This window comes from Vulpes vulpes, chromosome 10 (assembly GCF_048418805.1).
Source record: "Vulpes vulpes isolate BD-2025 chromosome 10, VulVul3, whole genome shotgun sequence".
In the NCBI taxonomy this organism is placed as follows: domain Eukaryota; kingdom Metazoa; phylum Chordata; class Mammalia; order Carnivora; family Canidae; genus Vulpes; species Vulpes vulpes.
Window position 1 is genome coordinate 68,138,007 of NC_132789.1, and position 288,358 is coordinate 68,426,364.

The following is a 288,358-nucleotide window of genomic DNA, read 5'->3' on the forward strand; positions in this document are numbered from 1 at the left end:
GAACTATATCCTCCAATAGATTTATCTTCCCAATTTTTTTAAAGATTTTGTTTATTCATGAGAGACGTGAAAAAAATGACTGTTTTCCAAAGAAGACAGGCCAGCTGTTATATGGAAAAAGGTGTTCCACATCACTAATCGAGGAAATCCACATCAGAAGTGCTGTGAACTATCACTTCTGTTCAACTGGCTACCTTCAAGAAGACAAGAGACAGCATGTGTTGGTGAAGTTGTGAAGAAAATGTGTGCTGTTGATGGCAATATAACTGGCACAGCCCCTCTGGAACACAGTACCAAGGTTCCTCAAGATGTTAAAAATAAAAAATAAAAACGTTAAAAATAGAAATACCATGTGCCCCAGTGATCCTACTTCTGGGTATATATCCAAAGGAAATGAAAACAGGAGACTGACAAGGTATCTGCAGTCTCAGGTTCATTGCAGCATTATTTACAATAGCCAAGGCATGGAAACAACGTAAGTGTCCATCAAAAGATGAGTGGATGAGCCTGTGCTACGTGATTATATACATAGTGGAGCAGCACTCAGCCCTGGACACAAGAAGACCTTGCCATTTGCAACAATGTGAATGGACTTCCAGGGCTTTCCTCTAGGTGAAATAAGTCAAAGAAAAATACTATGTGATCTCTCATATGCAGAATTTAAAAACATCAAACTCATAGAAACAGAGTAGAATGGTGGTTGCCAAGGGCTGAGCGGTGGGGAAACGTGGGGAGATGTTGGTCAAAGGGTACAAACTTTCAGTTACAGGACTAATAAGATCCAAGGATCCAATGCACAGCATGGTGACTATCCACAATACTGTACTGGATCCTTGAAAGTTGCTCTGAGAGTAGAGCTTTAATGCTCTTACCATAACCACAACGACGACGATGACGACGACAAAATGATGTGTTTGCAGAAGATATGTTAACTAACCTTACTGTGGTAAACATTTTGCAATATATCCGAATATCAAATCATCCCATCGTACACTGACCAGTGAGCTGGACCTGGGGGATCAGAGGCTCCACGCCCCCTCCCCTTGGAATGTTCCGCTTGCCTTTCCTGTCTAACAGCCTGGAGATGGTGATGTGATGTTGAAAACATCCGCACGGAATACGTACATACGTAACCCAACCCAGTGAGGGCCTCTTTCTAAGCTTTTAAGATTTGGAGGACGTATCCTGGGACCTATTGATCTTACTGCCACCTAAGACAGGCCTCTTCTGTAAGTTCCCTTTGCTGTTATTAAAATTGCCACCCACCACCTACCTGCCTCTTTGTTTAGTGTCTCGCTGCTCCCTGCACGTAGGGACCAGTTTCAGCTTACACTGCAAGACCCCCCTGGGGGTTGTAAACCTCCATCTACCTTACAAGAGCTCAGACAGTAGCCTGAAAACGTTCGTTCATTGCCTTTAAACGAGCGAGAGCCACCCACGTTAGAATTGAGCAACTCAGGGGTAAAGCAGGTGTTACTAGCTGCTGCCTGGCAGGTAGTGCTCGATGGGAGTTAGATTCTTATCCCTCTGTGCCCTGACACTTTTAAGGTTTGAGTGAATACCTTCCATCAGAGAAGGGAGGCAGGACAAACAGCAGCCCCGTGATAGCTTAGTTTCCCCAGCCCCACAGACTCAGTCTGGGTCTCTCGGAGCCCGGGGATACAGGAAGAGAAGTAGAAGAAACAGTGTCACGTCGTGGTCGAATCTGGTGAGACGTTTGGCACAAGCTATACTGCTTGGGTATCCAGGAGACTAAGGGGAAACCAGAGTGACAAAGGAGGAGGCTCCTACCCGGGTCTGCGTAGACCACAGCATGACCCTGGCACAGCGAAGACCACGGGAGCCTTACTTTGCTGGGTTGTTGTGAATAATTTAACTCAACTGGATAATTTCAATCAGTAGTTCTTCACAAGGACATCCTCCTCATCCCCCCATCCCAGGATGTTTGGCAATGTCTGGAGACACTTATAGTTGTCATAACGGGGGGTCTGGTGCTCTTGGCATCTGGTAGATAGAGCTCAGGGATGCTGCTAAACATCCTACCATGTATGGGACAGCCTCCACGACTACCCAGCCCCAAATGTCAATAGTGCTGAAGTGGAGAAACCTTGATTTAAATGAAAGCACTTCACACATACATGCTCCATAAATGTAGATTCACCCTTCTGGCTTGATGTCCTGCTGTTCATAAGGTTTCAGATAATTAGCCATCTCCCAAACTTCCCATATATACCCATATATAAGTGTCTTCATTATAAGGCATACCTTTTACCAAAAATATCACTGTTCTAGCCTGGTAGCTGCACTTCTGGTGAGCATAGCATCATGTATAGAGAAGTTGAATCACTGTGTTGTATACCTGAAAATAATGTAACATTGTGTGTCAACTAGACTCAATTTTTTTTTAAAGATTTCACTCATTTATTCATGAGAGACACACAGAGAGAGAGGGAGGCAGAGACACAGGCAGTGAGAGAAGCAGGCCCCATGCAGGGAGCCCGACGTGGGACTCGATCCCGGGTCTCAAGGATCACGCCCTGGACTGAAAGCGGTGCTAAACCGCTGAGCCACCCAGGCTGCCCTAGACTCAAATTTTTTAAAAATTCAATCACGGTTGTAGTGTTTTGAACTGGCATCAGATGTGATAATTTATACATATTTTCCCTCTAAGTAGCTGCCATCAAATCATGGTGCGCATTACTTAATGACCTCTTAAACTCCAAAAGAAGTAGTATACTATATACATTTCTAGGGTTCTAGGATTCTATTTCATATTAGATCAGTTCTTGAAATGGTGCCTGGGGACATGAAAAAGTAACCTATTCACGTGTCCACTGATTTATTATCCCCAAATACATAGTCCTTAGTTGGGGCTCCAAGGAGGCTCATTGACATGCTCAACTCTGTTCAGTTAGTGACCCAGTCAAACCTACAACTTGATGGTCCAGAATTTTAGTTCAGGGCTGGCTTCCCCTTGCCCCCCGAATAACTGCAAATGTATAATCTTTATCCAAAATGAGTTTAGCAAGAGGTTATCACTTTTTATTCATCTTGTGAGACTTAATGACATTCTCTATAGGACAGAATTTTGGTCCCCAGACTATATTCCATAAACACTGAGTGCGCTATTAGGTATTAAAGATATGAAGAGGGGTGTGTGGGTGACTCAGTGGTTGAGCATCTACCTTTGGCTCGGGTCATGATCCTGGGGTCCTGGGATCGAGTCCCACATCGGGCTCCCTGTGAGGAGCCTGCTTCTCCCTCTGCCTATGTCTCTGCCTCTCTCTGTTTCTCAAGAATAAATAAATAAAATATTTTTAAAAAATAATGATATGAAGACAAGTAAAAATGGGTCCCGGGGTAGGAAATGCTTAGATTCTAAACCCAAGCAGACACCAAGGAGTGAGGGAGGTTAGATTGTAGGATTGCCAGACACAGTAGGAGGTATCCTAAATGAATTGCATGAATTACAGGGGACATACACTAAAAACAAAACCAAATCAACGTTTATCTGAACTTCAACTTTAGACCTCTTGCATTTTTATTTACTAAACCCAGGAGCTCTTCTGGAAACTGGGGAGAACGGGAAAGTGCAGGCCTCACCGAAAGGGGGAGCGGCAGCGTAGTGTCTCAGGAATGGTTTCCATGAGGCATGCAGCCCCAGTGTTGCCAAACCATTGAAATTACCATAAGCTGGAAATCCAGAATTTCAGTTAAAATCTCCCTAATTTTAAAAGCTGAGGGCTGATTTGAGAAATTTTAAAGACTCAGGGGGCCCCCAAAATCTCTACGGCTTGTAAGGGTGTTTAAGTGAGCCCCAAATAAGACCTCTTTCCCACCAGGATGGAGAAAGCCCTGAGTCCTACAGATTTCCAACAGACGGAGGTCAGACCATCGCCAATGATACTGCTGATAGAGCAACCAAGGATCTGGCCTGTGTACAGCCAGGCGGGCCTGCTGGCAGGCTCCTGAGGTGACCTAACCCCCCTGTCCCAGCTTTGCAGCCCCACAGAGCAGCGTTGCCCTCTGGCCAAGAGAGCAAACCAGAATATTCCTGATCTGCAGACAGAAGGGTGTGAAGAGAGAGGAGGGTGGAAGGGGCTGAGCTGAGTTGGCCCCCCTTCTCCTCAACTGTCTACCCCCACCCCGCTGGGGCACCCCTCAAACCCACCCCCATCGCAGGACGGGAAAGGGAGGCGGGGAGGCCAGAAGAGTTCCTGGGGGCAGCACCTTCTTGCGGGGAGCAGGAGCCGGGGAGCAAAGGCCTGAGGGTCTCCGGGTCTGACAGTGGACTCGGCCACTGACTGTCGAAGTTTCCAGCGCAGTAGAAGGACCCATGGCCCTGGGTTCACTGAGGTGCTGCGAGCAGGCCAACCGTCACCCACCAGGCATCCATCCCCACAGCTGGGCCTGCAGGCTGGCGGGGGGACAGGAGGCCTCGGGACAGCAGGTGGGAGGCCACGCAGGACTTGCCAGCAGGGTGCGGGGAGGCAGGTATGGCCTTCCAGCAAACACCCGGCTCCCGGTTGGGAGGACTGTGGTGGAGGGAGGGAGTGTGTTTGGTTCCTCAGCAGCCATTCCTGCACCTGTGGGGACAGGGTGGGGGACAGCTGGCCGTGCCTGCAAACCTGGCCGTGGAACCCTTGGGGTCTACTGACACGGGATGCGAGGTGACACGGGCCTGTGTCTGAAATGGAAAGGCCAGAGACCCGGCGCCCTGAGCACACCCCCTGGGGCAAGGGTACAAGAGTGTCCTTCCAGGACCACATGTGACCTGGGGGGGGCGGGGGGGTAGGACTGCAGCCCGAGAAGGCCTGACGCCAGAAACCCAGTCCCAGCAAAGACTGCCAGAGTCCCGGCAGCTGGGGAGGACACAGAAGTGACCTGCAGAGGAAAATGCACTGCTCACACCCCGGGGAGTACAGCCAAATGCACGGGGGGGGGGGGGGGGGGGGGGGGGGGGGCAAGACCCCCTGAAGTGCCCACGGTAATAATCCTTTCTGGGCTCAAACCCGGGGAAAGCTAGTTTGAAACATTCAAAGAGCAGGGACCCAGGGACCGGGGCAGCGGGGGGGGGGGGGGGGGGGGGGGGGGGCTTAGCGGTTTAGCACCGCCTTCGGCCCAGGGCATGATCCTGGAGACGCGGGATCGAGTCCTGCCTCGGGCTCCCTGCATGGAGCCTGCTTCTCCCCCTGCCTGTGTCTCTGCCTCTCTCTCTCTCTCTATCTCTCTCTCATGAATAAATAAATAAAATAAATCTTAAAAAAAAAAAAAAAGGCAGGAATCATCACCATATGACTTTGGGGAGTCCATCCCAGCAAGATCTTGATGTACCTCTCGCCTCCCTCCTGTGCTTCTACCCAGGAGTCAGAAACCTCCTAGCAAGTGGGAAGGAAGGGGAAATGGAGAGAATAAAATCCACCATTCCCGACGTTAGCTGGGGGAAATAGAAACACTCCCCGGCCCCATCTAGCACCGACTGTAGCTTCCAGGGCTTGGAGATTGGGGAGCAGAGAAGCTTTGTGGTTTAACTTCACATAGAAATGGGTCTTTTGGTCAGCCCGGGTGGCTCAGCGGTTTAGCGTCGCCTTCAGCCCAGGGCCTGATCCTAGAGACCTGAGATCGAGTCCCACGTTGGGCTCCCTGCATGGAGCCTGCTTCTCCCTCTGCCACTCTCTCTCTCTCTCTCTCTGTCTCTCATTAATAAATACATAAAATCTTGAAAAAAAAAAGAAATGGGTCTTTTAATTACTGAAATGAAACTATTTTGTAATAATGAGGGAGCAGAAGGCAAAGCACCAGCGGACATCCCTCAAACCCCACTACCCACCCCCCGGCTACCCCCCAACAACCCCAACCAAGTGGGATGTGTGTGACATTCCTCAGGCACCCCGGCCTGCCCAGAAACTAGGGGAAGGGAAAACCAAGTAGTTAACTAATAGAGGCCACAGCACAGCAAGACCTGAGTCTCCCTCAGTTTACAAATGTCTGAGTGATTTACAGGAAAAAAGCATTCTTATCAATAACCTAACTTCCAGAGGGCAAAACTACTTTACTAGAGGGGAAAACAAAAACAATCTTAATTTGACAATGGCAAGGTCTCCAATACCTTGTAGGTCCTCTTTAGCATACAAAAACCCTTTTGAAAACCTCCCTCTTCCTTAGTCCCCCAACTCCCAAGTCACCCCTCCCCCCCCCCAGGGCAGCAGCTCTTTTCTGCCCCCAGGGGTCCTGTCCCAGTACTTTAATTAAACCGGCGTTTTTGCACCACAGGCATCTCAAGAATCTATAGAGGCCAGGGTGGAGAGGGAAATGCAAGGGAGGGGGGTGGGCATGGCATATGTGGGGGTGCTGCAGACGAAGGAATTAATGTGAGCCTCCTGGGGTACTGACCAATGTGATTGTATCACAGGAACCATGAGTAGTTGGCTTGTTGGAACGCAGCGTACAGGGGAAGCAAGGCAGAGATGAGACTGCCAAGCTGATGAATTGGGAGGGACACGGTGAGTAGAATCTGGCAGGAAGCAGATGGCGCAAGTCAACTGAGGAGACCTTAATAAAGGGACAATTTACAAAGGTGTGGGCAGGATTAAGGGAAACAGGTGAGATGGGGCCCTGCCCTAGGGCTGGCAACAGCAGGGAACCACTTCCATCCTTGATCTGAAGAGGTAAAGAGGCCAACACCAAGACCCAGAGACCCTAGAGTCTGCTTGTTAGGAGCTGTGGTCTTTGGTAGAAGGGTATTGTCAACTCTGAGCAAACTCAGCTGGGAGGGATCTGAGGAAACGCAGCACCCCAGTCTCTCTTCTTCTCGGTGCTGGTGATTTCCACTGGTTAAGATGACCTGGAAGTCAGTGGGCAAGGGAGCCAATGGGTGCAGTCCACAGAGGTCAACCTCTTGGGACCTAGAGCAGAGTGGAAAGGAGGGAAGAGTGGATCCAGAGGGACAAACAGAAAACACCCAGCACAGAGAGAAAATACCAGAAAACATCCCATTGGTCCTGGGATGTCATTCAAAGTGTCAAAGTTGGAGCCTCGCTGGCCTCTAGAGGGAGCCCAAGGATTTCTTTTCCTTCACCCAGGCTTTGGAGAAGGAACCTCCGCAGAGGCTGAGGGCTCAACAGACCCCAAGAGGATCCACTAGGAATGGAACTGGCAGGTGTCCTGAGACTGCTCCTAGAATGAGAAATGTCCCCTTTGCACTTAGATTTATGCATGTGGATTGATTTTTTTTCCCGCAGTAGGCTCCATGCCCAATGTGGAGCCCAACATGAGACTTGAACTCATGACCCTGAGATCAAGACCTGAGCTGAGATCAAGAGTTGGGTGCTTAGGTTGAGCCTCCGAGGCACCCCTGAATTGATTTCTAACAATAACAATCAAAATAACCAAAGCAAATACTAAGTATTCATCAGGCGTCAAGTTCTTGGCTCGCATTTAGTGCACAAACTTGTCGGGGGTAAATTCCATTATCACTGCCATTTTATTGATCAGGAGACTACTAAATAGAGCTTGAATTTTAACCCCATTGGATGAGTCTCTGCTCCTCTGTCCTCCTGTCCTGCTGGCTTAGTCAGCTGGATGGAAAGTTAGCCTGACTTAGAAGACCCAGGGCAGGGTCTGTGGACGAAAAGACAGGAAAATTCCTGTGTTAGGATTTGCCTGTATTTAACAACTTGAAGCGTGTATTTACTGATGAGCACTGGCTACCTGCCAAGCTCTGAGCCGGGTGCCAGGGATCCCCAGTGGCCACGATGACAGGCACTACACGCCTACAAAATCTCCAAGCCCGACTGAGCAGACGATGGGGGTCCCGAGTCTCCTCCACCACTACCTGTGTCACCCAGGGCAAGTCGCTTAGGTCACCTTGCTTTGTTTTCTCCTCCCTAAAATATAAGTAATAAATCAACACAAAGCACTTAGAGCAAATCCAGGTGTAAGATGGTGTCATCCGCTATCCTTACAACCCACGCCGCCAGCCTTTGAAGCTTCTATATTGGATTCAGAGACCCAGAGAGACACGAGGTCAAGGTCTTGGTCAAGTACAAAGGAGCCCAAAAGGCCGCCCTGTCTGCTCGTTTGGCAAGATCCAAGATTATAAGGGCAAAAGGGGTTCTGGAGGCCCTACTTGGTCCAGCTCAGCTTTTCATTCTGAGCTAAAGCTCTAAATTAGGCCTGACAAACAGGTTCCGACCCGGATCAATTGACACTGGCTGCCTGAACCACTGTGTTACAAGGGATTCTCAGACTGCACAATGAATGAGAAAGAATGCCACAAGAGATCAAAGCGTCTGCTGTTGGTAGAAGATGGGAAGGAGGCAGCACATGGTTCTAGAACAGTGTTCTTTGGCCTAGGATGTCTCTTCAGCAGGGGCATCTGAGCAGGCTCTAGGGGACCCAAGTCTAGTCACAGACTAAGGTAACCAGCTGTCCCAGTTTGTTCAGGACGGTCCCGATTGTAGCACTGAGGTCCCACATCCCAGGAAACCTCCTCAATATGGGGGCACAACCCAATTTGCTTCACAAGCTTTTCTCCTTTACAATAGCTTTTAAGAAAATTAACTATGAACACTGATCTAGGTAGAGATTATGGTCTGTTTTTTGTTTTGTTTTGTTTTGTTTTGTTTTGAATCTCAGCCAATTTCAGCCTGTGAAATGCATTGTACTCCATCCCATCGCCTGATACCCTCCGGGTCCCCCCACCTCACAACAACGGACAGCCCTCTCCTTTCTCAACACTGTTCCCTGCCATGTCCATCCAAGTCTTAGCAGGGAACAGCTGGCACCCTCAAAAGGCTTTAAGGGAAAAGCATTTCATGCAGGGATTATTTACAGAGGCCCAATCAGGGTTAATGGAAGCCAGGAGATCTAGGGAGACACCCAGGGATTAGCCCTCAGCCCTGCAGACCTGCAGGGAGAGGTGAGGGAATGCTGTCCCCAGCCTGCTAGGAGGCAGAGCTGAACCAGACAAGCCTGGTGCTGGGAGGCTGAGAGGCAGCCGGGATTTGGGGCCTGTGCTGAACTTCGGGGAGGCCAGGAAGAGCCAGGAGGAAGGAGGGGAAAAAATCCCTGACCTTGCCCCCCTCCTGCACTCTGGCCTCTTGCCAGGGCTTCCTTGCCAGAAGACAGGGAGAAGCAGATGAAATGGCAAGTTTAGTAGCCGTCAACCTCCCCAGCCACAGAACATGGCAAGAAAAGGCAGAGACGAGAGCTGAGAATAACCAGGCCAGGCCACCCTGTCGTCACTCGGCTTCCACTCTAGTCTTTTCTGTAGCTGAAGGAACTCAGCTCCCCAATATAGGAAAACCCCAACATCTCATTCACCACTGCCTCAAGAGGATGTTGAAGTTTAGTCATTCTTCCTGGAACCTACGCTGTCCACAGCACCCACTCCCCCAGGTAAAGCAGCAAGGAAAGGGAGTAAGAGAAACACTTCCAGTAAAATAGGTCTACACTGATCATCCTGACTTCCTCCTTCCACTTCTCACCCCATAATTCCCTCCCTCTCAGCTAACACCCCAGCAGTGGACATGCTCTTACCTGATGGGGTGATCTTGTGCGTTTATGTCTATCGAGTTGCTGCTGCTCCGCATTGCCCGTTGCTATTGGACATGAGAGTGCAATCAATCCCATGCATCACAGACAATGTTGTCCCCATTCTGCAGCAACAATCCAATTTCTCCTTGATAAGCAGATTCGATCGTGCTGCCCTAGATGCACACCCAATGCACTGTCCTCAGTTAGTGGCATGAACAGCCTGAAATGTCCAGGGGGCATTCCTGGTGTTGTATGGTGGCAATAAGCCTCTCTGGTTGGCAGAAGGACTGAGGTCCTTCTAGGGAGTTTGAGAACTCCCTAGATACAACATTTCAGGGACAGGAAGAAATTCTTCTTGAAGCAGATTATTAAGTCTGAGAGAAGCTGCTTCTACCTTCACTCCTGGGTTTCTGGAACAAGGTATTCCACACCCTATGTTAACCACTGACCTGGTCACTTAAAGGACAATACATGACCTCAGAAGATAGTGTCTCTCAACCGACACCATAACTGAGACTTCGGTAGGCCATTCCATTATTCCATCAAGCCAGCTGCTTCCAAGTGATGTAAAAACAATGAATTCTGTCACGTGAGCCTAAAGCCATAGCTATTTTACTGCGAATGAGTTCCTAGGTCAGAGCCAACAATGTGTGTGATACCATTAAAAAGCAAGAATGTCCCGTTCTCTTTAAGGTCCTTCTAGCTGGACTGAGAATTAAATTGGCACAAAACAAATAAGTGGAGAAAATCGAATTCAGTTTCATATGTACAGAAATCCACACAAACATGGAAATTCCCAAGACAGGCAAAATGAGATATATATGTGGTTCTGCACTAAGGAGGAGTGGGTGGCGATCTGAGACTTCAAAAACAAGAAATGCAATTCACGGGAATTGAGTAAATGTTTAGCTAACAAATGTTTGCTGGGCCACTCTCACTAGGTTCCTCCTTTTCCACCATAACTAGCTCGTAGTATAATGTAATTATTCATGGTAATAGCTCCTCTATCTCAATTCTTTTTAGGCAGTTGTGGGGGACATAAAGAGCTTTTCCTTAATCTGCTGGGCTTTAATGGCTCTTTAACTCAAAATATTCTTCAGGACAAAATAGTCCATGTTGGGGCAGTCTGCCCTTGGTCCCCACGATACCATGGATGTGATAAGGCAGTTTATCACCCATCACGTGGTGTTGGCAGAAGCATCACGGGCAGTAAAGGGAAATCACTCTCCAGAATATGCGGCGATATTCCCATGAAGACCAACTGTTGCCCCTTCTATAATGGAGCTGTCCCAAACAACCTGGATGGCTGGTGTCCCTGGGAAATGGTGCCAAGCAAGGGCTCAGTGTTGGCTGCTGTCTTACAAAGTTGGTCACTCAGCACCAGTAGAAGTCAGAATAACTGTGGTAAGAAGGAGTCTGTGTTTTTCTTCGCATTTATTACCTCTATCTCTGTTTCCATGGTTGCTTTGTACATGGGCCATTTGTGTGAGCATACAGGTGGCCAAGAAAGGAAGCTCACTAACAACCAATGCTTGGTCATGTTGACCACCTCCGTATTTTATCTCTTCTACACAGTGGATGTCCTCTGGGGGAATGTTTATGTGGGGCTCAAATAGCTTCAAGAACGGTTGGCCTTCTCAGAAGTCCATGATATAATTTCTCTTTAGGTGATCTTGGCAACAATCTTCCAATCGTGTTTTTTTTTTTTTTTAATTTTTATTTATTTATGATAGTCACAGAGAGAGAGGCAGAGACACAGGCGGAGGGAGAAGCAGGCTCCATGCACCAGGAGCCTGATGTGGGATTCGATCCCGGGTCTCCAGGATCGCGCCCTGGGCCAAAGGCAGGCGCCAAACCGCTGCGCCACCCAGGGATCCCCCCAATCGTGTTTAAAAGCTACCAAGTCCCTGGTAAGTTGACCAACACATTAGCTTATGGCCCATGAATCAGTTTATTTCAGGAAAACTCAGTTATCTCTTTTTTCACATCAAATGGCCAACCCGAGATAGTGCCTGAAGTTCTGTCCACTGGACATTTCCCTCCCACTGGTAGAGCCTACCACCTACAGATACATCCTTAAACCAAACAAGGTCTTCTCATTAATTGGTCATGGGGAATTCCCCAGGAGGCCAGAGGGCTGGTTTGAGGGAAAGGCGGGAAGCAGTAGGAAGTCTGAGTCATCTGCTTCTGCAGGGAAGAGAAGTGCTGAGAATAGAGCCAGGTTGTGAGGGAGAAAGAATAACAGCTCACCCACGCAAGTGCAAGTTCTTCACCCTGAAGTTTAAACGGAGTGATTCTTCAGCGAGCTCCTTACTTTCTGTGAGAAAATCCTTATAACAACAGTGGTATTACAAGCCAATAAGGCAAAAAAGAAATATCTTAGTGTTCAACATAGATTTCTGTCAAATAACATATTTCATAGTCCTTCCTAAATGTATGCAAGGTAAAGGCAGATGCATCTAACTATGTTTAATTGATTTTTCCCAGAAAGCTTATTTTGAAATGTGAGCCTCTGACACATTCCTATAGGTGTGCTTTTTTTTATGTTTTAAAGATTTATTTATTTGAGAGAGGGACAGAGTGTGGGGACGAAGAGCAGAGGGAAAGGGAGAAACAATCTCAAGCAGACTCCATGCTGAGTGTGCAGCCGACATGAGGCTCTATCCCAGGGACCCTAAGATTATGACCTGAATGAAACCAAGAGTTGGCTGCTGAACTGACTGCGCCACCCAGGCTTTGCCACCCCATGAGTGTACTTTTTAAAAACAAGTTCCATTTTCATGTTTTCTTTGTCGGTGAGGGGAAAAATCAGATTAATTCCATAAGATTAGTTTTAGCCTAGGGGAGCCTTGGGTGGCTCCGTTGGTTAAGCATCTGACTCTTGATTTTTGCTCAGGTCATGATCTTTATAAGATCATGAGATCAGGCTCTTATGCTGGGTGTGGAGCCTGCTTAAGATTCTCTATCTTCCCTTCCTTTACCCTCTCCCCACCCCCACCCCCCCACCCCCCCCCCACCCCCGTGTACATGCTCTTTCTCTCTCTAAACAAAACAAAACAAAAACAAAAAACCCAACACATTAGTTTTATCCAAGCATTACTGAAACCATTGAAATCCCAATATGGAGTCTTTAAAATAAAATGTGCCCAAACTAACCTATTATGTTAGAATTCAGAAAGGGAAGGAAAGGAAGCATGAGGGATTATCTACAGGCTGCTATTGTTGTGTCCTCCCCCAGGGGATTGGTCCAGTGGGAGACTTCATTTTATGAAATTACAATAAGCTGTGCCCTTATGGTAGATATACTTTTCTATCTGTGCACTATATTTCAATAAAGAAAAAAATGAAGCGTGCTTTATATAATGATGAGCTTGTTGCAAGTTTCCGTGAACTAGAAACCATATTAGAAAATTTCATGAATTGCTGCACAACTTAAGCTAAACAGTTATGAAAGGCCTGCAATGCAAGATTAAGACATATAAATTGCAGTCTTGTGGGGAGGGGGACATATCTATGTACAAACAATTCACAAAGCCAAGATTTGTTAGCGTGCCTGTGACATACTAGACACTAGTCTAGGGGCCTGAGATTGGATACAAGTGACCAAAACAGACAGAAGCCCTCTCGTGGTGGAACCGAAACCTGCCAGAGAAGCTGCCAGCAATAAATAAATTGCTGAAAACTGAGTAGACGTCCGCTTTTTGTAAGAGAGACATTTCCTGGCATAAGGGAAATCCCCATTTGTAAGGTTGTCTCCTCCTCTGTACCAGGAAGAGGGGGATGACTAAATCTTTAGAGGCTCTTATCAGTGGAGAAGGTGTGGACTTAAATCTGCATAACAACCATATGCTTGTTTACTGGGCTTTGCCTGAAAACCTGGCTCTCCCAACCCCACACTTTTGTCTATAGCTAGAGGTCCTACTTGACATGGTAGCTTGGGCCTTTTTAAGGAGTTACTTAGTTTTCTTGACCAGTCCTTGAACACACAGGAAGTATATACATTATTAAACTTCTGTTTGTTCTTCTCCTGTCAATCTCTCTCTTATTACAGGGGGTCTCAGCCAAGAACCTACAAGGGTAGAAGGAAAATTATCTGTCCTCCTCCACAAAAGCAAGAAGTCTGTGTGATTAGGACAAGGTGAGCAAAGGGGAAAGGAGGTCAGGGAATTAAGGAAGGTAAGATAATTGGATATTTGTAAGATTTTGATTTTTACTTTCAGCGAATTTGAGCAGGGAACGGGATGAGCTAACTTACATTTTCAAAGAATCCGGCTGCCATTTTGAGAACAGACCACCGAGGATGAAGGGTAGTAGCAGGGAGATCAGTCAGGAGGCTATTGCAATGATCCAGGTGAAAAATGATGGTGGGTTGGATCAGGCTGGTGGTGGTAGATGTGTAAATAATTGTCAGGATGTGGGTATATTTTGGATTGAGCCAACAGGATATGTTGAAGGACTTTGATATGAGAATGTAGAAGACGGAGTCAAGCACAATTCTGAGGCTCGGGGCCCCAACAAGGGGGAAGCTTTCATCAGCTCAGATGAGGCAGACTGTGGGTAGAGCAGGACTGGGGAGGACGATTAGCAGTTCAGTGTTGGGCACATTAGATGTGAGGTGCCTATTTTTAAAAATATTTTCTTTATTTCTTCATAGTGACATAGAGAGGCAGAGACATAGGCAGAGGAAGAAGCAGGCTCCCTGTGGGGAGCTGGATGTGGAACTTGATCCCAGGACCCTGGGATCATGCCCTGAGCCACCCAGGCTCCCGATTTGAGGTGTCTATTAAATATCCTAATGGAGAGGTCAAGTGGGCAGTAAAGTATATATGAATTTAAAGTCCAGGATAAATGCATCGATGCAAATATAAATTTCAGATTTATAGGCATAGAGATTGTATTTATAAGACTGGATGAAGTAACCAAAAAGAAAGCATTAATAAAGAAGAGAACCAACAATTAAAGCCTGGGACACTCTAAGAGAAAGACCCGGCAATAGAGAAAAAAGGAATAGACCATTCTGTCCTAGGATATTCTAAGCCTGGAACAGGACTAGTTGATTTAACACCACTTACCACTGTAATAATTACCTCCCAGGAAAATAAGTCCAAGGACATTTTTCCAGTTTCTATGCCAAGACAAGATCATGAGTAATTGCACAGTGCTTGGCACATAGTAAGGGCTTCCTAATTATTGCAAATTGTTGATTGAGTTATTTCAGGGCTCTGGAGATTAACCAAATCTCTTGAGACTTGACCTCTTATTAGAAAAACCTGGTATTATAAATACACTTATATTTCCTCCCCTTCCCTCCAGGCACTTTGGGGACTGGATGGATAAAGGTGGTTCTTACTGGGCACCTAGCTAGAAGCCTATAGGCTATTTTACACAAAGTGTCTGTTACTCATCCCTGATCTACTCTGTCTGGATCCCTTTTTTCCCCCCTTTGGTCCTTAAACATCTATCCTGCTGCAACCAAGCATCCTTCTGCCCCAGAGCCTCTGTCTCACTGGGTCTCTCAGTCTGGACCATTGCTGCTTTGAACAGCATACTTCACTGAAGCCTCTGCTTAAAGTCACCTCTTTAGGGACACCTGGGTGGCTCAGCAGTTGAGCATCTGCCTTTGGCTCAGGGCATGATCCCGGAGTCTGGGATCAAGTCCCACATCAGGCTCCTTGCGGGGAGCCAGCTTCTCCCTCTGCCTATGTCTCTGCCGCTGTCTCTCTGTATCGCTCATGAATAAATAAATAAAATCTTTTTTTTTTAAGTCACCTCTTTAGAGAAGCCTACTATCACCATTCCACCTCAAAGTCACTAGTCTCTTCCACTTGTGACTCTCTTTATACCACTCACTATTTACTGCCATTATCGTTATCTGCCTGCCTAAATTCATATATGCCTGTATGGCATATGTCTGCCATAATCATTACAATGATTTGGATTTGTTTGTTTGTTGCTGTGGATTGAATTGCGTATCACCCGCCCCCCCAAAATTTGTATGTTGAAGCCCTAACCCCTCAGTGAGCTATATATAAAGAAAGGAAGGTTAAAGAAGGTAATGGGGTAAAGCCCTCATCTAATAAGAGTAGTGTCCTTATAAGAAGAGACACTGGAAAGTCAGTTCACTCTCTGCCATATAAGGACACAGTGAGGAAGTGGCCATGTGCAAGCCAGAAAGGGAGCCCTTGCTAGAAACTGAATCAGATGGCACCTTGATCCTGGACTTCTTAGCCTCCAAAACTGTAAGAAACTATTGTTTCATCCACTTTGTCTGAGGTATTTTGTTATGGCAGCCCAAGCTGACTAAGATCATTGTTGCCTTCTAACTCTCCCACTGAAACAATCTCTTTAAAGCAAGTAAAGTCTTTTGTTCTTTCTTTTTCCCCAGTGTATAGATCTAGAATGAAGCCATGCCCATAGCAGGCAACTCATTAAATGTTGATGAATGAATCCAGTCTCTCAGATCCGGTCAAGATACAACTTAATTAAATAATTATATGGATTACCCACCTTGCAGAAAGATCTATGCTCAGCATTAGTAAAAGGAAAGAACATGTGATCCCCAGCGCTAGAAAAGTCTGCATTCTGGTTGCTCTGGGTTAGGCTGTTCTCTTGGTGAGTTGATAGCAACTCACTTCCTCAAACTCCTAATTTTGTTTCCAGCCAGTCTCCTGAGAAGGGGGAGAGCGCTTTGGGTAATAACAACCCTCGTGTTAGCAGAGATTCCAGGGTGTTTTCCATGAGAGTCATCTCCGGACAAACAGAGCAGGTTTTCAGAGTAAATTTAGCTTCTCATTTGAGATGAATCGTCCATTTTTGTCTTATAAATCATGCCCAACAATCCTTTCCTCAACCTGATTCCTTGAAGAGTGGAAGAAATGGTGTTTCTGACTGAACGAGTTACAGGACGGGAGACTATTATAAAGCCACTTGCAGGAAAGGGTTTGGAGGAAAACCTATGATTCCCTTGTCAGGAAACTTTCAATTCAGGATCTTATATCCTTGGTTAAACTCTGTTTGAAAAGTTCCCAAAGCTCGCGTGCGCGCGCGCGCACACACACACACACACACACACACGAATTACTGTGTTCAGACTGAAACCAGCTAACACAGTGGCACATTGTGTAGAGGTTGATCTTTATTGTGACCTAACTTCATGGACATGGACATGAAAGCCAAAACTAACTATTTGTGTGGGAAAAGGTAATGATATTATGGACCCACAAGCACAGAAAAGAACAGAAGAAGAAGAAGAAGAAGAAGAAGAAGAAGAAGAAGGAGAAGGAGAAGGAGAAGGAGAAGGAGAAGGAGAAGGAGAAGGAGAAGGAGAAGGAGAAGAAAAGCAGTAAGAAAAGCTTTCAGCAGTCTCACAGTTCAGTCCCCTGTTAGGAGGTGGAGGGTTTTATTTCTGTCTCAAGCGTAGGCTCAGGCAAACCCAAGTCTTGCTCTTTGTGGTGGGCTTCTGAGCAGGGTAAATGGAAACAGGGAAATTCCTGGCAAGCCCTGGCTTGGAGATGGTACAAAAAAACCTCAGTAAGTATAGTGTATTTCCTTCTTTCCTGAATCCATACGAACTTGCCCAGTAAAACTTTCTTTAGTCCTTTACTGATTCCAAAACTTATTTTAATTCTTGCCTTTCACTTCTTATTTCCTTCCCCACAGATGGTACTGGGTAAAATATATGCCTGTAAAAAGTAAAGCTTAAAAGACTTTCTTTTCTTTTTTTGGCTTTGAAATGTTTCACATGACTACATGATAGTCCCACCTCATCCACCCACACTTACATTTTTCCTCTTCTTAGCGTTGATAGGTCTAAACATTCAGTTAGGCAGGAAATTAGGAATAAGGAGCTTCGCCTTATTCTCTTGCCTCTTGAAGGAGCTTTTACAAATATTGAAGAGCAGGCAGCCCGGGTGGCTTAGCGGTTTAGTGCCTGCCTTCGGCCCAGGGTGTGATCCTGAGAACCCAGGATGGAGTCCCATGTTGGGCTCCCTGCACGGAGCCTGCTTCTCCCTCTGCCTGTGTCTCTGCCTCTCTCTCTCTGTGTATGTCTCTCATGAATAAATAAAATTAAAAAGTAAAAAAGAAATAAAAGAAATAATATTAAAGAGCTTCAGTTCTAGGTACAATGCAGTAAACACATTCATTCCACCCTGTCCCTCCTATAAAGTCTGGCCAGAATACACGGGTCATCTGAGGACTCTGAAGGTCCTCAGTAAGTAAGTAAGTAAGTCGGTTGGAAAAGACAACTGAGATGGTGAGTTTATCACTTTTACCCCTCTGATATCCTTTGGAATGAACTCAGGGCTGCTGAAAACCCAGAGTGGGTACCAAGGCAGAGGCAGAGAGAGCTCCAGGAGAGGCTTTCTCATTCTGCTTAAAGAGTCAGAAAGGGAATTCCTAGTGCTCAGAGATACTGGAGGAAACCATTATTATGATTTTTGTTGTTGTTGTTCACTGGTGCCTCCAAGAGATCCTGCAGTAGTGGCTGTAACAGGAGCCTGCAGGAACCAAAACTGAGAAGGGAGCACGTTCCTCTCCAGTTGGAGGAGCTGTGACCCCAAGGGGATAAGACAAACTACAGTGGCGTTGTCTGTCTCCGTGTTTTCTCATCATTTGGCCTTAGATGTGCATCAGTTGCAGGAAGTGAACAACAGAGCAGTTACCAAAATCCCAGCTTTCTGACCAAAGACCAAAGAGAGGAGCCCCAGGAATCCAGACGGTACCAAGGAAATGACAAAGAGAAAAAGTTCAGGATTGCAACTCCTTAAAGTTATTAACAAACTCCTGAACTTACACCTGATTGTGCACATATGATTCTGACTTTAGACCACAGGAACATTGAGAACCAAGCAACAGGAGTTACTAGTGTCCAGCTCCTGGACTGGATACTGGACAGCATGTACATGGGACAGATCTGAATACTATTGCAAAGGTTTTATAAACTGGACTCACATTGGAATCATAAAACACACATGGCTGGTTGGAACTTGCCACTTAAGCCCAATTGTGCCAGTTGTCTGCTAGAACAAAAATATCAATATTCTTTGTAAGATTTATCCAGAATCTCGTAACATAGTATTCGAAATATCTAGAATACAGTCCGAAAGTACTCAGCACACAAAGAATCAAGAAAATCATGACTCATTTGGGAAGAGATAGTTAAGAGATGCCAACTCCAAGATGACATAGATGTTGGAATTATCAAAGACTCACTAGTGGAGCTCTTGCAAAAATGCTCTACCAAGTAAGGAAGTAAATTCTTATATAAATGGAATGATAGAATGCCTCAGCCAAGAAATAGAATATATAAAGAAGAACCATTTGAAAATGTCAGCACTGAAAAATATAACAACTTAAAAATAAAAACTTACTGGATAGGCCCAACAGCAAAAGAAGTTAACAAAGAAAATGTGAACTTGAAGATAGATCAATAGAAAGTATCCAGTGTGAACAACAACAGTAAGATTTTAAAAAAACAAAACAAAACTTTTTTCCATTGAAAAAAATGAAGACATTCAGGGGCCTATAGAAGAAAACTCCAAAGCTTCACATGTGTTTCATCAATCTCAAAAGGAAACAGTGCTGTGTAGAAAAATATTAGAAGAAATAATAGCAGAAAACTTCCTAAATTTAGCAGGAGATGTAAGCTTACAGATGCAAGAGCTTCAGCATACCTGCAAAGAGGGAACCTCCAAGAAATCCACTTCCAGGCACAGTAGAATCAAAAATCTAAAGCTTTTTAAAAATCATAAAATCTTAAAGGCAAAATTAAAAATACTGAAAAAGATCATTGAAATTATGGTCATATATGATCATCATATACGTTACTTATAGGGAAATCATAATTTGAATGCCTATAGATTTCTCACCAGAAATCATGGGCGAAAAAGTGAAACATTTTTAAAGTGCTGAAAGAAAAGAACTATTAACCCAGAATTCCATAACTAGTGAAAATATTCTGCAGTAATTAAGTGAGAAAAAAGACATTTTCAGATGAAGAAAAAAAATAAGAGAATTCCCCGAGGGCAGGCTTGTTCTAAAATAACTACTATAAGAAGTTCTTCAGACAGAATGGAATGATACTTGAAGGAAACTTATAACATCAATCATGAAAGAAGAGCAACACAGATGGCAAATTTCTTAGAAAACATATACTCTTAATGAATATTTCAAAATATGTTTGATGGTTGAAAGCAAAAATTATAATACTGTCTGATGGAGTTTTAGTGTATATAAATGTAATATATAAGACAGCTACAACCTAAAGCATGAAGGAAAAAAAGATCTATATGGTGGAAAATGTTTTATATTCCACATCAAGTAATAAAATATTGATTCTAAGTACATTTTGAAAAGTTAAGCATATGAATTGAAATTTATGAGATTTGGCAAAAGGAGTGCTTACAGGGAAATTTATAGTAGTAAAAATTTATATTAGAAAAACAGAAAGATTTCAGATCAATCATCTAAACACCTCATTCATGAAACTAGAGAAAAGGAAAGCAAAATAAACCCAAAACAATCAGAAGGAAGAACATAAAGATAAGAGTACATATCAATAAAATTGAAAATAGAGAAACAATAAAAAAAGCCAATGAAAACAAAACTTTTTCTTTACAAAGACTATATATACGTAAATACATATAGATTTAGATCTAGATATATTTAGATTTTTATATATTTTATGCACACATACAAAGACACACGTACCCACCTCTAGCAAGACTGAAAAATGATACAAATTACCATTATCAAGTATGAAAAGGTATAACACCAGACTCAGCAGACATTAAAAGGATAATAAGGGAATAAATAATATGAGCAAGTCATCATATATAAATTCAGCATCTTATAAAAATGGATTAATTCATAGAACAACAACCACCAATCCCACCCCACCCCCCAATACTCAGACAAGAAGAACTAGGTATTCTGAATAGTCCTCTAACTATTTAAGAACTTAATTTCTAGCTAAAAACCTTCCAAAAAGGAAATTTCCAGGTGCAGATAGTTTCACTGGTGAATTCTACCAAATATTTAAAGAAGAAATAGCACCAATCACACAAAATCTCTTTCAGAAAACAGAAGAGGAAATAATACTGCCTAATTGATTGTATGAGGTCAACATTACTCTGATTAAAAAAGAAAGACAGTTCAAGAATAGAATACCGGAGACCAATATTCCTCATGAAAATAGATCCAAAAACCCTCAACAAAATCAAATTCAACAATAAGTAAAAACAATTAATATACCATGCCAAGTGGAATTTATCCTGCAAATACAAGACTGATTCAAGGTTGAATATCAGTCAGTGAAATCCACCGATCTACCATATTAACAGTCTGAAAAGTAAAATGCACACACACACACAAAGGACACCAAAAACATGATCTGTAGAGAAAGAATCTATAAATTGGACTTTATCAAGTTTAAAAGCTTTTGGTCTGCAAAGGACATTAAGAGCATGAGAAGACAAGCTACAAATTTGGAGAAAATATTTGCACATCATGTTTCTAACAAAGGACTTTCAACCAAAATATATAAAGAACCCTCATATATCAATACTAAGAAAACAATCCAACTTGAAAATGGACAAAAGACTTGAATAGATACTTTACCAGAGAGGATATATGCATGGCAAATAAGCTCATGAAAAGATGTTTAACATAACTAGCCATTAAAGAAATGCAAATTAAAACCACAATTACACATCTATTAGAGTGGCTAACATACAAATAAAATAGCAAGTGGTGGCAAGAGCGTAGAGCAACTGAAATTCTCACACTTTGCCGGTGGGAATACAAAGTGATACAAGCACTCCAGGAAAATGTTCGGAAGTTTCTAATAAACGTAAACATATTTACACCCACCATATCCAGCAATCCCTCTCCCAGGTGTTTACCATAGAGAAATATATACGTTTCCAAAAACAAAACCAAAAACAAACCCCTTTGTACATAATTGTGTAGTGGCTCTAGCCATCATCACCCCAAACTGGACACAACCCAAACGTGCCTCAACAGATAACCAGATAAAGTGTAGTACATCTAAATAATGTAAGACTCCTCAACAATATAATGCAACCTACTATTGAATCATGCAACAACTTGGATGAATCTCAAAGGCATTAAGCTGAGTGGAAGGAGCCGGTCTCAAAAGGTTACCTACTAAATAGTTCCATTTACGTGAAATTCTCTAAGGGACTCAATCATCCATGATGGGCAACAGATAAATGATTAGTGATCTTTTAGGGCTCAGGGTTTGGGGGAAACAGTAACGGCAAAGGGATAGCATGAGGGAGTTTTTTGGGGGTGATGGAACTGTTGCTCATCCTGCTCTTGGTGGCGGCTGCATGAACTCGTACACGTGTTAAAATCTATGGAATCGCACATATAGAAAAGGCAAATTTTGATTGTGTGCTAATTAAAAAAATAAACCTAGAAAAAAACACAGAAGGTTACACAGCTGCATTAAAAAAAAAAAAAAAAGGCCAAAAATCATCATTCTATTCCGTTTTCCTTTGCCATTTGTCTTGGATAGAAAACAGTTCAGGCCATGTACTTTCAGATTTAGTACTCTACATGTTTGTTCATTCCCAACTTCCATCGAAGTATCCATGCAACTTGAGTCACCAAGTACAGATCTGGAGCAGATAGCTGGGGGAAAGGACAGGCTATCAGAAAGTTAATGACTTGGCCTAATGCCATCTTTTAAAAGAACAAGGAGGACATTCAAACTTAATGGAAGTATTCAGTCCATGAGACAAGGAGACATGCTTTAGCTTTAATCAGCCTTTCCTGCAATGCGTTCCAAGAGATTGCTAGCCCTGCAAATGGCCAACTCCGAGTTCTTACGCTCACAAGGAAGAAACTATTACCTTTCTATGTTCCTCAAAGCAAAACTCTATATACAACAGAACTGTGCCACTGGACTCAAAATAAGATGACAAGTCTGGTGATTTTTTTTTTTTTTTGGATAGACTAATGCTGCCCGAGATCTTACCCGCCTTAGACATAGTTGGTCCCAATAGCCAGCACGTAATAGACGTTCACTTAGTGTTGATTGGATTCAATTGGATATTAGGTGATGGTTTTAACCTGCTAAGATTATTTCAGGATCCTTAGTCCCAGGCTGGGTTAGTGGTCCTAGTAAAAATGAGAAGATATCTGGGAGAAAAAATGAGGATTTGGGGGAAATGCTTTTCATGGGGAGAACCTCACCTTTCATCTTCTAGAATCGAACTGATGTAAGTCAGGGGAATTGGCCTTAGGGAGACTCCAGCCCGGGGTCTGGCTTGCCAGCATGCCTGGAGCAGACAGCCACAGGGCCGGCACAGGCAGGTGCAGATGGAGACTCACCTGCGCCATGTGGAGCAGAAGGCGGTATCCCTTGAACCCATCGAGAGTGACCTGGGAACTTGCTTTCTCTTGGCTTGATTGGCTTTAAGTTACTTCTGGAAAGACGAGGACACTTTTGTAAGACTACATTGCATCACCCTGGAGAGCAGTCAGCTCAGGCTTGGAGGCAACACCAGCCTGGACCAGCACCATCCTGGCATATCAGCTCTGCTCAGCTGTCTGCTCCCTTTCTCTCCCCAGCAGCATCCTCTGCTTATGCATTTGCTCTGGTTCACATTACCAGCACACAGAACTCTTAGAATATTCGAGTCCCTATACGTTAACAGAATTTTAGGGGGCTGCAGTAGCATATTGAGCCTAGCCAGCGCATGGGCGACTCTCGGGCCGTGAGTGCCTGGACCTGGGATCACAAGGTGACACGAAAGCTCAGGGACTGGGAGCCAAGCCGTTTCTTTCACAAAGTGTGTGGGGGCAGCAGGAGATGACATTTCAAGCACAGAGTTTCCTCTGGAGGCTGGGGCTGGGGCTGGGGCCGACTTGGTGCTTTGGTGCCATCCTTCTTCTTCCTTTATATGACACAGCAGGCAGAGGGCAGGGCAAGGGAAATGGCTCTCTTTAGGCTGGAAGGACACACCGACAAAGAGAGACTGTAGCATGTGGTTCTTGTTGACCCTCAGGTCCCACCAAGACAGAGAACATTCCTCTTCTGGCAGATGAGATGCTCGGTGCTGCATGCATCCTTTGGAGGAGATGGGTCTTGGGTGGACTAAGAACATGAACATGGGCTGTCTTGGGTTCCAATCCCAGCATGGGCCCTGGCTCTGTGATTTGGAATAAATAACCTTGCCCTCCACACTTCAGTTTTCTTAGTTACAAAATGGAGATAATTATCTCTCAGCTTGTTTCCAACAAAATAAATAAATAAATAAATAAATAAATAAATAAATAGAATCTTAAAAAAAAAAAAAAAGCAATCAATCAGTCAAAATCCTGACCATCTTACTCTACTACCTAAAACTCTGCATGGTTTTCCCTGGCTCAGAATCACATCCCAATCACATCCCTTCCTAGCTGCCGGTGCCCTGAACAGTGTCCCCGCTTCCTTTGCAGGCCCCCTCCCCGTCTTGCCCCATAGTAGCCACATGGGCCTCCTGGCTTCCTATTCCTTGGACGCTTTGGGTGTCCTTCTGTCTCAGGCCCCTTGCAATAGTTCTACCACCCATCTAAAGGCAGCTTCACCCACATAGTTCAGGGTGCACTCCGTGATCACCCTCCAGCCTGTGCTGACACAGGGCTGCATCAGTCAAGTCCCCCCCCCCCCTCCCCCGACAACTCGGTTTAAAATTGTAACCTGTGGCTCTTTCTCCTGCATTCTAGATTCCTGCCCTGCTCTACTTTTCCTTTCTAACACAATGCATAATTAATTATTGATCTTGCTTGCTCTCTTTCTCCCACAGCAGAAGAGAAACCCTGGAGAAGGCAAGTTCTGTCTGTTTTCTTCATTGCTCCATCTCCAGCACAGGGTAAGCACAGGGCAGGTGCTCAGGCAATAATTTTGAATGAATGAATGTGTGTATGTCACCTGCCTCCTGGCTTCATTTCTTCCCATCTCAAAGTCAACTTCTGATAACCACTCAAGTCACTCCCTTCGTTCATTCATTTATTCATTTGTTGGTTCGACGATTATTCATGTGGCCATTCCGTACCGGACATTGGAGATAGATCAATGAGCACAGCAAAGTAACTGCCTCCTTCCTTGCCAGGAATGCAGGCAATAAATACCTAAGCAAGGAGGGATCCCTGGGTGGCGCAGCGGTTTGGCGCCTGCCTTTGGCCCAGGGCGCGATCCTGGAGACCCGGGATTGAATCCCACATCGGGCTCCCGGTACATGGAACCTGCTTCTCCCTCTGCCTGTGTTTCTGCCTCTTTCTCTCTCTGTGTGTGACTATCATAAATAAAATTTTTAAAAAATTTAAATACCTAAGCAAGGAAAAATGTCCTATAACGTCGGGTGTTGTGGGATACCAGAGCGTGCCACCCCAAAATAGGACCTTTAGGTGACCAGAATATGCCCCCAAATATGCCCCTTTGACAAAAGGGTTCTTTTGAGCTGATCCATTTGAGACACAGCAGATACAGAAGAAGCTTTGAACACAGAGTAGAAGCTACCTTCCTGTAAGGGTAATTTGCATTTATAAAATACGTCTCCATTCGTGAAGGTGTCTCCCTCTCTGATCCAGGAAGAAAAGGATGAAATCACAAGATTCCGAAGTCACAAGAGACTCCCATCCAGGCCAAGGAAACCAACATAATCTGCATAACAAAACCTCCCTTGTTTACCATACCTTTCCTGATCACTTTCCCATAACTTGCCTCACGGCCCACCCCCCATCTTTCTTCCTTTGTTTTAGTCAAAGATGGGGGTTAAGCTCAAATTCCAAACCACCTCTTTGAGTTACTCTTCCCAGAGTTTCTCCTGGATGTGAGATAGACGTGTTAATGAACTTCTGTTTGCTTTTCTCTTACTAATCTGTCTTTTGTTACCCACCTAGAAGTGAGATTTTTTTTTTCTCTCCCCTCTGGGTGCAACCGTGTGCTGATGAAAATATCAAGCAGGGTAGGGTGGAGAGTGCTACTCTAGGTGGGGTGGCCAGGGAGGCATTCCTGTACAAAGAATTTGAGGAAGAGTCTGAGCAAAGCGAGAAGGTGAGCCATGCAGCTGGGGGGTGGGAGGTGTTCCTGGCAAGAGAAGAGTAAGAGCAAAGGTCCAGCAGCAGCAGCATGACTGCGTGTTGCTGCTCCCACCCAACTGAACATGAGGTGGTACAGCCTGCCGATACCTATACCTCGCCACGTCTATACCTGCTCAGCTGAATTCTGCTGGAGGAACGTCTGCCAACGGGCACTTGTGGCACTGTACATCTCTGGTCTCACCTCTCACATGGGTTCTCAGCACTGCCATGGCAGCTACTCCAAACATTCACAATCCACTGAGCCAAAGATAATACGAACAATAGCAATGACTGAGCTTTATTCACACATTCTATGGCCCAGGCCACATGCTAAGTTATTTTTCTTTTTTCCCCCTACATTCACTTCACTTAATCTTCACCTCAAACATAAGGGTTAGATGGAGGTTAGGTACTACTCTTTTATAGACAAGAAACCTGAAACTGAGGGAGAGAGAAAGCAACTTGACTCAGCACCCTGCTAGTCACTGGTGAGCCAAGAGTCAATCCATAGCCAGGAACCTATGACCGAACCCCAAGTTCCAGACCCGTTCCTAGTAGCAAACTAGCTCATCCCGTCCCCTATTCCATTTGCTCAGAAAACTGAGAGCATGGAGGGGCTCAAGCATGAAAACTGTCAGATTACTTGGCATAATGACTGGCCAAGTTTCCTCAGTTCAAAGAGATTATTAATTATAAGAAGCACCATCATTTCACATAACCCTAAGAGAAAAACTTGGAAATTAAATTGTGAAATAATATTAAGACAAATCCTAATACAAGAAATGTTTCAAAATGAAAATAAACCTTTTTCAAGGTTCAAAACTTGATAATTTTTAAGTATGGTACATCCACACCCATCAAAACCTCTTTCCTTCTTATGTCAAAAGATGAGATGTTGCTCTCCAAGACTAAAAGCCTCTTCCTATGTTCTTTATTCATGCTTAACTTTTTCCATTGATTTTTCCTTTCTCTCTGGTGTTTTTAATTCTATCTCCCCCAGACTAAACACATCTTCACATCTCTCATCCCGAAAATCATTTGCTTGACCCACACTATGTCATCCTCTAGCTTTTATTCCATTTTTCTTATTCTCTTCATATTTCTTCTTCCTTCCTATCTTGTATTTATGTTGAGAGCTATAAAAGCAATCACAGAGATATCAGATATTTGGGTTCTAATTATAGAGCCTGATATTTGTTTGCAATGTCTTTGCTGCAGGCACATGTTGTTGTGGTTCTCTGCCCAGCAAACCTTCCACTGGGGATCCAACTCTCCCCCATATCGACCAATAGAAACACTATTCAGTGTACATGGTTCAGGAGGACTGATCCCCCCAATTCCTTCCTCCACAAGTGGGCACATGATCCAGGCTTGGCCAGAATATTACATCAAGGCTGGCACTGGCCTCAGGTTGCAAGGATAATCTAGGTCAATCAGAATTCTACCCTGGGGGCACCAGGGTGACTCAGTGGTTGAGCCTCTGCCTTTGGCTCAGGTCTTGATCCTAGGGTCCTGGGATCGAGTCCTGCATCAGGCTCCTTGCTTGGAGCCTGCTTCTCCCTCTGCCTGTGTCTCTGCCTCTCTCTCATGAATAAATAAATAAAATCTTTAAAAATAATAATAATAATTCTACCCTGAAATTTCCTCTTGGAGTTCTACAAAAGATAAACTCTTCCTGCAAGATCATTCTTGCACTGCTAGAAGCCATTTTGTTTACCATGTGGAAGCAGCCTAGGAGGTGGAGAAAGATATGCATTCCTGATATCATAGCTTGATCTCCTAAATCTGCCTAAAACCAGGCTCCTCCTAGACTTTTCAGGTACATACGCTAACAAATTACCTTTTTCTTCCTGCCATTTGATTTGCGTTTCTGTCACATGAGATCCAAAGGGCTAATGTGGTCTTCTGTGGTCTTGATTGTCAGTCAGTTATAGGCACAAAAGGAAACACGGGAAAGGAACCAGAAAACAAAATTTATTGTACTCATAGGTCTAGAGTATAGTAAGGTCACCTCTTCCCTCACAGGGTCACAGAGAAAGTGCCAGGTTTTGGTCAGTGGCAGAAGACAGAGCAAAGAGGAAGCTGAGGCTAGAGCCCTTTTGGGTTTCCATGTGAAGGGAAAGGCAGGGCAAAGTGAATAGTCTAGGATCGGCTAAAATGTTTAAATAACTTCCACAGGCTCTAAACCATCTGGATGGTCTCTGGTTGCCTCACATCTGGCTGTGGGGTGATTAAGGCAAAACAGTGTTGTCTCCGAGGGCGTAGGACCAGCTAGAGGAGGTGTGGCCCTAGATTGGTTAGTTTGTGTACCAAAGGCATGCTCCTCTCTAAGAATTGGCTGACCTCAGAAGGGACAGGCTGTCACCAGCCAGAAAAGTGTTTTTTTTTTGTTTGTTTCTAAGATGTCAAAATATCACAATATATAGAAAGCTAAAAATATATACCATACCTGAAACTTTACAGTTTCCACAGAGCTTTGAGATGCATTATTTTACTTGATCCTACGGTTTTGGGGGGCAAAGTATCTGTCTAGCTTAGGAGGAAATTTCTGGGACTTAGCACATGCTGGGCATATAACAGGTATTCAAAACTATTTATTGAATGAAGTAAGCAGCATATGCGTTATCAATTCCCCCGTTTTATAAAACAGGATACTGCGATCAGAGAGCCATTTAGGTGTAGGTCTGGGTTAGCGTGGACTAAGTTAAGAAGCTATAGTGGAAGCCTAAATGGGGAGGGGGCAATGTAAACAAGATAAATTCGGATTACAATACTGGTGCCAACTGCACTTTAGTCTCTTTTTCTGAAGTCTTACAGCATCTCTTAACATTCTCTCCCATCAACGTTTGCTCCTCTACAATCCTCTATCCACTCCACAGCCAGAGTGATCCTGTTAAGCATATGAATTTTCTGCCTTAAGCCTTCCAGTGGTTTCCCTTTACTTTCAGGGATTAGAGTCCAAATCCTCACCATATCGTACCAGGTCCTCTGACTGCCCGCCCCGCAACCCAAGGGTTTGTTTCCTCCTATCCTTCTCGCCAGCCACAATAGCCTTCCTTCCATTCTAGAAAAATACTGTCCTCTCCGAACTCTAGGCCTTTGCCTAGAGCACTCTTCCTCCTCAATATTAAGTTGTTAGTTCCAATATCATTTCCTCCGCAGCCTTCCCTGAGTTCTCCTTCCACACTCATTCTAAAGCAGGCCCCTTGTTACGCACTCTTGTTCCTGTGTTTTAATTTCATGGCACTTCTCCGTTTTCAATGGTTATTGACTGTGGTGTCTCCAAAGACCACAGCATGAGCTGCTGATCAAGTAAACTTATAAATATATCTCAGAAATCAGGAGCTGATATTTATAGGGTTTTGAGGTCTAGACTCAACTTTGTTTTAAGGGGATCTGACTGAGATCACGCAAAGTTCTTTATACAATAATTTAGGATTGGTGAATTTAGGATGAGATGAGTCTTGAAGCAAATCTTGATAAGTAAACAGGTGTTTGATGAATGGGCAGTTTGCCAGTTAAGTGATCTCTTGTTATGAGAAATTGTTCAAGCAGCTAAAGTTCAGATACATTGGGTTTTAGAAAGTTCCTAAAGCAGACAACAGAAGTCTTCACTAGTAGAGAGCCTTGGCTCCCCAGACAAGAGGTGGAACAAATTCCTGGAGCAAATAGTGAAGCCACATTGACATAGGTGGTCTCAGTTCTTAGTACCCTCTTAAGGTGAATGGATGCAGGCAGCCTCAGATCTCAGGATCCACCAATGTTTACGTCATCCCTCCCCCAGTAGCACTTGTGCAATGCAACTATACGTCTCTGCCAGTAGCCCATGTGCTCTGTGAGGGAAGGTTCCATTCCATTTTGCTCACCATTTTATTCCGTGTATTGGTTACAGCACCTGGAACACAAACCTATACAACAAATTTGTGCTGAATGAGACCTTAGACAGTAACCTGGGTGGGAGGATGGAGAAGAAATCCTAGATTACAACAGACTCTTGAACAACGTGGGGGTCAGGGGCCCTGGCGCTCCTGCACAGTGGAAAACCCACATATAACTTTTGACTGCCCCAAATGTAATTACTAATAGCTGGCTGTTGATCAGAATCCTTACCAATATTGGGACATCTGGATGGCTCAAGTGACCATCTGCCTTTGGCTCAGGTCGTGATCCCAGGGTCCTGGTTGTGAGTCTCTCATCGGGCTCCCTGCGGGGAGCCTGCATCTCCCTCTGCCTGTCTCTGCCTCTCTTTGTGTGTCTCTCATGAATAAATAAAATAAAATAAAATAAAATAAAATAAAATAAAATAATAAAATCATGAATAAATAAAATGAATAAAAAAGAATCCTTACCAATATAAACATTCAATGAATACACATCTTGTAGGTTATATGTAATATATGCTGTATTTACAGTAAAGCAAGCTAGAGGCAAGATAATCATTAGGAAAATACATTTACAGTTCTGTACAGTATTTGTTTTTAAAAATCTGCATGTGGGTAGACAGTATAGTTCAAATCTGCACTGTTCAAGGGTCAATCGTATTTTGACTTCAGTCCTGTTAGATGGGAAAGATGAGTCGTGAAACTAAGTTTTTTCTTCCTCTTCTTTTTTCCAAGGAGGAAAACTAAGTTTCAAGAGGAAATACACATCTGGAATTCAGGGGAGATAAAAGCCTGGTCATGTACGTACATTTTGTGAATTTGTTCAGAATGACTTAAAAAAGCAAAGTAATGCAGAGCTGTTGCATGACTATCATTGCTGTAAATCTGACTTTATTAGATAAAAATCCTCAAAAATCCATTTAGATTGAAAGTCTTTCTCAGTCTGGCAAGAGCAAGACTAATTAAAATGTACTAGGTTGTAAAGATGATAATAATACATACACAGCACCTTCTGTGTGCCAGGCACCCTTCTATGTCCTTTACCTCGATTAATTCATTAAATCTCATAATAACTCAATGAGGTAAGTGCTATAATCATCTCTATTTACAGATAGGAGACATAAAGAACCGAGCAAGAGCTGCTTGCAACCGTATGAAACAGGACTGGCTACCTTAGCATAACTTTCTATTATGGGAAGTTCTTGCCCAAGAAGATGAAGTTGCAAAATATTTGGTTCAAGAACACCTGAGTGTTCATTTATCTGGAGAATAGACTGCTCAATTGTGAAAAGCAGATTGCTTATCAAAGTGTTGTTTACTTACCGAGAGTTGCTTCAAAACCCAAGCCCTGCTGAGTTCATCAATCTTAGACTATAACATCACAAACTTGGACCAGTCCCAAGCAGGCCCCCATGCTGAAAATCCCACCTTAAACCAGAGAGCCTGCACCTTATAAATATTCATCCTTGAAGTCCCCTCTTTGGGACACACTAAAATTTTCTCAGGATGGTACTCTCCCTCACTGCAGTAAGTAATGAACTTGACTTTGCTTGACCAACAGGTTATCTAGGTGGGCTTTTCAGGGAGTTAGTAGTTAACAAAACCAAGGGATCAATGCCTCATGTGTCCACTAATTTTGTGTGGAAGAGGAGATAAGGGCGGGATTTACTATCCAAATGGACATGCACTTCACTTGGGTAAAGAAAGTTAAGTTTTAAGTAAAACTAAGAGCAGAATCCTATTTTTTTAAAAGATTTTATTTATTTATTTATTTGAGACAGAGAGAGCACATGAGCAAGGGGAGGGAGGACAGAGGGAGAGGGAGAGACAGACTCCCTACTCAGCGGGGAGCCTAATGAGGGACTCGATCCCAGGACCTGGGATTGTGACCTGAGCCGAAGGCACATGGTTCACTGACTGAACCACTTGGGCGCCTCAAGATTCTTCATGCCTGTTATGTAGCTCAGTAGGGCAGGAAACTGAATTAAATATGAATGTAGACTAAAAGAGAGGCAAATACTTAAATGAGTATAGCCAAAGACATCCTCCAAACTGGCCAGGTGACAATGAAGGTGATGGTGGAGGAAGGTATCAGGAAGTGTCAGGCACAGAGATTAAAAGTACTAGCTTTGGACTCAGAGATGGTTTTGAGTTCAGGCCTCACCATTTGCCAGCGATTTGACAAACAATTAACTTCCCTGAACTTCAGTAGTAGCTCACTCGTAAAATAGGAATAATGTTAGTACCTACATCATCGACTTAATAGAAGGACTGAATGGGACAATGTGTGCCAAGAGTTTATCCCAGTGTAATTGGTGGTATTTATTATTATTATTATAATTCATTGCAGGGGGCTTTAGGGGTTGGGAGAGGGAAGATGAGGTCAGTGGTATACTTGAAGGGGACCAGAGAATTCAAAGAGAAGGAACAAAATATCTTACAGGCTGGGGATCCACGGTTAGGTTTTTCTGTAGTTGTCTGGTATTTTTCCAGGAAGCCTGGTTACCAAGGCCAGAAGGGTAGTTTCCCAGCTAAACTGTCTCTCCATTTATTAAAGCACCGTTTACCTCTCCAAAGGGCTGCCTCAGAGAGTTTAGGGCTGTAGCAGAAGCTTGACCCTAAAAGTTGAAGAATTTAGAACCCTGAGAGAGAGAGATGAAATCTGTCAGGGAGAAACATCTAAGTGTCTTTGTGGGGATATGTAGGAGGTGACTACTGTTGTTTTTTAGATGTTATCGCTGGCGATGCAAAAGAACATGAGCTCACTGAGTCCAAGGTTGTTCTTTTCCAAACTTGCTTATTCACCAACCAAGCCAGTCCTGCCCAGAAATATAGAGAGGAGGTGTTAAGTGATCCCAGTGCTTACTGCTTGCCATGCCAATTTAATGTCTGGTCTCCACTCATGAAGGCTCTTGGGGAGGGAGGCCGTATTTCTTTCGCATTATTTGTAGAACTACAGAGCTAATGTTTATTTTGTATTTACCACGTATCCCTAGAGGATGCTGCCTTACACGTGTCAGCTTTATTTAATTATTTAGGAAAAAAGAACCAAGCCTTTTATTTCTTCATTCCTTGCATTTGAAGTGTTCCTCGATGACACCCTTGGCCCGAGACTCTTTGCGGTAGGCCTTAAACACCACACAACTGCAGCCGGCCCCTTTATAGGGTTTTCCCTCTCTGTCAGTTTTACAGAGGCCTACCCATTCTTGTCATCAGCCTTAATTAGGTTGGTCTAGTGTTCAGCTCAAAGGGCCTCCACCAACTTGACATACAGAGGCTCATACAGTGCTCATGCAAGCACTCAGAGATGGGCTCGGCCCTTGCCAGAAGCTTTGGCAGCTTTGGGAATTCCATGTGCGCGGCTGTCACGGATGAAGGCGGTCTTCACCCCCTCTTGTAAAGCACTATTAACGTCCATTTCACCTCCAGCAGCAATGGTGGTGGGTTATGGATGGAGCCATATATGGATTGCACCCACCCTCTGCCTGTGCATGACCCAGCGGTAGCCAGGAAAGAGTGCGTCATCTTATGTAACCATTCTCACAAAACTTTCCAGGTATTATTACCCTCATCATTGAACTCCCACTTGACTTACTTATGGTTTCTGAGTAAGTACTCCCAACTTGGCGAAAGAGCCCTGGGGTCAAGAAAAATTCAATATTTGGCAAGCAGACAGGAAAAATGTGATGTGCTGTTTGATTGCATGTGGGAGCAGAGAAGAGTATAGGGAATCAACACTAATAAATTCAAAGCAGAAGTAACAGGATGGAAAGAAGGTAGGTTGCATAAGAAAGGTTAAGGACTTCTATTTTAATAGGTGGCCTTAAATCGTAACTACATATTCAGGGAAGGGTCTCTAAATGTAAAGACAGAAGTCTTGCGGGCAGGATGCCTGGGTGGCTCAGTGGTTGAGCCTCTGCCTTCAGCCCATGGCGTGATCCTGGAGTCCCAGGGTCGAGTCCCGCATCAGGCTCCCCGCATGGAGCCTGCTTCTCTCTCTGCCTGTGTCTCTGCCTCTGTGTGTGTGTGTGTGTGTGTGTGTGTGTGTGTGTGTGTGTGTGTCTCATGAATAAATAAATAAATCTTTAAAAAAAAAAAAAGGAAGAAGTATTGAGGGTGATCTTGAGACAGACTGGAAAGGGTGAGCTATTGTCTGATTCTAATGTCCCACTTGGAAAGGTGGGCAGTTTTCCAGACCCTAAATGAATTATTGGAATAAGGTTAAAAGATGTAAAATAGAGTATTTTTATATTCACCTTCGATTTTATCCTGTGTGACTTGACTTTTTAAAGTTAATATAATTTTAAGATGTAGTTCCCACAGGTTTTAATAATTTTAATTCCATCTCTTATCTCTTTATAAGAAATAGAGGAGTGATTCATTTCTGTGTTAGCTAATAGCCACCCTTTCTCAGTACTGGTTAAAATGTAAATAATAGTTCTTCAAGAGTAACCCAAGGGGAACAGCTGAACTGTGCCAGCATTGTGAGGTAAACAAATCCTTTCACAAATGTTCTAACTTGTCAAACTGTGCGTTTCCAAGTTTCAAACCTTAAGGATTCAATAAGCAATCTTGAAAGAAGGACACCACCTTAGAAAAGATGAGGTTTGCCAACCTCTTCATTCCTCCTTCAACAACTCACCTGATGTTCACGAGCGTCTTCAATGGGCAATGGTCCGTGCAAGTCTCCATGGTGATACAGAAATGAATGAACATGAACCTGAACAAAAATTATAGCACAAATTGGGGAATGAGTCAGTGTCAAGCTCTACAAAGTTTTACAAAAATCAGAGAAGAGAGAGATTGTTAGATGGAAGGCCTTAGGAAGTAGGCGGGATTTGAATTTGGTCTTAGATGGGTAATTAGGGTGAGGTGGGGGCGGCGAGGAGTAGGGGGTTTGGATGCTCGGTAGCCTATTTTGATGGAAGTGGAAATTACAGCTGTGTGGCCTCGATGACAGTGTGACCTATAAATGTACCTGTTTGTTTTCTAGAGAAAGCCATTAAAACGAGGTAGGGTAGTTCTCTTTGCTGTCACTGAATAATGTGAAAAGTATCAGTGGGAGATACATCCCTCTGCCCTCTGGACACACCCTCCACCCGTCTCCTCCTCTCCTCCCTGGCAGGAAGGCCTGTAGAGACCAGTGTCGAGGACCTTCTCCTTACCTGTTGGTTTGGCCAGTGGGGTGACCTCTAAAAAGGTGAGTGAAGGGGGAAAAGTGGTGAGTGAAAGGGGGTGGAATTTATTTGCCAGGCTCCCTTCTTGCAGGGTCATCCTGGGCTCTTGCAGCCCACACAAGAATTTCATGACGCCTCTCAGCCTTTGGTTTCTGAGCTCCTTCTCCTCTTCTGGTTGGGTCTAGGGAGGAGCCTGGCTGGGGTCCTACTTTGACCCTATTTGACCTGATTCTGTACACCCTGTCGTGCCTTTGTAAATAATCCTTTTATTATATTTCCCTCGAGTTGTCTGAAAATGAGCATACTCTTTTTTTCCCTGCCAAGACCTCCATCAGACCGGAGCTGGAGATGCACTGGGCATCTGTTCACCTCTATCTCAGAGGGGGCACCAAGGTCCTCTCTTTATGCTCTGGGGTCCCACACTTTAGACCAAAGTTTACTGGAGGATGTTTACACACCTGAGCAAAATTAGACCAATGAGATACTCTGGGGGAGTCTGCATTAAGAGATTCTTCATACAGACCAGGAGAGGTGAACCCAGGAGTTGTGGGGGCCATTTTTTTTTTAATGAATGAATTTTTATCGTACCTTCCATTGACTCCTTTGATGGGTGAGTTTTTCGGTTTCTGCAAACTTGAAATATTTTCACCCACTTTTCAGGCTAGTTGTATCCAGTTGATTTCATAAATAGTTTTTGTTTTGGGCTTTTTTTAAAAATAAATTTATTTTTTATTGGTGTTCAGTTTGCCAACATATAGAATAACACCCAGTGCTCATCCCATCAAGTGCCCCCCTCAGTGCCCGTCACCCAGTCACCTCCACCCCTGCCCCCTCCCCTTCCAACACCCCTAGTTCGTTTGTGGGGGCCATTTTTGCACAGGAAGTAGACTGAGAAGCAGAGAAAGTTGGTCTGTAGAGACTTTCACTTATTGAAGTTGTTTGAGCTTAATGGTTTCTCGCTCCTTGGTTCTAGTCCCTCCTGAGAACCGAGTAAATTCTTGTCCTCAGGTCCCGTGAGGTGACTCTTATTTTCTTAAATAAACACCACGTACACACACTCGTGCATGCAGGCACAAGCACACGGTTTTGTTGGTTTGCGCATATTCAAGTTATTTTGTTTTACTTACCTCCAGACACTTAACTAATAGGGGCCTCGATACCTATGATCCCAGCTACCACTTGCGGAGTTGTGGTGCATGTGCCTGACTCCGGGGACTTAGCTTGTTTAATGTTCACAATTACTCTGAGAAGTTGTTTTCTTGTGACCCAGATTTTTCTTGGCTTACAAGTTCTCTCCAATAACTCCAAGTGCCCCTCAATTTTTTTCTGGGTGTCCCCTAAGGGGTGCCTCATTGAAGAGCTTCTGATCCCCATCTTCCTACAGGGGAGGTTTCCTCATACTGCCAATAAGCACTTCTTGGACACAGGCTGGGTGTACTACAGTGGAACTCCATTCTGACACTACCCACCCCCAGAGATAGCGGCAGATGTCACAGGTAAAGGGCTCAGTACCACTCGATCACCCTCCACTTCAGACACCAGAGGCAAGCCAGGGTTGTTACCTGTACTTCTGACTGACCAGCTACGAATCAGAGGTTCCCACTGATTTGATTAAGTTCTTTGAGCAGCTCAGAGAACTCAGGAAATGCATTTACTCACTAGATGAGCAATTTATTGCTGAGGATTTTAAAAGAGGGAGATCAACAGGTGGATGAAGAGAGGCCCAAGGCGAAGTTTGGGCAGAGACCACAGAACTTCCACGTTCTTTCAAGTGCGCCATTTCCCTGCATCTCCTCATGCTCACCAATCCTGAAGCTCTCTGGACCTTGGCCTTTGGGTTTTTACGGAGGCTTCATTACAGGCATGAATGATGAAATCATTGGCCATTGGTGATAAGAGCCAATCTCCAGACCTTCTCCTCTTGCCTGGGTGCTTTCCAAAAGTCACCTTGTTAACATAAACCCTGTAGTGGTGGAAAGGGACCTCTTATGAGTAATAAGAAACCCATTTCACCTTGACTGTTCGAAGCATTTTTAGGATCTAAGTATGGAAGATCAAATATGACAAAAGATGCTCCTACTGCTCTTATCACTCAGGAAATTCCAAGGATTTTGGTTGCTGTGAGCCAGGAACCATGCATGAAGCACTCCCTCTCAGCACTCCCTTCAGGAGGGAGCTGTTGTCACAAGGAGTACAGTCAGGCCACAGCCTCCAGCTGCAGCCACTGTGGGGTTTGGCACCATGTTTGAGGCCAGGATACACTGTCTCTGGGTAGCTGCAGCTGGAGCTACCAGGCTCTGGCTACCTTTGTTCAAGCTGAGACCCCCCCTGTAGGAAATCTATGAGTGGGAGCCCCTCCTGGGCTGACCAGAGTGGGCTTAGACCTGCACTGTGGCTGAAAGGCCTACCGTGCCGGCTCCCTGTCCCCTTTATCGTTCATAGGCATGACCCCCAACACATCTCAGACTCCTGCCTCTGCCTTGGTGTCTGCTCCCTGACACGTGCTCCTTAAAGGGGAGAGAAGGACCACGCCACAGCTCCTAGTGCAATACTTTGTACAGAATGAGCTTCTTGGCCATCATAGTCATCGTCATCATCATCTTCTGTTTTGTGAATAAGCAGTTTGAGGGGATCCCTGGGTGGCGCAGCGGTTTGGCGCCTGCCTTTGGCCCAGGGCGCGATCCTGGAGACCCAGGATCGAATCCCACGTCAGGCTCCCGGTGCATGGAGCCTGCTTCTCCCTCTGCCTGTGTCTCTGCCTCTCTCTCTCTCTCTGTGACTATCATAAATAAAGAAAAAATAAAAAAAATAAAAAAAAATAAGCAGTTTGATATGGTGGTGATGAGCAACTTCAGTGCTTTCTTATACTAGCTCTGAGGAGACACAGGGCCCAAAGGCCTAGAATGCTATAGATCATTAAGGCCTCAGAGCATCAGGCCATCAGAGTTTATATGAGGATTTCTGGGGCCCCTGCTCAAGGATTTTGTCTCAGTGGTACGTAGGGCCAAGATACTGCATTTTCAATAACCACCCACCCCTCAGTTTGTTTAGAGTCATACTGTCCTCAGAACATACTTGAGAAGCATAATTTTTGAGAATTGCTACACAGCTCTCAAGTTCTCTCCTTTCCTTTCCCCACCACTCCCATGTTCAGGAGCATGGGTGTCCCCATGAATTTGGGAGACTCTTGGCATATTGTTGGATCACATTTTTTTTTTTAATTCCCTGGATATGTTCCAGCCTGAATTTAAACATAAATAGGTTTGCAAGGGCGGAGTGTAAAGAGTGCCTTGAACCTGGAAGAGGCACAAATTGGCAGTGCTACCAGCTGACATCTGGATGTGAGCTGGGATTGTGAAAGGTAAGCAAAGCAGTTAGCCTCAGGTTAGTTACGGTGTGGATTGCTGACGTGTGAGTCATCATGGATGTAGGAGCTCAATCTAGTCCGCCCCACTTCTTTTTATCTAAGCAGAATGTTTTCTATTCATCTCTATCCCTCCTTCAGACGTAACCTCAAATATACTTTTCTGACTCCTCCAAGAGCATACCTCCTTCCAAGAGCCCCTGCTTCTCATACTGCCTTCCACAGCAGTACATAATATTTAAATTGCTTACTATATGTGTCTTTTGTACCCATTAACCTGAAAATTCTTTGGGATTGAAGTATGTTTCTTTTCATCCCTTTATTCCAGTGCCTACCCCAGTACCTAGAAATGAGAGGAACTCAACTGACGGAATGGATGGGGGGGGGGGGGGGGGGGGCGGGCACGAAAAAGGGATGGTGGTGGAAAAAAACAAAGATGGGAAGATAAATGCAGGAATGGCCTAAGATGACCAGATGCCTTCATTTCTCCTCTGACTTTACTTCCCACGCCCATATCCAATATTGCATCCACTTCAAAGATAAATGACTATGAAATAAATATTCATTTTCTTGGTGGTTTCAAGTGATTTAAAGTTACTTGAAGTGAATTGAAAATATTTGTGAGGACATTTTTAAAAAGTAAAGTAAAAACATTTCTAGTCAGGGTGAAACTTTGGCTTATAGGAGGTAGTGTGATATAGCAGGCTTTGGAATTGGTTAGTATGAGTTTAAAATCCCAGCTTACCTATGTAGCTTCAGTATCCTCATGTGTAAAATGTGATCCAGAATGTTTATAGCACAACAGCTATGGAACCCTAGCAAAGTGCCTGACACGTAGTAAGGACTCAACAAATATTAATTACTTTCTTTTTTTTTTTTTTTTTTTTGGCAGAAATTAAGAGAGAAGCCTTGTATTTGGAGATCAAATGCATTTCCTCGTTTTCAGAAAAGTTCTAAATGCATGCACATGGATTAGATGCTCATAAGTACATGTTACATGAATGAGAAAATTGTTGCATTGCTTCGGTCTTATCTCAAATTCTAATTTTAGTTCACTTCAGTGTTAGGAAGCGAATTTAAAAGCATGGCAACATGACTCAAAAGATTAAGATTTTCTATCCAGAAATCTTGATTTAAATCTTCAGTGGTTGACTTTTGAGAAGAGTGCAAATGTTGGCATTATCTTCTTTATTAGCAATTTGTAAAGAACTGGGATCTCACACAGCTGTGTGCAGCTCAAAGATGTACCAAGCAAAGAATAAATTTCCTGCCCACGCAAACTCAAGGCAAAAAACCCACAAGCTGTCTTATATTATTCTGACAGCCTGAGCAAGGTTTCTTATTTTTCTCATAAAGCAACTCGACAAAATTACAAGAATTTTCCACTATGTCGAATTTTTACCTTGTGGGATTGTTAAAGCTGATGATATATTTGTTTTAGGAGAGAATATAAGGCTTGGAGTTACAGAAATGTACAGATTTCACTCCAGCAATTTAGCAAATAAAAATTCCTCTTTTAAGCTTCAAAGTGACCGGTGGTATGATCTGGACCAGGTCCACTCACACCCCTCTCCAAGATGCATTCCAAAGGACACAAGTGTTTCACACTCACAATTATAGTGTACTCAACATTTTTCCCCAGGACCAAGAGGGACAGGCATCCCTGAAATCCTGCCAGAGTCCACCTCTTATTTAAAAAGGGCACCAATGGGGATCCCTGGGTGGCGCAGTGGTTTAGCGCCGGCCTTTGGCCCAGGGCGCGATCCTGGAGACCCGGGATCGAGTCCCACGTCAGGCTCCCGGTGCATGGAGCCTGCTTCTCCCTCCGCCTGTGTCTCTGCCCCTCTCTCTCTCTCTGTGTGACTATCATAAATAAATAAAAATTTAAAAAATAAATAAATAAATAAAAAGGGCACCAATGGAAATAGGGTTTCAATAGCAGACATTCTGCTTACAGCACCTTTTACTGGAACCCATCAATGTAGAACACGGAGAAGACCAGAACATCTAATATTCTCAGCAAAACTAAGTATCAAGCAAAGACCAAGATAACTCATCTTTTGGGCACTGATTCTGTGAGAGGCACTTAACATTATTATGTATTTGTATATCTATTTTACTTATACTTCCTTACATTCTGGAATAGATGGTTCTAGGACCACTTGTATTTTCTCTACCATATACCCTAATATCAGTCATTTTCATAAGGATCCCTGGTTCCTTTTATTGGAGAACGCATCACCTCCTATGACCTAGCCTCAGGTTCTATAATTTCTCTTTGTTGGTTGAGTCACAAAGGTCCACCCAGGTAGAAAGGGAGAAGGGACCCAGACTCGGTATCTTAATGGAGTAGAAAGGTGGAACTGTAAGAATTTCCGGATGAGAGTATTGTTATGGCCATATTTGGAAAATACAAGCTGTCACAGGTGGCCAGGGTATCTCAACGAGAAGGTAAAATCTGAGCAGAAACTTAGAGGAGGTGAGGAAGTCAGCCTATCTGTGGGAGCAATGTTGCAGAGGGAAGGAAGAGTTAATGCAAGTGAAAAGACCTTAGAATGAGACTCTATCTTGTGTTTTAAAGGAACAGCAAAGGGGCCATCATAAGCTAATGGAGGAGTGGTTTGGAGAGTCATAGAAGAGGAGGATGGTGAAGTAAAGGGAGGATAGATGAGATTAATTATAAAGAACCTGGAGAAAGTGGTGAGGATTTAAATGAGCAGCCGTTGACGTGTATGGAGTGCTGGCGGGATCTGACTTATTTTTTAAAACGATCACTCTCAATAGGACTACCCTGTTGAGAACTGACTTCAGAGGACAAAGGTAGAAGGAAGTAATCCAGTCAGGAAGCTATTGAAGTAATCTGCTACACAGAGGTGATGGTGGTTTGAACCAGGATGGTAGCAGTGCAGGTGGTACGGAGTGGTTGGATTCTGAACATCTTTGGAAGCTAGAGCTAACGAAATTTCCTGCAGGAATGAAGATGATGCCAGAGAAAGAGGAAAAGCAATGAAGACTTCGAAGTTTGGCCTGAAATGCTGCAAGGATAAAGTTGTTGTCAATTGAGATGACTATGGATGGAGGAAAGATCAGAAGCTTATTTTTGGAAGTGCTGATTTCCAGATGTCTATTAGACATCGGGTAGAAATGTCAAGGAAGCCTTGGGTACACACATCTGGAGTTCAGTAAAAGGGTCTGGGCTGGAAATACACATTTGGATGTGATGCATGTAGACTGTATCTCAGGTCACAATGGCATCACCAAGAAAGTGAATAAAGGGGAGAATCAAGGACTGATCCCTGGGGTACTCCAACATTAAGAAGTAGGAACCATCAAAAGAGACAGAAGAGGGAGTAACCAATAAAAGGGAAGGGCATGTTGTGTCTGGGAAGGAAATGAAAAAAGTATGCCGTGGCGGAAAGAGTCATCAATTGTCAAATGATATTCATTCAGTTTAGTGGAATGAAGATCCAGAATCTGACCATTGGGTTACACAATATGGAGGTCATTGGTTTTTCTTGACAAGAGCAGCGTAAGTGGAATCATGGAGCTGAGTGTAGTGTTTTTTGTTTTTGTTTTTGTTTTAATTTTTATTTATTTATGATAGCCACACAGTGAGAGAGAGAGGGGGGCAGAGACACAGGCAGAGGGAGAAGCAGGCTCCATGCACCGGGAGCCCGACGTGGGATTCGATCCCGGATCTCCAGGATCGTGCCCTGGGCCAAAGGCAGGCGCCAAACCGCTGCGCCACCCAGGGATCCCTGTTTTTTGTTTTTTTTTTAAGATTCTATTTATTTATTCATGAGACACACAGAGAGAGAGAGAGAGGCAGAGACACAGGCAGAGGGAGAAGCAGGCTCCACGCAGGGAGCCCGACGTGGGACTCCATCCCAGGTCTTCAGGATCACACCCTGGGCTGAAGGCAGGTGCTAAACCACTGAGCCACCCGGGCTGCCCTAGTGGGGTGGTTTTAAGAGAGAACGTGAGTAGAGGATTTAGAGATGGTATAGACAGCTCTTTGAGCATTTTTAGTGCAAAAAGGAGTAAAAAAGAATTTTGTGGTAACTAGGCAGAGGAAATGAATTCCAGGGAAGATTTACATGCCCATGGGAATAAGGCAGTAAAAAATAAAAGACTGATGATTTAGGGGAGACATGGCAAATTGCTAAGTAACGTCCTTGTGTAGGTGAGGGGGCAGGAGTCTGGTGCACAGAGGCTTTCAGAGCAGCACATATAATTCCTCTGATTCCAGGCAGAAAGGCAGGGTGTGTGGGCGCAGATGCTGGCAAGTCAATGCAGGGTTGGGGGTCAGTTGAAATTCCCTTCCAATTGATTCCATTTCTCCAGTGAAGTGGGAAGCTAGGTCATCAGCTCAGAGTGAAAGTGTGTGTGTGTGGGGGTGTTAGAGGGGGGTGTTGAAGAGGAGGAAAAAGTGTAGAATGGGCACCTTACAGCCTGGGAGAGTGAATGGATTGGGGACACACAGTATGACTTCCTGGCAGCACCGTGAGGCCATTTGGGGACTATTGTCTTACATTCAGCAACCCGTGTGACAGTCAGCACCTGTTTTATGTTTCTCCAGCTGCCTTCAAGGGCGGGTGTGGGTAGGCAGAAAGGTGGATGTGACCAGAACATGATGAAGTGAGAGCTGGTAATGGAGATGAAGATGTGAGCAAGGGAGTGATTTTTTTTTTAAGATTTTATTTATTCATTTATGATAGACAGAGAGAGAGAGAGGCAGACACACAGGCAGAGGGAGAAGCAGGCTCCATGCACCGGGAGCCTGACGTGGGACTCGATCCCGGGACTCCAGGATCGCGCCCTGGGCCAAAGGCAGGCGCTAAACCACTGAGCCACCCAGGGATCCCCAAGGGAGTGATTATAATGACGGACCATGGACTCCAAGGTGAGTGGGGAGGACAGTGAGGACACATCAAGGGGGTGAAAGACAAGTTTGTAGTGTCATTGCCCTGAATGTTCTAGTGGACAAAAAGCAGAAGAGTGTTGTGCCTGAAGGCTGGCACCTACACTCCGTGGGCTGCCCACTAGTAAACTTCAGTTTACTCACCGTAGTAGTCGAGAACTCACTCCTACTTGGTCGAGCTGGAGAACTTCCTGGGGGAGAAACAGAAATTAGCCTGAAGTGGGAAGGAAGACAGAGACGCCTCCCTGGACAGTAATAGCCCCAACAATTAGACAAGGTAATAAATGACTTTCCCAGGGCATGCAGGGAATGCAACAATGAGTTCCATCATCTTTGTTTTCTTAGAATAGCCACTTACGATGCCTTCTGGTTCCGCACCCTAAGGCTCAGTGCTGACACTTCATATCGAACTGGGGCTGTCCCATGAAGGGTGGGATCAACACCACTTGGCCCAAAATGTGTTTGGAGGAGATAATGCCACACAAACACCCAACTGTAGGGAGAGTTATTACTCACATAGTGAGGCTTCCTCGGGGGAACAGGCCCGTCACCCGAGCTGGGCTGGACGTGACTAGAGAGAAGCGAGGAGGGAGTGGCTTGTGTGTGTGCGGTTAGGAGGTAGGGTCGGAGTGAGGTGAGCTTCCCCCTGGCACCCAGAGAGGAAGGGTGCAGACTCCACAGAGGCTTGCCCAGATCAGATGTGAGGCAAAAAGGAGCAGGAGGGGTGAGGGCCTGAAAGCTGTCAGCTGTCAAACATCAAAAATGGGGTCAAGTCTTTATTACGAGTATCCGTCACAAATCTATAGGCAACAAGTTTAGCCTGTGCTGAAGATCCTAAGTTTTGGAGTCAGGCTGGCAGGTAAAGCCTGGCCCTTTAGCTGTGTGATTTTTTTTTTTTTTTTTGAATGATTTATTTATTTATTTATTTGTTTAGCTGTGTGATTCTTTTCTTTTTTTTTTTTTTTAAGATTTTATTTATTTATTCATGAGACACAGAGAGAGGCAGAGACACAGGCAGAGGGAGAAGCAGGCTCCATGCAGGGAGCCCGACGTGGGATTCGATCCCGGGTCTCCAAGATCAGGCCCTGGGCTGAAGGCGGCGCTAAACTTCTGAGCCACCTGGGCTGCCCATAGCTGTGTGATTCTTAATTACCTCTTTGACTTTGGGCAAATGAGGCAAATTGCTCTGTTTCTCTGCCGTGTCTCAGTTTCCTCGCCTGGCAAAGGGCCACCGAAGTACGCAACTCCGGGTGTTGCGAAGCATAATGATGTTGGTAAACGGCTTAGCGTGGCTCTGCGATTGAGCAAACCGCATACTAATTTCTGCAAAGTCTGTGATTGACGTTTCTAGTTCAGATATGCGTGTGTGATCCGCAGAGTTGAGCCGTGTCTTCTTGCCAGTGGCTCTGAATATTTCTCGGTAATTTCTTTCCTTTAATTTCGAAAGCATCACATATTCACTATGCAAAACCTTTCTCTCCCTTTACGCTCTCTTCTGTTGAAGTTAGTGAGGAAGCACAACTTAACACTGGAGAAATAAGGGAAGGAATCTTGGATGAATCAGGCGGTGAAGTAAAGGGCTCTTTAATTTAGATACTGTTATTCATTTATCTCCAAGTTTCCATTCTTTGTAGACAGATTCTCTTTTATTTATTTTTTACTTTTTTAGACAGATTCTCTTACATCAGAATTAAAATTAGAATAAGTTTAACTTAAAAAAATTTTTAAAAATAGAGTAAATTTAAGTAAGTCTTGAGGAAGCGCAGCATGACGTTTTGAGAGCGTTTATTGGCATCTCCTATATGCTCAACATTCGTTCATTCATCAAATAACTTGAGCAGCGACATTGCTTGACACAACGGGACAGGCCCCAAGGATTGTGCCATGTGAACAAGCGGACACGGACTCTACTCTCATGAGACTCTGTAGTTCGGTGGGTTCTATGGATGATCGAACAATCCCATTGTCACGGTCAGGGTTTTTTATTTGCAGAAGACAGAAACTAAGTCTGGTTGCCATCAGGGGAGGAGACAATTTTGGAAGGATGCCGTGTGACCCGTGGGTCACCACCGGAGAGCCGGAGAGCAATTGCACTTAGAGAGTTCCCTGGGGGGCCTCAGCTTCTGAGCTGGGTCAAAGCCCGGTCAGGGCAGTCCTAATACTGCCAGGGAGGTCGTGGCCACCACAGGACATTGGCGCGGCCACTGCCCTGCTACCAATGCGAGCCCTGGGCTGCCCTGGCTCCTTCAGGGCCCTTGCTCTGTATTCATCCAGAAGCAGAAGCAGCCAACAGCTGCCCCACTGCCCACAGCCTTGCTGCCAAGTTGAGGAGCTCAAAAGAAGATATTTTGTTTTCTGTGCTGGGAAGTAGGACATGCCAGGCAACCAACTGAACAAACAAATACAATTAACATCTACTACACGTGTAACTAAAAAGGCCTAACAATCAAGAGCACATGACGTTCTTGGTGATTCCCAGTCTTCTTTAGGGCTGGAACTGCTGGTGCCACTGCGTCTTGGGTTGGCGGCTTCATCCAGAGTGGTCCCCATGCCTCTGTCATTCCTGCCCCCCTCCCCATGTGGCCATATCTGTGTGCCATCTGCATTTATAACCACGGTCTTTTACTTCATTTTTTTGTTTTGTTTTGGTTTGTTTTTTATTTTTTTGGTCTTTTACTTCAGTACATCAACTTTACAGATTACTCCTGTAAAGGGAAAGTCAGCATCATTTGCCATAAAGAGAAGATGAAGGTAAGAATAAATACAATGAAATGAAACCAAGCTATGAAGATCTAGCTGGAGGGTTTTGTTGGAGGTTCTGAGGCTGTGGCTCCCTCCCTTCCATCAGGTGTTGGGTGTTGAACACACAAGGGCCACAAGGGCACCAATCGAGATTTCATACTTGACATTATTAGAAAAATTAAGGGCAGCCTGGGTGGCTCAGCGGTTTAGCGCCGCCTTCAGTCCAGGGCATGATCCTGGAGACCTGGGATCGAGTCCCATGTCAGGCTCCCCGCATGGAGCCTGCTTGTCCCTCTGCCTGTGTCTCTGCCTCTCTCTGTGTCTCTCATGACTAAATAAATAAAACCTTTAAAAAAGAAAAATTAAAAGAGAGTAGTAAACAGACAAATCTTTAAACTTGGTATTTGAGTGTTTTTCTGGGCACCATTTAAAATTAACTTCCATTCAGCCATTAGAAACAACCAATACGCACCATTTGCTTCGATGTGGATGGAACTGGAGGGTATTATGCTGAGTGAAATAAGTCAATCGGAGAAGGACAAACATTATATGGTCTCATTCATTTGCGGAATATAAAAAATAGTGAAAGGGAATAAAGGGGAAAGGAGAAAAAATGAGTGGGAAATACCAGAAAGGGAGACAGAACATGAGAGACTCCTAACTCTGGGAACCGAACCAGGGGTGGTGGAAGGGGAGGTGGGCGGGGGGTGGGGGTGCCTGCGTGATGGGCACTGAGGGGGGCACTTGATGGGATGAGCACTGGGTGTTATGCTATATGTTGGCAAACTGAACTCCAATAAAAATAATTTAAAAAACAAAACAAAACTAGCAGATGCAGCTGCCAGGCCACTCAAAAAATATAAATAAATAAAAATAAAATTAACTTGCACACCACTACAAGTACATAATCTATGTTTTGGGTGATAAATAGTAGAAAGAGCGCAGGCTTAAAAATGGACAGGGTTTGAGTTTGAATTTCAGCTCCTGCGTTTATTCGTTTTGTGATTTGAGGCACGCTACATAACCTCTCAGAGCTTCAGTATATCCACCCGTGACACGGAGGCAACAATGCCAAGCTTCTTGGTCGCGATAAATAGATCAGTGCTTTCCAGACTATATTGTGTGTGCAAATTACCTGGGGATCTTGTTAAAATTGCAGATTCTGATTTGGTAGGTCTGGGGTGAGGCCTGAGATTCTGCATGGCTAATAAAATCTCAGGTGACGCTGATGCTGTCATCAAGGTTATAACTGGGGCGCTCTCAAGATGCTAGTCACCAGCAACATGTAGCTGTCGAGGCCTTGATGTGAGGCCTAGCACACCTGGGGAGTGGAAGGAAAATTTTTATTTAATGTCAATTAACTTTTGAACATTGATGCTTGGCTAGTTATTGGCAAACAATCTCTAGTATACTCGAAACAGCTTGTAAGTCTCTCTTCAGCTGTTAATTTTACGAAATGTAGTTAACTGAACATCTATTTCCAATAGAAAGTTAATGTCTGAATTGAGATAGGCTCCAGGTGTAAAATAAACAACACATTTTGAAGACTTAGTTTATAGGAGGGTGAATTTTTTAAAAAAAGATTTTATTTATTTATTCGTGAGAGACACAGAGAGAGAGACAGAGAGGCAGAGACACAGGCAGAGGGAGACGCATGCAGGACTTGAACCCAGGATCCTGGGACCACACCTGAGCCGAAGGCAGATGCTCAACCGTGAGCCAGCCAGGTGCCCCAAAGACTTAGTTTAAACTATGGTCAAATATCTTGTTAATAAATTTGCTATTGATTTCACGTTGAAATGATGATATTTTGGATATGTTGGGATAAAAGATTATTAAAATGAGTTTCATCTGTTTCTTCTTACTTCTTTTTGATGTAGCTACTAGAAAATCTGAATATACCAAAGTGGCTCACATGATATGCCTGTTGGGCAGTGTGGAAACCGACCAGGGAGCACAGGGCCCGGCTCGCCAGCTCCCTTCCTCCCAGCTCCCTTCCTCCCGTCTCCACGAGGTGGGTGACCTCTGGGTGGAAAGAGGAAGTGAGGTGGTGGAAAGAGACAAGGTTTCTTCCTTCCCAGCAGGAGGCTGTAGCAAGAAGCCAACATTCACAGCAAGGTTCTGGGCTTCTCTGCGGCCTTCTTCTGCGGTGGGTTATTTCCACTACGTTCCCAGGCAGGCTTCGCTTCTCGCAGAAGTGAGAAAAGACCGTGTCAGCAGCCCCCAGCTCAGAGCCGGCTCTCCTAAGAAGATGCTCACTTTTCAGGAGTTAGGGGTGGTGGCCAAGAGCTCCACTTGACCCAACCTCCTCTGTGCCATTAAGGGAAGTTAATTAAAACAGTGTGGGCTCCTGTTCATGCACCGCGTATTTCCTGGTTGATTCAGCAGTTCCAAAGGAGGCTAGAAGTTTAATGAAAAGCAGTAAGGAAAACCTCGGCAGATTTGATGACGACCGAGAAACTAGCAAAAAGAAGTGGGTAGAAATGAAAGTCAGTTTTCTCATGTCATGAATTACGCTATGGTAACCTCCCTTCCCCGACTTTTGTGCAAATTTTTTTTTTTTTTTTTTTTTTACCCAATGCAGGCAAATATTTACATGTGGAATCAGACCTGGCAGTAAATTCAAAGAAAACTATCAAGGCCAGAAAAAGCTGCTTCTGTATAAGAGGCTTGGAGACTCCAAGTGTCAATTAACCTTTCTAAATAGGAACTGACAGCCATAGATGGAAAATGTGGGGGTTGGGGTGGGGCGGAAACTAAAATGTTTTTTTAAAAGATTTATTTTTAAAGATTTTTTATTTATTCATAGAGACACAGAGAGAGAGAGAGAGAGAGAGAGAGAGAGAGAGAGACAGGCAGAGGGAGAAGCAGGCTCCATGCAGGGAGCCCGCTGTGAGACTCGATCTCAGGTCTCCAGGATCACACCATGGGGGGGGGGGCAGGTGGCGCTAAACCGCAGCGCCACCGAGGCTGCCCCTAAAACGTTTTTGAAGAATGTTGGACTACAAAGTAAATAGCCTGAATAGAAAATAGTAAATTAGACGCTGCCTCCACGTTCTGTAAAACTGAGCATGCCGTACAGCGCACTGTATAGTCCAAACGCTTGGGTAAAAGAAATCATGCAACAGGTTTAGTCTCCTGATAATTCGAACTTCATGGATCCAGTTATGTTGGCATAAGACAGAAAATTTATTTTTTGGATTGATGTTAGATCTCGGCATGAAGTTGTCGAGGTGGCAGTGGAGAAATGACTTTACAGATGTTTATCTTTAAGCTTTCTTGTGTTTCCTGTCACCAAGTCAGACCACGAGGCAATATTTACTAGGTAGATTATTCACTAAAGAGTAGAAGGGACATTCTAGATTTTGTAACCTCCACTCCCCCCCCCCCTTTTTTTAAAGATTTTATTCATTTATTCATGAGAGACACAGAGAGAGAGGCAGAGACACAGGCAGAGGGAGGAGCAGGCTCCCTGCAGGGAGCCCGATGCCGGACTCGATTCCGGGTCTCTGGGATCACGCCCTGGGCCCAAGGCAGGTGCTAAACCGCTGAGCCACCCAGGGATCCTCTCCCCAATTAATTTTTTTTCCATAAAATTGTACAGTATTTATTATTCCGACCCAAGGTTTATTTTGCTTTAGGTGGGAGCAAAAGGGAGGTGGGTTTAGCAAATTCATGGTATAATCAAGATTCTTAGGGGAGAGGTTTATTTATTTTTATTTTTTTTCAAGATTTTATTTATTTATTCACGAGAGGCAGAGACACAGGCAGAGGGAGAAGCAGGCTCCCTGCGGGGGGCCCCGTGGGGGACTCGATCCCGGGACCCGGGGTCACGCCCCCGCTGAAGGCTGCGCTCAGGCGCTGCGCCCCCGCGCCCCCGCGCCCCAGAGGAGAGGCTGTAGGAGAACAGGACCCACCGGAAGCCGCATTTCGAAGCCAGAGTTTCACTGTCCGTTTGGGACATAACGCAGCCTCCGGTTCGCGTCGTGTGAACGCCTTCCCCGTGTACCGGGCGCGCAGTCCCGCACCCGGAGGACCTCGTGCTTGGGGCGGCGCCCCCGGGGGCCGTCTCGGGAGGCCCTCGCTCATTCCGAGCCCCTCCAAGGGCGGCGACGGGAGCACGGCGCTGGGGGGTGAGCTTGCACCCCGCGGGGACACGGCGGTCGCCGGCTCGCTGGCCCCAGCAGGCTGGCCTGCGTGCGGGGCTGGCCCTCGGGGTGGCCTGAGGCTTCCTGGGGAGCCTGGCCCCGGGGGGGGGTAGCCTGGCCTTCGGGGCGGCCTGGACCTCGTGGCGCGGGGGGGGGGAGCCTGGCTCTCTCTGGGGCTCGTGTTCCCCCCCCCCCCCCCCCCCCCCCCCCCCCGGCTCCGCTGCTCCTCGCTCCTCGCTCCTTAACCCCGACTTCCCGGCCCTCCCGCCCGCAGGCCCGCCTGAGGCCACCGCCCTCCGCGCATTAGCACCCTGAGGCCTGTGTCCTCCAGAAAGCGGGTGTGTGCCTGCGTGCGTGTGTGTGCGTGTGCGTCTAGGTGTGCGCACGCGCGGGTGTGTGTGTGCACGGCTGTCCGAGTGCGCTTGCCTGTGTGTGCACGGGTGCGTGTGTGTGCGTGTTTGCGTGTGAGCGAGCGTGGGAGGGTGTGTATGCGTGCACGCGTCTGTGTGTGCACGTGCGTGCGCGCGTGTGCATTTGCACGCGTTTGTGCGCGCGCGTGTGCCTGTGCGCGTGCCTGTGCGTGCACGCGTGTGCGCATGCGTGTGTGCGCGTGTGTGTGCGCGTGCGCGCGTGTTCCCCTGCAGCCGCCCAGCAGAGCCCCGGCACGAGGCGGCGGCCCGTGCGGCCGTGGCGCAGCCCCGGGGTGACCCGAGGTGGACGCGTGCTGGCCGCCGCGTGCTGCAGGCCCTGCTCCCCCGCCGCCGCCGGCTCGGGGCTTCCGCACCGCCCCCTCGGGACCCCGAGCCGCCCCCCCAGGGCCCCCCAGTCCGACCGAGGACCCCCCCACTCCCGCTCCGTCCCCCCTCGGTGCCTCGGCCGCAGCGCGCACAGGAGAGAAGGCCTGGGCCCCCCTGCCGACTCCGCGCCCCCGGGGCGCCCTTTGGCCACGCCCCGGCCCCTTTCCCGGGTCCCCCCCCCCCCCCCCCCCCGCAGCTCGCCGGGCGCCTGGCATCGCGGGGCCGCGCCCCGGGCCTGCTTCCGCGGGGACGGCTCCTGCGTCAAGTGTGGCTGGCGGGATTAGGACAGTCTCCGCGTCCCGGCCGCCTCCCCTCCCTGCAGCGACGGCGGGGCGCGCTCCACCGCAAGTAAAGACGACAGAGGGGCCCCTGGGCGGCCTCGGCGCGGCGCGACCCAGGTCGGGGGCCCGGGGCCGCGTCGGGCTCTGCCTGGGCCTCGGCGCCCCTCCGCGTCTCTCACGGACAAATGAGGAAAAGTAAAATGAAAGGCGAAGCCAGGCTATTTCTTCGGGGAAGGTCTCACGGCAAATCTAATCCCGAACCTCCCCGACGCGGCTGTTTCCAACCCGGCGGTACCAGGTCCTGTTCCCGAGGGAAGAGCCTAAACGCGGTCCTCCTCCTGTCCCTGCTCGTTCGCCCCCAAACGCGGAGGCGCCCCCGCCCCCCCCGTCCGCCCGCCCGTCCGCCCCCGGGTCAGCAGAGCCCCCCCCCCCCCCGCCCCCCCCCCCCCCCCGGCGTTCCCGTGGCCTCCGCCCCCCGCCGCCTGCCCTGCACGGGCTCCCTTCCCAGACACCGGGGGGGAGGAGCAGAACAGCGCGGGAAAACAAAGGGATTCATTCCATCCCGCCGTTTGCTATTTGTGTGAGGTCACGTTTTGGAGAAGCTCGAAATTAACAGGTAAATAAGTCACACGTCCACGTGCGGGTCTCTTATCCCGGGGCCTTGCCCCACAGGGGACCACAGGCTGCCCGTCTTCGCGGCCTCGAGGCGCCCCGAGTCCAAGGCACGTGCTCCGGCCCCTGAAACAGGGAAACCGGGGCCCGACACACGGTACCTTTCAAGCGGTCTCCTTAGATCCGCCACTGAAGCTTCGAAGTTTCTCGAATTTCTCGGGAGAGGCTAAAAACCCGCATTTCGAAAGCCGTGAACACGTGGGAAGAGAGATGGATGGTTTGTTTGCTCTAAAGGTGACTAGTTCACGCTAATCTCCTGTATTTACATTATGAAAAAGACATGATGAAACGCCTGCAAGCCCAGTACTGCAGACAGAGAACACGTTACAGTTAGATTCAGCCTCAACTTTGTTTGTGGCCAGAGCCCTGGGCCAGTCTCAGTCTCCCGAGGTCTTCGCTCACTCATCTAGACCCGAAGGAAAGATCCGACCCGACCGTCTGGCCCAACATGCTGGTGCCTCAGGGCCCTAGGATTTTAGAGGGGCCACCGGTTCCACACAAATGCCTCTGGGGCAAGGCGGGGGGGAGGGGAGTGAAAAAGACCAGAGTGAGAAGAGTTTTTCTTGAGCCTGGAGCCTGGTATCATCAAGCTTTCAATCTTTCATACTCAATAAGCAATAAAAATATTCCACTTTCTTCTTAGTTTTGCCATAAGAGAAACAGTGGTAAAGGGGTCACCAATGCCGGTAAATGGCAGTGGTGGTTTTTTTTTTTCTTTTTTCACATTTTCTCCAGAAAACATTGAATAATTGATGAGAGGAAGTATTTCTACAACACTTGAAACTCTGCTCAAATGCTCCATGTCCACTCAGAAAACTTCTCTAGACTTTCCAGCTCTTACTCCACCCCACAGATCTCAAGACTTGTCTGGGTCTCTCATAACAAGCACTTTGTGGTCTTCAACCCTGCACCACCACCCCCAAGCTCCACAGGGCTCACCGTGGGGCCCCGAGATGAAGAATCCAGTCCAGGAAGTGGGCACGCAGAACAAAAAGAGTACACTCCCCTAGTTGAAAAACACTCAAGATGCTTTGCCCTGAATTTTAAGCAGCACATGTGACCTGGTCCATTCTGGTTTCAAGTGCAAGGGCATCAGGCCGGTCCTGTGGGTTACCAGCTAACATATCCTTCAAGAGCTGCTCAATCCCCTTGGAAGCGGAAGTCCTGCGTTTCTGGGGGATATGCAACTCCATCACCATAGGGATGGGCGGGACTGGCAAACTAGAGTGGGCGGGTAAAGCAGCAAACTGTTATATGGGACGCAGGGTCTACTGTTGCCCGATGCCAACAGTTTGGGTGCTTTTAGTGAAATTTAATGGTCAGGCAGGTAATCGATTAAAAACATTACACGCCCCCTCCCCCCCAGGGGGCCGTCACTGCTGGTGCAAGCACCTGGGTGACCTGGATGGGTGGACCAGGGCTGCCAGGCCACTGACCTACTTCGCCTTCCTCAGTGCCCTGGGATCAATCAGCCCATGCTACAGAATTTGCTAATAACACCACTTTAATCAAAGTTCTTACTATCATAACCCAGAGTATTTACCAAATTCTCTGTACACGCGGTGCTCTGTGTCCAGGACTTTGACTTTTCATCTCACTTGATTGTCACTAGAACCCTGAGGGACAGCTATTATTGTCACAGTTTTACAGAGTGAAGTAATGCTCGGAGAGACCAGATAGCATGTCCTACTCACACAACTTAGTTTTCCTACAGAACTGAGTCTAAAATGGTGACAGGGAAACGTTTACGAGAACACGCTGGATGAAAAAAAAAAAGGCAGCTACATGAAGTGTATAGGATTTTTAAACTGTTTTTTAAAACATTTTTAATGATTGACTATTGGAAGATATGCTATTTTATATACAAAGAAGCTTCTATTGTTAAATGCTTGAATTGCTATTAAAATCATGTAGGGAATTAAAAAAACAACAACAGGATTTAATTATTTGTTTAGGATCAATTGATGGCCTACAATGTCCATCACTTTATTAGATGCTGTCCTCCAAGGGGACTCTGATTCATCATGTGTCTGGTATACATGTATTTTTTTTTTTTTAATTTAAAGATTTATTTATTCATGAGAGACAGAGAGAGAGGCAGAGACACAGGGAGAAGCAGGCTTCATGCGGGGAGCCCCATGCAGGACTCAATCCCGGGACTCCAGGATCACGCCCTGGGCTGAACGCAGGCGCTAAACCACTGAGCCACCCAGGGATCCCCCAATATACATGTATTTTTAAAAATACACAGAGCTTCTTTGAATTTTAAGCAGGCACTCAGATCAGCTATGTGAATTTTTACAATATTTAAGCAACTACCCATGAATCAGCAGCTAGGTCCCAAGTGACACCCTCGGCCTCCTGGGTGGCAAGAAGGTAGGCTCCCCGGATAGTTTAGTCTCAAGAACTGCACAGTGTCTAACGGTGGCCTGCTCAGCTAGAGACTAGAGACTCGGAGATCTACAAACTGAACTTTGAGAGCCATCCTGTTGGCAGGATATACTTCGGAGTCCCTCCGTGATCTATTTAGAGACGACGAAGGGTGCGCTCTGCATCCTTTCTCAGTATCCCACTTGTCACAGCAGTAGAATCCCAAAGAAGACAATTTCTAAACAACAGCTGCCACGCTGCAGACACAGACACGTAAGCCCATTAGAGGGAAAGCACCAAGAGTGATGATGCAACTTGAAACTAGATAATGTTCTTATCATTCAAGCTGGACCACTTCTGAGTGAAAGGGGGAGCTCTTACTACTGACAGCGGGGTGGCAGGCTCACCGGCAGACCGGCCCTGGGAGCCTGGGGTGCACAGACGGTCACCCTACTGTGAAGAACACTGCTGCACGCTGGAGATGGCTAGGGGTGGAAAAGCCTGGCCAGGGAGCTTGGAGGCTTGGGGACATGCAAGCTCCCTTTAGGCATCTGGAAAGCTCCATAAAGAACTGGTTTGATAGGATCTCAGTTCCTGGACACTTCAAGTGACTGGACCATGCTCAAGAGGCTTACCAGTCTGATGCACTGGTCTGTGCCTGGTTGCTGAGCAAGTCTGGATTCAAAACCCACGTGATGCTAGGTAGCTGTGTGGCCATTGGCAAGTTCCTTAACCCCTTTTTTAATAAAAGCAGGGGATAGGGTTGTAATGATTTACTGAGGTAATAAAGTGAGTGACCCAGAAGAGGGGCTCAATAAATATTGGTGTATGCACTGTAACTAATGCTGGGAATATTCAAGCATAGGAACAGACCACCAGTTGGGTAATGTTACGGGATCTTTTAGGGATTAACTAAATGGATGGATGGATGGAGGCCACCTTTTTTGACTAATTTAACTTAGAAATTGTTCTTAGAAGCAGAAAAATTAGTATTTTTTGAGATATAAGGTGATTTTATGTAAAATCTTCAAAAATAATACTAAATGTTGTATTATAATTTAATATTCATCATAAATGACATTTGCCTATGATACATGCTGTTTATTTTCAACTATGTAAGAAAAAAGCATAATGCACTAGAAATACATCTTAAAATGACATATTGCTTGATTTTGAGACTGTATCTACCAATATAGACTAGAAATCTCAAAAACAGGTAAGCAGTGTGACCTAATATGTGAAATCCTTTTATTTTGCTTTCACAAAACCAACTAGCTTATTTTAGAATGTTCTAATTTGTTTTTCAAATAATGAGATAAAGAAATTTTAGCTTATTAGTAAGCACATTTCAAAAAAAAACTATTTCAGGTTTTTAAAGTAAATTTAAAAAACTAAATTGAATGAATATAGCCTATATACCCTCTTCTTAATGTTGAGTTTAAAGTATTAGAAACAACCTGATGTTTTAAGACCAAGTAAATAGACGCTGGTACTGAACATCATCTTAACGGGCCGATTTACACTATTATTATGTTTTTCATTAACTGCTTGCATTTTAGCATTGTAATTCTCAATGCTTCCCTCTGCTTAACCAGTAGTTCCCCAACTTTGGCTGCATATTAGAATCATCTGGGAAGATTAAAAAAAAAATTCCCTATAGCCAGGCCACATTCTTGTCCATACTGCCTGGAGGGTAGAGTCAGGTACCGGTGTTTTTTAAATCGCCTCCGGGGACGCCCCTGTGCAGCAGTTTGGGGAATAAGCATTTATCCCATGGTCCAGTACAGGGACATCGTTACGACCAGGAACAAAAGAAAGCGGTTAAAACTAGGTGATAGTCCTACACCCTCAGAGCACCTGGTGGTGTTCAGCTGAATTAGTTTAAAAAGCCTGAGTGACTGGGTCACTAGCACACTCCCCTGGTCTCCACCTCCTGGATATGCAAGAGGCAAGCAAGCTGCTTCTTTTTAAAGGGGAAAATGTTTCTGTAGACTAAAAACGCAGGGAAAAGAGGAAACAGAAGCAAACGCTTCTATGAGACGAATCTCCAGGGCAATCTTCATAAAGCCTTGGGTGTTTACAAACCAGCTGGGGCTTAAGGGTCCTTTCGACCAGGAAACTGTCTATTTAAACCAACTTATTGGGGAAGGCAGGAACAGGTCTTCACGGGACTGTTTCTGTTGCTATTGAGTGAAAAGTACCATCTAGCATCGCCCTTTGTAATGGTTAAAGTGCTTTTCCGTTTCCAAGTTCGCCTGAACATCCAAAGCTAGGCAGGAATTGTAATACAACTCTGTTGAGGAAAACGAAATTCCAAAGTAACAAGAACTGGTACGAGGCACAGTTGGGACCCGAGCCCAGGTCTGCTGACTCACAGGCAAATGCTTTTGGACCTAAGGCTGCCTCTACCTGAAGAGAGACCCACTGTTTGAGCCTCAGCTCTGGGGTCCTGGGGGTGATCTTCCCCTGAAAATAGCACTTTTATCATTTCCCCCTTCTGCTGTGGGTTGTGTTGAGGGAGGCTGCGCGGTGCAGGCGCTGTGCAGGGGTAGAAAGTGCAAGAGGCGCTAGGGATAAGAGGAGCTTCAAGGGGGGATTTACAGGACAGGGAAGAATAGAGAACACATGTAGGAGCAGAGGGGGGGGGGCAGGTGACAACTATCTAAGACTGAGGAGTCGTTCAGGAGCAATAAAGAGCCATTCCAAAGTTCATCAACTTTTCTTGAAGGAAGGGATGATGTAGGCAAGTGGTGATTTAGGAAGGTTTGGGTTACGTGTTGGATAGACTGGCGATGGGAGAGGTGGGAGGGATGCAGAGAGAACCACGGAGAAACCTAAGTGTATACAATGTGTCTGAGGAAAAGAGGGAATAGACTAGGATAGTAAGAGTGAAAATAAAGACCATCAAAAAGAGCACCTGGAACCAAGGAAGAATTATTTATAGCAGAATAGGAAAGGTGGTAGGCCACAATTCAACAAGACATCATCTACTTCTCGATCTGATGGTTATTTGTATGTAGAGTGAAGAACATTTAAAAAAAAATTGTTTTAAAGTAGACTCTACACCCAACGTGGGGCTTGAACTCACAACCGTGAGATCAAGAGTCACTCTACTGACAGCCTGTCAAGCACCCCAGGTGAAGACTTAATTAGGGATCCCTAATTGGCTGAAGGACTAAATTAAATGTACATGAAGCTATATATTAATATGTAGTATAAAGTGCAAAATAAGGCAAAAAGGTGGTTGGTAGACTGTCCTGCTTATGTCTTGTCTTTCAGTTTTGTTGTGAAATAGTGGCTTCCATAAAGGGGAAGGAAAGCGACTCATGGTCTTGGGCAACATTAAGCAGAGGAGGATTGAGAATAAACTAGATGATATAATTATTAGTCAAATAGGGGCTATGACAATAGTTAAAAATAGATAGACGTAAGTAAACTCACTTTGGGACCCAAAACTAGTAACAAAAGCACCAGGAGAGGCAAGTAGCTGCTATAAAATATGTGAGAAAAACACAGGACTGATTGACCGTGAGAGGCAGGATGGGAAAGGAGTGTTCTAGTCAGACAAACCATCCCCTGGTTCTGAGAAAGATGCAAAGGTCTAGAGCAAATGCAATTAAGAATGACCCTGAAGAGCAGGAGAGACCAACTAAAGGTTGGTTTGGGGTAGGCCTGGGGTAGGCCTGCTCTGGGGTAGGCCTACCATCCACACTGGCCAGAAAGCCTGGTGGGGAATGCAGAAGGGAGGAAAGTGCATCGTGTTCCTAATGGGAGTAAAATGGACACAGCGGGCGGGCCAGGAGCCTGAGGCCAGTGTCCGCAAGGCTCACAGTGCTGCCTCTGCAAGGGCAAGGCGGGCCAGCCTCATGATGACACCTGCCAGGTCAGCAGCCTTGAAAGCGAGGAAAGTCAGGAAATCATGTGAAGTTTGGTCACCAGTAGGTTGTGAGCACACTCTGAAACAGAGGACAGGTAGGAGGTCAAAGGTGATTCAGATTTAGGTCCCCAGGTAGTGAAACGTCAAGGAGGCAAAGCCATCAGCGACAGAGCAGGCGTGAGGGAGCCAGCTCGAGTGCTTTGGGGAGGATGGAATCAGTGAAGGGTAGGAGGCCAAAGACTGGAGGGGGATGGAGGAAATCGAGAGACTAGCAATCCTGCCTATTAATATGAAGAAGTTGGGAGGTGTAAAGAGCTTTTAAAAGAGCCAGCGATAATCCTGGAGACCGAACAGCTGAGAAATGGGCATCTTTTATCTGTGACCATGTTGCTGAGTGACAGAGCAAAAAGCAGAGGTGACTGATCCACGCGGGAAACTGCATAGAGCCTAAAGCAAATCAGAGTAGGCGGGTTCCTCAGGTTGACTGTGGAAATGACGCTAGTCTTGTGTCATCTCAGAGCAGGACATACAAGCATAAAGCTAAATGGATGAAGGGGTCCATAGGCTCCTTAGAAAAGGGCTACCAAAAAAAAAAAAAAAAAAAAGAAAAAACTAAATTGGAACAAAATGAGTCTGAAAAGGTTATCTTCCTAACTGGTTTCCTAACTTCCAATCTCTCTCCCCCCGGAGCAGCCAATGATCCCTTCAGAGGTCAGATTATGTTGTTGCCCTGCTCAGGTCCTCCAGTGGCTTCCCGTTTCACTCAGCATAAAAGCCAGAATTGGGCAAGGTCTCCCAGGAGGTCTCTAAGCTGGTCTCCTTCCACTCTCCCGCGGGTTCACGGTCCTGCAGCTCATGGCCTCCTCGTGTCCCTCAAACTTGCTAATAAGCAGGATTTACTGGAACCTCTCTCTGGAAGGCTCTTCCAGACAAGCAAGCAGCTGGCTCCTGCACTGCTTTCAGGTCTCTGCTGCCACGTCACCTTCTCTAACAGAACCTCCCTGACCACACTGACACAGCATCGTCCCCTACACCAGGTGGCCTTGGTCTTTATCCTACGAGAACATGAACTCCCTGAGACGAAGGACCTCGCTTCGTTCTCCCGCGTCCAGGACAGTAGGAATTCCCCAGGCCGGGTTCCCAGTATTTGTTGACTGAAGAAATGGAGAACAGGAGACGGGAGATAAAAAGCAGGAAAGCAGCTGGCAGTTAGGTAATTTTGGGGGCAGGTCAAAGGACCGGTAGTGGGGCAGCGTTCGAAGGAGCCCCCGAATCCAGAAACGTGGTGTGGCTGCACTTGTTCGCGTGCCGCCGGCCTCCTCCCCATCACACTTGAGATGTCGAGAACTACACCAGCCTGAGGCTACAGCAGCGAGAAAGCGAAAGATTAACAGACACACTCCCCCTCCTCAGAGGGTTTGAAGCTAAATGAAAAGAGCAGACTATGGTCAGAAGATTTCTAATACTAGATAAATTAGAAGCATCCTTATTTGAATTGTTAACCTCAGATACCGCGGGTCTCCCTAAGGTCTCATTCTTACTTTTTTACGCTCATTCTCAAGCGATTCGTGAAGGTATGACTTAGACTAAATATTTATGATCTCAAAAGTGGCCTTACAGAAAGACTGCTTTAGTATCTCTTACCTTAAGATAAATGTTACCTTAGAGATTATATAAATCAGCGGGCATCTCATTCTTAGACCATATAGGGGAGGCCAGCGGACTCTTCACAAACCTTAAACATCGATGTGAAGTGGAACTAAAACAGTACTGAAGTATCGGCTGCAGTTTTTACTTGAAACACTTGCACATTTCCAAAGGACCAATTTTTCAAAAAGTGCAAAACTAGGTAGGTCTTATTCTTTCACAAATTTCAAGCAACACGCAGGCCATAGCCTCAATGTGATAAATTTATTTTCATTCCAAATTATTTAGGCAATAAAAGCAGTGACCAGTTAAATTCGTAGGTTATCGATGGAACTTAGAATAAACATACCTATCTTGGAAGTAATGAACCACAAAATTCTCTAGTCAGAGTACGCTAGGAAAAACCCCCTTCTGCTGCGTTGAACTTGGCCACCTCAGTTACAGGAAGTCTGACTAAGGAAAGTGTGGGTTACCTAACTTAGTTGGGGACCCTGCATCTGCCTGAGCTCCTCCGGGAGATTCTTCAGATGATCTCTGAAGCATTTGATATGAGAAAAGTACATAGACTGAAATTTAAGCATAGATTTTTAGGTATAGGGGCCTGACTCAGGTTAGCAAGGTGCTAGGACTGCAGAAAAGACCAGGAGCTCCCAGCCGGGGCTCGAGAGGCCTGCCTTAAGAGCGAATCCCCAGCTCGCCGTGTGACCCGGAGCAAGCTACTTAAACTCCGCAAGCCTGTTTCCCCGCATGTAAAATGGCAGCAGTAGTACACGGGGCTCTTCACATCAATCCGACTTAAATCAAGAGATTCTCGGGGTCCTTCCTGCATCGAACCCATACCCGGACTTGGGGCGCTGGTTCTGGAACCAGTCTTCCTAGGATATAGTGTCAAGAAAGCTGTGCCAAAGACCGATACTGTATAAGCCCATATGCAACATTTCTTACTTTAATTTCCAGTTTGGAATGTCCTGTAGTTCAAATAAGGATACTCTGAATTCAGAGAATACAGATTACATATGCCTACATTTAGTATGACTTCTACAGGCTGAAGTGTTTTTCTAACAGAAAGTGAAAATGTTAAAGTAGTTAAGACAAAAAGCATAAACGTAAACTCCCAATTGAGTTTAAGGGACAAAATTATCAGTCTGCTGAAAAGGAAATTACATTAGGAAGATAAAGACAATTTCCTTTTTGACATGTACTGATGAGAGAAGTACAGAAATACAGTGACAACTTCCCTTCCTGCATGAAACACTCTTTATTATTATAATGTTTATTTAAACGATATTTTTTTCAAGAATGTTTCAAGGATTATTTTTAGTTTATAACTAATTATGGTAATAAAACTATCCCCCTTTTCGGTCTATGAATGAGCACAACATCATAATTTGAAAACATGAAGGTTGATAAAGGATTCGGGCAACAGAGTCTGAGCAGGGGCAGAGGTTGGAAGGAAGAAGGCAGCTGCAATAGGACAATTCTCCAACACACAGGGAAGGAAGAATCTCAATGAGCAAAGATGAACAGAAACTCTCCTTTCTTATTCAGCTGATTTTACAAAGGGAACGTAATTCAAAATTTAACCCTAATGATAATAATAATAATAGTAATAATAATAATACATATATAAAATCTAACTTGATTAAATGGAAAACATCTCTCCTGCCATAAATGTGGTACTTACACAGACTCAATAATTTACTAATAATTTCTACTAATGGGAAAATATGGTATTCATAATCACTTAAAAGTTCAGTCAGTATATCCACAAATTTGCTAATTTATGTTAATAATTTATTACAAAAGCCAACTCAGGGTAATTTGATTAATTTTGTCACCACAGAGTTCAGAAAATTGCTATTGACAAGTTTGGATCATTTAATGAAAAAAGAAGTTGTAACAGTTCTTGTGAAAAACTCATCTTTTCTAAGACCAAAACATTACATGCTCGTTAAGACTGTAGTAGAAATGACCTAATATTGCTGTACAGATCAAAGAGTATGGGTAGGAGAGTAAGGACAAGATACCCACTTTTGGTCTAGGGGCAAGATCATGCGTGTTAGAACACCGATTCACTGTAACACAACCATAACATTTCAAGTACATTATAGAATTTTCATCAACCAGATTTTTAAAATTTCAAGTAGAAAAAAGTAATTCCAAAATATGATGTTCTGATCAATTTCAATATTCAAAAAGTTCAGTCCCCATTCAGAAACAGATAAACAGTATATTTATTAAATGAGTTAAGACAAATAAACTTTACAAATAGACAAATAATAAAAGGCTCAGTGGCTAAAATAGATGGTAAGCATCATTGAAAGAAATCAACACCGTCACGGTATCTCAGTTGGCTTACACGTGTAAAAAGAAATTTTCAAAGAGCAATTTCACAGAAATGAAGCCAGTTTTTTTTCTTATAAACAAATCACCATTTCTTGGTTCAAAACTGACATCTGTTATGAAAATTACCATATCACATATTTGTAAGATGACAAGGAGTAACTCATCTTCAAAGTGCAAGTAAGTCTATTTACAACCACAAAAAAGGCAATGATGAGGAGAAAAGGATTTTTAAAAAATATACAAAGATTAAAAACATTTGGGATGCAAAATTAAACAATTTTTTGGTTAGAGGATAAAAGAGAAAAAGTGATTGAATTACAGATGCTGATTTCAGCTATACATACTATATAATGGGATCCAAGATCTTTAACAGCTTGCTTGCATTTTTTTCTACTTACATAATGCTCTGGAAATTTCTGGTAGAAATTACAGTGTCTCAAAGAGAGAAATACACACTAAGCATGTCTTGCTACTACTTCATGGATGTCGTAAGACCCGTTTATGGATTAGAGTTGGTGTAAAAAGCCATTGCCTTGAGTTGAAAAATGAATACTGTAAAAGCTCAATACAAATCCTCCAAAGCACATGCACGTCTAAATCTTTTGGAAATTACATTCATATTTAAGCATAACCAAAATAAAAAAGAAAACTGAAAACATTTCCCTTTTCTCTATTCCCTATGCCTTGTAGGCTCTCCAGTTGCTAGGGTCAATTTTTAGAGTTGAAAGGGTTCTTCAAGATAGTCTAGTCCACCACCCTCATTTAGGGTAAATGATTTTCCCAAGGTCATGCAGCACGTTAATGGCAAAACCAAGACTAGAAACCAGGTCGTGACTCCTAGCCTTGTATGCTTTCCAGCATATCATGCTACCTCTTTTTACAGTATGATTTCGCTATAAATACCTGATGAATAAATGTACAATTACAAATGCTGACAGAGCCAATGTGTTTCTAAGACTTGCAGAGGATTACTGCAAAGGACTGATGGAGAGAAAAAGATTTTCCCCCACCCACCAAAAATATCAAGCACCATCGACTAAACGTTTCTTTGCTAGGTCAGCATGCTCAGATGTGGTAGTCCTCGTAAACTTAGTATCAGCCTGAGGATCGTATACCGGTGAAATCTGGGCCCTAACACAATGCCAGTTCCTAAAAGGTAAAGACAGAGGCAAAAAGGGGGAGAAGTTCGACAAAAGAGAGAAACAAAGACTTCAATAACCCAATTGGCTTAGAGATGGGCATTCCAGCATATGGTTAATTATTTATATCTAAATATACACATTTTAGGACCTTTTCCACCTTTTCGTATAATCTCACTTTACCTAATTTGTTATTTGGCCACTTATAAATTAAAATAAATGTACCAAAGATAATGGTGATCATCATTATTTTTTTTTTGAGACTGTGAGACTATTTTAGAAAAACCAAATTCTATGAAGAATATGTCAAATGGTGAAATTGCAATGATTTTCTTAACATGATTCTATTAGACTTGCCACCGGGGGAATTAAAGCAGTATTTCATGGGGCTGTTACCATCTTGAAATTTATTCCAATTGTGGTTAAAGAGAACAGACTGATGCACGATATATGCAGAATTAAGTGAAGAAGCTGAAATTTCTTTTTTAAAAAAACTTTGCCGTGTATTTATTTAATAAAAGGGCATATTTATGTTTACAAACAAGTTTCAAAAACAAAAGGAAAACATGTACGCTTCTACCTGTTAACCTTTTTCAAAATGCCAACAGCCCTCATGCTGTATGAAGATTTCTAAGGATTTATTAGAAAAATCAATACAGTTCACTCACAGTTCACCAAGACATCACTGAGCTAACATGTTTAGACAAAAACAAAAAGGACTAAGGTTCTCTTATAGTTGGATAGTTTGATTTAATTTGATTTGCCTGAAATAACAAAAGCATTTCAAGCATCTTTCATTATGTAGTTATGTCCCACATTAAACAGTCTACTAAATTCTGAACAAAGGTTATTAGCAAGTTTTCAAAAATTTTAAAAATTAAACAGTTGTTTCAAAACCATTAAGTAGTAAATGTATTTAAGAAACTAATTAGGACAGATGCCATAACTTCATTAAACACCACTGCTCATGTTTTTTTTGTTTTGTTTTGTTTTGTTTTTTTTTTGGTTTTTTTTAAACAAAGCATTAGTGTTATCTATTTGGCTATTAGTATTAGCAATTTATCTACAATATTTAACAAGGTAAATTGTAGGCAAAAATTTAGTACAGTTTCAATAGAAACACCCCTTTTTGTTTTCCTGAAAATACAGCAGTATTTGAAGGACTAATTTTTCTCTGCATCAGTTATAAGGAAGCTTCCCATCTATGAACAGGAACAAAAAAAGTATCTACAAACCTTGTAAACAGATCTGTATCATTTATAAACATAAATAATCCAAATTATTAACAGCCAACAGCAGAAATTAAAGTATCAATTCAATGATCCAGGGCTCTTTGCTTGCTTGCCCAGCTGTACTCCTCCCCCTCTCCCATCAAGGATTGAGATAAACTAAATCTCTGCTAATACACTGTTCAGGACCATTCTTAGGTACTACTGATGATCCACAGGTCAGCATATGCTGAGTTACTGTTTATCTGTCAGTTCATTTCTCCCACCCCCCAAAAAGCACCCTCAGTCTGGCAGAAAGCTTTGCTTTTTTTTTTTTAAAAAAATAAATCTACATTCGTACAAGTGTGTCTTCTGTTTGAAGTCCAAAGACAAGAATACGATCTTGTCCATCACAATATGTGAAAAGACCCAGTTTCAATTTGTTTCTTTACAATGCAGCTAGTGTGTTAACATTCAGCTTACAATCAGAGTGATGTTTCCAAACTATGTAGTGGGCTTCCTGGGGATGAAGAGGTAGCAGACTTGTTCATTTCTATTGTAAGGTGAATCCCGCTGTCAACAGCATTGTTATTTTTGTTGGGAGAGGGTGGAGGACTGGAGTTACGTTTTGTAGGAGCATCATCTTCAGCATCAGTGTCATCAATTAGGGGGATATGAGGCTCTGAATCTTCTATCCTAAACTCAGGATGTGTCATAAAGTTGTGAATCGAACTTCTTGATTCCGGTTTTTCTAACCCTTCATATAAAGAACTACGAAATGCATTCACCACTCGAATCTGTAAATATCAGAAAACACAGAAAGATGTCAGTATACTATTAGCTTAATTTAAAAATGGTTCATTTATGAGTTTGAATCCACAAACAGCTAGGTATGAGTGAATCATATTTGCATGTAATGCAGTGGAACTTGCAATACACTGTAAAAAAAATGAATATTTTAGTAGGACACTACAGAACAACAAAACCACATACTCTAAGAATTGAGAGTTACAGAATTCTAAGTAATATTGAGAAAATCTCATTGTCACTGGCTAAAAATTTAATAGCCATTTTATAGGACTTTTTTTCCCTAAGAAAACAAAAACAAACAAAGCAAAAACTTAATCATACACAAGCTTTAGCTGATTTTTAAAATAAAAAAAATGTAATTTTTGAAAACAATTCAAGTAAGTTAAACAAAGTCAAGCACAGAGGGTTACTATTTATCATGCTAGGAATTAGGGTGTCACCAACTATGAAAAAAGCCAAGCAAATATAAGCTGAATGCCACAATGAACTCACATCTACCCCACTATTATTCCCGTAATTAAAAAGATTTAAAAAAAGACAAAACCCAAATAAATATCTATAAAATGCCATTAAACAGCTATAAATATTTGAGTATATGCCATTTGTCTATAAAGCATTAGTGTTTTTCTCTATAACCATTAAAACTTAAATCACCTAATATACTACAGTTCACTGGGAAGAACAGATTTAAAACAAAGCAAAACCAAAACCCTCTGGGCTTCTTCTGTCAATTTGGCAAAAACACAAGGTTTTTTGGTATTTTTGCCCCCATATAGCTCAACAACTAGCCCCCGTTCTTAGAAGTCTACTGTATACATACAAAGAGGTTAATTAATGGGTAATTAACTCAAAGACATGGCTGCACACATTGACTTTAGGTCTTATTAACCCAGTGTCATTACAGACTTTCAAAACAAAGAAGAAGGACAAAATCCAAATAGTTGAGCATCTACTCACTATCCCAACATAACGTTTGCTTTTGCATGGATTTTAATGAATCCTGTTTAGTAATGAAGACATCATTTACTCAGTGTTAAATCACTAATTATTTATGACATTCCAGGAAAAAAAAAAGTCACCAAAATCATCTCATAGAATAATGAAAACTTAATACATTTCTTCAAATGGACATTCAAATGTATTTTTTTTAAAAAGGTAACATTTATTTATGCCCACTTTTTAAAGATCGTATACATCGAAGATGTACGCGTTGATGACTGATATACCCCTATGCACTATGAGATAACCAGGACAGTCAAGCTAACTAACAGAATTCATCAGCACACACAGTCATCATTCGTGTGTGTGCGGAAAGAATGGTTAGGATTCCACCCTCTTAGCAAGTTTCAGGGACCAAAGTACTGTACTGTCACCTGAAGTCACCCTGCTTGCTACACATGGCACCTCCAGAACTTACCGGTCTTGCATGAGCTAAAACTTCATGCCCAGGACGAATGCTCCCCCAGTTCTCCCCACCCTAACCACCAATCCACGCTCCATTTCTAGGGGTCTGACTACTTCAGGCCCTCAGTTCTGGGAATTTACCCAGAGGATTAAAATCAGGATCTTGATGCAGTACTTGTACTCCTTTATTCCTTGCAGCATTATAAACAGCCAAGATACAGAAACAACCTAAGTGTCCACTGACAGATGAACAGATAAAGAAAATGTGGCGTATATACTGCAAGGAAATATCATTCAGCCTTAAGCAGGAGGCAGTTCTCCCATTTGCAACAACATATGCTCAGTTCTGATCAAAACATTGTCTCTCCTCAAAGCTGTCTTCCCGCATTTACCAAGCCCCGTCTGCTGTAGGCTGCTTTGCTTCTTGCTCACTTAGCTACAGCATGGTGACGTGGGGAAGAAAGGTTAGAGGTCTGGGTGTGAATCCCAGCTCTGCCACCTGCTAGCTGAGGAATCCTAAACAAACAATTTCCTCAACTATAAAATGGGAAATAACAATAGCACCTTACAGGGTTGTTACGGGATATTCATTAGTTAGTTAATCCATGGACAAACTTAAAACACTGTTAGTTTACAAGTATCAATGTCATATCAGGGCTTGTCACACTTCAATGAGCATGCAAAGCACCTGGGGATCTTGTTAAACTGCAGATTCTGATTCAGGAGGGGCCATCAGTAGGTCTGATATTTAATGTAAAGTCTGGAACACAATTATACAGAAATATAGTAAAGATAGCATATCTAAGGTCATGTGACATCCTCCAAATGAACTCAATCATTCAAAATTTTGCTAAAATAATAAGAATGAATATATACCACCTACGAGATAAATTTGTCTAGAAAATTTAACACAAAGCTAATAATCCTAAGGAAACAAATAGATCCAGAATGTAGGATGAGACAATTGGCCTGGTTTCTTCAAATGAATGAATGAATGAATGAATGAATGAATGAATGAATAAATAAACAGAAGATGGATCAAATATGCTATAATATAGGACATTTTGAGGGCAACTGGAGAAATCCAAATAGGGACTGTATAGGACAGAATGATATCAATGTTAAATTTCTTGGATGTGATAACACAGTACGATTATATAGTTCTTTTTAGGAGGTATGTGCTTAAGTATTAAGAGGTCAAATGTCAGGATATCTGTCACTTTCAAATGGTACAGAAAAAATGTATATACTAATGTATGTGTATATATGTGTACACACACACACACACACACACACAGACAGATAAAGCAGGCATCATAAACTACTATGAAGTGGTAAATCCAGGTGAAGGGTATTCATGCATTCATCTTTCCACCTGGCTCTACTTTGAAATTTTTTAAATATAAAATTTTGAGGGAGTCTTTCAGGATGAAGTCTTGTTTTACCTCCCTCTTATGGGATATAGAGACACCTACGTACCCCACCTTCCACTCCAGTCTCCTCAACACCTGATACTACTTTTAGTACCTGTCACTGAGGCCTGCTTTCCTCAACTGGTAAGTTTCTATCAAAGATCAGCTCAGGAGTTCCTTCCTTCAGGTTACTTTTCCTGACTTCCCAGAGTCTTGGACTCTGTTATAATAGTCCATGCTTCATTACCATGTAGAAATTTGCAACTACTTGTTTGCTTCCTATACTAGACCCCAAAGTTTGGAGCTTCTAGCACAGCTTTGGCATCAGGCAGGCCTTTTACCAGTGTTTACAGATCAAAACTAAAGAAACATTAATTAATAGCAGGGGATGAGAGGATGAGTGATAATAAGCCCTCAAGAGCTAGGAATGACGTGAAATCCATAGATACAGGGAGGGACGGACGGAGGGAACTGACATTAGCCGTCCCTAGGCAGAATGCCAGGCAATTTACATACACCATTTCATTTAGGCAGGTGCAGAACCAGGGTGATTTTTAAGAGAAAGATTCCTATCTGTTCATGTATGTAAATTTAACATCCTGTCTAACTTAACAGAATCGTTTTTGTCCTTAGAGGACTTGTCCACTCTTTTGCTCTACATCATGTTGCTTCTGCTTATTAGCCATGGGCAAGTCATTTCAACTTCAAGCCAGTTTTCGCACCTGCAAAATGGGATCATTCCTGTTCTGCCTGTTTTACAATACTGTCAAAAATGACAAATGGAAATTACTTAAGCAAACGGTGAACAAACAGGCACCGAGTGAGCTGTCCTCCTTAACATAGGATTATTTTCTTCTTCAGTCCATTCTCTCCCCAATTTTCTCATGTTTCCTCATCCTTAAATTGGCAGGGGACCAAATGGCAAAGACAGGTCTCTGCCTAAATACAAGATTAAGCATCGCTATTTCAGCTGATTTGAGGGATGGGCTCAAGGATGGGGTGGGTTTAGATCTTTAGTGCCTCCAACATTCTGAGAACCCAGTTGAAGTAAAGACTATACTGCATAGTAAGGATGACAAGAGTTGTTAAAAGGCTTTTGGGGAATGGCCATTTACCAAGAACCTGAAAGAAAATGTTATTATTCTAGTCAATTAACAGAAATGATGACATTTAATGGTTTAAGAATTAATCAATGGTACACTTTCCCTACTTCTTGGAAAACTTAATAGAACATTTCTTATGTAGGCTGCAATTTTAAATTAAATTGATTATATAAATGAAAAAAAAAAAAACCCATAAACACCACAGAACTCTGAAGCTTACACAGGGACCCATTCTCAAAAATAAATAAATAAATAAAATCTATAAATTCAAAGCAAGGCCACGAAGTCTAGGCTAAGAAGGCAAACAACTGGCTATACACTGAGATCTTTTCTTCACAGTACTAACTTAACTTTTGCAAACGGAACAAGTCAAAATGTTAGATTCATTTTTAGCTTTAAAAATGTAATTTCTTGGTTCTGTTAAGTTTTTAAATCACATGCTTTTGGAAATCATGCAGTATGAACATGTTTAAAGGCATATACTCAAAAATTTATAGTAGTTTTACAAATTCTAAGCTACAATTCTATTCCCCATATTAACTGTCAGAGTTAGCATAGAGACAAGCTCACAGATTTCATATCTAATCTTTGGTTGCAATTGTTCCACCTGTTATCTAGCCCTCTAAGAAATAAAACAACAACAACGACAACACTTTGAAGTCTCAATCCACTTTACGAAAAGAAAGCTTTATGAAAAGCCTGAACAATGAATTTAAACATTAAGGAGAAAATGAGAAACGTTAGGTGTGTGAAGTAGGAAATGTTAATTTCATGCACTTAGGAACACACACTCACACCCCACAGTAGTAGAAGCAGTAGAAGAGGAAAACACTACATGTGTAGGGGTAGAAATATTTGTTACATCATGATGCTGGCTGGCGATGGAGGGTTGCCGCCTTAGAGCCCCCTGAATGGAACTTCCACTCTGGAAAGCATTCACTACATCCATCTGCAAGGAATCAGAGATTGTGACAGCTTGCTCAGCAAGAGAGAGAGAGAACAAGAGAAAGGACCATTCCATCTATCAACATATAAAAGTAAAGAAAAAGGCACTTTTTACAGAGCAGATAAATAGGCAAGAGGAGCATTTTGAGATGAAGGAGGGGGGAAAAAGCTAGGAAAAAAGGAGCTGAGGGGCATATAGACACATTCCTTCACCATCAGTTAAAACTTTCACTCATTCCAGGCACCAGTATTATTTCTCAAAAGAGTAAGTTTTGTGGGTTGGGAAGGCTAGAAAGGAAGTTAAGGAGCGCATTCAAACCTCCTCCCCAGGTCCCAGAGCCTTTGCCCTACCCCCCCCCCCCCCCCCCCGCCTCCCCCACTCCCATCACCGCGCCTACCTCTCTACCAGGCCCATACCTGAGTTTGGATTCTGTTCAGACCTCTAAACCATAAGATCTGGCCGCGCCGCAGTTCCCTTTCAGCATGGTCAATCTCTTCCACATCCTCTGCGAGCTCCTCCTCTGGGATTTCTTCCTTTTGTGTTCCATGGCCAGCTTCTTTTAGGAATTTTAAACGGCTAGTTGGAATTGTTGAAATAAGCTACAACACAGGGGAAAGAACTTAGAAATAAATCAAAACCGAGCAAAATTAAACCAATCAACCGTAATACAAAAGGCATAAGAAGTTGCATGTGAGGCCAACTATCGTCACCGACAAAGCAATGAGATCCTGTCCGTCAGGCTTCCCTTCTTAGAACAAAAAATAGTATGTTCTTTTCTTAGCTACAGAAAAGATCTAAGCTGGAATGGTAAGAAGTTTTCCTGAGTGGAAATAACCTGATTACAGCTTTCATATTTTAAGTAAAAATTTAAGACAGTAAAATATACAAACATGCTCTGAGATATATATGAACTTAAACTCACATTAATTATACTGATTTCAAATAAAACAAAAATAGCAGGTGGTCTTACTGGATGCAAAACAAGTTCATTTTTCATTACTGCTGAAAGAGTTCAATGAGAAAAAAACATGCCAAAATCCAGAACATCTTCAAGGTTAAAATGAAAATAGTTTTTGCTTATTAAATGTATTTATTTTTATGAAATGAAACTCTTTAAAACTGGATTAAAAGTGACTGATAATGACACCAAACAGGAACAGGTGCCCCAGGAAACACAAAAGAGCACAAAAAGTAGTAATAATAAAATAGTAATAAGTATGTATTAACTTGTAAGTGTTAACAGCCACTCCTTCAGGAAGTCAGGCTTCTTGGAGGAAAACAGGCACAGTCAGAATCAGAATCAGATCTGCTTCAAGACCTTCTTGACCAACCAACCTCATTTCAGAGGGGGAACAGATTCAGACACAAAAAACCTAAGGTTGCCTGACAATGAAAACCAGTGCTCCTTCTACTGTGGCACACATAAAATCAATAGACAATGTCAACCAAAGTCAGGAACTGATCCCCATTTGATCCCCATTGGGTGTACTGGCTGTACTCAATTTCTTCTCCCTGAAATTAGCCAGAGGTTTTTGGAGGTTGTGGGGTTCTGTTTTGCCTATGAGGGAATATTATGAAATAAACACAATGGTCATCAATAAAGAAAGGTGGCCCAAGGATGGATCCTAATTCTTGCGAGAAGATCTCTACTAACGAGTAATGCAACAGAAGTTAAGAGAAACCTCAGAACTTAGAAACACAATTAAGAAAAAGGAGAGAAAGGCACGTAAAGATGAGGTTTCAGTAAAACCTGGATGTTTGCTTAGACTGACTTGCAAATGACAATACATCAGCCCACACCAGTTACACACTATAACATGTTAATTTTCATTTATGAAAATATTAGTACAGACTATCAGTTACTTTTACACTAATGGTAACAGACTTGAACGGTGCACATACCATCACCACTTATCTTTTTAAACTAATGACATGCCTTTCTAAGTCATTGGCCTTTACCAAACATGACATACATCTCATTTTTCAGGCATTGTATTTTATATATCTATTGTCAAAGCCAATCAATCCAAAGAATTGAAAATGTCACTTTGTGGCTCATTTATCCAGATACCACAATTTTTATGGAAACATTCCTTTAAGTGAACTGAAACTCAAGCTTTTTCTCCTAGTTATATTTTGGATTAAATTACATAACAAAATGATGCAAAGTCTTAAGTATATAATATTGTAATATTTTTGTAAAATTATTTACTTTGAAAGTACAGAAATAGGTCATAGAGCAAAAAATACAGATACCAGCATCTTAACCAGTTATAAATGCATCCTCTTAATAACTGCTATAAAACTCATTCAAAAAATCAAATTTAAAAACTATGTACGAAATTTAAAGTGTTTTATTACATAGGCATAACCATAACAAACAACATATGAAAACAAATACTACATTAAAAAAAACCTATATCTGTGAATGCCTTTTCTCGACCCAGAATGGCAACCACTTAAATTAAGTAACAGAATTAAGGAAAACACACACGGAAACTTAAAAATAATTAAAAAAAAAAAATCACTTTAGGTTTGAACAAAAAATGATGAACTTTTTACCTGGCCCCAGAGTAACGTCCCCATTCCTAGGAATATTGACCATAGCCACTGTTCTATTGAAAGTTCTGAACAACTGAAAGGTTTTCCACCAAACTGCACAATTATTATCTGGAGGAATAATCAAGAGTAAATTTATTTAAATCTTTTAAACTTTACAACTCATACACTTCAAAAATTACCCAAATTTGTATCCTTTAAAACTCAAGCTGAATAACGATTATCCCGATGGTGACGTGTATTAACATATTCACAGCTGAAAATAAGACAAATGAAAAGAAATTGAAATCTCTGCTCAAAATTTTAAATGTACATTTAATGTTTAAATTAGGTTTATAAAAACTTTAAAAAATCTCCTGATCAGGAAGTTAATTTTATACTGTTTCCGATATGATCCAAGTAACTACATTCCCTTGTATTTAGTAGAATTCTTTGAACAATTTATGCCTTTCCCACAAGAGATAGTATACTTTTGTGGAAAAGACCATGTATTATGAAAAGTGAACATAATATTCCATCTTCCTTGGTTTCCTCCTACACAGCTGTTCATTCTTAGTTCACACTTAGATGTTAGGACAAATAGGAATCATTACAGTGGACAAGCAATTTGCAAAGTTCTATGAAATATGGTGCTTACTAAGGTGGTACACACCCTCAGAAATTTGCTCTCTCTTATAAATAGAAGTCCAATGATCTGCATAAATAAAATCATTAATATAGTGCTTACGTTTCTCTTATCTTCAAGGACCTAAAACCATATATAGGAATATTAAGAACTAAATATCAATATTCATCTTCTTGTGAGTTTGACAAGCTTCTCTTTGATATGGCAGTCAGTAGCTGCCTAATATTGAAGTTAAAGACAATCAATTCGGTATTGACATCTAAAAATTTTTTAAGTTATGAACTCCATTCTGTGTAGCTGTACTAGATTTCAAATTCAAGTGGTATGTATTTGTCAATTCCACTGTTCTTTAAAGTCAAGATTGTATACTTGTTTAGGTAGATTGCCAACTGTTTTTTTCAGTAGCCCAACTGGTCAATTATAACTAATTTGGCAGTCTTGCCCAGATTTTAAGATATTAAACTAAAATAATTTTCTTTGGTAAACCAAGAATATAAGCCTGAAATATTTCACAACATCTATTTGCGTAAACGTTTTCCTTTTCTTATTTTAATTTAATTTAAACTTTATCTTTTGGTAGAATAAGGATGTGAAAAGCCTATCAAGATGCTGGGCAAATAAACAACTATTAATATGACTGGACTGTTTCAGTTTTGTAAGAAATAATAATCTTTTCATTTTACAGTTGTAAGGAATAAAACTGTCTAATTACTTGTGGCATTTACTTCTGAGAACAAGAGACTAAGTTTCCACTTAGTTGTTAATATATACCTTACTCTTTAATATATACCTTAGATCAACAAGATACTACAGAATTGGGTAACTGCACAGATGCATTTCTTAAATGTGTGCTGAGGGAGCCTTGAATTAGGTGCTATCTTCTAAACTTTAGAAGTAGCTGCATTAAACAATTCAACAAGTTTTCTAATTGCAGGATTGCCCAAAGCCTTTGAGTTGTTAATTCAAAAAAAAATAAATAAATAAATAAGAAGATGAAGAAGAAAGAGAGAGAGAAAGAAAGGGGGGGGGAAAAAGCAGCTGGCATTTGAGTATTTCCCTTCCACGGAGTAAGCTCAGAGCTTCATGTGCATGGTATGGTCTCTTTTAACACTTCAGTAATTCTTCAATGTGACCTCATATTAGTATCCCCCTTTCACAGATGAAAAAACTGCACCCTGTCAAGGTCACACAATTAATAAAAGACAATGATCTGACCCCAAGCTGACTGACTGGGACTCCTGAGCTTAAAGTTCTATTATGTTATATTGCTTTAAGAAACGCCAAGTAGTGAAATAGGCAATATTTCCTATACTTATCTGAGGATGTAAGAGCAACTGAAGGAATCAATGTTTCATGAAACGCTATTTTGAAAAAACTTATTCTGTGTTAACTGCTACAAAGTAGAAGAGAGATAAAATATTTACAAAGAATTAAGGATTATGCACTTCGTGATCTGTCAAAAAAAAAAAGCTAAGAACAAAAATGAACCAGTAAATAAAAAGAAGCTAAATTTAATACAACTTATAAGGCAAAGCCCTTCAGGTACCTTTGTTCTACAATCAAGATTTTGGCTAGACAGTTCTAGAAACAAACAAAATGAGACATGTGTAAATCAAGGGCCATGTTTTCCTACCCAGCTGAAACTGTCTACAAAAGTGCTATTCAGAGTGTTGATCCATGATAAGAAGATAAAGAACAGGCACTAGAGTACAAATCGATGCACCATTTGCACAGCAGTACCACTGCTACTACTACCATAGACAAAACCCCCCGGCAACAATACAGAAAAACCCTCTGCTGAAATACTGTGTGATTAATGAAACAGCTGATTTATATTCTGACACATGCTCCTTATCTCACTGTGAACTGGTAATAAATGGACCAGTAGGGTCCACAGACCACACTTTGAGTAGTACTGGCTTATTTATAAGGCATTGAAGGATGATACTTCACATTAAACTGTTTGGGGTATATCAATCTTTGTTGGAAATCAAGTTACCAGATTTGCTTGATAGAGATAGGCAGTTAAATTTTCTGCAATCCTCATATATTAAAAAGATAAGATAAATCCAATTTTATAGCAAGTAAAAGCTAAAATTTTAGCTTGTCACGAACAATGATTTTTTATGAACCTGAATAAAATGCTTCCAGAAAATTCTTGTTACAAGTAAGCAACATTTCTCCTAAAGTTTATGGAAACTGAAAGCTAAAACAGGAACAATTATTACAGAACAATTAAGTCTAGGGTTTTGGCACCTAGAGTACACAAGCTGTGGCTGAATAAACTGTTTAAAATTCTTCATCTTCATTTTGAAACAAGCTCCATCACTGTCTGATTCCTTCTTTGAAAAAGCTCACTGTTTAATTTTAAATCTTTTTGTTTTGCCGGTATAGGTGACCCATGAACAATAGGGTTTTAATCCCACAGGTCCACTTATACAAATCTTTTTCAGTAAACACAGTACAGTACTGTAAATGTATTTTCTTCTTATGATTTCTCAGTAACATTTTTTTCTCTAGCTTACATTATTCTAAGAATACAATGTATATAACACATAATACATGCAAAATATGTGTTCACTATGTTATTGTAAGGCTTCTGGTCAAGAGTAGGCTATTAGAGTTTTGGGGGAGTTCAAAAGTTATATTCAGATTTTCCATTATGTGGGTGGGCTGGGTAGGGAGAGGGTGTGTTTGGTGCCCCTATCCCATGTTGTTCAAGGGTCAACTGTATAATAAAATAAAAAACTGGCACATACCAAATCAGGAAGCAGCATTCAGAATCATGTGAAATTTAGAATATTCATTTCAAGTACTATTATTTAATAAACTCAACCACAGACATACAATTACTATCAATTGCTAGAAGCAATTAAGTGATCACTCTAGCTAGACCAGAAACCAGGAAACAGTAAGATTTACCTTAAATAACATTAAAATTATAATAGTTTTGATAATGACATAGAATGATCAGTAATAGATTATGTGTAAAGTACCACAACCACAGAATCAGTAGTGCAATTAACATAGTATTAGCTAATATGCTCTGCTCATATGTGGAATTTCAGGATAGAGCATATTTCCACTTGAGATAGGATATTTACAACTCTTTATTTAGGCGTCACTAAGACAATACAAAGAAGCCCCACACATATAGCAGTCAAGCAATTTCTGGAATAAGCTACCTGTTTATCTAATATTTCCTACATAATAATCAAATTTGAAACTATCTTTTCCAATTACCCACCTGTACCACAAAAGTGCCTAAAACAATTGTGCAGAAGATGGCATTATTAAAGATTCCTTCGAACACATTTCTTTCACCGTGAATTTTCCGGGCATTTATTTCGTTGAAAAGTTGCATCAGCACAAAGGTATTAAAAACAATAGTATAATGTTCTGAAGGAGGAGCATGCAAAGGAGCATTTCTTCCACTATCAATATCGAAAAACTTTTCTCCTGAAAGAATGAAAAATTACTATTCTGTAGTTATCATACAAAATAATTTAACATTTTAAGAAAAGTATGCAATAATATAACCTAGCCAAACCTTTATTTGATCTCAAATGACAGCATAGGGAAAGTTGGAAGAAACCTGGGGTTATCTTGTACAACTCTCTTATTTTATAGATGTGGACACCGAAACCCCAAAATTCTGATATTTAAGTTATGGTGGAGCCAGGACAAAAAAAATTAAATAAAATAAAATCAGGCTCTCTTTATTTTCTCCCACTATTTATCATAGTTCTTCCCTAAGCATCATCCACTGACAAAGAGGATAAAGTAAAGATAAACAGGCAAACAGAACAACTTATGTTCCTGAAGAATTTGTAACATTAAAACATCTGGGATTATATTAGCTTGGAACAAAAACCACCGAAGCTTTATCAGGCATTGAATTCTTACCAGCAAATAAGAGTGTAAAGACTACTACAAGTTGATAGAATGCATGACCCAAAATATTCTTCATCATCGTGCGTGAGATGAGAGGCTTATTTCTACCATAAGGCTTCCGAAGCAAGAGAGATTCAGTGGGGGGTTCAGTTGCCAGAGCCAGGGAAGCGAGCGTATCCATTATGAGGTTTACCCACAGCATCTGCACAGCCTTGAGCGGTGAATCCTAGAAAAGATAGGTTTCCTAATAGACATTCACAACTATTCAGGGACTCAGCAATTCTCAGGAAGCCTTTTGTATTTAAAAACTTAAAGAACAGAACAGGATTACATTTTCATATTAATTAACCTACAATATTAATAAGCTTCAGGTTATTCAAATATTTAAGTACTTTAAAACAGAAGATTATGCACACACTTTTGCTTTAAAAACAAGTATGTTTTAATAGAAAAACTGTGAACCTACTTGAGTAATACAGGCACCCGTGAAAGCAACTATCACGGCTACCACGTTAACAGTGAGCTGGAACTGAAGAAATTTTGAGATGCTGTCATACACATTTCGTCCCCACATAACTGCCTTAACAATGCTTGTAAAGTTGTCGTCTGTGAGAATAATATCAGATGCTTCTTTAGCTACATCAGTTCCAGCGATACCCTATTAAAAAAAATTCTGTGGATTAGAGTAAATATTTAAAACATAACTTTTAAACATCTGAAAGGGTGGTGTACAATAAACCAAAATTTACCCTTATACTTAATAACCAATGACTTAAAATTTACTGTAAAAGAAGATAATAGTTATTCCAAGAGATCTCTCAGAAAGATATTTCATCTAAGCAAAAATCAAAGAATAAGGTACTGAAAATAAAATTCAAACTGGGTTTAAAAAAGAAGGAATGAACATAGGCATCATCCCAAGTTCCTCCCAAATGTCACACAAGAAGTAAAAACTCAAAATCAGACTTAGTGGGAAAGGAGATACTGTAAGGAAATATTTTTTTAGTTTTTTTTAAAGATTATTTATTTATTTATTCATGAGAGACACAGAGAGAGGCAGAGACATAGGCGGAGGGAGAAGCAGGCTCCCCATGAGGAGCCCGATGTGGGGACTCAATCCCAGGACCCCGGGATCACGCCCTGAGCGAAAGGCAGACACTCAACCACTGAGCCACCCAGGCACACCCCTATGGGAAATCTTAAGAGGCTGGAAAGGAGATAACCAAATAGTAAGAAGGTTGGCAGACCCCAGAGAGCTGAATCCTAAGCCAACAGTGGGGAAAGCAGAGAATTAACTTTTTTTTTTTTTTTGTACAACAGAACTCTCCTGTATAAGGCTCAGTACTTGGCAGCAGCACTGGAAGGAGGGTTGAAGGTGTGAATAAAAACAGAAGCATTTCTTTAAAGTCTACCAAAGACACTGAAAAAGAACCCCGAAGGTTCAAACTAAGAACTATGTCCACCAAGAGTAGAATGGGATGCATTAATAAGTTGTGGATTGATAAAAAAAACAAGTGAACTATGGCTACAGACAACACAGATGAACCTCATACGCATAATGATGAATAAAGGATGCTGAACTCAAAACACATAATACAAGATTTTTATGTTCACAGTTTAAGAAGAGACAAAAGTCATCTTCAGAACCCTAGTTATGTGTGCAGACAGACAGGGCAATGATTAGAAGACAGTGTGATTGAAGCATCTGCGGGTACAGGTAATACTCTATTTCTTGCCTTGCACTGAACAGGTCTGCTCACTTGTGATAATCCATTTAGTTGTGCATTTGTGACTTAGTCACTTTTCTGTACATGTGTGATATGTTAATAACAAAATTAAAAGAAACGGCAAGTAGATCAAGGCCTCTTCCCAAGTCCATGCAACCAAGTGGCAATTTGCCATGCCTTCTGGCCTGTCAGAAGACTGCCTGCTAACCTATCTGAGAGGGTATGACAAAGAAGGTCCAGGCGGGAGGTACCAAGCCCCGCTGAGTATAGGGGGTTGAGAGCAACTGTTTAATTGAGTGTTGAGACCACCACTCTCTTTTCTCTACTTGTTCCTCAGAACATTGGTATTCAGGAGTGTCCTCCACGTAGCAGATTTGAAGATTCTTTTCTGGGAAATCTGATCATCTGAAGAGAAACAACCTAAAAATACTGCTACTCAAGGTACACTAAAGGAACTAAAACAGCCAAGCCAGATCACTTTACTGAGAAGCTTCTGGTTAACAAATCCTACCCACAGGCCCAAGGCTTTCTAGCTTCCTGCTGCTAAATAAGCATAGACAACCAAGAATCAATCACCTGACATCTGAGGAAAGGCTAACCTTAAAGACAGACTAAAACAAAAGGCAAATAGAAACATGGACTCTGCAGAGACAAAAGCTTATTTAAAAAAGTCAAAACCTTAAAGAGGTAAAAGATACATCAATGAAACATGAATAGGATGCTAAAACAAGAACAAAAAACAGATCCAAAAATAACTCTTGGAAATTAAAAACAATTTCACAATGTTGAATATGAGTTTATTTCACAGTAGAAAGTTGTTCTGCAAGAAACCATCATTACATTTCAGAAGACTGGGGACTAAGGAGAGACGTATATATCTCCAGAAACAGAGAGGTTCAAAATTCAGAATGGTATGTGACAATAAGGGAGGAATGAATTCAAAATTCTGAGCGAAAAAATGATTTTCAAACTAGACTTTTATATCAAGTCAGATTAAGAATCAAGAGTGAGAAAAGGGGAGAGAGTTCAGTCATAAAAGTTATGAAAAAGTTTAACTCTCATGACTTTTTTTTCTTAGGAAGCTACTGGAGAAGACAGTGTTACTCCATGAGGGAGTAAACCAAAACAGACGATGACATCGAGTCCAGGAAATACCAGGTCCGACATGAGAGAGAAAAAGGAAATCCTCAGGTACGGAGGAAAAAAACAAGACAGCTAGTAGCAGGCCTAGCAAAGAATCCACATTCAAACATGTTGGAAGATCTGGGAGAGGTATATCTAAGAAGGTAAAAATTTAAAAAGTGCCAGGTGATTCTAACATAAAGAATGGAGGATTTGGTGATGAGTCAGCATTAAGTACACAGGAGAACTAAGCACAAAAGTGAACAAATTTAAAAAAGCACAACGGATTTAAAACTAAAACAAAACAGATTTAAAACATGAATGAGAAAGAATTTATAGAGACTACTTCAAGGAAGTAAGAGTCATTATGGCAGACTACACGGTTCAGCTGAGAACAGCATCTACAGTCACAATAAGGACTGTATACTGGTCTATCCGAAATCATGATCGAATTCGGGTGGAGGAGGACAGGACAGGTGGTGTGCAAGTGCACATTATGGAGGTGACAGTGGTGTATGCCCGGTGTGCTAAATCCTTATCTTCTTTAGTGAGAAGTCAATAGCAAGTGCTTTGTATTAAACCAACCAACAAACAAAAAAAGCACCATCATGTCATGTCGATATATAGGGGCAAATAATTAAGGGAAACAAACAGATAAAACAGTTGGTTTCCTTTTGTCAAAAAAATGAACCGAGAGAAATAATATGTGGTAGGGGACTTAAGCAGTAAATCTTATAAAAATGATTTGACTCTTTAAATGCATTTACTGTTTTGATAAACACCAAAACAGAGTTCAAATCAAGCTTTTTTCAAAAATATTCAATGAGGGAACAATCTTAATTTAAAATTGTAGCCTCTAGCTTCTAATCGGAATATTTTACTTTTAATGTGCAACGTACTTGACACATCTAAGCCTCACAGGTTTTCCTGTCTCTAATCATTCCCTGTCTTTTTCAAATGCAAATCTCATTACTTCCTTGTTCAAAATCCTTCAAAATTTAAAAAGTAATTTTGAGATGTTAATTGGTGTCCAAATAAAAATGAGTTCCATTGTCAAGTAAGTTTGGGGAACTTCCATCAGAAAAAGTTAAATAGCTTTTTTTATTAGCTTCCCTGAGCTATGTGCTGCCATGTGAGTCTCTAAACTTCTTTTATTCCACCGGAAGCCTGCTTGGGAAGGGCTGCTCTATGGATGAAAGAACAAAGTCCTTATCTTAGTATTCGAGGCCCTTGCAGGTGCCACTTGTCAATCCTCCCTGCTTCGTAGTCCATTCCCCTCCAAGAGGACAAGTTCAACTTCTTATAGGTCCCAAGGGGCTCTGGGCTGTACTTCTGCATCTCCTCTTCCCCATCCCTCAACCCAAATGGCACTTCTCTCAGAAAACCTTTCCCAGTCCCTCCAGGCAGTCTTCATCCTTGCTGCACTGTCTTGTTTGGCAGCACTGGCCTGCCACTACACTCTGATTATTTATTTCTCTGCATGCTGAGCCTTCAGAAGACAACTACTCACTTCTATGTCTCTGGACCGGAATACTGACTGAAAACAGCTTCTTAGTGTTTGGAGAATAAACAAACCCTTTATTGATCCAAAATTTAAAAAGATAGTATTTTAATTACCTCAGGGAAGAGTTTACTACCAAAGATGTATTTGGTTATAAAAATCCATCATGGCATTTAGGCTTTGAAGACAGAAATATCTGCATGTTATGGTTTACTGAATTTTGATAAGAATAATGTAATACAATAATATAATCATATTTTAAATGTACCATAGAGGCTTGCAATTGAAAGGAATTTATGGAGAGTGGCTATATAGAGATAAAGCCAGAGCTCTTTGCAAGCTAGTAATGTACTTAATATTAGAGTCTTTTTGTAAATCTTAATTTTGTCATTCAGTTTTAGAATATGAAATTGAAAAACTGAATAAATACACAGAGTAAACTCAAGCTTGACTGAACAAAAGTACTTTGAAGTTCAATTATTCTTTCTCTGTCTTTTAAAACAGATTGAGATTTTTGATGTGCTTAAAAAAAAAAAAAAAAAGGTGGTAAAATGGACCTAAAACCTTAGGACTTAAAAATGAAACAAAGCAGGGCAGCCCCAGTGGCCCAGCAGTTTAGTGCTGCCTTTGGCCCAGCGTGTGATCCTGGAGACCCAGGATCGAGTCCCACGTCAGGCTCCCTGCATGGAGCCTGCTTCTCCCTCTGCCTGTGTCTCTGCCTCTCTCTCATGAATAAATAAAATCTTAAAAAAAAAAAAAAAAAAAAAGAAACAAAGCAGCCACTGTACTGTGTTCCTATTTGTAATACTGTATTAACCTGTATGTACTGAAAGCCCTTAGCATCTGCCTTAAACACTGAAATTTTGGGAAGAAAGCTTTTTATTTTTAAAAATGCACTGTATGTAAATGCCTTCCTGGTCAGCTGTCCTGATGAAAGGGAGAGTCCTGCTAAATGCTCAAGAGCAGCAGAGAGTGATTTTGTGTTCCTAAAGTGAACAATGATCCTATTTGCCCACAGCCAAAGGAACAGTATTTAAATATTCCTTTCTCCCTTCAGCTACTTTTCACAAGTCTTCAGAAGTTCAGACAAATGTGCTGCCAACCATAATGAGCCTGGAATAGGGTAGGGTGGGGATCTCTGGGTTCACAGCTATTGGCTGAGGGCAGTTCACCCACATAATTTCCTCTTTCCATCTCTCTCATGCCTGTTGAAAGCTGCCACCATGGTGATGGTTCTCCTAAACTCCTATTTTAGCAGTCACAATATCAGGGGGACAAATCATACAGATAAACACTGGTACACATAAATATTCTGGTCTCTGAAATCTGTGGGGCAGGACTACGTTTCAGAATTCAAGTTTCCTATATTTTACAAAGATAATGAGGCACTTATCTTCCATCAAAAGCTTTCCCAGAGGGGGTTAGTATCCCATAAAAACATATTATTATCTATATAATGGCTTTGAATGTTTAAGTGGGACAAATAACTTCCTCATATCTGTTCAGAATAAGTTTTGGAGTCAAATGAGTCTATCGCAAATTTAGAAAGAAATTTCAGTTTTCAGATTTTTAGATTTGAGAATTGTGATTACGGACTTGTAGTTTCAAAAACTTAAAGAGAATACTTAAATTTTCTATGGCACCGAAAGTACAAAGATTCATTCCAACACTGAAAAGCTTCAGGAAATCGATTCAGAGATATAAAACAACCTAATTTCAATCATTAAATATTTATGTAGCATATGTATTTCAGTTATAAATTTTAAATACTTCACCCATACTATGGCTAGAGTATAAAAATATAATAATGAAATGCTGAAATTTTCTAGCACTTTAAATAATCAAATATAAATTGAAGAATCTGGGGGGTGGGAAGCAGATTTTTTCCAATCCAAATAGGATTAGAGCTATTATATATGAAATAATGACACCCAGTTACTCTTAACAGATGTTTGCAGTTGAAGGGAAAATTCTCAATTATATTTTTAACTTACACACACATACACACACAAAGACAAATACTTTCTAATTGTTCAAAGCCTGTCTCCTGCTTAAGAAGACCACTGTGTAAGTTCAGATCAGATGACAGATACTTAAATATTTTGTGGAGTACAAGGCAAATGATGATGCTATAGTTCTTTCAGAGTCATCTTCTAGCCAGATTTCACTGCACAAAATGAACGTGGTTACAAGCTACTCAGACTTATACGCCAGTTTAGGCGCAGATATTTTCACTCAAATTTTGGGGGACAGTGTATACAAGGCGCCTGGGTGCCTCAGTCAGTTAAAGTGCCTCACTTTGGCCCTGGTCATGATCTCAGGGTCCTTGAATCAAGTCTCTGTGTCAGGCTCCACCCTCAGTGGGAGTCTGCTTTTCCCTCTCTCTCTCCCTTGCCCCTGTCCACACTCATGCTCTCTCCATCAAGCTCAAAAATAAGTAAATAAATAAAAATTAAAAAAAAAATCAATAGCAATCTAGCAACAAACAACTCAGCCAGAAAATTACAGCTGAATACTTAAAAATGTTAGTTAGGTTCCTACCATTGCAAATCCAACATCAGCTTTCTTTAGGGCTGGGCCATCATTTGTACCATCACCAGTTACAGCTACAACCTGGCGTTGTTCTGACACAGTGCTGTCAATTATACCTGAAACAAAAGTAAATATTTGTGCTGTAAAAATATCACCTGTAATTAATAAGGTGATTCTGCAGAGTACCTTGACCAGCCAGTTTTACAGACTTGAGGTTAAAAACAAACAAACAAATATAGAGAAATGAAAACTGCTGAGATGTTGGACAAGGACCCAGTCCAGAAACTAAGGTTACATTAGGAGCAATATCCTGTTTTAATGAAGATAATCACAGTTCACTGAAGGTATCAAAAGGAAATGTATTTCAGTTTTATTGGAAAAGATAATATCCAAGATTCAATCTATTATTCTCAATCTAATACTGCTTTAGGAAACAGAACACATTTCTGTATCAACAGATTGTGAGGTAACTGGAAAATCTACTCACCTTTAACCAGTGTATGTTTGTCAGTAGGAGATGATCTTGCAAGTACTCGAAGCTTTGGCCAAATCTTGTCTATCCGCTCTTGCTCAATCTATAAATGTTTGTGAAAGTTATAATGTACCCAAACCTAGTTTTATAATTCCCAAATTAGCTATCTGGCATATGTATCAGCAGTTCTCAACAGCGTGGTTAACAGACCAGCACCATCAGCAACTTGAGGGAACTTGTCAGAAATGCACATTTTTTATAGCAAGGCCCCAAGCCTATCATCTTCTCAAATCCTTTGGGTTGGGGACCTAGCAATCAATGTTTCTAAAAGGCTCTCTAGGTTACTTTAATGCATACTCAAGGTTGACTACCACTACTGTATATACATATCATTATAAGATCAAATTTTAAAAATCTTACCACTGCCTATGAAAATAAAAACTCCTTAACATAGTATAAAAAGTACAGCATTTGAGTGCCCTAAAATATGTTCTATCTAACAGCCTTTTCAAACTCTTCCTCTCATACTTATTTGTATTATACTTCTGAAATTGACCTAGACTGGGGGGAGGAAGGGGAGTGCTCAGTCCCTTTAGGATAAATTTATCACTAGTCTCTTTCACTTCCTAAAATGTTAGTGTTCTTGCTTCTTAGATGTAGGCCACATTTCTTCACGTGTGATGCCTAACATAGTGCCTATTTAATGCTATTTGTTGAGTGAGATTCCTAATACATGAAACATATAGCAACATAAATAAAACCTAAAGAAACCCTTACCTCTCCTTTTTCATTTCGTATTCTTCGGTTGAAATCTTTACCTTCTAGGCATAGAAAATCTTCCCCGGGATGTAAAATACCACATTTGGTAGCAATCGCCCGTGCAGTATTAATATTATCACCGGTGACCATCCGCACAGTAATTCCAGCCCTCTGACATTTCTTTATTGCATCTGGTACCTGGTTTATTAAAAAAAAAAAAAAAAAAAATCATATTATAAAGAAAATTAGTACTTCCAAAGGAAAAAAAAAAATCCCATTGAACAAGTAGTAATGCATGACTTGCATAGTCCCACACATAATAACTATTTTAATTTCATCTCAAGATACTCAGTATTTCTTGAATTACTCCCAATAATCTCTTCTCTTTTCTTTTACTGTCACAGTCCTAGTCCAGGCTTCATTTTCAGTTGTAGATCCCATTTAATTTGTTTGCATTATTTATTTGTAGAGGGCTTTTTAAAGTGCCCCCCTCCCCAAACATCATGCAATTCTTTTCTGGCTGGCTTTCTACCTTTCTGGTTTTACTGCCCAGACCACACCACAGTAAAATGTTGGTGCATTCTTTAGGGTTGTGAGTGGCTCATTTAACCCTCCTCTCTTCTCTTCCACTGACATCTTATCTTCTAAGGATGTCTTTTCTTATTCTTGTACCTTTAAATGTCATGTATGTGCTAATAGTTTTCAAAACTACATTTTGTCCCACCTCACTGCGAGGGCTGCATTCCTAATTCCATCAGAGTAGTGGATAGTGGAATCTGGATGTCCAAAAAGGATGATGTTTTTGAAAACCTAACAGAAAACCTAAGGGCCACCTGACCTCATTCATCTCTCTTACCCTATTCATCTTTAAAGGGCAAGGAGTCCCATGGATTCTACCTTAAACCTACCCTGTGCCTTGTCTCCTCTGCTGGTTGTTTCTACAGAAATGGTTTTGTAAGTGGTATCCCTGTCCTTATGTTCCTCCTGTAAAACATCTGATGTACTTAATGACAGAATTATTTTTCTAATAGGTCTTCTTAAAAATACATGATTCCTCTACTGTTACACTATAAACTGCAAAGTTCTTAGTATAATAGAGTATCACACTTGAACCTCAGAAGTTTTCTAGATTTATCTAAAAATTTTCTCTACTACACAACTTGATGGATGAATCATCTATATACTGTTTGTGTCTCCGCTTCTCATGATTCCCTTTGCCTAGAAAATACTCCCGATTCTTCCCTAACCAGGAACTCCATACTGATTCCTTTCGAGCCAAAGATGCAAATGCAAATTCCTATAACATAAATGAGAGAAACACTGACAGTTACAAACCCAAGACTAATGCCTACTGAGAGCTATTTGGCTTTAGCCTTTACTTTATGGTAGAACAGACATCCAATGTTGACAGAACCTACCACTTGAAGAGAAAGCAGAAACCTACATTTGTGTACACTCTCTCAAATATATAATGCTTTAAACACACATACACACACACACCCCCACATGGTCCAAGGAAAATCTGACTGAAGGCTAAATTTGGTCTTGCAGGTGGATGGTTTATGACTGCTACTGTAAATACAGTTTAACTGTAATGTCTCTGCAAGCAGCTTTCATGGCCTATCTAGACAAAACTGTGTCTTCACATAGCACACACTTCTATTACTTAAAAAGAAAAATCAGTATTCAATTTTGAAAACATCAGTTTGCTGTATAAATGGAATATATGCTCTGTTACCTCATGAGATAAAAAGTAACCCAAAATTGTTCACCCAAGCACTCACTGATTGGGCGGTATCCTGAGATCATGTGGAAAAGGGGGACAATGAATAATTGGGAGAAACTGGTCTCAGGTTAAAACCATGTGACAAGTAATATTTAAGAAGGGCAAATTAACATTTATTAATGGCTCACTAACCATACCAAATACCACCGCACAAAGTTCACAAACCACTTCCATTTTTACAGATAAGAAATTGAAGAGAAGTCAATTATCTTGTTCAAGTACCTATGCATATGCAATAAAGTTGGATTTATTCTAGATATCTAATTAATCAAAATCCTCTATATCAGAAATGCATAGTCCAGAATACCCACTCAGAGAAAGCTGCTTTATATTACACTGTCTCACTTTAGTTTCAAAATACCCACCTCATTTTGTGATACTAAAAAAAAAAAATTAAGTGCCACTTTCATGTTTTAAAAAAGATGAAACTCTCCATCAACCTCAATGATAACAGCAATCTATTTTCCAAAGGACAAAGTTGTAGACACCCTGATTTAATACCACATTTAGGTAGGAGTTAAGCCATAAATCAATGTATAAAACTTTGGTTTCCCTTTGACCAAAAGTTGGTAAACATTACCCACCTGGATATTTCATCATTTCTAAATAGGCTTCTGATTCTCTTATTCCATGGGTAATGACATCTACCACTCACCCAGTGATGCAAGGAGACTGACTGACATCTAATTGTGGAGCTATACTTTCCTCAGGAAATTTCCCAGAAACCCTCATGTGACTATTCCAGCCTAGGCCACTTTCAGGCTACTAGGTCCAAATGCCTACATGACACATATTTGGATGTTTCAGACACCTCAACAATGTCAAAATAGTAAATCCCAACCCAACAGATTCATTCCTATTGGTTCTACCTCCATTTACTTTGAAATCATCCCTTTCTTTTCATCTTCCCTGCCACACTAAGTGTAGTGATATGTCATGATCATCTCTTGCTTGGAATCACTGCAATAATCTCCTGGCTTCCCTGCTTTATTTCCTCTATTTCTTACACAGTATCCAAAACAGTATTTTAACACAAATTATGTCACTTCCCAGTCTGAATTTTTTAAATTACTTCCCAGTGAGTTTTAGAATAAAATTCAGAACTCTCCTTGTCTTTTAAGACCAAAGGTAATCTTATCTACCCCTTCTTGTCTAGGCTTATGGCCATACTGGCTTCCATTCTATCTTTGAAATAGCTAATATTTCCTCATCCTTGGCCCTTTCTCTGCATTTTCTGTTCCATTTGCCTGGAATATTCTTCTTGCAACTGTTAATATGGCGGGCTCCCTTTTAGCCATCAGATCTCAGTTCAAATGTCGTATCCTCAGAGATTTCCTGATGTGGTCTCTCTCAAGTTAACTAATTTCACCCCCTTTGAGCACATCCTTTATAGCCTTTTCACACTTGGAACTGTCATCTGATATTACCCTCCCAATCAGCCACAATATAAAGCCCCTGAGGGCAGGGACCAAGTCTTATTCCTTACAGAATATATTTTCACTTGGCATATTATCCAAGTACTTATCATTTTGTCTGTTTGGTTGTCTTACTTCTCCAGAAGACAAACTTCATGAGTATTTTGTTCACTGCAGTTCCAGTTCCTAAAAATATACCTGGTACTACACATTGCATGTTGAATCAACTAGCTGAGAGTCACTGAACAAAAAAGCTATTATTGCCTTTGTGCTTTTACTCATGTTACTTCTTTGCTCAGAATGAACTTACAACTGTCCCTTGTGGTCCAGTTAACACTGCATCCATTAAGACTCAGATCAGGTAATTAACCTCTCAGAAGTCTTACATGACCCCTTGAGTGGGTAACAGAGCCTAGCGGTCTTTTCAGTACACATGTTTTAGACAAAGACAGGATTTGAACATACTAGTTTAGTTCTGTGGTCCAGAGCTAACGTCTACATACCTCATTTTTTTCTTCATCTTGTTAATTGAGTAGTAAGTCACAGAGGTGAACATTAAATGAAATAACACACATAAAGCAGGTGGCATAGTATCTAGCACACAGTAAGAATTCAATAAAAAGATGCTATTGCTTTAAACAAAGTTGGGAACTCATGTTCTGTGCCTATATGACATGCTCTAAATAAATCTAACGATGTACTAACATCATGGGTTATATTTACATGTTTGTCCATTCTCACCCAAGTGTGACTTCTTTGAGGCCAGGGAATAGATTTCAAAAATCTTTATGTCTATGGTACCTTAGTATAATGCCTGGCACATAGCAGGCATAATTACTCAATACATTTTAAAATAAATGATTTAACAAAGAAAAGTCGAGATGCATACTGTCAAATATGACAACAGGATGTTTATATTTAAAATAATAAAATTCAAAAACTCCATTTTTCAGTTGTACTAGCCACAAAAACTCAGTATTTACATGTGGTGAGGAGCTACCATAGTAAACAACATACAGAAAACTTCTATCACCATAAGAAAATTCTACTGAACAGGGCTGGTTAGAGACTGAAAACAAGTAACTTATTGCATCTATTATTTAATATAAATATCAATTGAAAGGGTCGCCTGGGTGGCTCAGTGGTTGAGTATCTGCCTCTGGCTCAGGGCATGATCCTGGGGTCCTGGGATCGAGTCCCACATCGGGCTCCCCACAGGGAGCCTGCTTCTCCCTCTGCCTATGTTCCTGCCTCTGTGTGTCTCTTATGAATAAATAAATAAAATCTTTAAAAACAAAATAAAGATGTAAAGGACTTAAAAATAAGAAAATAAGTGAATAAATATCAACTGAAAAACCCACCCAGTTCAAGGCGTTGTGCTAGGTTATGGTACTATCAGTACATAAGATCCCAAAGAGAAGTGGTCTAATTAAAAACTGTCAATAAGTAGCATATACATCACTAGCGCTATTTTTTCACCTGTTTTGGATTCACCCAGGAAAAGAATAAGATCACAAACACCAAGAATGTACTAGAAAGCTGGTTCCAGTCAGTGCCTGGATCCCCTAGGGTTAAGAGATTCTGCACATGCAGAGCACAGAACGTTTCACCACCTCAGGTCTCACAGGGTCTTCAATCCCCACAACAGCAATGCACGTAAGGCCGGTGACAATATCATTTTCATTATCCCACTCTGGTTCAGGTTCTCCTGCTGGGAAATCTCTGAATGCAAGACATATGGTTCTCAAGCCTTCTGATGCCATCGGTTCAATCACTGTTTTTACAATATCATCACGGTCCCTTGGTCTGAATACTTTTGCCTCACCATTAGCACTCAAGATTTTGAAACACCTAAAAGGAAATGTTGAATCCAAACATCAATAATTAACAAAATTAATGGTTAATGCCATTTAAGTGAATTGGAAGGGCTAGAAATCATGGGATGTGACATCTGGAATTTAGAGAATTGTGTATGTTGCATTTCTACAGACTTAAATCACATTTGCTTTTTACCCTCCCCTTTACACAACAGTTCTAATCTTTATGGTTCTCATTTGACAGTTCTCCACTTTATCAGTTACTCTAGATATTCTCTAAACCTTTTCTTTTGGAAATGCAATGCTTTTAAATTTTCACAAATAATCTGGTTTCCTCTAGCGGCAGAGGAGAATAAACTACACACCTGCCCACCTTGGTACAGAATTAGGCATTAACTTTAACATAAAATACACAAGTATTTTTCTTTTAAAGTAAAAAGTCAAGTTCAATCAACCCCTTACCTGAGATGTTGTTTCATCACCTATATTGTTTTATATAACCATGAAAGAAAAAAATAACTTATTGTTAAAATAAGCATTCTACTGGAATCAGAGATAATGACAAAAGTTTTATTTTCAGTGACACTAACTACAAACTTTTAATTATGTAGTAAATTGAAGTCACACTATGTACACTTCCTATTTAAAGTTTATTTTTCATGACTCCTTTCTCTGCTGCTCTCCCTTGGTGATGCCACCTCCTCCTGCTTCTAGGTGGGGGACTGCCAAATCCATATCTTCTGTTTTTTTTTTCCAAAGGTCTCCATCACTTTGAGGACCTCCATTTGGATGCTGTATCAACACCTTAAACCTACTGCATGCAAGACTAAACACTGCCTCAACATTAACATTCACATTAGCCCCAATAATTTCAATGTAAATCTAAATCTAAAGTGTTTACTTGAACACTTCCTTTTGCCACATCCACTATATAGCATCAGCTCCTAAGTCCCACTGTATTTGTTTTCTTAATGGTCTCCTAAACGTTGCCTCTCCTTTCTGTTTCCACTGCTACTGCATCCTTCTGGCTCTTACTTCAAGCTAGAGCCACTGTAATAAGCTTCTTAATTAAGATCTGTCTCCTGTCCATCCTTCCTTTCACCCCAACCCACCTTACTTCCGGATATAAGAATTGTCTTCAATCACAGATTTGATCCTTCTACTACCTGATAAAAAAATACTCCAATTACATCCTCTGGCCCACTTAATTTTTCCTGCTTATTAGCCTAACGTGTAAGAGCCCCTACGACAAAATGTAAGTATTACTGTGGGACTATTTTCTATCAGACTCCAAGCTAGATGTTTCATATGCATTATTTTATTTCACTGTTGCAGTGTTGGTGGCCAAAAAGTTTGATTGGTTTTGATTCAGAATCTCTGTACGGTATACCTATCTGCTGTTCAGCAAGACACAGATGAGACAGATTTCGAATCTTTCACACTGACATCAGATAACCAAGTGTACAGTAAAGGGAAGAAGGCTCTCTGTGGCCTGTGTGTCACAAAAGCCCATTACTACCCAGCTGAACTGTGCGACTAGCCACCTCCCCAATATGGCCTGTGTACTCTCACCTCCTTTCCCTTATGTGGCTTCCTTTACCCTGATGTTCCTACTTCATACCAAAACCTATCTAAAGTGCCACAGCTTTCATATGACAATGATCTCATCTTAAAACTCTGCAACCATCTGTCATATGCTGCCTTTTCAGTAATTTATTTATAGACCTGTTTCGTAAACCTGTTAGAATATAATCTGACAAGTGTTCATCAAGATAACACTGGATTATAATCTACACAGAAGCAAATTAAAAATAAAGATATTTTAAATGTTATAATTTCAAATGAGCTCTAATTCGCCAAGGCTGCTCTCAAACTGTGTTTTTAAATTCTCTACTTCTCCAGTGGATTTAAATAAACCAAAATAATTTTAACGCCTATAATAACATGCAAACATTAGGGAAATTACACATCAATATGTAATGTCAAAATTGAAACTACTCGTCTATAAAAGGACAGTAAAAGAGAAAGATGGCCATTCAAAATGACAGAAGATATTTAAATATGACAATGCAGCAGCATAAACATAAAACCTCACTCTGATATAAAAGAATTCTTAAGATCTAGTGTTCACACTTTGCTATTCTAAACACTTATCTATAATTCATTCATCACATATTTCAAGCTCACTATCTACAATGTGGTGTTGAAGATCTAGACTTGAGTTTTCCTTCCCAGGCAGCCTTTATTTTTCATGATCCTCTATAACAACGGAATCCACATGTCTCAAAACAAAGATCAAGGCTTACTTCATTCTACCCAATTGAATGTAATGGGCATATTTTCCCTACAGCAAAATACTATGAGATAAAAGGAACCTAAGTACCAAAATGGCAGAGTAGCATGGGCAAGTATCTAGACAGCATTAAAAAATACTGAAAAGCTCTGAAGTCCTATCAAATGCCTGATGTGCACAAAAAAGGAAATAGCAACAGTAATAACATAGTAGGTATTCCATAAAGCAACTATGAGCAATTTATTCATCTAAGCATTTTACTCTTACTTTTTCAGAATTATCTCAGATGCACCCTTGCTGAATATTCGATAACTTCCATCTGAATTTTTCAGGACAGTACTCATGGACTTCCTAACAGAATTGAAGGTGTAGACTTTGTACAGTGCTTCTTCTGGTATTTCATTTCTAACATCCTGATAATCTCGTTTTAAATCCAAAAGAAGTCCCAACAAGGCACATTCAGTTTTATTACCAACATGACGAGGTAATCCACCCTCTTTCTCTGGTGGCTATAAGAGAAAAAGGTTTAGAAGCTAGTATCATCTTGTTTCTCTATGACAGTTTAATTTATAATGTAAAATAGAATGCGACATTCTAAAACAAAACTATATAGGAAATTTCTAGTAATATCAGCATTTCAAAGAGGGACACAAAAAGGTACAGTAGGAAGGATCTCTGGGGCGAGAATGACATGGATTCCAATCTCAGCCATGCCAGTTACTAGCTATGTGAATTTTACCCCACTGCTGTGGTCCTTGGCTTCAGCATCTGGAAAACAGGTGCACTTATGACCCAAGAATTATGTGAGATAAAGGCATGTAAAGTTTAAAGCTGGCTCCTAACACATAGAGAGATTTAATAAATTTTAATTCTTTTCCTTTTTCTCTTCCTGTTTTCATTGAACATTTATGTTGAGTAATTCAAAGTTAAGTCTACTATACAAGTTTTTAAACTTAAAAGAATATGCATTAAAATAAAGCACTGTTGCCTTAAATATATATAAAAGCTTTATTTCCTTCATAGAATCTTCACAAGTAATTGAATTATCACTACAGTTATAAGGCCAGATGTGATCATCTTTACTTAACAATTGAAGACAGTAAAGCTCAGGCTTTCAGCTAGTAAAAGGCAAAGCTAGATCTAGAACCAGGATCTGGTAACTTTTCAATCTAATAATCTAATTCATGCATATTTTTGCTAGACAACTTGTATTAATTCTGTTCATGGTCTTCATCCATAAATCACTAGAACACATACCAAACTCCAGCAATTCCATACTTTATGTTGCAAATAAGACTTTTAACTTGCAAAGTTAAAAATATTTTATTCTAAGGCAGCACAAAGTCTAAAATTACTTTATTGAGTTAGTTTCAAAAGGTCTAAAGATGAGCCCATTGGTAAGATCTACTAAGAAACCAAACAGAGAATATAGCAAGCATATATAAAAACATATTCATTTAAGTTAAAGTCTGGCTTCAAAATTTTCTTGAGAAAATTGAGTTTACTTTCTATATAGTAAGATAGTCTGGTCTTTCACAAAATAAACTAAGAATTTAAAATTAAGAACTTGTTCTAGTTATAAGGCTTGAGTGTTTCTGAACAGGGGAAATTCACAATAAAGGAGGAGGAAAACACAAGTAAACCAAGTTTAAGCTGATCAACAGGTTTTACTCGTAACATAAATGGTATAACTATATGACTTTTAAAACCTTAACACATTCAGCTCTCCAATTTATATATAATAAGGGTAGGTCTGAAGAGCTACATATAATCTATTATTACACATTTTAAGACTAATTTTCATATGTAAATTATTAAAGAAACCTTACCAATATTTTTGATGTATAAGCACAATTCACAGAAATTCCTGTTACAAGATAGGACAAAATATTTGGTGGAATAGCTTCTGGTTCAGGAATCTTTTTATAGTGTTTTTCATTTATGTAAGCTTGAACAACAGTCATTCTGTTCATTGTCAATGTCCCTGTTTTATCTGAACAAATAGCTGTAGCATTTCCCATGGTTTCACAAGCGTCCAGATGCCTTACTAAGTTATTATCTTTCATCATTTTCTATGGCGACAAAAAAAAAAAAAAAAAAAAATCACACACATACACACAACAAAAAAAAAAAAACCCACTAGTTAAGCAATATATAAAACCAATCACCTCATTACATAAAATTGTAAAGTGCTTTAAATTAAGAACTAAAACTCCCAGCTATATACAGGTATACAGTATAAAGCACCAATTTAATACTGGAAGAATTTTACTATATTTGACCTACTTAAATAAGCTAAAGAGCATACTGCCTTTCTGTAGTCTCAAATTTTTTTTTTTTAACCAGTGCCTAACATAATCTAGTAAGTGAATACAGACACCTGCACTCATATGCAAATCATGTTGACTCTAAGCCTCCCACAGCCTCTGTGAAGTGTCTTCACATTATATAAGAGCAATGACAATCTGTCCTCCAGGTACAGAGGTACTTGAAGCATTGTAAAAGCATATGACATTTAAGGATTAAGTCTCCTTATAAAGTGGAAAACAAATCACCATGGAAAAAGTAGCTTTTATCAGTTAAAATACAGATTTGTGGGCATACGGCTGCCTGATTTTTTTTTTTGCTCTAACAGACTGAGATAACATATCAAAACCAGAGTGGGTCATTTTTATCTTTTCCACATGCCAGTATACCTGGTATTCTCATCCTTATGATAATCTTTTCCTCTTATTTACAAGAACAAAATAGTTTCTAAAAAACCAAGAGTTTTCACAGTAGCCCCAAAAGGCATTTAAATGAAAATGCTTGATAATTCATTTTCAAAAATGTAGAATGGGTTAAAAACTACATAGAGCTATTTTACAAAGTATGTTCTGTGACTACTAATATGTAGGATACTGCAAAATTGGTTCCTTGAAGAAATAAATATAGGGAAGAAAGGTGTACCTCCCAAATTACTTGTGATTTGCATGAATGTTCAAGATTAAAAGAATGAAGTCCTACAGTGAAAAAAAGGTGCTCAATTTTGCACAGTACTAATAAAGGATGCAGAAAAAGAACAGTAATTAACAACATATGGGCTAAACATTTAATAAAAACTTAAAGAACAAAAAAAAAAAAACTTAAAGAACAGTAGTTAAAATGCTCTTTATTCATTTTCTATTAAAGAAATATAAATTAAATCTGCCTATATCTTTTTGATCCATTGAAAAATTAATGTTATTGATGACTACTCAAAATGAACTGACAGAACTGATAAAATGAACAGTATCTAAAACTTGTCTACCCCAATTATTTCTAATTATTTCAAAACATCAAAAAAAGACAAATAGGTGATTACACTATATTTCATCACACTAAAACATTTACCATTTGAAAGTGAAAGATATTATATGCCTAAAGAAAATAAACTCAAACAGTAAGCAAAAAATATTCATATCATGATAGGTTTATTGTAAAAATGTGTTGGAATACTGAGGATCAGAGCGCTAAAGCAGAAACTATGACTATTAATATTTCTCATCACCACAGCAATACTACTTAAGAATAGCAAATTTAACATCAGAAAATTAACAAGAGTAGCATTCTTCTTCCCCATTAAGTATAATTTTATCTGCTAAGCCATTTTGAGAGATCAAAATTGCCCTAGCTAAACCTTTTTAAAGATCCAATTCACCTTTTTCATATAAGATATAAAATTAATTAAAGTATTAGTCATCAACCAACTTCAGGTAAACAGTAGTGAGCAAAGGAGTCAAAGCTCATTTTTAGCATTCTACTTGGAAAACAAGAGCTGAGCTACCACGGGTAACACTGGAAGAGACTTGAATAAAGAGCAGGTAATTCACAGGAAGGAACAAGTAGGCCCCAGATTCTGTGACACATGACAGTGGGGCTGAAGAGGGTGACCAGAGGGAGACAGGTACAAGATGAAGCCTGAGAGGTCAGGAGGGCCACCCTGGGTAGGATTTTTTCTAAGTGTTTTATGCTTAGGAAATAATATAGCTGCATTATATTTTAGGAACAGGAGTCTGTCTACTGTGTGGAAGCTCAGCTGTGTTATGATGAGGACAGGAAAGCAGAAACAAGGAGGAACTTTGGACTGGAAAGAAGCCTCTTCACTGTTTTCCCACAGGTCAATGACAAGCATTCTTACTTTAATTATAGAGATGGGGGATAAGGAGGTGATGTGACTTGCAATGGAACTACCATACAGTGAAAATTAAACTAGAACTTTGCCTCACAGTGTTGTGCTTGGTTTTGTGTCAAGAATGCCCTGTGAGGAAGTGCACACTCTTGATGTATATAGACTTTCAACTTGGGGGCAGGGGCGGGGAGCAGCGAGGATGAGGAGACCCGTGATAGCATTTATAAAAGGAATTATAAATTTATGGAAAACTTCTACTTTCAGAACCAGAAAGAAAAGAGTAACCAGAGATGTGAATTTTCTCCACCAAGGAAAGTTTTAAACTTAGTAAATCCACTTAACCCTTTCCTGCTTACCTTGACTGAATACGCCAGCGAGATAGTGACCGCAAGGGGAAGACCTTCTGGTACCGCAACCACTAGGACTGTAACTCCAATAATGAAGAACTTCACAAAATATTGTATGTAAATTGGTGTGCACTCAGCAAGCCATGGTCTCTTCTGAACCCAGAATGTATCAATTACAAAATATAATACTAGAATGATAACTGTGATGGCAGACATCAACAAACCTTTCAGTATATTAAAAAAAAGAAGAAGAAGAAGAAAGATGCCATTATTTCAGTAGTCAGACACTATTCATTGTCAGGTACATATTAGCCACTGGAAGAAATTACCACTGGTTTGATGATACTTACTTAAATTTCTCTGAGAAACTGTTAACTTTTTTTTTTTGGCACCTAACTCATCATTTGGCATTGTCAGATTTAAATTTCTGCTTCCAAGTATAGCCCTTGTCCCCAGGAGCGCTGGTAGAAAGTGTGATTCCTAGACTTAACTGTATCTTCAGCCTTCTACTAAAGCTAAGACAAAATAATAGGCAACGACAAGGAAATACCAAAAGCTTAGAGTAAGTGGGTACTTTATATGCTGGCAACTGCTTAATGTTGAAAATAGAAGCTGGTAAAAATCTTATCAATGGGGAGACTTGGAATTAAATACTCAATCCTATGTTTTTTATTAATAAAATAAATTCTCAATTGTTATTTTTTCATCTATCCTTAGTGCTTCATGTTTTATAAGCCATTTACCTATTTTGTGGACTATTTAGCCTTTTACAAATGTTTACTAAAAAATAAGACAAATCTACATATCTGCACCTAATAATCCAACCATTTTCCCCCATTCCCCCAAACAATCCACCCTTTTCCCCAACACTGAGGCAGGATTACCATTTGGCTATATATTACAAAAAGAAAATATTTGCTATTGGATAAACTTAATTAAGAACAGAAACAAAAGCCTCACTTTTTCAATATACTCCTAAGAAACAGAAGTATCTAATTTAAGTGATTTTAATAAAAGATGCTGATTCCTCCACTTGTTCTTTCACATAGATGATACTAGAGGGCGTGCTCTGTTTTTAGCTAAGAGCTCTGCTTCTGCTCTTTGCCCCCCATAAAAAGTGGTTGTATTAACAGGTGTTTTGTAGTAAGGACAGCAATTTGGAAACTGGTCTCACCAGGATGGTGTTCTAACTAATCCATTCAATTTAAGTAATTTTAAGAAAAAAAATTTTTTCATCGTCAGTAAAAAGATGAGCAAAATGTGTGGTGAAATTTCTTATTAAAATATAGTCATGGGGTACCTGGGTAGCTTAGTTGATCAAGTGCTTGGCTCTGGACTTTGGCTCAAGTCATGATCTCAGGGTCCTGAGATTGAGCTCTTTATTAGGCTCTGTGCTCAGTAGGGAGTCTGCTTAAGGATTCTCTGCCCCTTCCTCTCCTTCTGTCCCTCCCCCTCACTCATACACATGTACTCTCTTTCTCTCCAATCAATCTTTCGAAAAAATAAAACACAGTTGAGTAATCTGTTCTGAGAAACTACACTATTAGCATTCTGTCTACTGCTCTCAGTTATCCTGAGAAATTCACAGATAAGAGTATGGGCTTGTGAACTGGGCAGTCTTCATCCTAACCTGACCACTTATTACGAGTTCCTGCCACATAAAATGGGGGATAAGAGTCCCTAAGCTACAGTGATATTATCAGGATTTGTAATAACTCAAAGACCTGGTATATAATGGATAAAACTGAAAATATTTTTAACTCCCTCTCCACCCAGAGAGCAACAATTTGCAGCCTTAAGTGGGTCAAAAGATCATTTTCAAGCAGATTAGCATATTTTATTTTATTTTATTTTTTATTTTTATTTTTTTGAGATTAGCATATTTTAAAAGCAAAACCCCTTATTTTCTTCTGTACATCATACCTGCTTTGCCAATCTGAACAGCCAGCTTTGTAAGTTTCCCTTGTAAGACAGATTTTTCCTTTTTTGGCAAATTTGCTTTCTTTTTGTCTTTTTCATCACCATCTCCACCTTCTTCACTCTTCAAAGGCTGCATTTCCATGGCTGCACCATCCTGGGCTTTTGCTAGATTTAAGAGCAAATAAAACCTCACTACATTTTTAAAGGCACACAAAACTATTAGCATTTTGAAATTATTTCTGAAACCAATCAGTTTCTTACAGAAGCTAGAAAAGATTTAAACATTCAACTTTGTGTGTGCATAGGTATATGTCTAGCCAGAGAAAATAAGACAAGAGTGACACTACTAGGCTGTGAATCTTCATACCAGATTTGAGAATGTTGTGTCAGGTAATAGGGATGAGGAAGAGGAAGAAACATGGGATCCTTAAACTAAGAACTAAATACCAAATCATTTCTCTTCCCCGCTGTTGTGTTTGATGAGATTTACCCCAAACACTATAAATCCCTTCCACATGTGACCATAATGTAGAACATTATGTGTAAACCATATAAATAGAAAAATGTACATGTTTACTGACCTAAACAAATGCAAAAAAAAAAAAAATCTAAGTTGTATATTTTGTTTCTTACACATTTTTCTTAGCAATACTACAGTAATCAATATTAAAAAACCTGAAGTGTTTAAATTGAAAGTTACCTACATCTGGATTTTTCTTAGCATAATACCACAAATCACAGTTAAAATCTTACTGCCATTGTAAAGGCAGCCCTGAGTAAGGCAGTGGCAGGAAGAGAGGTTAACTCAAGTTAACATCAACTGTTTACTTCCCCTGGTACCTGTATCCTACTTTTGGATGAATACAGTACATAGTAGATATACTTTTGGATACAATGAAAACAAGCTAACTGTACTTTTAGCCTTGTGAACTTACCTTTATTGCGATTCTCAATAGCTCCATCTTGTTTCTTATCTGTAGGAACAAAATGGGAATTAAAGCTTTCCAAAAGAAATGAAGACAGTCATGCTAAATTATGCAGAGGTAGTTCACATTTCTATAACAGAACTGTTACACAATGGTGTGCGCTCTTATAGATTAGAAAGCATTTGGCTTGTAATGACCTGCCTGCGTCAATCACTCCCTAGGTCTTAACCAGGGGAAATACTCCAAAATGATTTGGGGCATCTGTACTTGTTTGATTTCTCCATAAAACTTTACTCTTTTAGATGCTGCAATGAACCCAAATATGGTATAAGAGGGTCTCAAACTAAATACACATGCAATTCTAAGAAAAGAAGAAAAGGGCAGGAATAGGGAAGGAAGGAGAAATGTCATAAAGACAAGAGGCACATGAGAAGGCTGTGAGGAGAACGAGAGCCCAAACTATGTAGATAGGAGGCATAAGTAAGTAAAATTCGAGTTATGAGGGTAAAGAATAGGCCAATAAGACTACCAGGTAAGGTATTCCCCAAATTACTTTAAATTTGGAGAAAACAAAGATGGGAACATCTGAAGCAATAAAGTAATCAAGGAAGGAATAAGTCTATGGTTTGGAGAAGACAGTATATTACTGAAAATAACAAAGAGGAGGCCTTCAGCCAATTTTTCTTCCAATTTCTCTATCTAGAAGAACCATCTTCAAACTGGGAAATGTGGAACAGAGTCAAGAAGGAACAGATGCTCAAGATAGACGAGGAGATAGTAAGAGAGAATCTAGCTACTTTCAGCAAGCTCTGAGTTCAGAGAGGGACCAGACAGCTACATTCTAGACTAGGCAGGAAACAAGAAAGATTACCCTGAACTGCTTCTGAGTAACGGCCAAAGCAGTTAAGGGAATGAGAGAAGGACTGAAATCCACAGATGGAAACATGGCCCATTCTATGAAGAAAAACAACACACCAAACAGAAACACAGTCCCGACAATCAAAAATGAGAGGATGCGACTTAGATGTTCATTCCTGGGAACATTTTTTACTGGATTAATGAAAACAGAAGTTTAAGATCTCAGGAAAAAACAAACAAACCCCAAACCATGCTTGTTAGATAAGATATTGTGGGGGTCAACAAGAAAGCTGCAAACTTCCCTTCCTTTTTAAACAGGGTCCATTGACCTTCGACTCCTATAAGTCAGGATACAGCACAGTGTATGGTTAAGAGCACAGACTCTTGAGTCAGACAAGCAGGTCTGATCTGTCACTTACTAGATCTGTGACCTGGAGCAAGTACATAAGTTCTGTAACCTGCAGGTTACTCATCTTTACGTCGTTGTATGATTTTAAGGATTAAGGAGATAATGCACATAGCATTCAGTAAATGGTCATTATTACTGGTTTTCAAATTGCCTTCCACTCCACCTTAAGAAACCTAAGGAAGCACAGGGAGGGCTATTGTGAGGACTGGGGCAGGAGAACTTAGAATATGGGGGTCTTGCTACCTTCTCTTCCAGTCAGAACCTTTCAAGTATGTTTTTGTTTGAATGAAAAATCCTGCAACTGAAGACAAAACCCAAAGAACAAAGCATCCAAATATTAAAAGCATGGCTGTAGTTACAGCAAACCAAAATTTTAGCAAGGTTTTTGTTTTAGAAGATCTCAAAATACTTATGTTCAAGAAGGAAATAAGGGCTTACTATCCTAAGTAAAATTAAATAAATCCAAGTGGTTAAACCACAGTAAACTGCTGTCAGCCTAAAGAGAAAGAACTGTGGAGGAGCAATCCTGAGTGGGAGAAAGGGGTGTATGAAACTTAGAAACTTAGAAACAGCGTGGGGAGAGCTTTTTAAAAAAAGTAACTTAGAAACAGGGTGGGGAGAGCTTTTTAAAAAAAGTAACACGCTTGAAACACCTGGGTGGCTCAGTCAGTGAAGCATCTGCCTTTGGCTCAGGTCATGATCCTGAGATCCTGGAATCCTGTCCTGCATCTGGCTCCCTGCTCAGTAAGGAACTTCCTTTTCCCTCTCCCTCTGCTCTCTCTCTCTCTCTAATAAATAAATAAAATCTTAAAAAAAAAAAAAAAAAAAAAAAAGAAAGAAAAGAAAAGAAAGAAAGAAAAAAAAAAGTAACATGCTTCCAGCAAAGTAATTTTGAGCGGTCACCCAACTTTCTTGTATGATCCTTGTGGATAAACTATGGTTATAAATTTTTGCTGAGGATAGAACACTTGTAGGGATAGCAGATACAATGGGACAATATCAAATTTCTAAAACTTTGATATCAAATATTTTGGGCTAAATGCAATAAACATAATAGGAGTCAGAGTAACGTTTTCACCTATTTAAGTATCGAGTGGGAAATGTGAATAGTAGAAAACTTGAAATAGATGAAAAACTCAATGAGACCAAAATGTGATATATGGCTGACAAAGCTATGAATTAAGAAGCAAAAAAGATAAGCAAATAGGAAGTGAGAGTTTACATGTTGCTCGTAAAATAATAGAAAGATGCTAAAACTAAAGAATAAACAGAATAAATAAAGCCAATGAAAGTGTTCAAGATGCTGAACTTGTATGGCTATGGTAAAGGAGATTAATGTGTTCACTAAAGGCCCTTTATGGACTAGAGTCTACAGGGGAAACTAGGAAATGGAAGGGACTCCATTAATTCTACCACTTGAAAGTACTATATCGAGTAACTTTTTGTAGATCATTTCCTATCAGAACCTCATAAAAGAAGTACATTTTTCTGTGTCCTTTCTTATGACCAGCTGCCATATTTCCAAATACCAATTCTTACAGAAAACTGCCAATCTTACTTTTCTTTTCCTTTTTCTTTTCATCCTTCTTTTCTTCCTCTTCACCTCCAGCTCCAAGTAAGGTAAAGATAATTCCAGTTTGAGAATTAACACCTACAGCAGTAACGACCATTCTTCCAGAGCCTTCCATTACATGAGTACCTACAGCAACAGAAAAAATTTTTTTAATTGCTATGGCTTTTTTCCTCCTACCCTCAAATTTCAAACTTTACTTGAATTGTCTTTGATATCCAGTATTTAATAAGATAAACTCAGTAAAACATTAAGTAAAACCCAAATTCTTATGCTTAAAGTTTTAACTCTGTAATCCATCTCATCTGAATTCAAAGCTCCCTGCACCACTCATGTATCATGGGATGCTGGGCAAATTCTAACATCTCAACTGCTCACCCATAAAATGAGGATAATACTACCTGCCATTTATAAAAATAATGAGGTTCAAATAAACCTACAAATGTAAAGTGCCTTTGCACACTGTCTGAAATTTGTGGGAGTTCAACGAATACATATTAATTTTAATTATAAAATTACCTTCACCATTACTGACATTTCTGAGAAACACATTGCTTAAAAAAGAAATATGCTTATAAGCAAAAGGATTCTGTAGCAACAAATGCCCCATTTACCACACCAAAGCCCAAATCTGTACCTAAACCAGCTTTCATTATAGTCGGCCTAGATTACTGCAACAGCCTCCTAGCTAGTCTGTCTTTCCAGTTTGCCTGACATCAGTTTTAATCTTCCTAAAATATGAATTTTCTCAGAAGTGTCTCATGGCTCAAAACTGTCGGATTCTAAACTGCCTACTGGATTAAGTCCAAAGTCTTCTCCCTGAGATCAGCTAACCTCTCAAACTTTTTATCCACTACTCTAACATAACATTCCATTACAAAAAGCTTTGGAACAGAAATGGGAACACTGATTGTATTTTAACTGTTCCTTACAACAATCCTGCAAGTTGGTAAGCATTATTTTTCTTATTTTCTAGAAATTTGCCCAAGGTTATACAACAATTACAGGTCAAGACAAAGTTTCAATCCAGCTCAGTCAGGGGGTAAAGGGCATATTCTTATCATACAATACCAGGGAGTTTGCTTTGAGTTCTCTAACGTGTACATCCACATCTCTACACCTTTCCTCACTAATTAAAAGGCTTCCCAATCTCTCTATTGTAATATTTTTGTGAATTTTAAGTAGCTTTCAAAAGCAATTCTTTTTTCTAAACTCTCAATATAGTCTTCTTTACAGTTATCGTATTTGATCTCCGGGTTTACAACCATATGGGGGCACTATCTTATATACCAAGTCAATTAATGCACAAAGGTTATTTGCTAAATAAAATCATAAAGCATATGTACTTATTCCAGTAGTTAAAAACGTAAATATATTAATTATTGGGGAACTTATCCAATGTGAATTTTTTTAGGCCTCTGACTTTCTTGCTTTTATTCTTTGTTTTATTGTTAAGTAGGCCCAGCCCCAGCCCCAGCGTGGACCCCAATGTGAAGCTTGAGCTCAGACCTGAGTTGAGATCAAGAATCGGATGTTCAACCGACTGAACCACCCAGGTGCCCCTGATTTTCCTGCCTTTTAAAATCTATATTCTGAATATATCCTAATTACCAGCTTGTCAGTGAAAAGGCAAAGAAAACAAACGAAATTCAGGACAGTTTTTACTGAGCAACTTCTACATTTAAAAGGCAATTTCTTTCTTTTAACAATTCTGGCTTTTAGAAGATTTCTATTTTTTTATGTTCTATTTCTCCTTACCACAGGTAACCAGATGCTGGTGGTTAATGTGCTCAGGCAAAGTAAACAGTTTTTGTTCTGGTCATATCCCCACTGCTAACTGAATAACTGCTTTTAAAAATCTAAATTTAAAAAGCCAAGAACAGCAGTGAGAGATGGCATCATGAGAATAAATTTAAAAATAAATGCATTTTATGTTTTTTAGTACATTTTTGGAATAGGGAAATAAATGCAGAAAAACTTTCCCACCCACATTACGATAAGGGACTCTGCAAAGTTATTTCAGTCTTTTCTTAACCATGGAAAATTTACAGCGTTCTTGTGGTACACTTGGTGTGTTCGGGACCTGAGTCTACATAAAGCTTACTAGCAAGCTGTTAAAATAAAAAAGGACCAAAGTTCAGTTAAAGGACATCAATCTGAAGAGCTAAACACTTTGTAGTAAACTCGATGTACATAAAGGTCCATGCAGTGCATATGGCAAAAAGTCACAAGAGTACCACCTCAGTTTGCCAAATTCTGTGGCTCAGGCAGTCTATGGTGGTTAAGGTATGATCAAATTGCTTTCCCTTCCTTGGAAAGACTATATATGTAGACTTTACCAGTTAACAAATACAATTTCTCAGAAGTATGGCACAGAGCAAGCAAAATAAGTAGAAGTTGTACTTATATATGCAAGATATACGTATTTGGAATGAATTACAAGTACAGCTACGTAAAGAAAAAAACAAACAGGATGTTCTTGGTAGTGTAGGATTTTGAAGGTATGTATACAAATCCTAAGATGTTTCTGGATAGGCCTCTATTATAACTGAGACCTCTACCCTTTAATAACGGTGTTTATAAATGCATACATATGTAATTACTCTGATTTTTAGTAGTAGGATATTTTATAATAAGCTTTTTAGGCACATATTTGCAAATTTTAAAAAAGGGTAATAGTTTAAACCTAAGTATAAGCCCGAAGTTGTGACTCTCACTTAACTGACTTGTCACAGGTTGGACTTGGTTTCCGTAAAACCATGTTCAACCAGTTAAAATATAAAGTTCAAGGGATCCCTGGGTGGCTCAGCGGTTTTAACTCCTGCCTTTGGCCCAGGGCGTGATCTTGGAGTCCCGGGATCAAGTCCCACATCGGGCTCCCTGCATGGAGCCTGCTTCTCCCTCTGCCTGTGTGTGTCTCTGCCTCTCTTTGTGTATCTCTCATGAATAAATAAATAAAATCTTTAAAAAAATTAATAAAATATAAAGTTCACAGAGAAGAATGAAAAATTGCAGGTGCCAAGTTATTACATAGTTAAATCAGCAAACATCTCCCTACAATCTATAAAATGTTGGCATTCCGTTAACATCTGAAAATGGTAATAGAAGACAAATAGGCAACACTCTGGTTGCTCTGGTATAATTCAGTCTAACAAACATATATGTAAACAACTGTCTTACAGACAATTTTGTAAATTCTATAAGGAATACTAAAAAATTAAGAGTAAAAACCTGGATCAAATGTGAAAGAACTGACATGCTTTTGGAGTCAAGTTGTGATACTCTGGTTTCCTCTCATTCAGCATTTTTAAAGGCCAGTTTTCCCATCATTCCATCATTCCTTCCCTTTCATTTCCAAATAACCTCAGGTCAAGCTACCAGTTACTGCTAGAAGAGTCTCCCAGGTAGACACCCAACTGCCCATTTCAAACTGTACCCTCATCTGTACAAATCATACTCTTTATCCTCAGGACATCTCTTACCTATGTGCAAATTAAATCCTCCCTAGTAGACGTGGTGTTACTGCTACGTCTACTGTTGATTAGTCATGTAATCTTTGATAAATTTTAAGGATTTTATCAGTTCTTAAAAAAAAAAAAAGTCCTTTGTAGTTTACCATCAAGAATTCATTATTTGCTTTAAAAACAAATTAATCATTCTTTAATTTTATACATCAATAGGCCGTAAGAATAAATGTAAGATAGAAAAAGGGAAAAGTAGAAATCACCGGGCTTATGTTTTAGTTTTATCATTACACTAACATGAACAATGACTCTCAAAATCGCTTGCTTTTTTTTTTCTTTATTTGGACTCAAGCTCCTCATTTGTAAAATATGGCTCTGGATTCAAAAATCTCTAATATCTCTGCAAACTTACCAAAAAAAAAAAAAAATCCCTAAGGAATATAAGGGTGGAAGCTAATATAAAATACAGAATCGGGGTAGCCCAGGTGGCTCAGTGGTTTAGAGCCACCTTTGGCCCAGGGTGTGATCCTGGAGACCCGGGATCGAGTCCCACGTCAGGCTCCCTGCACAGAGCTTGCTTCTCCCTCTGCCTCTGCCTCTGCCTCTCTCTCTCTGTGTCTCATGAATAAATAAATAAAATCTTAAAAAAATAAAATAAAATAAAATATAGAATCTTTCACATCGTTGACTCTTAGGGAAACTGTGTTCAATGACAAATGGCATATAGTTGTGGAAGACAAAAAAGTTCAAAGAAATTCATACCTGATAGAAGTAAGGGATCTTTATCTAAAGACTTCTTAACATGATCAGATTCACCAGTCAATGAGCTTTCATCAATTTTAAGATCATTGCCCTGAATCAATATACCATCGGCTGGAAGAAGATCACCTAAAACAAAAAGCAATGGTATGCTAAATTATAAACAAGATTACAGTAACTTTACCTGTAGTGGAAGAAGTATTGGTCGTTTATTACTTACCATATTTCACCTGAGCAATATCTCCAACAGTAATGTCAGCTACAGGTATCTGAATGACCTGACCACCCCTGATGACTGTGAACTTCTGTTCTTGTTCAATTCGACTCTGCAAACCTCTAAACTGTTTTTCCTTACTCCAGTCATTGAAAGCTGTTACTAATACCACACACACTACTGACAAGAGGATTGCAGCTCCTTCAATCCAACCAGTTTCACCTTCACCTTCTTCCTCTCCAACAGAAACTTCTCCACAAACTATATGGAAAGAAAGAAAATGCTGATCAAAAAAACAAAACAAAACAAAACAAGATTCTGAATTGATGACAACAGACATGCAATAAGTTAATTATGATGTTTACATACCTTGTTAATTTTACTCTAAATACCCTACTGAACCCAAAGCCACAATGATAAGAATGCTTACTATGTCAAGTTCCCTGCCACTGAAGAATTCTCACCCTAAGGATAGGGAGGCAGTCTAGGGTACTAGTTAAGAGTGGGGACACTGGGGAAGATGAAATCTTCCACAAGGCAAGCTACTGATTTTTGAGACTCAAGTTTCTTCAAATTACGATAACATCACCTTCTCCAGAGATGTAAGAATTAAATGAGAGAACACTTTAAAGTAGGTAGAGCAATGGTTGAGGATTCCTTTGCACTTGACCAATGGTTAACGCTATTATTACATGTGTTAGACAAGATATACATGAAAACTTAAGAATTATGTGCTACTCATGAATCATGTTTTATTTACTGTATCAATTTTACAGGAGTACAAGAAAAACTTAGTTTCCATAACACGAAAAAGGTAAGCCAGATGCTACTCATTAATCCAACTATATGGGTACCTACTCTAGGTGCCAGACACTACTTTAGGAGCTGGGGATATAGCAGTAAATAACGCACACAAGCTCGCACACAAGCTCCCTCTCCACGTGAAACCCATATTCAGATTGGTATGTGCAGATGGTATACGAAGAATTCAGGTCATAAACACAAATAATTTCAGATATCGTAAATGCCATAAAGAAACTAAAGGATGGTAATGTGCTATCAAGTGAAGACCAAGGACTGCGGTTTGTGTGAACACAGAACACCCTCTGAGGTGTCCCTGACATTTGAGCTAGGAGTCAAATGATAAAAGGGAACTAGCCATATAGTTGCTTTAGAGCATTCCAGGAAGAACATTCCAGGGAAAGATTAAAGAAAGAGCATTCCAGGGAAAGATTAAAATCAGTACAAAGGCTCTATGGCGCAAAAAAGTTCACATAAAAACGGGCGGGAGGAAAGAACCCCCAAAAACTCAAATTTAAGTTTAACAATGTTGAAAAAAGAACAATTAAATAGTACTGTTTAGACTTTCAGCTTTAATCTATTTGTGAGTCTCAAATCAATTCAGTGGCTCATGATCCAGAATTTTAAAAAATGTAACACAACGAAATAAAAAGGATATACATGTAGTAATGGTAAGCACTGTTTCTTAGAAGTTTACTACTTTGGTTACTTATAAATTTACATGAAGGAAAATGTTCTTTTGCATTCTTAGGTAGAAGTTCTTTCTTACTGAGGGTTGGGCTGAAAAGTCTGAAAAATTAATAGTTCTCTTAGGACAGGTAAAGCAGGGAAAAAAGATCATTCAAAGAAAAGAATGAGTAAATGAATGATACCAGATATGATTAAAGCATATTTCAGAATAGAGAGCATGAACCAAAGAAAATGATCTGAAGTATAAAGATGCTGGATAAAGATTAATCCAGGAGGGGTAAATGGGAGATGAAGAGAGAGAATACAGAGACTGGAATAAAATCAACTGGTGGTGAATTTGAAGGGATAATATAAAATAATAATAATAATAATAATAATAATAATAAATCCTGAGGCCCATCAGCAGGATTCAACCATCAATGGGTACAAAAGCAAGTTCCCCAAAAGAGATGTCAAGACAACCCGTTGAGAGCAAATATTAAAACTTCTCTCTGAAAAAAAAAAAAAATAAAAATAAAACTTCTCTCTGAATTACATTTGAGCTAAAGAAATGACCACGTATTATTGTACACAATAACCAGTTAAAGGAATTTATGGTTTACAATGTTCTAAATGGCAGAAATAATAGGACAGTTTCTCTTCCACGTTCCCCTTGCCCAAAAGATAGATTTGCTCTCTGCATTAGGTAGAGCAACTCAGGACTCAGGGACAGATGGAAGTGGAAATACTATGTTGACCACTTTCACCAACTTCAAATGCAGCTGAAGTATTATCTTCCAAATGAAGCATTTCAATGGGTTTTGATCTTATTGGTTAAAAATTTAAAAATGCAGTACTTGTAACTGTGCAAGCACAACAGATTGAGAGCAGAAGATGGAATTTACCAGTCATATGTCAAACAAAAAGGTTTGTGTAACTGGTGGATGGGAGTGAAAATAAGAATCATTAGTGGGTACACTTCTTGCCATTTGGATTTATATAATGTTTTAAAAGTTTCTTTTCAGCTGTAAGAAACATTAAAACCAAGTTCTGAAATAAAGCAAACTCAGACCTAAATCAAGGTTAAATCAAAACTATAAAATATAATAATGTGTATTCAATCATGTTATCAATGACATTTTACAGTTATTAAACATCAAAATTTTAAACCTCACTGCATCTTGTAATTATTTCAATTTATATTTTTGCATATGTTTAAAACTATGCACATTATAAAAATACTTTATACACATTATGTAGATGGCTTTAAGTATATATAATTCATGAATGCATCATTTGGAGATACATGCTCAGATTTCTTCCTGATCAGGCATATATATAATCAAAAAAGCTTAAAAAATCAATGCAACAGAGATTAGAGGGGAAGGAATGATGAGACAGTTATATCATTCTCAGCTTTAAATCTCACATGCATATTTAGATGACTATTCCAAAAGAGAACATGAAATAAATGGTGTCGTATTTCCATTTTATATAGTTCTACTTTAGATTATACAGATAAAGTTAGAATGAGTTTGAAACAGATGGTAGTAATTAATACTTATAGAAATATTTCCTATTTTTCCTACTGATGATCATTACAAATTTTCAGAGTAGCTGCAACAAAAAATAATCGCAAAGTCCAAGTTACAAAAGGATTGTAGTTCCAGTTTTATATCTATTTGTATTTTAATAATGCTTTCAGTAAAGTCCAAGCACAAATATAATAAAAAAATCTATTTCACAACAGGGTTCTCTGTAAACATAGTCACCTAAGAGAAATGTACAATCTAAATTCAGTCTATGCTCTCTACTGTAAAGCAAATATTCCTTTCTTAAAAATCATCACTGGAGCTACTTCGTGGATGGTGCATTACGTGTGTACATTAACAGTATATAAGAAGTACTTCTGAAAAAGTGTTGTCCAGGAACCCCAGGAGGATCTCTCAAGGTCAAAACTGTCTGTAATAAGACTAAGATGTAATTTGCCTTATATTTTAGGAATGTGTAGAATTTTCCAAAGCCATGGATACACAACACACTAAATGCAGAAGCAGATGAGAATCTAGTTATCTTCAATTATGCCAGACATTAAAGAGATACAAGGAAATGAGGAACACCATTACTACTGTTTTCGTTATTTCATTTAAAATTTCATTAATAATAATTATAGTAATTATAACAGCACAGCACTTAGTTATAATTTTTAACGCAATGATAAAATGCTTTTAAATTCTTTGATTTTAATTAAAAATACAGTAAATATCTACAAATATAAAGTCATTTAATCAAAAGTTCTTTTGAATTTTTAACTTTGAATGTAAAGGCGTCCTGAGACTTAAAAAAATCTGAGAATCATTGGTAGTGACTAAAGACTAGTAACTAAAGACTCCTTTACGGAGGGTTATAGTGCTTATTTTCACACCAAACAGCACTAGAAGAAATTTTGAGAATTTAAATTTCTAGGACTACAGATTTATTATTAATGGGTTTCCTTTTCAAACAAGTTACTACTTAGTGTTAAGACATAATGTGATGAAAAGATACAAGTACACTAATAGATATTTAAAAAATGCAAACACTAACATTTCATCACCCTCTAGATTTCTCTTTTTAAAGTGTCCTATGACACTGACAACTCTAGTGTATCTTTCCAGTTGGATATCTAACGCCAGTATTTTCCTTAAGCAAATTTGGGAAAGGGCTTGTCACTATATTCTACAAGTGAAAGCAGTGCTAGTTCCAAAAAGATTTGTCCTTGTAACAAAATCCACTCCCACTGAAAATAGTTTTTGTTAATCTTCTTAGGATATTGGGGGGGTAAAAAGTTAAAAAAAATTGAAAATCTTCCAACTCACTAAATTCAAGAATATCAATTCCCAATATTCTATCATGAGAGTTGGGTAAGTTGAACACTACAGAACTTAGCTGTATGTTGCTGAATATGGTATGACCTTTCTGTCATATAACAAGATACACACCTTTCGGCCTACTCATGGGTGCACACATAAACCTACCTGAGTCAACTACAGACACACAAAACAAACTTTAAAAATCTGTGAGAATACAATAAAAAATGGTATATAGCAGTAATCCCTAAGAAGTGAGACACTGGGTGAATATTATTTCCTATGAATTGTCATTTTTCCCTTCCATCTTCCTATGGCAAAAGAAGTATTTAATAAAAATAAGTACAAGGTTCAAAAATAATTTGGTTTAATGTTGTAAGAATATTGCCTAAATCTCTTATTTAGATCAGAGATTCTCAGCCATAGGCAATTTTGCCCTCTATGAGAAACACAACAATAACTGAAGACATTTTGGTTGCCTCAACTGGTAGGTGGTACAATGCACGACAACAAAGAATGTTCTGGGGCAAAATGTAAACAGTGCTACTGCTGAAATACGCCAATATATACACTGATCTCATGTAAACTGACCTACTCTGTGGCCAACTTTCTCCAACAAAAAAAATACCCAAAACCCAACTCTCACATGAGCTCCAGGCATACCTTTAATGGAATTACTTTAAATCACTGCCTAAGCCAACTTTTAGAGTTAGCAAATATTTACCAAAGTCTTCATAACTTGAAAAGGCTAAATTTTCACAAACATATTGGTTGCATCACTCTTCTGATATATAAAATATTAGTGGTTTACTCTATAGTTATTTAAATATAGTCACCAAAATCCAAGCTAGATTTCTTAGCAGTTATAGAATATATTGTCAAAGAATATTCATTTTAAATAAATTAAAAAGAGTAAGAAATTTAAAAGAGAAAAGAAGAACAAAGAAAAGTGGGAAACAAAACCATTTGTAGCTACAAGTTAAAGTAAATATACCATCAAATAATGTATTTTTCCACTGGTCAAGATGCTTTGTAGTATAAACATTTTTAGAATGGCAAGGCAATAATGCCCCAATCATGCATATAGCAACACAATTTAAGAACTTAAAAAATAATGAATTAGGGAAGAGAATAGAATTTTGCTTTCATAATGATTTCCAAGATCAAATAAAAATCAAAACTAATTATTTCAATATAGTGTTCAAAGACCTTAAAAACTGTGATGGCACAAATCACATCATCTGTATGGCTTAGCTCCTTGCCAACACATGGTATGCACATTTTGGCAGGTCTTTTAACCTCCATATTTCACTTGGAGGTGACATTATCTCATAGGATTACCATAAAATGATCTGAGATAGTATATTTAAAGAACTATTAAAAGTACTACTAGAATGGTATTTAGCATGGTCAATGAATGCTGATCTGCTATTGTCATTACATTTAAGTAAGCAAATGAACGGAATTTATTAACATCACACATAAAAATCTTTTTCCCCTGTTCCCCAATTTACTTACGTGCATTATCCCCTTCTGGAGGTTGATAAAAAGAAAGGCCCAATGATACTATGGCTGCAATTTCTAGTATAATTAAAGTGACATCTTGTAATGCTTCCCATACTAATTGAAGAAAGGTTTTTGGCTTTTTAGGAGGTATAAAATTCTTTCCAAACACTGCTTCTCTTCTCTCTATATCTGCAGGGTTTCCACTTAAACCTAGTGAAAAGAAACAAATTTCAGTGAAAAGTTTCACTATTTACAAATGAAAATACCTATTTAAGACATACTCATTATACTTTAGATTCCAATTCATAAGACCCTATCAAAAAGATTTTAATGTATTACACCAAATGTACAGAATTTGAATCACTGAAAAAACGTGTACAATACTTTAAAAAGACATTTGAGGTAGACAGCTCAAGACTAGATAAGAATTCTCACTTTTCCAAACTGCTTACTTTTTTTTGTACTACCTTATACCATCTTTTAGACTGCCAGAGACCAGAACTGGGATGACAGTTGGATGGATTTTATATTGTATTAAACACTTCTTTGACCTTTACTTAGGATGTTTTCCATCCAAAAGTGGGTAATTATGTATTTATTTGATTTACTTAACAGCATCTTGGTTATTAACTCAATGAGTGAAAATTTTAATTTTTACTCTAATTTACTAAAGAACAATGAGAAGTTAATTTATCACAAACCCTAAAAATTTCTCTACTAAAAATGGCTGTCATACTTGGACTGATAAAAGATTTACACGTCACAAAGAACCAGGAAACTTGGGCTGACTTTTCTTTTGAATTTTATTTTTGGGATTTATTTCCAGCTTAAGAAATATGTAGTGCTACTGACTGCACCCACTGTCACTACAAGGGAAAAGGTGCATTGCAGGACATGTATTTATTACCTGAAGTGTGGAATTGAAAGCTACGAGGGAAGAGGTTAAGAGCTGGCTGGATGAACATCAATTTTGCCTTTCCTTCACCCTACCTAGCAGGTCCTCCTCTAATTTAACCCTGCTGATCCAATCAAACCTAGATATATTCCAATTCGTTAACACAAAGTATGTATACAGTTACCTTTTTGTTGGGGATAGGTATGAAAAGACCGGCAGCAGAGTCTTATGACTTGTTTCCTTAGTCTGTTTAAAAATATCAAAGAAGGAGGCCAAGGTACCAGAATGATACACCTTTCAATTTATCGTCATAAATTTAAATGCATTAATTTAGTTAACTGATCTCTCTCTCTCTCTCTCTCTCTCTCTCTCTCTCTCTGCAGGGAAGGGAGAGAACAGCAAAGGAGGAAGAAAGAAAACAGTAGATAATGGAAGGCTCTTGGTTTTAAGCATTTCAGCTAGTAATCCCAATGTAGAGGCAGGCAAAGAGTACAAGAGAGAACAAAGAAAGTATACTGTTAGAATAAAAAGAAATGAATATAAACATTTTAAGGTAATTATTTACGTTGTTAAAGGTATCAAGAAGATTCCAGAGATGTCTTTAGCAACTGTAACAAGGTCAATCCATTCTGGGCATTCGAAAGCATTTTAGATTTCTGATGACAAAAGACATCATCTAAAAGTTTCCCCGGAGCTCCAGGCTTTGAGACAGAGTTCAACAGAAGAAAGGAATCAAAGGATTGTACTAATTGTGACTAGGGGAAAGACAGTATGAAAGAAGAAACTGGCAAATTATAATTTAAGATCCACACAGTTTCTTCAGACTAGAGCAATGCTCCCCAATCACACCTGGCTGCAACCAGTTAGCACTGGTCCATGGTTTAATTGAGGGATAGGACAATGTAGTAACATTTTCCACAAAACAAAATTTGTTTTAAAGTTTAAATATTGTAATGTTCTGAGATTATGTGCTTGTTGCTTTTTGAATTAAGTGTCCTTTTTTTTTCATAAAAAGATATTAAATAGTAAGTTTGTTTTGCCTTATATTTTAATGATTTTTTTAAAAGATTGTTTGTTTATTTATTTATTTATTCATTCATTCATTTATTTATGACGCAGAAAGAGGCAGACAGGCAGAAGCAGGCTCCATGCAGGGAGCCCGAAATGGGACTTGATCTCGGGTCTCCAGGATCACGCCTTGGACTGAAGACCGCGCTAAACCGCTGAGCCACCCAGGCTGCCCATATTTTAATGATCTTACTAGCGAAAATGAAAGACTGCATTCCTCTCCCGTGTCTCCAATGTTTTTCCTAAGGAATCTGTCTGAAGATACTGGTTTTATCAGTTTAACTCACACTTAATAGAGCCTATCATTAATTATCTATATCTGACACCTAGTAGTTTTAAATGTCAGCATTGGGATCCCTGGGTGGCGCAGCGGTTTGGCGCCTGCCTTTGGCCCGGGGCGCGATCCTGGAGACCCGGGATCGAATCCCACATCGGGCGCCCGGTGCATGGAGCCTGCTTCTCCCTCCGCCTGTGTCTCTGCCTCTCTCTCTCTGTGACTATCATAAATAAATTTAAAAAAAAATTAAAAAAAAAAATTAAATGTCAGCATTATAACTATAAAAATAACTGACCAAAACTTACATTGGTTAAATAGAGGGCAATATTTTATGTTAATGCGGATAAAAACAGCCAAAGATTGTTTAAAAATGTAACTGGAGGGATCCCTGGGTGGTGCAGAGGTTTGGCGCCTGCCTTTGGCCCAGGGCGCGATCCTGGAGACCCGGGATCGAATCCCATGTTGGGCTCCCGGTGCATGGCGCCTGCTTCTCCCTCTGCCTGTGTCTCTGCCTCTCTCTCTCTCTTTCTCTCTCTCTCTCTCTCTCTCTCTGTGTGACTATCATAAATAAATAAAAATTAAAAAAAAAAAAAAAGTAACTGGAGGGAATCCGGAAAATGAAAAAGCAGCTGGTCCTAAAGGTTACTGTCATTCTTCTACACCACTGACACACATATGAACACACACCTAGGACATGACATCAATAAAGTCATTTGGTTTAGGGGATCCCTGGATGGCTCAGCAGTTTAGTGCCTGCCTGAGTCCCAGGATCGAGTCCCACGTCGGGCTCCCGGCATGGAGCCTTCTCCCTCCTCCTGTGTCTGTGTCTCTCTCTCTCTCTCTCTCTCATAAATAAATAAATAAATAAATAAATAAATAAATAAATAAATCTTAAAAAAAAAGTCATCTGGTTTAGGAACCATCAGACAGATTTCAGTTCACCTACTGAAATTTTGCCTATGTGACTTAACTTCTTTCATAGTTGGGGGACAGGCATTAATATTTGTTGGTGTAACTTACAAAGTTATTTATTTATTTATTTTTAACAAAGTTATTTAGAAGGGCCTAAGAAGGCATAAAGCATCAAGTTATAAACTATAGAGTAATAGCTATTAAGCTAAATTAAGGGGATGATAAGTTACAAATTGAACACTACAGGTTTTAATTGCATTGGGGGCAGGCAATATATTTCTATTAATATAAAATAATAAACTTATATAATCTAAATATAATGAAATTAAGACTTTTACAACAATAGTCTGTTATCCAGTAGATATTTACCTAACATCTACTACTTTCAAGGGTTATTCTATGTCCTGAGGAGTCACTGTGAACAAGACAAGTCATACATTCACCAAGCTTATATCATACTGGAGGGAAACAAATAGACAACTAAAGTAACACAGAAGACTAGTATTTATTCTAAGTGTAACAGAAACCTTTCTAAAACAGAAGGGTGTGTTTTTTTTTTTTTTTTTTTTAAGATTTTATTTGTTTACTTGATGGAGAGAGAGAGAGCACAAGCAGGTGGAGCAACAAGTAGAGGGGGAGGGAGAAGCAGGCTCCCCACTAAGCAGAGAGCAGAGGGTGCAGCTTGAACCTGGAACCCTGGGATCATGACCTGAGCCAAAGGCAGACACTTAACCGACTGAGCCACCCAGGTGCCCCAAAAGGGTTTTAAAGTACTACAGTAATAACTGATCTCATTTAAATTGTGTGAAGTATGAATTGAAGAGTTCGAGAGCACAGGGAAAAGACCAGTCAGGTAGCTATGGCAGGGCAGTGAGAGATGATGGTGGCTTGTATATGAGTTTTTAACTGGATCTGCCAATTATCCTATAAAAAGATTAGACAAAACTTGCTAAACAATTCGACACGGATGAAAGAGAGGAAAGAGTGTCTAGGTTGGGGGGTGGGGGGAGCTACACATTTACATAAATGGATACTAAAGACATTTACCAAGACAGAGCAGGCTTTGGGAACTGCAGAATTAAGTGGGAAAAGAGAAGCAAGTGCTAATGGTTTTTGTTTTATAGATTTACACATGAGATGCCCAATAAATAATCAGGTAGAAATGCCTGTAGACAACTTGCTAGCCATATTTGGAACTCAGCGAGAGGTCTGAATCAGGGAATCATTAATGCATAGTTGATTCTGGAGCCATGGGCCCAATGAGAACTGCCAGAAAGCAGACAAGGGAGGAGGGGTGAGGACAGAGCCTTGGAACTCTCTCAACATTTGAAGGTCAAATAGGGGAAGAAAAGCCAAAGGCAATCCAAAGAAATGGGTGGGGGTAAGGAGGGGCTCACAAACAGGTTCATACAATATTATGGAAGCCTAGAAAAGTAGGGTTGTTTTTTTTTTTTAAAGATGACGATGATGTGGATGGCTATACAAGGAGTAGCATGAAGACAGAGCATGGATAACTGCCTTTCACTAGATGGAGGCTGATAACCTTGAAAAAGCTTAGTGTTGTGAAGAAACTGATTAGAAAGAACTGAAGATAAAATTAAGAATTAGAAAGTGAGTGGAAACTATGATTATGGAACATCCAGGAGTATGATGCAGGAGAGAAAAAATAAAGCAGTAAAAGTGAATTAAAGTAGGTAAATAAAACCCATTAAAAAAACCCATTAGGTTTTTTTCCAAATGAGTGATAAGATATTAAGGCAAGTAATTTGCCAGTGGAAATAATTAAATAGAGAAGATAACACAAGACGCACAGACTAACACCAGAGCAAAGCCTTTGAAGAAGGGAAACAGAATCCAAGGTGTGTTAGCCTGCTCTAAGTTCTAGAAGAGGCTTCTGCCATTAGGAAACAGAAAACAACAGTCCTTGGGGAAGGGGGGGTGGCTAAGTGGGTGAAACTGGTAATGACACTACATGGTCCTAGTTTTAAAAATAAAGTGGATATAACATGAAATCATTAAGTATAGCTTATGAATAAAGGTAACGACAAATCTTCCATCCGGTCCCATTGGCTCAGCTGATTGTAGTGTAGTGGTAAGGAGGTGAAAGGGATGTGTGGCATTCATTTCCTTAGGCCCAGTTAGCTTCACAAACAGGAAGTATATTTTTAAAAACCATCAAGTAGCTGTAAGAATGAATAAAGAAAACCTGATTTAAAACAGAGTTGGGGGGCATCTGGGTGGCTCAATGGTTGAGTGTCTGCCTTTGGCTCAGGTCATGATCCCAGGGTCCTGGGATTGAACCCTGCATCAGGCTCCCTGCAGGGAGCCTGCTTTTCCCTCTGCCTATGTCTCTGCCTCTCCCTGTGTCTCTCATGAATAAATAAAATCTTAAAAAAAAAAAAAAATCAATGTTAATAAATAAAAAGGAGTTGGGGAGCCATAAAGGGAGAATTCTCATACATGTAGCACTCATGTCAACTTAAAGGACCAGAAGGAAGGAGGAAGATTTCTACATGCCTCAGTAAAAACAAACTGCCCACCATTCCTAGCCAATGAGAAAATGCCACAACCCCGAGCTCTTGCTCTTCTCCAATGAAGTTATGTTCAAAGTAACTCTACCCATCTCCTCTAGAACCTAATAAAAGCTGGCCTCCCCTCTGTCTCTTCAGACTTGCCTCTGGTTCACCATAGTCTGCTTCTCCTGAATTGCAATGCCACTATTACTCTTAAATAAACTCATCTTTGTTTAATTAAATTACCATTTGTTTCATTTAAGGTTGACATTACCTGGTGTCAGAAGTGGGATGAGAAGGCGCTGAACCTCTATTGAACTAATGACACTCAGAACTGTTTTGTTGGTCCCACTTGAGTCCCTTGAGCTCTTCATTTCTGTGAGTTGTCTCCATCCTTTCAGTTCAGTGAGTCTCCTATTTGGATTCAAGCTCCCTCCTTTTGGTTCAGCTCTCCAATTTTATCTGGGGTCTACTTTTGTGAAGGCATTACCCTTCTTGGTGAGTATTCTTTTGTTTTCTGTACTTCTATTTTGAATAATGGGATCGATCTTCAAGTTCAAAAAGTTAGGCAAGCCACCTTCTGACATACCTGCCTATTTTATGTCTAAAAAATATGGTTCCAGAAGTTGTGAATATCTGTAAAAGTGGTAAAATCTTACTAAAGACAACCTAGAACCACAATGGCTATTATGAGAAATGTTCCAATTCAGTAAGATCATTTAAGTAGTGAACTTGAAAGCAAGGACTATCAAATAAAAAATAACGGGATACTTTTATTTTTATTGGCGTGTAGAAGCCTCCAAACTTCAAAATTCCAAAATAGCTTCACTGAAAGACTTTTTGTAAAAGGCTAATGAAAAAGCGAAGATATAAGAGGTACATAAAACAAAAGGCTCTAAGATTGACATAATACTCATACTGCCTGCCTCCCTCTTTCTTTAATATTCCACCTGAATTGCCTCTCTACTACTCTGATGAGACTATTAAACAATTTACCCTTTTAAAATAAGACCACTTGATGCTACAGGCAAATTCTCTTCAGGTATCTTTCACTTCTTGGTCAAAGGCCATACTAAGGACTTAGTTAAATAATTTCTTAATTTCTTAAACAGAGAAAATCTAACACTTTAATAATTGGATTAACTCCAGAGATAAGTGGATACACAAAAAGGCAGAAAATAAAACTGGGGGCAACTGAGTGGTTCAGTCGGGTAAGTGTCTGCCTTTGGCTCAGGTCATGATCCCCAGGTGCTAGGATGGCACCCCACATCGGGCTCCCTGCTTGCTCGCTCTTGCTCTCTCTCTTTCTTGTGCGCTCTCTCTCTCTCTCGTTATTCCTGTCTCTCTCAAATAAATAGAATCTTAAAAAAGAAAAAAGGGAAAGAAGAGTGGAGGCACTGGTCAGTGCCTGATATGTTTGTTAAGGCACTCTCCCCTGTGCTCATTGAGGATAATGTAGTTGGATGGGTCATCAACCTATGACATCACTTCAGTTGCAACCCAATTCTTTGAGGAATTGAGAGCAACTATCCTATCTTACAAATCTCTGTAAAACTAGAAATGCAACTCTAGAGGCAATTCAAAGTTTGCCCATTTCTTTTTACCAATCCCCAAACCTCCCCTATTAATCTTTAAAGGCTTGTAACTTTGCATTCCTCCTTGTGTCTCTGAGGTGTAAATGCTAAAGTACAAATTTCAGGGAAGTAATTCTTATCAGAAGAAAAACAAAAGGGGGAAAGGTCGTTTAAAACTTAGCTTTAGCCATCTGAGTAGGTTGCCTTAACTTATTCCATCTACCAGAACACTTAGGTCCAACTTTTATAAATGAGTAAAGTGGAAACCACGAGGTCTCTGTTTATGTCTATATTTAAGCATGTCTGTATGTGTGATGTATACATGTATTTTCATGTTGTATATATGTAGCATTTTCTACCTCCGGTAGTATTACTACAATTAATTTGTAGTTCTACTTAATGGACTCAAATGTGAATTAAGTGTTCTTAGAAATTCTCAAAAATGTATAGAAAGTAACTCAAATGTTTTTCAGGTTCGAATGATTTGGGATAATCTGTGGCAAATAAAAGCTAGCTAAGCTTAAGCGTGGTTTCACTAAAACAGGCACATCTTCAGAGTTACCAGCATTAAGTGCAGAGATACAACTTTTACCAGTTTTACTAATCAAATTTATATCTGATATAAAAGTTGTCAACATGAGTAATAGCATGGAAAAAATGGTTGACTTTGTCTAATGTCTCATGAAGCTTTTGTGGGTGATCTAAACATAACTGTTAGAATGAATAAACTAAATAGATGCAAGCAGGATAAAAAGGTTTTTAAGTGAACTTTTCAAATAATTTCCCCCTATTTTTTGGTAACCTGAAACCTTAAAGTTTTGCTAAAGTAAGTGATGAGTTAAGCTAAATTCATTAAAGATACAGATCATTTCCAAATAAGATAAAACACTGAAACATGGGGATCCCTGGGTGGCGCAGCGGTTTGGCGCCTGCCTTTGGCCCAGGGCGCGATCCTGGAGACCCAGGATCGAATCCCACATCGGGCTCCCGGTGCATGGAGCCTGCTTCTCCCTCTGCCTATGTCTCTGCCTCTCTCTCTCTCTCTCTGTGACTATCGTAAAATAAAAAAAAAAAAATAATATAAAAAAAAAAACACTGAAACATATATTACTGAACATATTTTTTGCTTCATTTTACAGAATTAAAGATATGAGTCTAATAAACATGTTTAGCTATGCTTAAAAATACTCTGAAACAAATGTTTCCAACAATCATAAAAAAGCGTAAGCCTGCCAATTCACAGAATGGTAATGTAAAGGGCAGTTCACAACTGTTTACTTCTTATTTAGGTTGCTAAGGGTTAAGAATTCTAATTAACATGTGTGCTTAAAGATACTAGAAATAATAAGGGAAACAACTCCAGATGAAAACAAAATTTGGATGTGGGCTTTTGGTAAAGAAGGTATAAAGAAATAGACCTGCACTTTTGTCAAGGGAAAATTTGTTATAGGGGATCCCTGGGTGGCTCAGCGGTTTGGCGCCTGCCTTTGGCCCAGGGCGCGATCCTGGAGACCGAGGATCGAGTCCCACGTCGGGTTCCTGGCATGGAGCCTGCTTCTCCCTCCTCCTGTGTCTCTGCCTCTCTCTCTCTCTCTCTCTCTCTATATATATATATATCATAAATAAATCTTTAAAAAAAAAAAAAAGAAAATTTGTTATAAAGTGAGGCTGGTTATTTAAAAAGAGAAAAGAGGTGGTTATTTGAAAAGAGAAAAAGTATAAAATCTGAATGTAAAAAAGTTGTAGGTTTTTGGAAAAGGAATCTTTGAATGGAGATTTTGATGTGTAGTCAAGCTGGTTAAGATTAAAGTAAATTAATTTAAAATCAGTTTTAGGGTGGCTCAGTTGGTTAAGCATCTGCCTTCAGCTCAAGTCATCATCTAACAGTCCTAGGATAGAGCCCCACATGGGGTTCTCTGCTCAGCAGGTAGTCTATTTCTCCCCTCACTCCCTCTCTATGCTCCCTCATCTCTCTCAAATAAATAAAATCTTAAAAAAAAAAAAAAAAAAAAAAGGTTTAGTATGGGGCACCTAGGTAGCTCAGTGGGTTAATAAGCATCTGACTTTGACACAGGTCATGACCGCAGGGTCCTGGGATTGAGGCCTACATGTCAGCACCCCCCCCCCCCCATTTCATCACAGAATCTGCTTATCTCTCTCCATCTGCTCCTCCCCTCCGCTTGTGCTGGCTCTCTCTCAAATAAAATCTTTTTTTTTTTAAATGAGCTTCATTATCAAAAGTACAGTGGTATAAAATTAGAATTTGTTTTTTTTTTCCTGATAAAAGAACAATGTTTTCTTACATTATTGATCTGCTCTTAATAAGATATTGTAAAAAAAAAAAAAAAGTCTTTCTTTACTTTTAATGTAATCTGCCTAGAAAAAAAAAAAAAAGACTGTGTTTTGCCCTCATCGGGTCTTCGATTACTTGAAAAAAAGTTGGTTCTCTTCAAAATTAAAGCAGCTAAGGCTTTTTTTTTTTTTTTTTTTGATTTATTTATTCATGAGAGAGAGACACAAGAAGAGAGACAGAGACATAGGCAAAGGATGACATAGGCATAGGCTCCCCGCAAGGGGAGCCCAGTGTGGGACTCCATCCTGGGACTCTGGGATCATCCCCTGAGCTGAAGGCAAAAGCTCAATGCTAAGCCACCCAGGCATCCTGAAGCTAAGGCTTTTTACAACTATTTACCTTTCTGTATTTTCCTGCAAAGTCTTTGTCACTTTGGTTAAATCAATACCTAAGTATTGTTTCAGAGTGACCTATCAACCTAAGTGTTCAAACCTTTTGATATCTTTGACAAACTTCCCAAAAATCAATTCTAAAAGAAGTATGTTGGCCACTTTGAACTAACTTTTTTACAAAGGGCCCCTGGAATATATCAAAGGATTTGTTCTCCTTATAAAGAGGGAGATGTGAACCTAATTAGACTTATTTGGTATGTTAAATTATATGGGAAGTATTGTCAAATAGGTGATGTTAAACCTTCTTAGAATATGTTTGTGTGGAAATATGTTATTAATGTAAGAAAAAATAACATGAAATGTCTAAAGACCTCATATGTCCTTATATCACACGTCAACACTTAAAATTCTAGCTACTACCTTAAAGTGTATGTCACAAAAATAACCAAATTTCCTTGTCGATTGCCTTATAATGAACCCTCAACAGGTCGTTAGCCATGGCCATTTTTAAATCTTTTGGTCATTTACAGACATTTACTGTTCTACTCTGAGGCTTTTACAAGTGTTCCTGCAATAGTACTTCACCTTCAAAGAAATTCAGGAAGGGACAGTTCTCTGATAAGTTTATGATAATAAAACTGAACTGGGTAAGAATTTTCAGAACTTTTCAGAATTCTGAATTTTCAGAATTCAGTGGCAAACTGAATTCAAGCAGAACAAGAATTAAAAACATGAGACTGAATGAACTGACGATGATCATAATTTTTATGACTTCTTGTTTAAAACATTATTGGTTCTCTAATGTTTTCCTTCTTCGAATTTTAGGAAATCTTTATCTCTCTTAAGCTATCAACAATTTGGTAATATGCATCTTTGTCAATAAAGATAAAATACCTGCTTTTTTTCTCTCCAAATTATCCCTCCAGAATTCGGAAACTCTTAGTTGAGTATTTTTATCGTCATGTCAACTATCTGCATAAATTCAGTAAGAATCTGTTCTCCTTGTATCAGGACTGAAAAACATTGGTCATATTACCAAAGCTTTGACTGGAACATCATATTTGAGAAATATGCATAGATTCAGGTAAAGAGAGTTTTAGGAATGAAGTTTTGACTTTAGAGAGGCAATAAAGTTCTTTGAAAGAAAAATCAATATGGTACTTTGCTTACAAAATTCCAGCAAAGTCATCTTAAAAAGAGCTTAGATGGCTAATCACTATTCTTGCTGCACTAATGTAAATAATCAGGCAAAGTTTAATGCAAAGAAATAGTTTTATTATAAAAAGAAGGTACTTGCACAGAGAAGAAATTATGTTTACTTTGTCTATATTAAATTCTAATCCTGTTAATTGTCATTGAGTTTCTTTTACATACTTGTAAATTGGACTGGATTCCGAATTCTAGTTTCTTCAAAAACCTGGATACAACTTTCCAAAGTAACATTTCCAATTTTCTCTCACACTTTTGATTTGCAATCAGAGTATGAACAAAGACTGTCCATGAATATACTTGGAAGGGACTCTACCAGGTCCTCCTCACTACCCAGATAGCGGCCAAACTCCAGAGATTTAAACCTTGAATATGTATCTCACAAATGAAGAAGGTTCCATCTGATATCTGATCCCACACAGGCACTGGAGATCTCTAAATCAAACTGATTAGAAAAAGAAGTAGCTAGGGGATCCCTGGGTGGTTCAGTGGTTTAGTGCCTGCCTTCGGCCCAGAGCATGACCCTGGAGACCCAGGATAGAGTCCCACATCAGGCTCCCTGTGTGGAGCCTGCTTCTCCCTCTGCCTGAGTCTCTGCTTCTCTCTCTCTATCACAAATAAATAATCTTAAAAAAAAAAAAAAAAAGAAAGAAAAAGTAGCTGACATAAAAAGGCTGACCACTTACTCCCCTGATGCCGAAGAATCAAGACTTCAAACTTTCATCTATTTCTCCAAGGCCACTGCTAAGGAAGGGTTCACCTTTCCCACTGTTGGATTTATCGTGAAAAACTTCACTATTAATCATTATCAAATATGATGCCACCTTCATGAGAGTGGTCTGTGCTGGTTATCATTCTCTCTGGGCCTATAAATGCTTCAATAACTGGTGCATAGCAAGGTGAAGTCCTCTTAAGTTATCTGACCATGCTCCTAATTTTCCACAAACCAACCAAGGCATCTTCTTTGATCAAATTCCCAGTATTTACACCATCAAGTTAGAAAGGACCTAGCAGGAGGCTTTCAGGATTCAGGATTCAGAATTCAGAATTCATTTCCTTTAGTAAGGCCATAGTTGCCTGGTTAGGAGTAAATGTAAACAATATGATTAGAAATCTCTCTGTAACTCTTGGAGATATTGCAGAATCAGTAGCCAAGAAAATAGCTTCTCAAAAAAGAACCTTAGAGTCTCTGGATAAAGTTGATAATAAATAGGACAGTCTTTGATTATCTTTTAGCTGAGCAAGGAGGGGTCTGCTCTGTGGCCAATACCACCTGCTGCACCTGGATTATCACTTCTGGGGAAGTTAAAACTCAGTTACATAAGATCATTGAGCAACCCACTTGGCTTAAAAAGCAAGATGACCAGCCAACCTGGAATTTCCTAGTCAGCACTAGGAGATTTGGTGGCGACAGCAGGACCAAAGGAGATTTCCAAGCTCTGGCGACAATGAGAAATATATGAGACAATGACAAATGAGAACTTTCTGAGTTCAGCCTTTCCTGCTATTTCTGAAGGCCATGAAAATAATGTGGCAAAAAGAATGCTAGCACAAGGCTTTGAGATGATCCAATGTTTACAAACTTGACAAGATATGAATTTATGAATGGGAAATGCCTGAGAGCCTCTCCTTCTATCTTCCCTGTTACTCAAACGTGGCCTCCATGGTTTCCACTCGCTACTGAAGTCCCCATTCGCCCATCCCTATATGGGACACGACTCCTGGGAAAGATCCTTCCAAGCACCAAAAGACACAAATAGACAAAAATACTGCAATTAAGAAGAACAACTTGATACTTAATCAGTGATGCTTTCTGAGAAAGATCTTAATCAAATGCGGGAAACATGAAAATGAATCAAGGAAATCTAATTTAAAATGTCGTCCGGAAGCCATGAAGGGAGAGTTCTCCTGCACGTAGCACTCTTCTCAACTTACATGACCAGCAGGAAGGAGGAAGATTTCCACATGCCTCAGTAACAACAAACTGTCCACCACTTGCAGCCAGTGAGAAACCACCACAACCTCGAACTCCTGTTCTTCTCTGATGAAGTTATGTTTAAAACAATCCTCAATTTTCTCCCAGAACTTAATAACGCTACCCTCCCCTACTCTGCCTCCTCAGACTTGTCCGATGATTTCCTATAGTTTGCTTGTTCTGAGTTGCAATTCCCCTGCTACTCTCAAATAGACTTATCTTTGTTTAACTAAATTACCATTTATTTATAGGGCTGGCATTATGTGCTTTTGGGGTCTGGATTCACCATTGTGCTAAATAAGGGGGGAAAATAGTCAGGGAGCCTATTTTCATTCTATGAATAGATAATGGCTCAAGAGTATTGTCTATAATATTTGAAAAAGACATAAAATTCAAAATTTTATCAATAGCTTGACGTTTTCTAAGAAAATGCAGCACAACTGCTGTGACTAATAAAATAATGTCTCAATTTGGGAAATGAAGAGGGGAAAATACTGGAATGTTGGAAGCAGGAGAGCTCAACTGAAAATCATGGCTACTACACAGCAAATACTACAGCCTTATCCAGTTCCGTACATATGTCTGCGTGTGTGTGTGTGTGTGTGTGTGTGTGAGAGAGAGAGAGAGAGAGAGAGAGAGAGAGAGAGGTGGTGGTAGCAGCCACTCTGACTTCTCTCAATGAAGGCTTCAGGAAAACTTGTAGACCTAGAAAGCATGTGAAAATTTATATTTATATGCATTCTTCTTGGGAAAAAAACTATAGTCTCAATTTCAAAGGAAATTCCCCCCACACCCCAATTTATGAACCACTGGTCTAAAGTCAAACGTTCACATTCATTTCCATGGCTCAGGAGCTGTGATGGGCACTAAGTAAGCATACAAAGGGAAATGAGTCAGTGTGCCTTTCTCTGGCCCTTGCCCTCAAGAAACTCATAGTTTAGTGGGGCAAGCTGACAAGTAACCAGTTAATCATGGCTCGGTATTATGATGGGGGTGATGAGATATTATGAGAATATACAAATGGAACTGGAATCCAAAATTTGGGAGATGGGAGTAGATGAGGAAATTCTAAGGTATCTAACTTGAGATCTTAAGAATGATTATGAGATAGGGTGCCTGGTTGGCTCAGTTGGTAGAGCATGAGACTCGATTTCATGGTCATGAGTTCAAGCCCCACACTGGATGCAGAGCTACTTAAAAAAATTATAATAAATAAAAATAAATAAGTGGAGCACCAAGAACCCCACTCGGCTACTCTGCACCTTTGTTCCTAATTTTAAAAAAGTGATTAAGAGATACAGAGTCATAGGAAGGATGAAGTACAGTACCTTAGATGAAGAGATAATAAGAGACTCAAAACAAGAGTGACCTTGGCACAATCATATTTAAGAAAACTGAAAATCCTGCTATGCCTCAAACACTGAAGAGAAGAGTGGGAAAGAAGAAACAAGAGATGCAAGCAGGGATGAGATCCCCAGAAGATTTGTTAACCTAAGTGAGAGGTCAGAATTTCATTTTAAGGCTAATGAAAAACCACTGCCAGCTTTAAGTAGGAAAGTGACAGGCAACACACAGGGAGATAGGGAAAAACAGAACAGTTTAAAAGGGAACATACAGGTGGCTTGGCGGGCTCAGTCAGAAGAGTATGCAACTCTTGATCCTGGGGTCATGAGTTTGAACCCCACTTTGAGTACAGAGATTACTAAAATAAACTAAAAAAAAAAAAAAAAAAGGAAATGGGGGCACCTGGGTGGTTCAGTGGTTGAGCATCTGCCTTTGCCTCAGGTCATGATCCTGGGGGTCCTGGGATCGAGTCCCACATCAGGCTCCCCATGGGGAACCTGCTTCTCCCTCTGCCTCTCTCATGAATAAATAAGATCTTTAAAAATAAATAAGTAAATAAATAAATAAATAAATAAATAAAAACAATAAAATAAAAAGGAAATATATCTATTGTATTTAAAAAACAAACTAAAAACTCTAAGGTACAGTGCTCCTGGGTGGCTCAATGTTTGAGCGTCTGTCTCCAGCTCAGGGCATGATCCCAGGGTCCTGGGATCAAGTCCCACATCAGGTTCCCTGGGGGAGCCTGATTCTCCCTCTGCCTATGTCTCTGCCTCTCTCTGTGTGTCTCTCATGAGTAAATAAATAAAATTTGAAAAAAAAAAAAAAGGAAAAAACTCTAAATGCTATGCTACTTCAGACTCTATCATCAGGTACAAGTTTAAGAAATAATATGTAAACAACAAAGTTAGAAGAAGTAGTGTTGCAACTATCTTCAAAAATTTTATAAGCAATGAAAACTAGTAACCTGAACAGGTATTAAATTAAGTGTATAATTCTCTATTACAGCAGCAATAAATCTCTAGGACAAGGTCATGCAGGATTCTCAATAGAAGATTCTCGTTGGTAACTCTATACAAATATTAAAATATACATGGCTGCATATCATTGCGATGGGATTCCTTGCTGAGTGCCTGAAAGCGCTGTGCCAACCTGTATAACCAAGCATACCCATCCGGGCATCAGAGGATTCTTGTGGTAGGCTATATAAGTCAACAATGATTCATGCCAGGCAAAGGCCTGACTTTTTTTTTTTTTTTAACACAGTTAAAATTTATTTCCCTGTGAATGTTAGTTTTATTATATTACATCATGAAGACCTGGTTAAAGCACACCATTACTAACAGTCTTACTTCGAGGAGTGCAAATATAAACTGCCATCTGAAACATTATGGAGACATTAGTCAGCCAGGGACAATTACTGTTGACTTTACCCTGCTTCCTACTACATAACTCTTTTGTTTCTTTCTACCAGTTTCCTTTTCTTATTCCCTTTGCTTTTTTTCCTCTTACACCTAATTTTAGCAACTACCACTTAAAAGCCTAGAGTCTTACTTATTTTCCTGCCCCTTTACAAGACCATGAAGCCATCCACACTCTTACAGAATATCACTCGGTACCTGTCTTCAATTGGCATGCATTCGTTGTCATTCTTTATTTCGTGCATTACTACTGAATGATAAACAGGACAATATAGAGATGTGCATTCTAGAAATCTCATTATTAGACAGTCTTTTCTACCAACCAATATAAAATATAGATACTGACCAAAAGCTAGTTTAGAAATAAAAGAATCAAGAAATAGGATTTATGATAGGAATGAATAAGGAAGTCAATATAGGAAAACAATGAAGATAATGGGGGGGGAAAAAACCACAGGGATAATTGCATTCATTTAGGATGTTGCAAGTAAGTAATTCTGTTATAAAACTATCATATTCTGAGGATTCTAAGATAGGTGCTTGCTCTAATAGATAAAGATGAAACATGAAATGATGTCTTGATTTCAGTTAACCTCAAAATTTATACTTCCAATTCTTTTAAGAGTAAAGATGGATAAGTTTTTAATATGAAAATCGTATCTGGCTCAAAATACTTCTATTGATCAGGACATATAAAGTACCCTTCAAATCCAGTTAAAGGGCTACTCTGCTGGAAGACAGGCAGTGAATTAGCAGGTCAAATGGGGAAGCTCACAAATACCATTTCCCAAACAGGGCATGTTTTATTTTCTATTTTATTTTTTTAAAGATTTTATTTATTTATTCATGATAGACAGGGAGAGAGAGGCAGAGACACAGGCAGAGGGAGAAGCAGGCTCCATGCCTGGAGTGCTCCAGGGCCAAAGGTAGGAGCTAAACTGCTGAGCCACCCAGGGATCCCCAAGGGCATGTTTTAAAAAGACTAATAGATCAACATTTCTTTTCACCATGAAATTCCTGCCAACAAGCAATACTATCTGAGAAGACAGAACACAGGTACCTCTCTTTCCATATTCTCAGTTGCATGAACTGAACTTTTGTTAACAGGCAGTGCAACATGGGGGTTAAAAGCATGTTCTCTGTAGCTAGAATGTGAAGGTTTGAATCCCTACTCCGGCACTTAAGAGCTGTGAGACTTTGGGTAAGCCGATTAACCCTTTTTGTGTTGTGGATTCCTTGGCTGCAAAAAAGGGGAAGGTTGTTGTGAGGATAAAAGGAGTTAACATTTGTAAGTGCCAGCAACAACCAATCTGACACAAGAAGTGTTACCTATTATGTTAGCTTATTTTTGTTCCAGGTGCTCTTAAGAAAGGTCTTAGGTTGTTCTTCCTTTAGACTTCATGGCAATCTAATAGCCTCATTCCCAATATTTCAGATTTTCCTTTTCCACTCATTTTTCTCTTAAGTACACAACACTAATATACTACACATTTCATTTAGTTGTCCTGTAAATCTGTCTCCACCTTGTAAAAATAAGTCAGGGATTGTTTTACTCACGAACGTATATACTCAGCCGAGAAAATACCCACCACTAAACTGACCGGATATCCCAGCAATTCTAAGGTGCACATAGTCTTACATCGTATGAACGCTGTTGAAATTGGGATGTAATTTAATTATTCACTTAACAATTAAAATCACCAACACTAACTCCTTTTTTAGAAGGTATATACAACATATGGCAATTAACAACCTAGGTCTTTCGACTCTATGTCTCAATGAATGAATGAATGAAAGAATTAAAGAAACAAATAAACTTCAGTTTTACCTCATCAATATTTACGTTCTTTAGAGAATCATTTAATCTCATTTTCCTTGACTATAAACAGGTTATACTAACAAAAGAGTACTTATTGTCTGGATTATTTTCTTGGGCATACAAATTCCTAGCTGATTATCTCAGATAAGGATTTATTTATTATCATTTGCCTAGTTGATCAGCAACGAAATGTTCATTAGCTTTCTGAATAAATTATTTCTAAATTAAACTAAAGCTATTCTGGGATGCCTGGGCAGCTGAGCGGTTGAGCTACTGCCTCTAGCTCAGGTCGTGATCCTGGGTCCAGGGATCGAGTCCCCCATCAAGCTTTCTGCAAGGGGCCTGCTTCTCCCTCTGCCTATGTCTCTGCCTCTCTCTGTGCCTCTCATGAATAAATAAGTAAAATCTTAAAAAAAAACAAAACAAAATACTAAAGCTATTCCTTGGGTAACAATATTCCTATGAAGGCTGTGGCTGTTTTTATTTAATCTTACAACTGTAAACGCAAATATAATGCTTAAAATGACTTTTTCATATTCTTTATGGGAGCCTGCTTCTCCCTCTACCTATCTCTCTGCCTCTCTCTCTTAATAAAATTTTTAAAAATTTCAAAATGACAAACTACTGTATATAGCTAGTGAAGACAAAAATTAATACAAATGTTAACAAAAATTCACAATATGAGGAAAATATGAGCAAGAATTTTCTACGAATAAATGAGGGGGAAATATTTCATTTATTTGATAGCACAAAGCAGCAAAAATGCACATCAAATTTTGAGTGGTAAGTGAATATTTCTATTATCCACAGCTTCCATCATGTTATAAGAAAGGTACATAACCATCCCAAATTTTAAAACTACTGTAGTAAACCCAAAAATTTTTAGTTAACTTAATAAACTTCATTAATTAAACCAAAATCAATGTAAGGAGTATTGCCCAACATAACAACACAAAAGAAACTGCAGTGCAAACTAATGAAAATCAGGTCTATTAAAAATGAGAACAGACCATAGAGGGGTGTTTAATTATTAGAAGATAAGAATTTTGATTAACTAGTTAGTAGCAGAGGAATACAAAGACATGGTTGAGGGAGGTACAATTAAGTGATGTGAAGCTGAAGTTCAGTATCACTTTCTATGAACGACTATGTTGTTATATCAAGGGCTTTTTAATGGTAGCATTTGCTAACAATTTGGTGATCACAAAACATCCAACAATTAAGTTTTAGGTTAAATGTAGAAAATATATATAGTTGATTTAATGAGTCTACCAACTGAGAACAGTGCATCAATGTTTACAAATCTCTAAAAGGGATATAAAGTGAGCTAATATTTCAAAATGAGTTTGCATAATGAACAAGCTACAAATTTTGTCAAATTACTATCTATTAAAGTCCATGGGTCTGTACCTGATTCCTAGAATTTATACCAACAACAGGGATCCCCACCACCTTAAAATAGTACAGCATATTAAGGTATAACTAAGAAGTCCATGGTTCTAGTAGTTCTGACTTAAGGAAAAGATCCAGAAAATACAGAAGACTTAACAGGTCTTGCAGGGAAGAAAAAAACAAAACAAAACAAAACAAACAAACAAACTCCAAAAGTGATCAAGGAAGCCCTTTTTGGACATGTGTGAATATGGATACAAGCTTCCTCAAGATCATGCCATCTTAGAAAAATTAATTGCCTACCATTAAAACAAGTAAGAATTCAAATACAATTATATATATATATAAGCAAGTTAAAGAATTTTCAATGTGATTTTAAAAATTGTTAACAATTTTAGAAATAACTTTTTGTTATTATTTTAAATTTTACCAGAAGTAGTATGGCATGGCATGAGCTGTTCCAAAAAAAAAAGCTAAAACATTTTTGGGGGCACCAAGCTGGCTTAGTCAGAAGAGAATGTGACTCTTGATCGTGGGGTTGTAGGTTCAAGCCCCACATTGGGTGTAGAGATTACTTAAAAACAAACTTAAAACAAAAAAGGAAAGAAAGTCATTTCTGCATAATTTCTCTGGAACTCGCTTTGGAATATGTACTAATATACTTTAACTTTTAAAAGTAATGATTTCCCATCCTTACTAAAATCACCAAACATTCATCATCATGTATCCTCCTCCCTCCTTTGCAATTTGCAAAAGCCTTTCTGAAACCTCCTAACCGTAATTTTCTATTCAACATGATGAATGTATAAAAGGTCATCTATCTCAAACCATTTCAAAGACCATAATGCAATGAAGTTATAATGACTTTTTCTTTCCTCAAAAAGAAACTTACTGCAAATTGAGAATTATGAAACCAAAGACTTCTTTGAACACAGGGAAATTGAACATAATTCTGAGGCTGAAAATTAGTTTTAATCAAAGGAAATGTCTGCTAGGTATAAAAAAAAAACTGGCATCTAATTTACTCCATTTGCTTTAGGACCTTCTGAACTCATTATTAAAGTTTAGGTTAAAAACAACTTACTGAGCCACTGGCTGTGACAACTATTTCAAACCACTTTATAAAATGAAGGATAAGTGAGCAGGGTTTAATTTCCACTGAATCCCCGGGGGGCTATCTAGCCTGGTTCCATCTTCTATAGTTCCAGTGGAAAAGCAATCTTGTTATTGTAAACAAGCAGCAACAACATGTACAACAATACAAAATATTTCTTCCCACCAACCTAAAATATAAGTATTAGTTTGTAACATTATTTCCTGATCTAAAGTTACTTTAATTGAACCAATCTGATAGCTAATCCATTTTAATGTCACTAAAATTATGACATAATCATATACTAACCAAGACAATATACACAGGTTTATGGTTTATTCATGAGCCAAATTTATAGTACTCTCCGTAACAAAGAACTAAAAACAAACATAACACAACCTACCTTCATTGGGAGATGTTTTCAACCTGCTGCAAATTCCAGAGACGTCTCCATAGCTTTCTTGTATTTTTCGTAATGCATCTGTAGACCTGAGCTCCATGAGAGCCCGCAGCTCTGCGAGCGTGATTCCAAAGTCTCCGTCATGATTAGCTTCCTTCAAAGAGTTTTTTACTCCACTATATGCAAGTGAGTTGTTTGCCATGTCGCCCATTACAAGTATAATTTATTAAGAGGAAAATGTTTCCCAAAGACTCTAATTTTCACTTGATGTATTTCCAAGATGAAAATCTTTTAAATATGAAATTCTTTCTTAAACCAAACACTCATTGTATGACTTTGTAGAGCAGCATCAACAGCATTTCCCAGAGAAGTATCTTGACTTTTGGCCCATGACTAGTTTCTTCGGATCAATCATGAGATGTACACATCTGTAAGAAAATATTTAAAAGTTAGTAAAATCCCTCTCATAGTATTATGCATACAAGCATATTTTCTAAGTCTCATCTGGTAGCTAATCAAAGTACATCACTTAACTATAAAAATATTTTTAACTGTAGTCTCCTGCCTTTATAGTGTTTTGCATGACAAAAGATCAAAGTATAACTCCTAAATAAAATTGTATTTCAAGATGTTACATCTTACCATTATTAAATGAAACTGCATTTCACATTTTTATAAAATATAAAATATATAAAATAAAATTTCACAATTTTATGTTCCATTCAGTGTCACTGTTATTAATAGTTATCACTCAGCACTTACATTCCAAGCACTATTTCTTTAAATTCATTCTCTCATTTAATCACAATGTAATCCCATGAGATGTTATTACTCCTTACTCTACTGAGAATAAGCTTTAGAAAAAGTGAGGAGTTTCTGCAGAGCTTACAAGTGCCTTAAAAAAAAAAAAAAAAAAAAAGGATGAGCTGGGATGTCTCCAAACCCACGTTCCTTCTAATACGTGGATCCTTGTCTCCAAACCTTTCATACAATATAGACCCTCAAAGGTCAAAAAACCACAATGAACAATATGCCTGCCTGCAATTCTCCTTGACCACCTGTAACACTACCCTCTTGGCTTTCTAAAACTATCTTCCACCATGATTTCTGTCCTGTATCACCTCAGATCTTCCCTAGACCAGCTATCCCAAGAAATTCTCTACCCCTTATCCCTCTTTATCATTACTCTCTCTTTGCTGGCCTTTAGTATTACCTAAAATTACCCTGTTCCCTTATTTGTCAGGTTTGCCCATTCGTATATCCTGGGAATCTAGAACTATGCCAGGGACATGGCAGACATTCGGTATTTAACCAATAAATGGATGCATTAATTTAATTTTCCCTATAGTTCTTTCAAGTTCTCTTTGTACTCTAAGTCACCTAAAGATGAGTGTTCAACTCGTCTCCATCTATGTCCTTTAATCCCCTCAATGTTAACATGCCCAACACTGGATTCATCTTATTCTCTAAACAGGGAATTCCCTTCCTCAATCACCATTATTCTAATCACCTGGGCTTGAAACCATCAGTTATCTTTGATTCCATCCACTTTAGCTTCAGTCAGTTACTGAGTTAATTCTTCCTTTGAAAAGTTCCTTTTAGGCACCCATGTGGCTCAGTCAGTTGGGCGGTCGTCTTCAGCCCAGATCCTGATTCTGTAGTCTGGCATCCAGGTATCTGCTACTCCCACGGCCTTTCACCCCACTCGTGCTATCTCTCTCTCTCAAATAAAAAGTTAGATTTTAAAAAGTCCCTTTTATATAACCTGTCTTTCTGATCTTCCAATGCCTTCTCCACAAATTATAATCACTACCCCCCCAATGTTCTTTCTCATTCTAATTTCTGCTTTATCCAAAGGTGTGCATTTTGCTGCTACATATAGTTTTTGGAACAGGCATCATGCCACTATACCTAAACTTAGAGGATGAAAATACAGTCCTACTGCTCACACTTATTTATTAGCACTTAAGCCCAAACTCTAGTTTACCTATTCAATCTCTCTTCTTCCCCAAATACCTCTCCCCCATATTTAATAAAATATTCAATGATTGGGAACTAGAAAAGAATACTGGCAAGTGCAATTAATCTTCATGTATTAAATTGTTATGAGGATTTTGCAAATCATGGTATGTGGTTCTCATACTTCAATATGCATCAAAATCACCTCCAGGGTTTAGATTCAGGAGGATTAGGATGGGCTCCATCATTTACTTTTCTAACAAATTCTCAGGTGAGACAGGGGCTATCAGTCCAGAGAGCACACTGTGAGAACCAGTGGATAGGAAAATGGGCTAAAAACTCTGAATTCATACCAGGTGGCTGAGGAAAAATTCCTTGCCTTGGGGTTAAATATGCACGGACGGATATGATAGCTACAGATTCCAGGAGACATTTTTTTTTCATAGCCTGTTTCCTCCCACTTCACAAATCCTTCTTGCCTGCTCAATTATTACCAATTTTATTCATCTCCGAGGCAAAGTGGGTTCCCTCCTACTCACACATCAATTATTATAATAACCCAACTCCAAAGACTAGAGAGGGTGATTATTTGATTATCTCCTTGAGTTTCCACACTCAAAATTTGCTGGCATCTGAATATCACACCAACCTTAAAATAAGTTATTTGTTGAAGAGATAAAATAATAAGATTCCTAACTAAATCTGCGTGTTGAGGGCATTCATGTCATCAGTCTCTGGTTTCTTCCAAAAAGAGGACTCTTCCTCAGTGGTAGCTTCCTATCCCAAGAATTACCACTGAGGTAAAATAAGTTACCCGGCGGATTTTCCAAGAACAACTGACATATGTAATCTCTTCATCTTTCTGCCTTCTTTCGGGAGCCAGATTTCTGCAAAAACTCATACATTCTGGTCTGAGTTATTAGGGGAGGGGCAGATCCCCAGGTTAAAAAAAACCTGCTACTGTTCAAAGCACCTGGGTGGGGTAAATAACTGATGTGTTTTGGGTTTGAGTGCAGAGCTTCACTGTTGTCGCATAAAAACCAAATCCTCCATTTCAGCTTCTGTCAATATTAAAACTAATATTTTTATTCTTCTCTGCCAATCGGTGTTTTTTCTCCAGACAGAATGCAAGCAGGAGAAATGGGTGTTCCTGGGTTCTCTTTTTCTCGACAATAAGGATACAAAAATAGAGCTAGGATCTGAATTTCTATTTGTGACTCAAAAGCCATGCCTCTACTTTGTCTTCATGTTTTACTGGGTTCAAAGATAAACTGTCACAGGTCAAACAACAGTCGAATAATACCAAATGTACCAATTTATATAATAAAAGCAGACTTCAGACATTACAGTGGATATCTGTTATCTGCCAGTGCAGTAGCCTTTCCCGCACTTTTCAGGACTAGTCCCCAATTTTCCTTCAGGGATCTGCCCTTCCCTGATTCTCAATGTAGTCCCTATGAGGTTCCCTCCCACATCCAAACATCCGGGCCACGATGAACCCCCGTTGAAGAATGCGCGGCCACGATGAACCCGAGCCCCCCCCTCCACCCCGGGTTGAATAATGAAGAATGCACGTATGACCCAACAGGGGCAAAGGGCAGGAAGGAGGCTTCTGTGTGACTCTGGGGCAGAGACTTGTCTTTTCTTACTGAATTTAAATCTGAGATGTGGAAAGCCTCTGCGAATGGATCCAAAAGGGAAGGAGAGACAGAGGGAGGAAAGGAGAGAGGCAAGGAATGTGCCCGTCACTGCTGGATCACTTGAGCCTGCTGGTCAGTGTCAAGTCTGTCCTTTCTTTGATTTTCTTAGTAATTTATCAATAAATTCCCTTCTGGGGTTGAGGTTTCTACCACTTTGCAACAGCTTTTTAAGTACATGATTATCAATTATGTCCAGTTCTCCCACTGTTTAAAGAAAGAGAAATCAAAGCAAAAGCACCAAATGCAAACGAGACACTTTCCAAAAGCGGACTAGTTGAATTTACAATTACGTACAAGTTATACAGCAGGCTGGTTCTGTATATCTAGATTGTCTATAGCCTCTTTTACAAGTTTCCTTTCTACTTTCACCCCTCCATCCACCGAACTAGCAAATTCACAAAAATGCTTAGGACTTTTAAAAAGTTTTATTTTTTGTTTGTTTGTTACAAAATGACAAGATGGGGACACACTATTTGGAACTGAGATATAACAGAAAGTAGAAGATCTGTTTTTGCTTCTTTGTGTTGCCTAACAGATTCTGATCTTCCATTTGAAAAGTTTAAGAAGAAACTACTATGAGGATGCAGAGGCCCCCAAAGCAGGGGCGGGGAGAGGAGGATATTTTAAAGAAAACACATTGCTACTCTATGGAGGCCTCTTGATCTACATAACTTATCCCTGAATCCCTAGATGGCATCTCTGGCCAACCCACTACTAGTCTTTGGGGGATTACAAAAAAAAAAAAGAAAGAGGTAGTTTAAGACTGGAGTTAGGCAAAAAGTTACATTCTTCAAAAAGGAGGGTAAGATGGATTTCAACTGACACATAAGCTTTACTATGAATGGGCAGGGCCCTCTGAAGAAGACCAAAAAAAACCTGTGAGGTCCTACTAAGTAATGAGTAAAGTTCACAAGGAGACAGCTTTGTTAGTTACAATTTCAATTCCTTCTTTCAAAAGAAACACTTGTAGATCATGAAATGATTGTGTGGGGCATTCGTTATCTAGACTCAACAATGATAACCACAAAAAGCTGCATATCAGAAAAACTCAAAGAAATACAGGGCAATAGTTAAGTTATGGGATGAAATATGAAGCTGGATGAAACTGAGCACTATAAAAATATTATATAGTAACATGAGATTCTTGCAGACAAGTTACAAAATATATGCCTCCATAACTAAGTGTACTATAACAAAGAGGAACAACCTGCAAGACATTACTAGGTTCCTAATTCTTGACTTCTAAACCATTGTTGGTGATTTACAGAGAAGTGATGTTTCTCTACTCTGCAGACAGCTTGAAGGTAGGTAAGCCAGCAAATGTTAGATGACAGAATTGGGATCCAGATAGACAGGTAGGAATGAGAGGACACATGAATTGCTACAAAATGCACTAACTCGATGTTAGTTAACATGATCTAAGTGCTTTCCACTGGGCCCCTGAAGAAAGTATGTTCTTAGGTAGCAATGACAGGAGCCTAACACCTATAAAGATCAGTAACAGACTATTCCGCTTCACCTTGGACAAACACACCAATAATACTGCCGGGTCATTCATAAAATACAGAAACAAATACAGTACTCACCGCTTTAAATGTGTTTATATAAAACTATTTGAACTTAGCTTGGCACACAGTTAATCATAAACATGTCAGCGATTTCTATTGTTAAGAATATTTGCAGACAATAATCCTGTTCTCCTCAGATGAGGACTGCCCAGCCATTTCAGATAAGGAATGTTTAAAAAAACTAAGATTTCCGGACGCCTGAGTGGCTCAGCAGTTGGGCTCTTGCCTTCGGCTCAGGGCTTACAGCATGATTCTGGGGTCGGGGATCCAATCCCAAACTGGGCTCCCAGTAAGGAGCCTGATTCTCCCTCTGCCTATGTCTCTGCCTCTCTATGTGTGTCTCATGAATAAATAAATTTTTACAACTTTTAAAGATTTCTAAACCTAAAGGAAAAGAGGATTCTGATGATAGTCTAATATAAAAGCAGCTCTGCTATACAGATAAAACATGATGACTGAATCTATCAAAAAGATGGATAAATGAATGAAAGGTACCAACTTTTATTTGTATTACACATAACAGGCCTGCTAGGCTCTGCACTGGTCTGGTATGAACACCATGAACTGCATACTGTAAAAGAGTTAATAATAAAGAGAATGTTAGGAGTCAGGAAACCAGTACATTGAAGAAATAGAGAAAATTTAGTCCAGGGGAGGAATGTGATAGCAAACTTCAAACATTTGAAGTTTTATGGTGTAGAAAAGGGACCAGATGTATTCATGGCCTCTTGAAGACAGAAATAGAATGAAAGGAAGGAAGCTACAGAGAGGTAGTTTTTGGCTACCAACGTCAAACTCTATAACAAGTCATCAAAAATTGGAATAGGTCTGTAACAGTTAATTTTAAGGAAACATGACTGGTCACAGGGTACTCAGATACCTGGTTAAACATTATTTCTGTGTGTACCTGGGAGGGTGTTTCTGAAAGAGATTAGCATTTGAATAGGTAGACTAAGTAAAGCAGACTGCCTTCCTAGGGTGGGTGGGCTTTGCCCAATCCATATGGGATCTGAACAGAACAAAATAGGAATGGGAATTCATACCAAGGCTGGGCCCACAGAATGAAAATGAGACCACTGGCTTTCTAGGGTCTTTAGTTTGCAAAAGGCAGATAGTGGGACCACTCAGCCTCCATAAATGTCTGAGAAAATTCCTCATAATAAAGCAAGCACTGTTTGTATATACTTCTGATTGGTTCTGTTTCTCTGGAGAACCCTGACTACTAAAGGGCCCCTGGGTTAAGTGAGAACTCCCTAGCCTTGGAGTTGACCAAGCAAGATACTAAAAGAATTATATGGAAGGATGCTCAATACCTGGAAACAACCCGTGCCCTTTTTGTGACAACTCTAATCTCTAGGGATCCCTGGGTGGCGCAGCGGTTTGGCGCCTGCCTTTGGCCCAGGGCGCGATCCTGGAGACTCGGGATCGAATCCCACGTCGGGCTCCTGGTGCATGGAGCCTGCTTCTCCCTCTGCCTGTGTCTCTGCCTCTCTCTCTCTCTCTGTGTGACTATCATAAATAAATAAAAATTTATAAAAAAAAAAAAACTCTAATCTCTAAAAATCCATTCTTAATTTAGAAGGTAACTCCACAGGCTAATGCAGTAAGCATGCTTTATACATATACACAACTGACATCCTTTTCTGCACTCCATTCACCATGGATTCCATTTATCTTTTAAAAATAAAGACTCATTTTAGGCAGGATTGCTTCAAACACAACAAACCCCAGGGGGAAAAAATATTTCTTGTGTGTAAAGTATGAATGATACCATCTAATTTGAAGATCTGCTAATTGCAGTCATAAGTTTAAGGAAAGTCATGTGGATTAATTTCAAGCCTAAATTTAAACAAATTAGTTATAAATCAAAAGTAATGTGTTAGAAGCCAATCCTTTCGCTTAAACTTTCATTAATCTAAAATATTTTTAAAAGATTGTATTTATTATTTACTTGACAGAAAACGGGGGGGGGGGGGGGGGGAGTGAATGCGCACAAGTAGACAGAGTGGCAGGGAGAGGGAGAAGCAGGCCCCCAGGCTGAGCAGAGAACCCTAGAGGGAGCTCAATCCCAGGACCTGGGATCATGACCTGAGCCAAAGGCAGATGCTTAACCTACTGAGCCACCCAGGTGCCCCTTAAAATATCCTTTGAATCAACTAGCTACAGATCCACAAGTAAGCGTAATTGTTTTCAAATCCTTCCCAATGCAGAATGAAATTTCAAAACATGAAAAAGTTGTAGTACTAAATCTTACTCTTCAATTTTCTAAACTTACAGATTTTGTAATTACTTCAGAATATGAAGTTATTTTTTATTTCATATATTCTTTCAAAAATTTTTGAACGGTTTTCTTAAGGTATCCACACTGAAAGAGCTCAATGAAATGTCTGGGTTTTCATTTGATATACAATAACTTCAGCATTAAGTCAAATTTCTATTTACTAGCTCTAATATGTCTCAGTAAATTTTTAAAAATTAATATTAACAAAGGTTCTTAACTGATTTTATAGGAACATAAATTATGGATCTGAGGTTTAAAAAAAGCTAAAGCTAAAGACATTATTTTTTTTCACTTAATAAGAGAATTAAGTTTCTAAGTCAAATACTGATCAGAAACAAGTCTTAAAGCCAACATTCTGTTAAAAAATGGTTACAAAGGAAGAACCATAGAATTTAATGGCCAAAAGTGATGTTGATTCAAATCCAATTGCTCATTTTATAGCCACTGAAACCAAACACACATAATCATCTACTTCCAAAAAGAATATACTTATAATAAAAGAGAGCAAATAAATACTCCCCAAAATCACTAAAAATAGGAGTAAAAAAACAAAACTTAAGTCAAGGGGCAAATCATCACAATATACAGGCTGTAAAGAGGCCACTACCACCTAAATAGCTGGCATTGTACTTCAAAGTGGATCGCCACACCCTAGCTATTAGGCACAACATCTGACAAAAAGCTAAAAACTTGCTTTTGACTGCAACCTTTCAAAAAAGAACACTCAATCTCAATTTTCTTAGTTTCTTTTAGCATAAAGATTAATCCAATTTCCTTTGCAGACAAGTAGTTGTGAGGAGAGGGATAACTAAGCTTTTATAGCTGTTTCTCACAGTGGCTGCTATTAGCATTTTATTGTTAGCACTATCTCTTAAGTGAAGAAATGGAGCCCAGCATACCCTGCCCCACCCCACCCCATTAGATAATAGCAGTGACCTTCAGACCTCAGGCAGGACAACCTAAAACTCACCACCTTAAATGTCCCTGCAAGGTTCAGCAGTATTAACTACTATATAAGTAAGCCTAAATTTAGGCCCACTAAACTTAAATTTATTGAAATGCAAAAACCAATGCCTTATTCATCTTTGATCTCCATATCTTACCATGATCATTCAAAATATAGTCACTTTCTACAGAAAAAGAAAAATTATCCTGATTCACACCTGTAAAGTCTTCCAACAATTAAAACAATTTTTAATAGAAGTGATAAAAATGTACTGTAAACTACTAAATATAAAAGCACTGATGTGTAATATCAGATTAATGGCAGAAAGAAGAGATGGCCTACCATCAAGAGGCTGCATATCAAAGAGAAGACACCTCAAGATCATGGATGGTCATGTTTCTTTTACAAAATTTTGTTATGCTCAAGTTATGTCATTAAAACACTCCAAAGACCAAGGGATAACTCAATTTTAACATTCTTAACTCACATTTTTTATTTTTTAAGAGGCTTAAAAGAAAGCATACACACTGCACAAAGGAACATAAAGACTATATAAAGCCTGTTGAGAAAAGTAATTTATATCAGGTGAATAAAGAATGATACATAAACAAGATTAAATTCACCAAACATGATTTCGGTTTTATAGAACTGATAAAACACAGAAAATAAACATTGTCTACAATGTCTGATTTATTAGTCTCACAGGATTCGTAAATACCGTCGCTGTGTCTGAGATGACTAAAATTAGTCTCACTCCCCTCAGTAAATTACTTACCATCTACCCAGAATCTTCAAGAGGCAGAGACTAAGTACACCACTTGAAGGGCGAGCTACAGCTGCTGCCAGCGATAAATTCAGCACCATCACTTTGGCAAATCTCTCAGGGTGGGCAACAAGTGGATTAGAATAGTGGAGGCACTAATTTGTTCTTCTATTATAGCTTTTATTGCACAGCAGCAATGATTTGTTTACCTCTCGTCTTCCCCAATGAACTGTGAACTCAAGGCAGGATTTGTGGTATTTTAATTTTAACCCCTCACACTGTATGGAATACAGTAGGTGCTTAGTGACTATATTTGATCCTGAAGCTAAAAATCAATTTGAAAAACAGGTTTTATAACAGTAAGCAAGGACAATTTAAATAGAGCAAAACAAAACCTCATAACCCTATGTTTAAAATAATATGCTAAGTACGCAGGATTAGTCAAAAGAAAGTCACAGTATTTGAGGAATTTCCAAACCACCTTGATATGTAACACATACAAATGTAACTTTCTTTTCAATCCTTCCAGACAATATTAGTTCAATGTATTTAAGATTTTTCAAATGAGCTACAATATACAACGACTGCTACAGAGCAATGGCTTTTAACCAGGGTCTTAGATCCTTGAAGCTATGAAAAGTAATAATGCCGAGTTTCAATATTTTAGAAAGGCTGGAGTAAATGATACAGTTGCTTGAGAAATAGTTTGCTAGGATTACACTAAAGTTACACCAAATCAATACGGTAATAAGGTTAACAATTACATATAAATAATACATAAAAATTTTACCTCATTAGGGCCACTGAATAAGACTCGGAATCTACCATCTTTTCTGAAATTTACTATTTCTACTTCATCTTCAACTCAAAGATCAACCCACTTCACTCTAGCTTCTTCCGTGCTGCAACTGAAACTACTCTTCAAGGTGACCACTGACTCGTCTTGTTCTAAATCGAAGGGACAAATGTAGTCCTTCTTATCTAACCTACTGACCTTTGCCACTGTTAACCACTCCCTCACTCTTGAAATGTCCCGCTGCCTTAACTTCTCCGATGCTCCATTTTTGTTCCCACCACGCTGCGATCTCTGGCCGCTTGTTTTCATTTTCCACTGCTTGTACAATTGTCAAGGGAGTCAGTGGGGAGGGGCCGGGTGGCACTGTAAGCCTGACCATAATTGTTTTCATCTGTTTTTAGTGAGCGCATGAGATCAGTTTATAGATAATAGTTAAAATTTATTTGCATGTGCATTTAGAAGTTTTATTTTTTCTGTCTCATATTTTAGAATTTCACAATTCAATTAAAATGGTAAAACCACACTATAGCCGTCTGGCTCAGTACAAGTGTGAATAAAATCACCTCGTTTCCTTTTCCTAGCCTGAAACACAGCTCCTATTCCCCACAGCCTTGAGTTTATAAAGAAATATGTCAGCCCAAAGCAGAAGAAACTCAATAAATTGATGATTCATCCCCTTCCCTGGGGCTGTAAGACAATTACTCTTGCTTTTTGATAGTACAGATTATCTGTTTATGCCAACAAAGTACTTAATTAAACAGTATGTGATAAAATTTTAATGTGAATGATCCCAAATACAGATACCTTGAAGTTCACAATTGGTGTTTTTGCTTTATGGTCAAATCAGTTGGAATCATCTTATCCCAAACTCTGATGATAACCTGCATCTCTTAAAAGGCTGTTCTAGCTTTGCAAGTTGTATGGATACAGACCGAAACCACGATCTTTCTGAATGTACCCCCAGGATAAACTGAAAAGTGCTGGGTCACATACTGGATTATCAAAATCATTTATATACTAATTCCATATACCTCAGATCAGTGGTTCTCCAACTTCAGCAGGCATCAGATGATGTCAAAGACTCCACCAGCAGTGGTTCAATTCAATAGTAGATCAGGAGTAGGGTGCAAGAATTTACATTTCTAATAGCTTCTCAAGCGATAAGGATACTGAGGCCACTGCCACTGGTAGGGAGAACCACTGCTGTAGATCTATGTGCCTTGAACTTTGGCTAAAGAACAAACTGTTGGATTACCACCTTCATCCAGAATTCCCTGTCAATTATATAAGCCAATTACTCATGGCTCCTCATTATGTTATTCTCAATTTGCATGAGTAATTGAAAGCAGACGATACTCTAAAAATATTCTGTGAGCTGTTACTTCAAATTACTTTGGTTTTTAATACCAAGTATACTGATAGACAAACACTGAAAATAATTTCTTTCATTGAAAGAAATATGGAGCCTCCTTATTTCATTTTGAACATGTGAAATGATTTTAAATACCTAAAACAGTATTAAATTGTAAGAACTTTAACAGAGAACTGTAATTTATATACCTACCTTCTCCTGCTGTGTCCCCCCCCCCCCCCCCCCCCCCCAGCTATATCCTTTGTTTGTTCCTATTCTATTGAGACATTTCAGGAACTCTCATCCTTAACACTGAGTTTCCTAGTAAAGGGTAAGCCTTTGAAAAGCTCAAAATTAAGGAAAGTTAATTTTATATAATCCTGTAAAGCTTACCACCAAATGTAAGAACATATTATATCTCCAATTACATATGAGAACGAAATGTTCTATCATTTTCTAGTTTCACTGGTTTTGAGAATTTGAGCTATAGTCAAGGAAGAGATTTCTAAATTAAAACACTGTTGTTTTTTTTCCCCCTTCTGTTCAGGAGCAAGAAGGCAATATGAACACTTGAATGTCACACCAGCTGCTGTAGCAGCCTACTCAAGTCCTTAAGAGAGTCTATCCTGTCAGTTCACAAGAACCTACACTTAAATGCTTAAGGAAACAGGATGCTCATTATGTCACTGAACGAGCGCACAAAAATAAAGTTGGCAATATTCAGTGAGGCAGAACTCTTATCTGTAAATTTAACATGAGCTTTCTGTTTTCTTAATTAAAAACTGTAAATTTCAAGGTTTTTTTATCCCAATATTTAAACAACTGAATGCAGAAATAGGGAGAGACAACACTCCCATTTCTTTAACTTCTTTCTCTTTATTTACATGATTTGATAGCCGATGGTCTTTTGCAATTTCCAGCTGTAGTTACTAAAGAATAGCAGAGTAAATCAATACCCACTTTAGCAGCACAAAGACTCTGAAAAATAAGGTAAGCAATATTTTAAGAGGATGTTAGGCAAGAATCTTAGAGTGCAAAGCATAATGGAGATCAGGGAATGTGTTGAACCATAACCACTCCAACCCATCAAGCTGATGATCCTTCAAACTAGTTTCACAAAGTTTCTGACCTTCATTCCAAGACTTTGGAGCTTTTCTGTTTTTATTTTTATTTTTTAAGATTTTACTTATTTATTCATAAGAGACACAGAAAGACAGGCAGAAACACAGGCAGAGGGAGAAGCAGGCTCCCTGCAAGGAGCCAGAGGTGGGACTCAATCCCAGGACCCCAGATCACCACCTGAGCCAAAGGCAGATGCTCCACCACCGAGCCCCCAGGTGCCCCTCATTCCAAGACTTTGATTTGTACTCTGTGACTACTCCTCAAGGGTAGAGCCACATATTAAAAATCATCATTTGGAATTGTTCTATTTTCAAGATTCTTCTCTAATACAACTTATCTTTATTTCTTTTCATTTACACAGAACCTTCTGTACACATTCTGACCTCCAGACTCAAAGGCAGTTCAGACCCCTTCTGATCATACTTGCCTCCCTAAAAAAGCTAAGTTCCCAATGGTCAGTGACTCCAGTTTTGCTCTTATGTCTCACTAGTTCTTTTATCCTCCCACTTCGTCCATTCAGTTAATTAGGTGCCCCTGAAGAGCATACTGTCTAGCTGAGCAATGCTGGTTAAAATTTTTAAAACGGAGTTCCTTAGTTCCATCAGAAACTTATTTTTCTCAGACACCTGCTATTCAACGACACATCTCCGTCTTCCTAGTACGTTCCTCTTTCTATTCCAAGTCTCCTTGGAATTACTCCCGCTCTTGTGTCTACCCAGGCTACAAAAAGTCTCCTCCAACACTTTATTTCCTTGACTGTCATGGCAAGCCACTGCCACACTTCGCACTGGTTCCTTCACTTAGCCTAGCCAATATTCAGATACATTCTTACTACAAAAAAGGCTCCTCCCTCCTCATCTCCCCAAATAAGCCTCTCCTGGATTGTTAACCAAGCAAGTTATCCTCCTCCCCCACCCCCTTGCCACACTTCTTGATAAGGTACATCCTTACTGCTTCCTGGTTACCCTCTCACCTTAAACCCTGGCAAAACTGGATCCAACCTCACAGTCCGAAGCTGGCTGCCTATGGTGACTCAATCTCTGGCTTCTTCTCAGTCATCATCCTCCTATACACCTTTGTATCACTTGCTAGTACTCTTCACACTTGTCCCCTCCATTGCTAACAGTTCTCCAAGGCCTCCCAGAAATCATCCCCCGTCCACATTCCCTGGTGGTGGTGGTGGCTTTAATGACTGACTAGTCTTTTCTATGCAGAAAATTTAGGCCAGATCCCTTCATCTGCTGCTGGCTCAAATCTGGCCACAAGGCCAGTGCCATCAGATGGGGCCATGATGGCAGGCTGATGTTTTGGGATACAGGAGGCTCAAACCACGGCAATTTGGGAGAGAGAACTCCTCCCTGGGACCAGTCTTATCTGACAAGGATGAGAGTAGAGCACTCACTGAACCATGGAAGCTCATCCAGTCCACAACATGTGACAGTTACCAGGAGGTGACTCCTCCCAGCAGGAACTGGGTAGGCACTTTTTCCTTCTGGATGCTCAGCACCCCAAACAGAGCCTGGCACGATGACACACCCAATGAATGACTATAGACCAGAACTGCACAAAACCTGGGAGTCAAACTCTCAGAGACTGTGTGTGGTTAGGTGACCGGTTGAGAAGAAAAAGTCCATTCCTGCTGCCATGACAAATTACTACAGACTGGGTGGCTTTAGCAACAGAAATTGATTTCTCAAAGTTCTGGAGTCTGGGGAGTCAATTTGGTTCCTGATGGTGGACCCTCCTCCTGGCTTTGTGGACAGCTGTGTTCTTCCTGTGTGTCCTCAATGGTCTCTTCTGAGTCTCTGGTCAAGGGCTAGGCTTGCTTTTAGGGACTCCTTTTGCTGCAACTTGCTGTGATTGGGTGGGTGGGCAGGCGGGGTGGCAGACACATAACCTCTTTCTGTGCGCCTCAGTTTCCTTTCTTCTCTTTTCATTGCTTCTCATTGTTGTTCCTTGATCTCTTTCTCTGCACTTAAATGGTGGTGCTCTGGGCCTTCTGGACTGAAGGTCAGCTGGGAGCCAAACCTGCCTCAGGTGGTTAAAGGAGAGACCTGCACAGAGGTGAAGACCAGATTCTCTCACATTCTGGGGGAGTTTTCTGACTGTGGGTGCAGGATGAGGGGTCATGCTCCCCATTAAGCCAGCTGCCCTGTGTTCCCACCAGTCCCTTGTCCCAAAACAAAGGTCCGATTGGGGCTGCCCCCAGATGCCCCTCCTTAGCTTTTTAAAATCACTACTATGCACTACTACCTCTCCTCATTCTTGGCAGCTGATTCCACATCATGACCTAAATCTAAGGCCTTTATCAAGCTCTGGGCCTAGGTTTTCAACTGTTAACAGACATCTCTATCTGAATATCTTATAGCAGCACAAACTCAACCACCAATATTAAACTTATCACAGACCCTCTCAAACCCGTTGTTTTTCCCTGTGGAGTTCCCATCAGTCCCAAACATGTCTGAGTAAGCCCTATGTCCAAGGCTCTTCAAGGAGTTTATGGACTACATGAGGGAAAAAGTATAAAAGCAAATACAATTAACTATTATAGACAACATCATAGAAAATCTGGTGGATAAAGTGTTAAATGGGTATGTGGCTTCAAGAAAGGTTTCACTGTCTAGGACATCTCCAAATTGAGGCCGAATGGGGCCAGGGTGGGAAGAGGATGGAAACACAGAGATGTGATTGACAGCTAAGAGAACTGAGCACAGGACAACAAGGAGGCAGCACAGGTGTGTGCTGATCCTGTGATTTGAAAAAAACAGTATTTAGGGGCACCGGGGCGGCTCAATCAGTTAAGTGTCTGGCTTCGGCTCAGGTCATGGTCCTAGGGACCTGGGATGGGACTCAGGCCCTGTCCCTGCTCAGTGGGAGCCTGCTTTCTCCCTCTCCTTCTGCCCCACCCCTCTGCTCATGCTCTCCCATGCTTAATCTCTCAAGTGAATGAATAAAAAATCTTTTAAAAAACTGAAATAAAATCAACAGGCACAGATGTAAAAAAAAAAAAAAATAACCAAAATTTCAGGTTAATATAGTACTGAGAGGGAGAAAACACACAGTTTTCAAAAACTCCTGACTTCCTAATTCTTTCTGATAACTGCTGAATATACGATTTAAATCATCTTATAGGGCAGCCCGGGTGGCTCAGCAGTTTAGCACCACCTTTAGCCCAGGGCGTGATCCTGGAGACCTGGCATAGGGCTCCCTGCATGGAGCCTGCTTCTCCCTCTGCCTGTCTCTGTGTGTCTCTCATGAATAAATAAATAAAATCTTTTTAAAAATAAATAATAAATAATCTTACGAAATTAATAAGAGACTTGCATCATCTTTTAAGACCATCAGAACTTGTTTAATTTCCTTTTGTAGCAATTGCAGAAAGTAAAAGGAAGGAGTAAGGGAGGAGACTGGAAGGAGTACTCTGAGGGATCCCAGGCAGCAGCAACATCTAGCTGCAGAGGTCTTCAGCAGAGGCAGCAGCGTGCACAGGGACAGGTGCAGCCTGGCAGTCACATGCCAAATCTGCAAACTTCCTCTTACCCATTTGTTGCAGCCCTGCTCTCAGACTCCCCACGTCCTTTCTTCTTGGACAAGTTTCAAATAGCAGTCTCTTACTGTCAGTTTCCCTAATGAATTTTCCCTAATAAAAGCTGGCCTCTTTCCTTTACCTTTCTATGAACTTCTCCATCATGGAACAGTTAAAATGCTCTCTCTACTCTGATCCTATGACGTGAAATTAGTCTATTTCTCTCGGCATCTGTCGTCTTTTTCAGATACGATGACATTCCATATGTACTTGCACAATTACTTGGTGTGCATAGCTTTCCTTCTGACTAAACTGTAACCTCTGAAGGCAGGACGGTTTTGCTCATTTCTCTATCTCCTGATGACCACTATAGCAACAGCACCTTGCCATGGAAACTGCTCACACAGGATAATTGAACTGAACTAGAGCACATGCGGCAATTCACTGAAGCCACGGGTCCAACAGCGAGGCACATTTGGGTGCCAGCAAATGAGCATGTCCATTCTTGAGAAGCAGAGATCTGTCAGCACTCAAATGTATGCCTAGCCCACCACCAAACAGTAACTACTGGGCAGCCCAGGTGGCTCAGCGGTTTAGCGCCACCTTCAGCCCACGGTGTGATCTTGGAGTCCTGGGATTGAGTTCCACGTCAGGCTCCCTGCATGGAGCTTGCTTCTCCCTCTGCCTGTGTCTCTGCCTCTCTCTCTCTATCTCTCATGAATGAATAAATAAAATCTAAAAACAAAACAAAAAATACCCAGTAACTATTCAGCAGGTCCATAATGTCTTTAAATTTTTCATTCTATCACTTTCCTGTACTTGCTGAGTGACTGGGCAATTTACCCAGTGTTTCAGCTTCCTCATTTGTAAAATGGAGATAGCACCATCTAACCTCCTAATTTTATAGGAGGTTTAAATGAATTGATACATGAAATATCTTAGAATCATCCCTATGTCTTAGTGCCTGGCACTCAATAGTGAACACTCAATAAACGACAACTATTTGTTATAATTAGCAGCAAAAGATTTTAAATTAATTTCCAATAAACTGTCATATTCAGCACACATTCTACAGTACCTAAGTTAGCCTACCAATACAGAAGACACTTAACAGATATTTATTAAATGAACAAAGACATTTAATTCACTATTTCAATGTGATGGGGATGCCTGGGTGGCTCAGTTGAACATCTGCCTTTGGCTCAGGGAGTGATCCGAGGATCCGGGATTAGGACCCCCATTGGGCTCCCCGCAGGGAGCCTGTGTCTCTACCTCTCTTTCTCTGTCTTTCATGAATAGATAAATAAAATCTTAAAAAAAAAAATTTCAATGTGATGTCCTTATATATAATGACATCTAACAATATTTAGAAATTAAAAAGCAAGAGGGGCTGTATCACACATCCAGAATTTTATAACAGCTGATCTATAAACCAGATTGGTCTACTTTTAAAAAGAACAGGAGAGGGACACTCCAGAGAGAAAAAGGCTTTCTTCTTACAATTAAAATTAGATGATTAACTATTGAAGATTCTTAGAGACTTAAAGATAACAATTAAGAAAATTAAACAGCAACCTGGAAAACTCTTTGTGACACAATACTCATGGAGAAACACAGAAATACACACCTATCCAATTACTATAACCATGCAGAATTCACATAGTATAAATAGACACAAACCAGAAAATAAAGAAGAGAGTTAATTTGTCAGAGTAAGCTACAGATTAATTTCTTTCCTAAATGCTTTGGGTGTTATTTAAGAATATAAAACCAAAGGATTTCTCTTCAACTGTTAGGCACTGACTTTGATCTATCTGCATTTTATTAAAACTGCAGTGCAACAAAAGAATTTGCCAACTCTGATACTGACCTACAATATCCCTATCAAAACTAGGAACAGTTCTTAAAGTTTTTAATACCTATGATCTAGGTTATACCATGCATAGAATGTATACTGAGCAGCATTCACTGGCTTAATAATCTTTAGTTTAAAAATGCACTAGGAACTATCAAGTACAAATGATCATTCTCATATCTTCAGTGCTGGCCTGAGCAAAAAAAAAAGAGAACAAATGTAAAGAGAAGAAGAAAAATGGCACACTACACAAAAGACACAAGCACACATAACAATGATACAACTTTCTCAGAACTTGATCACCAGAAAAGGAGCAAAATGGTACAGCCCTTTGCATGGAAAGGAAAAGCTTCACGCACTGTCAACAGACTTACTCTCTCATAATAGGAACTGTTGGGACCATCTGGGAGGAATTAAATGTTAAAACTAGTATATTAGATTAAGCCATATGAGACTGCTATTTTTATAGATGAAAACCAGTACAGTATCAGCAGTTTCATATGGCTGAACCTAATACAATTAATTGAGCTGAGCATCCAGATTAAGTAAGAGCAAGATTAAGTAAGAACAAAATGGAACCCAGGACTCAAGATCCAACATTAGCTAGACAGAATGAGTCAATTTAACTTAATGGAGGAAAAAAAATAAAAATGCCTCACAATCAGAAATGGACTGGTCAACCAAGAAAGCCCAGGCAAAGGACAATCATTCGAACAGAAAAAGAAAATGTGGCCTTTCTCATTAAGCACTGTTTAGAAGAGAGTATTCTAAACCACAATGAAATTCCAATAGTATTTGTATCCTGTAAAGAATTATAACACTGATATTAGTTCTCAAATTTTCTTTTTCTTTTGAGTTATCAGAATTAAGAGCAGAACATTTACGGTTTAACTCTACCTAATGCTCCCAAACACTCTGAACAATGTGTTATTATTGCTCCCAAGTCCTAGGTGAAGTAACTAGGTCTGTGAGAGGTTAAGAACAGCCTGACTACATTAAACGTTCCAAACATACTCTACTACTTGTGCTGCCTATATACTCACTCAGCAACCTTCTAATTATAATGTGGCTTCCCATGTGGCAAATCTATAGGGAAGGGAATGTGCTAGCCAAGACCTGAGAGTCTGTTTGCAGAGGCAGTTTTGTTTTGTCTTACTGTAAATTAAATAACTTGACATTGTGATTTTTATATCCATCTCATGAGCTTTGATAATATGAGCCTGACCAAAAAAATCAATTATTAGAGTTTAGATGAACTGGGTTTCAAAGCCTGAAAATCTCAGACACTCTGCCATGGTAAATCTACTAAGGGATACAACTCCCATCCTGGGAGGGCCCTTTGGGGGGATAGTCAATCTTCATTCTCCCAGGAGAAGAGATGTCTCAACATCATCATTAGCAATCTCTTCCTTTCTAAAGTCTCTATAGAGTACAGAAGAGGCAATAAGGAAGGGACAAGATCCTAATCCTGACTCTACTGTACTAATCCTAATCCTAAGCAAATCATTTCTCTTATTCCTTGAGCTCACTTTTCTTATGTATAAATAGTTGTTATTATCTTAAACCTTTCTTATCTAACACCTATGGCTCCCTATCAATTTCTAGTCCCCCTCACCCTCCTCTCTGAGCATTCCTTCTTCTCTGCCATCTACTTTCTGCTTCTGCACCCATCCCAGCAAAGTCTGGGGTCCCCTACTCTTATCAGTACTCAAAGTTAGGACTGTAGATCTGTAATTATAAACACTGCCTATGTCCTCATTATCTGACTACTATGGATTATACAGAATCTAGTATAATGGGACGCCAGGGTGGCTCGGTGGCTAAGCGTCTGCCTTCCAGCTCAGGGCGTGGGGACCGAGTCCCACATCGGGGTCCCTGCATGGAGCCTGCTTCTCTCTCAGCCTAGTATGATATTTTTATATACGTGATATATTGAAAAGCTGTGCCTTTATCTGAAAGACCTACATGGAATGCAACAGTCTTAGGGTCAGGGTTTTAACAGGTTACTAGTGTTTTCTTTTCCAAGTTTTGTCTCCTGCTTCCATTCAGTGTGCCTATGAAACTATACTTTCAAGTCTCATTTCTCTCTCATCTCCAAAACCTTGATGGTAATTTAATTTTTAGTTCTAACCTCAAGTTCAAACCTCAAAACTCCCCATTCCTATTACCAAAAGCCAAATTCCTCTAGACCAGCCTTTTCCAAACTGGTGTCTTAGGGAAGGCTAATTTATAGTATGGTAATAGCTATGATGTGAAAAGGTCAGCACAGTACATAGGTTTCTTTAGTCAAACTTTTCATAGCCTTGCACATTTGTGAATTTACAAGAGGGAAATATTATATGTAGCATTTCCTGAACTTATTTTTAACCACTCTTTTTTTCCATGGAGCACCTATTAATATCTCCTGGAACCAGTGTTTCACAGAATACTTTAGGAAACACTGTTCTATTCTTTCCTGTTTCTAAGTGTCAACCACTTAAGCTCAAAAACACCTCTGATTCTCACTCTCTCCAATATCCAGCGAGTAGCTCAATTCCTTTTCCTTCCAAATCTTGTATTTATCCGTTCTATTCTCTCTATAACATGGATTTTCAGACTCTGTCATACGTAAGAGTTATAGACCAAGTCTAGAAATAAATATTAGAATTGTTGCTATCAACTCCTTAAAGGCTGCCATAGGATGAAAAAAGAATGAATGTAATATCCTGCATAACATGCCTCTCATAAGCATCCAACATTTCTCCTTTAGTACTCCTTTATTAAAATTTGAATTTTAATTCAAAGCTTAAGGAGAGCCATCCTCATGATAAGGGCAAGTGGCCTTATATGTACCATCCATGATTGGAAACTTTTTCTTTCAGTTTTTATTTAAATTCCAATTAACATACAGTGTAATTTTAGTTTCAGATATACAATATAGTTATTATTTAACACTTCCACACAACACCTGGTGTTCATCACAACAAGTGCACTCCTTAATCCCCATCACCTATATCACCCATACCCCCCCCAACACACACCCTCCCATCTGGTAACCAACAGTTTGTTCTCTATAGTTAAGAGTCTGTTTCTTAGTTTGCCTCTTCTTTCCATTTGCTCATTTGTTTCTTAAATTTCACATATGTATTAAATCATATGGTATTTATCTTTCTGACTTATTTCACTTAGCATAACTGATTAGGAACTTTTAAATGACACACATTAAGAAATGCAAATAATATGAGTATGGCATGAGTAAAAACAGTGGCACAGTGGGTGTTATACCTAGCATCGGGTCACCATGCCCTTCAGATTATACTCAGGCAGTACAGAATCAGTAACAGCCTATACCTCATTTCTCATTTATTCAAGGTCGTAAAGTTGCATTTTTCTAACTCAATCTATAAACTGCATACCTCCTCAATGAGCCTAGTTACAGAAGTAAAGACCAACATTCAAGTACATTCATTTATGATCCCTTACTAAGACTAGCATGAAAAGACAGAGACATTCAAACACTTTCTTCATTCAAGGTGTATCTGAGGGATAGGTTGAGGACACAGTGGAGAACAAGATAATCATCCCTTTCTGTACAGAATACATTCTTTTGGAAGGGATATATGTGAAACTACAATTGTATTATTATTTAATTGTAATTGTAGTAAATATAAGTCATTGATTCTTTTAATAATTTGGAGGGAGGGAGGGAAAAAAAAGTGGGCATTAAGTTCATATAGGATTCAAGACTGTGTCTCACTAGAAATTTTCAGAACTAGCCAGAAAATGCAAAATAAAGTATTTGGGCCAATACAAGAATGGACAGTTAAGGGTGGGAAGGAACCTTTGGCCACAAGGTAGCATTAAAAGCAAATTCTCTGAAAGTGTATCTGAGAGCAAAAACACTTCAAAGTACCTCTTTGGTTTGTTGCCAAATGTAAAAGAAAAACCACCCAATTTTGGATATTTACTATATAGAAAACACTGTGCTATCAATTTTACTGGAAGCTGAATGATTATCATGAAGACAGCAACAATACCAACTAACACTTCCATAGTATTTTAATTTACCATGTGGTCCTATGAGATTGGTACCATTACTTTCCATTTTAGTAAGTAATTTGTACAACAAAGCTGGAATTCACCCCCAGCCAGTGTGGTTTGCTTCTCACCACTCTACCCAATTTTTGCACGTACATTCACAGAGGCATGGTACCTGACTTCTCTGAGATGTTCACCCACTCAAAACTTCAGCACAATTATCTGTCACAAAAATTTTCTGGGAATTTTAATTCTAAAGGATCCTATGTTGAACAGATCAGGAAATTTCATTACAATCAATATTTGCTGAAGCTCATTATATGAAAAGCGTTATATGTTATAAACATATAAACATATAAAAACAGGCTTAAAAAAGGAAAAGGTAATGTCGAGCTTACATACCAAGAAGAGAATTCTTCAAAAAAGACTAGAAAACCTCAATTTGTTCCAGCAATGAGGCTTATGCTCTCGCTTTTCACAATTAAAAGTGTGCAGTCTGGCACAAGGCAGGCACTTAAATTTTCACTACATGAACTGAGTACTATTTAACTTTATTTTCTAATGCTAGAAAAAGTATGCAAATATTCAATTTATACCCTTCCCAACCACTGTTAGATAATTCACAACTGAAGCAATGAAGCATTTTTTACTACATTCCAGAAAAGTGGCCACAACTCAAGTTCATGATCATCAAAATATTTCACGTGATCCAACCACTGGTTACCAATATTAGAAACATGAAGGAAAAGAGTCCTTTCTAGGTTGCCCATGCTCCATTATGATTCTAGTGGTTAGGTATGCTATTTATCTTCTGGGAGAGGATACTACTTTTACCTCAGAGCCCTAACTAGTCAGGACTCACTTTTATGTATAATTATTTCAAAAACAAATGATAAAAGGTTCTGAGAAAATAATGTTACTTAAAGAATACTTAAATCTATATAGGCCAAAAGATTTATTTTTACAACCTCAGAGATTTACTGTCATCAAAATGTTTTTCACTGCGGGAAAGGGGTTAATTCATAGGAAGGTGTTGACTTTTCCGGCAGCTAATCCATTGCTTGTGAGTGCCTAGGATGTAAAACACAGAATCCAAGCTGTAGATGGGTAGTGGGTAGAGAACCTCCTGATCTCCCCTCTCTCACTGCAGGAGCTCTTGGGACATCCCAGAAAGTACAGAATAAAAGGCTAAAACCAAAAGTTTTCCATTTACTCTCAACAATAAATATTTCCTGAATTCACCTGGGATACCCAGAACCACAGCAAGCACTGCAGGAAAAAAAAAAAAAAAATACAGACAGTTTACAAAGCTTATGGTTGCAGAATTACCGGTGATATTTTTTGTTAGACTGTGTGTGTCAGTATCTGATATAACCGCATGACCTGGGATGCTCATTTAAAAATTATAATGTTCTACAAAAGATCTGAAAAATAAACATTTACTACAATTTTTAATGAGAGGAGTGTTTCTACTTTGCTGTTTTTGTAGATATCATTTACATTAAAAGAGTAACAAAGTGGTACATATGCAAAGTCTGGGGAACACAAAGTCTTCTCTAAGGCACCACTTTTATTTTGCCAAAGGTACAGAAGTTGCAAATAGGTGGAGCTTATTAGTTGTAGACCTGCTGCCACATTCACATAAAACAAAATTTTCTCTCTCCCACATTCTTAAGGTAATTACCCTTCTAAATTCACATAAAACAATTATAATTCCCAGATTTACAAAGCAGTCATTTTTAGTTATTATTATTACAGAACAAAAATAAAGTGTTTTTTGGTTTTCTAGGGGTTTAACAACTTTGAGTCACAAGTTCTCCTTAGAAGAAAACTCCATAGGAACCATTATGAATCAAAAAAATATTCAGAACCCTCCCAAAACCAAAAACCACCACCACCACCATCACCACAAAACCAAATCAAAATAACAAAAAACCCAATCACAGCGTCAGTCTAAAAAGTATTTCACCATTTTGAATAGTAACAAGTACTTCATATACCCAATAGTGCCAGGAAAGCAATAAAGAACCAACAGATAGCTTTCTTTATCACTGCCAAATGATACTGAATACAGACCCTGCAGGACATTAAACACCTTGTATTTTTCATGGATTCAGGGCCCAGTTTTTGAGGTACTCCTATGCAGAGCCCAGCTGTTTTGAGTGATTTATCCACAGGAGTTTAATTTCGATTGTGTGCTGGGAAGTGGGAGGCAGTGATTATACCCTCCCCAAATCTTTCTAGCACACTAATGAACATTTTAAGAAAGAGTTTCCAACTGAGATTAATTTATCTTTCAAATATTCTCCTCCTAACTCACTAATGGCAATATCTGATTCACCATACCTTAAATGGAAGAACACAGGACCAAGCTTATAATGACACTTAGACTTTACTCATTTTAGGGCTGAAAATGCCACAGAACAAATCTACTTCCTCTACTATCTTCACAGGAAAACTGTACTTGCGGAAATACTACTTACACTTCCTTGAAAATACATGAAGTGGTTCCTTCCATTCTTTTTGTCCTCGCTTATTTCTCCTGGTACTAAATGGCACCAGTGTTCATTTCTTCTCTACAGTATCAGAAAATCAGATGTGGCTATTCATAATTTCACCAGGAGTAGACTATCAATTAAATTATATGTTCATCCACTGTTTTTCCATCAAAAACCTAAATGAAAACATGGAAGACACACCATTTTCAGATGCCACAACTAGGGGAGATCTCCTAGACTGGTGGCAGACTGCATGTTTGATGCGCAAAACAAAAAGGGAAGTAAGGTAAAATCGTATAAATGTTAAATTCTGCACTTAGATTTCTTTAGAGGGGGGAAAAGGCCACATGTAAGTACAGAATAGAGAAATCTGGGGAAAAACAAAACACAAACCTAAAAGGTTTCAGTTCACTGTAAATTCAACCTAACCCTGTCTGGTTACCATTACAATAAATAGGTAAGGAAGGCAGCAGTGGATCTTCAAGTTTCCTGGAGAAACTAATTGAGGAAAAGAATGATTTGCCTGAATAGGTCCTTTGATACTGAGGAAACAGCCAGTTTTAGAACACGTGATTATATATTCAGGGGACTCTAGGGGTTCCATGCAAGACTGAAACACCAGAAGAGCTCCCTCTGTGTGGGGGGGCAACAGTCAAGGAAACTTCATGGTGAAGTCTAAAGAAATCTCAACTCAGTCGTTCTTATGAGAAAGCACACAAAGCATGCTCCTGTTAAAAACGAGAAGCAAAAGCCATCTTCACGTTTTCTGGTAATCAAACAAAAGTCTCGGTAAATGCAACTCCTCATTACCTAATTCATAGGACTAAATATTAAACATTTTAAAAAGGTAACTGAATAGAAAACAATGTTCTTGAGAGAGAGAGAGAGAAAGAGAGAGAGAGAGACTATTAGGTTTATCCTTAACGCTGAAATGTTCCTCCTTTAACGTTTAAAAAAACGTTACTTGTACAACTCACGGATCAGAGATCAGATAGGTAAGAGGTGCCACCAGGTACATTCATTCCCAAGCTCAGCTGAATAAACTAGCCCTTGATTAACACTGAGGGAAGTGGAGTTAGAGGAGTTACACTACTGTTCTTATCAATAATGAAAGAGATTATCATTGAAATAAAAATTATACAGACTGGCAAAAACTATCCTTCATTCCTCCACATGAGTGTTTACTGAGTGCCAGGCAGTATTTTAGGAACCCGGAACTCAGTGGTGTAGATGACCGTGTTCTGGCCCTAATGAACCTTGAATTCTAGCAATTATCTGTCTCTTCTGTCTTCTAACAGTGACAAATACCTGAAAGAAAGTGTGCAAGGAACAGGCACTATTTTAGCATGGGGTAACAAACAGCAATTGAGAGTGTCCTCAATAAAGACAAGGAAGCAGCTAGAATTCACTGTGGGGGAAGAACATCTCTGGGGGAGGTCCTGAGGTGGGAACGAGACTGAAATGTCCCAAAGAGACAGAGGGAAGGCCAACGGGGCTGGTGCACAGAGTCCGGAGCAAAGACCCACAGCGGGTAAGCTGGGAGAGTTGGAAAGGGCCAGATTCGGAGTGAGGGCCCTGCGGGATGTGGCAAAGCGTTTGATATTTTTTTTTTTTGCGTTTGATAATTAATTACAACATGCTATGGTATGATCTGTGTTCTGAGATCACTCTTGCATCTATGAAAAATGGACCCTGTTGCAGGAAGAGGGAATGAAACTGTTAACTAGTTGTGTCCCCTTTTCTTGTTAGGTAAGGAAATGAAAACCATAACATCTTTAAAATAGTGGAGGAGTCAAGGACGTTGCATCAGGCAAAATTACAAACCTACTAACTACCCCGCCTCCCCACACAAACTAAGAGTTTATGTGAAAGACTTTTAAATGCTGACTTCATCAGTGAATAATGTAGATAAATAAGGTGACTTGTGACCAAAAATAAAGGTGACTAAGAGAGTACTTTTTTTTTTGACCCCATGTTTCAAACCAAAGTGATTCTACAATTGGGCAGCCCGGGTGGCTCAGCGGTTTAGCACCGCCTTCAGTCCAGGGGGTGATCCTAGAGACCTGGGATCGAGTCCCAGGTTGGGCTCCCTGTGAGGAGCCTGCTTCTCCCTCTGCCCCTCTCTGTGTCTTTCATAATAAATAATTTTTTTAAGTGACTCTACAATGGAAACCAATCCTTTCACGGAATACAGAAGGATTAAATGTGACTCTAGAGGTTTAATAAAGGCATTTTTTAAAAAGTGGCCATTTGACCTCTATTTCATGTTTTCTTTTGGAGGGTGGAAAGAGAATCTGTCAGTGACTGACATTCAGAAATGGCTCAATGAGTAATGAGCCTGCTAATTAAGCCTTACTCCTCCTCACCTCCATGCTGTTATTCATACTTACCCTTCCAGAATGATCTCTTAGCTCCTTAAGTGAGTCTTAAAAGTAAGACTGTTTAAAAGTAACTGCTGGAGAATCAGAAGTGGTAGAGATAGTCAGCCATACAGTTAAGATTTCATGCACCTTCTCCAATACATTTAGACAATATGGTAACAGCTTTAAGACTAAAAACATGCCCTCTGGTCATGGGAATAGGAAGCTATTTTGCGTCTGTCTTACACAAATCAAGAATTGCCTTAAGAAGCAACTGAACCTGTATACTGCCAGAGAAGCTCAATATCAGCAGTGCAAAAAGTCAAAAGAATTTGGTATAAATTCTTAAAATTTAAATAACTCTGGAAAGATATCTGCAATTTACATATCCTCCAAAAGCTCCTCATTCATGTACTGACACACAGTGTGGTGGTCAATATACTCGGCACCTATCAAAATGCAGTATTTTGTCAAATCAGGTGTTTTACAGGGATTATATAAAGTTCTTTTGTTGTTGAAGCAGCTACTCAGTAACATCTACATTTACACTTGCCATTGCATATTGCTACTTCCACATGAAGGCCTGCACTGGAACCCCTATCTTGGTTTACACTAGTGAGTAGATCCAAAGTTGCTTACAGCATTAAAAAAAACAAACAAACAAACAAAAAAAAAACTTTCAGGTGCTCAGAAAAAAGTAAACATTACATGAACTCTCAAGCCAAGTTCAGAGACATTTGAAGATGTTCTTAAACTGGAGTTCACCAAAATTGCCCGCAGCCTGTTTTTGCAAGGCCTAAGGCTAAGAATGATATTTTTTAAAAAATAGTTTTAAGGGTTTTTTTAAAAAAGAAAGGATATGCAATAAAGACTGGTCATGCTCTCAAAAGCCTAAAACATTTAACAGCTGACTCTTTATAGAATAGGTTTGTTGATCCCTGGTCCAAGGCAAGCAATTCCCAAACTAGCTGTGTAACCAAATCATCTAAAGAGCTTCAAAATAAATACAGAGTTCTAGGCCTCACTTCATACCAAGAGAAGCAGTCCTTAGGACTAAGAATCTGAATTTTAAAACGCTCCTCTAGAATTTCTCACTCAGGAGGGTAATGGTAGCAGCCTGAATACCCCTCTCTCTCTCTCTCTCTCTCTCTCTCTCTCTCTCTCTCTCAAAAATACGAAAATCAGAGTGCAAATAAGCTACACATGACCCCACCCCCCATCCTCAGCATTACCGGGAGACTGAATACCACAAATTTCAAATTACCTGCAAAGTAAACAAATAAATATCTAATCCAACAGAGCTCCCACTGCCTCTCGCAAACCTATAGCTACACTGCACAGGAGAGGAGAAACTTAAGAGACTCCATGGAAAAGAAAAGGGACGAGAGGACACAGAAAAAAAAAAAAATCACCCCCAGTCCAAATCAAGTGACAAAATACTGAACACTGGAATTTGGTAGTTCCCATCAGCAGCAACACAGAAGGGGACTGAAGGGGACCAGCGATGGAAATGCAGGCTCAAGCAAGCACTGCTTCTGAGGATGAAGTAGATGAAGAGAAGAGAGGTGCATTGTGGAGATGTGGCAGGAGAGGGAAAGATATGGCAGGAGATATGGCAAGTGAAGGTTAAGAAGGGAAAATTAAGGATCCTGAAGAAACCAGAGAGAAAGACATACGTATTCCCACCTAATTCCTTCACTACTACCATCATCCATTATAAATAAATAAATAAATAAATAAATAAATAAATAATAAACACAAACAAATAAATATTTGTGCTGAAGGCATTTATGAACAAAGAACCTGTCCACAAAATGCCTAGGAATAGGGAGGAGGAAAGAAAAACAAAAAAACAATTCTACACAAAGCTATAGGAGAAGGACAACAAAATGCAAATCACAACATTTCAGCTGAGGAACATTCTCCCCACAAAACTGACAACACACACCAAAAACCATGAAACATTAGAAAACTGTAAAGTAATATCTCAAATTGAGTTAAATATCCTCAAGTATTTGGAAATACTAAAAACAAATATTAACTAGAACCAAAAATACAAAAATGGCACAAAAATCCAGTAGGAAAGGCAATGAGAATTGATCAATCCAGAAAAGAGGTAAGAGAAAAAAAGACAAATTTCTGAAATTAAGCACAAATTACAAAATGTTCATGGAAGAATGGATCTGAATGAAAATCTAATAACAGACACTGAAGAAAAGCAGGAAAATAAGAGAATGAAAATGAGATGAAGTAGCAAAAAGGGTCAAAACAAGAGTGTCTGAAACATAACTCATGCAAGAGATCCAACATTGTATAACTGGAGCCATTTATGAAAACAATGGAGCAAAATTAATATTTAAAATAATTCAAAAAATCTTTCTAGAAATTTTTTTTAAAGAATCTAAATCTGCATACAGAAAGCATTCAATGTATACCTGGGAAATCTGACCCAGAAAAATCTACTTTCAAGACATGACTTGGTAAAAATACTCAAGTTTAAAGGCAAAGGAAAAAAAATCCTCAGAGGGGGGAAAATCAAATTACTTTAAAAAGTAATAAAATTAGACTTCAAAAATAATGTACAAAAATTATTAAAACGGAGAAATATTTTCAAGAAATTTAACAATGTATGAGCCAAGCTTTCCTTCAAAATTAAGTCTGATAGAAAAAAATAAATTTAAATGTAGAAAAACTCAGGAATACTCTATACACCTTACTAAAGAATTTAATAGGAGATGGAACTTCATCCAAGAGATAACTAGAGGAACTTTAGCAAAAGAACAAATGAGCATTCAACACATTTAACTGCAGAACAAAGGTAAGAACATAGTTAAAATAATAGAATATATGTGTTATACATGCTGACAAAGTAAAAAGAATGCACATATATATTGAATAAAATGACAAAAAAGGAAACTGTGCAGACAAAATTTCAAAAAAATAGTCTGAGGATCTCTATGTAAATAAATCTTAAAACCTAGATGAAATGGATACTTTAAGATAACACTGCTTACCAAAACTGACCACAGCAGACATAAAGAAATAGAAAGTTACCAAAAAAAGACTTGCCCAAACAGCACCAGGTCCAGAGGGTTTCAGAGTAACCCTGCTAATTAAACTTTTGGAGATCAGTGTCCCAATACTACATAAATTGTTTCAGAAAATAGAAAATAAAAATTTCAGGTTTCTTATTAAGTATAACACTGATTATCTAAACCTAAAAAAGACAGAATGAAACCACACAGTAATATCACTTACAGAAATCGATTCTAGTTTTTTAAATAAGATTTTATTTATTTATTTGAGAGAGAAAGCAGAAGCAGGGGGAGCAGCAGAGGAAGAAGCAGGCTCTCTGCCAAGCTGAGAGCCCAATGCGGGGCTCTATCCCAGGACCCTGGAATCATGACCTGAGCTGAAAGCAGATGCTTAACCAACTGAGCCACCAGGCACCCCTCTAATTTTATTTTATTTTATTTTTTTGAGAAAGAGAGGGTGTGCATGTGCAGGGAGGATGGGTGGAGGCAAAGAGAAAGAATCTTAAGCAGGTTTCCTGCACTGTGAGGAGCCCAATTCAGGGCTCTATGTCACAATCATGAGAAGAAATCAAGAGTCAGATGCTTAACCGACTGAGGCCCCAGGCGCCCATGATTCTAGTATTTTATTTAGGACTTCTTCAAACAGACTCCAACACCACGTTAAGTGAAAAATACACCACGGTAAAATGATATTTATACCAAGAATGCAAGAAGAGCCTAACATTAGAAAAGCTAATAGTAAATAGAAACAAATGTATACTTAACATGGTATTGGTCAGTTAATTGATGGGGAGAAACCAGAGTCATTCAATATAGAGTCAGAAACAAACTCCCACCACATCCATTACTATTTAACATTATTTTGAAAGTATGAGCCAATGAATTAGACAAAATAACCAAAGAACTGGAAAAGAAAAATAAATCTCTACAGATAATGTTATAAATATATCTGAAGGCCCTAAACTCCAGAACTAAGGATCAATGAAAACTAACTTAACAATGAAATAAAGGGTTAAAATCAATGCCCTCCACATACATAACTAATAACCAAGTAGAAGACCTAATGCAAACCGCATTACAATAGAAACCAAAAAAGACTGAAATACCTACAAATAAACTTAAATGTTCAAAATCTACATAAAAAAAAAAAAAAAATCCCGTAGAAACACTCCTGAAAGACAACAGTGTAAACTGAACTGGAAAGATATTCCTTATTCACGATTAGGATGATTAGGACATCTCAATGTCATCAAGATGTCAGCTTTCCTAAATCAATTTGTAAATGTAATGTGATCCAAATAACAACAGCAAGCTTTTTTTCTGGAACTAGATAAATTGATGCTAAAGTTTATACAGAAAAATAAACACAAAAATAGTCAGGAAACCACAGCAAAGGAAGAACTGTGATGGAGACATTAGCTCTACCAGACATTAAAATGTACTGCAAAGCCTCTATGAATGAAATAGTGTGGTACTGATACATGAAAAGCCCAAAGGACTAGAATAGAAAGTCCAGAAACCGGTCTAACTACACACTGAAATTAGTATATAATAATGATAGTAACTCAGATTACTTGACGGGGTGGGGAAGCCAAAATGAGCTGTTTCATAGACTGTGTGGGGACGATTGGACAGTTATTTAGACAAAGGTAAAATCAGATCTAGCCAGCCCCTATACCATATAAAAATAAACTCCAAATGGATCAAAGACATAGCAACATACAAAGTAATTATAATATACAAAAACTAGAAGAAAATGTAAGTCAATCCCTTACTGGAATATAAGGAAAAATTTTCTATGACTTAAAAATATGAACACAAAATTAATCTGCTACATGGCAAAACACACTGTAAGCAAAGTCAAGACATAAACAATACGATGAAAGTACGTGCAACATCACAAAAAAAGGGCAACTTCCCCTAATATATTAAAAGAAATGTTTTTAGTATTAGAAAAAAAATTCCTATAGAAAAATGAGCAAAAAGTCACAATTCCCGAAAATATAAAAACATCCCATTAAAAACAGGGAAATGTCACTTACAAGAAAAATGCAAATGAAACCCTAGAGTGAAATAACATCTCTTATGAAACATGTTAACAAAAATTCAAATCCCTGGGTGGCTCAGTGGTTGAGCGTCTGCCTTCCACTCAGGGCATGATCCCGGGATCTGGAATCCGAGTCCCACATCAGGCTCCCTGAGAGGAGCCCGCTTCTCCCTCTAACTGTGTCTCTGCCTCTGTGTGTGTCTCATGAATAAATAAATCTTTAAAAAAAATTCAAAATCTGGAGGCTTTGGGGAAACAATGAATTCACCAGCAATGTATGCAAAATGTCATGAGGCAGTTCCAAAATACAGTTGCAAATTTTTGACAGTAGTCTCACCAACAAGTGGGTCTAGGCTCCCACCCTTGAAGACAGTAGACTTTGGGGCTGCTTCCACCAGCAGAGTACCACCAAAGCAACAACACCGTACTCAAAGTTAGGTTATAAAAGTCTGTGTAGCTCCTGTGGCTGTCTGGGAACGCTCACTCTCCTGACACGCCCTCTGAGAACCCAGACTGCCAATTCTGTGAAGAACGGAGACCATGTGTACACATTCTGGATGACCGTCTGAACTGAGCCCAACCTCAGTCATCGCACTCCTGGCTAAGTGAAGGTGCTGCCATATAACTGTAGACCCAGTGATGTGAGACACTCCCTCCCCCCCCCCCCCCAAGCTCTAGACACCATGGGGCAGACCTGGCCAAGAAACTCTGCTCTCCCCTGCCCAAACTCCTCATCTAGATTTTAGGAGTATAATAAAAGGACTGTTCTATACGATTAAGTTTGGTGTGGGCTTGTTAAAAAGGAACAAATAACCAGAACACAGCACATCTCTATGGAAGGGAATCTGATAATAGCTAATAAAACTACTATTATTTACCCTCCATCTCTGCAATCTCGCCTCCAGGAATTTACTTTGAAGGTATAATAATGGGAAAGTACATATACACAAAACTATTCACCGTAGCATTATCTATAACGTCAAAATGCTGGAAACTACCTAAATGTTCAAACAGAGGAGAGCGGTTGCATAGAGAAGAGCACAAACAAACAGAATACAATGCAGCTATAAAAAAAGAATGGGGAAGATTTCTGCAAGCCAGTATTGGAAGGCTCTGCAAGATATTATCAAGCAGGGGGAAAAAGCAGAGGGTAAATAAAACATACATCACATTTTGCATTAAGAAAGAAGTAAAACATAGAAAATTCTGCTTTTTTGGGGGAAAAGACACAAAGAAAGAATATACCAGAAAATAAGAAAATTAGTTACTTGCAAAAAAAGCAAGGGTAGGAGGGTTGAAAGGAAAAAAAGAATGGACAATTTTGAGTATATATTTTTTAAGATCTTATTTTTTTAACTGAGAGAGAGAGAGAGTGAGAAAGAGAACTCCAGCAAGGGGAGGAGCAGAGGGAGGGAGAAGCGGACTCCTTGCTGAATGGGGAGCCTGCCATGGGCTCCATCCCAAGACCCCAGGTCATGGCCTGAGCCAAAGGCAGCCGCCTGACTGAGCAACCCAGCCGCACCTTGAGTACACATTTTTTATGTGTAGTTTTGACTTTTGGAAGCATACTCATGTTCTGCATCTTCAAAAACAAAATTGAAACAAAATGGTTGGGGGAGGAGCTAAATCTAGAAACCTAGGTAAAAGAGCACCCAATTGTATCCCAAATGAATAAAGAGGCCACTCTGAAGGGGATGGGGGGAACCCGATGCAAATAACTTTTAGACAGTTTTATTTTTACGGTCCAGCCTTAGAGTCTGAGGACAAAAGGGAGTATGAACAAATCTCAAACTTCTCTTCTACCTGTTTCTCATAGTGGCACGAATATAGAAGCTCTCAAACTGTATTATGCGTACAACAGGACTGAGCAACGTGTTAATGTTGAAAGCTACAGTTCTCACTGTGCAAAGAGAGACCAAAAAAATGGAATGAGGGAGGGCAGAGAAGAACAGTGTGGGCTAGACTGCAGGGGAGCAATCAGTACGAATTCACAATTTCACACACACAGGTTCATACAGATGAAACACACACACCGACGCCATGTGCATGTTTATACATTTCCTAAAATACAAGAATCTTTAAGCATGAGAGAAATACTGGTCATTCACATAAGACTAAAATGAATTAGGACTGTTTTTAACATCCAGCAAAAACTGGCCACACGGGCAGCCCGGGTGGCTCAGCAGTTTAGCGCTGCCTTTCAGCTCAGCCCAGGGCCTGATCCTGGAGTCCCGGGATAGAGTCCCACGTCAGGCTCCCTGCATGGAGCCTGCTTCTCCCCTCTGCCTGTGTCTCTGCCTCCCTCTCTCTCTCTCTCTCTTTCTCTCTCCCTCCCCCTGTGTCTCTCATGAATAAACAAAATCTTTAAAAAAAAAAAAAAAAAAAAGGCCATACCACAGGAAAAGCACTTTTGAAAAGAAATGTTGGTTACTCTGTAGCACCTAATGACAGAACTTGTGTTCATTCTCTAATAGCTTAATTAATCTTCTCTTGGTCCATTTGAGACTGGATGGGATAAGGAAACTTGGCACGGCTCCCCCTCTTTCCCTCTTGCCTGCTACCCCTATATTAATGTAATGGGGACTCCCAGACCTCAGGCTAGTAGAACTAGCAATTGAGCTTCATTTCAGAATTTTGTTGATCATCTGTTTGTAATCCCATTTCTATGGGAAAATTTTTTTTTTTTAAGATTTTATTTATTGATGAAAGACACAGAGAGAGGCAGAGACACAGGCAGAGGGAGAAGCAGGCTCCTCTCAGGGAGCCCAATGTGGGACTCTATCCCCGGACCTGGGATCAGGCCCTGAGCCAAAGGCAGACGCTTAACTGCTGAGCCACCCAGGCGTCCCTTAAGTTCTAAATAAACAAAAAATGAACTTTTGAAGCAATACCCAATTTTACTCATCGCGTACACTTTAACACAAAAGTTTGTTTAAACTAAGTAAACATTAAATTCTGAGCTTCAGGTACCACTCTACCTAATTTAAGATTTTTCATTATAGCATCTGCCCTCTTCTCTTGGGATAGTCTTCAAATTTGTAGATACAATTTAATAGGATGGTAGGAAATACCTCATCAGGAGGAGAGGGAGACATTTCAGCAAAGATCTGAAGGAGATGATAAATATTCTGGGAATTTAATCTCTTACTAACAAAGCGTGAAAGTCAGTTTTCCTCCCATAACAGACAACAGAAATACTTGCTTTCAATCTCCAATCAAATACCATCGCTTTAACTCACTGAATTGAGAGTAACTAGAACAAGGAATAAGCAAAACCAACAATATTTCCTCAACATTCTATTTCCCACTGCAGCCCCATCTCATTACTCTCATTTCCAAAGAGACTGCTCCTTCTATCTTGGAGGCATTCTTCAGCAATTTCTCTCAATCCAAACAGGATATTGAGCATCAGAGATTCTCAAAGTTTGGTCCCCAGACCAGCAGCATCAGCATCCCTAAGAACTTGTTACAAATACAAATTCTCAGACCCACTCCAGACCTATTAAATGAGAAATCCTGGGGGTAGGGCTCAGCAGTGTGTTTTAGCAAGCTTTCTAGGTGATTCTGATGCATGCTAAAGTCTGACAACCATCTTTTCTCTTTGACTACAGTAACACTTAACTGTCAATTTGTGTTTCCCGTTATGGACGAATCATGCCTCCTCAAAATTCATTATGTTGAATCACTAACCCCCAGTGTGACACAGCCTTTGGAGACAGGGCTTTTAAAGAGGTAATTAAGATTAAATAAGGTCATAAAGGTGGGAATCTATTCCAATAGGACTGATGTCCTTATAAGGGGAATAGACATCAGGGATGTGAGCACAGAGAAAAAGCCACATGAGGACACAACAAGTCAACTAGCTACAAACTAAGAAAGGCCTCAGGAGAAAACCGAACCTGCCAACACCTTGATCTCGGACTTCCAGCATCCAGAACTTTGAGGGAAAGAAAATAAATTGTTTTGTAAGTTATCTTGGCCTGTGGCATTGTTACAGCAGCCCTAGCAAACTAACATATTCCCTTTTAACTTCAAACAATATTTAATTTTAATGCTTTTTCTCTCTAGGTATGAAATGAAAACACTGGCTACTGTTAAAAGGAAATTCTCTGAAATTCCCTTAAGCATCTATAAAACTTATTTTTCAACTCAATCATTCACCCTTTTTAGATGATAAGGATTTTATACCCAAACTCCCTTGAGAAAATAAACCAGAAGCATACACCAGCTTAAGTTGTTAGAAGTCTATTTCCGGGCAGCCTGGGTGGCTTAGCGGTTAAGCGCTGCCTTCAGCCCTGGGCCTGATCCTGGTGACCCCGGATCTAGTCCCACGTCAGGCTCCCTGCATGGATCCTACTTCTCCCTCTGCCTGTGTCTCTGCCTCTCTCTGTCTCTCTCTGTGTCTCTCATGAATAAATAAAATCTTAAAAAAATTAAAAATAAATTTAAAAAACAGAAGTCTAGGGGATCCCTGGGTTGCTCAGTGGCTTAGCGCCTGCCTTTGACCCAGGGCGCGATCCTGGAGTCCCGGGATCAAGTCCTACATTGGGCTGCCGGCATGGAGCCTGCCTCTCCCTCTGCCTGTGTCTCTGCCTCTCTATGTCTATTATGAATAAATAAATAAAATCTTTAAAAAAAAAAAAAATAGAAGTCTATTTCCAAGTACAAAATGGTGTGGCTTCCATCCATGCCAGTTGAACTTTGGTCTACTCTTTTACTAGACCCCGTTCTCTTGTTCTTTCTTCTACCCCTGAATGCCAGGTAACTAATACACTTTTGAGCACATTCACTTTTAGTTTGTAGTTAAGGGTATAAAAAAAAAACCACAACTGTATTTCCTCTTTTATCCAATGTAATGGAACACATAATTAAACCTTCCATATAATCGCCTAAAAGGAAATGTTAGCAAAAATGGTGCTACACTGAATACATTCTTTATTAAGAACTACTGACATGTAATAAAAGGAACATTAGCTAACCGATCACATTCATAAACAACCTAACCAGCCTAAGAACAAACACTCTACAGGAACAGGCCATTTCCATGTGTTTTACTACACCTACATGGGTGCACAGCATATTTGTGTTCAATTCGAACACGGAACTACATGATTGGGAAGGGTTTGGTGTTCCAAGTGTGTGACGTGTGAGTGCATAGATGCACATAGCGAATTTACATCAGCTAAACTGACAGTAAGTGCCACTATTGTGGCTGCATATGTACTAAGAGAAAACAACTGGACATCCAAATAAAAACATACACCTGTCTCTACCATACAACCATGATTACTTTAACATTATATCCATTGGGGTTACTTATGTTTTCTAGAAATACAAATTAGACTATTTGAACATATTGAGTAGTGGCCAAGTGGCCAATCTAATCACCCAGTCTCTTCTCCTCATCTGAATACTAACATCATTTTCCTGAAAAGATACTACCACACAAAATACCTTTCTAAAATGAGATAAAACTCTCATTAATTAGAACTTAACCTGAATATTTAATGAGACAATTTCTGCTCCAATTTAAAGAGGCAGTCAAGTTTATAAATGAGATCCCTTTTAAAAATATATTCCAAGTATTCTTGGGAAAGCATAAATCTAGCTCAGTACATGATCTGATGAAGAATTGATGGTAAAAACTATAAAACTGGGGCACCTGAATAAAAGAAATGTTAAGTTTTATCCCACATATCCTATTTGCTAAGAGGAAAATATTAGTATTGGGGGGATAAATTTAAATAAAGGATTGAAAGAAAAGTTACCCAGCAATTTAATTTGCTAGATCTTATAAATTATAATACTTGCTTTTACAATGTTTAAACAAAAACATGCTTCACATATCTGGAATCCACTCAAAAGATGTCAAAATAAGGAGGCAAAACTCATATAGTGCATGCAAGATCATTCCATCAATTAAGTCACATGCAGAATACGAAGTCAGATGTGTTTAAAAAAAAAAAAAAAAGAAGAAGAGCCCAAAACATATAAGAATACTCTTCTTCTTCCAAATAAGTAAAGGAAAACAAGGACCATACTGCTGACCAATTGCAAAGCACCTATATAAGTACCCACCTCATTATACATTAGACATCATTAGATCAAAATCTTTGGCAACAATCTAACCCAAGGAGAAGATGAAGCCCTCATACAAGGTCTTTTTTTGTCTGTTCCTTGTACCAGAGGAACTTCTAGCATTTTCTTTCCTTCAACCACTGAGGTCTCATTTTACGTTAGTCTTCATTACTGAGGATAACTGAGTGAACTATAAGGGAACCGTTAAAGCCTATTAGTTGCACAAATTTTTAAGGTTATAAAATATTCGGAGATTGACATGAGTTTCTGCACAACTGTTACAAACTGCAGAATAGGGAAGTGACCTACAAGGATCAGAAGTCAGAGGTCAAGCTCTGGACTACTCCAGTTCATGAAAGCATTTCATCCTAAGTCTTGTTCATTTAGCATCACTATTTTCAATAAATACGTGGAGGGACAAGAAGTTTGCATATATACAGGGCAGAGACTACCTGCTTTAACCAATATTGACCCCAGGACCCAGTGTAGTACTTGAAACTATGCTTAGCACAACATAATTTTAATCCTCACCTATTATTCTACTATATTAGTACTTCAATTCATCTACCTTACTCAGCTTTTCATAAATCAGTTCAGGAGATACTTCTTTTGAGTTGCATCTTCATCTCCTACCCTTTCTTATGTACAGTGTACACAGTGTTATGCATACATTTTGCTAGGCAAATGTATTCTAAATATTAAATGCCATTATAGAATAGTATAAATACAGATGTTGTGATAGTCTGCACTGAATTTGAACTGATCCTATGACAAACAAGCCTGGAATTCACTTTTTGAATTAAATTCTTATTGACTACTTGACTTTCTATAGTGTAAGCATAAAATGGATAGAAATTCTAGTTATGAACTTTCTAAATACTTGGATTCTTTCTAGCAAGCATTTACTGGACATCTAATAAATCCAGACCCTGCCCTAGATGCTGCTTACTATTCAGTATGCCTATAAATTAATAACTGATATTATCAAACTACATATAACACATATACTACTTATTTTTGTACCAATACTTAATAGCCTTATCTCATCCTAATAAGGCTGCCAATGCTAAAAACATCTCGTACAGTCTTATTCTGAAATTTCCTTTAGAGCCTACGTCACTTTTCAAAGAAAATATCCTCAAAAGCAGCAAATCTTTATTTTTCTAAGATCTTTCATCAAGAATAATTTTGTAAACAAGTTTCATTAATAAGGTGGATGGCTCAAGGAAACTGTTGTATACTGAGGCAAGTGTCTGTGACAGATATTTTGTTAACATGGAATTTCCAGGATCAGTTCAGAATGTCAACATCCTAAGCCCAAATGGGTTGTTCAAACTTGTGAGATAAATTCAATAGAATTATGCTTTTTAAAAAAATTAGTAAACATGTTTTTAAACAATTTATCACTTACAAGTTTTGACATCAGCAATTTCTTGGATCTTGAGCGTTAATGTTTTTTCTACTACACACCTGAACTTTTTCCCCTCAGAGAGCATCCGAAATACATTTCATCAACAATTATTCTTTCCTCCTACTACTACTGCTGGTAGCATAAATTCTCCTATTAAGGTCAAGATGATATCATGACTTCATTGTTTGTCACTTTAAATGTGTGACACAACCTTTCCACAACCTAAGCAAACTAGACTTAACTTTGGCTTTTGCAGTCAATATTTAGAGTAAGAATATACCAAATCCCTAGGCTCTTGTACATTTTTCATCAAACCTTAGGTAAATATATAAGCACTTCAAGATTCATCCAAGAACATTTTAATTCCAAGAAAAAAAAAATGTACCTCTTGACATCACTTTAAACTTCTAGTAACAACTCAGAGGCCCAAGAGTATATTACAGCAGAAAGGGGGAGGCCTAGGGAGATATGCAGGGCCCACATATCTTCCTGGCCATCAGCATTTGGCCAGGTAAATGGACTCATGTCTCTACCTACCATTACCTGACTTGGAGGGCTGCTACACAGACCGACTGCTACATGCTTCTGACATAATCTATCCTAACTATAAAAGAAAATCAGATGCTTTATGTTCATGGCCTCAAATATTAAGCCAGTAAGCCAGTAAGTCCACTTTCTTTAACTAAGGCAGTGGGGTCTGAAGTCTGTGACTGTTACTGGGTACTCACACCCTTCACGTTAAAAACCCCTTATCTGTGCAGCAATATCAGCTTATAAGATACCTGCCCTAAGCTGAAACTTAAGCCTTAGAAATACAAAAAAAAAACTTTAAATATTTTACATAAAAGCTTCCAACAACATACTACAAAATTATCTTGGACAACTCTACAGTCAAACATAATTAAACTAGCAAGTAATCACTGAGGAGTACTGCTCATTTTTTTAAGACCTATAATGTGCTAGGTACTAGGTGTTGGGAATGAATCAATCTAGACCTCATTCTCTTGAAGAACTCTATGAACTTGCACACAGATAAAGATAATAAATAATATTTTAGAAATGCCATATTTTCCTGGTTCAAATATATTTCAGGAATCATTCTTTCCACTTCCCAGCATTTTTAGCCTATAAAAAAGATAATTCTACCCTTTTTTCCAAGTTGAATTGATGGGAATTTGAATCCCTAATTTTTGTTTTGAAAAAATATTTCAAATATCTATAATTAAAAAGTAACACTGAAACCAAAAGCTAGTGTATACAGATTGCTTTTCACACACCAGGCAGGGCAATTAAAAGGATCAGAATTTGCCACCTCTCAGAAAAATCACACAGTTATCAAAGAAAGGGTAATGTTTCTTTTTTTATGCATTAGCACTCCAAGTTACTACTACATGAAGAACCAAAAAATTTTTAAAAAACATAAAGACCGTTACGAAATTGAGTTTAAACAATAGGAAATGCGAACAAAACCTGTATACTTCACTAAGTTTCAAAGTTACAGGTCAACTGCAAGATGTCAAGGAGGCTAAGATCTCAGAACAGAGGTTATAAAAAGCAACATGTTACCATGTTATTTCATTATTTGTTTATTTATTAATTTTTAGAGAGAGAATATCATAAATAGGCTCCATGCCCATCAAGGGACCCAACAGGCTCCATCTCACCACCCTGAGATCATGACTTAAGGGGAAACCAAGAGTCAGATGCTTAACTGACTGAGCCATCCAGGCGCCCCACCATGTTGTTATTCTTAAGCAATGGCTAAAACGATTCACATGACTTATAACTCAGAAAAGGCTTGGACTCAAATTTTTCTTTATTGAAGAAAGTGGAATATTCCTATAATATGCTCACGTCAGTTAGTAAAAGAGTTTCTGTGTATTTTTCATTTTACTCCCCACAACTATTATTAAATTAATTTATTTCCTAACCCATGTTTCAGAATCAAGAAAATATTTACTTAAAACAAAGTAATGGCAACCAACATGGAAAGGACCTTGCCTAGGGAGGCTGGGCAATGCTTCATCAAAGAATGAACTAACGTGCCCTGAAGGAAGAGTAGTTATTTTGTAATGTGAGGAACTGAGGCAAGGTGAGCCCGGTGTACAAAGTATGTCACAGAATAATGAGCAGACTGGGCGAGTGGATAATATAGTAACAAGTGCTGTATGAGTATGACTGCTGGTGATCGCGGTGACAGCAGCGATGGGGCAGCAGAGGGCTCACAGTCTCACTTGGACACCAGGGAATTCAGTAAGTGCCAGGAAAGCAGTAGCTAATTTTTTGGACAGGTTGGGAAGAATTCACAAAGGAGTTTCGCGAGGAGTCCTAAAAGACAACTAGTCCGGGGGCACCTGGGTGGCTCAGTCGGTTAAGTGTCTGCCTTCAGCTCAGGTCATGATCTCAGGGTCCTGGGATCGAGCCCTGCATTGGGCTCAATGCTCAGCGCGTCTGCTTCTCCCTCCTTCCTGTGTGATCTCTCTCACGCTCACATAAAATAAAATCTTAAAAAAATAAAGAATAGTCCCGATGAAACGAGTAGCACAGAGCTATTGTTTTTGAACCAAATTCTCTATGACTGTTTTTTTTCCTAAGTTTGGTGAATTGTTATCTTTGATTTTAAAAATCTCCTTATTTATTGTCACAAGTCAATTTTCAATTCTTTCCTGTAATACTGGCAGCAGCCTGCCTCTGAACAATCTTTCCAGTTTCTCCAATTTTGTTCTCTCATCTTCAGTGTGCCGGGAAACCAGTTATCAAAATGTTACAGGAATAATTTAAAATGCTAGAGAACACACCTAGTAAACACCTAGAAGTGAAGTGAGGCACTGAGTGTTTTGATGCATGGACTTCTGGCTTCTAAGAGGACTTTCCTGCCAATTTCCTGGTTCTCCACTTGTTTTACATGGTTCAGGAAGCCAGATAAATAATAGCCTTCAGGCTAGGAGGGAAATTACTCCACACCTCTCCCCATTCTTCTAGTCTCCTTCCTCTTTCATTCCTTCCCCTCTCAGAGGCATTCCAGATAGCAATTAGTCCAGTGATTTGCATTCCACAACAAGACTGCCATTATTCACCGACCTCGACATTATAGAATGCCAGGATATAGGTACTTTGGTACATTTTATCATTTTACACCTACCACTTTTTTAAGTAATTAAGAGGTAGTCCTAAAGAGAAAAAATAACACCTGCTTTTAATATTCAAATACATATAAAGATGTATAGCTACTAAATGTTAAAAAGCTACAATCAACTAATCTGTCCTATTTTTCCTCCTCTATCACATCCCACTTCTGTAGCTATCATCTTAAAGTTCTCAAGGCCACCATAATCTAGCATCTTTTGAGGACTCCCAAATCCTTCCTGTACACATACAGCTTTCAGCTAAACTATAATCCCTAAACTATAATCTCTCTAGACCTCCCAAAACCACTCCAAATTTCTTCCCTTTTGACTCAAAAAAGTTTTCCCTCTTCTCAGGACAAAGACCTTCACCAACACAGCCTCCCTTAGTAAAACATTTAATTTGAATTCACAGATATCCATCAGGAACAGAGTCTGTAAGGGCAAGTCCAGGATTATGACACAACCCAAAACTGACAGCCTGGCTCTCTACCTTGGCCGTATGTGGAATTACAAGCAGAGCTCCGCACAACTCAAAAAAACCTCCAAAAATAATAGTGACAGAAGGACAGAGATCACTATCCAGAGTTCTAAAAATAGCTCACGGTGGTAGCAAAACTATGGAGTTCCAAAAACGTGACAGCTGACTCTAAAATGTCTTTCTTCTTTAAATAAGAATAACTGGAAACAATCTATCCCCATTCATTATAGGAAGAGATTAAAGACCACGAAGGGGACATGTGCACACACTTACATGGGTTCCTTGGAAGCACACAGCACCTGATGAATCACCACATAAAAAAAGAAACCAAGAAAGAACATTGGACATGGACTGAGGCCGATCTAAAGCACTGCATAACGGTGTCTCTTCTTGGCAGGTCACAGTTGGTACTGTCTAGCACAGGGTTCACAAAAATATGTTCTGAAAGAGTATATTCATCCAAAATCTTAAATTTTCCACTCAGAGTCTGAGAATTAAAAAAAAAAAAAAAAAAGTTTAGCTACAATGTCATAACCAGAGCCTGTTAGGACACCTTCCCAAAACTCCAAGGTTTTATTTTATAAACACTACTACCAGAACTTCCACTGCTGGGTATTAACATACATCCCCACTTAAAACTTTTAACATTATAAACTTAAATAGTTTTCTCCCCTGCTTAAAAAAAAAAAAAGATACATTAATCTGTAAACAAGCATTTTAGAAAAATAGAAGTGACCTCCATTTCTATGGGCTTCTAAGTATTCTATTCCACTTAGTAAAATCTATCTACCCTACTCTTAACAGTAAGGATAGCAGAACTGTTGCAGAAAGAATTAAATTTATATATAGTATGATTATAATACAGTATTTCTCATCATCAACAGTGTCATTCAGCTGACATATTTAGCCAAACTTAAAAGAAATAGTGTCTTGTGATAAATTCTTACTTACCACAAGCACATTACAGTTTCTAAAGACAGACAAAAGAAGCATTTTACTGGAGCCCAACGTCAATGGATTCAAGCTTAAGACTAGACACAAGATGTTCATTCAAGAGTCATTATGAACCTCACAGGTATAAGGCACTGTGCCAGGGGCGAGCGATAGGAAGATTAACAGTTCCCGCTCTCAAACTGAACATCACACAGAGGTGTTAAACAAGTAAACAACAAAATGTGAATTTTTAAAAGCACTATGAGAATTTCAAAACGTAAAGCAAAAACCTGGGAGTGAATGGCATAGACTGTATGCGTAGCAAGAAAAGACAGAGAATCCCAAATACCTAACAACCAGCCTCACAGAAAGAAGGCTGGAAGAAAAATTTTAATGAAGAGATAACAAACTACCAAACTCCTTTAAACCCAGTAATTACAAAGGATATAATCATGGATGAAGATAAAGATGTTTACTGGAGAATTATTTAACATAAGAGAAAAATTTAAAACCCAGATATCTAATAACAAGGAAATTAGCCATACAATGGAGTATCACAGTCATTAAAATGATATGAATGGAAAAAATGACCTGAGAAAATGATAGTTTTTTAAAAGCATACAACTAACTATACCTACATTATCTCAAGCATGTTAATAGGTGTACAAATTTTTTAAAGGATCAAAAATAAACAGAGGTAGGATCATGAGTGATTTGGTTTCATTTTTACATTGGTCTATATTCCCCAGACTTTATACCTCAGTGTTATTACATCTTTTTTTCCTTAAAGATTTATTTCTTTATTTATTTATGAGAGAGAGAGAGAGAGGCAGAGACACAGATGGAGGGAGAAGCAGGCTCCATGCCGGGAGCCTGACGTGGGACTCGATCCCGGGACTCCAGGATCGCGCCCTGGGCCAAAGGCAGGCACTAAACTGCTGAGCCACCCAGGGATCCCCTGTTATTATTATATCTTAAGTTGGTTAAAGTTATGTAAGTCACTGTATTTTATGATTTCCCTTTAAAACCATTAATAACCCTTTTCATTTTCAGGAGTGAATTATCTCATCCCAAAGTTCCACAGAACCCATGCATTTAAACAGATTAATGCTTATAAATTGGGTAGAATACTTGGTGGGTAGAAAGCAATTAATTACACAGGTATTCACTTTATTCAATAATTGTAAATTCCCTTTATCTAAGTCAAAGTCACTACTGTGTTTTGGAGCTGGTCCTTGGGACCTTGGCAAAAGAATGTTAGTTTTTCCTCTGAATTCTAATATCTCTTAAATGATTCCTATCTCTCCCCCAGATTCTACTTCCTTCACAGAAAGAGCAAAAGGGAAAAATACAGTCAAATATCAAGGAAGAAATTCAAATATCAAGTTCCTCAATGGGAAGACAGGAAATTAATTAAGGGAGTAAATTTTGAAATATGGTTCATTCTTAAGACACACCTACAAGAGTGTACTCCTTAACAGACTTATTAAAGTGTCTCTCACAAGTCAACATTTCAGGGGATTGTACTCTCAACACCAAGCAGAACATATATTTATCCAGATGAAAAAATGGAGAAATCACATACCAGACTCTTATCAGGAAGAGCACTAACTAAAATTATTTGGGGAAAAAATGTCTTTATAGGTTTTTAGGAGTTGCTTGGGGTGTTTGTAGAAGAGTGGAGGTGTGGTGGTGGTGGTGGTGTGGAGGATCTAAGGAAAACTCAAGAAACCAAAGATGGCAACCACCTGTTCTACATAATAAAGGAATGAGGAATTTGAACTTGCAGAGGAAGACTTGCAGAAGAAATAAAGGCCCTTGTGTCGTTGTGGACTGTTTTATTTTCAGTCAAGTCCACAATGTTCACTTACGTTTTTTGTGAAAATTGATTCTTTTACCCAAAGTAATATTGAATTCTGCAACTAAGTTGCACAAGACCATAAACAGACACAAGAACTGAATTACAGGTGGCATACCTGGGCTATCCACACATACAAACTTAGTCCATAGATGTATTCACTTTCAGTCTTAACAAACGACTATGTGGATAACATTCATTTAGAAAAACAGTTCTATAAGGCTTTTTTTTTTTTTTTAATATTAGCAACTCTTTTAGTTCCCCTACTCCATTCACCACTCAAGAGGGAATGGGGAATAGGTAGGTGTTGTTTGTTTTAGTCCCTAAATCCATCTCCACGAATAATCCTGCCAGTGCTCCAGCTCACTTTCAGGTGGTATCAGTGGCTATCTACACCATTCTTCCTCCCACTCCCAATACAAACAAAAGTGTTTCCTAAAGAACTTTATCTAGAACATAAAGAAACAGTAGTTTCTAGAACAAAGAATCTACAACTCAAGAAAGGCAAACAACCTAATCACAAAAAGTGAACAAAAGATCTGAATGGACACTATATGTGACTGGAACCCAAAATGTCCATCAACAGGTAAATGGGTAAACATATTGTGGTATATCCATACAAGCAAATCCTTATCACCAATAACAAAAATTGAACTCTTAATATATGCAGCATCGGTGAATTTCAAATAAACTATGCCAAATTAAAACACCCCAAAATAGCACATACTGCATGATTTCCGTGTACAAGAAAATTCTAGAAAATTCAAATTAATCTATAATGACAGAAGGCAGATGAGTGGTTGCCTGGTGAAACAAGGAAGGACATAGAAAATGGAAAGGGAGGGAAGATTACAAAAGGGCACAAGAAATATTTTAGGGGAATAGGTGTGCTCATTAACCTAACCACAGTGATTATTTTTCACTGCAAAATGCATATATCAATTTTTAACTTTAAATATGAATATTTTACCATATGTCTATCACTAAATACAGCTGTAATTTTTTTTTAACTATGAAAGAAACAAATAGGACTTTAAATAAACTAAATAGGAGTTCTGAACTTACATGTGGAACTGACTATGGAGTTCACTATAGGGTGATCAGACTGGAACTTAAGATTTTTATTTATTTGTTAATGAGAGACACACACACACACACAGAGGCAGAGACACAGGCAGAGGGAGAAGCAAGCTCCACACAGGGAGCCCAACGCGGACCTCGATCCCAGGACTCCAGGATCAGGCCCTGGGCCGAAGGCGGCGCTAAACCGCTGAGCGACCTGGGCCGCCCGGACTTTTTTTTGGACAAACCACTCACACAGAGAGAGCCAATTCCAGAATCTTCAGGTCCTTTCCCCTGAGTTGGTCAGAGTCCTCAGAGAAGAGACTTCAACTCTGGCCAACAGCCTGAAAGCTAAGAGAGGGAAGAAGGCTGAGAATCTTAACATTAATATGTAAACTCACACATTCTCACATTTTAGTATATTTTTGGTAGGGAGCAGAATTAAATGCAGTTATATTACATGCAGTTATATTACACTTCTTTAAGTAGAAGTCTTAGAAGTATATATATATTGAAAAGCTAAACTATTTTCATGAATGAAACACAGTATACACAGATGAAACATCAAATGATGATAAGCTAGTTAAAAAATCATTAGAAGGCAAAGCTTAAAGAATAAAGAATTAAATGGTTGAAAATTCAGGGCAGAGTGGGGAAACACCTACAACTGTCGAAAAAAATGTTTTAAGTTGGGGCATCTCCGTGGCCCAGTGGTTGAGTGTCTGTCTGCCTTCAGCTCACAGCATGATCCCAGGGTCCTGAGATCAAGTCCCACAACAGGCTCCCCACAGGAAGAGTCGGCCTGTGTCTCTGCCTCTCTCTCTCTCTCTGTGTCTCCCATGAATAAATAAATAAAATCTTTAAAAAAAATTTTTAAGTCAAAACTTCCAAGAAAAACAGTTAATAAAACTCCTTGATCTTATATTTTGTACTTTTGGGGGAGGTAATAAGAACATCCAGTGATATATCCAAGGTCACTTGGCTTTTTACTGGTGAAGATAAAACTCAAATTTAAATCTGGAGAAATCTTAACATCACAAAGCAAAAACCCAAATCAGAAATTTTCACGTTCAGTCACACGTACCACAACGACATAGGAGTATCATAACATAAAGACACACAGGCTCCGAGAAAGACGGGTAACCCAAGCAAAAGGAGTGAGGAAGCAAGAGGTCCAGAGGCAAAAGCAGATCAAGTATGTTCCAGCATTCAATTACATATAGTGGAGTTTAAGCCAAAGGCAGGTGTATTGAAACTTTACCCTAAATCCACTCCGCACCCAGAGAAGGCTTGCCTGATTCATGTTTGTTTTTGATACCAGACATTCAGAGAGGTTGATGCTAGGGATCTCCTTTTCCTAGACCGTGCCATCCTCTCCTCTTTCCCATGTCACTGTCTGACCTTCCCTGTTTTTTGTACTTTACTTGCACCGTCGCCCTTTCACTCTATAGTTCTCCACTATGGTGTTAGTTGTCAGGACTGTCAAAAGACCCTGGTTTGTGATTCACTTTTTAAACAAAGAGTACTTCAAACATCACTCACTTGATTTTAGGTGTAAGTGAGGAAGAAAGAATTATGGCAAAGAAACTGAAAATTATGCACAACTCTAGGTAGTAGCAGGGCAGCATGGAGTATGTGCCAATGTCATCCACGTGTCCCAGGAGAAAAAAATGATGCCCTTACCCATTTCAACATTTACCATTTTTTTTTAAGATTTTTTTTTTTTTTTTTCATGAGAGACAGACACAGAAAGAGGCAGAGACATAGCCAGAGGGAGAAGCAGGCCCCTCACAGGGAGCCCCATGCAGGACTCGATCCCAGATCCCGGGATCACGCCCTGAGCTGAAGGCGGATGCTCAACCACTCAGCCATTCAGATGTCCCTCAACATTTACTAGTTTCATTGATTTCTGCCTTCACAGATTTTTTTTTCACTGTCAAAACCATTCCATGCTCCTCTTTTGATCAGCAATTTTAGTATTACTATCGCCATGTTAAAGTAGAAGCAAGTCTTATAATTCCTCCTAAAATAGTAACTTTACCAAAAATTAAGTCTATATGGTTTAGAAGGGCTAGAAGAACAATCATTGGAAAATGAATGAGCTCTGGAGAGCAACTTTTCTCAAGTGTTAATATAACAGCTTACAAACTACATCTATATAAATCATCAATTGCTTGAATGTTTGAAATTATGACTCAAGTATTACATGACCATTTAACATAAATGATAAAGTCAAGCACAGGCTTTCCTTTCTTGACCGAAAGACAGACAAAAAAATAACCACATTATACTATGCTTTGAACTTTAACAGAGACCATATACCTATGCTTCTTCCGATGCCTACAATGATCCTGCACCAGGTCATAAGCAAAGAGTTCATTCTCAGTTCGTGGAAAAGAACTTTCTCTTGGAAAAATTAGAACCTGCAGCAACACATTTAAGAACTTCGCTCCAACGGTATTTCTTTTAAAAAAAAAAAATTTATTTTTTTATTCATGAGAGACACACACAGAGAGAGGCAGAGGGAGAAGCAGGCTCCCTGTGGGGACCCTGATGCGGGACTCCGTCCCCAGACTGGGGGATCATGACCTGAGCTGAAGGTGGATACTCAACCACTAAGTCACCCAGGCGCCCGTCCAACAGTATTTCTAATAAAGAGCAAAAATAAGAAAATCATAATTTAAATTTTAAACCATAATACATGCTTCAAATTATGGCATCTTACCTCATGCAATATGCTAATGAACTACAGATCAACAAACACATCTTAAGAACTTCCATCCTGATGAAAGATGTCACAGAACAGAAAAATGAAATTGGTCATTTTAAGATACAAATTTAGGTAGTATAATGACTCATTACAGTAAGAATAAAAACTAAAAGAGAAATTAAATACTGAACTGAAATTAAGAAATGGAAGGCTGGGACGCCTGGGTGACTCAGTGGTTGAGCGTCTGCCTTCAGCTCAGGTCATGATCCGAGAGTCCCAGGATCGAGTCCCACATTGGGCTCCCCGTGGGGAGCCTGCTTCTCCCTCTGTCTACGTCCCTGCCTCTCTGTGTCTCCCATGAATAAGTAAATAAAATCTTAAGGAAAGAAATGGAAGGAAGACTTCCTATATAGAAGCTAAATTCTACTGTTCTAGCAACATTCTGTGAAGTACAGCTGTCTTCCAAAAGTAAAACAGGTTATCCTATGAGTCCATCCAGGTTAAAACTGCAAAGGTAAATAAAAAAGACTTCAGAAATTCACACACACAAAAAAATTCCTCATCCTTATCTGTTTCACCTTAACAAGGCAAGCCACACAATATCTAAGTCCTAAATCAAAAATGCCAAAAACCACTGACTGGACATTTGCTAGAAAAAGTTCTATATATCCTCAGGAACCCACGGTCTTATCTCAACTCCTCTATATTATCTCCCAATGAAATTAATGACAAAAAGCAATTTATAAATAATGGAAGTGTATGACCCAGACTACAAATACAGAAAAATTCAGACGGGAAGTTAATGAGTGATGACTGAGGAAGGTAGACTACTGCTGAGTTTTGAAGGATGGAAACACTTAGACAAGAGCAAGGGTCTTATCAGGTGAGAGGAAAACCATAATGAAGTCACAGCAAAGTGAACGAGAAGAGCATATACAGAAGACTATATATAAGACTTTATGATTGTCACGCAGTGGGCAGTCGCCAGCACTAAGTTACTGCAGCACTGCACTCACCTCCAGGAAACAGGATTCAGAGTTTGACCTATGTGAACAGCACCCCCTCCAGGGTGTGGTGAAACCATTAAGTAATATAGAAAAGTAACAAGTGGGATGATCCACTAAAACGGATTGTGTGAAGGGAGCAAAGCATTAAACACATTTACATAGATTCTGTCCATATTAGCATATTAACGGATGGGAGAAGAACCGACCAGGAAAACTGCATAAACCAGCAATCTTGGGATTTTGGTTTGTCCCTCTTCCCCTAAAAGACCCCTTATTACTATTTCTTAAAAGTCAGTGTTCTAAGCACTTCGGAAAATAAGAACTACTTTATAAACGGCCTTCAGAGTCAAGCTGCATGTTGAAAAAGAGAAAAATGAGGAACCATTCAAAGTTTTACTGAAGAAATGACAGCAGGAAAGCTATTTAAAAACAAAAAAAAAGTTCTGGCACAAATATGAAAGACAGATTAAAGCAGCAGATCTGAGGATTTTCAGAGTAAAAGATTGTTTAATACCCTCCTGGGACAAATTCACAGAGTTAGTACAATGAACAATAAATCCACCCTGTTAATAATAACCAAGTTATTTAAAAAGCATCTTCTAAATAATAAAATCCTTTTGAAGATCTATTTTGCAGAAAATATAACTATTCCTTCTAAAGTTACCAGGTCTTTACAGTAGTCATACCAGTTTACAGTTAGGCAGTATAATCTCAGATTTCACAATGTAAGCAAGCACTGGTCCATTCAAAACTATCTTTATTCTTTCCCCCAGAGGCCCAGGTGACAGTATTATTACAAAGCAGCTATCCTAGAAGTTGAGATCCCATATTGTTGTAAGTTATTGCGCTTAGAAATACCAAATAATATTTTTTCCAAAGAATTAGCTAAAAACACTGCATATTGTTTAAAATAGTTAACAGTATCCCAGGAAAAAATTGATAAAAAATGTTCCGAAAGAATATGGTGAAAAGTTTACCCATAGTTTGTCTGGATCTCTCTCTGCCAAAAATCTTCATTAGTTTCGATTTCCATAGTCATTTGTAAATTATAACCCATGATTCCTAAATATATCCTAAAGCACAGCCAACAAGCCAAAGCTTTTGGAACAAACAAAAAAAAAATGTTCAACACAATCTTGAAATGGATTTACTTTGAAATTAATTTCATTATTAAAATGCATTTTAAATGCAGAAACAGGCTACTTACTGTTATAATGAAGCAAAAACTATTTTAAGACTGGTCTTAAATAGAAAATAATTCATATGTGGTATATAGTATTAGATAAAAAGTTTAAAAAGTCAAACCAGTTTACGTCAACTGGACCTTATAGTTAATTGTCATACAAACTGTTATTTAGCTTGTTAGTAAAGTAGTAACTTCTGTTTTAATGCATAGAATAGTAAACTATCAATTAGCCTTACATCATTAATATTATTGAAAAATCATTAGGCACTAATCTGCTGCTTCTGAAGGAACAGCTAGCTGCTTGTTAACTGAAATTGGTAAGGACTACTACTTATCCACAAATGTATGTCCTTTTAGTTTGAAGAAACATCCAAAGCTTTTCCTCCTAACAAAAAATAAGAGCTAGACTAAAGCATAGATATTCAGTGCTGTACTAACATAATATGCATTATTTTTACCAAAATAAGTCAACATGTTCAAATCACTTGGAAATGGCAGACAGGAGGGCATGAAAACAAAAAGAGAACATTCTTTGTCTAGGAGTTTACAATGCCTAATAAGTAACTTAATAAATAACCACAGATGGATCTTCTGAGAGAAAACAGTGAACACAGATAACAAAAATATTTTCAATTTATCAGGTTTACAACTGTCACAAAAACCACCAGGTCCACAAGTCAAACTTGGCTACAAGAGTCAAAACTACATGAAAGCACTAACTCTGCAATATTCAAAGTCAAATAAATCAACAATGTTATTAAGGCATCTCTACTATATAACTTGAATCTAGTTAGAAATTTAACATGTTTCTCAAAATGCAGACTGCTGGGCCCCGCCCCAAATCTGCTGAATCAGAACTGCAGGGGCAATGCCAGGGAATCTACACTTTCAGTAACTCCCCCAGGTGATCCTCAGGCACACTAATGGTGAAGTGAGATTTATAAAAGGCTTTTGAATTTCAAGAACTAAAATCTCCTCCTTTGGGACCTTTGTAAATTAAGTGTCATTACAAATTAACATTTCAAAAAGATTTATGTAATACATATGTTTGGCAGAAAAACAAGTGCATTAAAAAAAATTATAGCAGGAATTAAAAGAAGAAACCTTTAGTATAGGCCATCTTATTTTTGACACAAGATTCAAGACACCCCCAACCATTTCAAAGACCAACAGGTCTTTGAAAACAAAATTCCTTACTTAAAAACAATCCAACCTACAATATTAAAAAAAAAAGAATACAGTACTTCAAATATGTTCAAATTCATTTTACTCGGCTCTTAATAAGTAAATCAGGGTATGAATTGTTTACATTATGCCAAATATGAGCAATAGATTATATTTACAAAGCTAAACCCAAATAAATCTGTTTATAGTCCAGTATTAAATTTACTCTGGTCAGAAACTGATTTTTCATAAACTTACATAACTTTCACAGACGTACATAAAAACATGTATAATGGAAAGAGCAATGGAGCAAAAACAAGAAGCCACCTAGAGTCCAGTTCTGGCTAATCCAGCTGCTAGCTCTGTGACCTTAGGGCCTAAACAAATCATTTTACCTATCTGGGATGAGTGGGGGAAGGCACAAGGCACAACTCTATTTTACTCATCACACAGGACTATTTATTGTGAGACTCAAATGAGGTAGTATGTGACATATTCTGAAGTATTGTACAGCACTTTATAAACCAAAAGTATTATTACTAAGAGAGCAAAAGTTGAGAGACACGTATCTTCAGGAGCCTGCTGGAAAACAGACTATTACAGAAACAATGAAAAACATAAAAATTACCTTTCAGGTTCCATTAGATATTGGACATTGTTGTGTATTCTTGTAAAATTACAAATAAAATACACATGAATTTCACTTTGGTTACCTGTGAAATGTCCCCATTTCTAACAGATCTCATGCATAAAAATAGAAATGAAATCAGATGGGCCACCAATTGATAATTGTCAAAACTAGTCAAGAAGTATTCTTTCTCATATTTGACAATTGCCATAATAGTCTTTTAACAAAACAATGCATTTATGTAAAACATTTGTAAAAGCTAAAAAATAAATCTTTTAAAAGTCTTTTCATCTTTAAAAAAGTTTTCCTGTAACTACTGAATCATCTGCCTTCAGCGTTACCACAGATTCTATACATTCCAAAATAAGCTACTCACAAGTACCCTTTTATATATTAGGACACCTACTAGAAAATAATATTCCCCTCCAACTGGACAAGTAAGGTCTTAACTAAGGTACAAAAATTTAATTAACTTTCTGCTTCCGATCTTTACTTCTTTATTGTTTTGCTCATTCATTACAAAATTCAAGAATTAAAAAGTGAAAACAACCAATTTCAACTGCATGTAGATGCAAAAAAAAAAAAAAAAAGGTAAATACTTCTTTGGTTGTACATAAAAGACTGATAGTTGTAATTGGCCTTTCCTCTTAAAACCTGTTGACCTATACAACTCAGTGCACATGGAAAGAGAATGTTTCATTCACAACGGATGTCTTTCAGAAAAGGCATTCAGTAAATTTAACCCCCAAATCAAAGATTCTATCAAATGATGCATAACAATGTATAATTACTCTGCATACATCACCCTAATTGCTCAAATAATGTCCTCACATGGTGCCATATTACAGACTAAAAAAAGCCTAAGCTACTCTTCATCTCAAGTAAATATTTTATTCAATTTTAATTTAATAAAGCGCCTACAGCTTAATAGCTTATGCTTTACATCCGAAGAAATTTTATATATGAAGAAATTGCAACTGTTCAATTAAAACCTAAATGCATATAAAAGGGCAATAATACCTTGTGATCGGTAAACTATTTAGTAACTTGGACACATCATTCATTCATTCATTCATTCACTCCTTGAGAGCTAAATCTTTGTTTCTTCATGTTACATCCACAGTCACAATTATCAAACAGTATCCTGTGCCTAAAGAGAGAGTGTACCTTGAATTTTTGGTTTGGAAGAGAGAGGGACAGGAGTGAGCAAGTGGGCAAGGAAGGAAATCTCACCAATTCAGCTGTCACTACAGCATTTATCTTCTAAGCATTAAAAACTCCATTTATTTTTGTATGAGATGCATTTGAGAGGAGCCATATATAGAAACCACTTCTCCCAACATGGTCTTTACTAAGTTCGAATAGAAGTACTCCTGCTGGAAGTCCTCATTTGTGTCATTTAAAAACAAGTAATTGTAAAACTCGCAGTAAAACCATAAAAGACAAGCTGTTGGAAGATGGGGGGGGGGGGGGGGGAGAAAAGAAACCCTACTATTTAACCTTACTCAAGGTTAATAATTTCACAGATTTTTTGCAGGCTTCCTGTACAATCTGTTAATAGCACATAAGGTAAAAACAAACAAAGGGTAAAACCACTATCATGCTGGTAGGTACCTTGATTTAGTGGCAATAGCTGGATCTATCTATTTATAATGCAGCTATTTCCTTATTTCTCTTCCTAAGTAGGTCCAGACTATTACTCCTATTATCGTAAGCACAAATCAAAACTAGTTTCTCACCTCCTCTCAAAATCCTACATTAAATCTCAAGCTTCAATCAAAAAACCAAGATTTCCCATATAATTGGAGGAATCCCCCATTAATACAGAAAAAAACCATTTCACTTTAAACGTCCAAATGGGGATGTCATAACGATAGCCGCTGTCATGAAAATCAGGAAGGCGTACACTGAATTTTTACATTTTAATAAAAAAAAAAAATCACGAAATTTTTTAAATTAAAGGTGGCGCTCTGTCCTCAACTCACCCGATTGTGACTCACTTTTGCAGACTATATGGTAGGAAATAACAGTTACTTTTCAAAGATCTTTGCAGTTACACCCAAACCAAAATCAGGACAGAGATCCACCCTTAATTACAGCAATTTAACTGTCTCATCCGACGCAAGGTAGAAACTAAAACGTCCCCCTGAAATCATGGCTAAATAAGCCCATTTCACACACTAGGTTTTTTTTTTATTATTATTATTATTTTTAAGACTCCTTGTAAGAAAAACGTTTCTTAATCTACTTCAAATTTGAACTCACCGGGATGAAAAAGATAAAAAGGGAGGGGGAGTACCCAAATGAAACGCCCAAGTACAAAAAGCAGATTCTCCTCCAATCCCTCTAATTCCCCCAATCCGCCTCTGCCACACACAAGGACAGGGAGCGCCTGGGGAAGGCAGGCTCAGCAGGGCAGGCGGTGAAGGCCCTCTCCTGACTCACGTGGGCCACCTTCCAAAGGGTTACACACCCTCTGCTCGAGGACAGCCTCTTACAAAGCAGATCCTTAAAAGTACTTCTTATTATAAAATACACCCACGCTGAGCAAGAGCTTTATTTTAAAATAAGGCTGTCCTCAGGTGGGGGAGGTTAAAACACAACAAAGGCTTCCATGTTGAAAGACAGACAATCCGGACACATGCATATACCTACACACGTATGAAAAAAAAAAAAAAAAAGAAGAAGAAAAAATAACATCCGTATAACTAATTCATCGTGAACAGCAATCGATACCGACAGGAGCCATTAGATTATTAATAAACCCAGAAAAGTAGCATGCACAACAGCCAGGGCTGATTGCTCGCTGCGCTCGGAGCCCAGGCAAAGGTAAAGCTCAGGCGTGTGGGGGTCGGGTCCAGCGCTCCCAGACTCAGAGCCCCCGCCCGCCCCCGCGCCCCGCGCCCTGCCCCCCGCGCCGCCCGGCCCCGCCGCCCGCCGCCCCGCCGGGATGCGAGCGCCCCAGCGCCCGAGTCCCGCAGAAACTGGTGAATGAAACGCGCACGGAGCCCGGCCCGGCCCGGCGGCCGCGGCGCGGAGGCAGGGGCGCTCACCAGCTCGGCCGCCAGGGCCGCCCGCAGGACCGCACCGACGGAGCGCGCCCCCCGCCCCCGCAGCCGGAATGCGGCTCTGCGCTCGACCCCCGCGCGGGCGGGCGGAGGACGCTCGGCGTTCTGTGGCGGCCGGGGCTGTTTTTCCTTTTAAACTAAGTCCAGAAATCCGAATCGGAAGCAACCGTGCACATCCTGGGGGGCCAGGCAGGACACGCCGGGGGCGGGGGGGGGGCAGGCGGCTCCCTAACTCCCGCGGAAGCACCGTCCGGGGTGACAACGCATCCATCCAGCAGCCGCGGCCAGGGGCCGCCCGGGGCCCCCGCCCGCAGCCCGCCGGGCGCCCGCGGGGCCGGAGCTGGGGATTAGAGGGTGACCCTCCCGGGGCGCGGGGACACAGCGCCGGGCACCGCTGCCCTCAAGGTCACCACGCGCCGGGGCGGGGGCGGCCGGCGGCACGATGGGCTCCGGCGCGGCCGAGGCGGCCGGGGCACGCGGAGCAGCGGCGGGTGTAGACACGGAGCCCCGCGGCCGGACCCGGCGCCGAGGAAGCCGCTCACCTTTCCGAGCTCCCGGGGCGGGCGCGGCGGGAGCCAACCTGCGGGAGGCGCCCCGAACGCCCCCGCCAACTTCTCCCGACCGCGCCGCAGTCCGCGGGGCACCCGGCGGTCAGGACCCCGGCCGCCGCCCCGGCCTCCCCCGCAGGTGACCCGACCCGCCGCCGCCGCCGCCGCCGCCGCCGCCGCGGGCGGCCGGCAGCCGCCACTCACCTCGCCCGGCAGCAGGAACCATTTTCCGAGGGGGGGAGGCAGGGGAGGCTGCAGGGGGGTCGGGGGGCCGGGCGGGAGCGCCGAGGGGCAGCGGGGAGCTCGGAGAACCGGGGCTCGGTCGTCCGCCCGCCCGCAGCCGCCTCGCGGGGCTCGGGGCGCCACGCGGAGGTGCGGCTGCACCTCGGGGACGGGGCGGCCGCGGAGCCCAGAGGCTCGGCGTCCACCAGCCGGGGCTCCCTACTCACGCTGCACCGCGAGGAGGCGGCGGCGGCGGCGGAGGAGGCGGCGCCCAGCCCGGCCCCCGCCCAGAGCCCGGCAGCCGCCGAGTGGCCGCCCGCGTCCCCGCAGGACCCGCCTCCTCGGCTCCGCAGAGCCGCACACAGGGCGCGCCGCGCTCAGCACGGGCAGCTCCGCCAGCCTCACGCCGCCGTCCGCAGCGGCAGCGGCAGCAGCGGCGGCGGCGGCGGCGGCGGCGGGTGCGGCGCCCTCCGAGAGGCCCGCGGCCACCCGCGAGCGCACGGCCGAGCACGAGGGGGGATGCGCAGAGCCCCGGGGCAGGGGCCCCCGTGTGCACCGGGCGGCCCGCAGGGAGGCCGGGGCAGGCAGGGGGAGGTGAACGCTCACCCGTTCCGGTCTGGCGCTCCCTTCCTTCCACACCCACACGCCTCCCGCTCCACGCTGGCGGCGCAGCTGCTCCCGCTGCCACTGCCGCCGCCGCCGCCGCCGCCGAAGCTCGCGCCGCCGCCGCTGCCGCCTTGGCTGGGCGCGGTCACGTGACGCAGCCCGCGGGGAGCCTGGGGGCGGGCAAGCGCGCGCGCGCCGAGGAAGCGCGGCTCGGCCGGGCGCTGGGAGCCGAGCGCCGCGGAGAGGGCGTTTAAGGGGAGGATCCGGCGAGCGCGGCCCCGGCTGGCGAGCGCGCGCCCGGCGAGGAGAACTTGCCGCGCGGTCGGGAAAGGGTGTCCGGAGTGAGGGGCGGGGGCCTCGCGCCTCCACGCGCCCCTCCCTCCCTCCCTCCCTTCCTTCCCGGGAGCCGCGCCGCGCCGCTGCCCCCGCCCCCTCCCGCGCGCTCCTTTCCTCCTGCCGTGGCCCGCGATTGGCCGAGGGGCTCTGACGTCCGTGTTTCCATGACGTATCGCGGCGGGGGAGGGGCGGCGGGGGAGGCGGGGGAGGCGGGGGCGGCCCGGCGCGGGGCGGCGACTGCGGCCGTCCCAGCTGCCGCCCGGGCGCGGGGCCGGTGGGCTGCGGGCGGGCGCTGCTGCGGGCGGACGCGGGCGCTCGTCGGCCGGCGCCCCTCGGGAGCCCGGGAGCCCGGGAGCCGGGCCGCCGCGCGAGGGCGAGGGCGAGGGCGAGCGCTCCCGGCCCGCGCGGGTCCCGGGCCGCCCGCTCGCCGCGTCCGCGCTCCGCCGTGCACCGGACTCGCCGGCCGGCGGCAGCGCCCCAGCTGCCTCCGTGCCCGGGTCCCGCCCGCGCCCCCGGGGAGCCCCGCTGCAGCGCCCGGAGGCTGAACGCGGGCGCGCCTCGGGATGGCGCTTAGACATGCCCCCGGGCTCGTGTAGGGCTTGCGCCGTCTCCCCCTACCCCAGCCGTTGGGTCCTTGGGTTCACCGGGCAGCATCCCGACCCCGCACCCTTCTTTTCGCGTGGGTGAAAAAAAGAAAAGGTAACACACGGAGGAGCGTGCGGGGTTGAGACGGTTCAAAGGTAACCTGGTTTGCTCCAAACTTCGAGAGGTCTTGCAAGTTCACAGACACTACCCGTAGAGGCATCTCCTTAAAAAAATAAAATGCAAAGGAAAAAAATTCCTTCCTCCGCAAACGTGCACACACGTACGTAAAGATTCGGGTTCTGCCTAAGACACCGTGTTGCATCTTCTTCCTCCAGCCGCCTCTATTTGAACTAATCGTCGCCGCTCGTGCAGAGACCTTATCAGTGTTATTTTCAGCGTCACTTAATCAGAGCAAGAAGATAAATTCTGGAGCCTCCTCCCTTCTCTTAACTCCAGGACTGGAAAGTTGAATATTTGCAACGTCTTCCTTAAAAGCCTACAGGCGATGCAGAACACTTTATTACGCGGGCTCACTCTCTGATAGCATTTGTTTTTGAAATATTTTTAAAAGCTTAGGAACGCAATAGTAAAAAGTTTCAAAACCAAAAACTTCCAAGTGAACCCTGTTAGAAAAAAAATTTTTTTTATTCATCTACAGATCTTACCAGGTTAGACATTACCTTTTGAGCTGTGCCTTTGAGGTGGAAAATTAGCACTTGGGCAAAATGACATAGTTTCCCTCTTTAATCACTGTTAAGGAATTGGTTGGTGTGCTACAATAGCCATTCCTCACACTATTTCAGGACTTCTTAACAGAAGAACAGATTAACTTTTCAAAACGGCTTAGAGAAATTTAAGAATCATTGGCTTTTATCCAACTTTTCCTCCAAGGAAGTCGCAATGGAATATTGAATTATGTATCCTACTTTAATCAAGAATTTGACATTAAAGTAATATATGAATCATTGCTACAGTACACTGGCAAAATGGATAATAGATTAGAATCTGTTCACTTTGTGGATTTGTTGCAATTCCAAATAATAAAATATATGCTCTTAGAGCATTGTGGTCATGAAAAATTACTCAGCATCTTCATTTTAAGACATGATTTCAGTAGGGTTTTCATTTATGGAGATTATATACATATATATCCTAGAACATATTTATATGCATTTTAATGAAATGTGAGTCACATACACTGATATACTTTCACTGTCATAGTCAAGACGATTGTACTGTGTAGTTTGGTTTTTATATTTTCATTCTTCAAATAGCAAATAAAGCCTGAAAACAATATAGAAATAACGGCACACATTACATAAGGAAATTCATTTTTTTTCTCCAAAAGGTTTATTACTGAAACTACCTTAATGACATAATTCTCAATGTAAAGATCAAGAAAATATTGTAATTAGCATTTCCTAAAAATGGAACTACTTGAATTCAAAGATGCTACTGTATAAAATATACCCGTTATTCTTTCATCTCAGACCTCACTTATCCCAGAGGTCTAATTGGCCTGGACATGTATTAATGCATGATAATAATAAAATAATGCAATTTTTGTTGAAATACTTTGAAACTGTTCTTTTAATATACTTTGAATACCTGAATATCTTTTTTTTTTTTAATTAGCAAAATTTATAAAGGTCTTTAAATCCTATGACGTTACTATTTGGTATATTAACATTATTTAAAGATAGGCCGTGTATTCAAACTAGTGTATTTTGCAAACTACTAAAGTATGTTCCATTTAGTGGAGCAAATCCAAATTATTGACCATCTTCTGATAAGTCGATCGATTCAACATGAACTAATCGTGTATAATCCATGGAGACGGTTTTCTAAAATCCTCAATGTAATTAAGTGTAAGAGGCAGCGTTAAGATCTTTACCCCAAGAATTGTCACATGCATCTAGCAGTAGGACAAAATAAAGGCATACCAACAGCAACATATATTGAAACCATATCATTTCCCCAATTTACACGTGTTTGAATATATCAGTTCCAATCGTTGGAGAACGCTGAAGAGAATTGACATATGTAAAGAGGCAGGAGAGGACAAATATTCAATTCTTCATAAAAAGTAGTTGTATATATTCTCAAATTTCCATTAACCTGGATCACCAGAGAGAGATATTGAGAGAAACATTACTTAGCTGAAAACCACAGAGAACTGTTATCTATTAGTAACAAATTAATTACATTTGCTGAATTAAATGAAGTATGATTTCCGGTAAGTCCAAAACGAAAATTAAGACACATGATGGAAAACTTTCATAGGTGAAAAATGCAAAATGGTTAGTTGTCATCGTTTGACAGGAATTTATTTAACACACTGTACTCTTTTCTACCCCAAATGTTATATAAGCTAGGTCATAGAGTATGGTCCTAAATTTAAATTCCAGAGAATCAAAAGAGGGAAAGCTCATACTTAAATGTCTAGGAAGTTTTCCTAAAAGAGGATTTAGACTTGATGTGTGCCACAAAAGACATACAGGATTTAAATTAATGCAAAAGAAGATGGGCAGGAAAAATGTCCAGGAGAGTACCTGGCAATTAACAAGTTCACCGCATCCATTTTCCTATCTTTTCATTAGCCATGAAACATTTATTTACTACCTTTGATATTCTTCACCTCGATATGAGGAATTCATTTATTTTTCAATTAATAGTGGTGAGTTATGGTGTATCATAGCGCTGTTGTGAGGTTTTGGTGAGATTTTTATACAAAGGTCTTAACGCTTAGTTAGGCATAGTCACTGCCCAATAAATGTTGTCATTATCACTCATAAGCATTCATTCTTTATATCTTCCTACCAAATAAATGTACTGTAAATTAAAATGTACATTTTCACTTTACTTACTTTATTTTGGTGAATAGGGGTTTATTATTCTCTCATTAGAAGTCCAGAGGTAGGTGATGGTATGATTGATTCAACTGCCGAGCACAGCCATCAAGGATCCAGGCTCACAGCTTTCTGCTCTACCATCCCTGGTGTATGCTTACATGACTACCTTTTCATGCTAACAAGAGGAAAATCAGCTGGATTTTTTTCACAGTCAAGGAGAATCTTATATTTTTCAGATTTTTTTTAGTGCTTATAATTCTATAATTTTTCCCACCTTTTCTTGGACACTCTTATTTTTCATGACACTAGAATGTACAGAAGAGTCACCTGTATGAGCTTAACCAGGCAGATTCCCAGGGCCATACTCACAGGGCTTCTGACTGAATATGTTCAGAGTGGATCCAGTGAAAACACAATTTGGACAGTCCCTCCATGTGGTTTTGAAGCACCTTATCATCTCTTTCTCTCTATTGTTAAAATGCTGTTTTGTTTTGTCCTTCATTAGTTTTTCCTTCTCTTGCCCTGGCTAGGTCCAATACTAAATTCTATGCTTGAGCATTTTTCTATATCCTAATTTCTATAGAGTTTACCTATTTTTGTGACATCAGCCCCTTGAAGACAAGACTAATGTCACTCATACATGTATTCATTAGCTAATTGTTAATCCTGGCAAATGCCCTCTCAGCTTACTAAGGTAGGAAAACAAAGAAGATGTCTATTTAGAGGATATTAGCAACAAGGCGATGGTTCATCTATCCATTTGTACAAACAAACTAACAGAACCTGGCCCATAACAGGTGCTCAAAATAAAAATAGATTGACATGAACAAATGAACAAGTGAACTATCACCGTTCCAACGATGAATTCTAAGTTTATATCCACTGCCTTGCTCTTTTATTCCAGTGACCCGAGGGAACTTCTTTCAATGTCATTTTTTTTCTTACTGATAGAACAGTTAGAAAGAAGCCAATTTACCAGTCATTGAAAACCAAGTCACTTGAAAGTCAATCTTTTGACTTCTGTAATTTTGATGGCAGAGATGTGGGGGCAAGGGAGGTAAGATGAAAATGCTGAGGGGAGTGGGTGTAAAGGTCAGATGAAGGTAGGATCTAAATCAGATAGAGGGTGTTCACCTTGAAAATAAAAATAATATCCCTTTCTCTGATGTAGAAGAACCAAAAAGAAAAAAAATAATAAAAAGAAAAGAAAAAAAGTGTTAAGGAAAGGTAAAAACTGAAGTTTTTGTTTGTTTTTGCCTTTTTTTTTTTTTTTTTGTATATTTTTTGTATTGGAGTTTGATTTGCAAAACTGATGTGTAGAGGAAGGATGACATAGGTGCATAAATGGCATCTTAATATTTCTTATATAATAGGTGTTTCTGGTGATTAGCCAGAAATGAGTAAGGCTAAGGACTGGTTTGGGAGCTTAAAGAAACTAAAGGATGAGCAAAGGATAGAGAAAATGTTATCCAAGGCCCAAATAAATGTAGAGCATGATTTTACAGCAGTTGAGGTTTGCATGATATTCTCTGGTGACTCAGAGTTGGGGTTTCCCATTGCGGTTACAGTTGTTAAGAATTTAAGAGAGTCTGGCACCGAGCTTCTCAGTAGGGATGGACATGGCACTGATACCCACACTGTATTAGTCCTCAGGGGCTACCGTAACAAATACCACAGCCTGGCTGGTTTAAACAACACAAATTTATCCTCTCACTGTTCGGAGGGTCAGAAATCCAAGATCAAAGTGCTTTAAGGGTTGGTTTCTGGTGAGGCCTCCCTTCCTGACTTGTACACAGCCACCTTCTTGCTATGTTTTTACGTAGCCCCATTCTTCTGTGTGTATACATGGAGAAAAAGATCTTTGATAGTTTCATCCTTTTCTAATAGTGACTCTAGTCCTATGGGATTAGGACCCTACCCTTAATATCTCATTTAATCTTAATTACCTCCCTAAATGCCCTCTCCAAATCCAATCAGATTAGGGGTTAGGGCTGCAACAGAGGAATTAGGAGGGGACACAGGTCAGTTCATAATACAAACTCATCTGGTGAGCATTTTTCAGAATTCACATTGCAGGGTCCTTCCTCAAATCTACTGGATCAGATATTTTGTGTTACACAACCCCACTCCTCAAATGTGTATGTGTGTGTATGCATGGCAGGAGGTGGCTATAGCCAACAAATGCTGGAGGAAATACAGCCAAACGGTGTTACTATACAGTACAAAATAAGTACAAAAAATAAAAGAATACCAAAAAGCACAAAAAAGAAGAAATCTGCAGTGCTGGAAATAGAGAACTCAAAGGTAGAACAGCCATTATGCAATAAGCAGACGACAGCCCATGGGGACTACCCAACCTGTAAATAAGTCATCAGCGTTAGTGTACAGTTTTAATGATAGGAGATGTGGCTAGACCTGAATGAGGCAGAGAACTGGAATTGAACTCTGTGTAAAGCCAAAATCCTGCCTTCTAGACAGTGATGTGCTAGTACCAGTTCCTACCATTGGCCTTGCTGGGCTTTTCCAAAAACTCCCACATGTCCCTATAAGACAGTCAGTATTTGGATACCTGCCATGCTGAAGGCATCAGCTGCCAAAGAGGCTTGCAGTGGAGTCTAGCCAAGAAAAAAGATTTTGTCCTTTCCTTCTCCTCCTTCCTCCTTGTTCTCAACACTGAAAGAGCCATAACTTGGAGAAGGGAGGGCAGAGGGGAGTAAAAGAGTGCAGAGATGGAGGAGAAGGAAAATACCTTTGACTCAGATGGAGATTTGACTTTGTAAAAGTAGTAGGCTAAGTTTTTATAGTTGAAAGAGTCCCCAAAAGTTTTTAAAATCTGCTTCAGATACTATTAAGAAATAGGTATGGGGGATTCATTAGATCACGGTTGAATTTAGTTCAAGAAAAATACCTCACTGAGTTGAGTTGAGGCCATAACTTAGTGGGTAGGCAAATGTCATCAGAATAAGAATATACCAAGTGAGGGAGTTGAAAGAGAAAAAGCAATTTCAAATCATAGTTAAGTGAAATGAAAAAATAGCTTCAGTGGTTTTCAAGATAGAGGCCTGAGGTGACAGGTAAAGAGTTCTTTTGGGGTAAGAGACAGGGAGGGGGCACCCACTCTAAAATTTTGTAGATAAAACTGCTGAATTATTATCACCATGAAAGCTTGGCAATAAGCCACATCTAGTCAGATGCATCTTGCTATTCCTGTCTTCAGACCTAAAAATACTTAAGTCTTTATGAAATTTCTTTATGGTAATGATGGAGAAACTTCTGGAGACAACTTGTCATGGAATCAAATTGTTCTTTCTACTCTGTTTGCACGGTTATTGTGAGTTTCCTGGTTCCAGACTGCCAACCACGTGCAGAATGCCAACCATGTGCCTTGCCTTTCTCTTTTGGAACTCATGTTATCCAGGTTCTCACCCTTTGCTCCTGAACTCTAGTAACTGTGTCCTCTGAATCTGCTGCTTGCCTACCAATTTCTGACCCAATGATTAGACTTACTTCTCACATCTATATATACTCACTTCTGCTTGCTTATTACTTAGTTTCTGACCTCACCGACTCATCTAGAACTTTAATTATGCCTGTTTCGGGTGGGGGGTGGAGTCCCAATGGCTGATTCCCTTGTCTTGTCAAGATTCTCAATTCCTCTGCAATTTTGGCCTTCCTCAGTTCCAAATCCTAACCCCATTATTGCTCTGCTTCTGTCATACACCATCCCAACATTTAAAGTTCAGTGGCTTTGACCACTATCATTTTAGTGCTTATTTTATTCACTTAATTTTGTGTTTACATTTCTCAAATGCCTTGTTTCAATGTAAACTATGTGAGTTCACGTCACTACTGAACAAAAAGTTTATCGGAGCAAAATTGTTTTTCCCACGTAATACCACCTTGTTTATAGGACTACACGAATATGTCTACACTAAATCTGCTAAAAAAGGATAAAGATTTAGTCATTCTGATTTGGTCATGTTAAAGTCTCTCTGAGCTACCCTATTCTACTGATAAAATAGCATGCATATGTAACATATTCATGATGATATTTTTGGTGGTAGTTCTCATGTTACTACAGATTGTATTGTTTTTGGCTCTCCTAATTTCTTAAATATGCTGTGTCTTCATTTCCCATCATTACATTAATGCCCGTTTTCCATACATTTTGCTATCCTTTTCGGTGATACATACTCTCACTATCCTTTATAATTCTTCATCATGCCTCTAACAATAAAAGGCTAGATATTTAATAGCTTCATATAGTCTTCTTGTCTTGAGGCTTAGTCATCTTTTTCCAGGTATTTGGGACCTTATCCATTACTATTATAAACAGAGAAATAATTAACCTGCTTCTCCCATTTAACTCTTTCTAATCTGCAAGAATTCAAACAGAAAACCAGATGTTGTGCCATATAAATGTGTATATTCTTTGTATTTTTTGCCTAATATCTTTGGCATTGGATATTTACTATTAGATTTTTCTAATGCTAGGCATAGATAATTATCTACATATTTCTTTTTTCCTTTCCTTCTCTTTCTCTTTTTCAATTTTATTTATTTATTTATTTATTCATTCATTCATTCATGAGAGACACAGAGAGAGAGGGGAGACATAGGCAGAGGGAGAAGCAGGCTCCCTGCAGGGAGCCTGAAGTGGGACTTGATCCCAGGACCCTGGAATCACAAGTTGACCTGAAGGCAGATGCTCAACCACTGAGCCACCCAGGTGCCCTCTTTCTCTCTTTGTTGTAAAGTAGGCTCCATGGGGGCACCTGGGTGGTTCAGTAGGTTAGGCTGAATCAAATAAATAAGTAAAATCTTAAAAAATAACAATAATAAAGTAGGCTCCATGCCCAGCACGGAGCCCAATGTGGGGCTTGAACTCATGATCTTGAGATTAAGACTTGAGCTAAGATCGAGTTGGACACTGTTAAACTGACTGAGCCACCCAAGCACCCCTGTATATTTCTTTCTAATTCAAACAAAAGGATAAGTATAGCATAAAAAGTGAAAGAGGGGCACCTGGATGGCTCAGTCAGTTAAGCGTCTGCCTCCATCTCAGGTCATGATCCCAGAGCCCCACGATGGAGCCCTACATTCGGGAGCCCTACTTAGAGGGGAGCCTGCTTCTCCCTCTCCCTTTGGCCCTCCCCCACACCTGTGCACACTCTCTCTCTTTCAAACAAATAAATAAAAACTTAAAAAAAAAAAGCTAGAGATTATGTAATCATACCCCAACATAACGAGTGTAAAAAGTTGTATAATTTGTCCAGAGTGGTTCTTGCTATGAGGGCAAAAAAGGAAGTAGAGGATATAGTGCCTGGACTTAGGAAATACAGACATGTAGTAGCCTTAACAAGTTATGAAATACCAAGAAAAATAATTCCAAAGACATATATAAATATGTGATGGTTTAGTACACACTGCATAAATTCGTGCCGAGGGAATTAAAATTCACTGGAAAGGTTATTATAGGAAAGATGAATCTTACACTTGGCTTTGAGGAGGAGGTAATGTAACATTTAGAAAAAGCCCAAGCTTTGATGTAAGGCAGGCCTGGATTCAAACCCCAGTTCTGAATTTTATCAGCTATGTGATCTTGGGAAGTTCCTTAACTGCCCTGATTCTTTAGTTTTCCCCTTACGTAAAGTGGAGACAGTCTTTCAGTGTTGGTATGAAGATGAAATTAGATAGTATTTACTCAAAGAAAAGGTGTTTAATATTATCCATTGTCCCACATAATCTGCTACACCTTCTATTAAGTCTTCATACTCTCTAGTGTATACAAAAATACCATTTCCTAGAAAATGTAGAAAATACAGTTAAAATGTATACAGCTTCAAAAGAAATTTTTAAATGTTATAACCCATATTATCATTAAAAAGGAGATTTTTAAAATGTAAAAGATTTTGAAATGGTAAAGCAGTTGAGATTTAGGTCTTATTTGTATGACTTATATACTAGTGAAACAAATAACTCAGATGATTTTGGGAATCATATACAATCCCTCCATGCCTAGAAGATTGCCACCATTTGTTATGTTAAGGCCAAATCGATGGCTGTATAGTCATGGCAAGAACACTGGTATATGTTTCTGGGTAATGATTAAGCAAAGACATATGGTCTCTCCCTGAAAACAAAGACAAGCAATTCTTTAAGAAAGCTTAAAATGACCACTGAACTCTGAACCAGAGCCCAAATAATGAATACCAAGCTACCTCCTCAACAAGAAATGTTATCCCAGCAGTGCAGCTGCGAGCTAATTAAAAAGCCCAGACCGCTGTGCTGAACTTTAGTACTGCATTTACAGAATTAATTCAGAGGACATGTTATTAAAGTCTGGGGTTTATCAGAAGAAGGCAGCCTCTTTTTTGGAGCAGCATTTAAAAAATTAACATACTGGATAAGCCGCTTATTATAGATGGAGCCTATGAGATCCTTCATATAGATGCAAAATCTAAGCCACAAATTTCTAAGCAAAATAATGAGGCTATTGCACTCTGACATTAAATCCAAAAATAGCACTGGAGATATCCTGAGAGCACTTTCAAAAACAAATTTATATTCTATATGATGATTTCTAAGATTCTAAAAGACAGATTGATGACCACTAATACAAGAGGAGCCAGCAGCTGGATATGTATCCAAAGGATGTAGCAATTCTGTACTTCATTAACTCAGAAATAAATCAGGAATAATTGGAATTTGTAAGGGAAGAATAGTTTATTTAAATATTTTACTGTAAAGTATACTACTTTCCTTCTAATTAATCTTAATAACTGGGCTTTAGAAATCTATATCTAGAAACCTAAATAATAAATAAAAGTACTGCTTTATCAGTCAATTTAGAAAGCTGTCATTATTTAAGTTATTACATGTGGGCAGGGAGGGTGGTAGTAAGGTATGGAGACGTTGAGTGACCGGAAACTTTTTGGAGGCTGTAAAATCTGCTCCGTCATTTCAGACCCCCTCCTTGTCAAGAAGACAAGGAGCAAGTCAGTGAATTCATTACAACCCTATCCACTCCTGTCTAAAATGGAGAGAGTGGCGCTTCTCTTACATTCCTTACAGTGCTCTAACAAAATAATAGCTTTTGAGAAGCTGAACAGTTTGCACATCTGTGATGTAACAGGTAAAACTCATTCTGGAAAAACTGACATGAACCTAGGTAGACACTTCATGCTGACAAGAAAATAAACCTCCCTACGATATATACTCCTACCTCTAAATGTAATGGATACCCAATGAATTAAGTAAAGCTATGGGTCAATGTGAGGGAAATTTTCTGCATCTCTTTTCAAAGTTATTTTTAATTTTCATTTTGAATTGTGAAAATTTTAAGCATACAGATATGTATAGAAAATAATACCATGTATACCTAGGCACCATCTCTACTTTTCAACTGGGGAGGCAAAAGAAATCTGATGGTGACCTTGTTCATGGGGTCGACTTATTGGACTTCCTTAAAAAACAGGTATACATATCTGATCTTACTGTTCCATACAGGTTCTAACAGAAAATTACTTTCTAGATGGAAGAACAAATCCATCTCTCATATAGGAGTGCATACTTTGGTCAAATAGTTGATTTCCTCTCTAGATCCTCCAAATGCCTTCCTAAAAAATCCTAAGTAGGAACGAAAGACCTTTGCAAGAATTAGTAATTTGCAAGAAAAACTAATTAAAGGAAAACAAAGATAAAGTTTACTAGCTTTTGCCAGATTTTCTGGCAATCTTAACTTTCTGAGCTAAGACACAGAATTTAGAATTTTACAAATATCCTCTTAAAGCTTATCCAAGCCAGACACTCCCTTGATAAGACACCATGGTAAGCTCTTCCCCTTGTCCCTCTACCATTCCTGGAGTCAGTTGACCTAAATGTTTTGTTACACTTAGGATGTAGCTTGGAAGAAGGCTCTGAGGCAAAGATTTCATGACTTGGTAAAATGCAACATCAGCATTTTTTCTTGGAGGGAATAGCTTTAGGAGTAAGAGATGACTGAGGAAGTGTTCAGAAGATGTCTAGTACTACTCTTCAGAAATGAGCTGGATAGATTTTTTAGATGCTATGTTAAGAATTTTTGCAAGTGGAAGGTCAGAAAGCAAGATGGGATTAGATAGGAAATCTGTTCGAAAAAGGAGTTTTACCAAGGCAAAGATGTTCAGGATGATGATCAGGATGTGGATTAGTGGAGAGGTTGAGAATAAGAAGATACATTCAGAAGAAGACACATAACAACTATCTTCAAATATTAGGGTTATTATCCGGAAAAGGTAGGAGCCCCATGCATAGGTGTTTTGTTTTTTTGCTTTTTTGGGTAATAGAAGCATCCCTCATGTACATTCAACATTGAGTACCTAGTTATATTGCAAGCACTCTACCAGAACCATGGATAGTGGGGATGTAAGGCTCACAGTCTAGTGGGAAAACAAAAAAAAAGAAGATGATTTGAAATCAGTGTGGTATGTACAGGGATGAATGTGTGCTGTGGGAGCTTTGCAGAAGAAACCAAGCCCAAGTTGAATTTTTAAAAATTAGCTTGGCCAGGGGAAGTGTCAGGTTTAATCTGGTTGATAGTGAAATAAAATAGAGAGGCCAGGCAAAAGTTGGTCAAGGCAGGCTTTTAATGGATGCGCTCTCAGGCGAGGTTCTGTGGCCCCACAAGGGAGTGAAGCTGGGGAAGTTGTGGGGCAGGGGGGAAGTCGTGCCCAGGGGACTACAAGTGGGCTTTTTTAAGGGGAAGAGGATAAGGGATTGTGTCTGTATGGGGTGATAGGTATTAGGGCATATTACTGGAGGAATCGGTATGGGGTGATAACTGCTTATGCCTTTATGTGGGGGTTGGGTGAGGTGCAGTTCAGGTTTCCTGCATAGGTCCTGTCTCCCCCTGATGATGTGTCCTTGGGCGGTCTGCTGGTGGTGGGAAAGTTCCAAGGCAAGGGTGACAAGATGGAGGCCATTTTGGCCTCCACCATTTTGTTGGTGCCTCCCCATCCCCCGTGATCCTGCCTGCCCAACAGGAAGCAAGGGGAGAGGCTTTCCAGGTAGTAGGAATAACATACAAAAATGGGGGAAGTGTGAGGAAATGCTAACTCTTTACAAATGACAGGTTATTCATAATGGCTAGGGCACAGGATATAGCGGAAAGTTGGATATGGGATTGAGGGTGAGGGAGAATGAGGTTGGCTGGGATCAGAGCTTTCCATATGATGCCAAGAAGTCTGGTCTTAAGCAGTGGGTGACAGGATCAGATTTTAAGAAGTTATTCTGACAGCATTATGATTAATGATTGCCAGAAGTGGGGGCAACTCTCCCAGAAGGCTCGGCCATTTCAGGAACACAAGTGGAAGTGAGGAGAACACAAACAGCGAAGTGGTGATGGGAATGGAGATGAGGGGAAAGATCAAGGAGTTGGACCCTATAGGACTCTACAATCAATTGAATTGGAGGGGGGAGAAAAATAACAAAGAGGAAGGATTCAAACTCGCATTTCCAGGGACACCTGGGGGCTCAGCGGTTGAGTGTCTGCCTTTGGCTCAGGGTGTGATCCGGGGTCCTGGGATCGAGTCTCACATCGGGCTCCCTGCATGGAGCCTGCTTCTCCCTCTGCCTGTGTCTCTGCCTCTGTGTGTGTGTGTCTCTTATGAATAAATAAATAAAATCTTTAAAAAAACAAACAAACTCATTCCCAGTTAGGCTTGGAATGCATATACTTACAAAACAGTGAGTTCCTTATCTCTGGAAATGAGAATTCCTTCAAGCAAAATCTGCATGATTATGTCTTTGGCACTCAGTGGATATTTGGAATTCCATGATCTCTCAGGACCCTTATAACTCTAAGAAAAGTCCTACTTACATTTGAATTGCTAGAAAAAAGTTAAACTATCAGAGAATCATGTTAAACGGATAATTTCTCTAAAAATAAAATCTATGTGTTTTCCCATGTTTCTTTAGTAACTTATACAGGCCCAAAGGGATGTTTCAATAATCCTGTAGATGTAAGTGCTCATCTAGACAAGAGTAGCCATCTAGGCTGATTATCCTAAGATGTTAAATTAAATTTTGAAATGTGCCTATGCATGTCTTTGTCTCTGTCTCTCTGTCTCACACACATATACATAGATACATAAAACAAATTTGAAAGTTCTACATATATAAAAGTTTCTACAGTATATACATATGGTTCTAATAATCACTCTATGTGAACCAAGCTCCAAAGATTTAGATAAAAATATATTGTGGATTTGATATAAATCTCTGTAGATTAAAGCATTTACTCCATCTAAAGCTGAAAGTTGTCACAGTCAATAGCCATTAATGGTGATTAGAAAGAATTGATCTGGAAAGGAGCCAAACTGCAAAATTACTTTCAAAAAAGAAACAAAGCTTTCACAATAAATACATGAAACACAACTCTCTGGCAGTACAAATAATTGAGGCCAAAATGGCCCAATTCAGGAATTAAGATAAAAAGACCAAAAATATCAAGCTCCTGGGATGGATAAAAATAAATAAATAAATAAATAAATAAATAAATAAATAAATAAGATAAATTTGCCTCAAAAAGGAGCAGAAGCAGGAGGAGGAGGAAGAGAAGAGGAAGAAGAAAAAATAATTTTGCCTCAAAGAGAAGAAGATAAAATAAATTTGCCTCAAAAAGGAGGAGGAGGAGGAGGAGGAGAAGGAGGAGGAGGAGGAGGAGGAGGAGGAGGAGGAGAAGGAGGAGGAGGAGGAGGAGGAGGAGGAGAAGAAGAAGAAGAAGAAGAAGAAGAAGAAGAAGAAGAAGAAGAAGAAGAAGAAGAAGAAATCAAACTCTTATTCCCTCTGGACCAAATTCTTGGACAATATTAGAACTATTTTGGGTGCCTTCCCGCTCCTGCCTGCTGACCTTTCTGTATCATCTTTTGCAGACAAAGCACTTTTGTGCTGCCCAGACTCCTCCCGGGTGCTCCACCCTGGCTTCATTTACCAACAGCCCTAGGCTCTTCCTTTCCATCTGTAGACCTAAAGGGATAAGTGATGGTGTGAACCGTACATACCTCAGTGAGTAGGCGACGATTTTGGTCAGAAAAGCGCACACCCCTTTGGTTGGGTGTCAAATCATAGAACACATTCATGACGCTTTCCTTTCCAAATTGCCTTATAGAATATTCCACCTGAGTTGCCATTCATTATTTGCCCTGATGCGAACATGTGTCACTCTCCTTGCCGCGTAAAAAGAAGAGAAACAACAACAGCATAACCCCACCAGGATGTGTAGCAATCAGCTGGTTTACACTCTTGCCGCAATGATGACTCAGGGTATGGATCCCCATGTGACTTTCAGACTTTCCCCTGTCACTTTTCCACTGTATCTCATTTAGTGGGTATGCTAATCACAAGAATTCATAGTACAATAGTTTGTAAAATTTTCCATAACTGTAAAGAGTCACAGGGTTCTAGCGCATGTGAATACCATCCCTGAGAAAAGTCCACTTTCCTTTGATTTTTATTTTCTCCTTTGGCTGCCAAACTTAGTGATAGTGACTTAATGGGCAAAGAGTAAAAACCATTATCCCTTTAATTGGTCTCCACTGGTTAATTCATAGGAGGCTTCTAGAAATGCACTGATTGTATAATTAACAGAGAATTGTGCCACCTTTGTAAGTCATTGGCCATTGCAGGCTTAGTTTCCTAATTGCCCATCACCCATCCTATTGCTGTTTCAGCAGCAGTTTCACCTTCAGAGATTGCATTCTCAGAGTCTAAGCAGTGTCCTTGATCGTCCATGTATTCTCTCCAGGTTTTGTCTGAGATCTGTTCTCTTCAAGAGTCCAGTGCTTCTGCTGGTCTCCTCATTGGTTAAAAAAAAGAAAAAAAAAAGTTTGGAATTTTCAAAAAGATTAGAATAATCAGATTTCGTTTCCCACCCATTTCTCTTCTACAATTATTGTATCTTCCTGCTTTAGAGTGGTCCTCCAACGCCAAGATTCAAAACTCTAATTTTGTAATTTAGGCCATTATAAAATATAGGCTAGAGAGTAGTTCGATCTTCAAATGAGGGTCTTGTAAATATAGCTTTATTAGAGTTCAAGAATGTTTTCCTCGTATGTGTTTGTACTTGTGAAGGATCTATGCTAAACTATTCTGCACTTGACCTCCAACTACTTTCCCCTCCTCCTTCTAGTAGTTACAAGCTTTATCCACAGGTTACTGTAAGTTGTCCTGCTTCTTCCTTATTCTACAGGTACACTTATGTTCTGTATACTTGGACTGTGTGCTTGCACTCAAGCTTATTTCTCAACATTTTTCAGAGAATACAGAATTTGAGCATGGTAAATGCAATAGATTTTCTTTGTTTTTTTTTATTAAATTTTTTAAAAATTTTTATTTATTTATGATAGTTACAGAGAGAGAGGCAGAGACATAGGCAGAGGGAGAAGCAGGCTCCATGCACTGGGAGCCCGATGTGGGATTCGATCCTGGGGCTCCAGGATCACGCCCTGGGCCAAAGGCAGGCGCCAAACCGCTGCGCCACCCAGGGATCCCTAGATTTTCTTTGTTATTTGACAGGCAAATAGCTAATGTAAGCCTTAAAACAGTAGTATAAATTATTATATATAACAGTTATAAGTGGCTGAGGTCCAATCTTGTGCTTTTAGCTGGAGAGAAGAAGATTTTCTTATAAAACTGTGACTATATACTGTTGGTATTAAAAGACATTCATGCTAACGCTTGTGGTAAGATTGCAAAAGTTAGAAATGGTGATGCCCTTAATGTCACCATTTCTCCCCCTGTGATACTTAGTATAACATGGAACTGAATACTAAATCTAGAGCATTTTTCTTTCCAATATTATTTTGTAGGCCATTCTAATTCTAATTTTAACTAAAAAAAAATAAGCCTTTTCTAAAACTGTTTCTATTACCAATGAAAAATTGTGTTGACAGCTCCCTACTACTTTGTCAGTGGCAACCTTGCTTTTGTTAGAATCGGATCTATTGTCCACAACAGATAGGTGAGACTGCATTGGCTAAGGGAGATAGATAAATCTAAATTTCTGGAATATCTCCCTTTTTTTCCCCCTCTCCGTATAAATATTTAATTATGCCAGGAGAAATTCTGAAAAATTGCGACACATGATGGGATTGATTCCCCTATAAGTAGGGCACTCAGTATGTAGCTGAGAAAGGAACTAACACTTTTGAAGTCTAAGTGATGGCTCTATTCTAGGTACTTTAAAATATTCACTTTCATCTTCACTGTATCCAACAAACTAGATATCATCAGTCCTATTTTACAGATGAGTAATTGGGGTTAAATAACTTGCCCAGAGTTGTACAGTTATCACTAGGAAGAGATAGGGTTATAACATGGCTGATTCTAAAGCTAACATCCCTTTTACCTTCTTAAAATAGTTTCCTTCTGCTCATTCTTTGGGAGAAATGTCAGCCTTGCAATATATTATGATGTCTACTGCAAGAGCCCTATAGGTTCAAGGCTAAGAACATGGGCTCTGGAGTTGAACTACCTGGGTTCCTGTCACTCACTAATTGTGTAATTTTGACCAATTACTTTATGTCTCTGTGTCTCAGTTTCTTTATCCATAAAAATGGGATGATTATGATAATATCCACTCAGTAGTGTGTTTGTGTGGACTAAGTAAGAATATATATAAAATACTCAGCAGAGCGGTCAATACATTGTAGGGTTTAGTAGATATTGTTTTCTAGGAGTTTGATCTTTCTGTGGGTAGAGAAAAGAAGTCTGGGTTGTAATTTCTTCTCTTCTTGGCTACTTATGTCTGGTTCATTTAGCAATCAGTGTTTTGTTTTAGATCTCTACCCAATTTTACGTGTTAATTTTTTTCCTTCATGCAATGTAGAAGATTAAAATATGGCCATTAATTCCTTGCTAAGCCTGTTTTTGAGAGATGGGGTCTAATTCTCCTTCTCTTGAACATAGGTGAGACTTAGCAACACACTTGATGAATAGAATATGACAGGGTGGGACTTTTGAAACTAAGTAATAGGAAGTCTTGCATCTTTTGCCTGTACTTCTTTGAGTGCTCACTTTGGAACCTCTCACCTACCATGTAAGAAGCCTGACTGCCTTGGCATCTCCATCTTGGAGAGGTCATGTGTAAGCATTCTAGTCATCATGCCCAATATAAGTCCAATCTCCCAGTCATCCCTGCCAAGGAGTCAGAAGTGTAAGAAAAGCTGTCTTAGATACTCCAGACCAGCCCCAACCACCAGCTGAATATCACTGAAGCTCCTCAGTTGCCAGAAGAATCTCCCAGCTGAGGTCTGCCCTAATTTCTGAGCCACGAAATCACAAAATCATAATAAAATGATTGTTGTTTTAGGCACTTCAGTTTTGGGCTAATTTATTACATAGCAAGGTATAGCTGAAGCATGTGTTTATTTATTTCAAAAGAAGCTATTATACCAGCACCTGTTCTAGGCACGGTGGGATGTATCTGTGAACAACCTAGGTAGGCAAGGCTGCTCCTCTCACAAAGGTTACATTCTACTGAAGGAGACATACAATAAAACATGAACAGGTAAGTACATATATAATTTCATATATATATATATCTCTGAAATACACACACACACACACACACACACACACACACACACACATACACACACTATGGAGAAAAAATAAAATGGAATAAAAAAACCAGAGACTGACAGGTGTAGGTATGTGTGGATATTTCAGTAGGCTGATTAGGAGGGGCCTCTCTGAGAACAGTTCATTTGAGCAAAAATTTGAAGTCTTAAAATTATGCGTTCACTCACTCACTCATTCATCCATCCACCTATTCAACGAACAGGCAATGATTAACCAGTAATTCCTGTCAGGCACTGTGCTAGGTGCTGAATAGGATAATCCTAGTTTCTTGTGAGGCAAATAGGCATGCAGACCTACTAACAGCATCACATGAATACACTACCGAAGAGATATGCAAGTGGAGCTTTGGAGACACAGGAAGATAGAACACCTCCTTAAGTAATATGTTTCTCAACTGTGGAAACTGAATACTTATTCAAATGATGCTTATTCAAATGTGCTGTTGCCTAAAACACATCCAGAGCTTCCTTTTTGCTACTGTGCAAGTCAAAGCACAGCGCCTGACCCATAGACACTGCAGGAAATATTTGTTGAATCAAAATTGCTTTAGGGTACAGGTATAAGTCATATTAGAATCTTTCTTGCTACTTGCTACTCTTCTCTTTTGAGCCAAAGTGATTTTATATAATATGATCATTCATTCCCCTTATTCATCAGACTTGGCCCCGGATTTTGTTTTGCTCCCCCCAACAAATTTATCCTGAAACACTGAAGACTTGCCAATACTGAGGATATTCAAAAGAATATCTTGTTCACTTTTTAAAGGATGGCCCAAAAAAGGAATGTTGAAAATATTTTTAGCAATAGTAGAAGCGGAGCCAGCATGAGTGCAGGGCCTCCTGAGGTGACTCATTTGAAAGAAGCATCATTCATTTGGATGTTTAAGTGATGCTGGGTTTTTTGAAGAAGCAATTGTATTACTTTATAGTCATGCCCTGTTCTTGCAGATGTTCATTAAGTTGAGCCTGATTTCATTTGTGCCCATGTTTTCAACCATCTTCTATGTTCCATATATTCTCTCAAAAATGTCTTCTACCCCAAACTTCTGGTTTCTTAACCCCAATACCCCTATACCCAAAAGTTTCCCCAATCCTAAAACTGTTTCTACTAAGCTTAGCTAACCATCTAGTCTTCTGAAATGTTTACTTCTCTTTTAATCCCTACTTAATAAATGGTATTATCACCAACCTAGTTGTAGAAATCATCTTGAACCCCTTCTGCTTCCTCTACATTCATAACCTATTTCTCAACAAATCTTGATTCTACTTTCAAAGTATATCTTGAATTTCCAATCACCCTCTTCTACTCCAATTGTCTTGATTCAATATTTTATTAGTTTTTTGGGGTTTGTTTTTGTTTTTGTTTTTTCCTTCTGCCTGAAATGCTTTTACCCACCTTGACTACCTGGTAAACACATTTTTAAAAACTCAGGCTAAACTCACCATTTTTGTATTCCTTAGTGTCTTATTCATGCTTCTGTAGTATCTTTAGCCACACTTGTAGTATTACTCATTTGTGTTAGGCCTGTCTTCAGTTTCCTTTTCTCACAGCATACACAGTATTCCATTTATCCATTTGGAAAAAAAAAAAAAAAATATATATATATATATATAAAACATGGGGCATGCAGTGTGCTAGATTCTGCTGTGCAAAAGCAGACATGATCTTAGACATTGCGGGACATATAATATAGTGAGGGAGATGGACAATAAAAGAAATAATTATAGTAATGTACAATGAGCATAATGATAGGTGGATGACAGGCAGCCATGAAAATATATAATATAATTACATGGGGTTAGAAAAAGGTTTTCCTGAAGCAATAACATTTAATCTGAAACCTGAAAGATGAGTTAGAGTCAGCCAGATTTAGAGATGGGAAAGTGGGACTAGAGGGGAGAATATTCCATTCAGAGTGGATAGCATGTGCAAAGACCCAGGGGTCACAGAGAAAGGGCATTGGAGGAATTGCAAAAATACCATAAGGCTATCATTAAACATTTGCTAACTGAATATAGTCTGGGGACATGAGTCCAACTTTTATGCTGAATTTTCTGAAAAACACAAAATGCTTTTTAGTTTAATTGTACAGAAAACTTTTACAATAGCTTGTGGACTTCCCTGCATTCTTAAAAAGAAACCACATAATTTCACTTTTATTTGACAATTCAAGATGATCAATAATAATTTCAGTAATTGCACTGATTTAATAGTCATTGCTAGTTGCTTCTATTCATATTCATTCCAACCTCTCTTCTCACTTCTTAGCAAGACTTGATTTGATTGGGGTGGCAGTGTGCTCTGCCCCAGGCAATGGATTGTGATTTGCTCTAGAGTTGCTCTATTCAATATGGGAAGCAGCTACGGAACACTAGGGCTACTACTGAGGCTGGTCCAAACCAATGTGCTGTAAGTGTAAAATATATACTGAGTTTCATTTATTGTGAAATCTTGCTTTGTGAAATATCTCTGTTAATCATCTCTGAAACCACCCTTTCCTTAGCATACAATATGGTAAACAATGATCTGGTCTAATTTCCTCATTTTACAGATTACTATGTTAAATCTTACAGAAGTTCTCTGAGTTGCTCAAAGTCTAAAACCTACTAAGCCACATAATTGTAGAGCGTAGGCTGCCGTCCTCAAAGATAAGAGAGAAACTCTAGAGACAAGTGTCTTCCAGAGATATCGGTAAGCAATTAGAAGATATGCTAGCACATTCTAGGCAAGAAGAGATATCAATCTTTCAGAAGGTTTGAAGCAGTTGAAAGTAGGGGATACTAGCTGAATTCTCTGAGATCCAAGGTGTTCAGGTTCTGAATCTTTGCACGCTGCTTGTGATTTTGGGCTGTGGCCAGTTGAAAGAGCCTATGAGAGCAGAAACATTTTTCTCATCACATCATCTCCTAGTCTTTTACCCTCCAAAATCCTACAGCTTTTCATCTAGGTGTCACAAGAGAAGCTTTTAAAAATAGAAACACTGGATGAGGAATAAGGGTCTGGGACATGAAGGAAACGGTATCACTTTGTTCAAAAGCTGTCGGAAATGTTTGAACTTTTCAGATCTAATCGTATGGTGAGACTTAGCCCACATGAGATGAAAGATTCAACCGGTGTGAGATTTTGGAAGACAGAATTTCTATGAGTTAGGAAACGTAGACCTTCTTGGACCCATTTTGTGGCTGGCACTTAAATTCAAAATAGAGAGGATTCATTGGGTTGATCTAATTGTGCTTCCTCTTTCCATGGAATAATGGCTCTGGAGAGCAAGAGGGATAAATAAAGGATCCCAGGGTCTAACTTAAAAGTTCACCTATGTAAGCTCCTGGACCTCTCAACCTTCCCACTTCTCCTGGCTCATCCCTCTTCCTCAGTAGCTGTAGCTGTTTGACATTTGCTTCTGTTGCAGCTTCTCTTGCCAACTGGCATGGTCCTTCTACCTCTCCCCTCCTCCAGCTGCTAGGCTTCTGTTCTCGGAGGTGTGGAGGGGCCCCTCCTCACTACTGCTCATAGCTCTATGCTGAACCCCAGTGTAGCCTGACTTCTGCCTTAGGAGCAGTTCTGCCAAAGAATCTGGAGCGTTTCCTAGAGATTGGAAGAAAGTAAATTTGAATGACATAATCCTATGTCTTTCTAAACAGTTTTCTTCCTCACTACTATGAACAGGTATCACAGGATGGATTTTAAACTTTTTGACCCTTTCCTACTTTAGTTTAGCTATTGTGTAACAATTCGAAGGTACTTACTAGGACTGAACTCTGCATTTAAAAATGGTTAAGAGGGGGATCCCTGGGTGGCTCAGTGGTTTAGCGCCTGCCTTTGGCGCAGAGTGTGATCCTGGAGTCCCAGGATCAAGTCCCACATCGGGCTCCCTGCATGGAGCCTGCTTCTCCCTTTGACTGTATCTTTGCCCCTCTCTCTCTCTCTGTGTCTCTCATGAATAAATAAATAAAATCTTAAAAAAAAAAAAAGGAAACTGCATTTCTAACATGAAAAACTTTATAAAAAAATGGTTAAGAGGGTGAGCTGTGTGTTATGTGGATTTATCACAGTGAAATTTTTAAAAACCCAACAAAAATTAGAAAATGAAAACATAACTTTAAAAAATACAGGAGTAAACAACAACAACAACAACAATCTCTGCCTCTCTGGAGCTTATAATCCAGCTGGGAGAGCTGGACAACATATTACTAAATTATTCATATGTTAGAAGGTGATAAGCACTATAGATACAAAGAGTAGAACAGGGTAAGGGGGGTTAGGCAACATGAGGTGGGTTGCTATTTTAAGTAGGTTCATCAGAGTAGGCTTTACTAAAAAAGTGACTTGAGCAGAGACATAGAGATGATGGAATTAGCCGCATGAATACCCGGGGAAAAAGTATTCCAGGGCAGTGGGAACAGCCAATGCAAAAGTCCCAAAGTGGGAGCACGCCTGGTATGTTGAAGGGACATGAGGAAGCCAGGGTAGCTAGGACAGCGTGAGTGGGCAGGGGTGGTGGGAGAGAGTGGCAGGAGTTGAGGTTATGGAAGTGAGGGAACATCTGATCATGTATGTTCTTGAGACCATTTGAAAGACTGGTTTTTGCTTTGAGGGAAATAGGAACCACTGCAAGATTTTAAGGAGAGGAATCACATGAGGTAACATATTTAAAGGATAACTCTACAGAGAACAGATGCAAGGGGGCAGAGGCGATGCAAGGAGACCTGCTAGGGAGCTGTTGCATTAGTGTCTGGGTGGGAGGTGATGGTGGCTGCAACCAGAGTAGTAGCAGTAGAAGAGGAATGGGGGGAAGTGGCTAGATTTTTCGATGTATCTTAAAGCGAGAGCCAACAGAATTTCCTGCAGGAGCAGAGGTGGAGTGGAGAAAACAGGAGTCAAGGATGGCTCCAAGGTGTTTAACCTGAGCACCTGGACAGATAGAACACGATTATGGGACAGGCTTTGAGTAAGCATATTTTTTTTTTTTTTTTTTTTTTTTTTAGTCCTGGTAAGGAGACCAGCAGTTCCGTTTTGGATACACTGAGTTAGCTCTGTTATCATTACAACTTATTTTTTTAAGTTGCACAAATGAGAGCCATGGAAAGCATGAGTCAGTGAGATAGCATCTGTCCCATAGTATTGGCTCAGAGTAGGTGTGTCTTTTTGGATGTGGAAGGAAAAAGTGGATGCAGGATTGTAAGAGCTCTGTGAATGACTCATACTTCTCATGACCCTCATTTGTGCAACTTCAGAAAAATTAACCATCATGATAGCAGAGCTAATGTTCGTTGAGTTCTTACCATGCATTAGGTATGTGACATGTTCACTCGTGCTTCTGTGTATAATCGGAGGAAACATTACATTTCAGTTGGAGCCTACTGAAAGCACACGTGTAGTTTTGTTCTCCATTCCAAATTCATGGAACCTTGTCTTCTATCCTTGGACTCCAGGGTAAGACCCCTGAAATGCTTTCGAGTTTACAAACACCCTTTCGTGTACCTTATTCATCTTTATAAGTATCTCCTAAGGCACATCAGTGAGTCTATCCTTCTCATAGCCAGGATGGCTTGCCCAAGGTCAAAGCACCAGCCTGAGATTCTAGGCTCTCTGACTTCAAGGCCTACAACTTCCCAATACCCCTGCTGTCCAACTGTTTACATAGAACATTCCTAAACCTCCAAGAATTTTAGAATAAATGCAATGAACACTTGTACATCCTTTACGTAGTCTACTCGTTGTTACTTTGCCACATTTGATTTATGTCTTAAACACACTCACTCGTACATACACACAGAGTTTTTGGTGACCTATTTTGAAAGTAAATCGCAGACATCCTGTCACCTCCAAATGTATCAAACCTACATTTTTTAACGGTAAGGACATTCTCCTACGTAACAAATCTTTCACATCTAAGAAATAACATCATCTAACATAGCATCTATATTTACATTTCTGTAACTGCTCCCCAAAATTTTTATGGCTCTTTTTTTTTTTTTCCTATCGAGAAACAGATCTAGGGATCATGCCTAACATTTGAGTTTTGCATCCTTCATCTCTTTGCACAGGACAGTTTTCCCACTTTTTGTTTTTCATGTCATTATCATCTTTGAAAAGTCAGGTCACTTGTCACACAGGGTGTCCCAAATTCTCTATTTGTTTAATTGTTTCCTCACAACCGGATTTAGGTTAAAATATTTTGGGCAGGAATGGTACAGAGGTGAAAATCATGTTGCTCCACTGTTGGAGACGCTTCATTTGATTATTCAACTTACACAGCTACTGCCGGATTTCTCCTTAGTAAAGATGTACTTTCTCCTTTTTAAAAGATTTTATTTGTTTGACAGAACAAACACAAGCACAAGCAGGGGGTGTGGCAGGCAGAGGGACAGAGAGAAGCAGGCTCCCTGCTGAGCCTGGAGCCCCACACAGGACTCAATCCCAGGACCCTGGGATTATGACCTGAGCCAAAGGCAGACACTTAATTGACTAAGCCACCCAGGGACCTGAACTTTCTCCTTTTTAATTGTAATTTGTCTGTGGAGTGTTACTTTGAGACCGGGGCTTTAGCATCCACCACTGATTAGTTATTGCACTGATGGCTACCGAACTCCCATTTTCTATCTATGCTACCTCTAGACCTGGAATCTTCTACTCCCGAGGCTTTATTTCCAGTACTGGGAGACCATCATGTCTAGTACATTCCCCTGTGGACATGGGTCATGACATGATGGAAGAAGCAGGAAGTAAGCCATGGGATCACATAGCAGATCAGATAGCAGATAGAGTGATCACCATGTTCCAGAAACGCTGCACAGGGCATATTACTGTGAAGCAGAAGGGTTACTTTGGTGACAGAAAAGTTTCAGTTCTATAATTCTTGAGGGGTTACAGTTTGGTTTTACATAATGTAGCCAACTTTTTCTTCAAAATAGTTTCTTTTGCTTTTTTTTTTGGAAGTAAAAAGAGTTAAGGCAACATATGTTTGATAAAAATCTATTTTTAATCTCTTTACTTTTATTCCCTGATCTTTCTTTTTCTTCCTCGTTTTCTATTCCCTTCTTTCTAGAAGCCTTTCTTCTTTTAAAAAATCTGCTTAAAATTTCTCTCTGAAATTCCTATTTTTTCAGTTTGCCTCTTCCAATTGATCAGTCTCTACTCTTTCCTTCTAGTTGATCTGTCCCTCCTACTCTTCTAGATAGAGAGAGGGCTACAGAAATTAGAAGGCAATTTTAAATTATGACATACAATACCAAAGGTTCAACACTTCATGTAATAAAATATCTGATTTTAGAAGATCTTTATTTAAAAATATAATATAGTCTCCAACAACCACTGATGAACAACAACTGAACTTAGTTGTCTCAACTGGTCATTTTAAGACACATTATTTTATTAATTAATCACACTTTCTTTCTATACAACTGAAAAATAGGAAGGTTTTTTTTTTTCATGTCTTTTTGATAATTTCTAACCACATTTTTACATAGTGGTTTCATGTAAGCGGTTCTTGATAATCAACTGACAAGTGTTGTTATGTACAGAAGTCACCCTTATGAAGTATGAAAATGAGTAAGACGTTTGAGAAAATATATATTTAACTTTCCAAACATCAAGTTCCTATGGCAAGAAACACAAATAGGTTTTTCTCTAATGTGTTTACCTGCCCCACAAATAGCCCTTTGGTTGTTCAAAGATCATTGTAATGATCCACTTTGTAATTTAAATAAAGATATCTTTTCTTTTCTTTTTTCTATTCTTTCTTTTCTTTTGCCCCAGTGTATTTTAACTATTATTTTAAAAAATCCCACAGGTTCCAGGAATTCTTTCCTGAATAATTTATAACCCAAAATAATAACAGTACTATAGTCTATGGCATAGTTTCAAGTTGATAAACATAATTTTATTGATTGCTATGATTTTAAATTCAATCTCTGAAACAAAGTTAGGAATGAGCCTGAGGCTTATGTGCAGGGATGGGAATAGGTCTTCTGTATTGGCAGTACCTGCTGCACCTGCTTACCGATCTCTTAGTAGTTCAGAAAGAAAGAGCTGCGGGAGATGTTTACTCTGCTTTATAGGGACATCCTTGGCCCTACATCTGGTATGTGGTTTTTCCAGACAAGGAATGTTACTTTCTTCCAAATGTTAACCCATTCCCTACGTAAACCTTCTGCAGCTAGAAATTCGGGCAAATAGAATAAATTATATTTCAGAAGAATAGATTATCTGAAGATCAGCTTTGAAGTCTGTTTAGGATTAAACAAGACTTTTCCAAATTTAGTTGACCCTGGAAATTATTCCTCTTATTGAATAAATCAAAACAACACAAAACACGTGTTTTTTAAAAAAAATAATGGCACTTGTATTTTGCAAATACACTTGGGAAATTAAAACTTAATGACTCTATATTGGAGGTTAAGTCCTAAACCAGATAGCTTTTGAAGGTTCCTTCAATTCTTATAACAATAAAACTCCAGTATAATGTGTTAACAAGATCTCATATTCAACCTGAAATGTTAATAAAATATTATAGATTTTATACATGTATAAAAAATAAACGTGTAAAATAAAAAAAAACTATGTTGTTTACTAATGTAAGTGCAATTTTAAGGGGAATTAAAATGATGAGTTTTAGTTATATGACATTTTATTGTATGGTTTAAAGTGACATTTTTAATTGAAAGAATATTTTATTAAAACCTAAATATTTATTGAGTTTATGACTCATGTTTTGATTATAATTTTTAAAAGCATTCTTTTGTAGTCTTTTGTAATGAAAACCATCAAAAGGTCAAAACTTGCTATTACAGATTTTCTGATGTCTAGATCTTACCTTTTAAATCTATGGTACCATTCGAAGAAATATTAACACATATTGTTGTGACTTTTTTTTACACTTGATCTTAGCCAAAAGGCTGAGAAGCGATGTGACTTTTTTTATAATTAGATACCAAAATGATTTTACTATATAATCAAAAAATATAAGGAACTTGTAAGGGCATAAATGCTCTAGATTAGTTGAAAATATTAAAAAAATATTTCTTATAAAAATATGCATTTTTTTTCCCCATCAACTCTTGTCGCCTGGGTTAAACCAACCCAGGGGACAAGAGTGATATGAAAATAACAATCAGAAAGCAAGAATGCTCTGGGATTTTTTTCCTTTATTCTTTGGAGAATTCTAGTCCTCCTATATTTCTTTAAATAGTCCTTGGGATCCCTAGGAAATGTTTTCACATGTAACTGGGAACTAGTCCTCCTGACTACCATGTGGGGTACTCCATTCCCTCTCCTCAGGGCTCACTGTGATAACGACACCAAAAGTGGCAATTATGTCACCCCTACTCATATCATGGTATCCTGTTTTGGTTGTTCAATGTTGATGTCCAATGAGGATAGCTGATGGCTGTGTTGTCCTGTTATTGCCAAAGCCACCAACAACAATAATGAGGTTGATAGTATCTCAATGACCTGTAGAGATTTCAGTTAATGAAATGTCTCTTCTTTTTAGTTTTTACCCTTCACCGTATTCAGGACTCTCTGGGGCTGTCCTGAAGGAAAAGTGTTAGTGAACACTACTATCTGATTGGTCTTTGATTTTCTTTGCCCTTGGGATGAATTCTTTTCCTGAAGACTTCTCACTTCTCAAATAAATAATCCTCTAGAATTTCTGCCCTACAAGTTCTCCAGGTATGTCCAGATACACATAAATCCTAGGATGAAAATCCTTAATATTGAAGCCTGGAGCTCTATTAAAATATATTGTCACATGAAATATAAAAGTTCCAAATTGAGAACAAGAATCTGCATCCCCAGAACCTATATAGATATCCAGGTAGAAGGATTTGAGGTTGAACCATAGACACAGCTGGCCCTAGGGATTTAAAGAGTATGACAACTTCATGTTTTCCATTTCCTGTGCAGGTTAGGTTTTTTTTTTTTTGGTTGGTTGGTTGTGTTTTGTTTTGTTTTTAGAAAGAGAGAGCATACATGTGAGGGGGGGGTTGGGGAGGGGCAGAGGGAGAGGGAGAGAAAGAATCTTAAGCAGGCCCTGCATCCAGCTCAGAGCAGGACATGGGGCTCCCTCTCACAACCCTGAGGCCATGACCTGAGACTAAATCAAGAATTGCCTGCTTAACCAACTGAGCCACGCAGGCACCCCTTGTGCATGTTAGTTTTATTATCTCTTGCTGCAGCTGATATTTTTCTGTGCGGTAGAAAACATATTTGCCAATTGCTCTTGGGTTTTACAAATGACCCCTTCAGCTGCCTGGACTGTCTGAATTCTATTTCTGAAAATCCCCAGAAAGGACTCTTGTTGGTCCAGCTTGGGAGATGTTTGGACCTGTTATGGGTTGAATTGTGCCCACTCAAAAGATGTTGAAGTCCTTATCCCCAGTACTTGTGAATGTGGAAATAAGGACTTTGCAGATAATCAAGGTAAGATGAGGCCATCAGGATGGATCTTAATCCAATAGGACTTGTGTCCTTATAAAAAGGGGAGATGTGGATACAGAAGAAAATGGGCACATGGGGAGAGTACTAGATGAACATGAAAACAGAGATGGAGTGAGGTGTCTGTAAGCCAAGGAATGCCAAAGATTGCCAGCAAACCACTGAGAGAGAGAGGCATGCAAAAGATTCTCCCTCACAGCCTCAGGAGGAACCAACCCTGCTGATAACATTTATCTTAAATTTTTAGGCCCCAGAATTATAAGACAATAAATTTCTGTCATTTAAGCCATCCATTTTGTGCTGCTTTGTCACAGCAGCCCTAGCAAAGTGAAGCAAAACCATTTAATGGTGACTTGGGTGGGATTATATAGCACCATGGGAATCAGGTAGGCGGGTGGAGGTCAGTTCTCAGAAATTGCTACTGGGAGGGCACTGGGGTGTCTTAGGGGTTGAGCATCTGCCTTTGGTTCAGGCTGTGATCCTGGGGTCCTGGGATCAAGTCCCACATTGGGCTCCCCACATTGAGCCTGTTTCTCCCTCCGCCTATGTCTCTGTATCTCATGAATAAATAAATAAGATCTTAAAAGAAAGAAATTGGTACTGGGAAAATCTCACAGATTTGCACTGTAGATCTCCCAAAGCCATTTATTATGATTTGAAACTCAATTCGGATCAATGAGTTTGAGATTTTTGACTGTGAAAATTTCCCATTGAAAGGATATTTTGGTTAGGAATTGGGTAAATAATCAGAAATAACCTACAAAGTAATTAGCAGGTGGTTTTATCTAATGGTATCTATGCCTCAGCTTACTAGTCACCATAATTGTCGAGGAAGTAACAGATCTGCTTTGTTTAGGGCAGGTAGATATCTGTAGCAAAATGGAATTTATGTGAGGGAAACAATAATGTTTAAGAGTCTGCTGATGAAGGATGGTGATAAGCAAAATGGTGAATTCCTGTCTTAAAGTGGTAACTGCTCCGATTCTGTAATGACATATGTTCTTTTGCAGTAGTTTATTTATGACAGATTTCAGTCAGGACCCAGTCTTATAATTAGGGCTACCATCGACCTTTCTCTACCTATCCTTTACAAGTACTGGTATTCACCAGGTGAGACTTGATCAAAAAGTAATTTGCATCAGAGCAACTAGATTATCTTTCTCTGCTTATGTTCTCTAATCTGGGAATATGATACCTAAGATTCTGGATCAGAGGTTGGGCAACCACAACCCTCAGGCCAAATCCAGCCCACCAGCTGTTTATGGAAACAGTTTTATTGGATCCCAGCACATCCATTCATTTACTTACCATCTATGGCTATTTTCATGCCACAGGAGCAGAGCTGAACAGTTGTGACAGAGATTATATAACCTAAAAGCCTAAAATATTTACTACGTGGCTTTTTATAGGAAAAGTTAGCCAAATTGTTGATGTAAAGGGGAAAATATATATATATATATATATTAAATTAAGTCTACCAGGGACAGATTTTTTTAGTTTTTGGTGTAAAACACAATTCCCACATTACTAATGACCTGGACTCCACATTCTGAACTGGAACACATGGTTTAAAATGCTTCATTGAACTCTGTTTTTCTTATTTACAGTTGCTTGTAATTAGTAGTTACTTTGCTTTTATAATTACTTTTTTCAATTGCTAATAACTTGTTACAGAACCAAAGAATGGAATGGTTATCCAAAGGCATCATGTGTTTGGAATGTTTTTGACCTAATGTTTCTTGAAGCCAGGAAGATGCCTGTGTTCACCATCAGGGGCTTCATTTTCTTAGAGGAAATCACCTAGGGCACATGGTAGCAAGCTCAGTATATTCTTGTTGCTTAATTGATTGATTTGAATGAACAGAAATAATGAAAAAGATATTTCTATTTGGGAAATGAATTAAAACAAAGCATTTATAATGTGACTTTAGAAAGTTACCTAATTTCTCTGAGCTTCAGTGACTTTCTCTGTAGAATGACAATAATAAAAGTACTCACCCCACAGGGTTAGGAGGATTAAATGAGACGGTCCATTTAAAGTGTTTGACAGAGAATTCTGCATATAATTAAGGTAGAGGGTATTTAACTCTTATTATTGATCTCTCTTCAGCTTCATATTCTAATTCCCCTGCCCTATTTTAGCTGTACATAGCATTTTTCACTCATCCGTTTTGTTTATTGATTGCTTACTATATTACTACTCTGGGTCTGGTACAGAAATACAATCAATAGGACAGGCACACACATGCGTATATGTATATATACATTTATTATAAGAAACTGGCTTACACAGTTCTGGAGGCTAAGTCCAAGATCAGCAGAGCAAGCTGGAGACCCAGGAGAACTGATGTGTTGTCCCAGTTCACATCTCAAGACCTAAGAACCTGTGAGAGCTGAAGGGGGAAGTTCAATCAGAGCCCAAGGGAAGACCTGAGGTTCTAGTGGGAAGACAGGCAGGCAGAGAGCAAATTCTCTCTCACTCTGCCCTTTTGTATGGTGATTGGCAGTGAACTGACTAGAGGCCAGGTAAGAGGACAGATAGCTACAAGTCTGGTGAGGTATCAAGAGTGGTGTCAAGGGTGGTGACGGAGAGCAAGTCTGTGAGTCTTGTGCTAAATATTTCATGAAGTTTTCATTCTTTCTTGAATGTGCCATGGTATTGTTTCTGAGACTTGCACATGCTCTTTTTGTTTGGAATCCTCTTCTTCCCCTTCTCTGCTTGGAAAATTCCATACATTCTTCCAGTTTAGATGTGACTTTCTCTGAAAGACCTGTACTAATTTTCCCCATATAGGTTGCATTTCCTTTGGGATCACACACCACTTTGTAACTACTTCTATCATGACATGAAATGCATCATAGGGAAAGTTTTTGCCTATGTCCGCCTCTTCAGGTAGACCATGGTGTCCCAGAAGGCAGAGATTTCATCCTATTCAACTTTGCTCCCATTCAATAAGCATTTGTCAAATGAATGCTTTCCTGTTAGAAGATGAGCAGATTGGGCAGCCCTGGGTGGCTCAGCGATTTAGCGCCGTTTTCAGCCCAGGGCCCAATCCTGGAGACCTGGGATCGAGTCCCATGTTGGGCTCCCTGCATGGAGCCTGCTTCTCCCTCTGCCTGTGTCTGTGCTTCTCTCTCTCTCTGTGTGTCTCTCATGAATAAATGAATAAAATCTTTAAAAATAAAAAAAGAATATGAACAAATGAAGGGTGTTATTGTATCACCAGTGCATATCACAGTGTCCAGCAACAGTAGAGTCCCAAAAAATATTGACTATGTGCCCTGGTCATTTTTCAAAGGAAAAGAAGCCAAGATCTACCGACAGCAATTACTTTCAACTGTCCACAGTGGTCAAATACTTGATAGCATGAGCAACCCAGTTAACGTCTGACTGCAATAAAATATGGATCCTATCTGAACTTTTCTATCTACAAATGTTTAAACCATACCAGCTGACTAATATAAGGCAAATGGAAAGTTAAACCAAAGTGAGCTTTTACAGTTAAACTTTAGGAGAGACTTGGAGGGATTTAGATTCAAAGGTTGGGTTGGTTTGCAGTGGAAATATGCTTGGAATTTACTGCAGCTGCTGAAAGGGGAATAGCCCGGAGGTGTGCACAATGTGGAGCTACAGCTGTTTCGTGGAGCAAGGAAACCGAGGTAACCCTTCTTAGTGGTCAGTTCTCCTTATCAGGGGGCACTTTTTTTTTTTTTTTTAAGTTTGTAGGGCAATATCCTAACTAATTCTTTTCGGAGAAAGCTCAACCACGAACCATTTACGTATCGCTTATATCAGAATTCTCAATCTTGCTTGTGTATTAGAATCACTTGGGGTGCTCTTCCCTACCACCCAAGCAAAGAAGGCCGGACTGGACATTCAGAGTTTCTGATTCAGCAAGGTTTTTTTTTTTTTTTTTTTTTTTTAATAAGGTTTAACAGGTGATTCGGATGCATGGCCAAGGTGGAGGGCTGCTGAAATCAAGTGAAGTTCCAGTGAGGGAATTTATCGGAAAGGATTTCTTCTCCTAATTCCCACATTCACTGAAATCTTTTGTGCTTCTGAGATTACTTTAGAATTGCAAGTTGGAGAAGAGTCAGGCTCTTTGGTGGTAAGCTTCCTACCACCATGTTGTGGTGATGTTGTGATTCATCCATTGCAAAGAACCATTTTGTCTTCCATGGCGCTGATACAGGAGAGCTTGGTTCTTGTCTCACGGAGTCAAAGAATGAATCTTGGGGACACAGGAAAGTCAGTAAAGCGATAGAAGTTCATTAAGCAAAGGTACGGAGAAAGCTCTCAGGAGTGAGAGGGGTTCTGACAGGTTTGCCACTGAGGGCTTTTTTGACTGGCCTTTTATTGGAACCTAACCAGGGACCCCAAGGCCTTGAGATTGCTCTGTGTTGCCTCAAGTGATTGAAAAATGGCTGGTTGGGGGGTCTGGTGAATCTCATCTCTAGGATTGTCTGGTAACCACCAAGGGGAGATACTCCCTAACACCTCAGAGCTAGGAGCCTAGTTTACTTTCTTCTCTGTTTTTATTGTCTTATCTCTGTTTCCTTGGGTTGGAGACAGCCTTGGGTTGTTGGAAACCCTTGGGTTGGGTTGGATAGGAGCCTGATTCTGGACCATTTGGTGTCCTTGGGGTTTATGGGAGCCCACAGATTTATGGGAGTCCAACTCTGGGCCTTTCCCTTATCTTTCCTTGCCTAGCCCCAACTATCCCTAACTCCTTCCCACATCAGCATTGTGCGGGTCAAGCGTGCTCATTTGTGTGGACAGATCCCTGAGTTTCTGTCTTTGAATTTCCTGACAAAGCTTAGAGTTGATGATGGCCCTGCCCTCATGTAAGTGCTGGCAAAGACCACGTCTGCTGAGGTAGAGAGGCAGACTATGGCATCTGACACTCAGACACAGAAAAAATCGTCCCCAATTTCCAAATAATATGGAAAATACTAAAATTTCAGATTAAGACATTTTATCACTTATTTTCATCTTTTTTTTAACCTCAGGAAGTACTCTAAATGTTATCACAGGATATGAGATCAGTTTTAGATTCTGTGTCAACACATAAGAGATTAAAAACAATGTTACACAACTGAACGCATCTTTCTCTTATATCCTTTCAGTGTAAATGCATCCAGCTTATATTTTATTATTTTACCTTAAAATTACTCCCATTTTCTACATATGATTTTGCTCTTCAGAGACAGTGGTCTATCTTATACCTTTTCTTCCTCTTCTCTTTTACAAGGACTCTCTATAGCAGGTCCTTTTCCTTTTTTCATCATGTATTTAAGGAAGAACCATACTCTTTTCCAAATACAAAAAAAAAATTAAAAATAAATAAATAAAGCAGAGGACTGAGGTTTGAATCCACACTCTGCCATCCACACTGACTTTACTCAGCCTCTTTGAGGTTCCATTTCCACACCATTAACATCCTTTTGATGGTGATGATAAGGGCTCCCTAGGGCTGTGGAAAGGAAGACAAATTCAGATGGCCTGCATATATCATGCTTGTGCATATTAGTCCCTGTATCCGTGGTGACTTTATTTCCTTCTTTCTTCTGCAAGAAGAAATCCTTAAATATATAGTTCCATCCAGAGCCTCTGGGTACTTGGTCAGGTCCCTATGTTCTTGAAACCATTGTCATTTGCAAATTTTAAAACTTTCAAAATATGCCTCAGGGTTGTCTCTTAAGGATATAGTAGGGAGTACAATGTCTTGTAAAAATTCAAATTAATCATGGCTCAATCATTCCTCCATCTTCAATTCAAAGAAACTGTTGGAAACAAGAGATAGCCTGTTTTCAGTAAAAGGAAAGCCATTTTACAAACATTATCAGTGCACTTCCCTTTGCTCCCAAATACACTCAAAAGTAGCTCTACAAAAAAAAAAAAAAAAAAAAAAAAAGCTCTACAAACTAACTTTCTTATTTAGTCAATTGTACCATCATTGATACAAATAACTACAATCATTGGGATCACGTTTGTCTTTGTTTTTTGCACTCAGCACATACGGATCACCATGTACCAAACAGTCTTTGGGTTCTTTATCAATGACTCAGTGTTATCCCTAATGTGAAGCTTCACTGTGCCTACCTTATGTTGTTGGCTCTTCTAATACATCTGACACCATGTTGCTGGGTTATCTTTTCCTTTATTCCAATTCAGTGTGATTTGCTGGATCTGGGCCAAACTTCTTGCCTGACATAAAGCTCCTGAAACCTTTTCATCTCTTCTGCTTTGTCTACCACTACTACCTTACTCTCCAATATGTGCCTTCTACCCCCCTGGCATGGCAGCTGGTCAGTGTCTCCTATCCAGAAGGCGATGCCTAAATGCTATGATTTCATCTGTGCTGGCCACACGTGGAATCCAGGCTTTTCCTCATCTGCCTCTACACATGTTAGGGACACATGAAGCCCTTGAACGCATGAAAAGTCCAACTCTTAGGAAAGTGTTCCTTTCCCACCAAAAGAAGCCACGAGGATTCTTCTTACTAATTTGATGAAAGTCTGTTGTCTTATCTTTTCATTCAGGCAACTATGTTCTATTTACTGTCTGTCTTGTTTCAAGAGGTTTTAAAGAACATTTCTGTGAACCTCTTACCACAGTGATGAGCCTATAGGTCAATTTAGAGCAGAAAATATGTTATGTTTTGAGACAGAAGACCAAACTTTGGGTCTCAGCTCTACAACTTATTAAGATTCTAGGCAAATTATTGCAACATTTCCCCCCTTGGTTAGTCGGTTTTGATTTTTAATCTCCAAAATGAGGAAAATAACATTGATCCTACTCAAACTAGCACACAGGATTATTATGTATGACAAATGAAACTTTTTCACTGTCAATACTTTGTAAATGGTGATAGCCATACACACTTGGAATATCTTAATTTTTATTTCTTTGTTATCTACCAAAGTGCTAGCACAATGATAACCACTGAGTGGGGCTTACTATAAACTCAAAAAATTGGATTAAATTAATATTATATCTTTAATAAATTAACAAACACACGTGTAATTATAGCATAGTCAGTATTAGGGTTTATTTTACCTAATATGAAGGATGCAAAGGGGTGAATATTAGACGCCATTTAGAATTCACCAAGCATTTATGATAACATGGTATACTCCCGTCGGCCTTGTGCTGTGAAGTAGGCATGCAGGTTCCTAGTGTTCTGATATAGTAGTTGGTTGTTTGGACTGGTAGTGGGAAATCTGAATTTCTCTGGGTAATAATCAGAGGAGTGAAGGTATAAATGAATTCATCTTTACTCGGATAAATAAATAAATAGTAACTTTCATGACCCTTTCCTCTGCATAATACAATTCCTGGCATAGAGGTGAATGGCAAACTGATAAAATTTGTTATATGTTTGTGACTAGTATGTACAGAGAGTTGGAGTCAGATTCAATCCTGGGTAGAGTTCTCAGTGGTATCCCAGCCTTTGATCATGCTACCAACACTTTAATTTTAAAAATGTGACAAGATGATTCGAGTGTTCTAAGATCTTAGTAGCAGGCATAGTACAGAGTTGAAAGCTGCCATGAAGTCTGCTACTTAGGCGGAATACTGTCCTCTGAGGCACTCACTGACAAAGAAGTAGAATGTTAAATAAAGAAGTCGAAAGGCAAATCAAGAAGAATAAAGGATATCTGGAATGCTGTCAAACATAGTACAGACTTTATTAGACACCAGATCTTGACCCAAATTACGAACTAGTGAGTATTTAAGGCCTAGATTTAATAGAGGTCTCATTTATAGCTCCAAGTAGTCTTATAATTATTTCCCCCACATATTTAATGTTAAATACAAATAAATGGTGATGTTCAAAATTCTGTTAGCATGCTGGAGTTAAAGAGGATTTTTTTTTTTTTTAACTAAATAGGCATTCTGGGAGACTAGTGAGTCAACATAAGACAATTGTTATATCTAAAACAGAGTGGACCAAAATGATGCTACAAATCTGCCAACAACAGCACACTATAAAATACAAGCAGAACTGACTTCCAGCAAAAATTTAAAGCAGAACCTGTGTGCTTTCTTCTTGTCGATTCAACCTTCCCTAGGCTTCTGGTGTGCTTTGCGCTGCAGTAATTGTCCACGGTAGCACTTTTCCATCTCCCTTGTCCAATAGTCAAACACATTTGCTCAGTGTTTCCATTTCTTTGTGATCTCCTGAGTGACTAGTTACCAATTTTGAGACTGTACATTGGAATATTGAATTAATGTATTACTATCCCTCTTCCTCCCTGTATTTCATTTGCTTTTCATTTTTTTTTCATTTGCTTTTCAGTAGCATCTTTTTGTTGCATGACAAAAAGAAAATAATAATAATAATAATAATAATAATAATAGCTAATTTAATGGCATTTACTACATGGCAAGCATTATGCTAAACACTTTACATTTATTAGTGCATATAGTCCTATCAACTCTCTGAGTAATATACTATCATTAGATCCATTTTATAAATGAACTGAAGCTTAGAAATGCTAAGTAGGGCATGAACTGAGAAGTGGTTTTGAACCAAGACAGTTTAACTCTGCAGTCCTTAATCTGAACCACCAAACTATCCTCCCTAAACATGGTGGTGGGGAGATATTCAGAGAATTATGGGAGACACTTGTACACTGGAGTCAGAAATACCTATTTAAATTCTGTGTCTGCCCCTTACCAGTTGTGTGGCTCTCTGAAATTAATTTTCTAAGATGTAGAAGAGTGACAATAGTACTTACATCGAAAGTTTTTCATATAATTAAATCAGTTAATGCATATAAACACCTACCGCCATAGTATAAAGCATTCTTCACATATCAGGAGTGTACAACTGGTTGGAAATGGGGATGATATTTTTGTGCAAAGGGATTTTGCATAACCGTTTAGCTGCCCTTTTCAGCCAGTATATGGAGTAGGGCATATGTGGAATACTTCTAACAGCAGCATCAGATGTGTCAGCCCAGTGCTCATCAGTCAGAATTGGGAGAAGGTCAGGCCATATGAATTCTAGAGACAGAGGTGCTAGTTACCATACCTGTTGACCAGAGGTTACCTGAATTACACTGTCATGAGACCCTCAGGTTGACATGCATTTGTTGGTAGCCAGCTTTTAGAAAGAGGTGATAAAGTTACCAAGCAGATATGTATAAAAGGGGGCTGTAGGGGATCCCTGAGTGGCTCAGTGGTTCAGCGTCTGCCTTTGGCCCAGGGCGTGGTCCTGGGGTCCCGGGATCGAGTCCCGTGTGGGGCTCCCTGCATGGAGCCTGCTTCTCCCTCTGCCTGTGTCTCTGCCTCTCTCTCTCTCTCTTTCTCTCTCTCTCTCTCTCTCTCCCTCTCCCTCTTTGTCTGTCATGAATAAATAAAATCTTTAAAAAAAAAGGAGGCTGTATCTAAAACCCAAGTATATATGATATACTTACTTTCTATGTGACTGTACAATTTATACTTCATATAAAATCTGAAAACCACTGCAAATGTTTCTCCAGTCTCTACATTTGATATATCAGGTAGAAAGTAAATTATAATTTGTTTATACTTTCTTCATATGTTCTTTGAAATATAAATATTTTAAAGAACTATAAGCTTTGGGGACACCTGGGTGGCTCAGCAGTTAAGTGTCTGCCATCGGCTCAGGGCATGATCCTGGAGTCCCAGGATCGAGTCTCACATCGGGCTCCCTGAATGGAGCCTGCTTCTCCCTCTGCCTGTGTCTCTGCCTCTCTCTCTCTCTGTGTCTCTCATGAATAAATAAAATCTTAAAAAAAAAAAACAATATATAGGGATCCCTGGGTGGCGCAGTGGTTTGGCGCCTGCCTTTGGCCCAGGGCGCGATCCTGGAGACCCGGGATCGAATCCCACGTCGGGCTCCCAGTGCATGGAGCCTGCTTCTCCCTCTGCCTATGTCTCTGCCTCTCTCTCTCCCTCTCTCTGTGACTATCATAAATAAATAAAAATAAAAAAATTAAAAAAAATATATATGTATTGTTTTATATATATATATATATATATATATATATATATATATAAACTTTGAGATTTATTTGGCCTTTGTGTGAGTAATTCTTTTTTAACTTCATATGGTAAAAGAAAAATCTGTTAAGCAGTTCTGTACATTGTTCTTTCTGATTCTGTAGACATCAGGAAAGATGTTACATGTACCGGACTGCGGCATGCAAGGAACAATGTTAAGAGATCCACAGTAGCCAACGATATCATGAAGACTGCATTCAGAGAAAACAGTTACTTCCTCAGTATTGATTGTTGAACTAAAAATGTTACTTAGAAATGTTTATCTTTCAGAACCAAATTCTAATAGACAAAACAAGTCTTGTTATTTTAAACATGATTTGGAAAGAGCACTGAGAACATTTTGCACCTGATACATGTCATTAATAGTTTACGTTAGCTTCCCATATAAGGGAAGATACTATCCTACTTTATAAATAGGTCTTGTGGGAAAATTGCTTCTTCCTTGAGGTTAAACAATCTGATATACATTTTTAATGTAGGGATAGTGTAAGGCAATGTGAAAGCTAACCCAGGTTAGATTGTAACAATGCCAAACCCCCCAAATAACAAAGACTTCATCATTCATGGTGTTTTAAAGACTCATTAAATTTAGTTTCCATAGTTTATGGAATATATAAAGCAGCTAGAAAATACACTAAAAAAGACTAAATGATTTTTCTTAAGAGTTAAAAAAGCAGACATTAGCTAAGTGGGATAAAATGTCATATGGGGAGAATGTTTGGGTATAAATAAATTCTAATGAAGTTAAACATATGAAAATTATAAGAAGCAGGTGACAATGATTACCAGCTCTTTTCCTAACTCAGTAAGGATGGAAAAGGAAATGGTTTGAAATTGCAGTAGAAGAGATTTGGGTTAGATATCAAAAAGAACTTCCTTGCTGTGAGGACTGTTGATCACTAAATAAAGGATAGAGCACAATCTTAAAGAGCTCCTTGGAGGCATGGATGGGATGGGATGGGATGGTTTAAAAGCAGTCCTACCCAATCGCAGTGGCATTGATAAGATTGTATCCATAAGTCCTTTTTAGATTTGTCGGTGAAAGTTGGTCTTTGTGTGTACATGTGTGCATGTGCATGCACTGTTTAAAGATGAATTGGTGGATTCCACAGTACAGTGACAAAGCTAGGTAGCCGAGTGAAACTCAGATACCTTGTGAAGACGCAGAGTGATGAAAGAAAGTCAGAAATCCTCAGTTTATGGAAACTAAGTACTGACTTTGAGGTTATTTTAAATGAAGCAGTATATTGATAGAACCATCTGTTTCTATGAAAATCAGAAAAATTTCCATATAAATCTCCCCTCTCTGCCCTGCCTTGAAAATATCATTTTAAAAACTGCAAATTTGTAAATAAAATAGAAAATCAGAATAAATCTTAAAATAAAAAGCCAGAGTGCCAAATATATCAGTTAGAGCTCGGCTCTGCGTCTTCCTTTGCATTCAGATAAGGAAATGAGAGCTTAAGAAAGCTCAGTGGATTATTCATGTTCCCTTGCTGATGGCAAAACCAGGGATAGACCCTCAGCAACTACCGTGGTGCACTTCCTGGGTGGACCCCCACCCCAGCCCACCCTATGGTCTCATTCTGTCTCTTGGGGGGTGGGAGCGTTGGTTACCGAGACAAACAGCCAATTTCTTCTCCAGGAATTCCCTCTTTCTCTGGGCATGTCCTCTGCCCAAGGCAGCTGCCTTGTCCGAGTCCATCACTCCTTCCTAGGGACAGCCTGTGTTCAGTGACTTACTTGATGTTAGGGCCAGAGGGAATTCAGAGGACCAGCCTCTCTGCCTCAATTCAGGACAACTCTGCAGGGCCAATTCTGGCTTCAGGGCTCATCCCCAAACATCAGCTGAAGCCTTTGTGTCAACTGCCAACCATAGTTCAATTTCTCTATCTGTCCAGTTCTGCTTCTTCTGCTTACGAAAGACAAAAGAAGTTTCCCAGAATGCCTATGTTTCTCTCTGTGTTATCACCACTGTGGAAGGTGATAGGAGAGGGAAGCAATGAGTCAAAGTGTTAAATTTGGAGGTGAAGTAGAAGAATAGATAGGGAAGGGAAAAAGAAGAAGTGGAATCAAACTACTTCCCCTTTCCTTCACCATTAGCGCTATTTGTACACAGAGACTGAGACGAGCGGATGGACCCAAATGTCTTCTGATTGGAAGGTGGTCTTTTGTCTTCACAGTCTCCCATATAGTTTCTTATCACCTACCTCAGTTCCTTTCCTCTACCTATCCTTCAAATGTAGGTAAACTATTGGGTAATGTGGGCATATTCAGTAGTTACCTTTGAATTGTAAAATGAGGAGTTGAAATTTCTAGTCCCGAGATGATCATACTCCTTTTCTGATCTACTTTTGTTCTGATCTACTCCTACTTTTGAAAGGCTCTGATCTACTCCTACTTTTGAAAAGCTCCTTCGAACCTATCTTCTGTACTCATAGCCACTAGCCAATGATACCCAGTGTCCCTGCATTCAGGATTCCTTAAATCCTGAATACTAACCATGTGCGATGTGATAGTAGGTATGTTAGTGCCTAGGGAGGTAGCCACTAGCCACATGTGGCCATTTAAATAGAATTACAATTAGATTTGTTAATCAAATCAGATGAAATTAAAATTAAAAAATAAGTTTCTCAGTTGCACTAGCCACACTTCCAGGGCTCGATAGCCACATGTGGCTAGTGTGGCTAGTGTCTACCATATTGGACAGTTTAGATAAAGACTATTTCTAAAAAAAAGAAAAAAGAAAAAAAAAGAAAAAAAAGTATTCCTTTCACTGTAGAAAGTTCTATTGGACAATGCTGTTAAATCCAAAGTCTTCTGAGTATGGTCCTCACTATATTTTGCCTTATGTGGATAGAACTGATTGGTGCTGATGATTTGGAGTGAAGGTCTAGATGGAGCCAGGTTTTAGGCTCCACCAACTTCCTAAATAATTCATCTGTGGTCAGAAAGTCTGGAGTCCTTTACCGTGTACTCATCACACTGCATTCAAAATGACCCCTGTCCCTTCTCTTTCCATTTCCATTGCTATCCTTCTTAATTGTCAAGATGATCACGACAGCTACAAGAAAACTGAGCGTTTTCTATGTGCCAGATGCTTCTTAGATATCATATTATCTAATTTTCATGACAATTCCTTGAGGTGGATTATCATCCCCGTTTTACAGTTGAGAAAATTGAGTCTTAGAGTAATCAAATGTCTTGCCCAAACGCAAACAGTGGCAGAGCTAGGATTTAAACCAACATCTGTCTGCTCCCAGAGCTCATCAACTGTAAGATTACACTGCCTTCATTATCACAGACTTAGATAGCTGGAAAGCATCCAGCTGCTTACCTGTTCTTATTTTCTTCTCCTTACAGCTCAGACTAGGTATTTTGTTAGACTAATTTTTCTTAAATCCCACTTTCCTCTTCAAAATCTCAAAAATCTTAAAGTCTCTTTGTCCTGCATCTACTCTGAGGCCTGGTCCTTTTTAAAAAAAAAAAGGGGGGTTTTACTGGTTTTATTCTGGAATTCATAAATATGTATACTTTATTTCAAAATGTATTAAGCTAATGACTTTTACTTCTCAGGATTTTTTTTATAAAAACATTCATTTTATGATTATTCTTGTATACATATGATCATGTCCAGGCTTTAAGAGTCCTTTATGATTTCTACATACAACCAACTTGAACTTATTGTCCATCTTTCTTTAAGGAACACCTTCTCGTTTCTAATCAGGAGAGTCTTCTTGTATTTCAGAAACATGATTGTTCTCAAAGTATAGTCCAGGCCCCACAGTTTGCCACTTAATCATATACTCCTTTGAATTGGTTACTGACTGACATTCTGTATTTAGTAATGTGCTTAATAAACATTTACTAGTTGACTAAAATCACACTAAAATAAATTTATTTATTATTTTAAAATTTTTATTTATTTATTTATTTTTTTAGAGAGAGATTGAGAGAGAGAGAGAGAGAGAGAGAGAGAGCATGAATGGAAGGAGGAGAAAAGGGGGAATGAGAGAGACAAGCAGACCCCACACTGAGCATGGAGCCTGATTTGGGACTCGATCTCAGGACCCCAAGATCATGACATGAGCCAAAATCAACAATTGGAGGCTTTACTGACTGAGCCACCCAGGTGTCCCTAAAATAAATTTAAATTATGCTTCTAAACTCCACTAACAAGAAAAAAGGCTAGAGATATTATTTTCTAGGAAATACAAAGTGACTGGAACTGTTCTAAATGAGTATTAAACACTTTGGTATCGAATTTCTAAGTACAACTTTCGAGAAAAATTGTTGTGAAATGACCCACACGTACCATGATATAACCTTCCTTTAGCATTCAACCAATCAGGAAACATTTTATAGTTGTAGAGGAAACCAATTGCTGGCAAATAATCCTTTCAACATGGTATAAGCCTTGGAAAGAAATCACAACAAAATGAGTAGGAATGCATCTGAACTTTGGCTTCTCTACAAAGCTTTGGAAAGTGCATTAAATCCTCAAGAATGCCAGCCTAAAATCCAATTAATGGAAGTGTGGGTTTACATGTGGGTAGGGAGGGGGGAGAAAATGCAAGAGGGTCAATGCTGAGTTACCTTTCAGAACAAAATAGTCTATTGGAAGAACACTGACTTGGGTTTGGAGTGAAAATGATTTTGGGATTTGAGCCATTCTTTGCTAATTACTGTGTCTTTGCAAGTCTCTTATCTAAATCTTTGATCTTCATTCTTCTCTATAAAATGTGGGTAATGATAACTGTGGAAGGCAAATTAATGACACCCCCTGCCCAAGATGTCCATGTCCTAAATCCCTGGACCTGTATGTATGCTACCTTACATGATAATAAGGGCTTTGCAGATGTGATTAAAGATACGCACCTTGAGATGGGCAGATGCTCCTGGGTTATTCAAGTGGGCTCAATCTAATCACGTAAACTCTTAAAGCAGAAAACTTTTCCTGGCTGAAATCAGAAAAATGACAGATGAAGCAGCAGGATATCTGAGAAGAACTCACCCTAATGTTGCTAGCTATGGTGGAGGGGGGAGGCATGAATGAAGGAATGGGGCAGCCGGCAGAAGCTGGCACAGCTCTCAGATGACAGCCAGCAAGGAAATGGGGACCTTAGTCCTGCAACTGCAAGGAACTAAATTCTTTCAACAACCTGAATAAGCAAGGAAACCGAGTCTCCCCAGAGCCTCCAAGGAAGAAATGCAGCCCTGCCGACACCTTGATTTAGCCTGATGAAACCCTCGTTGGATTTCTGCCCTACAGAACTGTGAGATGATAAATTTCCATTGTTTAACTCACTAAATTTGCGGCAGTTTGTTATGCAGCATTAGAAAAGTAATACAACAATACTATTCCAGCTACTTCACAGGGGTGTTGTGTGGTCACATGTATAAAAATGCGTTGTACATTGTAAAGCGGCATAGACAGTCTGTTATCAGTGATGTTTTTCAGCAGCAGCATCATCAGGCTCTATCCTGCTTTTGAATTACCAAGTTTAAAAATGCCAATCTTAGAAAATAACGGTTTCCATTTACTAAGTTATCTACTATGTGCAAGATAATCAATATGTGTGATATAATTTCACCTATACCCTGACCCTATGAGATAGAAGGCGTCACACCATTTTAAATATGTGGGACCTGGCCAGAAATGGACTCTGTTGGATTTTACAAAAATTTATATTTCCCTTTTTTTATTTTTTAAAGTCAAAACATTTTTTATTAAGGTATAATAGACATATAACATTATATTAGTTTCAGATATGCTTTATATTTCTAAGGGTTTATTGGCTTTCAGGAAACAGGGTGGGAAAAGTTTAGAAATGTAGTTCCAATGGCAAAGTACTAGGAAAAACTGATGATAAGTTTTTCTTTGCTCTTTTTTGATCACTAAAGAAAAAAATTAAACTGGAAGTTATCAGAGAGAAAGAGATGCAGCACTTGAAAGTGATTAAATATAAGCTATTTTCCAGAGTGGTGTTCATGAGAATATGCACAGTTTACCTTTGGATCTTGGCTTGGAAGATCCCTCCTGCTGAACTGTGGGCTGTGATCAGATACAGGTCCCAGGGAGCTGTCTGTCATATGCACACGCTGTGTGATGAGAGAAATTAAAGGAGAATGCTCAGCTTGAAAATGAGGCTTAAGGTACAGGGGCTTTGAGTCCTGAAATCCCAAACACATCTCCATGGAAGAAAATGTCCTTTGAAAATTAATTGAAGACTTCAGCCCCATGCTTAGAGATGTTCTTACAAACTGCAGCGGACTTCAGTGATGTTCTCTTATGTAGTCAGAAAAAAAAACCTTTGTTTTTTGATAGAGAATGCTGGAAATGGCAGGTCATAGGAAGGTAAGCAAATAGGGAAGGTAAGCAAATATCCTGGGTTACTTAATGATTTAGGTGCTATTTTCCACATTTAAACGATGATGTCAGTGGGCATGTGCTCTGAATTTTTTAGTAATTATTTGAGTCTCTGCATTCTGGTTCCTCAATTCTCCTTCTGCTGCAATGTGTTTGTGTCAAGTTTGGGGATGTAGATTGTGGCCTTGGGAAAAAAAAAATGCTGGACAAAGTTAAAGAAAACACACCCATACACTCATGACTTTTGTTCCAGGGCTGGCCCTAGCGAAAGCTATGAAATAGGCAGATTTCCTTTCTCCTAGGAGTTTGCACTTCCCTATTCTTGGCTCTCTCCTCCATCTCAAACTCTTCTACTGCCAGACCCCAAAATACTCTGTGTTACCCCCTCCTTAACAATACTTAATATTGGCTAAAGATTAAATAAAATATTAAATAGAATAAATAGAGAATATTAACACTGATTTACCCTGTGTTATCAACATACCTAAGGGTGGTTACACTTTAATGGAAACCTTGGTAGGTGTGGTTATTTCAAAGGCAGGGATTTTTAATGGTGACACTGCAGGATTTATGGGTAACGATGCCTTCTTGGAGCTTTTCAAAACATCAGTTAGTAACCAGTTGCCTAGTTCAACTCACCTCAGTATTGTTCCCTTCTCAGCCTGGGTGCCGACTGGGTGCAGCTAAGTAAGCTTCCTAGGCTCTAGTTGCTAGCTGTTCAATAGAATCCACCAGTATTTGGGTATTCCAGTTATAATTAACATCTTACCAGGGCTGTGAGTAACAAAAACAGCTGTGATAGAACTCACATTCATTAAACACTTAAATCCGTATTCACAATTAGTCCCACAAAACTTAGGCCATTTTAAGAAATATGGCAGCAATGCTATATGCTTAAGTCACGATTTCCTGCGGAGGGTGGATTATCTGACGCTGATTATAAGGCTAATGTCAATGGTAGTGTTCAGTGTGTGTTTGTTGAGTGGATCATGCCTTAAACAACTGGGCTTTATGTGCTGCAATAGGACACATGCGAGGATCAGAGACATGGTGCTAATTGCTTGTGTCGATGACTGTTCGTGATTGATGGACGCCTGTAACACATGTGATTTTCTTTTTCAACTCTAGACTGGAAGAAAATGTTTTGCATGAGGGTAGAAGACTTTGGAATGTTCTCACAGCTCTCACAGCTTGCTTTCCCCATCAGTTCCAGCTAACCACTCTCTTACAGCTCTGAGCTACATTTGGATTTGAAATGCTCATATGCTATTTTGAAAGATCTCTGACTCCTATACCCCAAGGAAGACTGGAGAAGAAAGACTCGTTTGCCGGGGGCATTCTTTCTTTCTGTGCTGGGTAAATCCACCATTGCTGGCTTCTCTGCGGAAAGGAATGAATCTCAATATCACTACTGATGACGGAGAAATTTAGGATCTTGTTTCGGATCTACTAATAGTTAATTGGCCATGCCAATCCAATGTCAATGCAATAGAAATATAATAAATAAGTTATAGAAATAGATATTTGGACTGTTTGGCCAATGTACATTAATAGTATCAAAATTGTGATATCTGCCCTATGCAGTGGTCAAAGCCGTAAGTCTCAAGGTCATTGTGGACACCTCACATATAACTCAGCACTTAAATCTTATTCCATTTACCTCCCATGTATTCTTGTGTATGGCCCTCTCTCTCTAGCCCCACTGCTATTGGTTTAGTTGCAGCTCTCATCATTTTTTATTTTTTCTTTTATTTTGACATAATTCAGACTTAAAGAAAAATTGCAAAAAATAGTAAAAGAACTCCCACATCCCCTTCACCCACATTCCCCAAATGTTAATGTTTTATGATATTTTTTTCTTTCTATATATTTTTTTCTGAACTGTTTGAAAGCAGACAGGAGGCATCTTTACCCCTCAATACCTCATGGTATATTTTTTAAAAACGAAAGCTTTTTATTACAGAACCACAGTACAAGAATCCAAATCGGGACATTATCATCAATATAATACTGTTACCTGATTTAATACCTAGTTCAAATTTCACCAGTTTGTCCTCTAACATGCTCATAGCAGAAGAAAATCCTGTATCACCTAGAGCACACAGATGTCCTCTGTCTCTAGCCGATCTTCACCAGGACAATTCCTCAGTCTTTCTTTGTCTTTCATGACATTTAGATTTCTGAAGGGGGAAGGCCAATTATTTTGTAGACTGTCCCTCAGTTTGGGTTAGTCTGAAGGTTCTTCACGATCAGATTCAGGTATACATTTCTGGCAGGCATACAGGGATGTCACATGTGTTCTTTGCCGCAAATCATGGAGGGAGGCACCTGCTGTCAGTTTGCCCCATTACCAGTGATTTCAACTTGATTACCTTTCCAAGGTGCTAGTTTCTCTACTGTGAAATTACTAATTTTTTTTGTGTGTGTATTTAATAAGTATCTCCTGGGGAGGTCCTCATCATTATTCACCAAGATTACATTAGAAGTCTGTGCTGGATATCTCCTATCCACCCTGCTGCATCCTGTCTTACTCTTCTCCATCCTGCTGGATGGCCTACAAAATTGACCGCTGTGAACTGTGCCAACCTGGTCCTCTGCTTTCTGGCTGGGTTCACCCAATGGGGAATCCTGCAGATCGGACTTAAGGTTGGAGGGTGAGGTCCAGGGACATGTCCCCTGGGTCTCCTCCCTGTAGTTTTCCTCCCCTAGGACAGGGGCAGTGCCTCAATGGAAGGTCAGGACATCTCTCCAACCGCAACTCCCATGTTCTCTCAGGTGTAGATACCACTGGGCTTTCATAGACTCAGTCTTGACTTGTCCTTATGTCCATCCTGACCCAGGCAGGATGGACATTCAATGCCAAAGACATAAGTGAATTTGATCTAGAATGAGCCTTTCTTCTCTGTAGCCAGTCCTTCAGCATGCCTGGAGACTTTTCCTTACTCCCACATCCCCGGTATAACTCGTGCCAGCACACTTCTGACTTGGTTTTCTGCTTAGCATCCTGACTGCCTATGGGGGTGGAGTCCTCCCCTGACCTTTTTTCCCTAATCTTTCTTTCTTTTTTAAAAAAGTTTTTTTTGACTAAGGCTCCAATATCCTGTTTCACTCTGCTGGCCTCTTTCTTCAGAATTCTGGACCCTCATCCCCAGACTCCCACGTATTTTGGGGAATGCTGTTTGAAATAGAATACTCTCCCAGATGTGCTGTCATTCTCCTGTATGCCCTGCCAGACTCTTCCTCACTCTTTTCCACTTTGAATCTCTCCCCCTCCCCTGCATCCATACTGACCTATGTAGACTTACCAACCCTGGTCTTCCAATTTCTGGCTGGGTTTGGCCAAAGGGGGAGCCCTGGTAGGAGATCCCAGGGAGTGACTAGATAAGACAGGGGCAGTCATATTATCAGTTCCTTCCTGCTGGGGTGACCTCTAGCTGTCTACCTCCTTCTACTGAAGGTCAGAGACCTTCTCCAGGTGGTAATCTGCTTCTAGATTCTAGGAACTGCTCCCACTCCTCACTCCTTCTGGCCTCTGATGGTTACAGCCTAGCTGCATTTTCCCGTGTGGTTTGGTCCTAACCTTTAGAATATAGTTCCTTTATCAAACCTTCTTGAATCATCCTGAGCAGGACAGATGATTCCTTCTGGACCCTGACTGATGTAGGTTCTATGGTGACAGACCCAACCATTTCAGCAGATCACCTAGTGCTCAAAACCTCATTTTGCCAGACTTTACCTGCTCAGTGGATCTCAGATACTGATGACTGCTATAGCCAAGTGCGAGGATCACTGTGCCCTTCTGGACTGGTCATTTGGCTGTCGACTACCTCCTTGGGCACCAGTCCTATAGCTGGGTCAGTTTCTCCCAGCTTTGTCCCTGCCCAGTCCTGGCCTCATTCCCCTTATCATTTACTCACACGTTGAAACACCAGTATGCCTTGCAGCAGAAGCAATGCTTGCCTAGGTGAAAACCCTAACCTCCCTGTCTGTAAGCTGCATGAGACAGACTTTTAGTCTGGACCTGCCCTTTCTGAAGGTGGGACAGACCCCAGAAAATTAGTCTTCTAATCCACTTCTCCTGTGGATTCAAAGATGTATCTAAAATATTTATTTATAAACCACCAAGGACACGCTTTCATTATGGTTCTATAATTTAGTTTGCTAATTTAAATTGATGGTTGCTTTAGATATTGAAAAATGAGTATAATGAGCTCCATTCTGCTAGAATTTATTGTCAAGAAAATCCTGTACTTACTAGATACTCTTATATGTGTCTCCATCTATGTATATCTTTGAAAGTATTTAAAAAACTAAGCTGGTAGATTACTAGTCATGTTTTAATGTTTTTGGTTTACTGTTGTTTTTAGGATAATAACATTTTCACACAACCCAGAAATGTATCTCTGTGAGTATCTTAAATTGTGCCAAGTACAGAGGATAGTTTTTAGTGAAATGCCCTAAATTACAATATGTTACTTTGAAGCATTTTTGGTTCAAATCGTATCATAAAATCACTACTTTTAGAGTTTCCTAGTCTGTTTCTTTAATGGCATATTAACTTGTTTGTTGGTAATGGGTAAACCCCATACCTTTTAACGGATAACAATCCACTGTGTCCCACTGTGACATTTTGGATTTGCTACTTGTACTCAGTTTTGAATTGGTAGGTTCGTGATTTGATAGGCTTTGCTATTCGTCTTATGTTAAATGACTGATGGTCTTAGTCCAATTCTTAATGGGCTTGTGTTTATTTCTGTTGATGTTGGCATTAATAGGTCTTCTCAGCAAAGATGCCAAGGACTGACCTGGAATAGACTCTAAATTAATTTTCAGCTTTGAAGATGTTCTGTCTAGGTCAGGATTGAGGCCAACTAGTAGCGCAATGTTCTGGAACAAAAGTGTCACTGCTGTGTTTCCCTTACTCTGTGAATTGAAAAAACCATCAACAGCCATCAAAGATGTTAAATAAACTCATTAATTAGAAGGCACACAACATCTGGGATCTCACTCAGAATGTTTTAAGGCCCAATGCATTTAGGACAGATATAGGACAATTTTTCAGTAGATTCTATATGCAACTGTGTGGAGTTGTGATTATGGCCAGTGCTTTAATATTGAGAGGTAGCCTATATTGCCCCCCCCCCCCCATCATTTTACTGATGAATATTGGACAAATATAACTGTGTATACTTGAAGTATATAATGTGATGATTTGACATACATATATATTGTGGAATGATTCTCAACATCAAGATAATGAACACATCCCTCACCTCACATAGTTAACTCTTTTTTAAGGGGTGGTGAGAGTGGTTAAGATCTACTCTCAGCAACTTTCAAGTACACAATGCTGCATTGTTAACTATAATCACCACGTTGTACATTAGAGCCTCAGAACTTCTAACTGCCCACATCTCTTTTTGTCTGTGCCATCTATTTGATTTTTCTTTGCTGTTTGGTCAGTTACAAAGAATAATTAGGAGTAAGAGAAAACATTTAGGAGAAGAATAATTAGGAATAAGAGAAAACATTTAGGAGAAATGGACTGATAAAATTAGTTTTTAGAATTATCCATTATAAGAGGTATACTGATTTTGCCCCAATTAAATTAAGAGCTGTATGTTTCCATTTACCATTTGAGGTAGAAGCATAGAATATTAGTGCTTCAAGGGACCCTCGAAATGACTCAACTCTGATTTAGAGATTAGGAAAGTGCTTGGACAAGTCACAGCTTCACTTGGTTTCAATTTGCTAATAACATTATCCTACCTTTTTAAAATGGCTGAAAAAATAGGTGTAACAATTCTGCTTGCAGATACGTTTTTTAAGTTGTTGGGAGTGGCAGTCTAATATTTTATGAATTCTTTTACTGGAAAAAGCTCTTGGTAATGAGGTAGAAATATCAGGAGGCTGAAAGAGGTAGAACTATTTAAAACATAGTATTTTTTTTTTTTTTTTACCCCTGTTCCCTAGGTTTTATTAAAATTTCTGCTTCTCCACTGCTTGACTTCTTGTAGACTTGGTCTAGTATATTGCTTGCTCTCGGCCTGGGAATCTATGCAGTCTAACTGTGTTGTGTTATACAATATAGAAGGCAAGTGGAAAAAAAAAAAAGGAGCCTCATGGTAAATGAGATTTGGACTCCCCCAGACATCTTTATCTAGAGGTGCAAACCAACCTGCTAATGGAAACACCGAAAGTCCTGTGCCCATATCGTCACTTCTAGATATAATGTGGCTGTGAAGTGGCAAGGGCAGGGAAAAGTATCAGTTCATCTATAGACAACTGACGTTTCGATATCTGAAAATTGAGAGCTGAAATTTTAAGCACCCAAAATGAGAGGGCTGTCATGATGCTAACATTCAAGCTGGTTCCATTCAATCAGTCATGTTCTCATAGAGCTGTACCCCTTCATCCATCAAAGATGAGACAAACATAAGATGAGGCTATGACCTTCTGCAAAATAACTTCTGCCCAGATTGAATGCCTAGGTGACAAAGTGATAACATATTCATTCGTGTGCTAGATACATAGTGCGCCCAGCTGATAACTGAATTGAGAAACTTGCTGCTCTAACTTGGTTGCTCCTAAAGTAGGTTAATGGTTTACCTTAAGGCTAAAATCAATTTAAATAAACATGAGAACCATAGCTGAAAATGTTTCTCAACTCCCAACAGTGACTTAACCTGACTAGAGTATCTGAGCCCCGGGTCTTTGTACCCTGCCTCATTTTTCTTATCAACCAGCTTTTAGCACATGACAGTTGCAACACTGTGAGATTGAGGTCAGGGGAAAACTGGTCCCCAGACAGAGTTGAGTGTCACTGGCATGCTGCTGCCACCATCCTGAGGCACTGAAGGGCCGACCCCAGCATTAGGAATTATTGAATAATTTTCAGGCCTAAGGACAGGACACATGGTTTGGGCCTTTGAACTTGATATTTTTGTGTCAAATCTAGCTTTCAGATATATGTGAACTGTCATAACTAATTGCCTTAGTTTCTGAAAAAGTGGCTTTGAAGCAGGAGAATATCAAATACAGTTAATTAAAATTATATTACTAATGCTTTGCATTTACAAAATGTTTTCCCATGCATTGTCTTCTCGTCTTCTCTGACTCTTCTAATAATCCAGCAGGACAGGCCAGAGGATATTTTTATCCTATTTTACAGATGAAAAAACTGAGAGTTAGAAAGGCTGAGAGATTTTCCCAGGGACACAGCAGAGCTGATATTTGATCTTCTGGCTCCCAGTGCAGTGCCTTTCCATGGTGCCTCTCCGGCTGTCTGAGAGAGATAGACCTTCCACCAGCCAGCCGCTGACCAGCTAGAATGGACTGACAACGTAGGGTATCCAGAGCGATTTACCAGCAACTGTATCCAAGGTGTATCTTGTTTTTCTCTTTGTAAATTGAAAATGCCTGGGTAAATAATTTTATTTATTTGGCAATTGTGTTGATTTAAGAGTATGCAATATAGCAAATTCAAAACAATTATCCTGAAAAATTTTATGTGTTTTTTCTTTAAGATTTTATTTACTTATTTACTTGACAGAGAGAGGGAGAGCGTCAGGCAGAGGGAGAGGGATAAGCAGATTCCCAGTCGAGCAAGAAGCAGGGGGCAGGGAGCAAGGAGCCTGATGTGTGGCTCCAGCCCAGGACCCTGGGGTCATGACCTGAGTTGAAGGCAGATGCTTAACTGATTGAGCCACGCAGGTGCCCCTTAAAAATTTTGATTAAAAATGATATTCCATTGCACAGAAGTATAATTTCAAAATATATGTTAGGATTTTTCAAAGGCATTTTATTTTATTTTATTTTATTTTATTTTATTTTATTTTATTTTATAAGTGCCTTTAGGGGGAATAAAAGAACTCATTTATTTTGGACTTCATGAAAGCCTCAAAAGGTTTCTGCATTTATGAAAAAAGTTTCCATTTAGTGATCAGAATGGCAATCCATTTTTGCTGCCCATAGAATCAAGGAAAAGGAAACATGAACAGACCTAAAATGATGAAAGTCAACAAAAAATTATCTTATCTAATCCTGTATTATAGAAAAGAAGGAAGGAAAAGAAAAGAAGGAAGAAAAACTGGACAAAGTAGAAGTCTAAAAATGATGATTTATTCTGTAATTTTAAATGTCTGCTAATACACAGACATTAACTTTGCTATTCACAGACATCTGAAACATATTCTAGCTCTGTTTTCTGTAGTTTCTGTATTATGGGGAGTTTCTGCTCCCTGAAATCTCCCCTTTTTCCATAACTGTAGCTTTACTTCCAGAATGGTGTTTGCATTACCTATACTCCCCCCAGCCTTCCAGACATTTCACGATATTTATGAATAATCTTAGTCAGTCCTATTGCTTTCTCTGACAAAACTCTAACTTCAAAGATCAAAGAGGTAAGTTTATTTTTTTTTATTTTTTATTTTTTAAAAGATTTTATTTATTTATTCATGAGAGACAGACAGAGAGAGAGGTAGAGACACAGGCAGAGGGAGAAGCAGGCTCCATGCAGGGAGCCTGATGTGGGACTCGATCCTGGGGACTCCAGGATCACACCCTGGGCCGAAGGCAGGTGCTATACCGCTGAGCCACCCAGGGATCCCAAGAGGTAAGTTTAGAATTGAAAAAGGAAGCATAGGCCTCCCCTGATTAAGGTGGGTTCAAATAATATATAAAATTCACGCCTATGTCATCAAGATAGGAATACCAAAGGATGAACCCCTATGAGTGGCAAATATCAGGGTGACCATACTCATTCCTACTTCTTTTAATGGTCATGGCTTTGGTGGTCTTGGGGAACATAAAGAAGCAGAGTTCATTTGGCAGGACAATCTTGGGAGATTTTACTTATTCCATGGTATTTACTATGCAATGGAGAGACAGTAACCTATAGAGTAAGCCTGATGATAAGGCATATTTTCATAAAGATTTTTAATTTCAGGCTTCCACGGTAGCCAAAGAAGATGTGAAACTGGCCTCTTGAACTAGAACTCTGCATGGAGAGGCATGCTAGTCTTAATACCACAGTTCGGGGATATTATCATTTAAGCAGATTTTTGTGAGATGCCATAAGGACCTAACTGTCAGGTAAGACACTGATAAGTCACAAAAGGGGGATGTTGGTGGCTTTTTGTGAACTGCATGCTGACAGAAGAAAAAAGACAAAATTGTTGAGGGGTGAAAAACTGTCCACTGCAGTGCTCTGGAATTTAAATGAAAGGTATTATTGATCAGAAGAGGAGAAGGTAGAGACAGACTTTAGGCCTGACTCCTGAATTGCAGGATGGCACATGGGCTTAGAGAAGCTCACTTGAACACTAGGCCCAGCTGCAGAGAGCTCAAGAAAAGTGTGTCTTTTGGCCATAACTTCAGAAATAACAGACATCAGGACTTCCAATCAATTCCAATCTGCCATCGTTTGGCAGATATCACAGTGGTTAAAGCTCTTTCCCTATTTACTAGCTTCCTTGTTTAATTTTTGTGGCTGCAGATCTTAGGATTCTTGGGTTATTTATTATTTATTATTTAAAGATTTTATTTATTTATTCATGGGAGACAAAGAGAGAGGCAGAGACACAGGCAGAGGGAGAAGCAGGCGCCCCTCAAGGGGCCAGATGTGGGACTTGATTCCGGATCCTGGGATCATGCCCTGAGCCGAAGGCAGACACTCAACCACTGAGCCACTCAGGCGTCCCTTCTTGGGTTATTTTTTTTTTATTTTTTTATTTTTTTAAATTTATGATAGTCACACACACACACACAGAGAGAGAGAGAGAGAGAGAGAGAGAGAGAGAGGCAGAGACATAGGCAGAGGGAGAAACAGGCTCCATGCACCGGGAGCCCGACGTGGGATTTGATCCCGGGTCTCCAGGATCGCGCCCTGGGCCAAAGGCAGGCGCCAAACTGCTGCGCCACCCAGGGATCCCCCTTCTTGGGTTATTTAAACGAATGTGGAAACTCTTTGTCTAGAATGAGATTTTCTTAACCACATGACATTTATCATGTTATGGGAGTCAGATAAAGCCCTAGTTCAAGCGAACATAAAACTTTTACAAAGTATTTTAAAGATTTGATAGTATACTTTCTGTAACCTTCTAATGCTATTCCTCGCCTGCTTATCAGGGCAGCCCATTTAACAAAGAGAACAATTTTGTCCAGGGACTTTGAATTATTCTTTGTTACTTACAGACTTTCCATGTCATGGGATCCTGAGTTCTTGGAAGTTTATTCATCAGTTGCGTCAGAGACAGCTGGGGATAGCAGAGTTGTTCAAAAGTGACGAGTTGGGGATCCCTGGGTGGCGCAGCGGTTTAGCGCCTGCCTTTGGCCCAGGGCGCGATCCTGGAGACCCGGGATCGAATCCCACGTCGGGCTCCCGGTGCATGGAGCCTGCTTCTCCCTCTGCCTATGTCTCTGCCTCTCTCTCTCTCTCTCTCTCTCTCCCCCCCCCCCCCGTGTGTGACTATCATAAATAAGTAAAAATTTAAAAAAAAAAGTGACGAGTTGGGACAACAGAAACAACCCAAGGAACACAATGAAAGTTAGTATCTGGCCATTCTCTCTGCCTCAGTATGACAGAAAACTCTTAGCAGAGAATTAGAGAAGGGGAGTCAGCATTCCATGTCTATTGAAGATTAGATACTCAATCTCTGTAAACTCAGATCTATGAAATCTTAATTTAGCAAAATCGTTCAACATTGAGATTGTCCAAAGCTAATTTACAGTCAGTGGATCCTGGGTTACTGTTCTAAATTTTAGCTTCAAAATGTGTCCAATTTAAGACTGATTTGGAGGCACCTAAGCAATCAGAGATATAATGACATAGAAATGTATGGTTTGAGGATGAATATCATAACTGATTGTCTAGAAATTGATAATTCATTTGTCATAATACCGAAGTGCATGTGTGATGGCAGGAAGCAAGAACGTCTGATGGGCATCGAGACTCTCAGGAACTCTGCTTCCGTCTCACCTCTCAGGGTCTCAGGGTTATCTGTGCGACCTCTCTGGTTTCTGTCAAGTAAAGAGGTGTATCAGTGTTTTCCAGTTTTTTTTTTTTTTTTTATTCAAGCACTTTTCAGTTAAAAATATAATCTACCAAAGTTCCTTAGAAATTAAAAATTAAAAATGTTATTTGTGGCCTATCGGATAAATGATTTGAAAGGCATGTAAAATTTTCAGATCAGGTCTTTAAAGATTACTGTATAAATTCCTATTCCTTTCCTAGATATTGTTTTTATATAAATTGTGGATTAATCACTGTATATTTAAATACATCTTTTGACTTAGAAAATGCTTAATTTTCTTGAATTTTCATGAATTTTATTGTATGGGAAAAGGCATAACCTATTGACAACCAACAAAAAAATTATAATGTTTCATTTGGAAGTGAATGGACATTAAAACATAGCATAAAAGGCAACTGCCCATGATGCATGAAATCTTGACCAAAAATTGCTTTTGTGGGCAGCCCAGGTGGCTCAGCAATTTAGTGCCCCCTTCAGCCCAGGGCCTGATCCTAGAGACCCGGGATCAAGTCCCAGGTCAGGCTCCCTGCATGGAGCCTGCTTCTCCCTCTGCCTGTGTCTCTGCCTCTCTCTCTCTCTGTGTGTGTGTCTCTCATGAATAAATAAATTAAATCTTTTAAAAAATTGCTTTTGTGTGTATCCTTAGAATTCTTATGTTTCACTTCAAAAAAGAGATAGTTTATTTTTGTAATTTTTGCCTGTTTCTAAATGATAGGATTAAAAGAAAAGACTTCAAGCTGCAATTTCCAAGCACTTACCCACAAATAACACATTGAGAGTTTAGAAGGTCTTTTATGCCTAACAAATTATAAGTCGAATTGGATACAATATTATATTTCCCCTTTTCAACAATGGTTTTCAAAGTACTAGAGGTATGTTGATGTGCATCTGAAAACTTTGATCAGACATGCAATTTATGAATTCAGTGTTGATAATCTTGAAGAAAAATTTCAGAATTATCATTTTAATACTTCTTATCAGGACTGTATGTTGTGAGCAATAGACATGTATTCATGAAGACTCAGGCAGAGAGACAATTAACTGGAAGCCTCTGGGATGACTCAAACATCAGAGAAGGCTCAAGAGCCAGGTATGGGAAAGAGCAAGAATGGTTGATGCTCTTCAATCTTGTGAGCCGTAGCTTTTTTTTTTTTTTTTTTTTTTTATGATAGGCACACGGTGAGAGAGAGAGAGAGGCAGAGACACAGGCAGAGGGAGAAGCAGGCTCCATGCACCGGGAGCCCGATGTGGGACTCGATCCCCGGTCTCCAGGATCAGGCCCTGGGCCAAAGGCAGGCGCTAAACCGCAGCGCCACCCAGGGATCCCGAGCTGTAGCTTTTTAATAGTCCTGTCATCAATGTGCCATCATAAAGATGAATTCTCTCCTGTTCTTGGTCGCTCAGGTGAGATTCAAAGTCCGAGGAAAGGGAATGAGATTGGCCTGTTCTGGGTCACATGCTCCCTGTTTGACTCTCAGAGAGAGACACATCTTGATTGACAGTCCCACATAAATTGTACCCACTAGGAAAGAGGTACTGATGTTCTCCTGTAAGAAATTGTGGTGCTATCCTTAGAAGGCGCTGGGTAAACACGAACAATATATGTTAACATGTTATGTCTTTCTGTCTTTAATCAGTGGTCCTTTATGGGTGTTTAAATATGTAATAAATGATTAAGAATAGAAATAATTTAAGCTGAAAAACAAGTAAAACATTCAACTAGTAGTATTAATCTGGATAGTAAACTGACAGAATGAGTCATGAGACTATCCATCTGATCCCCATTGACTGCCATGAATGTTCATTTAGTAAACTCTTTGAGGCTCTAAGATGCTTCTAATTAAGGCAAAACATCTGGACAATTATTTTACTTATCAATTTCAAAACACTCCTCCCATGCATAGCAGACATTTGCCATTTTAGGCTTCTTGGCATTCACTGCACTCTTCCATGGCAACAGTATCCTAGTTTTCCATTTGTCTCAGGAGAAAACAACTTCATCCCTAGCTTTAGGGATGGGCCCCCATTGACCAAAGCCCAGTGAATCCTTCTGAGCACCAGGATCAGGTCCCATGAACCAGCCTGGTCTAAACACAAACCAGGATATATCTTTTTCAGATTTCTGAAAAGAAAAAAAAATCCTTGTTTTTTCTCAGGATTTGTCTGGAGAGACATTTTCTCTGGATAGTATGGGATGTTGATGTGATGCTTGATATTGCTGTAGCCATTTTGCTACAATGAGAGATATCAAGTCTGAAGTCAAAGTTGATGCAAGGAGGAGGGTAAATAAATTAAAAAAAAAAAAAAAGAAAGTCATAGGGAAATGGATTTGGAACCCACAGGATCAAACTACTCCTGAAGCTATCACTACTCCTGAAGCTATCACTACTTGTGGACCTTAAATGAATACAAAATATATTTGATTGTCTATGCTAGTTCGAGTTGGAGTTGCTGTGATTGCATCTGAAATGGTCCTAATTGCTACACTGCAGAAAACCTCTGTGAGCCCTAGAGTCTATGAATTAATGATTGCAAAATCCTGGATTACATGATATGTAAGGTCATTTCTGACAATAACGATTTTGCCTTATTACTGGTAATAGGTAGTATAATTGAAGGCAAGTTGGAGAAATGTGAGATAACTGACAGGCATCCTGCAATGGATCTCAGCCTTATTGTTGAAGTACATTGACTATCTAATTAGCTATTTTTAATTCAGAAAGAGGAACTTTCTTGATTCATTTTCCTTTTTCTGTTCTGCATGGTCAAAGATTTGTGGCTTTTAAATATTTTTTTACTATAACATCTTTCTGCATAGTTTCAAATTTTATTAATAATCTCAACTTTTGTCTTTTGTTGAGTAACCGGAAATTCAAGACCATAGTAGGTATTTAATAAATATATATTTAATTAAACTTATGATTTTATCAATAGTCTATGACTAAACTAGTGGTTCTCAAACTTGGCTGTATGTTAGACTAGCCTGGGCCATTTTAAAATAGCAGTTCTTAAAGTTCAGGGTACATCAGATTATCTGATAGGTCTGAACCCATTTCACATTTCTGATTCAGTAATTCTAGAATGAGGCCCCAAATTTTGCATTTCTAACTAGTTCACAGGTGATACTGATGCTACTGGTCTGGCAACCACTGCTCTGAAAAATATTCATCTAAACTATTTAAATCAGAATCTCTACGGCAAGGATGATTTTTAAGACTCCCCAGATGATTCTTTTTTTTTTTTTTTTAAGATTTTATTTATTTATTCATGAGAGACAAAGAGAGAGAGGCAGAGACATAGGCAGAGGGAGAAGCAGGCTCCCTGTGGGGAGCCAGATGCAGGACTAGATCCCGGGACCCCAGGATGACAAGCTGAGCCAAAGGCTCAGATGCTCAACCACTAAGCCACCCAGGTGTCCCTCTCCAGATGATTCTGATGGAGAACCAGGTTGAGGACCACTGTTCTAAACAGAGGAGGGTGGCTTGCTGGCTCCCTTCTTTTGATTAAGTACTTACAGAGGCCCTTTTATTATCTCGATGAAAAATTCTTTCACACCTCAAATGAACTCCTTGTCCATTCTGTACTATCACCCTAGGAAAAATTAATAAATTTAAATTTTAAAATCATTATTAAAGTTGATTACTCAGAAGATGCACAGGCCAAGTATCAACCATCTCTTGCTCCAAGGAGAACTGCATATCAACACAAAAGAATTTCTGCAATGATTTTATCAGTCAGAGTCCAATCACGAAAACAAAAATCGTCATGTAGGAGATTAGCAACTGCTGGAGGGACCAAAGAAGGAGGTGATGTTATCAGAGCCCAGTGACCAGGGTTACCAGAGGGAAGCTGGAACCAGGATGGGCTTTTATAGTGGTAACTGGAGTCAAGGAGGACATATGGTTGCTGTAAGAAATGATCCCCAAGGTAGGAAGGAAATACCCTCCCTTCTCTCTTTCTGTGTCTCTGACAAACACTTCTCATTGGTCAGTTCCAACAAAAGAGTCTGGGAAAAATAGCCTGTCAGTTAGACCCTCTGCATACAAGGGCAGAACAGAAGAAAGGAAAGGTGAGGAGTGAATGTGAGGGCAATTATGCTAGGGGCCAACACATTGTTCTACATGCTATGCTATACTCACCACAAGTGTACCTACCCTGTGTCACCATACGATGAATGCTATTACAACGTCATTGACTATCTTCCCTAGGGGTAATAATTATCTTAATTTTCCTTTTGCTTAGTTTTATACTTACTTCTTTGTTAATTTATTCACAAATTCTCTGCCACAAGTATACATTTTCCTTAAGACTTTAGAACATATCAGATCAGTGTTTAATTTCTTCCCCCTCCCTCCCCTTTCTGGGTAAGACATCTTTTCTCAAGCCTATAGACCTTGTACCCTAGTCTGGAATAGGCATGCTCCATAGCTTTCATCTGTAGTTCTCTCTCCTAGTTCTCTCTTATCAGCTTGGGTGCCAATGCTCCCACAGAACAGCAAGGTGTGCTGCATTTCTGGATCTTAAATTTTCAGTTTTCTTGGTTTATTCCTTCCTTTTGGTGAAGCAATTCCTCTATTGCTTTTTGAGATCAACAGATTTGAGAAGACCTTACATTTCTTGGTTCTACATTTTCATTTGAATGATAGTTTAGCTGGGTGTCAAATTCTAATCTCATATTTGGTAATTACACTTTTATACAATCCCTTGTTTCCCAGTCCTCAAGTGTACCTGGTTCTCTACCCACCCCCAAACTTGGGTTTTTCTAATTAATTTCTTTAAAGAATAAAACTCTATTTATCTCCTGGAGTTAGGGAGGAGTGGGTCTGTGGATAGCTGGAGTTGGGGAGAAGATATGCATCTTATACAGATTTTCAACCAATTTTCTTTTCAGTACTACATCCTCTTTTTTTTTTTTTTAAGATTTTATCTATTCATTCATGAGAGACACAGAGAGAGGTAGAGATACAGGCAGAGGGAGAAGCAGGCCCTCTGTGGGGAACCTGATATGGGACTTGATCTCAGGACCCAGGGGTCACGACCTGAGCCAAAGGTAGACTCTCAACCACTGAGCCACCCAAGTACCACTTACATCCTCTTTTTCTGAAATATCATGTGCCTCCATTTCTGAGTCCTTCTGGGATCCTGAAGTATATATTGCTGGATTTTTCTAGTCTTCTAAGTCAATAACTACTTATCCATCTGCTTCAGTTATTAAAACTTTGTTGTTGCTATCCTGCTTTGTTCTTATAGATTTACCCCCTTTAGTTTAGGGAAGTTTAGGAGTTAGAAAGAGGTAAATATTATCTGTTATTTGCCATATTTAATTGGAAGTGCTTTGGCCAGTGTTTATTAAAAAATTTAATTGAGGTATAGTTGACATATAATACAATATTAGTTTCAAGGATATACCATAGTGATTCGACAGTTATATACATTATGAAATACTCACCATAAGTGTAGTTACCATCTGTTCCCATACAAAATTATTACAATCTTATATTCCCTATGCTGTACTTTGCATCGCCATGACTTATTTTATAACTGGAAGTTTGTACCTCTTAATTTCCTTTACCTATTTCACCTGTCCTCCCAAGCCCTTCCCTTAACATCATCTATTTGTAAGAGACTTGGGCTGTAAATAATTGATTCCTTCACACTCTAGTATTTTGGACACTTAAACAAATCCAGATACTTAATAACAGAGCTGTAAAGACAGATCAGTTTCATAAAATTCTGTTGATGTCAGGAGGATATTTTTTGAGTTACCTGAAATATCCCATAATGAATTATTTGTCTCAATTTTAACTCAGCTAGCTAGTAAGACTAGCCTATTCATAATGTGCTTATTTGTCCTCTGCTCTATTTAAAACATTCATAGTCTTTGGATAACTGATCCTATTTCCTTAGTCCCTTGATATTTATATTTTAGGTACTTATTAATTCACATAGGCATTGCAGGACATTTCTATGCTAGAGGTAGTAATACTTTCGGTAAACTCTAATCTCAGAAACGTCTGAACCTGGAAGATGGTTTTCCTCTGAGCCAGTAATTCAGGGATGCTGGCTGAGTCTAAGAAAAGTAATATAACTCCTTATAATGTAATATTGTTAAGTGCCAGGCAATAGGATGCCTGGATGAATAGAAAAGATTTAGCCAACATCCCCAATCAAGAGGCCAGCAATTATTTTTTTAATTCCCTGCTTTTTGTGCCTAAGGAAATAACTGTGATATTTGTGGAAAATTAAGTTAGAGAAAAGTGTAAAGAAGGAAACAATATTCATCAGTCATTCCACAATTCAGAGACATCATCTACTATTAATCACTATTAATATTTTTAGGTTTATTTTACTCAGTCATATTTCATGATAAATGTGCATCAAGAAGCTTTCTATTAAAAGAAAATTTCAAACATACCTAAAAGAAGGTAGAAGACTGGAATGAATCTCTATGTACCTATTGTCAATATTGCATAATTATTAGCATTTGGCCCTTATATTTTATTTATATCTCGCTCCTCTATCTAGTCATTCCCCATCTATTTTTTTTTTGCTATGGTATTTTATAAAAAATTCCAAACATCATATAATTTTACTCAAATACTTCATTATATGTTTTCAAAATATGAGGTTGTTATCAGGCTTACCAAAATTAAAATAGCAATTTTTAAATATCATCTTGTATCAATTTATATTTAAAATTCCCTAGCTATCTCAAAAATTACTTTTTAAGAAAGATTTATTTATTTTTATTTGATAGAGAGAGAGACTGTGTGCATGAATGGGGGGAGGGATAGAGGGAGACCAAGATACAGAATCTCCAGCAGACTCCCCATTGACCACGGAGCCTGATGTAGGGCTCGATCTCACAACACTGAGATCATGAACTGAGCTGAAACCAAGAGTCAGACGCTCAACTTACTGAGCCACCAAAGTGCCAAGATTACTTTTTATATTAAACATTTTCTTATTGAGGTATAATTGACATGAAGGATTATTTTTTCTGCGGGGTTTGTTAATCAAGATCCGAACAAAGTCCACATATTGCATTTGGTCAGTAATTCTTATGTCTAGTTTAGTCAACAATAGTTTCCCCTCTTCCTTCTCTTCTCTTCTTTCTCTTCTCTTCTCTTCTCTTCTCTTCTCTTCTCTTCTCTTCTCTTCTCTTCTCTTCTCTTCTCTTCTCTTCTTTTCTCTTCTCTTCTCTTCTTCTTTTCTTTCTTGATTTTATTTATTTGGGAGAGAGAGACAGCAGAGCAGGGGAAGGAGTAGAGGGAGTAGGAAGCTCAATGCGAGGCTCGATCCCAGGATCCTGACTCTTTACCGACTGAGCCACCCAGGTGCTCCCCTCCTTCCTTTTTAAAAATGCCATTTGTTTGAGGAAAAACCTGCCATTAGTTTTGTAGACTATTTCATAATCTGAATTTGACTGATTGCTTCTTCATCATGTCATTTAACTGTTCCTTTATTTCCCATATTTTCTTATAATTGGTAGTTGGATCTAGAAACTTGATTGGATTTGAGTCCAACTTGAGTTATTATTATTTATTTTTGATGAAATACCTCATAGGTGGCAGTGTGTGACCCCTATTACATTACTGCATGAGACACATGTCTGATTGTCCTTCTTCAATGATGCTGAGCTTGATCAGTTCTTTTCATGACATTAGCCTGAACTGCTAGTTTTAAAGCTCCCTTAATGGTTTCATCAACCATTATGAACTTTTTTTTTAGTAGTTGCAAAATGAGAGCAAGCCTTTTTTTTTTTTTTTTTTTAATTAATCTCTATACCCAACGTGGGGCTTGAACTCATGGCCCCAAGATCAAGAGTCACATGCTCTACTGACTGAGCCAGCTAGGTGCCCAAGTAATTACAAAATGGTGATTTTCTGATTCCATCATTCCTTTCACATTTGTTTGGTAGACTTCTTTTATGAAGAACTTTCCTTCATCAATATTTAGTTATCCAAAAATATATTTAGGATAGGAAATGCAAAAAAAAATGCAGGAAAATGTATTCTCCTTTATTAATTCTCAGAATCATGAATTGGTTAATCAACTACCACCATACACTGTTTATGAATATGGTCTTGTTTCATATAAAGTTCTCAGGCAATCATTACATTTCATGGGTATATAGTATTTAAGTTTGGACAATATCACAATTTATTTAGTCATTCACTTATTTAAATTACTGACATTTTTGTTGTTACATATAATGCTACATGGACAGCTTTACATGCATTTATGGCCAAATTTCCCAAGATGTCCTTAGGATAAATTTTGGAAAGGAGAATTACAATATTAATGAATTTTTAAAAAAGATTTATTTATTTATTTATTTTTTAGAGAGAGAGTGAGCATGAGTGGGGGAAAGGCAGAAGGAGACAGAGAGAATCTGAAACAGACTCTGTGCTGCATACAGAGCTGATATGGAGGTCGAGCTCATGACCTTGAGTTCATGACCTGAGCTGAAACCAAGAATTGTATGCTTAAATGACTGCACCACCCAGTTGCCCTCAGAATTGAAATCTTAAGGTCCTTGGTACATATCAACAGGGTCGATGTTATTATTTAATAAAGAATCCCTTAATTATCTTCATTTTTTAATACAGAAAACATATGTGATGTTAGTCCCATTTCTCTTTACCCTTCTTCTTTAATAGAACATTGCTTGATATAAACTACCCATTACTGGGATGATAAGAGTTAAGGAACTGAGAAGATGGCAGGAGGGGCTCATTCGGACTCACTCTTTGCAAACAGGAGTAATGTGTTACTCATAGTAACTTTTGGGGAGAGTACTCTCTGCTAAGCAAGTACTATGAAATCATAGCCAGGAGTCTGAGCTGCCTCAGGGTTTACTGAGACCATCCATCATCATCTCTTAGTTTGGTAAAGAACACTGAGAAGGCAGAAAAGACTATTATGCAAAATCATACTTTGAGCAAGTTACTCAGTGTTATAAACTGAACAGTGTCTCTCCCGCTGCCAAATTCATATGTTGAAACTCTAACACTGAGTGTGACTGTACTTGGAGATGGAGTATTGAAGGAGGTTACATGAGGTCATGCGCTGGGGCCTAATCTGGTAGGGTCTGTAGCCTCATAAGAAGAGGAAGAGACACAGAGCTTGCTCTCTCTTTAAATGCACACAAAGGGAAGGACATGTGGGGATACTGCCAGGAGATGGCTGGCGATCTGCAAACTGGGAAAAGTGGTCCCACCAGAAACGAACCCTGTCACACCTTGATGCTGGATAACTGATAGCCTGCAGAATTGAGAGAAAATATATTTCTGGTGTGTAAACCACTTATCTGAAGTATTTTGTTATGGCAGCCTGAATAGAATAACATACTCAGACACGTGAAAATTTTCATTAAACAAACAAACAAACAAACAAACACATAGTCTCCTGAGGCAAGGGAAATAAAGGAAAAATAAACTATTAGGATTATATCAAAATAAGAAGCTTTTGTACAACAAGGGAAACTATCAACAAAACTAAAAGGCAACCTATGGAATGGGAGAAGATATTTGCAAACAACATATCCAATAAAGGGTTAGTATCCAAAACATGTAAGGAACTTACACAGCTCCACACCCAAGAAATAAATAATCTGATTAAAAAATGGGCAGAAGACATGTACAGATGCTTCTCCAAAGAAGACATACATGGTCAACAGACATATGAAACATGCTCAACATCATTCATCATCAGGGATATGCACATCAAAACCACCTCACACTTGTCAGAATGGCTAAAATCAGAAACACAAGAAACAACAAGCATTGGTGAGGATGTGGAGAAAAAGGTGCCCTGTTACATTGTTGGTGGGAATGCCAACTAGTGCAGCCACAGTGGAAAGCAGTATGGCGGTTCCTCAAAAAATTAAAAATAGAACTACCCTACAATTCAGGAACTGCATTACCGTATATTTACCCAAAGAATACAAAAACACTAATTCAAAAGGATATAAGTACTCTTACATTTACTGCAGCATTATCTACAATAGCCAAATTATGGAAGCAGCCCAAGTGTCCATTAATAGATGAATGGATAAAAAAGATGTGGTATATGTACACAATGGCCATAAAAAATAATGAAATCTTGCTGCTTGCAACAACATGAATGGATCTAGAGGGTACACTGCCAAGTGAAATTAAGTTAGAGAAAGACATATATTGTATGATTTCAACTTATTTGTGGAATTTAAGAAACAAAACATCAGGAAGGGAGACAGAACATAAAGACTCCTAACTCGGGGAAACGAACTAGGGGTGGTGGAAGGGGAGGAGGGCGGGTGTTGGAGGGGAATGGGTGACGGGCACTGAGGTGGACACTTGACGGGATGAGCACTGGGTGTTTTTCTGTATGTTGGTAAATTGAACACCAATAAAAGTTAATTAAAAAAAAAATAAAAAAAAAAAGACCCTAAAAAAAAAAAAAAAGAAAAAGAAACAAAACAAATGAACAAAGGAAAGAGAGAGAGAAAGACAACCCAAAAAACAGAGTTTTAACTATAGAAAACAAAATGATGGTTACCAGAATAGAGGTGGGCGGAGGGATGGGTGCAGTAGGTAAAGGGGATTAAAGACTACGCTTATCATTATGAGCACTGAGCAATGTACAGAATTGTTGAATCACTAGATTGTATACCTGAAACTTACATAACATGATATGTTAACTATCCTGGAATTAAAATAAAAAAACTTAAAAAAAGCAGTTTGTTTATTAGCCTGATTCTCTAAGGCAGACTCTATGTTGAGATACAAAATGTATTTATTATAAGTCAATAAATTTTAGTAATTAGTACAGTTGTGAAACTGTCATCCAAATCCAGCTGTAGAACAAATATATCATTTATTTATTTTTCAGAAAGGATTATAATAAATTTCAGCAATGACTTTAGGTTTGATATAACTATTAATGAATGTCAGTTTTGGATCACTTGAGACCAGAGTGTGATGTAACAGAGAGGAATTGTGGGGGCATACATATTTATTGATAACTGACAGTAACAGCTCACAAACTGACACTTTATTTCGACAGTTATGCTACCATAAGATGAAGGGGGTCCAGACTTCTCTGTGATTTGAAGCAGCTTATAAAACATGGGGATAGCTTTTTCTTTAAAAAAGAAAACAAGCAAGCAAACAAAGTCTTTGGAATGATCAACTGTTCCTCAAGCATTTTTTTTTCTTTTGCTTCTAGGTGAGATTTCTTCATGAACTTGGGTCAGTCTTGGAATTTATTATTTTTTTGAAAATAATTCACTTTATCTATATTTTACAAGTAATTATTGCAGAGTTGTACATGCTATAATATAGTTACAAAAATTTCTGCAATTACAGTATCTCCTTTGCATTGCTAATTTTGTCAGTTTATGTACTTCTTTTATTATGTTCTCAAGAAATTAGTCTCTTATTATTTTTCAAATAACTTTGAATTTTTTGTTAATTGACTTTTTCTTATTTCTGTTTTAACTTCTTGAACTTAATACTTAGTTATTTTTTATTCTTTTATTAAATAATAAATTACAGTAATAAACTTGCCTTTAGGGGATATTGTGGAAAGCATCTGATGTTTTGATTTGGTGAGTTCTCATTGTTATTATTTACCAAGTGTTTATTTTTTAAAGTTGTGGATTGATTCTTAGTATGGTGGGTTTATATTTTAAATAAGAGTTTTATTCTGAATGCTGGTAGTTTAGTAAAAGTAGATTTTACAAAATACATCATGTGGTAAACAGAGTCTTGAAGAAATTCTGAGAGGTTTTCTTGAAAGTTTCAAGAATTTTGTCTATGTGGCTTTGCTGTGCAGTATATAAAATTTTGATAAAGCAGAAAATGACTGAGAAAACAAAGATCATCCATATTCTATAGAAATACTGTTAACATCTAGGGATAAATATGCTAAGATATTTTCCTATGTTCTCACACACACATATTTTTAAATAAAGAAATGGATCATATATATGTAATATTTTATGGAATATTTCTATTTCAATAAATACATAAATCTGTATTTTCTTTTAAAGTATTTAATAGGGCAGCCCTGGTGGCTCAGCAGTTTAGTGCTGCCTTCAGCCCAAGGCATGATCCTGGAGACCAGGGATTGAGTCCCATGTCAGGCTCCCTGCATGGAGGCTGCTTCTCCCTCTGCCTGTGTCTCTGCCTCTCTCTCTATGTCTCTCATGCATAAATAAATAAAAATCTTCAAACAATATAAAAAAATAAAGTTTTTAATATATTCATATTTAATACATGGATATATTATACTTTATTTAAACACATATTTACTGATGAATAATTAGGTCAATTCAGATATTTTGGTTTTATAAACCATAATATTGTGAATATCTCTGTGAATATTTGTAACTTGTCCAGTTTTTTTTAGAACGAAAACATAGATTATTAAATGTCAGTAAAGTTGTTTTCTATTAATAATTATTTTTGAGTTTTTGCTTTTACTTTTATGCAATAATTATAATTATTTAAATGATCCATGTTTAATTTGACTTAATGTTCATTGCTAGTCCCCACCCTCTTTTTTTGTTTGTTGTTTTGTTTTTGGGGGTTTTTATATTAAGCCATGTGGCTTCTATATTTTCTGATTTTCCTCTTTACTTCCACATGTGAATGAGTCCTTGGCTGATACAAGGTTTGCCACTCAAAACTATGAATATCACACTGTTTTAAGGTATTTCAATATTGCAAAGAACTATGAAGCCAAATTCTTTTATTCCATCGTTATAAATCTGTTTCTTTTTATGTGAATAATTATAGGTGTTTATTAATCTTTACAATAAAAATTTGCTACAGTGTGTCTTGTTATGGTTCCTTTTTCATTATTTTTGTAATACAAAGCAAATCCTTTAAATTTGAAGACTGAGTTCTTCAGTTCAGTCACTAAAATTTTCTTCTGTTACATTTTCAATTTTGATTTTGCTCTTTGGGTTTAGAGTTCTTCAATAATCCCAATTTACCCATTTATTGAATTTCTACTCTCTGGACTTTGTCACTGTCATCTTTAACATTTTTTTTCTTTTCATTTTTGAAAAAAGTTTCTGAATTTTGACCTTCAGGTTATTCGTTCAGTATCTTTGTTGTCTCCGTTGTTTTGCTAATAATGAAGTTTTATTGCAGCTTTCTATTTAAATCCAGCCTTTTTGTTTCCAGTATCATTTAAATATCACCTTATCTCAATTCTCCTTTTACCACTCCTTTTGAATTCTAATTCTGATTCAAAGGATTTTCTGTGGGGGTTTTTATCTTCTGTTATCTTATTGAAAACACCCAGAAGTTTTCTTTTTCTTTCATTGTGACAAGTTGTGCCAAGGAATGTCATATGCCCTTCTGTTCGTTTTTCTGCTTACTCATTCTATTACAAGGTGTTCAGCAATAGACTTGGGGTCTTGGGTTGGCTTCTTATCTGATTTATGGCTTATTGGTCATCAGTATAGTTGTCTTTTTAGATTTCCAGTTGGGGAGCAAATTAATGGTCATAAGTTCTGGACTCTTTTAAGTTCAACAAGTTGACTGGATTGAGATGGATTCTATGCCCCTCTAAGTATCTATTGTTTGATACTTGTTTCGGAACCCAAGGAGGAAAAGCAAAACTAGAATCCTCATATTTCACTAACAGGATTGTTTTTTTCTTTTTTTAAGATTTTATTTATTTATTCATGATAGTCACAGAGAGAGAGACAGACAGGCAGAGACACAGACAGAGGGAGAAGCAGGCTCCATGCAGAGAGCCCAACGTGGGATTCGATCCCAGGTCTCCAGGATCGCGCCGCGGGCCAAAGGCAGGCGCCAAACCGCTGCGCAACCCAGGGATCCCTGTTTTTTTTTTTTTTTTTTTTTTTTTTTTTAAGATTTATTTATTTATTTATTTGAGAGAGAGAGTTTGTGTGAGTTGGGGGCGGGGCAGAGGGAGAATCTTTAGCAGAGAGAGTCCCTGCAGAACTCAGAGCCAGATGCAGCTACATCCCAGGATCCATGAGATCATCACCTGAGCCAAAATCACAAGCCAGAGGCTTAACCAGCTGAGCCATCCAGGCACCCCCAGGATTGTTCTTATCATTTCTGCACATAGTACCTTATTTGTTGAAGCTATGTTTTCAAGCATGCAGTGTATCTATTGTCACTACCACCTCCTCCTCTTCTTCCTACACACCACACACACACACACACACACACACACACACACACACACACTGCTTTTTGTGTTTTTGGATTCTCAATCTCCAAAGAATGGAAGGTAATGATGAGGGCCAGTTTGGGGGTATAGCACAATCTCTTTTTCCAAAGGTTATTTGAGTCCTGACTACCATCCACTGCCTGGCATTCTGGCAAGTACCAATCGTGAGTCTTTGATCTGTGTGATACACAGGGAAAGAAAGCTCATCCTATATTCTTCATGTTGTCAACTTCTCTATTTAAAGTGGCTGCTGATTATGATTTACAATTCATCTCCCTCGTTCCCGCAGTTAATGGAATTTTCTGTTTCTGGTGGCAGGATAACTGTCAGTTATAGTTTTTGTTGTCATCAATTTTTGTCTTTCCTTTGCCTTCACTTCACTTCATTTTAGCAAGCTGTTTGGACACTCTGCAGCCTGGACTGCTAGTCAAGTATCAATTTTTCACTGGATTTCAGTTTTAAACATTGGTATACAAGTCATGTCCTGGTATCTCTTAATTGCCTATCTGAATATCACCTTGATAAACTGAGTGTTTATCTCCCAGCCTCAGAAAATGGGGATACTCCTCTATTCTGGTGACATAGTTTTATTCTTATTCAGGACTAAGATTGAGAACTGAAATGAGTGGTTAATTATTGCCAGAAAATGCAATTTCATATCAGGTATGCCAAAATTAGAATTGTGATTTTTGATAGCTGTTCTTCAGAGGTTAGACTAATCAGACTAATAACCTATTCAACAGGTCAGTTATAATTATCAGAGGTATATTTTATAACTAATTCATTTTTCCTGGGCAAAAAGGATTTAATGTCCCTCAAAATTGTATATGGCAGGAAACAAGGTGTTTAAGAAATGGTTAGGTCAGCTATACCTACCTTGAAATTCTAGGCCTGTATTACTTTGACTGTGACATAGGTTGAGCAGTTGACCTTAGTCAAGTATTCACTGAGATACTTGCAATGATGAAATGTTGTTTCTGTAAGAAACTTCTAGCTCTGTAGAGTTCTAGTAGGAAATGAAGTAGATGGTGCTATCCCCAAGTGAGACTACAAATGGTTCTTTTTTTTACAAACTCCTCTGAACTTGTACGGCAGAGCTGAACACATGTAGAAGGTATATGCTTTTGGGGAATACATTTGTTAATTATCGGTGCATAACAAGCTATCTCAACAGTTAGTGGCTTTTTCTCTCTCTCTCTCTTTTTTTCTTTTTTTTCCTTTTTCTTTTTTTTAGTTAGTGGCTTTCAACAAGGATTTATCAGGCTCACAATTCCACAGTTTGGCAATCTGGGTGAGGCTCAGTTAGGAAGTTCCTTTGGTCTATATAAAGATTGCTCATTTGTCTGCAGTCAGCTGCTGGCAGGTGAACTGGGAGTTGGCTGGCCTCAAATGACTCACTGGCATGTCTAACAGGTGGTTCACTGTCAGGTTGGGCAATGGGAGACACCTGGGTGCATCCAGCAGGCTAGAACAGGCTTATTCATATGGCAGTGCAAAGAGTTCCAGGTAAGGAGAAAGCATGCAAGACCTCCTGAGGTCTCGACTAGTAGCTGGCAGAGGGTTGCTTCTGTGGCATTCTGTTGGTCAAAGCACAGATAGGGTGGAGAAACCAGCTCTAACCTCTTCATGAGAGCAGCTGCTAATCCACATTGCAAAGGGACAGATATACAGAAGGGAGTGGAGATTGGGACTACTTTTGCAAACTATCAGAGAATTATATCTACTATGGCGGAAGTTTGAAAAACCAGTGGGCCTGTTTGTTTCCTATGACTGCTGTAACAAATTACCACAAACTTAAAGGCAACATACATTTACTCTTTTAGAGTTCTGAAGGCCAGATATCTGAAATGAGGTCCCTTGTTGAATCAACACATCAGCAGAGCTGTATTTTCTCTGGAGGCTCCAAGAGAGTCATTCCTAGTCTCTCCCACCTTCCGACGGGTGGCTACTGGTGTTCCTTGGTTTGTTGGCTGCATTACTCTGAGCTCTGCCTCCATGGTCATGTTACTTTTTCCTCTTTTATGGTTAGATTTCCCTTGGCTCCCCTCTTATAAAGGATACCTATGATCTTGCTTACATTCGCCTAAATAATTCAGGATAATTTCTCCATCTCAGGACTTCATTTAAGTCGTAAGACTTACTTATATCTGCAAAGTTCTTTTGTTCTACTATATAAAGCAACATTTATAGGTTTCTTGGGTCAGGATGTGGATATCTTTTGGAGGACCACAGTAAAGGATATACCTGCGGGATAGTTCCAGCTATCTAGCATCATGTATTTGTTTCCATGGTCAAAGAAACCCAAATGGTAAGTAAATTTGATCTGATTCACCTAAAATTATACAAGAAAATGTGATATTTGTCATTGACAATTTGGCACCAATAGGATATGGGCCTTTCTTTCAATCTAAGACAGAGAATACTTAATAGCCGACACATTTAATATTCACTTATTCTAAAAGTTTATCAAATACACAAAGTCAGGCACTGTTATGCTAAGTTCTGGAAATACAACAGTAGTCACTAGTCACGTAAAGCTACTAAGCGCCTGAAATGTGTCTCATTGGATATGTAATGTGTTGCCAGTGTAAAATATACACCAGATTTTGAATCCTCAACATCAAAAATGGAATACAAAATATCTCGGGCTTCTGGGTGGCTCAGTCGGTTAAACGTCTGCCTTGGGCTCAGGTCATGGTCCTGGCGTCCTGGGATCAAGTCCCCCATTGGGCTCCTTGCTGGATGGGGAGTCTGCTTCTCCCTCTGCTCCTCCCCACTGCTTGTGCTCTCTGTCTCTCTCTCAAATAAATAAATGAATAAATAAATTCTTTAAAAAAAAAAGAATATAAAATATCTCATTGATTTTTTATTGTTTTCATATTGATATGGCAATATTTTAGATATGGCAATATTTTAGATATAGTTAAATAAAATTTATAAAGTTAGTTTTGTTTCTTTTCACATTTTTTTAGTGAGGCAAGTAGAAAATTTAAAATTACATATGTAATTTTACATATGTGTAATAATATTTTTATTAGACAGCACAATTCTAGGGGTTGGGAAGAGATAATAAATGAACTACCGATAAGTGATTAAAAATAAAATCTAGTGACAGTGTCTGAGTAGGCTTCTCTAGATTGAGTGGCCAAGGAGACACTTGTGCGACTTTTGAACTGAGACCTGATATATATGAAAGCACATAAAGAGTTAGAAATGTGTTCTAGGTAGTGTTAAGAGAAAAAATATTTTCTTGAGAGAGTTATTTTTTTCTAAGTATAAAACCCTAATGTGGGGATCCCTGGGTGGCTCAGTGGTTTAGCGCCTGCCTTTGGCCCGTGTCGGGCTCCCGGCATGGAACCTGCTTCTCCCTCTGCCTGTGTCTCTACCTCTCTCTCTCTCTCTCATCATGAATAAATAAATAAAATCTTAAAAAAAAAAAAAAAAACCCTAATGTGGGGAACAAATTTGGTTGTTTAGGTGCATATAAAGAAATTCAGTGAGCAAGGAGGAATATAGAGTAGAATAACATTGGAAAGGTAAGTTTACCAATTTATTTTAAGGTCAACAGAAAGCTCAAAGTCAAAATTTGTCCTATTCAGCTTCCTTTAAAATCCTGATTGAGATAATTAATATCTGAGAGAGAAAAGGGGAATGTAGCTGTGTGAATTCCATAAGTCATTCACTTCTTTGCCTCAGTTTTCCTACTTGTAAAATGGAGATGACAGTAATTGTACTGACCACATAGAGTTTTTGTGAAGATTAAATGAGATAATGCATATGCACACATATTCAAAGTGATATGTGTTGGTTATGACTAGTGTTGATTCCATGTAAAGTTAGAGCATCAGAAAGATAGGTATATGTTACTTGAATTACTTATAGAAATGCCTTCTTTGAAATTTAATCAAACATCCTATCAGTTTCATCAATGGTTGCTTTGAGAACGGGTCATACGCATATCTTTGCTTTTCTATTAAACCATTTCTGCCTACTAGTTATTAAACATTCCTTATGTAAGATTCTATGTCAAAAATTTCTTCTGAGAGTTTAGTACAAAAAAAAAACTTCTGCTGGATTAGTAAATGACATTTTATTAGACAATGAGGAGCAAAAAAGAGGCATAAAAAAAAGTAAAAACGAGGTACAAAAGAAAAAAGCTCTCATCATTTTCTCTCTTAAATTGCATTAGCTGATAGGATTCTCAGTTAAATTTCTACTTGGGTTTGGGTTAGTGTAGGTTTATGGGATTTATAATATAATTACTTTCCATAGGCCATATAGACTATAGGCCTTCTTTCATTATTTTAAAAGCTTATGACATGTGTATTTTATTATATACTACTTAAATCATTTTTAAAATAGTTAAAGCCTAAATTAAATAAAATATATAAAACATAATTTCTATGAGAAAATGTATTCCAAACTTCACAGAATCAAGTTATAAAAGAATTTTTGGAACATAGCTCTTTTACGAGTGCAGGAATTCCTCAGATATTCGGGGGGTATTCTGAAATATCTTATTAAATGCTCTCTTTAGAAGATTTATTTCCAAAAAAGAGAAGCACATAAATAAATAAAAAATTAAAAAAAGAAAAAAAAGGGATCCCTGGGTGGCGCAGCGGTTTGGCGCCTGCCTTTGGCCCAGGGCGCGATCCTGGAGACCCGGGATTGAATCCCACGTCGGGCTCCCGGTGCATGGAGCCTGCTTCTCCCTCTGCCTGTGTCTCTGCCTCTCTCTCACTATCATAAATAAATAAAAAATTAAAAAAAACAAAAAACAAACAAACAAAAAACAAAAAAGGGAAGCAAATTTAAGATCTTAATTTTTTTTTTTTAATTTTTATTTATTTATGATAGTCACAGAGAGAGAGAGAGGCAGAGACGTAGGCAGAGGGAGAAGCAGGCTCCATGCACCGGGAGCCCGATGTGGGATTCGATCCCGGGTCTCCAGGATCGCGCCCTGTGGCAAAGACAGGCGCTAAACCGCTGCGCCACCCAGGGATCCCAAGATCTTAATTTTTGGATGATACATGTTAAGCTTTAAAATAAAGGAGCTATGGAATTAATCTTTATATAAAAACTACTATTTGTTGAATAAAAAGAAGCCATATAACATATTTTAGGATCTGGGGATCCCTGGGTGGCTCAACGGTTTAGACCCTGCCTTGGGCCCAGGCGTGATCCTGGAATCCCCGGATCAAGTCCCACGTCGGGCTCCCTGCATGGAGCCTGCATCTCCCTCTGCCTGTGTCTCTGCCTTTCTCTTTCTCTCTGTGTCTCATGAATAAATAGATAAAATCCTTAAAAAAAATTAGGATCTAAGGACATCTTTCTCAAAATTCATTCATTCATTCACTCATTCAGTAGGTTCCTGTCAAAGGCCTGTTTTGTATTAGAGCTATAAATATAGAGATAAACTGAAGGGTCTGTGAGATGAGACAGGAGAAGTTGTCTGGAGCCATACAATGAAGGGTCTTGTAAGAGGGACATGGTGTGGAGTTAAAATTTCATTCTGAAGACAATGGGGGAACCACTGAAACATTTTAGGCACAGAAATTACTTGATCAGAAATGGTTTTTAGAATGGACTCTGACAGCTTCTTAGGAGATGAGTCTATGGTAGTGATAGAGAAACAGAGGCAGGTGAACAGGTAGGATTGTGCAGAGACCAAGGAAGGAGTTTTCATAACAACTAAGAGAACTGTTTTGAGAGTGTCAGTGAGTATGGGAAAAATGGGCTGAATACAAGAAACATTTAGAAAGTTGAATTGAGAGAGAATTTGTCAGAATTCTTTGGAATGACTAAGGTTTCCAACCTGGAGCAATGGAAAGAATAATACTGGTCTTCATGGGAACAGGGAGTAAGTGATGTGAAAGTTGGTGGGATTTAATCTAGTAGAGTCAGTTTGGGACATGTTGAAACTGTAGTGGTTGTGGAGCAACTGAATTGTTGCTGGATTTATTGATCTAAAGCTCAGGAATGTGGAGACAAAGATTTGGGAGACTTTCAATCATTGATAGTCATTGAAGGCATAGGTATGATAAGATTTGCTTAAAGAATATGTAGATAGAAAAAATCATTGACAATGGAACCTTGAAGAATAATAGCATTTAGGAGGCAGAATGGTAGGGGGGGAGCTAGTTTACATGAGAATGAGTAAAAAGGCAAAATCCAGAGAATGCGGCCTTCAGAGGGGAGAGTTTTAAGAAAGGACTAGTTTATAATGTCAAATGCCAGAGAGAGGTCAAGTAAGATAAGGAATAAAAAGAATGCTTCAGAATCTGACATTGGTATATGGTATCAGGACAAGTTGAGCAAAATAGAGGTGGTGAAAGCGGAGTCAGTATGAAAAATAAATGAGGGACGAAGAATTGGGAGACCATGAGGTTAGACTTTGGGTTTTGAGAGGTAGGAAGGACAGCAGTAGTTATTTATGGGGGGACACAGAGTGAGGTGAGATTATTTTATTACTGGGACTGATGACTATAATTTTCTGTTGGGTAAATCTGCAAGTGAAGAGTGGATATTTGATGGCAGAAATCCCCTGAAGTGGGAGGGGGGATGGGATCCAGAGCACAGGTGATGGGAGCAGTACCTTCCCATGTTAATTCTATGGAAACTTTATACAGCTCCACAGTAATAGGATAACTTATACGTGTCCTTCATCAATTAGTACTCTTCATTTATATCCAATCAGAATTTCAAGAAGTGATTAATTTTCATTATACTTTCAGAAAGAATAATATCTATGGTCATGGCCCTCATAAAAGTCTCCAGAATTCCATTTTTTTCTCTATTCATTCTTCAGATTTTATGACTCATTAGGACTTGTTCTCCATTAATTCAACCGAAATTATGCTTAGTGTCAGGGATATGATGGCGAGCAAAATGCAGTCAGTTCTTGCTTTTGAGACACACAGGGCTTCTGGATGCACACAGGACCTAGCTAGGTACTCGTGATTACTGCCGGTGGTAGCAGTGTGATGGCAATATGCTGGTGATAATGATATGGTCCTTAGTCCATTTGTCTGTTTAGTAGGATTGTGACAAAATAAAGTGTCAAATTCTCCTTTGCGTGAGCTTTTAGTAGAAGTTCCAGGAAATAGTCCTGTAGAGTTCCTTCATGTAAATGAAGCCGGGGCACCTGGGTGGCTCAGTCAGTTAAGCATTCAACTCGGTTTTGGCTCGGGGCATGATCTCACGGTTATGGGATGGAGCCTTGTGTTAGGCTCTATGCTTAGCGTGGAGTCTGCTTCAGATTCTTTCTCCCTTTCTTTCCCTCCCCCTCTGCTCTTTCCCACCAACCACCTCCTCCTGATTTGTGCTACCTCTCTCTCTCTCAAATAAATAAGTAAGTAAATAAATAAATAAATAAATAAATAAATAAATAAATACTTAAAAAATAGAAAATGAAGTAGTACTATTAAAACACAAGATAATACTTCACAAAACAGTGCTTTTACAGATGTCAGTACCTTTTTGTCCCTTTTCACTATTAATTGGGTGCCTTGAGGATAAGGATCTTGGCTGGTAGTTTACTTTCAAGATATGCTATATTGGGAAATGCACTATGTTTAGGACTCAGGATTCCTGGGGTCAATTAATAATCAGCCATGTAACTGTGCAGCTGAGAGACCTTGAGGACATCATTTAATTTGCATCCAGAAAATGAAGAGAACACCTGTTTTGCCTACCTCTTAGGGTTCAAAAAAAATTGTTTTTTTTAAGACAATCCGGTACATGAGAAGGTTCTTTGTAACTTAGAAGAGCATATAGTTGGTGTGAGAGGAACCCAGAATCCTAAGGTATTTTAGTTTTGTTCATGCCTGAATTTTTTCGTGTAGTGAAGATAATAACTTCTCTGTTTTGCCTAAACAAATGGAGTTGGGTTCTGTCCTTTGTAAGGGCAAAAATATTGACATCATCTGAAGCTTGGTCTGAATCATATGTTTATTGGCAACATGGCCCAATAAAACTAACACATACAGAACATCTTCTGGGGAGCAAGCAGCAAGCCAGGCACTTCCCCAAGATTGTAATCATGCCCTGCATGGGCTGTGCGCAAACTAAACCTCTGATGGGTTAAGTGCTAGATCTGCTGCCCCCAGTGGGAACCCTATATGTTATTTTTGGTAGAAAGAAATGCTTCTCCCATTATTAAGATTCAAGATGATTATTTGAGGAAAGAAATATGTGAATCATATTGTAAAAGTTGAGGGGGGCAGATTCTGGTTGGGTTCGGGATGCAGAGTAGAAGTCGGAGGGAAATGAAATCCAGCTTCCCTGTAGTAAATTAGCAGTTGCCATCTTGTCCATGGTCAACTGAGAAGGAATCATCCACTAGTGCTGGATCTCCTAAGAAACTAAATACCTTGGCTACCCAGGCTACTCTTTCAGTGGGCATTAATGATTGACAGTACATGTGGAATGATCCGAGTCGTACATCATTCTGTAATTAAAGTTTTCTTTTGCCCTCTCTTGACTTCTGTGACTTGACATGTATTGCTTACCCTGCCTACAGTTTTGGGTCCAGAGTTTGGGAATAATAGCAGCAGCGTCTGTATTTTCAAAGAGCTTGGGTTCTCAATATTAAGTCATTGGCTGTAAACTTTTGGTGAAGCACCTGGCAAAATGCAACCATGTAGGTGGTTAATGAGTAATAGCATTTGCCCTGAGCTTATTGATCCCATAGAAAAGCTTTTGGCACTCATATCTATCAAGCAATATGTACTTTAGTCAACTTCTCCCTACCAGTTTTGCCGCCTACTTTTGGACAGCTTCATCTCTTTATCACTGAAGTAAAAAAACAGAAATATTTACCAAGAAGTACAATTTCCCCACAAAAGCTGGTTTCTATGGAATTACATGATTAAGCATGAATACGTTAGGACTTGCTGCCTCTCTTCCTTCAGACGTGCCTGATTTCTTTTATGCTTTGCCTAGCTCTGTGGCTCATGTAAATAATGCTCGCCAAGCAGCGATAGCCCTTAGCTGGCTGCGGGCTTAATCCTCCTGAGGTCTAAAGTCAGGTTCGCCCGGCAAGTGCTGTCAAAGGTTCGGCAGAGAGTGAGGCTGTTTTGATCATCTTATCTCTTGTGAGGAAGCATAGCAGGAATGGTTAAGAGCAAAGACTCTGGAATCCTACAGAGCAGGATCTAGACACAAAGCTGTCCTTTATATAACTTTGAACCTGGGCAGGTCATCTCAACCCTTTAAAACCTCAATTTCTTCATCTGTAAAGTGAAGATTGGTTGAACCACTTCATTGTTCTAGGATTAAGGGAGTTAATGGAGGTAAATAGCTTAACAGAGTGCCTTCTATAGAGTAACCACAGATAACTACCACTGGCTATCATCTATGGCCTAGGAGTGCCTCAAATCACACTCCTATGGCATTTTCAGATTTTTGTTTCTCAGTTAAATCAGTGGTCCTCAACGGGGGGCACAATTTTGCCCTCCCACCCCTATTCCCGAAGACATTTGGCCATGACTGGAGACATTTGAGGTTGTCCCAACTCATGGCGGGGTCAGGGTAGGGCAAAAAGGGCATCTAATGGGTAGAGGCAATGGAATGTTTCATTTGTAAACTTTGGGAATCAGCACAGGCAACCCTCCCACTCTTGTTACCCCCCGCTCAGCGGGGGATTATCTGGTTCAAAATGTCAATCGTGCTGAGGTTGTGAAACTCTGAAGTAAATGGAAAGGAATCCTTCCATAGATGAGTCATGAATAAATCCTAATCAAGAAACCAGTGTATCAACAAGTATTTGCTGCTCTTGCGCTCCAGGTATCACATCATCAGCTTTTTAATGTCTATGCAGCATCTTCACATAGATTAGTCTGAATTCTGACACAAAACCCTAAAAAAACAGCCTGGGCTGGCATTAACCACCACCCCCACCCCACCCCCACCCTACCGCCACCCTTTTCTCTTCTGCAGATGAGAAGTTGGGCTGAGAGGTTGACTTTCTTAGAAAAACACAGATGGTAATTAAACCCAGATGTTGAGTCCCAAATACAGTGTTTTTGCCACTCTCACATGCCCAGCATTGCATTTCTGTGGGGAATGCAGGAGACATTTTAGACATGGTTCCTCCCCGAAGATTTTTACTCAACTGTTAAGAGATTTACACCCGTGAGCACTTATTTGTAACTCCCGGGCTCTAATAGTTGTGCATTCCCTCTCCCATCCCCAGCCCTTGGTGTTAAGAGAGTATTGCAAGGCAGCTAACCTGAAACCACAGTGTTTTCTTCCTCCCAAATCTTAGAGGGCTGTTTTGCAACATAAATGTAGTAACTTGTCTGCTCCCTCCTTTACAATCTGTACTTTTCTAGCATATGCCATCGTGTTCCTTTTCCCCCCACCAGTCCTCCTACATAGCTCAGATGGTGCCTGGCCTGCTCTTGCAAACTTCTAATTGCTTCTATTTCTTTTTCATGCTGGTCGGCTTCTGAGCACTTCGTGTGCAGAGCTGAGGTTTACCCATACTACATCCAACTGGATGCCCAGATGTTAGAATATTCCGAAATGTAACCTGTTTTGATGTGAACTTTGTTCTCCTTGGCTCAGCGGCTATCAACATGTCAGCACCTGCAGATTATTTCATGAAGTTTTGGAAAGCTCTGACTTTTAATTCAGATTCTATGAAAGTCGTAGGAATTTATTTTTTGTGTGTGTGTGTGGGGGGCAACAACAAGTAATGCCTTGCCGCTGCATAGCCTCCTGATCTCTCTAAAGAACAGTGTACCTTCCTCTTTTTACACGCTGTGTTCATGCTGTCAAATTACCTTGAGATTATTTTGACAAATGAGTAAAACTGATCCCAGCTGACACTCGGTCGCAAAAGAAGTTTTTAATACTTCTTTTAATTAAAGAAGTTTTAATGTTTTAACAGCATTTAATAATAATGCTGTTAAAAAAAGCAGCCCAAACGTCAGGTAACACACCTTACCACGGAGGAAATAAGCAATTCAAGATTAACTTAGTGCATATATATTATCAAGAAGCTATCAAAAGACTCTTAGAAAAGTTTCTTCATGTGTTCTTTGATGATGATAATAAAATTTACCCTGGCATTTCTTCTTCAAATACATGTAACCCTTACCAACACAAACATTAGCAAATACGCTCTCAGTATACAATACTTCAACAAACACCAGAAAGTTCAGAACTACTTGTACCCAAAAGAGGAGGTTTTTGTTTGTTTGTTCCTATGTTTATTTTCCTTTGGAAAATATACCTTAATGAGAAGCACTGCAAGTTCAGTGGTGCTTCACAGACAAATGACTTGGAAAGATACAGACCCCCAAGCTGGCTTTTTTTTTTTTTTTTCCTGCCTAAGGACAGGCAGGGAAGTGGAGTGTAAAACACAATCCTTCTTGATTTATTTTTACTTGGGTGGCTTTGGAAGTCACTCAAAACTTATGTGCTCCATAAAAGACAGAACTGAAAGTGTATAAGATGTAAGTCAAGTGGAAACTGCCAACTAGAAATATTTTCCAGAGTCTGCTCTTTGACCCCCATGGTGGGCTAAGTCACCCTCCGAGCCCATCACATAGACTTGCGAAGTCATGCTGACACAGGAGGGATGCGCATGACACTGTGCCACTGTCCTTGGAGCAGTCCTTCTGTGATGTCATTGCCTTGCTCAGGGCCCCTCTGCAGCTTCTCATTGCTGTAAAGACTTTAATCCCCAACATGTCACGCAGGGATCTTTTTAGGTCTGACCTCTGACTTGCTCTCTGGTTCAGCCGACATCACCCAAAGAGCCAGGTGTGTGCAGGGCGCTGCCAGCAGTTGATTCATTAAATATTTGTGAAGTGCCCGTTGTGTCCCAGGCACAGGGCTTGGCACAGCCTGCTGTTGTCAGAGCAGGACTTGGGGACCAGGGGATGGAGTGGAACAGCCCTGGGTAGGGCTGCAGAGACAGGTTCTGGAGGCCTCCTGTGCCAGTCTAAGGAACTCAAACTTCATTTCATTGGTGAGAGGGAGTCCCTGAAAGAGTTTCAACTAACTTTATGTGTGGAATGAATGGTATCAGAAGGACTTAGTTTTTACGGAGATGAAAGATGCCACCATTTAACATATAGCCTTCAAGTTAAAAAAGAAATGGCATCTCAACATAAAGAAAAAAAATCATTTCCCTCCTATGACCTTCTTTTTGGTATCCTTGAACAAATGTTTATTCAGAATTTTCCAAGGGCCTGGGCAGGGATAGGTGCCCGTGCTACAGTACAGAACAAGACATTTGGGTTCCTTTCCTATGGAGCATGTCATTGGATGAAACAGATGAATGGAAGAGCGACGTGTTATGGTAAGTGTTAAGAAAATCACAAACAAGAGGCTGAAATGGAAGCCAACCAGGGAGGTTCCTACTTTTGATAAATTATCGGGAAGGGCCCAAGACTGGGAAGGGGGTACGTAAGCCGAGTGCCAAGAGGTGAGTAACCCACCATTCAAAGACAAGAAAGGTGAGCATTCCAGGAAGACAGAAGGGTAAAAGGAGGGTTACAGGTGGTTGCAGAAATGAGAGAGCAGTGGGCAGGATTTTATAGGGAGAGGAGGAATGAAGCATGAAATAAAGCACAAAGCTGCAAAGACTAAAGCCAAAATAAGCAGGGAGTTGTAAACTCTACTAAAAAGTTTGGATGTTATTCTCATTTGCTCTTTGGGGACAAGACGCAGTGTGTTTTTGACATCGTTACACAGGTATTGCTTTATGGAACTTATCTGATATTATATACAGTATGTGTGCTATATTCATATTCTTTTGGGTACTTCCTTAAAAATATTTAAAATATATTGAAAATATTATAACGACTCTTTCTGTGGAAAAGAAGTCTAAAATGAGCCATTTTTATCTTTTGGCTTAATGGACAGGAAAGGAAAAACAAATACCATTTTAATTGGTCTTCTAGGATCAACTTATTACCATCTTAATCTTCCAGCTAATCATTGGTAGCTGAGGCTATGAAAGAGGATTTGACTTCCAGAGAGAATTTCTGAGGTTTGGTCAAGCAATCTGAAAGTTATATCTCTCTCCTGTAAGCTACCAATCAATTTTATCCTTCAGTGTGTGTCATACTCAAACAGAGAAAACAGTTCAGTACAGCTGTATCTGAAGTCAGGGAGGCTGGTATCATTTACAGCCCAGCCTTAGATAAAGTTTCATCCCCTTTGGTGCAGGAAGATGTTAGGTCTCACGATGCAGCCTGGACCATTGTGATTTTGACTGCGGCAGGGTTCTATGTAGGAGTTGTGAGAAGATTCTAGATTTCAAAGAGTGACTTGAGAAATAGCCATACAACTCCTATTTCCTCAAATAGTACCCCCCTCCCATTAAAAAAAAAATGTTGATTGCCTTTTCTATTAACTGGTAACACTTACACTGTAATGGTTCTAAAAATTAAACAGTAATTGGAGCAAGACCTACGTTTCTTTTTGTTTGTTTGAAAGCTGAAAGGGTGCTTAGATAAATTAAAAACTCATTTACTTACATCTGGAGTATACTTCATAGAATGAAAAAGAGAAACAACAACTCCAGTTTATCACTAAAGGCTGAATAAAAATGACCTGCCATCAGGTTTAAAGCTTTGTTAGTGTCCAGTTAAATTTATAACTAAGTCATTAGATCACATGAAAAATGATCACGTTTGATGATTTTTTTATCCTGAACTTTCCCCCGGGATTCTTTTATTTCTCTTTGTTCCAAAAATGATCTATCTTATACTGAGAAAATTTTATTCCATTGTTGTTTCCCTACTAATGAGATTCTGGTTTAGCAACCTAGCGAAGTTATAATAAAGAGTGGAGTTATTACAAACTATCCTGTATGTGAGTCATATAATATGCCGAGTAGGTCCCTATGAAGCCATACTTATCTAATTATAATGAGGCCAACTCCTTGAAGAACACATGTTTGTGTCTCCTATAACTAATTAATGAAGACTGAAATAATTGATGGTGAATGTAACAGAAGTATACCAGGAGATACTGAAGTTTATCTCCTTTTTCACCATTGGTTCTTTATCTGTGGTACTAATATTAATTGAGTAATTTGACAAAACAATAGCTGTTTGCTTGCTATCCAAATGGTGTGACAGCCCTATGGAACACACTGTATATAAGATTGTATATATAAACCTGAAAATGAATGATGAGTGGTGGATTGCTGTAGAAAACTAAACTTAATATTAAAGTCATCTTTGAATCATCTTCTTAGATTTGCGGATCATAGCGGTCTGTTTTTATGGGTAAGAAAGTAATCTATGATCCCAAGTTCAGTTTATTCATTTTTTAAATGATTGGAGCTTTCATTTTCATTAAACATGACACATAAGGACTGCACTGATTGATCCTTCCAGAAGTAAAACAATCTTCATTTGCATGATTTGGAATGTTAATAGATTCTCAAACCTCCCTGCTACAGCAATGCAATGGGATCAGTTGGTTGGCCAGGCTGTGGGTGTCTGTGTAAGTACAATGTTGGATGAATAGATTTTTAATAAAGTTGGATATAGAAAATAAAGGTCAAAAAGGAAAAGATCGTAAAGGATGAAGTGTTTCATGAGTTATGGACCCACCTACAGTAAATAATAAAACTGAGTTAGCTGAAAGGTATAAAACAGATGGAGACTCCTTAGCTATAAGAAACATTTTATAAGAATGATACTATGGTTGTGTTTTGAAAAGCAATGAGAGGCAAACGATGACCAGTACCAGTACACAGTTTCCACGTGGAACTGTACACAGATCAAGGGTTTTTTTTTTTCTTTTTTTTTTTTTAATGAAACTAGGATATTTCCCTCCACAATTTTACTCTTTCCTTTCCAATCCAACCCTACAATTCCCTTCCAAAGATTTAACTGATTGAGGTTAAAAACAAACAAAAAATTAGGCAAAGTTATGACTCTGTTATTGAAAAATCTAAGTATCTGTTCTCAGATAGTTACATATATGTCAAGGTCTGAGATCTTTGAATTATTGTGTTAGCTTGAGTTTTTGAAATTTGCCCAATTCTTTGGAAACATCTTATTGGATTTATGCAGATGTTTTTCCAAAAAAAAAAAAAAAAAAACCCAAACAAAAACCCCTTCCACTGCCTTTTGTAGTGTGCTACTTTGTTGGAAAGTAATAGGGTTTACCCTTTTCTCATTTTGAGTTGTGTATTTTTCATTTTGAGGAAAATGGAACAGGCTGAAGATAATATCAATCTTCTTGATCTTTCATCTCTCTTTTGATGGGTGAAGAGAGAGCTGTGTGAGTTTCTGTATCTGTCTTTTGCTTACAGTACAAAGATAATGGATCACCTTTTCTGAAGGGGCTGACTTCCACTTTTCAAAAGTGGCTGAGAAAAGGAGTCAACGAGGTTTTACATCAGTTATTCATTGAGATTTATGGGACAGCATTGATACCTGTTCTGTTTAAATGGAAGCCTAAATTCATCTCTTAACCTCCTATTAGAATGGTTGCAGCCCCGGGGAAGCTAATTGTTGGCTATCTGCTCCATGTTCAAACAGAAATACTTTAGCAGTAATAGTAGCTTGCAATGAAAAGCTTGAATGGTGTATAGTTCTTGTAGGATTTGCAAGCAATGCAGATTTTTGACTTTAACTTTTCCAGATTTTAATAAAAAAATTACTAGGAAAATTGCAAAGTCATAAGGTATTGCGCATTTCCCCCCTTATTGACAGCTTAAAAAAAAGGCACTAAAAACTTGACCTTTCTATTTACTTCATAATCTGGGACTTCTATGACAAGCTTCATAAAAGTTTGATTCTTTGTTCTCAAAAAAGAAAAAGGAGTGATTTAAAAATTCACACATTTATGCTGAATATCAATTGTATAAGATTTCTAGAACTAAGTAAAATGAACACAAGTACTGCGTACAATGGCATGGTAGGTAAACTGCTTGTTAATTTTTTTTTCCAGATCAGCTTACATAGTGTAACTGTAGCTTTGTTTTATCTGCCTTTAAACTCAATTCACCCAACAGTAAAGGATCTGAACTGGTAACACAGTCTAGACAATAGATAAGATAGTGTCATGTGGTACAAATGGAGGCTTCATTCTCTTTTTTTTAAAGAAACTTCTTAAGACTGGCAGTAGACTCAAAGGCATTTTTGCACACCACAAGCCTAAGGCATAGTTTGTAACCCACTGATGACAAAGTTATTTCAAGCTGAGAAACATTTTCTCCTATAGGATAACAACAATTTTATTTGTGGACAAAATGCCCCGTGGAGGGGATCTTTTAATCACATCACTCATTATCATAATCATCAAATTCATACAACATCTAAGTCCAATTAATGGAAGATGGGACCATATGGACGTCCGTTAACAGTGTCGTGGTAAGAAGATAATGCTTTCTGTCTTCAGTCCAAGTGCTTTAGAAGCGCTAAGCTTCTCAGTACCTATGTGAACTAGGTAAGCAATTTTCTGTGCTCTCTTTTCCCTTTGTGCCTCAATATATCCAAAGTAAGGCTGCTGCTGCTGATTATCTTTGAATATGTAATGATAACTATGAATTTAAAATGTCTAATTAAGTCTCCTCAGAAGGGGCCGTATATAATTCTGTGTTTTATAGGATGTGTTAATGAGGAAAATGACCACATCCCTTCATCATATCCCTTCCACTGTGTTTGTTAAAGTGACCTCATTCTCAGAGCAAATGCTCAGGCAAAGGCAGCTCTCAGCACAAATGTAGATGAGGATGGTTTCTGTGTGCTCTCAGGGCCCTGCGGCTGCAAGTGGGGAGAGGGAGCACTTTCCACAAATAGGTCAATTCAGGTGGCTTTGCCTTTGCACTTTATAGCTGCCCGGTTCTGGGATTGTGGCCTAGGGAGGAGCTGGGAGCTGGCAAGGACCAATGAGCAGGTAGATAAAATGATTTTGTACTTGTATGTTTGGGAGGGTCAGCTATATGAAGGGGATGTGTTGCCAGGCGGCCAAAGAATGCTTTGTTTAGATGTATAAATAGCTGGTAAGGTTTTTGAGCTCAAAGGGAGGATTGAATACAGACTTTGTGTTATTTTGTGCCATACTTTACAACTCAAAGAAATGCTGAGCCAACTTGGGTGGTAGACATCATGGAAAACATCTGGGTGACTACATTATTTTATGGCTTGATGGAGTTAGCTTGGTATTTTGACATCTTATACCTACTGTGTAACTGTCTGCTGAGTGAAAATTTGATTCCTATAGAATATTTGTAGATATTAACTGTGATATCTCTATAGAATAGAGACATCTCTCAGAAATTACTATTGCTGAATCACACTCTACCATTGCCCTGTTGTTGGCTTTCATAGAAGCACAACCCAAAAGCCAGGCAGATAATATCATTTCTCTTTTGGCTGTAAAACTGATATTTAAGACAATTGTTGATTATGTTTCTCCACAAACCCAATATAATGCATTTATTTTAGAGTTTGGTATCAGAAAAATTTTTTATCTCCAAGTCTTGATACAAGAATTATAGAGCCCATCATATTTGCTTTGAATTGCCTTGGCTTTCAGGAAGCTCAAAGATAAATAATGATTGTGATGGTACAGTCTTTACATAATGAAGAAATTTGTTTTCCCATTTACATAAAAGTAGTCAAATTAGGCAGAACCCAATATTTGGGTCATGCAAGCTATTATACTCACTTACATGGACATATTGACTGTACTACCCATATGCTAGTAAGACTTAAAATTTCTCATGATTCTGGGAAATTGGCTGGCAAACCTTTTGGCACTAAAATGATTAACTCCTACTTGAAAAAAAAAAAACCCGTAGGGACAGAAGAATGGAATTATAGTCCCCTTGTCATTAACAGAAGGCAGCACAGCGTATGCTTGTAGAAAGGCACCGGATTCAGTCAGACTGACTTGGATTTGAGTCATAGTTCTTCTATTTTTTATTTGTATCATTTGGAGCATATTGCTATCATTTTTGAATTTCAGTATTCTATTTGTGAAATATGTAAAGCACTTCAAATGGTGCCTACCACATAGTAAATATTCAATGAATATTGACTACTGTTATTCTGAATAATGATCATTATCGATTAGAGCTCATACTAGGTAACGCTGGTTAAAACTTGAAAATACATGTTTTTAGATCATTCAGTGAGGGATGCAAAAGAAACATTACTGAACTAGTGAACATTTTCTATCTGAATACAGAGGTTTTATAAATATCCCATTCTACATATTTAAACGTATGTAAAGACTTACTTTTTTTTAACTTGAATAATATGGAACTCTAAACTATGTGTAGGATTTCACTCAGAGTTTAATAAAATTTTCTTTTAAGAATGCTAAAAAATGGTCGGTGTTTTAACAGGATGAAATCTCTCTAATGAAAATGGATAAAAGTAATTGATGAGTTATGATTAAAGAATATCCTAAGGTTTCGTAGTCCCCCCCCAATCCCAAAACTACAGTACTGATTTGTCTATTGGTAGCCCTACCCACCAATTTACAAATACCTTGTCTTCTAAAAGTTTCCTCATAACTCTCTGGTTTGAGACTTGGATAGAATTTTGTTACAGAAAATATCTTGTAAATGCTGGCTTGTTTTCAATTTAGCCTTTCTTCCCAAAGCTGATTTAATCCAAGCTAAAATCTTATGTTTTCAAGAAAAGACAGAAAACAATACTTTAGCAACACCTTTTATTCAAAAATGAATAAATTATATTTAAGCATACAGAATATTCATAAAGCATTTTAATTAAATATTTTCCTATTATGCAACCTATAATCAAAAAAGATTGGAAAAAAAAGAATTATGGAATTTATTTAGAATGAGTTTAGTTAGATGTGGGCAAGAAGGCCAGAGGGAACTTTGCTGCATATCTCAGTGGAGAACTGAGTGGTTTTTGGGGTTCAATTCAATAAATATGCTCTTGAATTGGACCTGCCCTACTGAGACCATGTTGTATATTCCAGTGAGGAACCAATAAATGTCATCTCTGTACTTCCACACCACTGAAGATCAAGTCCAGCTGCACACCACAGGAAAATCCAAAGTAGCCTCAGGTTAAATGAGAAAGAAGTATATTTCCCTCCCATTAATTAGCAGTAGTGCAAGCCTGGTGAAGGCCTTGAGCTTCTTCTCCCTTGTTTTTCTGCTGCATGTGGCTTCTGTTCCCAAGACCACCTCATGGTCCATGATGGATTCAGGAATTTTGCCATCCCATTTGTGTCAGCAGCAGGATGGGGAAAGGATGGGCACACTTCTCATTTAAAAAAAAAAATTTTTTTTTTAAATTACAATTTCTTTTAAAGAGTGTTAGGTTCACAGCAAAATTGAGTGAGGGGCAAAGAGGCTTCTCACATACATTCTGGCCCCACACATGCATTACTCCCCTTTATTAATATGTCCCACAGACTGCTCATTTTAAAGGAAACTTTCTGGAAGTCTTATTCAACATTTCTGCTCTCCTCTCATTTGGCCAGAGCTTAGTCCTATGAGTCACTCGTATGCATGGAAGACAGAGAAATGTGGTCTTTTAGCTGCTGGGCAATGTACCCAGATAAAATTCAAGGTTTTAATATAATAAAAGGATAGAGTAGATGACCAGAAGTCTATACAGTGCTCTGAAAGCAATTCCACTACAGAAATCGGTGGGTCATTATGAGGTGATTGAGAACACTGGTCATCATGAGGAAAGGACCGCAAGAGACATACACACATAGGACAATGCATGGTCAGAGCAAATGCAGTTGGGAGCACTGAGGAATGCCTTCATGAAAAGGACACCAACTGAGGAAGACCTGGAGGGTGGGTAGTGCATCAGATCCCATTGCCTACCCTGGTCCTTTCTTTCTGGCTGGCAGATCCTGAATCTGAGACCTTTCTGAACATGAGGTCACTCTTAACAACCAATCATTCCAAAGAATGGGAAAACTATCTCAGTTATAGCATAAACCTCACTTAAGCAGAGAATTAAACATTAAATTTTACAGTTCTTGAAGAGAACCTGAGAGCCTCTTCACATTTTGAGGGTGCTAGGGTATCTTGGACCCTAGGCTAAGAAACACTGGTCTAAGGCCCTAAAAAGGAAGAAATCTTTTTCTGTCAGGCCGTATACTACAGTGCTTATATACTTGATCTAGAGTCAAATGGCCTGGTTATAAATCTTAATTTTGTCCTTACTAACCACATGTTTGAGGCAAGTGATTTAGCATTTTTAAAGTTTGGTTTTCTCATCCATGAAGTGAGGATAATAATAATAATAACACCCATTTCATAGGTTATTGTAAGGTAAGAATGAGCAAACATTTATGATGTACGTAGAACAACAGTGTCTGACATATTTTGTGTTTATTTGGTAGATTTTAAAAATTTCAAATGGTTTCTCCCTCCGCAGAATCAGTAATTCTCAACGTTTTATAAAGTTTAGTTCTTCTTTATTTCCTATCCTACTTTCCCTTTATGGTTGCTGCAATCAAAAGAAGGGTCATTTTGCGGGCTCATTTTCCCCTACAGCCTCACTTCACTGGTCACACAAATGGAAACTTAGAGATCCCTAGTTGGACACACTTACCTCCATTCTGAACCAGTGTTCTTTGCTCTTCTTAAAGTCTGCCTTGTGGAAGGGAGAGCGTAGTTTATTCTTTGTCTTGCAATAATGAGCCTATCTGGGTTTGAATCCAGGGTTTGAACTTCTGCCTGCATGTTCCCTTCCTTTCTAAACTTCACTTTCTTTACAGGCCCAAAGGAATAGCAATATCTCAGAGGGTTGATGATATCTGTATGAAATGATGGTTATCGAGTGTTTATCATGGTGTCCAGCCTGTGGGAAATGTTCAATAAGTGACACCCACACTTAATTTTAGACTTGAAGATATCACAGTGTAGGCTCTGCCTGTGAGCGCCAAAGATCAGTAAGAGGATGAACTGTCGAGCAACAAATCTGTCCTTCCAAATGCTGAGCAGACAAGAGTGTGTGGGAGCTGGGGAAAGATCAAAGAGAAATCACTCTAGCTGAGGAGATGGGAAGGGAAGGGGAAGCTCTGAGGACAAAGAGGTAAGCTTTTGGCACGGGCTTTGTCTTGTCCATTGTATGCTCTTAACTCGAGTATTTAACATAAAAGAACAACCATCAATTACTCTGTGTGTGTGTGTGTGTTTTTCTCAAAGAGTAGTTTTGACCTTATGCCAATATCAAAACTGAAATTTGGGCAAAGTGCATTTCTGATCATTTCACTAAATGTAACAGTAATTGCCATGATACATAATATGAAACCTCAATGCAGAAATAGTGGACTTTAATAGCATACGAAAGTAATGCTTCAACATATTTCTTGGAATTTCTTGGCAGAAGTGAGAATCCCCTCAATAACAGTGTATGTTAACATTGCCATAATCAATTATTAAAAAAAAATAGGAAAGATCCCCTGAGAGCTATTTATCAAAACTGTCTTCTGTATAGCTTGAGAATTCCCATAACTGGGCTGATAACTCCATAATAGGCATTAGCTTTCTTTCATTTGTTTGGTTTCGCAGATCTTGGTAATCTACAAATAGTTTCCATTTCTCTGTAGCCAAAACCAAATATTGATCTATTAATGGACCCAAATTTTCTCAGATAGCATAGAATAATTAAAAGTGATCACAGTACATCATACTATCTAATTAATATTTTCTTTCCCAAGCTCAGAGGGACATTTATTGAAATATATCTCTGAAAACAGCAGCCATCGTCATGAGAGGCTCTCACCTCAGGATTTCCATTATGCCTGGTTAGTAGGTCCTGAGATATGGGCCCATTCTTTTCTGCTCTTTGATCCACACTGAAAATTTCTTGGGGGAAGTTAAAATAATATTTATTGAAGTTCATTTTGTTGGCAAAGGGCAAGACTATTGATTGTCAGACACAGACATGTACTATACAATTTCTAGTTTTTCCATATCCTTATTTTTGACCAAGTTAAATTGATACAAAAGTTTATTCTCTTATCATTTTATAAGCAGATGACTTCTAAAACATTGCATATTTTTTGGTACAAAAACTAATACGAATGTGCTCTGAGTAGTACACCTGAACTTACGATGGCCTTTAGTCTACAGAAGGTGAAATGCCTAGCCTATTCTTGGTTTTCTTATTATGCAGCAGACAGGACAATGTTAGTATAAAACACATTGTTAAAACTGAGCAGAAACAGTCAGGATAAACTCTTGTAAACCTTCAATGAAGTAAAGAGGTAACAATTTCTTCAGAGGGATTGCTCCATTTTGGGCCCAAATTATAACTCTGTCAGGGCAGAGAAGTTCACCAGATGGGAGGGCTCTTGAATTCGCAACCATACGTATCTTTTTCTTCTGAAGGAAAGAGGCATTTGTCTCCCGACATGTTATCAGAAAAATTGTTCATTTTTATTCTTCATCTGTCACTCAAAGTTGTCACTACATTTAGTGGCTATTTATTCTGTACATCATTTCTACCTCTAATAGTGCTGTCAGCCTGTCTGATATTCATATGCCAGCGACACATTTCTTTATCCTTCAAACATAACTTCTGGAAAGTAACTTCCTCCTTCTGTTATAAATCCCAACCGAGTCATTGCAAGAAGTTCCAGTCTGCTCACCCTCCTTTCTGTTCCTGATTTTGAACCAAAATAGGAACTAGTGACATTTTCCTTGATTAGCTGAGCCTTGTTTGGTGTTCCTTGAGTTGAAGTGTTTGATTGAAACTAATCTCTCCTTGCATTTCCACTGAGCTTTCTTTGGGACAAATAGCACAAGTTTCAATTTGAATGCTGGGGAGTAAAAGTGTAACTTGATCTGTAACCTTCACATCATAAATATTTCAGTTAACTTAGCTCAATAGCAAGTATTAAGAAATAGTGAGATCAGTTTTTGTTACTCATTTCTTTTTTCCACGTTTGTCTGAGGGCTCGGAAGCTCCTACCCCTCAAACAAGGTATAGGCTGAACAACTGGGAATTCCATCAAATGTATAATTTAAGGGCAGTTTATTTTGCTAAATAAAACAGAACGAAACAAATCAAACCAAAACAGGAAAAAAAAATGAGCACGTTAATCTTATCTTTACCACTAATATACTGCATGATTATAAATAAGTTAATTAACATCTCCATTCCAGTAATTCCCTTGATGAAGAAGTGAGAACCAGAGTTAATTACATAGAACACAATTTTTCAGGTTGTTCTTGAACTATTTTTATTATGATTTCCTCATTTAAGTGTTTATAATAATAATCCATTTACCAAGAAAATACTCACTAATATCTAACAAAGATAAAGGCTTAAAACATAATTATTTGAAGCAAACACGATAATATTCTGAAATGTATTACCTAAATGAGTATAAAAGTAAAAAATGCCAGATGGTTTTAGAATTTTATTTCCAAAAAAGAATTTTAGTGTTTGATCTTGTTCCTTCAGAGGGACAAATGTTTCATCATATATTACTGTGGCAATTATTTTTCAATTTAAGATTAGTAAATCAAGTTAACAGAGCACAGTCACTGGATACAGAAAGGCTAAAATCTGTGCTCAGAAAGAAATAATCTCCTAAAGAAGAATCTACTCATTTACATAATGGTAGCATCCCGTGATGTTGTGAAGAGCACTGAAATATGGGTCATGGGACTTAGGATCCAGTCCTACCTCTTCCATTACAAAGTACCCCCTGACCAATTTGGGCCTCACTTTCTTCATGTGCAAAGTAAATGAGTTGAAACAGATAATTTCTAAGGACTCTTCTAACCCAAAGATTATATTTAAGAATTGGAAAACAGATTTATACTGCATACAAAAAATATTATTAAAAATAGTTTTAAAAGTTGAGATGGTAATTTTAGATGTAAAGTTGAAACAAGTTACACCAGAGAGTGTATTTAGCTACAATGACTGATACGCAAATGGTGGCATTCTCAATCTTAAAACTAAAATCAATTTTCTCTGCATTAGGACAGTGAACTGCCCTCAAATCAGGCAATGCTGATAGCCCGTCCTCGGGATAACTCTCTTCTTTCTGAACCAGGGTCTCTCGACCTTAGCACTCCTGACATTTTGAAATCGATATGTATTTGTTGGGAGGAGGGGGGAAGGGGGCCTCTTGTGCATTTAAGGATGTTTAATAGCTTTTCTGGTCTCTCTATCCCCTAGATCCCTGACCTCACCACTCCCCCAAGTTGTGACAACCAAAAATGTCTCCAGATACTGGTCCCCAGTTGAGAATCACTGCTGTAAAGTGAATGAGTTTTCTCTGGCTTCATATTTCAATACCTTTTAAACATGTGTATGTACTTTTGTGAACAAAAGCACAAAATAAGAACTGCTAAAATCAGTGTTGGAAGTTATAATATATAGATGCTCACGTGTGCTGGGCATCAAAGAATCTCTGTTTCCTGAACTCAGCATCCATGCAGTTGACAGCTGCATTATATGAAGAATATAATGTTTATCCCCATTGACTTGACTTTCTGGCTGGGGAGACACGCGATCCATGATTTTAAAATAGGCTTCAGATGAATTACAAAGTGGTGTGCTGGGGAAATGAGTACAAGTGTAGAGGGTGCTGAGTGAGGGCTGACAAGGGTGCCCGGGAAAGGAGGTGGTGGAGAGGAGTGAAGTGGCCCTAGAGGTGGGTGGCCTGCCAGGACAGAGGTGGGACAAGTTGAGTTAGAGGGATGGCAGGCGCCCCAGGAGCACTGACAACTCACAACTATGGGAAAGACAGTGAAGGCTGAAAGAGGAGCTGGCCAGACCCTGAGGTCTGGCCAAGGGGCATACCTTTAATTTTATACATTAGCTGATCTGGAAATGGGGCAGCCAAGGGAAGGGAGGTTTTGGATGGAAACAGCACCTTTTCATTCCTATGACAAAGGCTTTGAAGGGAATTGAAAGACTACTCAAAATGCCATTTTACTTCCCAGGATGGCCATCCAGGGATGATTTTACAGTTTTTCCTTTCCACACCCACTTAAAAAGGTGACCAGCATGACAATTTAGTCTAGCCAGGCTTATAAACAACCATTTTCAGAGCCGCTAAATTATTGTGACTAGAGTCTCATGTTGCGCAGTGGCTATGTCCTCATTACAGGATGTTAGAAAATGCCACCCTCCCTGACAGGTAAACACCAAAGTCAGCAGTGCCAGAGTTATCCAGAGCAAGAAATCATAGAGAATAAGGGACAGAGCATGGATGTTGGGGTCACATAGGTTTGGGCTTGAGTTCTGACTCCTTTATGTATTATTTGTGATCCTCAGTTCTCTTTTCTGTGAAGTGGGAATAAGGTGTGTTTAGAAGGAATCTTGATATATTGGAAATATTGGGATAAATCAATTATATAATGTATAGTAATTATATAATTTACAATATAAAGCACTTAGAATTTCTGGCATCTAATTAAGGACTCATTATTATTCATGCTAAACTGTAAATATTTCTCCTTAAGAGTTTTAAATGTACCAGAATCCCCTTGAAATTGTCTTTCACGTGTAAACATGTTTTGTGAATCTACAAAATGAGAATTCTTTTTAAATAAAAAGATATAAGGACAAAAGCTTCAGTTATGCCTGGAGAACAGAAAGTGCTCAAAAGTGTGTTTTGTTGGATCTGAAAGCTAGAGGAAGAATGAGTGGATTAGGTTGGGAGCTCCTGAGAAGTGTTATGGAGAATGGGTATGCTAGTGCACTGTGATGGGTCCCTGGGCTGATGAGAGGCTGTGCAGTCCTGCCTGGGGAAAGAGGCATTTGTTGAAAGGAGCTTTTTGTATTTTTGGATGTCCCAGGGCACCGGTTTCTCCATCTTGTTTCCCATATTGTCGTCTCCCTCAACTCCAAGGAAATAGCAAGAAGGGTTTGAGCAGCTCAAACTCTCCTGCCACTTCCAATCCTGGGAAAGAATGGCAAGGGCATCTGCTTTTGTCCAAAATGAGCTGAGGATATATATATATCTATATATATATCTATATATAGATATATATATATCTGGGATCGATCTATCTATCTATCTATCTATCTATCTATCTATCTATCTATCTTGTTCCAGGACAGTTCTCTCCCGATAGCCCTGCACATGTCCCTTCCCCAAAGAATGGAGCAAGATTCTCCTACAGGGATGAGAGATGGCTATACAGAGAGTAGAGTCAACCAGAAACCAAGGGATCCTATGAAGGAATGTAGCTTAAGCCAAAGTTATTAATCAAAAGGGAGCCTGAGGGGCATCTGAGTGGTGCAGTTAAGTGTCCGACTCTTGGTTTCAGCTCAGGTTGTGATCTCATGGTCGTGGGATTGAGCCCTGCCTTGGGCCAGTCTGCTTGAGATTCTCTCTCCTTCTCCTTCTCACGCTCTCTTTCCCTCTAAAATAAATAAATAAATCTTTAAAAAAAAGGGGGGGGGGGAGACTGACCTGCTTTCTCTAAGACTGGTGAATAGGAGATTGGGCAGATAAGAGAGGAGAACCTAACCCCAAGGATGGATTAGTTGCTGGGCCTCAGGAAGTTGAATGGGGTGCTATTTTACTAAACCCGATATAGCCATCTCAGTCTCTTGGTTCTACACCAGAAGAGACCGTCCAGTGTTTCACAAAAGGGGAATAGAGGCATGACAATC

The 288,358-nt window shown here is 39.5% G+C and overlaps 1 protein-coding gene and 1 pseudogene across 12 annotated transcripts; both read right to left on the bottom strand.

Annotated features, from left to right (window-relative positions):
- Positions 1-32,575: 32,575 nt before the first annotated feature.
- Positions 32,576-37,133, bottom strand: LOC112915044 (small ribosomal subunit protein eS12-like; annotated as a pseudogene).
- Positions 37,134-61,716: 24,583 nt separating this feature from the next.
- On the bottom strand, positions 61,717-191,571 carry ATP2B1 (ATPase plasma membrane Ca2+ transporting 1). Of its 12 annotated transcripts, none has more exons than XM_072724554.1 (22): positions 191,307-191,571; positions 133,399-133,823; positions 112,831-113,028; positions 107,000-107,254; positions 106,783-106,908; positions 102,545-102,685; positions 99,729-99,767; positions 98,797-98,958; positions 96,883-97,097; positions 94,206-94,448; positions 92,644-92,885; positions 89,880-90,117; positions 85,084-85,263; positions 84,322-84,409; positions 83,844-83,950; positions 77,419-77,610; positions 76,965-77,178; positions 76,306-76,517; positions 72,437-72,544; positions 70,291-70,473; positions 69,791-69,877; positions 61,717-64,996 (listed from the first exon to the last, which is right to left on the bottom strand). In XM_072724554.1, the coding sequence occupies exons 2-22, from the start codon at positions 133,604-133,606 to the stop codon at positions 64,685-64,687; spliced, it is 3,750 nt and encodes a 1,249-aa protein (XP_072580655.1). In that variant the 5' UTR covers positions 133,607-133,823; positions 191,307-191,571; the 3' UTR covers positions 61,717-64,684. The 12 variants fall into 12 exon arrangements, with proteins under 12 accessions (XP_072580655.1, XP_072580662.1, XP_072580656.1 ...); XM_072724561.1 differs by having other exon boundaries at positions 69,726-69,877; XM_072724555.1 differs by lacking the exon at positions 191,307-191,571 and adding an exon at positions 190,683-190,954.
- Positions 191,572-288,358: the final 96,787 nt, after the last annotated feature.

Bases quoted from the DNA above. Each gene is read 5' to 3' on its own strand.
- ATP2B1 (XM_072724554.1), bottom strand. From the start codon at position 133,606: ATGGGCGACATGGCAAACAACTCACTTGCATATAGTGGAGTAAAAAAC. The intron at 102,686-106,782 runs GTATGAATTTCT...CTGTTGCTGTAG, and splicing joins AGATCCCTTACTTCTATCAG to GTACTCATGTAATGGAAGGC. The intron at 99,768-102,544 runs GTAAGATTGGCA...TTGTTCCTACAG, and splicing joins AAAGAAAAAGGAAAAGAAAA to ATAAGAAACAAGATGGAGCT.